The sequence below is a fragment of the Mastacembelus armatus genome, chromosome 11, assembly GCF_900324485.2.
Source record: "Mastacembelus armatus chromosome 11, fMasArm1.2, whole genome shotgun sequence".
Classification (NCBI taxonomy): Eukaryota; Metazoa; Chordata; class Actinopteri; order Synbranchiformes; family Mastacembelidae; genus Mastacembelus; species Mastacembelus armatus.
This window is the reverse complement of record NC_046643.1, coordinates 16930465-17214623: the sequence shown is the minus strand read 5'-3', so window position 1 is coordinate 17214623 and position 284159 is coordinate 16930465. Positions and strand designations below refer to the sequence as shown.

Genomic DNA, 284159 nt, shown 5'->3' with positions numbered 1-284159 from the left:
CCATCACCGAGTGAAAGCCACAGGATGGCAGACGGAGCCCAAATCAGCAGCGACATCTCAGCAGTGGCTTGTTACCACCAGCGACCCAGTGTGCTCAATCAAAATGTCAGCGCCTGGGCCTGGTGGGCAGGATGAAGTCTGGGCAGGCAGGTCTGGAGGAAGCCTGATAGGGGTCCACCGCTGTTCCTGCCATCATTCAGAAGCCTGACATTTTAGACTTCAGCCACAAGTTACACAAAGGTGGAACCAAAGAGGCAGCCAGCGGTGTCACAGCCCAAAATCTGATTGGCCACCCCTGGTGCCGTACCAGAGGTGGAACAAGTATTTGGCTTGTTAGTATTATGGATTACTGAGCAAGTCTCTCAGCGGGGTATAGGGCATGTACAGACGAGATGCGAAACTACAAAGAGACACAAAACAACCACAGGTGAAGCAAAAAGACTTGTATTGCCAAGAATTTGTACTTTCAATTTGAGTTTTCACAGATTTCTACTTCAGATTTCTACAATTGCGGCCCAGTCGCCCACCCCAGCATTTCAAATCTCTGTAAACCCGCCCAGGTTGCATAACTGTTCTGGCAGGACGTCAGGTTAGACAGAGTCATCCTGAAGCACACGGACGACAAACGTTTTTACAGTGGGAATCCATTATAGATGAGGATGAATCTTGTTTACAGCACAACTCATTTGGATCAAGAAACCACCAGACACTGCAGTTACAACTGATGCTAACACATTACATAACAAAGCAGCAGAGCGGATGGAGGAGGAAATCCTCCAGTCTTGTGTCTGAAAGGCATCACATACTCACTGTGCAGCGTGACGCTCTCTCAGCTGTGACATGCCCCGTCTCATCAGCACACTGCGTGGAACGTGCCATCGCATCTGATCGAGCTTCTTATCACGACTCCAAATCTCTTCTGTCCATCTGAAAAGCAAAGCGAAGTAACATTCAATCATAAGGGAAGAGAGAGAAGAGAAAGAAGGTTTCATTACAAAGATGGATGATGCTTCTGCAGATGTGAGAGCTGCTTGCAAAAACACCAAAGCTAAGCTGGAGACGACAACACAACAAAACTTCAGGTTTTGTTTCTTCACAAGATCCTGTCGCCCCTGGAAGATGATAAAATACATACAGGGCTTTTTTCTCACTTTTCAGTTTCGTACTTTGCATTTTCAATGAATTTTACTTTTAAACAAGTACTTTTTCCGTGTGGCATTAGTACTACTACCTAAAGGGTACAATGATTTTCTATGTTTTTGTTATTTTCCACAAACTGTGTAGTCCCTGGGGGGTCTGTGAAACCAGAATCCGGTTTAGCTTATTGGTCTGTACCTCAAAAATGATTAAAACACACCAGCGGCCCACACCACTGCACTGGGTGATATATTTCTTGTGAGCAGTGTGGCTCACTGGTGCGTATTTATTAATCTTTGGACAACAATGGAGGTCTCAGTTAAACCAGGTCCTGGATTCCTACACACATTTGTTATTTGTTTTAATCTCTTTGTGGGAAATAAAAACACAGAAAATCACCAGCCTGATATTTGTTCCCCCACTGGTTGGATCAACTTTACATCTTTTTTTCTGCACAAATATAACATGTGATTATTGCACAGCGCAGCTCTCAGACGTCATATAAAGGTTTGTATTGATAAATATTGATGATTAAAAAAAAACAACACCACCATTCCCCCACAGCAGTGTGAGGGTGCCACTTCACGTGAAGGAGCAGCCCATCCCTCCCACTGTGCCACAGGTGAAGATAAGACCATAATGCCTGGATTTACAAGGGATCATCACTGCTTGAATTGGATATTGACTGGCTAAATGAGTGATGGGCTCTCTGACTCTCTGACTCAGTCATTAATCTCAGCGGCTCGAAGGATGAATCACTGTGGGAATCCCAATGGGAGCTGCAATTCTGAGCTGGACAGCGAGCGAGAAGTGTCATACTGCCCCCTTGTGGCTTTTATGAGAATAACAACTGATGTGCAGCTTTGAGAGTCTGCAGCTGCTCCAGTCCATAATGCTACTAAACCCACTATAATACTGGAAAAAATCCTGACTGTCAACCAGGGATTCGAAAGCCGTCTATCTAACAAACTCTGCATGTTGTAAAATATCTTTAGGGGATTAGCCTGGTGATCTACTGTCAACAAATCCCATAAAAAGTGTAAAAACTCTCCTGCAGTTTTTCAAAGAAAAGACTTCAAACCCACTGGACACTAGGAGTTGGTGGACTGATCCCCAGAGTATCTGTGCTACCAATAAGAAGCTATGTACAGGTCCTGACCTATTTTTTCAAGGATTCTAAGCCCCCGTATTTAAGATTTTAAGGGTTTCCTGTATCCCTACACATTCATCAGAGCTCCCAGTCTTTCCTGTCTGGGGCTGGAGACAGACCAGATAACCAGGGGTGTTTGCTGAAGTTTGTCACACTGTTGCTCGCACGCGACCACAGTTGGTCAAGACAATAGTCCTCATCAGAAACCAATCATCGACGAAAGAGGGACCCAGCAGGAGATCCTTATTGTTCTTACTGAAGAGGAGAAGCAGGGGAGTGACAGGCAGACGCTCTGCACAACAATAGAAGCAAAATGTTTTTGGGATATTTTCCTTCGTCATCATCATCATTTAATATAAAAGGACAAAAGGACAATGTCCAGTCGCAGAGAAAGGAAGAGGAAGTTCACTTCCAAAATTAGTTTCCATCCTAATTTGACCTGTCAGTTCATCTATTTTCAGGTTTTCCACTTCAACTGCTTATGATGCACACACTCTTACAACTTACACTTTAAATAACTCCATTCATCCCAATCAATACATAATCAATACATGCACTGACAAATCTTTTCAGTCTCAACCTCCTAAATAAAAGTGCTTAAATTGACTCTTCAAAATTTTTTAAGCTAAATTAGAAAAATCACCATCATCCACTGCCTCCAGCTACTGCTTTTCTTCTTCTTCTTTGGGTTAATGTATCAGAAGGACCATTATCAGTGGTCTCTTTACATCAACAAATCTATATTTGGAGTGACTGGAAAACTATAAAGAAATAAACCACATTTTTGGCATTCTTTTGACTCTCAACACTCTCCCCATCTATACTCATATTTCATTGTGTTGACACTGTAGGAGAATATGTTCCCGGATATTACAGTCCGGGAGGTGGTGACTGAGGATCTTTCTTAAAGTAAACTCAGACAGAGATCACAGCTGCGTCCAGACAACAGGCGCTGCTCTGACAGCGGGCCGGGCCTCTGATGGAGACTGGCCTCATGGACTGTTTGTCTTGTTGTCTGAGCTTTATATACTGTACATTATGAGCGATTGGAGTCAAGTCAGTAAGCACAAAGGCAAGGTCAATAATGTGAAGTGATCTGCTGGGTCAAAAGACTTGGCCTAGCTCCAGTCATTGTTGAAGGGGTGTTTTGTTCAAAGCAAGCATGCAATCCCCTTGTCTGCACTCACGCTCAACTCTTGAGTATTTCCTCTGGAGGAAACAATAAGACAATAGCAGCGAGTGGCTCTGTGGTCAGCATGAAGGGAGAGTTCTCAGAAGTCGTGGGTTTTGACTTTGTGACTAAATATGTTGATATGCAAAGTAACTAGGACAAGGCATAAACAAACCAAGAAGTTTGTCACGAGGTTTTAATCAAATGCAGTATTCTTGCCACTTGTCTCTGTGCAGAAACATGCCTGTCCTGCAAAATGACGTAACAGGGATTTAGAGAGCTGAACAACAAAGACCACCTTCATGATACTAAAACATTTTGAAAACAAATCACAGAAACAAATGTTCCTACGAATCACACGTGACCCTGGATGATTTATTAATAGACAATTTTGTAATCCCTGAACAAAAACTGCATTTTTCAGACCAATTCTTGTTTTAACTGAAAATGTCTCTTGCACTCATAATACTCTTTCATGTGACAGCACCACCATTACCTACTGTGCTCTGCCATCCACAATCTATATTAATAACAAACATTTGCAGCTTATGGTTTTAAACATACGTTAGAAAGATCTAAATACAGGGCAGCTTGACTGGCTAACCAAACTAGACTGGTTTGGTCTTTATACCTGTATAACCTGTAGCCAGAATAGGAAAATACCTGAATTTTCTTTAAATGAGGTGTAATGTCTGCATGAACCCACAGGCACAGTAAAGCAGAATCCACATATTTGCAGTTAATTAAAACATTATTGTCTCTGTTGCACAGTTAACATTTTCCCAGTTTACCACTCACTCATCAATCACTTATAAATACCAAAACCACATTCCCTGGCGTCTTATAAAACGCTTCCTGGCCTCATAGAGCAGCCACTGACCCCTTATCAGCTCCGCTCAGCTGAGTGGAAACCAGAAGCCCAGTCACAGGCTCTGTTCTCCGCCATTAAAGTATAAAATAACAAAAAACAAGGTGATAACAACTTGGGACCTTTGTCCACAAGCGTGCTGATTAAATTCCATCACAGTTATTCATAGCCCTCCACCCGCCTCCCCTGTGCATTATAAACATTACATTTAACATCATACACAACTGGCTGTGCAGAGATTTGGGTATTTATCCAAATAAGCCTTGAGCGGCCAAATCCTTTCAAGTCAGCGAAGAAAGCCCATCATGTGGCTGGAACAGCAATGAAATGTCAAATCAGATATGAGAGTAGGCGACTGTGTCTGGCTCTGACCTGTTTTGTTCAGTCGTGGAGTCATACAATCAAAATGATTTAGGAGGTCCTGCCCCTGTCATTACACTGATGAGGCATCACGTACTGGAAGCTTTTTCTGGGATCATACCACCAAATGAAAACAGCCAACTTCCTCACACCCAGGGGCAGACAAAACACAACTTTTGCTTCTCTAAAAATGGTTGCTGCGCAGGGCACGTACAGCACAGTGCAGCTGTGCCAGGAGGCCAGCTCTGCTGCCCCCCTCTCCGACAATCTCCGTCTGCCCCGGTGCCACCGAGAGACGAGCAGCGACTGGAGATGACGTGCCTGACCCCGAGGAGCACAGACAGGCTACAATAAGGGACTCACAAACTGGACTTTGTGTGGCAGCTTGATGCTGCCTCTGATTACATTCACAACAGGAAGTAATGACTTTTACACAATCTTATAGTTCATATTAATTTTGAACTCACATTGTGCATTGACATATAATCCATTAATATAAATCCACTACAAGTATCTATGTATCCAAAGTAATTACAGCCAGAATCTGTTTTTGTTTGTTTATTTATTACAATTATTATTTTTTAATTATCTATGGGTATTATATGCAGGGGTGGAAGAAGTACTTTATACTTCATTTACCTATCAATACATTTATGGAAAATTACTCCATTATGTAAAAGTCAGTATTATGACTAAGTAAAAGAATTAGGAGTTAAAATAAAAGTATTAATTGTAGAAAAGAGTTTGTTAATAAAAATATGTATTATTGTAATGGCTGCTCGAGGTGGAGGTGGTTTTTACTTTAGTCAAGGTGTTTCCAGCCTGGACATAAACCTGCACAGGCCTAAGATGATGCTTGAAGACTTTAGGCCATGATTCAGATCAAACACTGTTTATATTTACAGCAGCATGTAAGCAAACAAACAAACAAACAAACAATCAATCATTTCCTGTCATTTACGGTTTTGTAGCCACGACACTAACGACGAAGGCACAAAAAGCGGCTGTTAAAATGCGTCTGACGTTCACCAGCTGCAAACTGGGCTCCAGTAAAATCAACCTGCACAGACCATGAAGCAGCGTAGAAACAGCAGCGACTATAAAAACAAAGCAACGTATCACAAACATTAGTTAACAAACCATACCGACACTAAACACTCATGGCTTTCAGTTGAGCTTAGCTCAGATTTACTCACCTGTCCGGCAGAGAAACACCTATGTCTGTGCTCATGGCTTCAACCACGAGGTTTTCTCCGTCGTCTGACCTGGTTACAGGGGCCTAACACTCGGCCTGTGCATATTCCTTCTTTTTCAGTCGTTTTCCTCCTGACCTGCTTCTCTTCACTTCTTTACTTGTGTAACTGGATGTTGTTTTTTTTTTTTTTTTTTTTTAGACCATTTCTCTCGACTAGTCAGTTCTCAAACTCTAGCAAATCCATTAGGTCCTACCCACCATGCTTTGCGCGAACAAGAGCGTTCCTTGTGCTGATTGGTTGAAATCACCTGGCAGGGCTGTTTACAAACACAACAGGTGTTCACACAGTGGATGCACAGCAGGAGGGCAGAGAGGACAACAGACTAAAACCTGAAGGGGAGACTAAAACTGGATTCCTGAACAAATATACTGCAAAAGATTTTTATTTCAATTGGCTGTTGAATATATACAGGAGAACAATTTGTACATAAATAGGCAATAGTTATAAATATCAGCGGTCTGGCTGGTAAAAAATTAAAAAAGAACATATTATACATCATCTACACGTGCCACTTTGGGTTGTGTACAACATTGTCTCTTGTTGGATTGTCCGTACAGTCCATTCACACATTATCTGAGCTGCACAGCACATGCAACCACAGTGGGTACACAGTATGTGTCCGGGGGAATATGTGGCGTTTGGACGACAGCAGACCGATGGGGCAGCTTTAGTTATAAGCCTGCGAATGAGACGGGATTATTGAGCTGGGAATCTTGCTGCAGAGTCTAGAGGCGTTTATTAGGTGTCTCCTTGAATATTGCAATACACACACACACGTCGGCTGAACCTGGTGTGGAAAAAACAACGTTTTATGACCGATCATGGAACTGGGTGTGATCACTCCAACTGCGTGAATATCAAAATGGCATCCAGTGGTTAGTTTGTTCAGACTGGCTGTTGGTTACACTTTTATTGTGACACACACTCTTCTGGTGGAGACTTTGTACACTATGGCTATATACAGCTCAGGATGTACAGTAAGTGCACTGATGTAACAGCTTCAGTCCAGTTCTTGTAGTTTTATCTGCAGAAAACCAGTTTTTAACAGCAAATTAAAAGATTTCCAACACATTATATAAGACATTGCTTAGTGAACTGCTGCATCAACTCCTCTGGGCAACGTCACCTACAATTAGGCCCTCACCCTCTTTGACACATTAGGGGTCCGCTAAAGAATGTGAACAACCCCACTAGTTAAAGAAAATAAATTAATATCCTGTTTTACTACACACATGCACAACCACACAGACCAACACAAAACACAGCAACAACACTCACAAGTCATGTCTCCTATGAACCACACATACATACAAAACATGCAGAAACTGCCTAACAAACAGCTTCACAGGTATCATTGCTATGACGGCAGGTGAGTCATCAGCGGCGACTCACATTTGGTCCCTGAAATTTTTGCACAAACATTCAAAATGAATGGGGGTTTGAACAGTGTGCAGTGGGGAAAAAAAGGGGGGTTCAGATAATTTCTCAGTTTCCAAATATTAATATCACTTTTTAATATTGAGGAAAACATTTTATCTGTATCAAAACACTATTTAGCACTTTCATCAAATCCACAATCATCTTTCAGCATTCAGGCCCCAACTGCTGCTTCTGTGCAATGTCACCCTCTTCTGTGCTACGCTGGTACTGAAGGTGAGTTGTGGCAATTACATAACTCATAAATACACTGCATTTACCTTAAGAGCTACAATACCTCACACACTTAGACACACAATCATCACTCCTTGTTGACAAATTCATATTAGCTGTGGTTTTACAATGTCTGGGTGATGTTCGCCACCCAAGCCAACGTGCACATTTCTAAAACTGAATAAAACAACTAAACTGTGGCTGTGGAGTCAATGTAATCAGACTAAGATAATAAATAAAGCTAAAATGTGAGTGATACTTTGGCATTAGAACTTAACTCCTCTGGGTTTGGTGCTGTGCAGACAAAGGTCTTGGAGGATTTATAATATGGGCCAAGTAATGACCATTAAACTCCAACAATGTGAATATAGACCTTCAAGCACATTCTTCACAGATGATCCCAACAGTTTGTTTTACCAAAAACAATATTACCAGTGTCTTTTATCAGGGCGTCTCATCAGAGTAGTATCATTGCACACTGTGCTAAAACAAGGCAGATTAAATTCAGTGCAATATGCAAAGTTAAACTTAAAGAATAAGGGTTAAGAAAAGAAGAAAGAATAGGAAAATGGCGATCTGAGCAGCAGAATCTGTCTGACATTCTCTGGGGAAGGATGGCTCTCCACAGGGGCATTCATAGTGTGGTGGTGCAGACGATGATAGTAACACAATGGTGAACCAATGAGGGCTGAAAATCTGCACTCACAGCGAAGATTATTTGTCTAAAATTATGTCTGAGCTGACTCACAAGCAGCAAAACAATCTATTTTTAATATGAAAACAGCTGACTGGACTGATCCTGCTCTTAACGCTTATCAGACCCAAATCAAACCTGCTCAAGATAAACTGTGCACTACTGAGGCCGTTCTCTGACACTTTGGGAAATAATATTGGATTTCCTGCGAGTTAGACAATGCAATTTATGCCACTTTTATGTCTGCACAGTAAATGTGAAACTGGAACCAGCAGATGGTTAGCCTACCTTACCATAAATACTCGAATCAGGGAGAAACAGCTACCATGACTCTGTTATTAAGAATAATAATAATAAATTGTCTCCAGTTTCCAGCTTCAGATTTACAGTTCAGGCATTTGTTTATTCACATAAATATGAAACTATTCCTTTAACTCTAATTAGAGTTCTTGGCACAAAATTAATAAATCCTTTCACATAACAAACCAAATGTAGCACTGATGCTGGTTTTCTTCTCCATGTCTACAGAATTCATACCTCTCAGGCAAAGAGCATCTCCAACATTTACAAAGTGCAAACTTCAAAGCTGCATCTTGCTCAGGAGTTGGACAGTGCAGCTTTTATGATGTTTGAGAGAAAGGAATAATCAGAATTTGAACTAGAACATAGTGGAGAACCAGAGGTGAGGCTGATAATATTAGAGAAGAAGGTGTTTGTTTGCTGATGAAAATTAATTGTCACTCCATTGTTGCTTAAATTTCATTCTCACTGATCATCAGCTCATTATTACAGGTCATCACTGGTATTTCACTTTGTAAAAAATAGGTTTTTCCCACGAGTGCAACAGGAAGCTTTCAGGAGTCAGTGACCACAAAGGCATCTGGATGTCCCAGAGAAGGCCGTTGGCACAAAGAACTGATGTGACTCTGGCAAACACCCAAAACATGGCTTTCAAGTCCAGAAGCTGATGATGGCGCTGTCTCTGCCTGGTGGTGCTGCTCTTCGACACGAAGACATCCGGTCTGCATTGAGTTCCCTCTGAATTACAGTGTGATTGTGGCAGTAACAGAAGAGGGACACCAGAGGACACTATGTATTGCTTCCAGCCCTAAAGGTCCAGAGCATTTCTGCCTCCCCTCCTTCAACAAATTGGCCACGCTGAGCGCCTGAGTCTCTGATTGGCTCAATTCATTCGCTCTGATGCCCTTCAACTCTTCGGGGGTTTTCTTCACAGAGTGGCCAGGATGCGTGAAAAGGATATGATGACAGAGAGGGTGGTCTGGCCGACACCGAACACCAGAGCCTCCAGTGGTGCCATGTCCTTCCCTGCAACACGATAAACCCCTGCCACCGCTGCACCTGACGGAGAAAAGGACACATCAGTGTTGACACTCAGAAAGTGCAGAGAACATTATTAGTTACATTTTCCCTTATTTAGTTGTAAATAGTTAACAGCATAGGAAAATAGTCAAAACTTGAAACCATGTATTCTGAGCTTTAAAGGTTCATGTTTCTACACAACATGACCTTTACTTGCTCACAGTCTGAGATTGTCTTTGACTTTAAGCCACATGGAGGGTGGGACTGAGGGGTGTGCACAGTCAATAGTCTGCTCTCTCTGTTTGCTACACATTAATAATAGAGTGTCTGTCTAGTTTTTGGGAAGGTGGTGGTGGGTGTTGGTTATTTGGGAGGGGCAGCTTGCATTTCTGAATTTCTGATGGAGGGTGATTCATTTATTATGTCCTGAAGGACTCCTGCCCTTTGCTCAGAGTGATTTCTGTCTGTTTACAGAGTCTGTGATTAACCTCTACACTCACTGTCAGTGACAGGTAATGAAAGATACTGTAAGGCTTAAATAATACCTGCTGTATCAGGTTATGGACAGACTAACTGTGGATGAATAACTAGAAATAATAAGGCAGAAAGGAGGCAGACATACATAAAATGCTTCATTCTGCTCAAAACAGGAAGATAAACAGGGAAAAGTGTGAAATTGTTCTGTCCCTCCCTCTCAGGCTATGATCATATTACAAATGCAATTTCCCAAAATCCAATTTTTCTCCTTCAAAGTGACTCAGATGTGATTTTTTAAAATCAAAATATGAACAATCATTTTTTAATATCAGCTCTGTGACCACCATGAAAACATCAGAATTCATGTATTTTATTGTTTTTAATATCTCATTCCTCTGCATGTTTCCTGTCGCCGTCATTTAGTATCGGCCCCTCACCCGCACTCTGAAGCTCCCAACATCCTCCCTTCTTTGCCTCCCTGTCACCTCTCGTCTCCTTGTGGTTGTCTGGATGCTGAATGATGCTGAGGTCAGCTAAGAAAAAAAAAATTAACCCAACACAAAAAGGTGAAGGAGCAGGACTTACTGGTGATGACGCCTCCGGAAAGGGAGGCCAGGAAACCCACGCTGACCAGCACCAGCGTGATGAGTCGGCCCCTCTTGTGGCGCTGCAGCATGACTAACATGAGCAGCCCCACCGCCCCGTGGACAAAGAGCGAGGAGAAGAGACACCACAGGAACACCCAGTACCACATCTCTGACAGAGAGAGAGTCACAAAACACAGCACAGGCAGGAGGTTTGATCAGATACAGCCTGAAAACATGCAAGTACAACATGAAAAACACTAAACACCCTCAGTGTTTTCCACACATTTCTGACTGAACAAATTCCTCAGAGAACTATATTTGCACAATGATGTTTAAATGATTAGTCAATTTTGTTCGTTATATATTTTTGTAAATTGGACATTGTTGGGTTAGAGACTGGGAAATTTTACAGGCTAGGTTTAATCAATTAGTCAGGCAATAATAGATGACTCAATAATGAAAACAGCCCTTATTTGCAGCTCTGCACAGCACACTGTGGGTTGAAAGGTCTAACTTTCAGTCACTTCTTGCTGCTTCACTTTTGACCATTCTTTATTTAATCCACTAACTTTAGCCGCAATACTACATCAGTGCAGCACTGCTTTAAGCAGGCACACAATGAAAGTTATTGATCTATAAGGATTTTCACAAGATAAGTAAAGGTATCCTTGTCATGCAAAGTAGTCAGATATTTTATTGCTCAGAAAGACTAATATGCTGCTGTGCGGGACACTGGCCGTTTTGCTGATGCATTTTACAGATTTACACATTACTGTCTGTGTTTATATTGCAGCTAGAGGATGCAGAGAAACTGTTGGAGGTGCACACATCTGTGAAACAAGGAAGGATTTCAATCTATAGCCACCACAATCTAAGTCAGGGCTCATCAAAGAGGTAGCCGACCATGGTTATGGACCCAAGGAGAGCTGTATAAGTGATTGAGATTTCAGGCAAACTGCTGTGAGACAGACATTAAGCAGTAAATGGAAAATCTCTTCTGAAACAATAGCTTACAGTTGCCTTTTGTGAATGCTTCAGGCCAGGAATCAGTTTTGCAGTGCTCATTTATTTGGGAAACTCAAAATGTTGAATTTGTTCAATTCCCAAACTGCTAACAACCATCTAATTAAACTCTAACATCTAACTATCATCCACCAACCACAACTGTTATCTATCAGAGAACATATTTCTCCTCTACAGGGCCCAGAGTGTGCTACATCAACTGATTCCATAAGAAAATAAACAGCTTAACAGAAGCTTGACAAATCTGAGGTCAACTCCATTTAAAATCTCTCATCCTTTTGTTCCTTTTTCTCTCTGCCTCCCAAACCGGCTTTGCATAAAGAGCTCTGGCCTCATCTCACTTCGCGGGCGAGGGGCCTTGCTTGAACCACTGGCACTGAGGGAGCAAGGAGAAGCCAGCTGGCCGTGAGATTATTTGAGAAGAAAAGAGAACGACAGAGGAAGGGGGCCTCCAGCATGGATGAGAACGACCAATCCAAAGCACGGGAACGTTGTGTAAAGGCCCAAGCCTGTTTTGTTTAAACGATGCAATATAAACAGGAAATCTGACATTGTTCTGTGGTGTAAATATCTGAAGTTTTTCTCAAGGCTCAAGCACAAAGGGAGTTCTTCAGCTCATCCATTTAACCCCATTGTCCCACAGTCGACTGTTTGCCTACATCTACTTATTGATCAGCAATCAGCTGTAGAGCTGGGCGGAGAGAAATGTGACAGCACAGTAACACAACGGCTTTTTGTTCTGCATGACGGGGCACAGTTAGATCACAAATCACAGGGAGTCCACTGGCGTCTTTCTACAACCACCAGGAGTTAGTGGGGGAGATGTCTGTGATGGCACAGGGGATGATGGAGTCAGAGAGGCGGACACAGATAGAAGTGGAAGACAGTGAGGGCTTTCCATTCGGCTTATTGTGTTTCCTCCCGTCCTCGCCCCTTTGTCCTCCAGCCTGTGACATAGACATTGATTGACGCTCACCATCACACAGGATGATACACTTGTTTAAATGTGTGTCAGAAAAGATGAGGAGAGAGGAGACTTCTGAAAGAGCTCAGGCCACATTCCCACCATATCATTCAGACCAGGACAGCAACAAACTATTAATTCCCACAACAACCGATTAATCGATAATTCTCATCATAATAAACTGAATATTTTTGCCAAAACAAGCCAGTTGAAGATGCAACTGTGAGAAATTTCAACAGGTATTTTCACAATGTTTTGACATACTACAAATATTTGGAAACTAACTGGCAGAATAATGAATAATGCAAATAATTGTTAGATGAAGCTCTAATATAAAATAGATACAGTAATGGAGCTAGACTGGGTCCATCTTAAACACTTTCAACACTAAAATGCTGCATTGACATTGATGCAACAGTACTGGTAACAACAATTTATTAAAGTAATAAATAATTTCAGTCAATTGAAACATTCTTCTCTAGAACAAATGCTTCTACTTTTAATACTTACATGCAAAGTACATTTAGCTAACAATACTTTTGTACTTTGACAACGTAAGACTTATTATGTGGGACCTTTACTTGTGATGGATCACTTTTACATTTTAGTACTTTTACTTAAATAATGGCTCTGAATACTTCATGCACCACTGCTGAGCCCTATCACTGATGGGCACGCTCTGACATTAACACCTACTGAGAACCAAATGCCAGTAAAATTTGTGTTTGATGGATAAATGGTAACACCACCTTCATTATAACTGGAGCATTTAAACCAATATATAAATGCTTTGCTAAGAGGGATTTCTGTTGCACTTCTTGATGAATTAGAAGCCTGATGTAATGTGATTACATTTTAAATTAACAACTGCTGAGTGGAAATTGGCCCACTGAAATGTTTCAGTGAAAATACATGGCTCATTATTGACTCTGGTTGATAGAAATGACTCCTGACAAGCCATTATTTCACTTCAGCAGATGTTGGTGAAATGAGTTGAACATTTAATTTCAGGGGACAGCGGTGCAGGTGGTCACAGCTTAGAAAAAGCACCGATGGGCTGCGAGATGTGATGTGGCATGTTCAGAGACACGAGTCAACACAGGCCAAAGCACAGTCAGAGCAGGGCATTAAATTCTGCTAATCCGTAACTACAAACCGAGGTCTTTATCAGCACGGCAGCTTTAGAGCTTGCCTGGCAACAGTGAAGTAAAAGAAAAAGCATGTTTTTGGTAGCTTTGCTAAGAGGTCTGAGATTTTGTATGAGCACACGGGCTAGTGCAGAAAACAAACATGGAAAAGCTGCAGGCCTCAGGAGGAAGAATGATGGATTTGTCCTGGCAAGGAGGGAGACAGAGAGAGGTGGGGTATGGCAGGTGGCAGTGGTAACTAGTGTTGTCACAAACCAAAATTATGACTTCAATACCAATACCTGCCTAAATATCCCATACCAAAACTGAAACAATACCACACTAAATAGCTAAACCATTAGAAAAAGTAAAGGAATTATATATGACAGAACATGGAACTTCATTAACAGAAAAAAATATTTTGACAACGCCATGGAAAATGTCAAAAGAAGCCATAGGACAACAGGAGTGAATTATGTCCGTCACATTGGTAAGTTAACAGCTAAAAAGATAAAGTTCAATTAGACAGTTAAATTCCCTCATCAAAATCATGGGTGTAGTTATGTTATGTACCACATTGGTTAATCACTAGCCTGTCACTCTTTAAATTATTTATACAAGTTGACACATGTGTTGATGGGGTCCTTTGCCAAGTCAGATGCTGTCAGAGTTGGCCTTCTAGATTGTGTAGGTCTGAAACATCTTTTACAGACAGGTCCATGGGCCTGCCCTGACTGTCCGCACTTGTAGTTGCAGCTATGCCTTTTTTTTTTGTACAGTGAAAGCTGCCTGTCTGAAAGCTGGGACTAGGATGAGAGACAGCAACATAACTTCAGCTATGGGGCTCCAATTATAACTGTACTAAAATATATAAAACAAGTTACACACAGTTTTTAATGGCAGGATATTATCATAGCTTTCTAGTATCGCTATAGAGTGCAACACTAAACACTACACTGACATATTATCACCTGATAAGGTTTATATGGCCAATGTGTCAACACATCCAGCAGACACAGAGCAATATTATTATTCTAGAGTCATGTTTCTTGTCAACTGGTAAATGTAAGTCTCATATCAACGCTGGCCTATATAACTCTGTGTTTGGTCTCCACCAACTCTTCAGGGAACTCTTGAGATGCTAAATGCTCCAGTATGCTCACCAGCTAGTTGATAAATTTGTGACTTTTGGTCCTCTGTGGGTAGTATGCAGTCGATCTTCTGAAAACAGCTGCTGTTTATAAAAGAACAGTTGCTGAGCAGTGACATTAAACCCACATATTAAAAAACCAAAACAATGAGATTAAAGAGGGTAATTATCTGTAAAGCCAAGGGTCAGATTCATCACTTCAAGCACCACTTACTGTAAAGTTATTGTTTAGTGCAGCTTTAAACTAAGAACAGCTACAGTACAAAACAATGATATCTAAATAGGTATTTAACCTATCAATTTGCCCCATGTCCAATCCAAAATCTTCAGGTTATCATAGTGTAACAATAGAAACATATAACAAATGCAGGCCATTAAGGTGGTATAAATTTTAGATCATATCATAAAACCCTATGTGCAATAAAAGTGTGATGATCAAAAAAAGGCCAGCAAAGATATCAGTGAAAGGAAGCAATAAGAAAAATATGTTTCCTGCTGAACAATGAATTACCAGTGTGCCCTTTTGCACTCAAATTTGAAAACCATGAAACACACTATGTTTGGTTCATGGTTTGTGGAAGTGAAACTGCTGCAATAACACAATTCATAAACAGGAAATCCATGTAAGCAGTTCCCCAGGTGGCTCAAAGAAAGGTTAAAGAGGTTGATGTATGTTAAGAGGTTACATCTGCTTTTGGAGTTTATTGCTCTTGTTATTTAATGCTCATACACTTCCTCGTACCTTATCTCATATCTCAGGAGATAATTTTTCACCTGGCTAGTAAACTGTGGGGCTGAGGCAGATTGGCTGGCAGTTTCATGAACCATGGTCACAGAAGCCTGAGTGTTGGTTTCTCACAGCTTTCTGCTTGCTCTGCTTCTGCAAATTCTACATAAGTTGCAGTTTCCTCCTGACTCAGCAACATTAACTACCTCTTTTTTGTTCTTGTTTGATTTCTTTCTTAACACAGGATACCAGCTGCATTTCATTAGATGGGTTTGTGCCAGCTCAGCTATGACCACATGCCTGCTTTTGCCTCACTCACACTCAACAGGGAGGAATTCAAGATTTTCTATAGTCTTATGTTTATACAGTAGAGCAATCCTGTTATTTCTGCATACATCATGTTCTATCTTAAGGCCTTTAACATGATTTTTAAACATTTAGCAGTGACAAAGTAATGCCAATGGTGGCTGGGAATTTTTCTGTCAGGTTCTTTTTCAGGAAGTTCAGACTGCCTGTTGTGGTAAAGATACAATGCTCATACACTTCTTTTCTTGCTTCTAGATTCTTTTTAAACTCAACCAACCATACAGGTCAACGTCCCTGCAGCTTGCAGACATTTTCCTTTATTTTGCTGCACATCATTGTTCACAGCCACTCTGAAGCACCTTGCTACAACAGCTAATCCTAATGTCAGCCTATCATAATGATCCAACATTTAAAGCGCTAGATAAAGATGGTATCGCCTGGCCCTATCATTCAAAACTCCCTTGAAAAAAGCATGGATTCTGGAGTCTAGACCATCCCAGACAGACATCCCTCCCAGAGTTGAGGATGCTGCTTCTAATTGCTCCTTGATAACTGGACTGAGAGGCAAATGCAGGAGAAAAAGGGAGGTGGGACAGCACTTCATTTACTACACAGTCGAGGCATATTCACACAACAGAAATATTAATTCTCCGCATGTTGTGATTATTTTCATCGAATGACTCCAGACGCTTGGTCCGGCCGGTGTCACCAGCAATTATTCACCAGCTGGGGGGCTGAGGTGGCACAGATGCAACCCTTTCCATGGGAGCATCTCTGCCCTTTCCGCTCACTAAGCATGTGTGGACAAATATTACACATGCAGGTGTATTCTGATTTAACATGGGCGCACAAATAGCAGCAGTGTACATTTGTGCACGTTATACAACTATAGAGTACCTGCTGCCGACAGTGATGGCTTGTGAACGCATGAAAACAACAGAATATCGGCACCTTTCATTCCGCATACCTGTGAAGTGCTGCAGCGTCGTGCCTTGCACCCAGAGGCTCAACACTTGCTGCACCGACAGATTAACAGAATAATCCCTGCTTGTTGTCATGTTTCGGCCGCCGCCGCCGCCGCCGCCTCCGCCCGGGTTCGCACCCCTCTTTATCGAATAGCTGTTCTTGGCTTTAGACGAAGGCATGGAGGAGACCGGGGTGGCATGGGATGTGAGGCGGCTCTCCCCGGCGCGGTTCGCCTCTACCGGTGCCTTTGCTTCGGCTTGATGTCCGTCTCCGTTCCGGGAAGGGAAGGGTCGCTGGCAGGTCGGTTCATCCTCGGTGGTGTCGGTGGCGGCTGTATGGAGGCCATGATGGAGATAGCAGCGAGAGCGCAGGGAGGCAAACGCACGGTCGGCTAGTCCTACATCGGCTGCTACATCAGCCTTAAAGGGCCAGTCGCCTCTTTACTGAAGGGGATTACGCTTTACGTTGACACATCTTCAGGATACTAACGTCGCTTTATGAATGGGGAAATTAGAGGACCGTGGTTTTTGCGCAGAAAATGTGCGTAGTCGCTAGGATATCGGCAAGATAAAAACTGTTACGAAGCAACGTAATCACGACACAAGCCATGACAGGCTGTTTAAACCTATAATTGTTTTCATCAGTATACGGTTATTTTAATCTTCCGGGCTGTCACCAAGTTTGATAAAAGCGTGTTTATTTACGTAGCTAACGTGAACGCACTTAATATTACTGTGCCATTAACCATCTGCTGAGCAGTAGCCAAACAACATGGTTGCTACACGACGGACAAGAACCGTTATGTGTGGCGGTTAGCACGAGCTTCTCCATCGTCGAATGAGGCTCAACCAATCAGAAACGAGGACCACAACTGTAAACATAAACATATAAACTGTAAACATAAATATAAACATGTAAATGTACATAGGCATAAATAGGCCTAGGTATGTAATAACTAAATACTGCTTACTGAATGCTCATTTCAAGAACTACTATTTATACTATTTATATTAAAGTCAAAATTCAGTAACTACATTTTTAGTCAGAGCTGACTATGATAAACATAAATTATAATATGGACAGTATATAAAATGCACAACAGCTGTAAAACTACAAAATCCAAACTGCAATGACTGCGCTTGTAGTCATTAGTTAAGACTAACTCTTGAAATAGCCTTATCTAAAGTGAATTTACGCCTGAAAAATCAATTTTGATATTCCAAAACTTACTAGGCTACCTCAGTAGTACAATAGCTAAGAATGAAATTATAATGAAACTCACATCAGAAACATCAGAATAAACTAGCCTTGCTAATTGCTAACAACTGCAGCTAGCAGAAAGGCAGTATCTGCTGTCAGCTTAACTGAAATATTCACATAGTTTGATATGGTTAAGCTACCTTTAAACAACATTTTAAATTGTGTTTCATTAAATATGAATTCATCTGATGCTGTGTCTTTTGTGTCCAAACATAAAGCACTACATTCATTAGTATGAGTGTTTCTTTGTTGTATGTAAAGTATGTGACAATGATTATCCAGCTAAAGCATAAAATTAAACCTTTGCAGATTACGTACAGTTTGACTAAGAGCCTGCAATTTTCCTATTGTTTTTGTTTACATTACTGTATTTCTGATTTTTACTGACTATTAGTGGGGTGGAGGCAGGAGCTCTCCATGGTGCTGATTAACTCTTGCTTCGTCACCCCAAAATGTCTGACATAATAAGAATATTATAGGATGTGAGCAAGACACAAAGGTATCTTACTGGAAAAAAACATGACTTGCCAAAGGACTAAGTATAATTAGCCTAAATGCTGAAACAAATGGAAACGTTTAAGATGAGGTGGATTACAATAAACAGTAGCACGAAGAAGAAGAAGTACTTTATTAATCCCCAAGGGGAAATTCAATTGTTACAGCAGTTATTCTAATTGAACTTTATTAAAATGAATATTATTTAAATGATATTAATTAATAGTAATTAATAAAGTAAGTAATAAAGTAATAAATTTGTATGGAGAAAAGTAATAAAGTAATTATTTTGGGGGGTTTGTGTGTGTGTGTGTGTGTGTGTGTGTGTGTGCGTTATTGTTTATATTGTGGAATTATAAAGTCTTATGGCCATGGACACAAAAGACTTGAATCTCTCAGTCTTGGCTTTAGGAGGAATTAGTCTGTGGCTGAATGAACTTCCCATTCGCCAAAATTCCTCATGAAGTGGGTGGGCAGAATTGTCCAGTATGGAGTTGATGTTGTTCACCATCCTCCTCTCTGCCACAGCCTCCAGACTGTCCAGTTTCAGTCCAACAACAGATTTTTCCTTCCTGATCAACTTGTTTAGTTTAAAGCATTTATACATTCATTAAAGCATCTACTTCAAGAAAAACAGTGAGAATTCAATTGTTCTGTCAACCCCAGAGGGATTAAGACAGAATATAACAACAGATGAAAGCTACTTTAAATAGTGTGAAGCTTTACGCTCGTCTGACATCTTTGTCTCACATGGTTGAGCGTCAGTAAGAGAAGGCAGGGAGGGAGTCAGAGCATTATGTAGACACTGAATGTTCTGGAGCATTTCTCTGAGGAGCACAGTATTTTAAGAGGTGTCCCACTTCAAAAGTATGAGGGTGAGGAAACATCTAACCTTTGACTTCTTTTGAGTGTGTAGAAATATTTCTAAATGCATGAGTTAACAGAGCAGGATTTAATAGGCTGCTGGATCAGGAGGGAATTCATACACATTCATGCTTCCCCTAGAAGGTCAAACATTGGTGGAGGGACAATAAATTAGAAAGAAAAATATTTAGTGTGATGTACAAACAAGCTGCAGAAACCAAAACATAGCAATTTATGTGTGCTCTATAGTAAACATGCTAAATTATGCAACACCAACAGGATGATTTTTTATGTTCACGTACAAATACAATACAATGCAGTATTACTTGAAAAATGTGCACATCATGTTTTGATTTTTTTACCTGTAAATATTCAGATTAATAAACTCAGATAAAAGTACCCACAATTTGTTATTTCTATATCCATCCTGTTTCATCTTAACTTTTTTCTATTATTTCTTGCATCGTTGTCTGCCCTATAAGACTTGAAAGAGATCAATTATTCAATAGAAAAAGCTCAGGCAAAATATTTAAGAGATGTCACACAGCAAACAGAAACCATGAAGCTGGAGCATTGCACTGTATACTGAAAACCTACTTTGAATTGTTTGGGTTGCAAAGCAAATGCCAACCTTTGTTTCCAGTGGAAGCTCGACTTTTCAAACTAAATATACAACTGTACCTCGCTGTCCCTTCAAGTTGAGTTTGAAAGGAAAAGTTTCTTATGGTTTCAGCTATAAAGGAATCCTATAGGAATTACCCAGATATTGTGCAGAACATTTTTAGGCTATTTTATAGTGTTTTTTTTTAATTGGGGAAGTTCTTTGGTTGGTCCTGTGAATGTGAAGGGTCAAAAAGCTGTTCAGAGAGAGGTGGAGCTACATGGGTGGGGAGATAAAGGCGCAGGCACATCAGTGGTCATGCCAGTGGGATGAAAGAGTCCTTTGACTCTCCCACAGCGCATTGAATTAATGTCAACCATCTCCATACATGGATCAGAAAACAAGATATATTTACACAGCAACTCTCAACGCTGGTTTGGTGTCAACTAATAACCAAAAATACAAGCTGTGAAAAATAATTCTGCCTTTTAATTATCCCCAAGATAATCCAGTTTTGCTGATTGAAGGCGTGGATTTTCAACATATGGTAAACAAGTCATTAACATCAAATGTATAATGAACTGCTGGCTGTATGCTAAAATAATTGGCCAGACAAGAATTAGGTCAGAAACATAATTAATGGCTCTTGCTCAATACGGAAGCAGACAGATTAAAATGGCATGAAAAATATCTTCCTTCTTTGTAATCTCATCCCGACTAGAAAACTGTGTAATAATTCCTTCAGGTGGCCAGTAGGTGGATTCCTTCTCCCATTTTTCTAATGTCTCATTGCCTGTAGTTTTCCATAACAGAGCTGAGCTTTCTTTTCACCTTCAGGTAACTACAAAACAAAATAACAAAGGGTTAGAAGGTCATTATGACAATGTATAATTTTCCTGCTTCTCTTTGAAGCAAAAACCTGGTGACTGTTGACTCACTGTCATTTTCTTCGTGTTCTTTATGTGTCACAAAGCAAAGGCTCTGCCAACCTGTCACTGCATACTTCTGAACTGTCAGTGTCTGCTTTTGAAAAGTGAGGACTAATATGCAAAGGACATGTGGATCCTCTTTCCCGTGAGGGTCCTTGACAAATGCTTTTGTCCCAAAAGGGGATTTTTTGGGGCAACATGAGACATCATGCTGGTACTGTGCTCACCAACATAGTCAGCCTGAGGTTCTGTACAGACCTGCAGCATTTTGGACTTCTCATCCCAAGGTTTTTTTGTTCTCATGTATATTGAGCCTATTGTATTCATTTTTGCCTCGCTGTAACTGAATCTGCGAGGTGAGATATCGCCCCCTTGAACCCATTCATCTGTGGGTGCTGTGGTCTTTCTGCCATCTTTTCTCTCAAGCTATTTTCTCTTTCTGTCTTGGCCCCTCAGGCAGATGGCCTTGACCCAGGTGAGTCATCAGCAAAGCCCCCTTATCTGGCTAACATCCCTGTCACAATGTGAACTTTAACTGGAACCAACCAGCTGTATGATGACTCAAGGTACTGCTGCTTTTGCTATTAAACCTGCAGTCATTTTCCAGCTATTAACTATTAACTACTATTAACTTCTTTTGGTTTTTATTTGGCAAACATATTTTCGGAAAAACTATGTATAGTAATGAGTTGGATTAAGAAATCAGTTCTGTTCATAATACATAAATCCCTCAAAAGTCAATTTAGGAAAAAGAAGTTTGGAAACACAAAAGTATACATACAGTCCCTTTAAATGGGCAACATAAAATAAATTTAAAAATTACAATACTAAATTTTTGAAAAAGTTGTAACAACTAAAGGAAAATAGCAGTGGTCAATCTGTAACTGGACAATCTGAAGTCAAAGCAAGTCAAGTAGCTTTTCGTGCATAGTGAAGCAAAACAACATTCCTTCAGGAACCATGGTGCATAAAGCACGTAAGGCATAAAGCAATAAACAAATACAGATCTGCACTAGACTACACTTATCTAATCATTAACTCAGAGACCTAAGATTCATGACAATGGATGAGTACATGCAGTGCAGACAGTACATTACAAAATAGACAAGGCAAAATTAAGGACAGTGCTGTGCAGATCAGTATTGAGTTATAGAGAGAGAAGGTGCAAAAAAAAATGTAATCTGTAACTACAAGTGTGGATTATGTTGCTAAAAGTGCAGCAGCATTTATCAATTGAAACACAAAGAAAACGGACACTCTATTGAATTGTGACTGTTCACAAACTCCATGGCTTCTGCAATAAAACCAAACATTCTTGCTTGTTTTTATACCGGCAATTTAAAATGCACTCATTCGTTTATAGGAATATTTCAGATTCTTTAGGAAATGAACTGATCTGCTTTCCTACTGAGATTTAAATGAAAAGATTGATACCAATCTCATTTCAGTATTGTAAAGATGAAATTACTCTTAGCTTCATTATAAAGCCCAGTTAACTTGGAAATAACTAGTCCAGTTCTAACCAAAGGCAACAAAAATCAGCCTACTTGTATAGTACCAGCACCTCTAGAGATCACTCTTTACATTCTGTTTGCTTACTTTGGATGAAAATCAAAGTGTGAAACCACAGGATTCAACAAGTAAAGATCAGTAAAAACTAATTCAGGCTGGACATTTACTCATCTACAAAATGACTGATTGAAACTTCTAGACTTTTAAACAAGATTTAACCTGCTAATGACTAAACTTTAAATAAGCTATCTGTGGACAGCCTTGTTCCTTACCGACATTTTCAGTCTATATACTAAGCTAAGCTTGCCAGATGCTAGCTGTAACATTAGCTTAACAAAAAAAAAAGTTCAACTATTTCTTTAAAGCAATGAAAGTGTAAATACAGCTAATAATGATCTGTATCCGCCAAAAACAAGGCATTAAATGTGATTATTGTCTGATATTTTTGAATGTAGTTTGAATGATTTTTTTAGGCAGGAGATTTTTTTCAAAGTAACATCTGTTTTTTTGCAAAATCTCAATCTGTCAATCTGTCAAGGACAGTTCTCTAATAAATAGGGTCTGGACTATTTCAATGACACAAACACTTTTTTAGCTGTGGATTTATTGCACCCAACCACAAATTCTTCCATTATGGTTGATCTGACTGACTGAAGAGACACAATAACACTGTCCCCAACAACTGTAAGCCTAATGGAGGTAAAACAAAACAAACCACTGGAGCTCTATTGTCCAGTGCACTACTGGTAAACAAATATAAAGTCAAACAGAGTTTATGAGGGCAGCCACTGGTTCCCTTTGTAGTGAGAATAAGGAGCTGCCAGAGGATCACAGTTCAGGTTATTGTAGCTCAGCTTTGATGGCTCTTTAAAGGCAGGTGTTCAGTTTGAAGTGGCATGAGTTATACCAAGGAAACAAATCAGGGTTTGATCTCTCTTTGGCTCCACATGAAAACTCCTGCACCTGAGCAATTCTGCTTGACCACAACCAACGGCTACACCTGCATCTGACAAAACCTGCCCTCAGGATGCTTTTGACTTCGTCTGCTGTTTATCTTCCTTTATCTTTTTAAGAAAACTCACCATCTCTTATTTACATGTGGTCCTGCTTTGAGCACTCATTTTTTATTCTTATACTCTTAACAAAACACCCCGCTTTGAGATGTTTTTGTTTTCATTTTCTTTTGTATCCTGGGAAATGACAACAAACTGACAAAAATGATTAACAACTATGTATGAGAAGAAGTAATTTATTACAGTGGAAGCAAGTGGTAGAACATGTGATTAGAGGGATCTTGTCTCTTTGAAGGGTTACATCAAAAAAGTGCTGAGTGACTCCTAATGCCACTGTTCAACTGTGGGAAACCCAGACCGAGATCCATATTGCTCCAGGCAATGTAATTCTGATGAAAGACAACCAACTCTTTGCTACTGGGAAGAAATTTTTAGCTTAGACTCAAAACTCCAGCAGTGGGTGAGTCATTGCTGAGAGGGCGAGCTGCTTCATGTTCTTGCACGTGGGTGGATCTGGTCTTTCATTGAGGAAACTTTCCCTCAGGGCAAAGATTTTCTGTTTTTGTCAATGTCAAAACAGAGTTATTCATTACTGGAGCAAAATAATTTATGCATCCTCATTTAAAAAAACAAAAAGAGAAAAAGGTTAAAAAACTAAAAACTCTAGCTGGTGAATAAGTAAGTTTCTTCAAAGCGCATGGTCACATTGTAATAGGAACAAGGCTCGGTGTACAAGCACCATGAGCTATAGCAATGATTTGAGCTAAATGCTAACTTTAACATGCTAACATGCTTAACAGATCATGTTAAATTGAAGTTTAGTGTGTAGCATGTTAACATTTGCTGTTTTGTGTTTACCATTGCAGTTTTGTGAGTTACTATTCTAACAACCCTTACTAGCACTAAACCAACAGTTTCTGAGACTTTTCACTCAGAACCAAAAATCTTAATCTCTTGGTGGCACTGGTGAAAAAATGAGATCTCCGGAGTCAGTAAGCTTCGTCATCTAGGGGCTGAATGTCTGTACAGATTTCACAGTAATCAATGCAGCAGTTGTGACAATTTACTGTGAACGACCAACCGACAGACCACGCCACTGCAGTTCACCACGAAAATCATCACAGATGTTTTGGAAAAACTGAGATGTAATGTTAAGAGTGCAATAAACTGCAGTGTATACATGCAGTGAAACAGCCAATATCTGAATTTTCACTTATTTTCACTCTTCCCCAGAGGTCAGTAACCATCCCAGGGTGACTGTAATTCATCTGGAGAGAAAAGAAAAAAAAAAGAAATGGATGCCAACAGTTTGTGGGTGATGCAGATGAACTTAGCACCAAACTTTTCAGAAGCATAAATGTTCCCGTTTTGAGTCAGAAAAGCAGGCAAAAGCATCCAGTCCCAACAGGCCTATCAGTGTCTGGGATCTGGCCCTACAGCTCCTCCTGTAGAAGGGGGGACACAATGAACCATATAAACCTGCTGTGTAGATTAAACAAAGGCGACTGGGACATTAAGCTGTTTCCAACACAGCTCTTTTCAAACTCCAGGTAAGATATGAAGTGCAGTGGCTTTTCTGATGACCACGAGGCATTCATGGTTTCCGCTGATTATACATCGACAGTTTGTGACACAAAGCTCTTGAATTACCAGACTTCCAGTGAGATAAGAACCCTCATGTTTTTGTTACAGAGACCTTAGATACGAGGTGAGATTGAATTTGGTTGACACCAGTATCTCAAGCTAAGAATGTGTCATTCTTATCAACTGTATAGACTCAAAGGGCACAAGACAAATAAAAGTACTTAGAGGTGTTGTGAGCAGTTTAGTGTTGTTGTGCTCTCCCTTTGTCTTAGTGTTCAGCAACACAAGCACAAGCTCAATACAGTTTCTTACGTGTTTTCAGACTTTCAGATACATGGGATAAACTTCCATTGCTCCAGAAAGGTTTTCTAGTTGAAGCATATATTAATTAATGAATTAAATACAACCACTTCATGTTTAATGATTCTTTGATAATAATTGGAAATTTCAAACTTTTTGAGGAAAACCATTGTTTCTTATTTAAAATTAAACTCTGTAAATCATTCTTGTTTTATAGACGCATGTGTTATGATACATACTATGGGTGTGTATCTTATCCAGTCAGAATATGAATAATGACTTCACACAAAAATTCATAGTTTTCCTCAGAATTCATTATAGCAGAAAACCTTGGACGAATCATCCTTAGGGTTGGCAGTGGTGAGAGACTAAACAGATTTTCTGCTGCCCAGAGATCTGATGTAACTGCTGGAAGCCTCAACTCTGTGTCACTATTCCCAAAAGATGTTTGATTCATGGATACTATGAGCCACCTCACCTGGACATTTCCTAATTCTGGCCTCAAACACAGCCTAGCAGCTGGAAACAGGTTTGTGGAGCACCAAAAATGCTATTGTCCTCTTCATCACTTCCAGAATAACAAAAGCACAGAGGCAAAAGTGAAAGAAATGAATTAAACATCATCTTCATCAGCTGAAAACATTAGTTAATTAGTGTAATTTGCAGTGATGTTATGGGTTTTGTTAGAAAAACACCTGTTTAGGATTGGATCTTTTTTGGTGTTTACTCTCCAGCCAAACTTCAGTAAGATAGTATTACATTAATGAAGATGAAGATGAAACATAAATTCTAGCTCAGTACTTTTAATGGTTTCCTATTGTATAGTAAAGGTTCAAAACATCCAAGAGTTAGAAGTAATTATTAAGATTTCAATTTAAAATGCTATACTTTAGTATAATACTAACTAGCTTGATCCTAAAGAATAAGAACCTTTACTTCTGTCTTTTAATATTAAATGAATATTGGTCAATTTTAACATTATATCATGTACCATCTGTTCTACATTTAAGACCCCATTTACTGCTTCTAATTTTAAATCAGACGGAAAACAACAGGCTTAGTTTTCACCCATCTCACAGAATACACTGTTAGCATTAGCTTATGTTAGCTTGCAGCCTGCAGCTGAATCTGCTGGAAATCAACTGGAATCTAATGAAAAGCTGCCTTTGTCTGCTTCAGCGTGGAATTAAAGACCCCAAAATTACAAAGCGTTTCAATGGTAAACCTGCCACTGACATCACTGTTCTGTAAACTGCATCATGTGCCAGATCATGTGCCAGGAATGTGCTCAGATCATTTCTAGTACGAGAAAGCTTGTGCACACCACTTCCACAGAAATCCACTACTATTTACTTTAGGAGTGGCAGCTGGCAGTAAAAGATTCCCTGACTGATTTCATTTCCTTTACGGACCTCTGATCAGTTTTGGTTTCATGCCTGGAGTGTTTAATCAGAAGAGGGGCCTGGGGCAGGTGAGAGGAGGATTTGCTCAAGCAGGAAAGAAGAAAAGAGTCCTATTAATTATTAAATGAATAAATTATTAAAGTAAAGAGAGTGCAGAGAGGGGCACCAAGGTGTGGATGTAGATAACAAATTATTGCAAATATGATAAATAGATGTACTAATATTTAAAAACAGATAAGATATAGTGACTACTGACTTTTGTCTTAAAAGTCAAATGAAAAAGTACAAAACTAACCAGTATCTAAGCCTTGAAATGAGTTGATTCCCACCAAATATCAGTAATCTTGAGTAAAGGAAACCTGAGATCTAGAAGAGGACTTCAATTCATAAACCATAGACTGTAATGTTTATTCTGGCACAGATGGATGCTGTTGAAGATATTATCATTGTTATTTGAGGTGTCTAGCTTTGGGGTCTTATTGCCAGTCAATCTGGATTTCCTGAGACTTGGATGCATATTTAGAGATAATAAAATGTAACTATCTCACTACAGTAGGCCCCTTTGTTACAAAAACCTCAATTCACCAGTGTTTTTAGGCCATGAGAGGCAGGTACTAACTGGGCAACCACCCCCACAATGTTACTTCCATATAAGGCTGCTATACAAGCTTCATTGCATAACATAACTAACCCCAAAATTGCCCAATACCTCCACAAACAGAGAATAAATGGGAACACATTTTGACTGTCTGTACATTTGGACTGTTGCTGCTTTTGTGGTACTGAATGAGCAATTGCTGCTGGGTAAACACATCACTCTTTGGGATTCGTGCCTAGAGAGTTGATGTCACTGGGTGCTATGCTGTGCCAGTCTGCAGCTGAACAGCTGAAAATTACAGGGCATCACCAACAACAACATGGAGACGCTGCAAGGACAAACAACAAAACAAAGTTTAACATGAAATCCACTGGAGCAGTTTCTCTTTGTTGCTCAAGACAGACAAAAATGAAGAGTAAAAACACTCTCAGGTTGTAAAAACAGAAATTAAGAGGAAAAAATTTACAAGAAACTATTTTTAGTTATAATGTCCTCCAAGTGCTATAAATAAGTCTGAGTATTTCATGACACATGGAAAGTAACAACCAGCGTGTTAATAGGATGACAAACATGCGCGTCAGTTTCCTGTAGTTTGTGAACAGAAGTGCGGAGCTACAGCACGACTTTGGTATTTTTCAAATTCAAGCATCTGGATTTAGTTTTGACTCCATTTTCTCAATTGGTCTTATCCGACTTAGAGCCATATTTTATTATTATTATCAGTTCTTTGTACTGTTTAATCTGTTGCCTGATTTAATTTGGTTTAGTTGGCAACATTTTAAGCTGCTGTGTTGGCCAGAGGTTTCCAACCTCAGTGATACTTGACTGATTCAATAAAGGCTAAAAAAATAGTAAAAACTTAAAACACAAACTTCACATATGAAACTTTTCCATATCACATGTTTTTGTTCACTGAGGAGATAGTTAAGTAAAGTTTCCACCTATTGCTTCATAGGGCTGAGCTATTACACAAAACCTATTTGCCCTTGACTCCCTGTAGATATTTTCTTTTTATGATAAAAAATCTTGCAACTACATCCATCAATATACCTCTTACTCCTACTGAGGATCCTAAGTGATAAAGTGAGAGGCAGAGTCCACCCTGGACACGTCACACAGAGACAAACACTCACACTCACATCTATGGTCATTTTAAAGTCACCAATTAATCTAACCCCAATCTGCACATCTTTAAACTGCAGAAGAAAGTACTTGCACAAAGCCCACACTGACACAGGGAGAACATGCAAACTCCACACCAAAAGGCACAGGGTTAAGTGGGATTCAAACCCAGAACCATCTAGCTGGGAGACAACAGTACTAATCACTGCTCCACCACTGCACCGTGCAACATCCAAAGCACATACTTGGTGTTGTAGCATCTGACAGAACGTGACCAGGGCTTTATTAGACCCATTTCAGTGTGACAGAGAAACAAGCTGTGGCATTTTAAATATTTTAATATACTATTTTCAGAATGATTTTAGAGGATATGAAGCTTAACTTATTTGTTGCCCCAAGGCAGATGATCCAGTATAATCCTATGTTTACAAAACATTGAATATTTGCAGAACATTTTACAGCATCTAGCCTACACAAACAGACTTTCAGGGCCAGTCAACAGGAGCTTTAATTTCTGGGTGCTCTTTTTTCTTTATGTGTGTGGGTCACAAAGTGGCAGATATGAAATGGGAGAAGCAGAGATGGAGCAAGGTCAGACCTGCAACAAATGTCGAGATGGAGTCGAACCAACAATGTCGTTGCACACAGTGTGCCACCGTAACCACTTGGCTGTCAGGGCACCCAGTCAACAAGATCTTTGTGAATTCGTGTTTCTCTTCAGCTTCTTTTTTGTTGCTTTCCCTTCAAATATTTAACAAGGGATCAGATGTACAACAGATGCCCCATCTCACTTTGCCCTTCATTTGTATGCATGTGGTGGTAGCAGAGGTGGGGTCATTATACATCTTGGCTGAGCAACTTGATGGGTCACAGCTCAGCGACGAAGCTTCAAATGAGGAGGAAGGAAGGCCTGGCAGGGATGGCTGCATCTTCCATCTGCATAACATGTGTCTCTGGTGGCTGCTCAGTGTCTTTCAGCAAAGAGCATAGTCCATGGATACTTCAGCCTGAACTTTATGAGATCACACACAAAGAGCGAGACATACAGTACTGCCCTTTAACTGTCTCCCTCAGAGGGTATTAGAAACACACATTGAGCACAATAGGCCTGTTTGGACAAGGGGCAACATACCAAGGGATAAAACCGGGTTGGAAAGTAATTTTCTGTGTGTATATGTGTGTGAGAATAGAAAAATTCCTCTGCATAAAACATCCCACTTCAACATCTGATATGTTTAGCAGAGTTGCCCCATTTCAAAGCCCCCAGAATGCCAAGTATTTTCTTGATCTGGTCTGAGCTCAAGGGGAAGGCATGCAGGCCTGGTCCCAGGGTCACCACACTTAAAAGCTGACGTGGACAGCAGCCAGTCGAGTGAAGACATTGCCACAGAGAGAGACTGACTCAGTGAGGTTGTTTGCATGGATGTTTGTGTCCCTTGTTTGTCTTCATACTATATGACTATGGTACCTCACCTGAGCCAGGCAGACCAGAGCCGGACATCAGGGCTGACTCTTTTTTGGTCTTTGATCCTCTTGTCAGAGTGAGACCTCGGTTGGTGGGACACAGTCTGTGAGGCATGTTGTGCTGCCTGAGGAAAAGCAGGCCCATTAACAGGAACAGCTGCACGGGAAAGCTGGAGGTGTGTTTAGAGAACCTGTGTAGTATTTCTGGTGATGAAAGCATGGGTGTAGCTGTGGTTCAATGTGTGTACTTCATCTATTTTCACAACAAAGTAAAAAAAAACAAACAAAAAAAACTTCACCAACAACAGCTACATTTACACTAAAACAAATTACACCAAAATGTACTTCTTCATAACAATGATATATATAACAAAAACAAAAACTATGTTTAGCTTCCTTTACATCTGGTATTAGAAAAAGAACTGTACTTTACTCTTATTTTTAGATTTTGGGTTGAGCTTCTTTATGCAAGAATTTGAATTACACATTGAAATATATTAAATTATTTATTTTAAACAAAAAACTACGTCAATAGTGCATTTATTTAGCCCTGGATGCCAACAGGTCTTCAATTCAGGTCCAACAAGCATGTCCATCTAACGTCAGTGTGATCTTTATTTTGCTTTCTTTATTTTGTAGTTTTATCTTGAGGGTTTCCAATGCATTGAGTTGCCATATTTCAGCCAAAGAGGGAATGAAAAGAACATGACAACAACTGACAAGCTTTTACTTTGGCCATGATTGGGAAAAAGAAAATGCCCACAAGAAACTTGGAGTTACCAGATTTAACATGGCAAAAGCAGAATGTTTAATACAGCAGCAGTACAGTAACTATCTGCCCAGATGCCCTTAATAACAGGGTTCCCATCGTAAATCGCCCCCCTCCCTCCCAGAGCAGGACCCACCCTCGTGGCTTACCAGCCAGGCAGCACATCCCAAATCCATGACACTCCTGAACCCCAAGCCACAAAGCTTTCACCAGTGAGGCCCCATGGAAAAATTAGACTGGACACTGCTAGGAAGCCCAGCTTTGTGGTCATGGCAGGGGAATATAATTGAATAAACATACGGCAAAGCCTCAAACTGATTCACCCAGTGCCCTGTGGTGATTTTTTTTTTACTCAGCATGGGGGGTTTGGATCTAAGGGCACATTCTGCTCTGAGTTTTCCTGAAGACTGCAAAGGACATTTATCCACGTAGAGCAGGCTGGGCAGCAGTGACATCCTCGGTCACTGTTTATTAAAAACAGGCCTAATTATCGAGCGCACTCTGCCTGAGCTATTTCAGCCCACAATGAGCAGGTCACTTGTGTTAGAGCAAACTGGGTTGAGTGCTCGTACGTCATTCTCCTTCTAACCTGAGCGTGCCCCCACTAGAAAAGCTTTCATTTTTCAATTAAAGCCAATCATTAGTGTGTTAGTTCCTGACTGAATCTGTACCCAGCTGCGCTGCTGAGATCATCAGTGTGCTGCCCTGCAGTGTGTGTGTGTGTGTGTGTGTGTGTGTGTCTGCTCCAAGCATGGAAAATAAAGCCACTAGAGGTCTTAAGGGACACGTGCAAAGCATCATGTCCATCACAGCTGGACATGATGCTTTGAAGTGGATTATGGGTTGTTTAAGGGAGCCAGAGAAAACACATTAACGCTTACAGTTTTTTAAAATCCTCTTCTCATGTGGATTCAACAAGGGGATCTATAGGGCATGGAATATTTATATATATATGAATATATGTAAGTAATAATGCATAGATTTATATAAATTAAATATTAGAAAACTGAGATTGAATTTAAGAAAAAAAATTGAAAAAATGTAATTTTAACAAATTCCCTGAACAATACTGGATAAACTGCACAGTTATTTATCTACTGACTTCCTCAGTCCCAAACCTTGATTGGAAATCTTCTTTTGTCTCTATCCATCACAGTAAAATAAACTCATCAGACTCCCAAATTGTCTGGAGTGCCAGGAGTAAAATTTCTGCTATCTGTTCCTTATCATGTTTTTTTCTCTTCTGTCTCTGCTGAACTCATTTGCATGTCATTATCCCACCGTCTGTGAAATGAAATGTGGAATTATTTACACTGCGACCAGGAAAAGAGGAGTAATCTGTCTTCCATGTGAGGGGTTTGAATTTGAAATGCAAATCATGAAATAATTACAACTTAGGAGAACAGAAAGTGCCACACAGCAACAATTCAGCTCTGTTTGCATTGCTAATGGCATCATTCAGAATAAATATAATGGGATGTTATTTTTTATCTGCAAAAATCATTATTTCTTTGTCATTTTTTATGCTGCTTTTCTGCTTCTCTGTCAGAAATTCATTGTTTACCTAAAGATGAGTTATTTATCTAGATGCTCTTTGTTAAAGTAAACCTTCCAAATGTGAGAGTGGGTTTTAACATTGGTGTGAGAGTGAATTCAAATTCTCCACACAGCATTTTCCTCCAGACTGAATTCTCCAAAGCTGAAACAGATGTCAGCATCACAGTCCCTGTAATCACAAATAAATCCTTGTGATTGGAGTGCATATGGAGACTTGTTATGGTGTCATTTTAGTCATTAAAAGTTTAAAAACACAATTAGGCTGGGATAAAACATGAGGAAGATTTACTGATTGCAAAAAATTTATGTTGTAATATTATGATTTCAATCATATGTGACTGAATTTCCTTTACTAGATCATATGAGGACAACTAAGTCATTACAGTGATAACCAGCTCAGTCTATTAATGTAAAGCTTTTAAAAAAATGAGTAAAGATGATTTTCAGGGATGACTTGTCAGGAATTACTATTACTATTCAAAATTAGTCTGTTTCCTACATACACTAGGGTACATGCATGTATTTTTCCACAATAGGAAACCTTATTCGTTGCACTAAAATCCCCAAAATAGAATTAAAAGATTACTGTTATGAAAACAGAAGTAAATGCTTGCATACTGAAAGGCTTGCATCACTGTTTTTCACAAGTGCACCTGAACTCTGAACAAAATACTGTAAGCACATACTGCAGTCACAATGATAATGTACAGTAAATCTTATATTAGAGTTGGTGATTCCTTTCAGAAGCACTTTATATTTCTTGAATTTCTCTTTTCATTCAGATCAATAAATTAAATGCATTGACATTATAAAGAAAAAAATCTATCTGTGACAGCAGCAGGGCTGAAAAAAGCATGACCAATCATTTTATCAGACTCGAACAAAACCACTGGATGTCCAACCTGCCTGTGAACCTACTTCCTACTGTCATGCACTACTACTACTACTACTAGCTTCCTTGAACTCAATGCACAAGCCAAGAATCTCCCAGAAGGCTTTGCAGGCAGACGTGTTTTCCTCTGATTTTATAGCTACAGCTAGCGAGCTATGGCAGGTTCAACTCACTTACTGGACTGTAGAGGAGGAGAGGAACCAGCTGGATGACTTAAGTTATAGATGTACTTCAGGTTGTTTATCATGACATCACTTACAGTACGCCTCGACTTTTGTAAACTACAAGAGTCAACGTATGTCAGTGTTTGTGTGACAAACGCCTAGCCGATGACCGAGATCAACCTCTGTCCGTGTTTACACAGGCCTGTCAGAGACTCTAAGCTAATGGCTGGTTTTTGCTTTTTCAGGTGGAACCACAGACAGTCACTGAGGTCAGAGAGACGGCAGCCTCCTGCACCCACTGCTGCTCCTTGGCCTGCTTATGAAGCTTAGAATGATCAATACACGTTTTAATATAATAAGAGAAAGCTTTAAAATGTATTGGTGATGGCCTGGCAGCAAGGTCCTCTTTTCACATAACTGAAGATACTCTTTCCATAAAAAAACTTGCAAATATAGGTTACTGTCTTACATTTTTAATTGTTCAATAGTGTTTTATAAATTAAACCCTACAGTTTTGTAAAGTTATCTAGAATAGTAAAGCTGTGTCATTCGAAAGTATAGTGTTGCTCCAGATGCTTTTCTATAAAATTCTCTATTTTATCATTTAGTCTGGCATTGTTGCAGATCTTACTTTACTGACATTAGTAAAAGTTACAAAACTTGGTGGGTGATTATTATTGTTATTATAATCTAAAGACAATGTCTACCTTAATTTGACAAACATTTATCATTTAGTGCTAACATGCTGATGTCAAGCAGGTATATGTTTACCGTGTTAGCATGCCACAGTTTGCTGATTAGCACTAAAACAGTTACAGCTGAGGCTGATGGGCACAATGTTAGTTTTGACAGATATTATAACCCCAATGCTCTGGGCTCCATGGATATATCTGCTACATCCATCCATCTAATAGTTGTCAAGATGTTTCACTCAAAGCCACAAATATCACCTTCAAAGAAAAAAAGTCTCTAAAGCCAAAAGAATCCATCTTCTGGGAACATTTCACTGGATTTGTAAAACCTGATGGTGGCATTCAGTCAAATGTCTGGGGGATCATGAAAGTCAGTGGGCTTCCTAATTGTAGGGCCATCAATGTCTGCACAGATTTTCATGCTAATCCATCCACTAGTTGTTGAGACATTTCAGACAGGACCACAGCTGTGGACTGACCACCCCATGGGTAATAACTTCCACATTGCTCCTATTTGCTTTTTTTGTGCATGTATTACAATGTACAAAATTTAATACCTTGAAATCTTATGTCTCAAAATATTGACCAGTGATTATGGAAGAAACTAAACAAACTTGTGCCATAGATTAATATATAACTACCTAAATTCTATAGCTATCAAAAAAAAAAAACAGTTACAACCTAAACACTTGAAACCCCCTTGGAGTTTTTTGTTTCAGAGGTGCTTAAACCTACAGTACTGATGACATACATTGAGAAATACACTCCCAGTTTTTCATTTTCCATCTCTTCTTCCAATCTGCCCACATCTCTCCCCCTGTGTCTTTCTCAGCCTGACACAAACACGACAGGGAGCTGAGATAATCCTCTCAGAGCAGCCGCTGTGGTGACACAAGCCTGTGGGTGGTCTTAATGGTCAACACCCAACGAAACCACAGGGGATGTGAATCAACAGGCAGCTTCTCTCATAGACAGAAGGTTAAAACAAAGGCACTCTACATATCTGATTAGACACTTGATTAAAATTCTGTTATATACCAATTAAACATTTCACAAACTAATACAGCATGTCTCCAATTACATATCATGATACAGGTGATGTTAACTGATCAAGCTAGTGTAATGTTAGATTAGATTAGCTCATCTGATGTTTGTCTGAGTTACTGTGCTGTTCATTATTATCACAAAATATAACTTTGATATAAACCTTTGAAAATAATTCATCAATTATGTTAATAATAGTTGTAGCCCTACAAAGATGATTCGTTTGCTTGGATGATGATTTTTTAGTTTTTTACAATATGCCAAGATATTTTAAGGTGTAATTTAGTAAGATGGGAACTAATTAACAAAAACTACAGAATGACCAAAGACACAAACTTTATAATTTATGAAAACCTGGTGGACTCCAGTCCAGATGTGTTCACTCATGTCAGTATTCAAAGTGCTTTTTGCTGGATAGATCACAACAGAGATGGAAAAACAGATAGAGACAACATGTGCCGCTAAATAATCATTTTTCTCTTTCTGACTTCTCCTGACCCTCCTCCAACGCTGAATATTTTCATCAGTTACCCTTCAGGGCTCACTGCTTTTTCTCAGCCTATTTCCATGCACATCCTGGCCCATGTCAAATCCCTGATGACTAAAACCTAGACCATGTAAATCTCTGAGTGAAGCACTGGCTGGGCTCTTGTCAGATGATAAACTGCACACATGTTTTGTCTCCTGGAATAAGTGGCAGTCTGTGAGCAATGAACCAGAGGCTGGAAGATGAGGTAACGTATGTCTGAACAGTTATTGTAGGAAAACTCCAGTGACCAGAACCATATCAGAGAGCCGAGTGCAGAAAGAACATCAGGCATTCCCTGGAGAAACTGTTCTCCCCATGAAGCTCTACAGTCCTACAGCAGCGCTGAAAACACGTTGTGCTGTCAGTCTGCCTGAGGATGAATCCCGGGGGATTGTCCGGAAGACGAGTAGAGTGTGAGATATGTGTTGAGTGCAAAGGTCAGGGGTCGGAAGGCCTGCAGGTTTTGGGGGGGAGTACTCTGCAGTAAGACGTGATTTTCACAGCAGGGTTTGTTGCATGCTTTAACTTAATGTATATGCTCTGCACCTTGGCTGTCACAACAGTTTCAGCCAACTGGGGATCAACATGTAAACAGGTTTGAGTCCATGCTGTTTCATTCATAGGCCCCTGGACACAAACTTGTAAAACTCCCACTACTTGTACCACACAGCAATAAGACACCCAGGCTTAAGGCAACTCAGAACAACTAGAGTAAGAGATTTATGTCTCTTTGTAGTCGTTTTTTTGGTTATTGTGTGTCTCTTTGTGATTTTGTGAGTCTTCGAGGCCATTTTGCCCAATGATTTGCATCCTATTTAGGGTATTTTAATTCTTGTGGTGATTTTGTGTTCACTTATCAGGGGTTATTTTACATCTTCCGGGGGTCTTTCTCTTTTTTTTCTGTATTCGTTTTTGCATCTGTTTATGTTTGATGTCTTATGTTTGCTGTTCGTGATATTTTGCAGGTTTAGGAGGCTACTTGGACCCCTGGGCATGTGCCCAATAGACTCCGAGTAATTCATCCATAATCATAATGTTTTACAGCTTTAATGCTCTCTTTGTTTTATAATTATGTCCATCTGTGTGTTGTTCAGTGTGAATGAGTCATAAAAGGATGTATCCACCCAACAACCACGTTTTCATTCTTTTGGCATCATGAGTCACCATCTCATCAAACTGCACTGTGGCATATGTCATGCTCATTCCCTGTGTCCCTCTTCTGTCCCCAATGACTTCTTCTACAAGTTGGGGGAATACCTGATCTCTGTTGTGCTTTAAGTGGTTAACTCTCAAGTTACGTTCTCCGCTGGGGGTGAGGCGCTGCTGTTTTGTTCCCTGTTTTCCCACAGCACCTCAGAGCAGAGAGGCCTCAGTATGTTCCGTCCTCCATGAAACACTAGAAACCAGACACTACTGGATCCTCAATCCAGGCTGAAGGGATCGGAGCACAGAGGGAGATCATCTTTCAACTCCCACGTCTGACCCTGGATTTACCTGAAAGGGCCCTGCTGGGTTCAGGCTTGTCTACTGTAGATACTGAGGGGGTTGCAGCTCAGGTAATCCATGACTTTTACTGGGCTTTCTTCATTTTACACACCTCAGTTTTGGGCGGTCTGAGGAGTAATCCTGGGATCAAGCAGAAAAGTGGAATAAAGATGTTTTAATTGTCAATTTCCCCTAAACAGCTTAGTTGTTCTGTGCTCCACATATCCACAAAAACCCAATATTTTTCATCAGGGAGATGTGCAGTACATGTGTGAAAACCTATACCCTAAGAAAGTCTCTGTTTAACAGTAAATGTGCATTCAGTCAGGCTGCACTAAACTGTATGTATTCACCCATTATCTATACCCGCTTATTCCTAATCTGGGTCACAGGGTTCTGCTGGAGCCTATCCCAGCTCTTTTGGGTGAAAGGCCTGTATGTGTTCAGTTTACCTGAATATTTGGACAGATAAAGAGTAATGTGTGTCACTGTTATTTTATACATTACTGTGTTGGTGATCAGAACCAGTGTTAATAACTTTTAATTTCCCACTGCATCAGTGCTGATGTTGCATGCAGTGGATTTACAACCTACATTCTGCTATTTGTTGAGTCAACAGGCACCTAATGAGCCCCCCTGGCATCAAACCCAAAGCCTGGTTCTTGATATAAAGTAGGAATCCCGTGGTTCAGCACAATGGGCATGTTTAATTTTCCGGTGGAGATGCAGACACACAGGATCGGGGCATGTGGGACGTTTGTGTATATGTGTTTACTTAAATTAACAGAGTAACACCAGTGGCCAGACCAGGAGTGAGACACCAACCACCATGTTAGACAGTGTGACTGAGATTAGAGAGTGTGTTTCCAGATTGAATAGACTCTGTACTTCTTGTGGAGTCAATCATGTAGATTAGCCCATTTACACTCCTCTTGAGACACCATGCTTAAAGAATCACCTAAAGGCCCTTTTTAAAGTGGGTCTAGAGCTTACAGTGAAACCCTACAAGACGTTTGCCTGTAGTTGTACGAGTTTTCAAGCCTTAGAATAACCACTGAAACAATAACAACAATAACTACATGTTTCCACTGTACACTCGAAACTTCAATTGAGAGATATCTTATTTTGAAAATAAATGATCATGTTTAATGTTTTTTTTTTTTATACTATGTGGTACAAAGTTCTCCCCCTGCCATAGTGCTGCACACAGCTGTTTTTAATAGAGGCAAATCTGTAGAAGTGGTTGACAATGTAATGTCAAGTTGCTAGACCATTCTTTGTGACTTCTGATTGAAGAAACCCAAAGCCAAATTAGATTTTTCAATTCATATTGAAGGTAAACTGAAAATGAGCCTTGGTTTAGTAAAAATGCATCTAAATCTGCTGGACAGTAAACCTACAAATCAAAAATTCTGAGGCTTCAATTAAACAGCAGGACACCGCACCATAATTTCTTCCTCCTACAAAAACAATGGTACCACACTCTTCCACTGCCAGGCACAAGGCCATGCCATACCTCAGAAACTGTAAACCGGATTCCAGCATGAACTCATTGTGGAATGACACAAGGATTAACTTTGTCAGGTTACTGGTTGCATTAAGAAAAATACATTTTTTAAGACAAGTACATCCAATCTGTATTATTGTCTCACTGCTCTGTGGCCAGTTCTGCAAGCTATCAGGTGTGTCATACGTTTTATAGAAAAAACCCAGCATTAGTTAGTCCCCGTCCCAAGAGTCATTATTTTTGGAATGTTAATGTAATGTTATACATATTACACATCAAAAATATACATATTTTCTTATAATATTAGGACTACAGCTCTATACTACAACATGAAAAACATGCTGTTACATGCTATTTTTTTACAGGGATCTGGCAAGAATAAGGACTTCGGTCTTGGATGTTAGCATCTGACCTTTAGCAATATACGGTGTGTATTATTATTATTATATTAAAAACAGAGACAATATTTTCAACTGACTCGTAGGGCTGATCCCAGCTTTATCAGCTGCTTTTGTCTCAAATGTACCATCCAGCTTGAAAATCTAGCATATAGGAGTGAAGGGCTTGGCAAAGAGTCAAATAACCACCTTCTTTAGTGTCATGTAGCTGATCTTTACTGGACGAATTTTACACCTTCAGCTAAACCTGCAGAAAACAAAGTTATGAACACACTGACATATTTCCAAACAATGACATGTTATCACCTTATAAGTCATTATTTTGGAAACAGTTACCCTTTGCACAGCCTGCAGTTACACAGCAACATCACCATTAATTGCAGTAGTGTTTAGTTACTAAACCACCCAACACTGAGGTAAAACTCTCTGTTAAACTGTATTATATAGAGGACCGCTGTATATTCAGGTGATGACTGCCAGTGAGTTATTTCAGACAGCCAGAGTAGACACACCAACAAAACATAATTTTGTCTCTAGAGTATATCAGATCTAAAGGCCAAGGTCAGTTGACGGTCTGGATGATCAAAATATAAAAGGAAAAGACGTGCCTGTGGGCAGTTGACACTGGAACAAGCTTTGGATGTTTCCTAAATAACACGCAGACTGAAGATGGACCACATGTAAGACAGACACCAACAGTTGTTCTTTTTGTACGCACGTAACCTTGAAATGGGGCTTAAATGGATAATGGACAGGGGATTTATCATTATAATCCATAAGAAGGGCCTCACTGTAATGCTATGTTGCATCACCAAACAATGCACCCAGATTGGATAAACTGTTTCGGTCAATGTTTAAATCAGATGTATGTTGTATCAAGAAGATAAAGTACAAAGCCTCCATCGCTCAGCCTGTTTGGTGACAGTAAAAACGTGTTTGCTGACCTCAGTTCCCCCGTGGATGCTCTCCATGGTGTCTGGGACAAAGACCGAGCACCAGAAATCCAGGGTCACTGACCTCAGCTGTCAGCCTGAGGCCAGAGAGCGTTCCCAGTGTATAAACAATGGTGTGACCCCTTTGACTTAACACATACACATTATGTCTACGGGCCAGAACAAATCCTCCACATGATTTTGGTCATCACCATCCCAATGTCATTACTGCAAAAACTCAGGGTCAAACTTGTTCCTGGTTTATTTATTTATATCTTTGAGACAAAAATCTTTATACTGTACAGCAGTGGTAATATGTATGGATAAGGATTTATTAGTAAATGCTGTAATACCACAATGCAAAATTAGACCAGTACAAGTGAAAGCAAAAAACTATTCGAATAAATTTTATCAAAAGTAAAAGGACTCAATGCAGAGACCTTGCGCCTGGGAGTGTTGTATTGTACTGGTATAGCTCTTGCGTATATTTTTGAAGAATTTGGGGGTTTAAGTCATATTGGCTCAAAGATTGCATTATCAAATTCAATTTTCAGCATTTTTGTATCATATGTGTTAATAAAAAAATATTATATCTTGAGCTCTGGAAACTTTATTTACTTTACTTTTACAATATTTTCTAACATTCTATAAACGAGAATAACTGTAATTGTAAATAAAAATATTTGGATCCAGTCTGTCAGTTTTTGTACAATAGGATTGAATATAGTGGAATGAATTCATCATAATAAAAACAAGGCCTTCATCTGGTTTCATTGTGCACATGTTGCATTGTTGTATCAGTGCACTTCATTATGTTTAACTCTGTTTGCTGTCAATCAACGGCGGCCCACACAAAGAAACGAGGATGTCTGCCAGAATGCTCTATGGGCTGCAAATTTGGGCGTCTCTGTTTGCTTAAGTTAAATTTAAGCGGGGTCTGACTGTGTAAAATTCTGCATTTAAAACTGATAAGAAATGTGCTTATTTTGCACAAAACTTCTGATTGTTTGTGGCAAGCATTGCTAACAGACAGGAGGGACTGAAACCAATTGTAGAAAGAAGTAAATAGTCAATAAATGAAGAATAAACGTTGAAATGTTCTGTCTGATGCCTGACAGCTCAGTAAAACAAAGCGGCATCTGTTCTGCAGAGACGGATGTGAAAACAGCAGGGGAGCAGGTATGACTCCCCACAGGCCTCCACATACTCGCTCTGCTCTCTCCTGTTAAAGCTCGGACTAATATTTCATTGATTTTTCCCCCCATTTCTATGACAAGGTAGAGAATGGGTTTCAAAGACATCATATCCTCTGAGCTCTAACCTAAATGTAACAGCAGTGGAAAAGGATTGAGCTGTTGTGCCGGGGGGACCGCAGTCTGGCTGGGCTTTGCCGAGAGAGGCTCGCCTGGTTAGAAAACAGCTGCCATGACCCACTTCTCTGCTCCTTATGTAGCTCGTCTCTGCATTTGATATGGTGAGATGTGCTAAGCAGACACCGAACAAAGGGGGTTTTATCTTTGTGATGTCTGGTGTTTGGTCCTCATTGCTAAAAGTGGCTGTACACAAATCCAGTCCTGCATACGCAGTAAGATGACATATGCTGCAATTTTTGTTTCAATTTCTAATTTGCAGTCCATGCATAAAAAGGAAAGAAGTTGTGACAAGAACCTTGAATTCTAGGGAAAAACGGTGGCTAAAGAACAACCAGAATGTCTGTGGCGAAAGAAGTTAAGCTGCTCTATATTCGGTGAATTTAATAGCATAATAACAGAGACAATCTTTCAATAAACCTGGTTACTGGATAAGATTTTCTCTGAGTCCTGTTCTTGTAGTGATGATCCAAAAATCTCTGAATTTTAGTTCAAAAGAACCTGCTCAAACAAGTTAAGGCCATTAAGATGCATAAGACTTTCCATCTTGCAGGCTTGTTAGTCTGATGTCTGGAACTTGGTATTATTGGATATAGGACTGACTTATGATGGCAACAAAACAAACAAATGGTGCAACACTGCATCCACCACTAGCTAGTGAGCAGCTTGATCATTTGCAAACATGAATAAGCAACACAAGGGTTTCTTCTATAGGACTCTGTGTTTTTGCATCTGTCAGTACAACAATAAGCCCCTTTCAGACCAGGTTTAACTACAAAGGGGCAGAATTTTGGATGGAAAATGCTCCAATGTCAAAAATTACAGAGTAGCTGTTGTTGTTATGTGTAAAAACATAGAGATAAAGCATCATAAAGTCTGTTTAAAACATAGTTTTACATTTGTGAAACCTGCAGATAAGAAGCTAGGTTGTTTTTTCCACAAATATTCCCCCTTCCCCCTCAGTTTCTTTGAGATGCACTTAAACAGTTCAATTCAGCCATTGACAAGGAACAGAGTAATAAAAGAGCTCAAGTTGCCCCTGCGTTTATTCACTGGAGACGTAGAAACAAACAAGGAGAGTGAAAGGCTAACCCTGCTGTTTAGAGTCAACTACTGTACATCCTGCACAGTATAATTGGTAATCGGACGTCTTTTGTTGTGAAGGCCTGAGCTAATGGCAGGGCGTGGTGGTATTACTGCGCCATACCTCGACAGAGCTGTCAAGATGAAATTCAACTCGCACAAAAACCCAGAGAAAGAAGAAAGGGCAGGCCAATATGAACAAGTCTGAAAGCAGAAGTGAGAAGATAGAAAAAAATAAAGGGTTTAGTATTATTGTTTTGTTCTGAAAAAATCATGGATTATAGTTCACACAAAAAAGGCCTGCGGTGGACAAGCTTAAATCATATTCATAGCTCTGAACAAAATCAGGTCATTTCATAATGGGAGTGTTGTATCCCAAGTGACACACACAGATCCAGCCTCCGTGTGACAGATACACAGTAAATGCCCCTGCAGGCTGAAAACAGACAAGGATGGCAGTGAAATGTGAGAGAATAGCTCACCAGACATGTTATTTTAACAGGACGTGGCCGTTTGTGGCCGCGCTCGGCAATCATCCAGCAGCAGAATTGCATAATACGAGAATAGGAAATTCTACTGATAAATGTGCCATTGTTCCAAAGTGCCAAGCAGACCAACAAAATAAACATGGGCTTGTCCACTGATCAGTCCAAACAATAGCTTCATGAGATAAATGTAACAAGGTGCTGTGTGATACCAGCAAACTAAATTCTTCCTGAAAGACCTGCATGGGCATTGTAGATATTAGCAAGTGTTACTCAAACAGAGAACATCCATCAGGGACTACTTTCAAAATAAAACACTTTTGATTATCTAGTGAATATTTACAACAGGTTGTGCTTGACGGATGCTACAAGTTTCTTGTGGCTTCCTTAAAAACGTGACTACTGGAAACCTACATTATAGTCTCTTTACAGACATGATCAGAGAATCTAATGAAAAATATGTACAGTAAATATAGATTGTAGCCATTTAATTTCGAACATCTAATTATCCTCTAGAGATTGTGCTCTGAGGACACTTCTGGCTCACAAACATCTCTCCTCAGTTAAAACCTAAGGTGGTCTCTTCACAGTTTGTGTATAATGAGCTGAAATATGGTTTTGGTAAGTAGGTGAAGTGAGATGTGAGTTCAGCAGTAGTAAAGCTTCAGGGCGAGCTCATGCAGGCAGGTTATATCAGGTCAGGATTGGAGCTGGATGCCCTGTGGCGGCCAGCAGAGTTGGTATCCTGTCCTGTTTTCATTCCAGCCAGCCACTCAGGGACCAGCTCTGGTGAAATTAGTTTAGCCCCAGGTAGCAGTGGATGAGGAATCCATATTTACAGCTAAATGGGAAAATCTGAACGGCTGTTTAGTGCAGTAACCTCACCATCAGTGGTAAAAAGCAGACATGTATGACTCAGAGACAAAAGATTAGTTGTTTGCATTGTTCCTTTTGATGCAAGAAAGGTTTTTCATTTTAAAAAAATCTAACTGCTGGTGCATTTTATGGTGGTCGAGGTGAAATGCACGGACCAGCACATGATATAAATTTCCAAACAATATATTACAGACGAGTAACAACAAAACACCAATTCCCAGGAACACAACACATCTGACTCAAGCTCTGGCTGTTTCCACCATGACTTGGAATATGAAATGATTTACAGCGAGGCACATTTTTCACCCATATTAAAACTTGGAGCTGCTCCCCTGAGACTGAGGAATACAAATATAAACATCACTTAAAGTTCTGCGCCCACATGAGCTCGATAGCAAAAACAAATGGCTGGTTAAGTCAGGCACTGAGCCTTTTGCACATTCTTTCACCAATGGATATTTCATCTGCTGTGATGGTTTTGGTCTCTTCTTCAGCATCTGTTTCTTAGACATTTGATTACAGCATCAATCTGAGGTGGTAAAAGTCGCTGGAAATGTTTCTGTCACATGAGCATGCAGAAGCCTGGGGAACATTAGTTCTGCAAAAGGAACACGTCGAGTGTTAAAGTAAAAGAAATTAGAAAAATGTGGTTGCGGAGACTTGTGACATTCAGTATTTAGTTTGGTAATGTTTAAAAATACACTTGGACAGAAGTATATGGAAAGATGCCACTATGAATACAAATACTCTGTGAAAAAAGTTAGTAAATCCACATTTTCTGTCACAAATAATTTTTAGCCACTAAATTCACAATATGAAAAGATATCCTTCTACCTGCACTATGGGCTGCAGCACCCAAGGAAAATCAAACCACAAACACAGAGACGTGAAACACACAAAAAGAAAAACTCAGTGGATCGGTAATACAAAATAAGTGCAATTTATCAGCAACACAATTTTAACCACATAACAGCCTGCAACCAGCCTAATGCTTCTTCTGATAAAGTAATTGTTGATATTTGGCAAAATACGCAAATTTGACATGTAACAGTGTTCAATTTGTTTCAAACCATCATTGGTGATGAAGGTCATCTAACCCTAACAAATATTGGCCATTTGTCTTTTGTCAAACTAAAGCTAAAAATACAGAAGTTCACAAAAACCAACATCTGAAAACATGTCTCCTCTCACAGGACTTACATTTTTCTTATAATATTTCAAAAATAACACAATTTTTAGCTAAGCTAGCATGATATTGACCTGTCAGCCACTGTCCAATTTGGCCAAAAACAAGAGAACCTCAACAATTGTGGGTTACAAATAAACACTGTGGTCCTCAGATAACAAATCCTACTGACTTGTGACTGAGGGCATGTTACTGTGCTGAAGTTAACATTCAGCTGAAAGCAGCACAGTGCCTACTGTGGCTTTTGGGTAACTATTTTTCCCAGGATGGTGGTTCAGCAGATAGCTGGTTTGTGTGACTCCAGGGTGGTGCCACATATGGTATCAAATCCTGCACTCCTACAACTTATTTATGTAATCTGTTTTTTTTTTTTTTTTCAATTTCACACTGAAGAATCATTGCATGGCTAATACCATGCATCTCATTTCACCTTGTCTCATCATGTCTCCTCCACCCACAGCCAGCACTAATTCCAGATGTAAGCCAAACACGCACTTTACTTTTCAGCCACAGATCTCGGGCAGAGCTCCGTGTCCTGACAACAGCAACCCGAAAGCAATCAGAGCAGTCAGACTCTCGACAGCCACAATTAGATTTGTAGCATTTTCGCTCCAGACTTGATGTTGAGCAACCCGCCAGCCCAGACTACACCAAGCTATGAGTTCATTAAGAAACTACCCACACTACGCCCATTTATCTCAGTCAGCAGGGTATGTAGGAAACCAGAACGCCCTTTCCAATGCACCGCCAGCCATACCAGAGGCATGCACACACATACAAAGACCCCAGCATGGATGGCTTGCATTGTATCATTGACTTTCCTTCCTGCATATTCAGATATATGCTCAAGCCCCTTGCTATGGTTGTGCTTTGTTCACAAAGCAGTGAGGATTAGTGAGGATTAAGTTAAGAAAATATTTACTTGCAGGTATGACCACAGGGAAGAAAAACTATAGTGAACATGAGAAGTGCGGCTTAATAAAGCAGGAAGGAGAAAAGGTTAAGGTGTACAGTGCTGAAAGAAGAAGCTAAAAGTAGGTCAGCTGGCAGCCGTTTGTCTCGCAACAAAATAGTGAGTAACAGGACCGGAGGTGGAGGCAAAGGTCAGGAATCCCTCTTAAAACTGTTTGTTTTCTGTGGGTGCATGTTTTAAACCTGTGTGTGTGCGCTAGTGCTGCACCCTAGAGAACCATATTTCAAAAGCCTGAGGCACTGGCTGTCCGTACCATCCACCAACATGCTTGGGGGGTGTTGTTGCCTCGTTTAGATCCTTCACTTCCCAGAATTCCCACCCGCATTGCCCCTGCCCACAGAGCACAAAAGGATGGATGGATCCTCTCCATAAATAACCAGCAGAGCGAAGCCAAAACCACTATGTTTTTCTCTCCATGCTTTGTTTCAAAGCCCCGGACTGCTCTCTCCAGAAAGTAGCTCCAGTCCAAATGTGCTGGATCCATCACACATGCAGATAAATCTTTGAATAAGGGAAGAAATAAAAGCATGGAATTTGAGGAGAAGAAACCCATGAGCTGAAATTTAATATGATCAGATTAGACAGACTTGTCTGAATGTTAGATTACAAACACAGGATAATGTCAGGAAATAATGTGTCATGAGGTGCTATTGTTTGGTGAAAAGATACGAACCTAATCACCTGACACATCACTTTTTATTAGTTAGTTCGTTAGTCAACTAGTCCATCAACACAAAAAGAAAATGGCATTGTAATAAAATAATAGATTTTCAACAAAGTACATTTTGAATTTAAACAGCTGGAATGAAAGAAAAATTATCTGCAGTAAACTTTTATTATTTTGCAACGTAGCAGGAACATTAACATTTAATTACAACCTAAGTTTTCAGAAAATAAATACAATTAGTCTGTTTTTAATGATCTTTCATGATATATACATCTCCAGACTTTCTTTTTAAACACATTTTTAAGGGTTTTTTTTTTACTTTGAGAGGCAAACAGTGGTGAGAGAAGTAGAGAGATCTGCAAAGGCATTTTTCAAGTCACTCAAACCTTTGACATCACGCAATGGGGTGCCCCCCAGAACCACTGAGCAATCAGAGCACCCCTTTATAGCTGAACTTTTAATGTAGATTTTTTTTACTCATTTTTCAATATTTTATATATAATTAGCAACTAAATAGCTTTAAAAAAAAAAAAAGGTTGTGTAAATAGGCAGACATTTGTTAACATGCTAGCTATATCAACTTTATAAGGTATTAAAATGTAACAAGCTAAACAATTACCAATTAATCAGGAGCATACTTGACCAATTAATTGAAAAATCATTGCAGCCCTTCTTTAAAAGACATGCAATGAATTACACTTGTGTTTACACAGAAAAAAAACCCTCGTCGTCTCAAGATCAGCTTAAAGTGTCTCATTTCACTTCCTGGTGCTTTAAAGCACCATGGGATTAGTGGCCTGATTAAAGCTGCTTGTGCTCACACATCCCCATAACACACATGATCACAGGTCCACATGTGCTCTACAATCAGACACAGAGCAGGGTGGTCAACTCGCTTCATCTGTCACGTTACCACCTGCAGGTCTTATCACACCTGCAACCAGGCCGAGAATCTCACAGCACAAATGTGAGTGTCAACACATTATTGAGCATCATCACCAGCAAATTACAGCCCAGACTGTAAATCCCAGACCACTGGGTTCAAACCATTCCTGACACACAAACACAACTCCTTCAGCACCAACCATTTTGCATGTGTTTATTTTATTTAAAACTAAATGCTGCCATATTTCTCCACACTATTTGATTAGTGTTTGTTTGAATTCATACTACTACACTTGGAGCAACAGAAGCTGAATGTTTCAGCCATTTCTGTTAAAGCATCTTTCTATATTTGGTGTTTTTGTTATTTCACCAATTATCCATTACCTGTAACAATGTATTTCATCTTTCATCAATTCCTTTAAATATTTACATTGTTTATCCATTACTTTTATATGTAACTAGACTCATTTTACCACCATAGGTAAGAATTTTAATTTTTCATTCAATACTTACAACTGTTAACAACTGTTACAACTGTGCTATTTTAACAGTTTATATTACGTACCTTTGGTCATTTATTCATTGCTTTTAGCTAAAAACTAATTGTTTTTCCATTACTTTTATCAAAGTAAGTATATCAAAATCAAATTCTACTAGATTAATTAATCTCACACTACTCCATAATCTTGCATACTCTGTTAACAGTAGAAGTACCCCCTGGTGTACACATGAATCACTGCCAACATTAGACATTTTATCACAGAGGTAACACTGCAGCCTGGCAGGTTGGGAGACACAGCCAAACAGTCTGCTCAGGCTGTAGATTGAATGACATAGTATATACAGGTTTATTGTTCAGTGGAGTGGATGATTGGGAGCAAAGCCTGAGTCTTTACGGTGTCAATATCACATGTATGACCTTAGTGTCTCTCATTTAAAGTGCCAAATAGGGATTTCTCAGCTCTGTTTCCATTAATACTGCTTTGTTGCATGCAGGGATCTGTATGTCGCCTGAATTTTAAAAACTGCTCTTGACACTGAAGCATTATCCTGCAGTAGCTGGTGACAGAATGATGAACAGTTAGCTCTGCAGCAGAATACAAGACCAATCCAGAGGGAAATTACTCACAGGGGAAGGTGTGCCCAGGCAATGTACAATGAATGAACAAGTAAGAGGGATAAAAAACAGAGTGAACATTGAACTCTGGATTTTAAAAGATGGCCTTGGCATCCAGTTAAGAGTAATTCATGTTCACAGTAAGCGTTAACGTGCGCAGCACAATCTAAGTCTAATACAGACTTTTATGGCCTTGTTTTTCAGCAACTGTGGATCACTTATATCACTGCCAAGCTGAAGGCCAAATAAAGCAAAGCCTTTAACCACATACAAGGAGCTATTCAGGTCATTGAAATACAACTGTGACAATCAGACTTAAATGAAACCCTTCATGTTAGTGAGGTTAGTCAAACTGGAGCCTTGGAGCAGTTGCTAAAGGCTACAGAGCTATAGAGCTGTGACTGTTCCTTCTGATCGGTGGTAAATTTCAGCTAATGATGCAGAAGGGAATTAATCTACTGTAATGCTGGAGCAGTGTGACTGAAAACATTAAGCACGGCACATAATGTTTGCAAGAGCAGTTTTCATCACTGAGAGAGACTTGAATATGTGTCAAATGGAAAAGATGGATGTCAGTCATGGTGTCGGTTCCACCAGTGTTCACTCTATAGGTGAAAATCACAAATCATTGTAAATTGGGTCATTTAATCCAGCTCAGAACAGAGATTTGAGTATGTACAAAAGTCACTGATTGTAACAATCACGTTTCTGCTCAACCAGAGTAAGCAAATGTTTTCTTGTTAATGACGCCAAACTGTTACAGTGCTACTTGCAAATACAGTTCCATCCATCCATCCATCCATCCATCCATCCACCCATCCATCCACCCATCCATCCATCATCTATACCCGCTTATTCCAAATTAGGGTCACAAGGACCTGCTGGAGCCTATCCCAGCTCTCTTTGAGGAGAAGAAACCCATGAGCAAATACAGTTCTGGAAGGAATAATTCAATACATGTTGCAACAGGTATGACAGCAAACTTAGGACAGTCAAAATCTGATGCACCATCAAATAATCAGTTGTGGTTCAAAAGAGCAGTAACACCTGCATTAATTAAGCCATCATGATTGTTTGCATATTAACTTACAACAAAGAAGTAGCATGCTATAGAACTGCCAAGATGACAAAGATGCTTTAAGTCACCACTGAGATGCAATGTTAGATATTTATGTGTTAATCTACTACATCTCCAGATCACTCTTGTTCCCAGAGACAAGTCAAGAAAATAAATATCTGAGGGCACCAGTGCTTTGTCAGAAATCCTCAGGATTTATGAGAGAAGTAAAAGTACACAACTTTGAATCTAAGGGTGTTTCAGACTAGAGACATAATCACCAACTACATGTTGTCTTATCTTTTCTCTCTCAGGTACACAAGATGGGAATGTTCCACTATTTTATAGGACATTAAGGCCATAATAATTACTCTAAGATTGAATAAGGCATTGGACAGTGAATGACCATATTAACTCGAAATACAGTGAGCACAATGTGCCGTTGCACAATGTGCAGTTGTAGGTCTGCATGTCAAGTTTTCACCCAATGGACAGGGACATTATTTTTGGAAAAACACTGTTGATAATTTTCTATTAATGTAATTTTCCTAATATTGTCATCACCACAAAAACTTTAGTTCATGTCTGTCATACTGTGCTAAATTGTCAAAGGAAGATACTTCAAAACATGGACAAATAAAAGTAAAGGTATCTGCATTTGTAGTTACCTCTAAGACATATGTGTTCAAACTTTAGGGTGCAAATGGGAGACAGATATTACAACCCCAACTGTGTGTCAGACTCATATTTTCTTTGTTTTCTGTCCTGTATGTTTTGCACATTCCTCTCTGCTGCTCATGGCCACAAGGCTGCATGGGGTCACAGGGCACAAAGAAAGAGACACTGAGGACCAGTTGAGGGAAAGGGGGGTGGGCTCTCCTCTTTGAGTGCAGGCTGTGGAGTTGGTAACAAGGGTGGTGGTGGGCCCATAAATCTGCCTGATCTGGTTTGCGAGAGCTTGAGGGACAGTTTTTCACAGGGAGCAGCGAGGGGCCACCTTCACTACAACCTACACAGAGGAGCTGTTGTCAGGCTTCTCTTCCACCAGCACCTCCTGCTTCTGTCCATCCAGAATTATTTGCAGCGACGGTTGCTGCTTAAGGCCACGCAGTCCTGTGATCTCCACTTATGGAAGATGTATGGCTGCTCTGCCCTCTGTTAAACCTGGGGTCATATCTGCAGGGGCACTTATGTAACCCAAACATCACAGACACCTGGCGGAGATGAAAGGCAGATGGCTCATTTTTCATCCCCATTATTAGCGTCTATTTCCACGCTGAAATGTGCCATGATAACACTGAAACACCTCTGCACCTATAAAAGCCGGTGGCCTTTTCTGCTCATGTAATACAGTAGGTGTGAGACCACAAATACTGCAGCCAGTTGTCAGTTGTCATGGGGACATAGGGCTCGCTGCTTGAGCCATGATGCTTGTCCAAATCATTCTCTAGCTGCTGATGAACTTTTCTGCTCAGATTCAAAAGGAGGATTTGGGGCTGTAACTCAAGCTGGTGAGGATGATTTTGCAAGAGATTCTGAATCTCTAATTTCTAGCAACGATAAGCTGATAATGCATGTCAGGCATGAGTTGAAACCAGCCAAAATGACACGCCACTGGAGACCAAAGACAAACAGACTCGTTCAATCCAACCAAATGTTGTGAAAATGGTATAAGCAACCTTTTTGGCTTATTTCTGGGTGTTTTCTTCCAAAGCACTGATATATACAGATGGGAAAACGAGCTGTGTTTGTCATAGGAAACAGGTGCTAGCATGCACATAATCACATGGCATACACAGAAAAGAATAGCCCCCATAGCCACTTGTGGCTCAGAGAATGAGCTCCAGCTGGGCATGGTGTATATTATAGAAATAAGTGTTTTGAGTGCCCTTACAAGAGGCATTCATCTGAGGATATGACTGTTCATAGGGGACAATGAAAGCTGATAGGGTCCCCATGATTGTGATAAATGGGCTAACACAAATTAGAGCATTCGGAAACGCATGAGAGGCAGGCAAATTACAGGAGATTTCTGGCCTTTTAAAGCAGCTGTGTGTGCAACATTTTAAGAATAATAAAGACAGATAAAGATGCTGTTAGTGACTGTGTTTCAGTATAATAACCAACACTCTGTGGAGACAATGCATCAAAGAGGAAGGCTTTCCTGTCAGCTCTTCATCTTGTCAGAAACCAGCCTGGGTGTTTTTCAACACCTCTGTTAGATACTGAGCTGAGCGTACAGAGGTGATATCACGCTTCTCATCTGCCTCCACTCAAGTCAGGGTAAGTGCTAGAAAAATAACCTTTAAAATAATCTGTACTGTCTTAAAGAAAGGATAAAAATAAACTATGTAGTGGTGTTACATACCAAGAATTCATTGTGCAATTGTTCTCCTGGTTTGGAGCCAATTGTCATATTTTAGCAGAGAAGCAGTATCAAAAATAAAACACAAATACATGCTGCAGCAGTTCTGTGTTTCGCAAACACAAAAACGTCCTTTCTGATATAAACTTTATACTGCAGTGGTGGAAAGTAACAAAATACTGTATATAGCGTCTGAGTAAATGGCCTCCCTATGCAGTGTTGAACTATGTGCTTTAATTTCTCATATTGAGCTGAGCAGAATATAAGACAAATTTTTATAGTACTGGTTTATAACATTTTAATAAGAAACTGTTTGAATACTACTATCAAAGTACATTTTTGCTGCCAATTCTTAGTAAAAATATAACATGGCTTTAAGCAGGATATTATTACATGCTTTTTTAGTTACTACAAAGACTAAAACAGCTCACTGTGCTTATTCATTGATTTCTTTGAATTAATATAATCAATTAATATAATGAAAGAAAAACACCTCATGGTAAAACTTTACAGTCATCATTCCAGTTTTCATGGAGCCAAATTACCAGGTTGTCGTCAGCTGTTCTGCAGTTTCAATGAACAACTTTTAATGTAGGAATTTAAGGATATGACAAGACTGGTGAAATACAGTGCTGGATTTTACTGCTCCTACAGTATAAATTCAAACTGTACAAATCTTTCCTGACTTGAAGGAGTATCTGTGCCTTTCAAAATGCAATGCTGCCAACAAGAAACAGGGCAGGAAGAAAAAGAGGCACACCTTTTTCCTCAGTTTACCTGTATCCTGTCACCCAGTGTGCCTAAATTCATTTCACTAGAGAGCAAACGCTGCTGAATAAATGCGAGCAGTGTGCAGACTATTATGCATGTAAAACTAAAGCTGTAGTTACTGGTTTGTAAGGGGATAGATAAGTGGTCTGAACTGCTACACTGCTGAGACAATTTCATTTTAAAACATATTTTTATTTTTATTCATATAAAAGTAGAAGAAATGTTAAAAATGCTTTTAGTGTTGTAATCTGCATTTAGACCAAACAGAAACATATATGTGTATAAGAAAATGCCACATACTGACACATCCTTCACATTCAAAGTATTTCTCAGAAAAGCGGCCTATATGCTTTTCTCTATCACACAGAGTCGCAAGAACTTCCTGAAAGAAATAATGTTTTAGAAGTTCCCTTTATTCTACAGTGTGCCATAAGTACAAAGTAAAATCAAAACAGGCATGCTGGTATCCCTCACAACCACTACTGCTCTTGAAGGAAAAAGAAATTATCCAATTCCAGGTACTCAGGCAGATGGTTAAAATAAATACATGAAATGCCTCCAGTAAATATGGGCATATCAGCACACTTGCTTACACTCAGCTCTTGTATGATAATGATTTGCAGCATTGGAAAATAACATTTAGTCAAGATCTGTACTTAGAATTTTGAGGTATTTTGAGTTTCTGTTAGTCCATAATTGAACTATATACAGTAAGTAAAATGAGCCTTAAAATGATGTTCACCATAATGCATCAATAATTCTAAACCAATAATAACATATATATTAAAGTGAAATGTGCCATTTTGAGATTTATTTTGAACACAGGACTTTACTTCACCTAAATTATATTTCATGACTTAGTTACATATTACGAATCTTAATTTTTTCTATTGGGAAAACATAATTTAGCCCACTGTTGTATACTTATATGACGTCACGTTGGCGCCGGGGCGGGGAGGAGCAGAGCTGAGAGGGCGTGCATTAAACATTTCGTTCGACCAATCAGCGGTGGGTTATGCAAATGAGCTGCAGCGGCGACTGTCGTGTCGGACAAACTGGTGTGGAGTCGAAAGCTGCAGTCCGGATTCAGAGAGATTCCTACTCGTTTCTCTATCTATGAAACTCTGGATGGCTGGTTGACCGCACAGAAAAACCCTCAGAACCACGTTTCCTCAGATGTGTCGCTCCTTGATGCGATAAAACGGATATTTGTCTTTTTTTTTTTAAACCGGAGTCAGAGAGAAGAGCTGCAATATGAAATACAAAGTAAGTGAAACCGCGTAAGATGAATCGTTAGTTTGTGTGTTATAATAGTTACTTTAAAAATGACAACAGTGCAGTTTTTATGAGAAATATTCGCGGGTGCTATGATTTTAAAACTTTTCCACTGTGGTTTATGGCGATAATTAGTTAAATGAATGCATCCGGGTTGTTTAAAAAACAGGTTAAAAGGGGAAACTGGGTGCTGTCAGTGTCTTGTTAGATCTTTGTTGTTCTTATATGTGTGTGACTGTCTCATTTAAAGCTACATGAGTCTGCGTGTACCTCTTGTGTGGAGCCTGCGTTTATTGTCGTGATAGGGGCGGGAATAGGGTAAAAATGCAACCAATTCCCCATCTCCCAACACACCCCACCTAGCCTTAAAAATGTTGAAATAGGGACAGCAAAAGAAAAAGAAACGTGCACTGACGAGTTTTTGCTGTTGGTTTCATCTACCAGCCTCATTGCTGCTGAGCAAGGCTGTGTATAACGTTACTGTAAAAACATTTAACTGAGTGTCAAATCGCCACGAACAGGAGCTCAGTCACTTCAGTCACCTCTGTCCTGCTTGGTCTAAGACTTCAACTTTGTTTGATGACTTTGTAGAGACTTATTAACCTGCTGACTTTTTTCTCCATCAGTTCATTTACTGTTGGGTGTAAAAACATAAGGAAACGGTCACATAATCCAAGAGCACAAGATAATATCAGGAAATGTACTGTTTTATTTTCTTACTAAGTAAGAAATTTTCACGTGGGAGGTAAAAGATGATGGCTGTGATAAAATGTTATAGATTAATTTTACTGAACTGATTAACAGACAAATCACTAAAGATCTACCATTGTTTTATGTATTTTAGGATTGGGCACCATAATCTATCAGATTATTTGAGATATTACACTATAATAATCCAAACAAAAAGGCATCATTACTCAGGTGTGAGTAATGATGATGATATAGATTAAGCTCTGACAGGTGACATGTTTATGTATTCTTATGGTATGCTGTACGGCCATATGACGTTCACTTAAACTGAATCAGTACTTTCCTGGACTTCATCCCTCTGTTCACATGTAGCCAGTCAGGATTTTTTTTTTTACAATCATACTATTGGTCAGTGATATTCATTTTGTGATTCCACAGCATATTGAGATGTTACAATTTGGTAGCAACTTCATTTGATGCACAGAAAGCTATGGACTGACTCCTCTGGAAAGCTGACATGATTTAGATCAACAGCCCTTAAGTCACAATAGTCTCCCACTCTTTGGAAAACATGGAGGATTTAAGGCGAGTTTGTGCCACAAATATCACCTCCCTGATTTATTTCATTCAGCATGAGCTGCATGTTCTTTGGTCTGCATTCTGCCTCGCTGTATTTAGAAAAGCAAAAACTGTTCTCCTTCTAATGCATAGTTGTACAAAGTGTTTGGATGATTCAGGAGTTTTGAGTGGCTTTGCTTTTTAATGGCCTGCTTTCTGAAGTGTGAAGTTGCTGTTTGCCAGAGGTTTGGCTCAGGCTCTCAACCTGACACAGTTTAAAGCTGTAAGCGGTGTAATTTAAGTCTTTTCTTCAGAGCCTACTGGGCCTGGTATCACTCTTCAGCTGGGCTTGGTTGTGACTGGAGGGTGTGCACACTGTGTATCTGCGTCACGATCCTGACTGACTCATTGTCCTGTTCAGTGCACAGTTCACAGAGCTGGAACAGTCAAGGTAGATGATGGTTTGTGCATGAGACAAGTGAACACAGTAAAGATATTAGAGAACAAAGCAACTTTGACTACATGTCCACAATCACTGTTTTCAACTTACAGGATGATTGATCAGTGCACGCTACTAAAATTATCATCACCAATGTTTCCACTCTTGTTATCTGTCTGCAGGGAGATCTGTGCAGTATGCCAACTCTGACGTAAAACTGTGTCTACCATTCTATTTGTCTTTACCACATTCAGAGATAGTGAGAGCATAGAACCCCAGGCTGCCAATTTTCTTTGCTTGATAAACATAGCTGCATAATGCACCATTGTCACAAAGCCAGAGAGGTCTCATCTTAGTTAAATGACACATTTTGTGTCACTGCTGCGTTTAACAAGTTTGCTGCAGGTCAGCCTCTCAAAGATCCTTATTTAGAGCTGTTAAACAGTGTCACTTTACTATGTCTTCTTTCAGATCTCAGCATTTGCTCTTGATTTCACCCCAGATGAATTATTCATATTAAGCACTCATTTCCTCGCAGAGCGATAATGTTTCAACAGAAGCTTAACAAGGTTGTCTTGGCAGCCTGCACCATGTCATATGTCCTGAGGTAAGGTGTTGCCATCCTCCTCTCTGACATCAAGGATTGTTTCTAACAGGTGTTCAGGTGTGAAGAGAAAGCTCGTCTTTCATAGGTCAGCTAATGTGTATAATTTCCCTGATTGGTCTGTACAGAGACAGATCTCTTACAGCAATAGGACAAAGCACAACTAATAAAGAGATGATACCCAAGAAGATTACTTTCTGTTGGAGAGTTAGTTAAAGATTAATATCACTCAGCGAATATAAAACTGGGGCCTGGAGACATTTCGCTTAGCATAGCATAAAGAAACACCTAACCTGAATCACTCCAGTGGTAACATTTACAGGACTTATGTGAAACCAGTACAGATTATGACAAGAATGCCTTGGCTGAAATGAGAGTACCAGCATAAAATGACAAAAAAATTTAGGTAAACACATTTTGTTAACTGGCAAAGATCAGGCAGACTAGCTGTTTCCCCGTTTCCAGTCTTTATGCTAAGCTAATTGGCGATTAGCTGTAGCCTGCTCTTTAGCGTACACACGAGTAATAATATTTTATCTAACTCTGTTTGAGAGTGAATGAGCGTATTAACCCAACAAACTGAATGATCTGAAACTTAGTTTGGGATTTGTCCACAACCATTTCCTGACACTTATCAGGCAATATATACACCTGTATCAATATACTGTATCTGCTGTAAGCTTATATGGATCGATTTATCAACCGAGCTCTAAAGTGCATTTTCCAGAATGTGAAACTGTTCCTTTAAAGTGTAGTGACAAGTTTTTTGGGGAAAGGTAACAGAAAAAGCCTCTTACATATATTCTCATGCAGAGACTTCCACAGCCTTTCAACTCATTCTTTCTTAGCTGACGTAACGGTTGCATAAATAGCTTCACAACCCCAGCGATTAGGTGAACCCATACTCTGGCCAATATGTGTGTGTTTTCGCAATTTTTTTTTATGGGTTCACGTTCCAGGCATTGATCCAAAAGCAGAGCTGAGCAGACATTGTTCTAAGTGGGAGGAGGAGGAGAATCTATGATGCTGAAAAGGCCTGCAGAAAATAAAAGAGAGAGGAAGTTGTGGGGGGAATGAGAGGGCAAACAGAGTTGGCTGTGGGGGGTTGTTGGGAGGCCGAGCAGCCGTGAGAATGAGAGCAATCCAGGCGTTCGTGCATGGAAAGGTTGTTCTGAAGATGCACATGATTGTTTCAAGGTGCCCCTTTACATCGTTAATGAGTCTAGCAGTGAGGCCTACCACAATCTTCTCCTTTCTGTGCTTTTATGGCTATGCAGGGGGTGATATTGTGTAGAAAGAGCCTAGAAAGAGGTATTTGTATTCTCCCGACAGAGTTTGTTCAGAGGAAAAACAGGAAAACTCATCTGCTCATTTGCAATCAGCCTTCTGAGAAAGCTTTGTAAGTTTAACATTTAAGCAGTGAAATATCTTTTCCATGTGGCTTTTTGCAGTCCACTGGTTTTACTAGACTGCTTTCAACAGAGAGCATATATTATACCACTGCTTGCTAAGTGCTCATGGTACATGGTATATTATGCTGAGGCGGTGAGTTTGTTGAATTTTTAAGCATTTTCTGTCACTAAGTGCAGAGATTTCCGTGTCTTAGCCCCAACATTGCTCTTGTGCAAGATACCCAGTGACTGAAGCGCTTCACCCCAAGTGAGAATGAATGGCAGTTTCTCGACCCTGCCACCCCCCACTGCGCCCTCGCAGCATGAGCCAACCATTAACATTTCAAAATGGTCAGTGGGGAGACAGACAACACAGTGTGCTCATTTCAGTCAGACAGAGAAAGAGAAAGAAGTAAGAGAGACTACCCAACATCCGCAACAATGCATATAATCATTTCCGTGTTTGACCTTTGGCGGAAATAATTCTTGCCACTCCCTTCCTTCCCCCAAGGAATGCCAACTATTTTGCAAGGTCATCTCTCAAAAGGTAGTGAGCCACTGTCAGCCTGGTCCGACCCTGTGGAGAGCTGGTCGTTATGATGAATAAGAGCAGTTCTTTAAAAATATATTTGGAAGATTGTCAGTGATGAAATGAGTTTTCTCTAGGTGCAAAGAATGCAGCGAATCAGATTGCTGACTGCTTCAGTGGGTTGAAAACATGATGTCTGCACCTCTTGATGGAAAGACTATTTTTTTTATCCAAAAAAAAAAAAAAAAAAAAAAAAAATCAGGATCAGGATTTGCTGCTTTTCTGTCTGTCTTATGTCTGTTGAAAGAGGAAATCTTTCACTCCAGTACACAACAGTCTTCTTGTTTCAAAGGGAAAAGATGGCAGCCGTTGCTTCTGTTTTTGTGTCTGTGACATCTTTGCATAGCGTGAAATCGGGGGGACAGTGGCATGGTTCTCCATCTCATTGGGTATTCCTGTATGTAAAACCATCGAATGTGGCCCTGCAGAGATACCATGAAACATACTTCACAACGCGGCTAACGCCGCCTGCAGGGATTATCGCTTGTCTCTAGGGGTTACCACGATGCACTCATACTCCCTTGTTTGGCATCAGTTTCAAGCAAGGAAATAATCCACATCCCTACTCTGCCAAAACTGAATGCATGTTGGCTGGAGCCTCATAAATACCATCCACACTGTTTTTTGTGTTGCAGATGCTTTTTTTAGACCCCTGTAGGTGCAGTAAATTGTATTTATGTCAGAAGTTAGTGTCAGCAACCAAACAAAGTCCCTAGAGCTTGCAGAGATTCATGGCCTTGCTCACGAACATTTAGCAGTGGATTCTTGCTTTTCTGTTTCTGTAATCTGAAGGACACTTTCTCTTCCTGCTGCTTACAGTCTTGGAATGACTTGGCAGAATATGAGAGGCAACGTTGCACAATATGTTTCCCCAACAGCAGTTCAAGTTCACAGAACTTGATACACTTTTCAGAGACCGTCTGCAGTGTGGCTAATTATAGGTTGTGCTTGGCGTTCAGGGCCAGAGTGAGGGTGTCCAAGATGTGAACTGATAAGGCTAGACTGGTTGTAGCCTGGATTTCTCTGGCTTCTGCAGGAGGCAGGAAACACTGCAGGCTAAGAAGTTGGTCACAGAATGTAAAGCTACCTTGTGGTTTATGACACAGTTAAAAACAAAATAACTCTGATAAATGGGGAGTGAGGAGGAGCTGTACGAGAAACCTATTTCATCCAACAAGTTCCCCAAATTTCTTTCTGTGGCTCTGTTGCAGTTGTGTCTTGCCTGTACTGTATTTCCTCATGCTTTTTACTGCTGTAACTGGTAGAGGTTGATAAATTATAGTAATTCAAAAACAAACAAACAAAAAAACAATTTAAAATATACTGCCATACATGAATAATGCTTTTTTCAATGCCTTGCTTTGAGGATTGTACAGAAAAACATTTGAATTTATCAAAAGAAGCTGAATTTCTGAAATGCAATGACAACTGAATTTAGTTTGACTCATCCTGAAAAAGTAGACAAATTTCATGTAGGAGGGGATTTTTTTGGCCCGTAGTCTATGTACAGCTTGAATGTTACAAGTCTTCACTTATTTGAACAGCAGTAAATTGACAAGAAACAGTAAGTATAATGTTGGATTTATTGATTTACACTGTGGCCAGCCCCATTTCTTTAAGCCTGTATTTGTTTATATTTTGGACAATATGCCCTGAATTTGATATTAGGAGTTCCTGTTAGAACTGTATGTACTTACAGCTACCACTGTTCCCTTTGATACTAAATCTAAAACACAATTATTCTCAGGCAAGTTCTGTTATAAGAAGCATGTTTTGTTTGTTTGTTTTTTTTGGACAATTTCTAAGCCAGTATGTATTGCAATGAATATCGAGAAAAGTGACATCCTTGGAAAGAGTGAATCAAAAAATGTGTTTCTGTGTTCAAATTTGACTGAGTTATGGCTTTGGCATTAAAGATTTTATAGTTGCCTATCTTGAATTCCCCATGAGCTGTTTCTCACTGCTGCTGCAACTGATGATCGTGTTGATAAACAGATCAAACTACAATAATTTCCTGTTTTTGAGAGCAACTATTTACCTGTCCGTTTCACATCATGCGGTATACCTCTCATCTCTCTCCCTGTATCTGCAATTAAAAATCATAGATTATTTGGTCTATAAAACCTAAAAACTTTATCCTAAAGGTGAGGCCAACACATCACTCATTTTTGTCTGACCATCAGTCCAAAATCCCAAAATAAGCCAAGGAAAAACAGCAAATTGTCACATTACTATTTTAAATTACTTTGCAAGAGCAGTCACCTTTAAAGAACAAATGTGCATGTTTTTATTTGTTTTGTTTTCAGGGAAACTCCATAACTATGACACAGTTTTAGTCAGGCACATTCACTGACTAAACAAATATCTCACAAACACATATCTGAAGCATCAGTGGTTTGTCACAGCTTGTACTGTGGTTAGACGTAACATGGCACATCATATCCTGTCAAAGAGGCAGTTGCAGGAGGTTAAGATTTGTCTTTACAGTGCTACAGTGCAATGAAAGCGGAGAAGATGGTGGCAATACAGTTGTCTTTCTTTGCACTGCAGAAAGATTAATGCTTTTTCTATCAGTTTAGAAGGGCTCGGTGCACTGTGTTGTCATATTTGTGGTAGGATGACAACACAGAAATATGTATAATTTGACAACAAAATCTACCAAAAAAAAAAAAAAAAAAACAAGTAATCTATCTCTCTTTGACAGGGAGATAACTAATCAATGGAAATGACGGCAAAGCTAAAATGAGCTATTGATTGATTACAGTTAGTTACAGCTCTCTACATACCACAATTTCTGTTTTGTAACCAGGTACCACGTTACACTGTATAAGATGTCATTGTGAAGCAGCAGGGCATGGTGTTGGATCATGTTTTCCTGTGTGCTTTAGGTTTAAAATGTCAGCTCCAAACATGTGACATAGACCTTCTTCTACAAGAAGCAGAGGAGGTGAAGTTCCACCAAGCATGCTGTGTAATTATGTTAATACACGGCCACTGGCAAGGGTTATAAAGAGGCTGTAATCAGAGAGTCAACCTTCCTGAAAACTGTCCAAATGAAGAAATTACCATGTACTCTGAGCTCTGAACCGCTTCCCATGAGCCCTTCCTACCCAGAACCCTTCATACGGCCCATTTATTTGAACTGGCTCTCACCCACAGCAGGCTGCACTCGGAGGAACGGCTTGGAAAAGTCATCAGGTCCTCATTATCGTCATTACTATAATTATTTTCTATATTTAACCATGTGAAATGAGGCCAAATGAATGCGTATGAACCACCCCGGGACACATGGTACAGTGGTATGGCCCTAATTTTCACACTGGTCACACCTGATGCTGGGGTACTGCATGCTGTTCTCACAGCTCGGAGCCTACCACTTTTTTGGGGGCAGGTTGAATTTGTTTGGCTTGAAAACATCCTCTTCACTTTAAAAGCAGGATTGCTCCTGTTGCTGTGGGGATGTGGGTTTCTCCTACGTGGTGTGGTTGTGTTTTTGGCTGCAGTGGCAGGGGAATTTGTGAGCTTGTACAGCCAAAGCCACCTTCATTATTAGTAGATTGATGTGCACCCTGGAGAGGCAGAGCCAAAACCACCCAGAGAGCTCTTACTGAAAGCAAAGGTGGGGCCCTTTTCAGCAGGCAGCGAAGTTACATAAGGGCTTTTTTTTGGACTGATCAGTGCAATCACATAAATAGAACATTTGTACTGTTTGTGTTATGGTGAGACACTGGTGGTGCCTCGCTGATGAGGTGTGTGAGTCACAGAGAGGGGTTCAGAGTGGAGGGGTTCACACATCAGGGTCTTCAGGCTACTCCAGAGAGCTTGGCTTTGCACGATTCTTTGCTTTCTAATGATAAAAACATATGAAGCCATGAGAGCTTCGCTGGGGTTAGATGCAGAGGGCAGTATGAATGCTGAAAGAACTCTAAGGAAAAATACATTTGTGTGTTTGAATTTTATGCCTAAGCAGCAGAACACCACTCGCTTCATGCCTCACTGACTTATGACAGGTCACTTCCTGGAAGCTCACACTCATCTGTGGGTGAAGCAGAAGGGGCCCTCCCTGCCTGCCCACTGACAAATAGCAAACACATGTGTTTATAGGAGGATCAATGGCAAGTGATGGAGTGACTGCGCTGTGACTAACCAGTGTTTATGCCAGAGATCTGACGCCCGGTTTAATAGTCAGTTTCACCTGCTCCAATTACAGTGGAGCAGTGGACTGAAGCAAACAAAAACATGACAACAGGAGCTGAGTCTTCCCCCTCTGCAGCACTTCAAAAGGAGCTCCATATAGCCGTTAGCCATTATAGCTAACAACCTGTTTGTTTGGTATGATTACAGGTGATGCAGTGTTCCACATGACCCTTCAGATTTATTATCAGCCATTACGTTTCAAAGCTACTCTGGTTCACTTGTGACTCACTCTTTATTGGTGCTGTAAAAGTGTGTATATATATATATATATATATATAAATATATATATATAAATAAAAGTAATATCCTTTATATATATATAGAGTTGCTATGTTTACCTAGCCACAAGCTCAACATCAATAAAAACTAACCTGCAATCATAACGAGGGTTTTTAAAACTGTGTCACTGAATCAGATTATACTGCATTTTATACTATTTATATTAAATGTTCATGGTTGTTGCAGCATTAACAGCAGACCTGAGAGTGATTCAGCCATTGTTTCAAGAGTATTATTTGTCTCATAGTCGTAATCACAATCAGCCTTAAAGATTTGACATCAACACTGCAATTACAGCAGCATTTAGTGCTTAATATTGACCTTTGTGGTTTTGTTGACATTGGATTTGCTTCCTCATTGTTTAGGTTCCCACACGTCCCACTTCTCTGTGTGTAAATAATAATATCCATAAAAGCGATCAAACCTTTAGGCATAAAACACTGATATTAAACCAATTAGGAAATTCATATATACTGTAATATATGGGCTGTGCATGAGCATATAACATATATAAGGAAATGTACAGTGTGTTATCTTACATAGTGATGTAATACAATATATCTGAGGTGATATTAACTCCAAATCAGACCTTTTATGAGCAAACAAAAAACAAATAGTTTGTATGCTGGTCAATAGAGCTTAGTCTATTCTAACATCGAAAGACACAAAAATAAGCAAATAAAGAAAACATTTGGGCACACATTTAATAAAAAATTAAAAACACTGGAAAAGCAGAAAACACATTTGATATGAATTTCAGGACAACAGAAGTTTGGCCAGATGTGTTTATTGCTTTTTAGTGTCTACCAGAGAGTTGTCTGGTTTTCTTTTTTTTTAAACGGTGCAATATCAAATTATTGAAGGTGTTTTCTTCATTTGCTTGTGTTTTGTCTATTTATATGTTTGCGTTTTCTTAAACTGTTGAACTTACATTTGGGGTTTGGGAGTGCTGCACAACAGCTGCTGTTAATCAATACAGCAGATGTAGAGCATATGAAAATTGTCTATTGTATTTAACCATATCAAAGATTCTGAGTTCAGTTTATTGTACTCAGTCAGAGACCAAGTACAAAAACCATTTATCTCATACAAGAAGAGCTCATAACAAAAAATTAGGGTTAAGCAGAAACGTTCATCATTGTGGCTAAGAGGACAGATGCTATGTTACAGTCCATCTCATACCTTCTCCTTCACCTATTTGTATCTCAGAAATCACCAGCTTTGCTCCAATGAAGGTGGTTTTCTGTACCTTTTGTGTGTGTTCAAGAGCACATTAGTTTGTGACTGTGTGCATATGTGGTTGGTGAAACTAACAGTCCTGATTTGGCAGCTGGCTGCAGCGATTGCTGTAATTAGCGGAGACAAAAGGAGTCGACAGAGAAGCATGATAAGTGCTGTTCTTGTGTCTCTGGGGCAATGTAATTTTTCCTCTTGGCATCAAACACAAAGCAGTTAACCACTGCAGGACAACAGGCCCCATGCAAGAGCCACTCATACACAGTTTTGTTCTTATTAGGCAAATACAGATACTGTACAAAATTTGCAGTCAGGTAAAGACTGTCCATCTTTCTCAAATACTTTAATGAGTATAGTGGAAGTGAATATCATATTGTTCTGTAATCTGAATATTCTGTTCACTCTGCTAATTTACTGAGATTTTTTTGGCATATTTTGGCACAGAAATTGCTACATGCAAATATATGTTCAGACTCATCCTCTGCTGCAGTTTCATCTGCTCCACCAGGAAAAATAAATAAATCACCTCCAGGTTGCAATATTGTTTTTGTCCAATATCTACATGACTTACATTTGGCTCTCATATTAGTCAAGTACAAGTGTGCTTCAGAATGACCTATTATCATTTAACTTCAAACCACTCACTATGTCTGTCACAGTACAGCTTGGCTATGATGACATGTTGACAATTGCACTATTTTTATTTTCTAGGTTTCAGATCCTTTTAAAAGCATTAGTGACTACACTGAAGACTTTTTCACATTTATGTACTGAGTTTTACTCTGTAAGGTTGTTCATTATGCTAATGGTCAAAACTTACAAACATGCACCTCTCCTTGTGAACTAAAACACATGACTGCCAACTAAGAGTTTAGTAAATCACTATGAGCAAATCTCAAATAAAACTTGAGAAGTTTAGGAAAATGTTATGTATTAAATGTTAGGAAAATTTATGAAAATATATGACACCAATTTCTCTGTTTTAAACTAGTCCCTTATTTCTCAGAAGAGATGTGTTCAATCTAATAAGCGTTGTTTCATCATGGATGCTTCTGCCAGCCCTGATCAAATTATTAGACTGATCAAACCTCCTGGTCTGCTCCTACTGGCCGACAGTGACCTCTGGGGTTGAACTTGGTGTGACTAGCTGGTGGAGAGGGGTGTTTGATGGGTGTTCCTGGCTAATAGCTATGACAGTGAACTTAGACAGGGGAGGCCGGGCCCATAGTGAGAGATAATGACATTACAGGCATAGAGAGTTTCACATGGGAACTGCCTGAATCAGGGCACGTAGGAAAGAGGAAGGCCAAAGAAGGTGCAAGAAAGCCTCAAATCCACCACAAACTGGACTTCCCAATTTACACACTGAGCTGCTAAAGGCTGAAGCATTAGCAAAATGGAGGACAACACTGACCTTTTTGGTTATTTCCACATTTACAGCTTAAAGTCATTGTTTCTTTCTGTAGAAACACTTTTTGTGCATGCAGCCTGATTAGTAATCGAGTGTGATCCACTGCTTCTTCTAAGGGTGAATTAAATCTAGCTCACTATGAGTTTATGAAAATTTAAAGTCAACAATTATTTTTTTGTTAGAATAATAGAGAAAAGCATGGAGCAGGAACAGGATAGAGTTGCGATAAATTCTTAAAATTCAGTTTTCCCAGTTAATTTTTGTTTCAGGAAAAAAAAATGAACCACATCTGCAATATCTAACGTTAAACAGCCCCTGAGCAAGGCACTTAAATTACAATTGTAAATATGGAGGCTACTTGGCTGAAAGTACAGGGCTGTTGCTGTGCTGGGCATCTCTCATGAGTTAAACCTGTGGGAGCATCCAGCTGCTGAAAAGGAGTATTCATGCTCAGTTAACTCCTTCCCTGGATGAATAAAAGCTAAAAGCTAAAGATTGATGCATTTACTGAGGCAATTAGTTTTAAATGCCTCTCTCAGACACAGAAGTCCCACACTCTAGGGCTTTTCCTATCTCAAAAATCTGTGGTTTTGAGTCATTATCTCTCAACCCTCACCGGTCCTTTACATAACTGTGCCCTGGAGCGAGTCACAAGCTGAGAAAATCCCATCAAGTTCAGATTGAGTTTTAAAGACATCTGGCGTGGAGCTGTGGGCTAATAATGCATGATAATTTGAAGTGCAAAAAGAAAAAAAAAATCATCTGTAATTCACCAAAACATTTCAAAGCTGATCCATAAGCTACTTAAATATGATGATGGTATAGTCTCGTACTTTAAGGATCTATTTTAACATTATTGGAAATGCACTTATTCACCTCATCTGGATAACTAAACATGGTTGTCTCTGCATGCTAAATATGAAGCTAGTTAGAGTTGCTGAGTGGTTTCAATCTTATCCAGTCCATTCATACTGGTCAACAAATTACATCGAGATAAGCAGCTGAAAATTGATGCATGGCTAATCAATTAATAAGAAATTATCTTGTAAGTGCAAGTGTTTGCTAAAATCCATTGAGTTATATGAATATACAACTAAAGTTATAGTACAATATCAAACAATTTGTATCGTGGAATTTGCTCAAACTTGACAAGGTGTCACAGAATGTAAAAAAATTCTGGCTTTTCTTCATTTATGCAGAACCTGATGGCCAAAGCGTTATATGACAACATGCCGGAGTCCCCTGAGGAGCTAGCCTTTCGTAAAGGGGACATCCTGACCGTCATTGAGCAGAACACAGGAGGCCTGGAGGGCTGGTGGCTCTGCTCCTTGCATGGCCGCCAAGGCATCGCACCTGGCAACCGCCTGAAGCTGCTGATTGGACCCGTGTTTGAGGCGCAGTCGACTGGCGCCGCCACTGCTGCCGCACAGTCTCCTCCTCAGAGCTATCAGCCGAAAGGTGGCTCCGGGGCTCAGAGCCTCTACCAGGTGCCCTCATCCCTACAGAGTCCACAGCAGCAGAGTCAACAGAGCATCTACCAAGTCCCTCCAGGACAGGACGTCTACCAAGTCCCACCAAGGAATACTCTTGCTGCTGATACATCAAGCAAGGTGAGCCTTTTTAGTCTACAACTAATAAAAATTTTCTTATCAGGGAATCAGTCCATTAGTTTTACCATTTAATCAAGGGAGACTCGTACACCATGGAGATTACACTAGCTGCTGAGGTGAGTATTGGCTCTCTATGGCACATGGATCCAGTCCCTTTTTTGCTCAAACTGTAAAAAGCAAGTAAAACCAAGTGAAAAATGTAAGAAGTTCAGCACTCTATTTACAGAAAGCACTTGGTATCAATGAGCTATACTTGTAATATTATTCAGATACAGTAGAACATAGTAGATGCATGGGAGTAGAAAATAAGGGAAGGAGTTTATATACAGAGAAAATGGAGATGAATCCCTGATCTCTGGAGACAGTTCATTGCGGTCAGAGCAGATTAGAAACATACGTAACATCGTGGCAAGTCTGGGTATTAGATGTGATAAAACATGGCATTTATGCATTTACACCATGAGCTGTTTTCCTGCCAGTCTGCCACGACTCTCATCAGCGCGCACGCACACACACACACACACACACACACACACACACACACACACACACACACACACACACACACACAAAGCAACAACACCAGAGAGATTGTGGGTCTGCAATGTGAAATGTGGACAGGGTGTGCCGGGCCTGGCGCTTACCACAGTGCAGGGTAGTGTTTTTACGCAGGGCTCCCATTTGGCTTTACTTGTATATTGGCACACTGTGTGTAGCACAGCCTGTCTAAGCCACAGAAAGGCTGTAACTATGGGAAAAACCTGTGGAAAAGCAAGCAGAACAGAGCTGGTTTTTTTGCTTTTGGTGGAGCCCAGCTGCATGAAAGCAGAGATCGATGGCAAATCTACTGCACTTGGCCTGGTAATTTACAGTACAGCTATATATACACACACAATATTGTCCAATATGTATAATAAAATAGAATAACAACCATAAATGTTTCAGCTAAGGCAGTCCACAGTATGCAGCCTCTATGACTGTCACAGTCCAAATTCTTAAATAGGTAGAGTAGAACATAGAGCAGATACAGGTAGAATCAGGTTCAGAAAATTGAAACAAATCAAAAACATTCATAGAAATGCAGCACATATATATAGTACCTTTCTATAGAAAAATGTAATACAATAACACCAGCATCATGTCTGAATTAAAAAAAAAGACTACCTAAATAAACCAAAAGCTAGTAATATAACTGTACAGTACATAATGTTAGCTGATGTACCATTACACCAGTTAAATAAGAATGAAAGTATGGTGAGTCCTTACTAAAGTCATTGGCAGGTATGTGTTGAAACATATTCAACAATTTAACTAGTTTTAGCACCTCAGACCAGCTCATCCCTTCAAGAGATGGATAGTAATTATACGCTGGATGAGCTGCTTTTGATAGCTTTTTTTTTTCCAAATCAGCTTCAGCCATCACAGAAATGAGCTAGTGTCTGCATTTTAGTCGGTAAATAGGTAGCGGGCACTGGCAGCTCAGAGGATCTCACTGCAGAGGAGTGACTGTGATAAAGTAAAAGCCATGGGGGCTGAGAGCACAGGCCTGTCAATCAACCACAAACACACACACACACGCACACTTTCAGTATATATCCATACAGCAGCCTTGTCAACCAACACCTCTCTTTTCCAGGCCTCAAGGCTTAGCTGAGGATTGGTATTAAAAAGGCTTTGGTGATAACATGGAAAATGAAACGTGCTTCTGAAGAGAGTGTGTTTTGTGCAGTAATTGTGCAGAGATTAAATTCGTTCTTGGAGTTTCAAGTCTTGGATGTTTAACTTTCCCACCACTCTGTGGTTCTCAAAGTAGTGCAATTTTCAGCGGTTGTTCCTGTCTATTAAATAGAAAGATTGTTTTTTACTTACGTCAGTGTGTGCACGTCCATGTGTCTCTGTGCTGCAGGAGTCCAGACAAGGTCTCTGTTGTTTCCCAGTGATGTCCAACTGAGGGACAGAAGCACCATCAGTGTGTGGCCATTCAGTCTTGTTAAAGCCAAACAGCAGTATCTAAAGTGAAACTATTATATAGAAAATGATTGGTGATTCACAGTGAAACTGGAAGACTTATTTGGGTACCCTTCATTTTTTGGGTAAATGGCAGTAAGTCACTGGCAGGTGAAGCACTTTCATGGACATGGAACTCTCCCAGTGGAATTGTCTGTACATCATTTTAGCTTAATGAGGAAAACTGAGATTACATAAAAGGTGAGAAGTAATCTTTCCTTTCATTCATTCACTAACAGCTAAAAGAAACTAAGAAATATGTTTTGTAGAAAACGGATGATACACGAATCAAGTCTTATTTAGTACACTTTCAAATTCTGGGACAGTTTGAGAATGAACAGTAGTTTGACCTTAACTCGGATAAACAAATCTACCACTGGCCCCAACAAATTCCTTTGAACTGGATTTCTTTTTTTTTTTTTTTGACAATTCTGGTTTTTGAGAACAAATGTAATTCTCTAAAATCCCAAAGGAGGCATGAAAGCTAAAAGCATTTAGTGAATGAACCATGGTTAACTATAAGGTGTTTTGTTTCAATTTTCAACCACAAGACTGTAAAGCATTTGCAATTTTCTTTTGCAACAGGAACTAAGGTTTTGCATTTATAAAGCTAACAGTCAAAACAAGATTTCACAACGCAGGATCAAACCAGTAGATCTATCCACGTCAAACCAATTTCCATAAATACTTTATTGAAATTGGTTTTTGAAGTCCAAATACTGATCTTTGTGCTCTTTGAAACACAAAACTCAGTCTTCTTTACCACTGTTTGTCTTTGCAGAGCAGTACTGATGATAGGATGCCAGCATTCACTCATGCTGCATGCAGCGTTAAGAGCTGATGAAGCTGTCAAGTGCAAACATGCATGTGAACACTCCCAAACGATTATGGAGACTGATGATCCCTTCTCAGATTACTTTAAAATGTTCCAGTATGTCCTTCAGCATATGTGCACAGAATCATAAATGCATGATGTGCAATGGTCTGTTGCACATATCCTCTAGAATAAGTCCTCAGGCTTGCATGCCAACATGCAAATCCAGATTAGTTATTTTTTTTCTTCATGTGGTGTGAGGCTCTGGTATATAAAGGCACACTGAGGTTTGGCATTCTCTTCCTCTCTGGCTGTTTGGTTTGATGCTGTGGCCTTGTCCTTGGGTGACCCTCGTGGGAGCCCCACAGCTGCCCCCCACCCCCTTCCCTCAAGGCCTCTGAGCTAGGGCCATGTGGGGAAAATGCCTAAAGCTCTTGGCCACACAAAGAGCCTCCTCACATGGAGGGCAGGAGAAGCTTTGTACCATCTTTTATCACTGCTCTTAGAGGCCAGTTTTTCATCTCAGCCCGCTGCTCTTGATTTCCTCTTTCTTCTTCAGCTCTGAAAGGTGTGTCTGTTTCACTTGGTCAATTTCTCCTTAGTCTTCCTGTTTCCTCTGTGCTTTCCCCTCTGACTCAGGCACTGAAGTCACACTGTTCAAAGATGGGCTGGGTCCAGAGTTCAAAGATCTCTGTCAAGCTTCTTATCTACTCCTACCAGACGGTCTTTTCACTCCTCACTTCCTGCCTTCATGAGGTCTGGTCCTTGTATGGGCATTACACTGTGTCATACCCACAGATCCAATGTGCTCATTGGTGCCATAGGGGCACAACAAAAGGATTAATAAACTCCCACACAACTCAAGGAAGTGCTCTGATAACAGTTTATAGGGTATAGGGTTGTGCCATCTACCTTGATAAAAGCCTTCTTTATAATGTAACCAGGTTATGTCTAATGAGTGGCTTGTTTGTTTGCTTCCATCATATTTTCTCTGCCTAGTCATGTACACAATGTTCCCAGCACCAGATAAGTAAGTTATTTCTTCCTGGAGTAGGTCAGCTCCTTCAGACCCTTGTTTGTGTGCCTTTGTCGCCGTTGTGATAAATTGCTGGCCCATGATATTTGACTGAGAGGGCAAGGTCGTAAATCAGTTGTACCATGAAGTAATCTCTGTGGTCTGCATGCTGAGAGGACTTAAAAGTTTAGAGCAAAGAATGTGATAAAGGAGGAGAGGTAGGAGGAGAAGACAGGAAATTATATCTTGAAACTTAACAGTTTTACCCATGCTAAAGGCATTGCTCCAATGTTGCCATATTCAAACTGCCTTTTTATCCAGCCATCTGTCCAAACAATAAGTTTCATATAATAGAAGACAAAGAAAACCTGAAAATATTAATTCATATTTAAAAACCAAAGCAACAGAATTTTTACATATTGTTAGCAGAAGAGGAGCTGTCTGTTCATCACGTTGATTCCGGCAGAAATATTTTAACTATTGCCACAAAATTATGAACAGACATTCATGAACCCCAGAGGATGAATCTTTCAGACTGAGACCATACACCAACCCGCAGTCATGTTCCCCCTGTTAAAATTTATACTGAAAGGTCACACTAGACTTTTCATTTTTTCCTTAGAGGATTTTCCCACAACATTGTTTCATCATGTAGACATCTTTTTACATTACTTCCTTTCTGATAATCATGCCACCGGATTATGAATCTGCTTTGATCAGAGAGGATGAATGTTGATCCTTATTATTGCTAAAATCGGTGTGTTCCCTTTTAATGCTCCTTATTAAGTCTGCTGTCTGTTTGGCTTTAGCAACTGGATGTGTTATGGAGATAGCTGAAGGCCTCAAAGGATTCAAGACTTAATTACCCACATTAATTAATTTGGCACTTTAATAGGCTGGTGCGTCGCTTGGTGGCCGGGGGGGGCAACATTATTGAGCAGTTCTGAAGAACTGGTCCACAACAGAGCAATACATCTTTGTACTGTGATTCAGCAAAGCAGATAAAGGGCCAAAGTAAAGTTATCACAGAGAAAAAACACACCCTATATTCAGAATAAGCAGTCATAAGAGAAATATCACTGTTGCCTAACATTTGACTGATTGCATATTTAGTTTTTTGCAGCTGGTGGTTCAGTTTTCATTTCCCCTACTCTACTGGGTGACCCTCATTAAAAGGTGAAGCTACAGTGCTGTTGATTTGTGTCAGCAGACCATTAGTGGGGGGAAATGGTTGTCCATGTGTTTGTCACCAATAAAAAGCTGTAGAATGATGATTTCCTGTGAAATCTTGCCACACACAAGTAAAACAAGTGAGTAATACAGAGACCTTGCACACAATGGTGGAAAAAAATAAATGCATTTAATATTAATATTAGAAATTGGTAAAGAAAGAAGAAACAAAATTAAATTGAACCACCGTGTCACCTCAAACCTAAATGTCCATGTCTGAGACGCTGCTGGAGGAATTAAACACTATTATTTAAAAAGACAAAAAGGCACATTTGGTGTTTTAATGATGGAGGTGGACAGTGCTCTGTCCAAAACCTCCCACTGGAGTTAAAATGGGTTGAAAAAGCAGTGGCAGAAAAGGAAAAACTTGAGTCATCTCATTTCCATTTGTTTTGTCACTAAATTAGACTTAAAATTTCAGCTCTACCTTCATGCATTACTTCCCTTTACTTGTTAAACCAAAATATCACTTTAGCTTTAAATTCAAATTTAAATTACATTTTTTTAATAACAGCCTGCTACGTATCATATTTTGGCAACGCCAACTTATAGAACAATACTATGACAATATCACATTGTCTTGAATGAGCCTGGTGATAAATTTATTGCCCAGACTAGAAACACAAACAAAATGTTTCCAACAAAACAAGCTGTCCATCAGTAACTTAAAGTTAATAGAGTATATAACAAACTCATGAGGTAGCTGTTGACATTATGACAACACCTCTCAAATGACTGAGAGGTAAAGCTGTAAAGTCCGACCTGCCAAAACCTGAGCCTGTCAGGATGCTGAAAGAGTCATGAGTCACTCACTATAACACATAGGAGTGTTAACAAGGCATCTATTTAGCTCCTCAGGGTACTAGTTTAAACCTGATCCCTCTTTAGTCACTCAGTTTGCTTTGCCTCCTCCATAAAGGAATCCTAAGAGCCTATCACCTGAGTGTGAACAAATGTTTGCTTGGTCGCCCTGGCTCTTTATGATGTCATAGCTCTGAAAAAGCTGCTGCCACCACCAAGCAAATGCCAACCTCATTGGCCGCGGTAAATATTTACCCTCAAGCAATTATAGCAGTGCCGAGCAGCTTCAGCGCAACAGCCTGCTGGGTAAACAGAGGGTGGAGGTGGGAAATAAATGAGCAGTGTGCATCTGGCAGCGGCTGAGTGCAGACGAGAGTGCTACTCAAAGCAATGACACGTACCTACGAAAAAGGTCACCAAGGTCTTTGACAGACATGGCGCTGCCATCTGCAAGTGGCAGCTGAGCCCAGACATCCGCTTATCATCAGCACACAGGCTCAATCCGCAGGGAGAGCAGCCGGGCTAAAGTGACCTTTTCCAGAGCATCACTTTGTTGTTACTTAGTGAAAGGCTAGCTCCCTGTTTGTGTCTGGGCACATGTTCTGGGAGGATTTAACAGCCTTGTTTTCAAGTCTAAGTTGTATTTTTCAGACAGTGAAAACAAAATCCACAAAGGTTAGTAATACAGCTCTAAGTAATACTGAGGAGTGTAGTTTCCCTTCACAAAATGAGTGGGGTGCCACAAACACAAGCAATGAAGCAAACTCATCCATTAATATTAGTATTTTCATGTAGCATGTTTTGTCTGTTTTCTGGCTTTGTGATACTTAGTTAATACTGTACTTTATATGCTATAAGGTTAGGTTTCAATTGGCTTAAGTGAATGACCAATAGTGCGTGAGAAGAGTAAAAAACAGCTAGACTATTTATTTCTCTACTGGCTTATTTCAGAGCTGGAGTTGACGCATTTAAATCCTCTGGTCTATGTTTCAGTTGTGACCCCACAGGCCCCATTGGGATGATGTATGCACAGACAGGAATGCCAACAATGAACACCTTAAATCACCATGGGCTTGTTCAGATTGGACTTATGAAAACCATATGGACTACTGTTAGTCAGACTCCGAGTCAGATGAATGGCATTCCTTTCCATACTAGGCGACGTACTCTCATTTTCCTTTACTCTCACTTTCCCCTTATTCCATCTCTGTTACCTTTTTTCCATAAATCTCCTTTACAAACCCCTTCCTCAGAAACATGAGGTTATACTGCTCATACTCCAAAAATGTCTTTGCATTATGTTAGATGGCATTAAGATATTAACTCGGCTATACAGCGACTCATGACTGGGACTAAAGTCTTCTACTTCCCTAGAGGCTTTCTCATCTGCCAGGAAGCCTTGCGTATGGTTCCTATTTTCGAGCCCTGTCATTGAACCTTGCTCGTTCCAGTGTGGTGATAGTGGTGCATGGGGGCAGCAGAGGAGTACTGGGCTCAGGAAAGGACATTCCCAGCATTCCTCTGTCTGCCTGATGCAGCATGGAGGTTTGCAGCTCTGCTTTTAGGGGATACAAAACGGTGGGGGGAGAGTGGGGGATGGAAACGTTGGGATTACAAGTTGTGGAAGGACTGATTAGCACTGACGGGAAAAGGGGGAGGCAAAGTGTAACAGAAACATTAACAGGGTCAGAAATGTCACAGGCGTAGTTGAAGCCAGCAGAAATGTTTGTTTTGTTTTTTCCAAGCAATAATCACACTATTACTCTATACCACAATGTAAAATATTTTAAAGGAGCATTAAATCTTACAGCACAGAGTTTCTGGGTTTAACAGGGCTGCTCGGCAGTACCACTGACCAAATAATTACTTTGCCAGATTCTGAGATTTCAGGATTTAAAGATTCACAATCAACCCAGTACTATGATAAAACAACTTCTCAAATAACACGTTTATTAATAAAAAACATTCCATTTAGATGCTTGTTATGAAGTATGGGTTTTAAGTTTTTTACTATTTTCACAAACCAAAATTTTACTTTTGCTCATTATATTGCTCAAATGCACCACATTAGTTTTATGTTTATTAGTGCAGTATTGTAGCATGTCTTTTTTTTTTCCACAGAGCCTTTGCCAGAAATAATAAATATCTATGACTAGTTTTTAAGTTCTGTATTCACATGATTTTTCTTACTTTTAGATTAAACTCAGGCTTTCTTAGAAAAATTAAACATTCAAACCTCTTACTGATAAAAAATACTCATGCTTAATTAAATAACCTCCTTTTTACTGCTAACGCTTTACTTCGAATAGTATGACTAATTATTGTGGACCAGTTCCTAAGCATTCACATTTCTCTCTTTCAGTGTTTCTAAAGAGAGACTTTCTAACTGTACACTGGTCCCACAAATAAAACTTTGATAGTTTTAAATAAATTTAAATTTGTACAAAAAAAACAAAAAACATCCTTTGACCAGGCGCTAATGCTGTCTAATTCTTAGACTTTTTAATTTAACAAAACTTTACTTTTTTTAGTATTTTTGTTTATACTTTTAAAGCAAGACTATGTAGCCTCTGAAAAATGAACCAGTTTTTCCTATAAATTAATTTAAAGCTGAAATAATCATAAAACATATTTCACACTGTGCAGTCTTGTATGCCCATTAGCTAATGCTAGGTAATGTTGTCTAGATTAGCCAACTTTAAATAATTTAAAGTACTGCCTCTGTAAAACTAAAGTTTACAAGATTTTTGACTTTTGCTTGTTATATATTCAGATCCCAGATAAACAATTCACTGGTTTAAGACAATTCAAACCAAAAAATGCAGTAATTGTTCCTTTCCAGAAAAAATGTTTGCATTTTTAATATATTTAAATTTTATTAGATAATTCATAATACAGAGCTGATAGGAAATGGTCCCAAATCAGACTAAACTAGTAGCACATATGGCTGTGGTCTTAAACCCATATACCACCAAGATGTCCTGTTGTTGGCGTCATTAAAGCCACTGACTGAACTGAACAGAACTATTCCCCTTCAGCTTGGTATTTTTGTTTGACTTGGTTTCCTGGGTTCTTTACAAATATCCTGAAATAGGGAGGATGTTGATCCGTCTCTGTTTCCAGAACATATCTGCCTCCACCGTAATCACTTACTGTCCTGGGTTATTTGAGGACTGGGATCAGGCAAAACAAAGACAAGCCAGCACACATGTTCTGAATAGCTGGGTCACATTGAGAGTGTTTCTAATTTGTGATTCTGAGCATGTGTGTGCTGCTCTTCTTGGTGTTGTTTTTAGACAGCAGCTCTGATTGTTTGCTTCTCCCCCTGCTGTGATTGGACAGGTGGTGACCCCGACCAGGGTTGGGCAGTCCTACGTCTACAGCCCTGGCCAGCACAACCAGCAGGACCTCTATGACGTCCCACCCAGTAGATCACAGGGGGTAGGTTTCTAATGTTCCCATAGCCTATATGGCATATTCTGTCTATTATTACAGTCTTATGCAAATCTAATAACCAAAATCAACTTTGCAATTCACTTGGTCCTTTAATTATCATTATTTGGTGTTTACATTGTGTCACTTCATATTTCAGGTGTATGATATTCCACCTGGTCAGATGTTTCCCGGTCACCATGGTGGTGCTAGAAACCAGGGAGTCTATGATGTTCCCCCATCTCAAATGGACCTCAGGACTCAGGGCGTTTATGACATACCTCCCTCTTCACAAGGGGTAAGAAACTAGTTAGTCTTCCACCACAATGAAAAGGCACATCATTCAGACAGTCAAAGCTGAATTAAGGAAGTGGTAGCTGAGTATGTCCGGAAAATACAATTTTATGTTTATTGATACAATTCCTAGTATTTCTCTTAATTGTCTGTAATAAATGAATAATGCATCAAATGTCATTTATGACATTCTTGTGGCTGCACTAAATTAAGGCTTTGCCTGCCAGCAGAGTTTAACCAAAACTCCATGAGTACTGAGTTCTGTGTCTGAACTCTCCAGCAGTGAAAAAAAAAAGTCAAGGACATAACTCTTTTCTTTCCAGACCCTCTAAGATTTTACCAGACTTCCAGACCCAGAAAGGCAGCAAGCCATCAGTTTGTTTGTAATAACCTGAAATATGCTGGGACCTGTTATTTGCGTCATTCCTAATTATAGTTTGGGCAGGCCTGTCTAGCTGTAAAGAGTGCATTTTGAGGCTGATGGAAAACACTTACAGGCCATCATTTTATTCACCCCACTGCACTCCCATCATGCACTGTTACATGTACATCAGGACACACATTCTGCCCTGTCAAGTTAGTGGGACATTAAAGTTTGGTTGTACTCTGGCACTGTATTTGGGGAAGGAATCAAAGCACAAGCTTTGAGGTTTCAAATGTAGTATCTACACAAACCAGAAGCTGTTTCACTTCCCCAGTTTTAAACTGCAACACTGCTGTACAAACTGCATCTGACATTCAGGGCCTTTTATAAACTTAACAGGTTACAGTTAACGTTTTCCAGTAAGCTTACATTTTAAATGTCATCTAAACAAGAAAACTCTCTTCCATATTCAGGAAAGGGCATATAAGAAACCTGATTTACACTACTAGATCGGGGACATGCATATTTCTTGGCAATTTATATGGGAAACCACATACAATTCTATGTTAAAGTATAATAAGAAAAACTGGATTTGTCCTACAGACAAGTGACAATTTTTTTAAAACAAACAATGCTTGACCCTACAAAAGGGGATGCAGTGGCTTTGTTACACTGTGGGTGACTTTTTGCTAGCATGATGTGGGCTCACTTTCTTACTGAGGAAAAGGGGAGACTGATTTAGGTCAGACTGAAAATGAAGTATATTTGATTTATTTATTTAATCACTGTTAATTCCCTTCATGGTGATTTATGGGGCTATTTCCTTTCAAGAAACTTGAGCTTTGTTTTAGGAAGGGAAACTCTTGTGAGGCCGATTTTATTTGTAGAGCTACGTGGTTGTGAATTTGCAGTGGAAATAAACCTAAAATTTTTCCATACCCACAGGTCTACTCAGTGCCTCCCTGCAGGACCAACCCCGCTGTCCAGGAGGGAAACTACGACTTCCCGCAGTCTCTCAAACACAAACAGGAAGGCATCTATGACGTACCACCACCTGTCCTCGCCAAGCCCTCGCCGAGTCCCCAATCACATTATGATTTCCCCCCCAGTGTGGAGCCTTCTTCCCATCACCAACAACCGAATACCAACGGCAATGAAGGCATTTATGACGTGCCTCCACCCACACTTCATTCAGGGGCTGGGTCTCAAAGAGACATCTACGACATCCCCCGAGGCATGCAGCCCTCCCAACACAAAACCTCACCTGCTGACAGAGATGGAAGCAAAGGCATCTACGACATCCCAGCTCAGGATGCTCGAGCAGTAGCAGACGTGACAGATGGCGTGAACCGTTTGTCGTTCTCCAGCACTGGAAGCACGCGGAGCAGCATGTCCACCTCCTCATCCTCCACAGGCTCCAGCTCTGAGGGCCGCCTTGCTCTGGATGTAGACACTGCCGTCCAGAGATTACACCGCCTGCAGCAGGCAGTGGATGCCTCAGTCGGGGCTTTGCATTCAATGGCAGCATCCCCTCACTGGAGGACTTTTCCCTTCATGGAGCGCCATGCTAATGATGTCCGTACAGTGCTGGACAGGGTCCGGGCCGCTCTTGGGGACTTCATTGTATTTGGTAGAGGGGCTGCAGTAAACGCCACTTCTCTATCAGACTCCAGCCTGCACAGTAAGCTGAGACGGCAGCTGGGACGACTGGAGGACTCTCAGCAGATCCTCCTTCAGATTTACCAAGTCCTGGAGAACTGTAGCTGGGCTCTGAATGCCTTGGTCTCATCTGGAAAGCACCACAATAAGAGCGATGACCTAGACCGCTTCGTCATGGTCTCTAGGACTGTGCCAGATGATACCAAGCAGCTGGCCTCCACAATAGGCAGCAATGCTGAGCTGCTGTTCAGGCGGACACACATGGACGGGTCTTTCTCTGTTGGGAGCACACCTGATGAAAGCATAATACACTCGCTCACTTCCCCCTCCTCAGATAACGACAACTATGGAGGCCAGACCAAGCCCTTCCCTGTGCCCTCCAGCCAGGACAAAGACAACATGAACAACAGTGAAAAGTGTGTAAAGAGCTGGATGGAGGACTACGATTACGTACACCTGCAGGTAAATGCTGAGTTTAAGAAAAAGGCCTAGGCATCTTAGGCCATCATGTCAAAGCCCTTGGATTCTTGTTATTTTAATCATAATTTAACACTATACACTTTATTTATTCAGATTTTAAAGGCTCATGATCTACTGCTAATGCTTTAGTTGTGGTGAATTTATACTGCATAGCGTAACTGATGTTGGCTTTATCAAAGGTCAAACCTGAGCATGCCTAAGTGCATTTCCTCACTAATATCATTTTCAACAGGGTAAAGAGGACTTTGAACGTCAGCAGAAGGAGCTGTTGGAGAAAGAAAACATTATCAAGCAGAGTCAAGTCCAGCTGGGGCAAGAACAGGTGAGCCTTTCTGTTTCTACTTACATTTAGACACTGAACTACTAGGATTGTTGCTTCTTTGCAATAAATACCAAGTTTTTAGGGGCTTTCACCTTTTTCTGTCATGTAACTACCCAAAATAAGCCTAGTTGAAACTCTTTCTTAAAATATTATTTTTATATATATTAATTTATTTAATATAATTTATATATTATTAGTCTAAAAAAAAGCATGCACATTACATCCTCCCAGATCAAGAGTCCAAACCCATCTGAATATTTCATTTATGATAAACAACCATCAAGTTCTCATATTTCAGTCAGTGGAACACAAAATTATTTGGCTTTTTTTTTGCCTGAAAAATGACTAAAACAATGGTCAGGATAGATGCTGATTCTTTCAGTTGACTAATAATTGCAGCAAAGGTTGAGATCTGATATGTTCTACAACCAAAGGCTAACCTGCGATGTTTTACACAAAATGGCCTCCTCATTATCTCTGCAGAGTTAGAAAAATCTGTCTGAAATAATGAAAGGTTATATTTATTTAAACTCTTCACAGATCAATCAGTTCAAGAGGCTGGAACAGGAAGTGAGCAAACCCGTGGAGAATGATATCACACAGTGGATGTCACACCAGCACTCGGCCTCTCGATCGGACTGTGCCCTCTCCCCCTCCACCCATTTGTGTCCTCGGGACCGGCAGTTGCTCAGCTTCTACTCTGAACAGTGTGAGCAGCACTTCGTCACGCTCCTCAGTGCCGTTGACGCCTTTTTTGGTTGTGTCAGCGCTGGACAGCCCCCCCGCATCTTTGTGGCACACAGCAAGTTCGTCATTCTCAGCGCCCACAAACTGGTGTTTATCGGAGACACACTGTCCAGGCAGGCCTCAGCTCCCGAAGTGGCAAACAGGGTGATGAACTCCAGTAATGTGTTGTGTGACTTGTTAAAGACGGTGGTAACTGCAACTAAAACAGCCGCCTTGAACTATCCAAACACAGCTGCCATTCAAGAGATGGTGGACAGAGTCACTGATCTCTCACATCATGCACAGCAGTTTAAAGAGCAGTTACTGCAAATGGCTAATTTGTGATTTTAAACCATATGTCTCCTGTACTTTTTGCCACAGACTCCATGTGTACATTAATCTATCAAATATATATACACACACACACACACACACACACACACACACACACACACACACACACACACACACACACACACACACACACACACACACACACACACACACACACACACACACACACACACACACACGGTTCATCTTTAAGCCTGTTTTGGATGTTGTAAATAGTCTGTTCTGTACATATCTGCTCTATTTTTGTGTAGATTGTTTTATATTATGTATGAATATATATGTAGAAGCAGTATTGATGTCTCTATAGGATTAGGTGGACATTTTTCATAACATTCCTCTTGCATATTATGAAGCACCTTATGAGATATTTGTTTTTCATTTTCGTCTGTAAAATGTTGTCAATGTGTCTTACTGCTGGGTGTGACCATAAATATCTCTGGAAACCATGTTAATGTTTGTGTGTGGAGAGCTCCACAAAGTAAAGGATTGTTCTTAAACATTTTACTGTGTCTTCATTTATCTTGGATATAACAAGTTTGTTATGGTAACAGAAATTTCAAGAGAGCAATATAGTTTTCACTTAAGTGCAAATACATATTCTAGTACTTTTTAGTCACACTGATAGCATTGCTCATGGCACTAAAAATAATACACATTCCTGTTACATAAGTCTGACATTCCTCTTATCAGAAAAGTGAAATAGGCCATGGGTGTTACAGCTACATTGAAAACTGTGAATACACTAATTTAGAAAAATCATGATACCAACAACTGAATTAACAATTTCTCTTACCACATTTGTTGTGGAGAATCTCTCTGTCCTCCAATCTACAGAGTCTCTGGTTGTCATGCCAGTCTAGCAAAAAAAAAAAAGAAGACAAAGTTAGCACTGATTAAAGGTGCTTGTATAATTACTATATCCAAGTTCAACAATGAACTTTCATTCAAAATATTTCAAGATCTTTCACCGGTATGTCATGGTCCTTATCTGTTTAGTGTCCTGTCAAGTACAACAAACTATTTAAAATATCTTCTTTGTTAAATTACTATTTCCAAGGTCAAGATTAAACTACAGTGCATAAATATCAATTTTCTATCACTTTTAACCATATCTCATGGTATTCATCACTGGATGGTGTTTGTTGTCATGTCAAGCTCCAATAAAGAGGGATAGTACATTGACCTTACTCTGACTGTTTTTATCGAACTACTACCCCAGGCTTCAAGAATTAAACTTCATGCTCAGAGTTCAATTTTGCTTTTCTGGGGTTTTCAGCTATATCTCAAAGTGTTCATTGATAGATAGAGTTTTGTCAGTGTAATACTGACCTCCAGCAACAAAAAAACTAGTAAGTTGAACTTGAGTGAAGGTATTTTTTTTTGTCAAAGATGCACATTATTTTAGGGTTTAGGGGCTCAAACTATAATTTTCACATAAAAGTCTATTTAGTAGCTCTTCGAGTGATTGCATCATTTTTATGGTAAGAAACATATGAAGAGTTAATCTATCCAACGTATAACTTAGCCAGCTATATTTGCAAATAAAATGTCCTTGCAGGATTTAGGTTATTTATGTAACTGCGGTTACTCAAAGTCTTGTCTCACTCAATCACATCCTCCTGAACAACTGTGGGATTATTTTTAATTCAAGTCATATTTGATCAGAGTTATTTGTATGCCTTAATCTAAAAAAGGGGCCAGTTAAAGATGTGACTGAAAGGATTTGACACTAAGTGGGACAGAGTTGCTGGACAAGGTGAATGTGCCAAATAATTCTTCTTTGCTTGTAATAAATCAAAGATGACACATGGAGAGTAATGCAGGGCAAGAAAAGGACAAGATGAAGCTACATGTGTCCTCTGGACTGTGATGAGTGTGTTTTCTGAGTGACTATCAGCTGCAACACCATTTTCTCTGGTTTAAAGTGTTGTGAAGGGATAAAATGCATAGAATGACTGGATGTCCCCTGCAGCAGCTTCTGGTAACTGTAGGAGACAACTAAAACAGCGTAAACAGGTTTTCCGCCCTCGTTTATCCCCCACTTTCATTATGATTTAGGTGAAATACAGATTTTCCCGGTAGCTGCTCTATATATAGATGGGACTGCAGTAAGAAGAGAGGCCCATGACCACAATGAGACGACCCCCCCACCCTTTCAGCTCCCAATCACAAAATCTCATTAAAAATCCTTTCAGCTCAAACAGGCTGGCACTCACAAGCAATCCAACTGTTTTTACAATTCACAGCATTCCTCTCTGTACTCTCCAGGGAGATAAGACAGACAGGAATTTCCAATGGAATGACTTTATATAAAGATCTTCTTTTTTGCTGACAGACACGGTAAATCAGGAGATGTCAGCTTCATCTTACAAGTTTGTCTTATACTTGTTCTCTGCTAATCTGCCCTGAACTATAGAAAGAGCAGAAAGCAATAAAGAAAAGGTTTTCAGGCTGGCTCTCAAACTAACACAGAAGTTGGACTGCTTTAATATATTGAGTAATATTTACTCCAAAATAATTTCTGTACAAGTCTGTGGGCACAGTTATAATTTGAGCTCAATTTTATTGTCAGCATGCTGACAAATCCCAAGAAAATGCAAATATGTTTAGTAGGTTAACTTAACTCTAGGTATCACCAGTTAACTGCTAACAACCAGCTAGCTCTGTCAACATACACAGCATGTTGCTACCACTGGCAGCATAAACCAGCAGGACATATTGAAGTTATATACAACACTACAACACTTTCTTACGTTATTACAATATGTTGCATGATATCTGAAACTCAAAATCAGGACTGCAAGATCATGTACTGTCATAACCATATAGTTAGCTAATTAACCATGTGCAACTTGACAGTTATACATTAGCTAGCTAACTAACAGTAAAACATGTTAAGACAAAGATGGACAAAGACATTTATTTCCTTACATTTTGTGGGTACAGCTGTTAAATATATACATAGACATATAGTTATATTTATATATTTAACAGCTATACCCACAAAATATAACTTATTTAAACTTGGCTGCGGGGTTGGGTGGGCTAGTGCTGCCCAGACCCAGTACTGGCTTGGCGCCTGAGGCAAGATTAGTAACTATATTTCAAACACTGAGAAAACTAGGAGCACTCGACACCACAGTAATAAAAAAAATAATCAGAAACTGCTCAGCTACCTTGTCTGAGTAAGTAAGAATGAAGCCATTTACCTAACTAGCCGGCTATGCTAATTTGAATGCTAACGGTGCGCTAAGTTAGCCCCTATACAGCCTGAACTAGCTTGCTAACTAGCATGCGGCCATATAAACCAAACTATATTCACCACAGCGCTAACCAACCAAACATCTTCAACTATCTTAACCAGTCAAGACACACGCCATACAGAAGTGCAATGCTCCTACCCCAGGATCTCACGGTTCTTCCAGTCACCACCATCTTCCACTTCAGGTAAACAGGTGACAGGTGTGCACGCCAGGGACACGGCATTGCGTCAGGTTGCGCAAAAGGGGCGTGGTTCCGACTATATTTAAATATGGCACGCAAAACGGCAGGTGTGTCGTGCAGCATGGACCTAATGCATTTTTTTTTATTACATACACATTAGAAACCTTATGGACACATTTGCAATGTTTTATAGCTCATGTTGGTGTAAATCATATTCCTCCATTGCCAATTAAAGGCTAGAAATGAAAAAGCCCTAAATCAGTGACAGTTTTCTGACATTTCAAGTAGGCAAAGCTGTAAGTTTGATACAAAACATTCTCCAAAGCCAGTATCTCCAGTTTTAATGCACCAAACAAAAAATGCCATTATATGGACATCTCTCTTTGTCTCCTTTTTGCCTCTGCTGTATGAAATAAAGGGAACTACTTATCTCATTAAAAATGCTATTTTTTAATTATAAAAAAGAGCTACAGAAAAAACAAAAAGTTAATTTGTTTTTACCTTTAGCTAACGCAAGCCAAGGCTATCTCGACAACTTGTGTTCACTTGATATACTGTAGCTGTCTTTGTTTAGCTGTCGTTTTGAAGGGCAGTAATAATGGCATCTCGGGACACTTTGTAGCTCTAGTGAGAAGAATAGCTTTTGGCTATTGTTAATTCTTGAGACCTGGGGAGAAATTGGTGCATCAATGAGTTATTTTAGTCCTGGCAGCTCTAATACATCAGCTTGGGCCAGAACACACAGTCCTGGATGATTCGATGTGTCTGTCACCAGGGGCAGCCAGCCAAACATCTTATAAATGACTGTCTCTGGTTTACCACAGTTACACAAGGTGCTGCAGAGACAGGAGAGCTGAGGCTGCATTTTGTTCAGTACCCTGGAGCAGTTGTCTCCACGCTCCCCGATGAGATACTGTCTAGTCGAGCTGAGAAACAGCAAACAGGTGTTGGGCTGCTGAGATGGAAATTTGCACTGATATACAAGAGCAACAGCAGTCATAAAGTCAGCTGCTCACCTGTCTATTGAGTGAACAAACAGAGTGAAAGGTCATCAGAGAGGTAATGAGCAATACCTACAACTAACAGAAAGACCAAAATGGCTTTCACTGGTTATATACAGAGAGAGAGAGAGGAGCACTGGAGAGTCTATGTCATTTCTCTGGCTTACCACAATCATTTCCTGTAAAGTATTTGCAGGCTCTAAAATTACAGCTTCATAGCTCAGTGGGCCCTCCTTTTCTGAAAAAGTCCCCAGCTGCAGGAAGAAATGTTCTCAGTAGCCAGATCTGAGTGTGAGGTGGCATCATTAGTATGAATAAAACTACAAGCAAAGGTTTGGTTCAAAGTTCAATTACTATGGCGGTTTCTTAATTTTCTGCATCTGTTTCCAGTGAATGATAGATGCAAGATATTCCAGACAAGTGAATTCTCAACATTTGAGTCATACCACAGTGCAAGAATTTAATTACTGCATTCCAAATAATCTAGACCTACTTCTTTTGACATTTAGTTACATTTCTTTATGTTCTTGCAGTGGTAATTGAAATCTCAGATCTTTTACTCACGTAAAAGTAGCATCACCCTGATGAAAACATATATCGATTACGAAACAGTAACAAACAAACAAATCTTTGTATGTAGTGACTGTTAATATTCTGCATTTAAAAGTCACACAGCTCAGTTAAAAGGCACAAATTAAACACAAAGAGGTTCAGAAAGACCACAAAGACACCCAAAAGGACCACAGGGACAAAAGTACAAAAAAATGACCATAATAAGACACAAAAGAACCAAAAAGATGCACAAAATCATAGAAAGAGATTAACGGCTGCAAAGATGTGCGAAATGACCACACAGATGCAAAACAACCATGAAAACAATACAAAATGATCATAAAGAGACATCAAATGATCACAGAGTTACCAAACAGCTGTTGTTTTGAGTACTAATTTTAAGTCATTTATATACTTCAAGGTCATTAATAAAATGTCATTGTTGATTATATTTAGTTTTCATAAACTTAGCCTGCAAAGTAACTACCCTGCAAAATGTAGTAGAGAAGCATCAGGAAAACCTGCATACTGCATTTAGTTACTTTCAACCACTGTGCCTTTGGTGCTTTTCTTGGCTCTTAAACTGCAAATATAAAGTTGTAACTGCAGATGCAGGATAGGCTTGTGTTGCAGTCGTGACTGAAATGCTAATTTAAAATTGAAAAGAGCTGACAGACACAGAAAAGGGTCTAAAACCACAAACTCTGGGGAAATTCAATACATCCGATCTTTAAAAATCATCAGTAATATGTTTAACCTCTTGCTTTACCAATCAAATACTAGGTAGTTCAAAATGATCTGCCTTTTTCCAATTTAGGAAAAACATCTTGATTACAGCAGGACTCATTTGTAGCTCTATTTTCTCTATTGCGATCTCACTCAGCTACATTCATGTTGGCATCCTTGTACTGCATTAAGTATGAGGAGTTTAGGAATATGCTAATCACCCTTGAGGCTGAAATGGATTAAACCTTTCTAGAAATGGTCTTTTAAAGCCAGACAGACTCAGTATAGATTATATATACAGTAGACTGATTCACTGCATTGAGGTCTGGGACAGTGATTTATGGTAGTAATTTTAAATCAGGCAGCAGTGCTAAAAGGCACAGAGGCTAGTGAGCAAAAAGGGCTCATTTGTGTTACTGTTTGTTTTAGTTTTAGTATTTTATTTTTCTAAGCTTTAGCATTGGCTTCAGTATCTGAATCCCACTAAAAACAAAACAGCTGCATTGTTTGTTCTGGACTAAAAAATACTTCACATGGGCAAAATAAAGACAGCCAGACTACATTGACCAAAAGATTCCAATCTATACATGCATCCTGTGTGTTACATGTTAGTATTTTTTGTATCTTTTCGAAGAAACAAAAGTAAGTGTAGTGCATTTATCTCTATCACCGCTGCTTACACATTCTGATTATGACCAAAGTGACAAAAGATTTAGTGGATACAAGCTGTGATGCTGCAGTTTGTCACAGTGCTGTTTTCTGTCAGTGTGATTCTGCCACCTTGTGTTCAAAGTGTAGAAAGACACCACAGGAGCATAAAGACTGGTGAAACACAGGGGCCTTTCCAGTATCATGCATTTTCACTTTACTGTACATGTGAAAGTTTCCCTTAAAGATTTCTCTGGTACCAACAACACAATTCAACAAAATCCTGCCACCATCCCTGGGATTATAAATCGGCATTAAAAAAAAAACACAACTGAAAAAGAGTGATTGAGCCTTTCTGTTCCCAAACCAGAGACACAGGTTGCTGTTTGATGAGAATAAACAGTAAGTGTCTAGTGGCTCATATCATAACTTGCTGCTTATTTTTTCAATTATTTGTTTGCTCTACATGTAACCATTAAAAATCACATTTCCATTTCTCCTCAAAAACAGAAACTTTTTCACTGAAGAAAACAGGTCAGGGTCATCTTACTTATGTAATTGTTTATTTGAAGCATCTGCTCCACTAAAGAAAGAAAAAAAAAAAAAAGACTGCTGATAAAAAGGTGCACAAGTTACATGAGATGTACCTGGGGGGACACCGTATTATATAAATATCGAGGAGGACCTTGTCAGCTTTGATTTGCCCTGTTCTGGACACCAAGCTAATGTCAGTGATACAAAAGGAGGCCATGTAACAAACAGTGGATGCCATCTAAACAGGCACAGGTACAGACAGGCAGAGGGAACGGGAGAGGGTTCAGATAGCACTCAGGCAGGTTTTCTGCAGCAGTGAGCCTCATTTATCATTCCAACATGTCAGCTAACTGAGTCTAGAGCTGTTTCAGAATACCAACAGTCATTTCCTTGAAACTTTCTCCTGACTCTTCAAGTATAAATCTATAAAAAGGGTAAAGGAGAAGTTGCAAGAAGAATGTCACATTTTACACAACTGGAAAGAATCTGTCATTTGTCATCTTCAGATTCCACCTCATGGGATGACAGTCCAGAATAGGCAAAGTAGTACATTGTGCAAGGAACAACAAAATGACAGCATGAGCACTTCTTTCATTGCACTCCTTTCATTGCACTTTATGTTCTGAAGGAAATAAAGATGTCAGTTGTACAAATAACTGTTTTAACCTTTAGTTTTCATTCAGTTGTTCTTGTTGAAATGATGTAGACGAGCTAATTTTGATCAGTTATTTGCCTCCTTCTGCTAAAAAATACACAATCTAAACATGACCATAAGAGAATTAACATATCTCTGTGTTATAGAGCATTTTCATGCCCTACAGAAGTGGCAGGGAGCAGCTTAGCCACACTTGAAAGCAGGCTGTCATTACTGAAGGATAACTAGAGTCCCAGACCCACTGCTCAGTACATACAAATGTACATAATTAAAACTATAATAAAAACAGGTGATGTAAAGAAATAGTAATGCACGTGAAAAGCTTTTCCCTTTGAAAACATAAGGTCTGCCTGGTCAGTTTAAAATGTCCTGGGGAGGGGAAGGGCTGAGTGTCCGTGAGGTCCTTGTGTAGTGTAGAGCGCAGTGTTGGTGAGACATATTGATCATTAGAGAGCTGATGATCATGTGTAGGGAGCTGACAAGCACTCATGGTGCAACAGGTTTTATGTGAAGGTTACACAGCGGCTGTGTGGATGCTCCGTTAAGTACTTTCCGGAGAGGCAATTCTTTGGCGAGCTGTCCTGGGCCGATTTCGTGTTGAAGCGTTAGCTGCACGTTCACCCTTAGTTTCGGACGGCTGAGTTTCGGCCTGTGGGGTGCCAGCATCGCCAACAATTTCACGCAGAAATTTGAACTTGGACAGGAAAAGCTGCCAGACTACATACCAACCTGCGGGATAAAGAAGGAAAACAGTTAGTAGGTACCAACATAAGGGCACTTTTACAATCAGTGGTGCTCACTCCGGGTTCTGGAGAACCTTAGTCCATCAGAGCCCAGGGTCATCTTCTTTTGTGTGACCAACAGTTCAAAGCCCAAACATACTTTGTTTAGCATTGTGTGCAATGTAGAAATATTAACCCCAAACATACAGTCAGTCACAAAAAACTATCTTCAGTGACCAGAAGAACAAGTCTTTCAACAGATGGTATGACCACAAAAGAGCCCTGAGGCAAGAAGGACGTGCACCTGTCTACCTAGTCTTGCACAGAGGTAATGATTAATTTGGCTACTTTTATCTCAGGTTAGTGTCTGTATATGTTATACTCTCTTCTTATTAATTTGTTTGGATATTTGTCTTAACGCAGAAATTCCCTTAATCTGAGACAGTTCCCAACCTTGAACCTTAATCACCTGTCAACCAATCAGACATGAAACATGATATCACGTATAGCAACACGGCTTAAAAAAGCTCCTTCTCTTATGCCAGGTGTCCTACGTTATTTGAGCTTTGTTATTTCTGAAGCTCTGTGGGAAGGCCTTAAGAGAAAAATCTTAGCCAGTCACTGCCACTGGCATTTAGGGGGACTCCTAGTGGTAAGATATGAACATTTGTGAATACTGGCCCATAGCACAGTCACAGTTATGCTCCGACTTGTCCCACACTCCTCCCCCTCCTCTGCACATGATAAAAATAGAAAACTGAAATCGAAATGTGTCAGTCAAAGACACTCAAGACTCTCTGCCATATCATAAAACAACTTTAAAGGAGTAGTTCGACATTTCTTAGTAAAAAAACACTGATCTAGTCAGAGTCAATGTTAAAACAGACCTAATAAGACAGTTTCAGACAGTTATTGTTGTGATAATGTGATCATGATTAATGTAATGCTTCCCCAGTCCATGCAGTTACACCAGTTTCAGAATAGATTAGCTGCTTATGTAAGTGACTGATGACGGTTATTTTCTTGAAACTCACCGAACAGCATGAAGAGCAGCGCACAGACAAGTGTGGCCACAATGACCAGCAGTGTGAGCCCGACACTTTGCCACATCTTAGCTGGACAACAGCATTCAGGACGAGGATGGCGATGATTTATTTTTTCTTTGCCTCACACCACACAAAAGTGGTAGCTAGGTTATCCTCCTGGCAGCTGAATCAGAAAGCTAGCCCGGACAACAGAGAGAAAAACAAACAGTGGCACATAACCAACTCACACCGCCTCGTTTGCTTGCTAGCTTGCTGGCTAGCTAACGTTAGCTGGTTGGCAAACGGAGTCGCAGGACTTTGACAAAAACGCCTGAAGCCCGGAAAGGACAGTAACATTAGCTAACGTTAGCTGCTCACAGCGGGGTAAAGTCCTTCTTCGATGTGCTACATAACTGCAACGTACATTTGTGAGCTCTGTCACAGAGACACAGCACTACAGTAAATGGGTTAAGCCAACAAAATCAGCTACAGGAAGCAAACACAAACTGCGACTGCGCAAGATCTGTTTGACTTCTGGGTAATGTAGTTTATTTGATGTTTCACCTTTTTTATGTCGTTTTAACTTCTCAGACAACCCCATGTAATCGTTATCACCTTTTTCTCCGTAGTGTTAGTATGGAAATATAGAAATATACGAGCACTAATACATTTAATAGTTTTACAGCCATGTCTGATGCAAAATGTTGAGTAATCTTGATGGCATTGGTAGAAAGTAAATAGTCTATATTTTTGGATTTCAGGAGTACTGTTACCTGGATCAAGAGTGTTCATCCAGTCAGAAGCTGCAAGGGCAGGGATAGTTGGAAAAACAAGAGGACAGTGACCCTCAAAGACTGCAGTCTGACACACCTGATACAGACAGAGACGTTTTGCTGAGTCATCAGTTTCTCAGTTGTTAGTCTGAAGAGATGAAATAAAATGTGTTTATATTTAGTTGTAGTGTCTTGTACTATTTTATAGTGAATTTCCCACATTTCACTTTTTAACTGTAAAATCATCTACAATAAATGAAAGCAACATTGCATATGTCAGTCCAGCAGGAGGAGTACTTATCAAACATTTATAATCGGCTGAATTGTTTTCAAGCAGAAAATCTGCTTTTGGCTTTGTGTAGGTGAAGCAGACATTTTCTTGAGCAACTAAAGATTTTCCATTCAGAAGAACACCACAAACCTTATCATTATGAAATGACATGTCTTAGTGTTGTGTGAAGTTGCAAGGAAGCGCCCACTTTTGGTTTGTTACAGGGCTGCATTCAAGTGAAATTTAAATGAGGCTGAGAAGTGGTTAAAGTGGCTGAAGTACCTAATCTTGAGTTACATTTGGTCCAACGATACAACGGAAAGTAGGTCATGGATGTCAGATTGGCTGACGTATTTCCTCTCTATGTTACTAAACCCGCTGAGGCATTACAGACAAGGAGTAAATGACATATTGTATCAGCAAAAGTAAAAAATAATGCACCAGTAAAAAGGTTGGACACATTTTCTCATTCAGTGTAATGAAAATGTGTCCAAACGTTCACCTGGTAGTGTATATAACTCTGTCTCCACTTAAACACTAGGAGTAGCACATCATGTCTTGACCTATCCTTCCATATATCACAGCCTCAGGATTTGCATATTGTAACGTGTACACAGAGCATAAGTCATGACTCATTTTAAAAGTGTGAAGTGAACAATGTGTCTAGCCAAAGTTTGCAAGCCCAGCCCATATTAATGAAAGGCTCTAGGAATCTTTTTTTCTGCTTGTATGAGGCTTCGCTTTACTGGATTATGTAAGGGATTTACTGGGTTTTTGTAAAGTGCTTTGAAATGACTGTATTGTGATTTGGTGCGATACAAATGAATTGATTTGAAATTGAATTGAATTAAGGCAAAACAAATGTGGGTCTCAAAAGGGGTCTCCTTTACTGATGAACCTTTATAGAATCAATACCTGAATCTGCAGGACCCAGCAGCTTTATAGGGCCTTAAACAAGCCTGAGCTCATTGTTTAAATACCCAGTGCACAATTTTATTGCTGTCTATCACTCTCTTAGCTTTGCTTTCAGCTGTAGCAGACCATAAAAAAAACTATAAACACCCAGTGTACACTACCTCCTTAGCAAAGGCGTAGTTAGCAACTAGCTAGTTAACAGAGCACAGCATTTAGGAGCTAGTTGTCAGTGTTGTGTTCAGTTCTTTTTCACTATTTGTTACTTTAGAGGCTATTTTATTTATTTTAACTCACAGTATTGACAATGTTCAGAAATCAAGAAACATTTGTTTCTTCTACATCTTCACTGAGGCTCATGTGTGTTTGTAATCTGCATGCTAATTTGAGTGTATTTTATAGTATGTATTTTGTCCACATTAAATTGCACTGTAAACAGGGAAAGTACAGTAAGAGCAACCTTTATCTTAATTCAACACATACTGTGTTATCTGATACCAAGAAAACTGATATAATCTGACCTTCCTTTGAACTTATTTGACCTGATTTAATTAGAGCAACCTCTGCCAGTTCAGTGTCTCAAGCCATTTTTGTTGTAATGGCTCATCATGTTTGTCTTGCAGTCCTGCTGACTGTATGCTCAGACTGCACAGAAGAAACATATTGTAAATGGAGAAAGTACAGTACACATGCATTTAGCATGGTCTCCATATATTATACAGTGTACTGTAGTACACGAGATTTAAAACTTAGACTGTGGGTTGTACAATTGATGTCACTTTGGACTTTAGAAAATTGTATAGACAAAAATTAATCCAGTTATCTTGAAAACAACAGACCAGGGACACAAAACAAAGATCTGGTATTAAAACACATGTTACAATGCATGTTCCTAATTATGCTTGTAGCTGTTCAGTTGTACAAAAGACCTGAATAGGTGTGATGAAAATATTTACTTGTGCAGACAAGACTTGAGTCAAGGACTGCACAGCTCCTCACCTAGTCATAATTTAGTGAATCAGTACACTGTAACGTGCCATGACATGTTCTTCTTTTCCTTTCGGCTGCTCCCTCCAGGGGTCACCACAGCGATTCATCTGCCTCCATTCAACCCTATCCTCTGTATCCTCCTCACCCACACCAACTATCCTCATGTCCTCCTTCACTGCATCCAAGAACCTCCTCTTTGGTTTTCCTCTAGGCCTCCTTCCTGGCAGCTCTAACCTCAGCATCCTTTTACCAATGTATTCACTGTCCCTCCTCTGAACATGTCCAAACCATCTCAATCTGGCTTCCCTGGCTTCTTCTCCAAAACATCTAACATGAGCTGTCCCTCTGATGTCCTCATTCCTGATCCTATCCATCCTCGTCACTCCCAGAGAGAACCTCAACATCTTCAGCTCTGCTACCTCCAGCTCTGCCTCCTGTCTTTGTCTCTAAACCAGACAACATTGCTGGTCTCACCACTGTCTTGTCCACCTTTCCTTTCATTCTTGCTGACACTCTTTTGTCACACATCACACCTGACACTGTACTCCACCCGTTCCAACCTGCTTGCACACGTCTCTTCACTTCTTTTCCACACTCTCTGTTGCTCTGGACTGTTGACCCTAGGTACTTAAAATCCTCCACCTTCTTCACCTCTACTCCCTGTAACTTCACCGTTCTACTTGAGTCCCTCTCATTTACACACATGTACTCTGTTTTACTGCAGCTCAGCTTCATTCCTCTCCTTTCCAGAGCAAACCTCCACCTCTCTAGATTTTCCTCCACCTTCTCCCTGCTCTCACTACAGATGACAGTGTCATCTGCAAACATCATGGTCCACGGAGATTCCTGTCTAACCTCATCTGTCAGCCTGTCCATCACCACAGCAAACAAGAAGGGGCTCAAAGCCGATCCTTGGTGCAGTCCCACCTCCACCTTGAACTCCTCTGTCACCCCTACAGCACACCTCACCACTGTCTTACAGCTCTCATACATGTCCTGCACCACTCGAACATACTTCTCTGCCACTCCAGACATTGCTATGACATTAATAGCATCTACACATCATTAAAATAAAAACCCAGGTTTGTCATGCTTCTCACTCAATTCCAAATAACATTCATGTATCCAAATGTTCAAAATGACAAAAATTAAATTAGACATTTTTGTTAAACTGCTCTTTGTAGCTCCTCTGTCAGTCATGTTTGATCTTTGGTTTGATTGAAATGATGTAAAACATCATTATTTCTCATAATTTGGAAAAATTACACCTGCACTCTATAAACAGTAAATGATATTCCCAAAACTGGGAATATAAAGAACAATCAGCCAAATTTCATGTCTTGTTATATATTTACTGTAAGTACTGTTTTTATTACCGGTGCATTGCAAACAAGTATTACAATTTTATGAGACTTTAATTGAAGGTTTGGTATTGCCCAACTGTTTCACTGAGTTAGCTGTAAGTGTAAGGGTGCACAGTGCCAATATGACACAAAAGACATTTTATATTAACCTCATTCATGCCAAACTATACACGCAGTGTAAATTAAACTACGCATTTATTTATTCAGGACATTTTTAATGTGTCCTTATCATTACACAAGAACAGCAGGATTTACTCCAGCCACCCACAACATAACCACTAACAGCTAAAACATAAAATAATTAACGCTTCTATGACAAAAACTAAACATTGTAAGCATCATAAAACTACACCAGAACAGTTTTATTGGACTGCATTTTGCAAGTGTACCTAATAAAGTGGACACAAAGTGTATTCCATTTAATTCTATCGAGTGGAATTAAAATCCGCTTTTTTAATTTTTTAGATTAAGATACAATTTGTATCAACTACATACTGCCTCTCATTTTATACAGTTCAGAGACAACTCCAAAGCATTACAATGTATAACAAGGTGGATACCACAATACAAAAAGACACAAACTCATGTTTATCATGGTTTCATTTTCAGTCTTATCACTGAAAGACAGTTTGGGTTGGACTTTGTCATCTCAGTGACTGGTTCTGACTCTGCAGCATCACAATCTTGACCACAAGCATCTGAGGATCAATAATCTCAGGAAACATGTCCATGGCCGTGTCCACCAAGTGTGCACTGAAGATAGCCAGGAGCTTCTTCCGCACAACTTCTCTCTCTTCACTGCTGGGACTTGTCCCCTGAGGAGGCTCCCAGTGGGAGTGCTCCCCTGTCAGGCGGCGAGCTGCCAGAGGTTGAGCCCCGAATGGCTCAGACCAGTACAACTGCTGCTGCTGACTCTGAACGTGGCAGTGCTGGAAATCTGTTGGCATGCTGTAAGCAGGCATGCTAGCTCGGTATGTGACATAGCTAGAAACATGAGGTGGGCCATAAGGGACCATATCAGCGCTGAAGCTGCTGATGCTGTGATGCTGCTTGTGATGCTGGAAAGGTGCTGTGGTCCTCTGAGCAGGAGGGCAAGAGCTGCATGGTGTACTTCTAGGAGCACCGTACTGTGGTCTTACCCTGTGGGGATACTGGCAGCTGCCATATGTTGCCCCATATTTCTGATCACACAGACTCCAAGGAGCCTCCTTCAGCTGACTGTCAATGGACCCTAAACCCGAATCGAGCTTCTCCTGAGACCCACCGTGCCGCACTGAGCTGTGGATAGAAGATGGTGCTTGACCAGTCTTCTCCTTTCTAGTTGTGGCCCTTTTGCTGCAACGGTGGCTTGTCTTCATTTGAGCTAAATGTTCATTTTTATGATCTTTTTTAATGGAGCCATTTTCATATCCTAGAGTCAGTTTCTTTGCCATATCCTCCACCAGCAACAGGCTCTGTCCGGGCACAGGACTAGAGCGAGCTGAAGATTGTTGCTGAACACTGGACGGGTGCTTAGCACCGTCCCGAAGCTCATCAGCAACAGAGCGATTAGACTGTTTGGCTCGTTCAGGATGGTGGAATTTACATTTTATTCCATACGTGCATTTCTTTCCTGAGTAGAGAATAAAACATTAAATGTTAGAAGAATTCATAAGAGTCTAAACCAGTCTGATGGCTCTATGAGGCCAGAGCAACAGCTTTTTTAAGATAATGACTTTGATAATAAGATAAGCACACACTGAGGTACCATTAATCCAAGAAGAAGAGGGTCCTAAATGTTGAAGCCGCGTCTCTCATAGAAGCGAAACATAAAATAGAGTAATATGTAAAACAACCATCTGTCAGTCATAGACTCACAGTCTGTCCTGCTCATTTTCTCTGACAGTTATCCTTTTTTAATGATCTCATCTGTGACAGCTGTAATTCTTGAAAACATGTTGGGGACGTGATATGAACTTGTTTGCACCCGAATTTATCCTTCATGACAGCATAACAATACACCAGGTTAATCTGGGCTAACTAAAGCTGTCAGAGTTGGCTGACCCTGAAAGGCTCGTTGTAAATACACTTGGAAACACTTGTCACCCTAGCAACGTTAAGGGAACAAACATAACGCAACACGTCCTGTAGAAGACACAAAGCACTAAACTGCTTTACTACAGTGTTATTGTTCTGCATGTAAGTGTTTTTCTTAAAGCTTCATACAAATAGTTTTGTGTTATTTTAGCCTGTACTGTTACCGAGCCTTGATGTAAATGCTAAACACATTAGCAGTAACAATGCTAATGCTTAGCAGGTAAAAGGTTTACTCTATTCACCATGCTAGTTTTGTGTGTTAGCTAAAATGAGCTAATTAGTGCTAACAAAAATGGGATTGTCATTAGGTTTGCAGGAATTGGACCATAAATCAAAGTATTAAACAAATTTAGACCAGATGAAGGAGCTGGAACAAATGTCAAATTAACCTCAAAGTTATTATAATTCATCCTGAAAGGAACATGAATGTCTGTGCCAAATTTCATGGCAGTCAGCATGTCAAAAGTTGTTGACATAGTTCAGTCTGTGGTGAACAAACTGACACTGATATCTATGGAGCTAAAATGATAGTATGGCTAAAAACTAAAACTGATGCCAGAAACTGGCACATCTCATTTAAAAACAATGCCACACAGTGCCAGTCCTGTGTTATAGATCGTCTCTCACCGTAAGGGCACGGCTGTTTTTTCTGAGTCTTTGGAAACCTCCGCAGAAAGTTCTCCAGGTTGGGTCCATGTCGGCCCAGAGGATCATCAGGAGGCATGAACCTGCACCAGGGTGAAATTAAAACATCAGTCACATTTCTACTTCCTAACTGACTCATTTATTCAACATCTGTGTTGGGTGAAGGCAGCATAGGAAGCCTCATATCAAAAAGGCAGCACTCACTTGTTATTAACAAAGGAGTACATGAGTAGCCTCTCCTCAATGAACCGCTTCCACTCTGGCTTCTCTCCCTGAAGGTCCCGGTACATATCATTGGACACGATGATACCATCAGATTCAAAGGCCAGTTTGACAATGAAGCAGTCGTCATTACAGACCACCCTTTTGCCTGCGACACGTCGTGATGGGGTGAACACTAGAATCTTCCTCCTCTCTAGGTCTCGCAGAATGTGCTGATCTGTAAAGCACGCACAAAGTCACAATAAGCCCTGAAGGTTTTTCTTTTTTTGTCAACCCCATTTCTACTAATAGGGTTACACTAAATAACAGAAACAGCTCTCTGTACAAAGCAGTACAGGTCAACTGCAGCACAAACTATATCTCCCAAAATGACCCATCCATGCATCCATGCATCCACCCATCCAAGCATCCACCCATCCATGCATCCATCCATCCATCCATCCATCCATCCATCCATCCTCTATAATGCTTATCCAATTCAGAGTCATGGGAGAGCTGAAGCCAATCCCTGCTGATACTGGGCACAGACTGCGAGTCTATCAAAGGGCTGACAAACACAGAGACACAGAGACAAACACTCACACTCATATTAACATCTATGGGCAATTTAGAGTCACCATTTAATCTAACCCCAACCTGCATGTGTTTGGACAGTGGGAGGAAGCTGGAGTGCCCTGAGAAAACCCACACAGGCACATGGAAGACATGCAAACTCCACACAGAAAGGCCCTGGGGTTGAACAGGATTTGAACACAGAACCTTCTTGCGGTGAGGTGATAATGAACTTGCTGCACGTGCATGTTCACCAGCAAGTCACCAACTCTATCTGTTTCCTGTTTGATGCTGAGCATGTAGTTCACAGCTACTTTTTCCTGTAAAAACAGCTGTATCCACAAATGATGCTGTTAAGAGAGGTAAGCATGAGCAACTAAACATAAAACAAAAAAGTAAACATAATGCTTTGTAAAGCCAAGGGGAGCTACAGATTAAGGTGATAATTCTTTGTAGATTCATCACTACTGCTTTCACCTTGTCATAAAAATATTGCTTTGTGTAAATTGTATACAAGTGCTAATAGTCATTTTCGGTGCATATCAATTAGGGTTTTTCCCAGCAGGCAGAGTTGACCTAGTTAAATATTAACTATGGACACTAAAAGTACATCTTGTAAGAGAACATCAGCAATCTGTTGATCTGCATAAAGCAAATGAGCATTTGATGAGAAACAGCCTCCAAATCCAGGACACCAAAAGCTGCAACAGTGACAGTTTAAATGGCTATCTTTCAGCATCACAAACCACTGGAAAAACCCTGTGTTTTTATCTTCAGAGTTGTAGTTACAAATGACACTCATTTTCTTATTGTTTAAAAAACCCTCCATGGGTATTTCCCCATTTAGAGCTCAGTGTGACACCTTTTGCATCAGCACAAATCTTGTCCTGCTCTTTTATGCTGTTTCTTAATTTATTCTCTGGTTTACTGAAGTCAAACAAAAACCTAATTTGAATGAGGTGGCAACTAAAAATGATTGTCATTATTGATTATTCTGCAAATTAGTCTTCATTAAATATTAAATCTTTAGTATTATATCTATTATTTGTAGTGAGAGAGTTCTGTACCTATCCTTCTTTTTCTCTCTAAAATATTCATAAATAGTAAAAAATAACCTGTAAACTTCCCATAACACAAATTAATATATTTAAATGCTCAGTTTAATAATAGTAATATTATAAAATACTTTGTTTACAATGATATAAAACAGAGATGTTTCATGAAATATAAAACAAATAATTTCAGCTCAAATTTCAAACTGTACAAAAAGAAGCAAATCCTTTTTTTTTTTTTTTTTTTTTTTTTTAAATCACAAAACCTTCACAGCAATTCAACCACACCTTGATTTGAAGTATTAAGGAGCGCAGTGTGAGACGGTGCCAGCCATGCAAAGAAGTACATGGCTTCACAAGAAACATGAACTCCCATCGTGTTACCTGTGATGGTAACATCTGGCCGGGGCTGCTCCTTCCTCCATGACGGAACAAACACAGTGACTTCAGTGTGGCCTCTATCCAGGAAGAAATTCACAGCCAACTGGATTCCCAGACATGAGAAAACTTCCTTGTTCCCATGGCTGAATGAACAAATGAAAACCAGGAAAAATAAAACATTATGCACTAACAACTGAACACACGTCTGTGGATCTTCCCTGAACCAGTTTAGAACAATGACTAACATGTCATTTATCATCTCATTGATCACTGAAACCACATCACAGCTCTTATCAACAGAACAAGCCCACGTGTCGATCTTGTCATGGATAATTTAAATACTAAAGCAGCAAAGAAAAACTATTTTTGTAAATGATTAATGCAACAAATATTTTCTGAAATGATCAGTTAACGTAAAAAAAAAATCATTTTGCTTGATTTGTTAGCCCAACAGTCCAAAATTCAAAAGATACTCAACTTACATTTCAAGACCAGCAAACATTTATATTTAAGGTGTGGAGCCTGTGAATTTTCCATACAAATACATGACAAACACACAAGGAAATGAAATGTCTTTGTTCACAGACCAGAGTGCAACATAGAAGAGACACTAAGGGAGAGTGAAAAATAATTAGTAGGTGTAAAAAACTAAATATATGATAAATAATAATAATAAATAAATAATAAACTGATAAACCCTTCTGTGTGTTTCTTGTCTTGACCCTTAGTACTGATTCTGGGTTTGGTTGCTTGGCTTGGGAACAGTTTCATCCAGCTAATTCAAACAGGCACCAGCAGCAAACAGTTACATTAGACAATCAAACCTGAGTAATAGTTAAAAATGTATAAAGACAGCACACTGTTGCTGAGTATTTAGTTAAGCAAAACGTAATACAATATGATAGCTGTAAGTGTTCAGAGGTCTTGAAGGATTTTCGATTAAAGTGGAGAACATCAAAAGAAGAGGAGTGTCAGAGAGTAAATATGCTGTCAGGCCTGTTCCCATTGGTATATGTTCTTATGCTATAAGAAACACTCGTCTTCAAGAAAACACAATGGCACACATATATGCATGTGGTCTGATTTGCATACTCGAGCAGCTAGTTTACAACGTGTCTGAACGGGCGTGCCTGCCTGAAAATGCTAAAGGACAGAGGGGTGTGTACAACAGCACACACATACTGAGACACTGATATTCTCTCACTCGTTTTTTCTCCAATTCAATGCTCCTCTGTTCCTCGAACTGTGTGTGCATGTCGTGGTATGAGAAGCCAGATGATGGAAAAGGTTAAACACCTTCCCACAGGCAGAGTTAAAGTCTTAGAGGTGCTGAAAAGCTGATAGCAAAGTTCCTGCTTCTCTATTAAGGCTATGCATGACAACCTCCAACACTAAAGAAAAATCTAACCAACTCCATAGTGGCTGAGAGCAGGAGAGACATACACATTCTCTCTTCTCTGCCAACCATGTAAAAGCCAGTGGTTGGGTGAAGCTCTAATTGTGTTTGCAAAACTGGTGTATGAATAACAGTTGTTGATCATGAACAAGCCCTCAGGCAATGCACACTGCAAAACGTCAGTGGTATTTATTTTCTGTGAGTCCTGAGAAGCACAAAGCAGTCTGTCACAAAACTCTGCCATGTTGGCTGAGAACCTGTGATCCCTGACAACAGACTGATAGCGGTTAGCCATGCTAGCATCGAGGGCCTGCTGGCAGTGACACTGTGGATTGGTTCATCTGGACTGAAATGACGCATCAAATGTGGTTCACAATTTATTAGATTTTGTAGCTCAATGTCTGTCATTTACTATGACTGTCTTGTCTTATCATTTTATACTGCTGTAACTCCTATGTTATCTTTTTGTTGTTGACAGTCATATCACTATCTTATAAAACAATCATCACAAAAACTACTCATTTATGTAATGGTTAGAACTAAAACACAAAGTGTTAGATCAGTCTGAGTCAATAAGTGGCTTTATATCCAAACATAATGCAAAATCTAATTGTGCTTTTCCATCAAGTACAATTATATTAATGTTAGACTTTGGTTTGCCGAGTATGTATGTCACTGATACTAACTTCCCAGTCAGGTGGCATTTGAACCCTTGCAGAATAAAATAAAACAAATTTAAATATTAGTCAAAGATAACACAAATAAACACATCATGCTAAGGTCATGCCACAGCATCTCAATCGGATTCAGGTCAGGACTTTGATTAGGCCACTCCAAAGTCTTCATTTTGTTTTTCTTCAGCCATTCAGAGGTGGACTTGCTGGTGTGTTTTGGATCATTGTCCTGCTGCAGAACCCAAGTTCGCTCGAGCTTGAGGACACGAACAGATGGCCGGACATTCTCCTTCAGGATTTTTTGGTAGACAGCAGAATTCATGGTTCCATTTATCACAGCAAGTCTTCCAGGTCCTGAAGCAGCAAAACAGCCCCAGACCATCACACTACCACCACCATATTTTACTGTTGGTATGATGTTCTTTTTCTGAAATGCGTTGTTACTTTTACACCAGACGTAATGGGACACACACCTTCCAAAAAGTTCAACTTTTGTCTCGTCAGTCCACAGAATATTTTCCCAAAAGTCTTGGGGATCATCAAGATGTTTTCTGGCAAAACTGAGACGAGCCTTTATGTTCTTTTTGCTCAGCAGTGGTTTTCGTCTTGGAACTCTGCCATGCAGACCATTTTTGCCCAGTCTCTTTCTTATGGTGGAGTCATGAACAGTGACCTTAACTGAGGCAAGTAAGGCCTGCAGTTCTTTGATTGTTGTTGTGGGGTCTTTTGTGACCTCTTGGATGAGTCGTCGCTGTGCTCTTGGAGTAATTTTGGTCGGCCGGCCCCTCCTGGAAAGGTTCTCCACTGTTCCATGTTTTCACCATTTGTAGATAATGGCTCTCACTGTGGCTCACTGCAGTCTCAAAGCTTTAGAAATGGCTTTATAACCTTTTCCAGACTCATAGATCTCAATTACTTTCTTTCTCATTGGTTTTTAAATTTCTTTGGCTCTCGGCATGATGTCTAGCTTTTGAGGATCTTTTGGTCTGCTTCACTTTGTCAGACAGGTCCTATTTAAGTGATTTCTTGATTGCGAACAGGTGTGGCTAGAGGAATTGAACTCCACAACCAAACCACAGTTAAGTTATGTTTTAACAGGGGGGGGGGCAAACACTTATTCACACAGGGCCATGTAGTTTGGGATTTTGTTTTCCCTTAATAAAATAAAAATAAAAACTGCATGATGTGTTTATTTGTGTTATCTTTCACTAATATTTAAATTTGTTTGATGATCTGAAACAAAGTGTGACAAACATGCAAAAAAATAAGAAATCAGGAAGGGGGCCAACACTTTTTCACACCACTGTAAATTGTGCATGTCATGATTCCTGCTAAGTCTGCATCACAGTTTGCATTCCTTAATAGACTACACCATCGTTTTTGTGTGTTTGTATCATTTCAACTAAAGATGTAAGTAATAGCTGGAAAATACATTTGGCCCTCGACCTCAAACCCACACAAATACTGTTTTTTTTTTTTTTTTTAACAAATGAAAAAGCAAATATTTGATTAACTTTCTGTTGATTGAAAAATCACCAGTCTACTAATCGTTGTAGCTCTCAGAAACATAAAACTGTGTTGAATCCTCATATTTGAGAAGCTAGAAGTGAATCTGGGGCATTTTTTCTTGAGAAATAATAACTAATTCATTTCTGATCTGCTTTTTGTTGCTCACCTCATGGCCACGTTGCTGCCATCTATAACGATGGGTCTCAGAGCGTCTTCGTTCTCACTGCTCTCCTCTCTGCTCTGAGGAGATGTCTCAGTAACAGGCAGCTGCAAGGTGGGAACTGCAGGCGGGGTGTCACCTCTGGGCACCAGCACTGACATTGTTGTCACTGGCCCTTGTTTGGTCTCCGGACCGGCCCCGGCCCTCACCAGCTCCCCGAGAACCTTGTCTGTGTCGATGTTGGGGCCAAATTTCTGCTGAACAGCCTGAACCTGAGCTGTGGAGTAGCCTAGCTTGTGGAAGAACTCAAGGAGCTGGGGGTCTGGGGTTGGGTCAGGTTCACCAGGATACATTTTCTCACAGGAAGGATGGGAGTAGTTTTGAGCTGCGAGAAGTGACGGGAACATCCATGCAGAAGAGTCAGAGTCCATGAGGTTCACAGAACCTGCGGTGGGGATTTTACTCCATGAGTTCACAGATGGGACAGCAACATCAACATTCATTTCTTCTTCGTTACTGCAGTCCACTCATGTTCCACCTGCCTGGAAAAACACAGCAATTGTTCCTGTTTCCAGTCTCCAGTAATGATTGACAGAATATTCTTTGAATTGTTTTCAAGGTGAAACTCAGACAATTTAAGTCCAAGTATATTTGCAAAATGTTTGTTTAAACTTATTCTATATTCTATTCTATTTTACACACCTTTTACTCTAAAGATAAATATAACAACTGAGAACAGAACTGAGAGGGCAAAAAGGGGAATCTAATGTCATTACTGCTTTATATGAATTAAAAATGAAGAGCGCTTCTCATTTTCTAAACACATGAGTCTATTTATAAGTTTGAAAAGTCGCTTCTGTTGTTTCATCTTAACCAAAGAAGGGAGATTAACTTACTGCAGCTATAAAGCGAAGAAATGATCCGGAACACGCGTCTTCACTCTCAGGTGTCCATGCGCAGAGTCTGGCGCAGCCGAGGAGCGAAGCGACGAGAAGCTGCGTTTTGAATTGTGAGCCGGTACAAGGAAGTTGGGGTTTTTCCTTTTTCTTGACATCAGCAAACAACTAGCAGGCAACCAATGTGGAGGTTCGGTCGAGTCACATGCTGGGATTCCAGTAAAAACTGTTTGGTAAAAGGGTGATCTCGAAACATCTGACACCGGTGCTCATTACGTTTACCGCGTCAGTTACGCACGACAAAAAAAAAAAAAAGTCAAAAGAGAAATATTTTCTTCTTGGGAGTTTACAACATAATAAATCGAAACTTGTCCTATGGAGATATTTATAAAATACATCTAAAACCAGCTTCCTGTAGTCAGATCTGCCTTTAAATTGCTCCTAAATAGATATCTGCCTTTGTAAACCCACGTTTGTTACATTATAGTCCACTAAGCTTTTATTGAGGGAACATATTTATATTATTTACATATCTGACTATGTCCTAAAATACAAAACATAAATGGCTAAAACATTTTAGTTTTTTTTTTCTTCATAAGAATCAGAGAAATGATTTTATTAGATAAGAAACTGGAATATCTGCATTGTTTTTTCCTCTGTCTTCGTTTGTTACTATGTCTCTTCATCGTCTGTGGATGAGTGACCCAGTCCACCACATGAACCACTGTTTCTAACAAAGATTGGAAACATGGATAATGTTCATCTCTGACAACTAAAAAAAAATAAATAAATAAATAAAAAAAACATTCAACAGGTTTCCAGAACAGAATTTTATTTGATATCAGGTGCTATTAATTTTGGTTAAATGCTTCATACTTGTTTTACCCTCTATGACAGTTACGAATTCTCCATTGTGGTTTTGGTTTAGGTGCAATTTCAAGGGGGATGTTAGGGAGAACAGCAGGATGGGACACTGGTTCTTCAGGTAAAGTGACGACTGGATTTATCGGTTGCTGTCTGTGGTCAGATGTTGATTCTGGTTTAGGAGCTGCCTGAGGTCTTGTTTGTGACTCTGGCTCAGATGATGGTTCCGGTACGGGAACTGCCTCAGTTGTTATTTCTGACTGTTGCTCAGGTGTTAGTTCTGGTGTGGCCACTGTCGCAGGTGTTGGTTCTGGTGTGGCCACTGTCTCAGGTGTTGGTTCTGGTGTGGCCACTGTCTCAGGTGTTGGTTCTGGTGTGGGCACTGTCTCAGGTGTTGGTTCTGGTGTGGCCACTGTCTCAGGTGTTGGTTCTGGTGTGGCCACTGTCGCAGGTGTTGGTTCTGGTGTGGCCACTGTCTCAGGTGTTGGTTCTGGTGTGGCCACTGTCTCAGGTGTTGGTTCTGGTGTGGCCACTGTCGCAGGTGTTGGTTCTGGTGTGGCCACTGTCTCAGGTGTTGGTTCTGGTGTGGCCACTGTCTCAGGTGTTGGTTCTGGTGTGGCCACTGTCGCAGGTGTTGGTTCTGGTGTGGCCACTGTCTCAGGTGTTGGTTCTGGTGTGGCCACTGTCGCAGGTGTTGGTTCTGGTGTGGCCACTGTCTCAGGTGTTGGTTCTGGTGTGGGCACTGTCTCAGGTGTTGGTTCTGGTGTGGCCACTGTCTCAGGTGTTGGTTCTGGTGTGGCCGCTGTCGCAGGTGTTGGTTCTGGTGTGGCCACTGTCTCAGGTGTTGGTTCTGGTGTGGCCGCTGTCGCAGGTGTTGGTTCTGGTGTGGGCACTGTCTCAGGTGTGGCCACTGTCGCAGGTGTTGGTTCTGGTGTGGGCACTGTCTCAGGTGTGGCCACTGTCTCAGGTGTTGGTTCTGGTGTGGCCACTGTCTCAGGTGTTGGTTCTGGTGTGGGCACTGTCTCAGGTGTTGGTTCTGGTGTGGCCACTGTCGCAGGTGTTGGTTCTGGTGTGGCCACTGTCGCAGGTGTTGGTTCTGGTGTGGCCACTGTCTCAGGTGTTGGTTCTGGTGTGGCCACTGTCGCAGGTGTTGGTTCTGGTGTGGCCACTGTCTCAGGTGTTGGTTCTGGTGTGGCCACTGTCGCAGGTGTTGGTTCTGGTGTGGCCACTGTCTCAGGTGTTGGTTCTGGTGTGGGCACTGTCTCAGGTGTTGGTTCTGGTGTGGCCACTGTCGCAGGTGTTGGTTCTGGTGTGGCCACTGTCTCAGGTGTTGGTTCTGGTGTGGCCACTGTCTCAGGTGTTGGTTCTGGTGTGGCCACTGTCGCAGGTGTTGGTTCTGGTGTGGGCACTGTCTCAGGTGTGGCCACTGTCTCAGGTGTTGGTTCTGGTGTGGCCACTGTCTCAGGTGTTGGTTCTGGTGTGGGCACTGTCTCAGGTGTTGGTTCTGGTGTGGCCACTGTCGCAGGTGTTGGTTCTGGTGTGGCCACTGTCGCAGGTGTTGGTTCTGGTGTGGCCACTGTCTCAGGTGTTGGTTCTGGTGTGGCCACTGTCGCAGGTGTTGGTTCTGGTGTGGCCACTGTCTCAGGTGTTGGTTCTGGTGTGGCCACTGTCGCAGGTGGTTGGTTCTGGTGTGGCCACTGTCTCAGGTGTTGGTTCTGGTGTGGGCACTGTCTCAGGTGTTGGTTCTGGTGTGGCCACTGTCTCAGGTGTTGGTTCTGGTGTGGCCACTGTCTCAGGTGTTGGTTCTGGTGTGGCCACTGTCGCAGGTGTTGGTTCTGGTGTGGGCACTGTCTCAGGTGTGGCCACTGTCTCAGGTGTTGGTTCTGGTGTGGCCACTGTCTCAGGTGTTGGTTCTGGTGTGGCCACTGTCTCAGGTGTTGGTTCTGGTGTGGCCACTGTCTCAGGTGTTGGTTCTGGTGTGGGCACTGTCGCAGGTGTTGGTTCTGGTGTGGCACTGTCTGGTTGGTTTGTGGTGGTGTGGCCACTGTCGCAGGTGTTGGTTCTGGTGTGGCACTGTCGCAGGTGTTGGTTCTGGTGTGGGCCACTGTCTCAGGTGTTGGTTCTGGTGTGGCCACTGTCTCAGGTGTTGGTTCTGGTTCGTGGGCCACTGTCGCAGGTGTTGGTTCTGGTGTGGCACTGTCTCAGGTGTTGGTTCTGGTGTGGCACTGTCTCAGGTGTTGGTTCTGGTGTGGCCACTGTCAGGTGTTGGTTCTGGTAGGTGTTGGTTCTGGTGTGGCCACTGTCTCAGGTGTTGGTTCTGGTGTGGCCACTGTCTCAGGTGTTGGTTCTGGTGTGGCCACTGTCGCAGGTGTTGGTTCTGGTGTGGGCACTGTCTCAGGTGTGGCCACTGTCTCAGGTGTTGGTTCTGGTGTGGCCACTGTCTCAGGTGTTGGTTCTGGTGTGGCCACTGTCGCAGGTGTTGGTTCTGGTGTGGCCACTGTCTCAGGTGTTGGTTCTGGTGTGGGCACTGTCTCAGGTGTTGGTTCTGGTGTGGGCACTGTCTCAGGTGTTGGTTCTGGTGTGGGCACTGTCGCAGGTGTTGGTTCTGGTGTGGGCACTGTCGCAGGTGTTGGTTCTGGTGTGGGCACTGTCTCAGGTGTTGGTTCTGGTGTGGGCACTGTCGCAGGTGTTGGTTCTGGTGTGGGCACTGTCGCAGGTGTTGGTTCTGGTGTGGCCACTGTCTCAGGTGTTGGTTCTGGTGTGGCCACTGTCGCAGGTGTTGGTTCTGGTGTGGGCACTGTCGCAGGTGTTGGTTCTGGTGTGGGCACTGTCTCAGGTGTTGGTTCTGGTGTGGCCACTGTCTCAGGTGTTGGTTCTGGTGTGGCCACTGTCGCAGGTGTTGGTTCTGGTGTGGGCACTGTCTCAGGTGTTGGTTCAGGTGTGGCCACTGTCTCAGGTGTTGGTTCTGGTGTGGCCACTGTCGCAGGTGTTGGTTCTGGTGTGGCCACTGTCTCAGGTGTTGGTTCTGGTGTGGCCACTGTCTCAGGTGTTGGTTCTGGTGTGGGCACTGTCGCAGGTGTTGGTTCTGACACTGGCCCGTTTAACGGTTCAATGGTTGTTTGTTGTCCGTTTCGTCCAGTTTTTCCACATCTGCACGGCTCAGTTCCAACAATGGCTTTGATCAGATCAGCACTGGGGAAGTTCAGGCTTAAAACACCCAAACATCTCTGATGCAACAGGTTTTTCTTATGTTTCTCCACCAGGTCAAAAATCTGCTTGTTAACTTTTTGAGCCAACGTTTTTGGACTTTTAATAAGCGACGCTGCATTTTCAGTCACCACGATGTAGTGGCCACAGAAATGGGATCTAATGTGACTTATTTTGACTTCAACATTTTTCAGCTGGTCATTTTCAAAGAAATGCGATTTATGGTTTTCTGCTCCGACACGAATCTTCTTGCTGTGGAGAAAAACAATCTTGCCTCTCGCCTGTTTCATGGTCGGTACTGACAGACCAGTCCATATTTTATCTGTGTACTTTTTAATCAACTCCATTAGCAGTTTTGCTACTTTGTCTTGGAGAATTCCATGTAGACTCACTTTCAACAGCACAGTCTCACTTCTATGTGAGTCTAAGTAATTTGTCATTATGCTCAGAACTTCGTCAAGATGAGTACGTTGCCAAAACATCCAGTGACTATCTCGGATATAAATCAGTTTTTGGTTAGGTAACCAAATCCCAGCATGCACGTCAAAATACCGTATTCCCACGTTCAGCTGCTTTTCCAAGGTCCAAACTTGACATTCAGCAAGAGGTCCCCCATATAAGGACAGGCTGTCATGTGTTCCAGGAATGGTGATAGCAGATAACGGAGTCTCATCAGGTACAGAATCCATCCAGATTTGGTTATAAAATACTGGATCAAGGGCTGGAGCATCATTGAACCCTGATCCTGAACCTGCACAGGAGTTTATTCTGGTGCGAGAAAGACATGATATTTAATATTTATTATTTCTTTACAAACAAGCAAATCCAAAAACCATGAAAACCATCTGCAAAAGAGTATTTGAACATCTGAGCCGATCATACTGAATTACATAAAAAAACACGTTCTTACATGCAGAGTAAACAACAACCACAGAAAAATTAATATTATATTCAACTTACAGAGAGAGAGAGAAAAGCCAGAGGGAATGATAGATCTTCATTTCTGATTTCCGTAGGTTTCGTATGGTCCAGAGAACTCAATCAGGATCTGCCCCGCTCTTTTTCCCCAGATGTGTTTACATTTTTGTAAACAATGAAACAGTAAAAGATTTAACGAGCCTCAAACAGCTTTTAACTGTGGACATCACTGAGAAATGGCGACTGTCTCCTGTGGAGTGAGCTGCTGTAACGGCGAGTGTACAGATATACTTTTATTTGCATCTTCCTGCTCTAATCTTTCATTTGAAATGAGAGAGAGAGACAGCGAGAGAAAGATACAAAGACACGTCTGCATCATAAAACTGGTAGATAATAGTTTACTTAGTAAAATCAAGCTCCAGAAACAGGAGTCAATTCTGCCGGCTATCTTTACATACGCTGCAACCTAATTATGTAACGGTAGCTTTCTGAGTACAGTCTTTAATACAGCATATCCATGTGTGGAGCTTCACTATACAGCATATCCATGTGTGGAGCTTCACTATACAGTGTGTGACACACGTGTCCACAGACGTTTCTGTACTTCTGGTGTGCCTGTTTTTAAAGGTTTGGACTTTTAGTTGCAGCTAAAACAAAATCTTAATGTAACTATTCATCATTTTGGGAAATAAGACCGAGCCAAAGCTCATCTCCCAAAACACACACTTCATTCCCACAGGTGTCCATATATTTTTGCCATATTCTGGATTTAATGGTGTATGATTAACACAATAGTAATCTGATTACTGAGCTGCTCATGTTTGCATGGTGGCTGTTAATGTGATACTGTTTTTGCTTTTTGTGTGTGTCTTCTAGACATATTCCACATGGACACATACAGGACTGTACCTGTGTTTGTGGTTGGTTGTGCAGTGCTGTCATGTCAGTCTTATCCTGGCCAATGAGCTTGTGTCTGGCTGCTGCTGATCCTCTTCCATCCTGACCACCTGTTGCATCTTAGTGACAAACATTATCTGCAGAAGCACGATCAGATAAGACTTACTAATTCTGCAACCAGTGGTAATTCAGAACAGGAACAATCAGATAATGCATTGGAAATGACGAGAGCGCTTTTTCACCGCAAGGGCTCAACTGGTTCTAACGTCTAATTCTGTGCCAGCTTCCACCTCAGAGATAATCCTTTCTTTGTCTTTGCAAGATGTCAATGAAAACTTTGCCCCTGGTTTTCATTAATCTTGGTGGAGAGATGCTTTACATACTGGACCAGCGCCTCCAAGCTCAGAACACGTCCGAGGACAATACAGAGAAAGGTAGAGGTAGCTAACTGACGGGCTTGGTGGGTATGTACATGTTTAGCTCCCGGTCATCCCTTACCCTGGACAAGCTGCAGCTGTCAGATGTCGGCTAAAAAAACTGAACACATCACATTTCTCTCATCTACGTCATAGATGACAAGTCTATTTTCTTTCTGTCTTTTCTTTTCTGGGCTGCAGGAGTGTGGTCAGAGAATGACAGAAAAAGAGGTACCCAGGCATTCCTGTATTCAGCATTTTAGTGTTGAAATAGTTTAACTTTATGCCCCTGTAAATTCTACTATTAGCTGTAATGTCAACCCGTGATTTATGATGTAATTACAGTGTAATTATATTATTACATTTATAGCATAATCATGTGGGATGGCTCAGGGACATTTGGTATTTTAATGTTGGTTCTTCTTCTCCTTTTGGCTGCTCCCTTCAGGGGTCACCACAGTGAATCATCTGCCTCCATTTAACCCTGTCCTCTGTATCCTCCTCACCCACACCAACTATCCTCATGTCCACTTTCACTACATCCAAGAACCTCCTCTTTGGTCTTCCTCTAGGCCTCCTTCCTGGCAGCTCTAACCTCAGCATCCTTTTACCAATGTATTCACTGTCCCTCCTCTGAACATGTCCAAACCATCTCAATCTGGCTTCCCTGGCTTTTTCTCCAAAACATCTAACATGAGCTGTCCCTCTGATGTCCTCATTCCTGATCCTATCCATCCTGGTCACTCCCAGAGAGAACCTCAACATCTTCAGCTCTGCTACCTCCAGCTCTGCCTCCTGTCTTTGTCTCAGTGCCACTGTCTCTAAACCAGACAACATTGCTGGTCTCACCACTGTCTTGTCCACCTTTCCTTTCATTCTTGCTGACACTCTTTTGTCACACATCACACCTGACACTTTCCTCCACCCATTCCAACCTGCTTGCACACGTCTCTTCACTTCTTTTCCACACTCTCTGTTGCTCTGGACTGTAGACCCGTTGGTCAAGTATTGTGTATTTTAGAGAAGAAAAAAAAACTATGCAGTTAATGTGTTTTTGTAGAGTGGATTGATATTTGATGGGCAGTACTGGGAAACAAAACTGAAGTTTGGGGAAAAATTCAGTGAAACATAAGATAATAGTGTATCTTACAGATATGCTAACAAAAATGAGCAGATCCAGCAAGGCTGGATTAGCAAAAGCCCCCAAAAAACCTTGGGCCATCCATATGTACATACATAATTAGTTTTTATGTGTTTTCTATTCATAGTTCTGAATGACATCGCAAGGACCTTGTTTAGCAAAGTCTTTATGGATGAACTTCTCAAGCCTCAGCAGCTGTATTCTCACAGGACACTGAAAACAGTGCTAACTCGGTTAGCCCACGCCTCCATCATGAGGCTGAACCCGGCCAGTATGGACAGGGTATGTACTAGATAATAGAAAAGACCATTTGGGAGAAATCCAAAGCAGCTGTCAGGTCAGCCAAGACAAGCTTAAGTCACGTCACAGGTTCTGGATGGCAGGTATGAGTTAGGTTACTAAAAAGTCTTTGGCAACTTGTAAGTAAGTGTGTTAGCAACTGAGCTATGTTGTTTATGCAAAGACCTTAAACTCACCATAATAGTTAATAAATACTCATTTGATTGTATAACATATAAAGCTTTAAATAATAAAAAAATAATAATCGATGTAATGTTTTTGTCCCACCTATAGCTTTATGAGTTGATGATCATGACGTTCAAATATCAAGTCCTCCTTTGTCCACGGCCAAAAGACTTGCTGCTCATCTCGTATAACCACATAGACACCGTCAGAGAATTAGTGAAAGACACTCCTGTGATTGTAAACCAGGTGGCTGAGACACATAGGAAGATCATTGAGGTATTAATACTCAGATAATTATCATTACATAGAGCTTAAATTATGATATTCATTCACCCAGTGCTTCCAGTTACGTGAAATATTCAAATCCAGGTCTTACCTTTTTTTTTTTCTCTCTCCTTGGTGTAGGTATACTCATCTTTATCAGAAGGTGAATTCCAGCTGCTCAGACAAACACTGCTCATATTTTTTCAAGACATGCATGTTCGCGTGAGTCCTCTGTTATTTGACCACTATCAGCTCGTACTAAAGAAATGAAAATATAACATTTTCACATTTTCTCTTCTCAGGTGTCACTTTTCCTCAAAAATGAAATCCAGAAACCCAATGGACGTTTTTCCCTGTCGACCTCAGGCCCAGTGCCTCATGGGATAGATGTCCCAGGACTAATTAGGCAGGCAGACAGAATAAGCACTGAACATGATAATTAATCATCTGTTTAATCATCAGTGTCCGAATGTTGTCTTTGGAGTGAAACTGGACCCCTCAAGTTTGGGTTTATTTTGGTGGAAAAGGCTCAAGGGGTGAAGATTTGTGCCATTTTGGCCCTGAGTTAAATCTAAACATGGGAAATCACTCCCTCTTTCACCCATTTACTACTCTCCAGTTAATGTGCACTCAGTAGTTCATTCAGCAGCAAGCAATAAATTGAGACTCAAAACACTTAGTGGTGATATAACATGATGACAGTAACAGCTCTAACCTGTAATTTTCTCATCTGAGAATCATTGCCTGCAGGACTGTTCACAGAATGTAGTGCAGCTACATGCCATGAACTACTTTTTAGGCCCCACTGTGGAACATTTGAGTGCACTACAGTGAATAATGCTCGATATACACGCATATTCAAACCACATCCCCAGTGTAACTGTAATGTCTTTAATGTGTATTAATTTGAAAATTTCTCATATTTCCTGGTACTCTCATAAGAAATATCTTCCAGAGTGTCATCATGTGCTTCCTGTTTCCACAGGACGTTTGACAGAAAGGGCAGAGAAGTGGGACGAGGTGAGTTTCCCACTGGGGGAAGTTACAGCAGCTCTATCAGAGAGGGATCTTTTGAACTTCATGGAGACAGAGTCATCAGACTGGGCCTGAACGTGTATGTACCGAATGGTACAATGGATGATTCTGAATATTTAACACACATTTGGACAGAGTCACATTTCTGTTTTATGAATTTAAAGGTACACTATGAACGACCCAGAGGAGACGCACACATCCAAGGCTCCCTCTGTCAAGGTAGAGATGGGCAGGTGTTTGCACAGCAGAAAAATTAAAGGTGTAATTAATGACATTGCTTTATTGCTAATGTAGTATTATGTTTGCGTATAGATGTGGCATATTGGTGTATGCACAGGCCAAAATGGAGCAGAGTGCTCAGTGTTATTAGTTACACCTCTCCTCATGTGCCTGTGATTAAGAAGGGTTTTGTGTAACTGAAGATATCATAAACACACTGACCATGCAGGAATACAAATACTGCATCAACTACGGTACTCAAAGTTGTACTTTTACTCCAATACATTAATTTTAATGTCTATAAATAATAACTTACAGGACTGTTCACCTTTTTACGTCATCTATTTCACTTCAATGACTTTTTAATAGCCATGTATGATCTGAAGATTATAGTTATCTAATGTATATTCATAATGCTCAAACCTATTTTAAATATTAATGAATTCAGCTGTTCTACATTTAAAGTTTCTGTTTAATAATTGAATATTTAAGCCGAATGTTCAAGTATTTTATATGTATTATCATAATTTCATCATGTACAGGCTAAGGAAACAGAAACTAAGCTATTTATTGCAAACTATACTGTTTGTTTGTATATGTGACAAGCATGTTCATTTTTTTCATCTATTATCAATATGAATGCTTATAAAATCTGATGTGTTATAAGGGACTAGGTAAAGTATTATTTGTAGATTTTACACCATCATCTCCTTTTCATTATGTAAAGTCTACTCTTGATTTTCTGTTCCTGCACGTGGCCATCGTGCTGCAGAGTGAGGACACTCCCAACCTGCTGGCTAAGGAGGAGCTGAACCTGCTGGCTTGGCTGATGGGCAGCGTGCAGGTTGAAAACATGCCCAGAGCTGAGACTGGCTTTTGGATCAACCTGTTTAGCACAGACCAAGAGGAGGAGGAGAAGGAGGGGGAGTCAGCAGAGTGAGTGCTTTACTTTCTTTTATTTCCCTTCATTGTCAGCAGTTAAATTAATCTTGTTTCCCAAGAGTATTACTTTTATTTTGATTAACAGCAGCACTTCAGATGGAGCTGAAGAGTCCAGGTTTGGAGTGATAAATATTCAAGCAATCCAGGTAGGATGTGGATTTTAATAGTATAGCTTGTTTCAAAGCAGTGTTTTGTTATTCATCCAGTTTGTGTGTAACAGCAAAAAGTGGAGGGTCATGGACACCTGCCTTATTATTAATAGATTACATGTAATAGTGTAAGAATACAGTCACAACTTTATGTCACAATTTTTTGAAAGTATATTATACATCATGGATTGTAATTTCTCAACCATTTACTACCATTTAATAATATCCAGTAATCACTTGTTAATTACTGTATTAACATTTGAGGAGTTGACAAATTTGGGTTTTGCTTCATCCAGGACCAACAGGCTACAAACGAACTGGCTCAAATCGTTGGTCAGTTTGCAGAACAAGAAAAACAACCAGAAGATCCCAGTGGCAACAAAGGAGACGACCTTTTGGCCATGATGGACGACCTCTGAGTCTTATCGACCTCTTCATTTTGAATATTAAAGTCTGTGATTAAGTTCATGATGTTTTAATAACATTTATCGTTTTAAATGTGTGGCCACATTATGAACTTGTGTATATGGTGTAAAAATACGCTCTTTGAATGTACTTGGTGATTTGTACTTGGTCTAGTTTACCTTGGTGAGGTAAACTAGACAGCAAGATAATGTGGGATGCACTGACACAATCTTTATTGTATTTAAACTATATAGCACATGAAAACACATGGAACATAGCTTGATAAATATTTGATGATGTTTTTTCTATACAGGCACATTATCAATAAGATGTCTATTCATGTTTATATGTTTGGTAGCATAGACGTGCAGAGGGCGCTGTTGCTTTAAGTAGACGCGTCTGTGACGCAAAGTGAAACGTCATCACGCTGCTCATTCTTCTTCGGTGCGGGAAAACCAAGTTATTGTTGACATGTTAGGTCAGTTTAGGTGTAGCTGCAGGGATTCGGGTTTACACACGAATTTCATGATGAAACAAGGTTTTAAGCTCATGGTTTAACTCAGGTGGATGTTAAACATAACAGCAATAAAGGACCGTAGCGCTGTGTGCTCTCCAGAGGCTTTGTTGTACTTCACTGTGTCGCTGCTAGCTAAAGGCTAACACCGAAGTTTGCTATTTCAACGCAGGTCTCATACTAAAACAGGTAATTTTAGGTGACGACATAAATATTAAATGATCTGCACACACAGTGATATCTCTAAAAAAGGCTTTATGAATATCTGGTGTTTTATAATTACGTTGACATTAATCGTGTTTTGGATTGATGCTGTTGCTGCTTGTTAAAGTTACTTGTCCTCAGCAGTTTTTTATAAACGGTGACCCATAGTATAGTTTACTTATCGAATATAGTTATAGAAGATACATGGGATGACATGTTAAAGTGAAAACAGCAAGATGACACGACAGTAAGCAATAAATCACCTTTACATCACCTGAAAAATTTTAGGTAGATGCTTTTAATGCTGTAAAACGCAAAAATACTGATATTCTCAGTGTTACCAAACTACATCTAAAAGCTAGTTCAGTCTAATCCAAGTGTCCTGCAGTAGATTCTGCTTTCATTAATTTAAAATGCTTAGTTTTTGTTGATTTAACCATATTCTCATTTTGGAGGATGTAGTTTGTGCCGCTGTTGATTGTGTATATTAAGAGGTGCCTCTACTACTTTGTCCTCCCATTTATAAGATGAATAAAATTTAAAGTTTTTATTCTAAACGTTAGACAATAAGGTGCTGCTGTTTCCCTCAGCTCTAAACCTCCTGTTTGTTCACATGATTTGACTTGACTGGTAGTGAATTGTGTGGTGAGCTGACCTTCTGCCTACCTGCAGGAATCCCTGGTGTCTCCACACATTCTCGGGCAGCGTCCATGGAGTCGGAGAGAGACGAATCGCCGGTGTCGGACGCAAGGCCTGTTGAAGTCTGCAACTCCATTCGTGAGCGTACGATTGCAGAGAACAGCATGGTGCTCCTGCTGCAGGGTCTGCAGGGGGAGGTCACCACGGTGGACCTGAGGAATGAGAGCACAGCACAGGGACGTGTGGTCAATGTGGATGCCTTCATGAACATACGTCTGGAGGAGGTGCTGTACAGGGACTGGCGGGGTAACCTCACTCAGCTACAGGACCTGTTTGTCACAGGCAGGAATGTCCGCTATGTTCACATCCCCGACCACGTGGACATAATGAAGACCATGCACAACCAGCTGGCCAAGATCCACCGGGTCCGCAACTTTGCCAGTCAAGGTGGAGGCAGAAAAGAGTATGCCAAGAAATCCAAATAAATTTTTCTTTCATGGCTGTTTACACCCTGAGAGGTCACAAGATAATTTAGTTGCACAAAAAGCTGTTTACTGAATTATTTTTTCTTTTTACTGTGAAATGTTGTGAATATTGCTTAACTGATTAGGTTCTTGATTCTGATACTAATGTTTGAGAGATTAAAAATCATAATGTATTGAGTGATATTCCTTTTGTTACATAAATGTTATTTTCATTATTGATTTCTCTGTAGATCATTAATTAATCCTTGGTTTACAGAATGTCGTGAAGCGTTTTTGACGAATGTCAAATACATATCACAATTTCACAGAACTTATTAAAATATCTTACCTGCTCTAACAGTCTAAAACCAAAAGATTTAAATACTGTAAATTCTGGTGTTCGAACCAAAAGATCTGGAGAATTTTTGCTTGAAAAATGACTAAAACCCTTGATTGCTATGTCAGGATTAAATCGGGGTGGGGCAAGTAAAAAAAAGGTGCTGATGTCCCTCCCTCAGATTTACCGCTGTGATCCTCTTGAGCAAGACACTTAATCCCAGCTGCTCCACTAGAACTGCTTGAACGTGTGAATGTGTCAGCACCCCAGATAAATAAAATGAAGATTTCAAAATAAAAAAATGAGACATGAGTTTAACAGGGATTTAGCCACAAAAATAGAATGATTTCATCATTTTAGTCTTGATGAAAAATGTGTTTGTCTTGAGCTGAACCTGAATTACTCCTGTGCATACTTTTACAAGACTTGATGCAACCACAGGGGGGCACAATCCAGTGTCTTCATGTGCCAGTCCTAAATCCGGGTAAATGCAGAGGGTTGTGCCAGGAAGGGCATCCGACGTAAAATCACCACCACTGGTGCTGTTGACCTACAGGGTGCCAGTGGAAATTGGACTACTGTTGGTAGAAGAAGGAGAGGAGGAAGGCGTGTTCGTAGCCAAAGAGAGAAGAGGAATGGCAGGACGGTAGGACTTAGTGCAGGGACTTTGAATGTAGGGACTTTGTCAGGGAAAACCAAAGAGTTGGCTGATATGATGGAGAGAAGAAAGGTGGATATCTTGTGTGTTCAGGAGACCAGGTGGAAAGGTAGCAAGGCCTATAGATTAGGAGCAGGGTTCAAGCTGTTTTATCATGGTGTGGATGGAAAGAGCAATGGAGTAGGAATTATCCTGAAAGAGGATTTTACTAGGAATGTTCTGGAGGTGAAGAGAGTGTCATAGGGTGATGAGTCTGAAGCTGGAAGTTGAAGGTGTGATGTTGAATGTTGTCAGTGGTTATGCCCCACAGGTAGGATGTGAGTTAGAAGAGAAGGGGAAATTCTGCAGGGAGATGGATGAGGTGATCCAGGGTATCCCTAGTGGTGAGAGAGTGGTGACTGGGGCAGACTTCAATGGACATGTTGGTGAGGGAAACAGAGGTGATGAGGAAGTGATGGGTAAGTTTGGTATGCAGGACAGGAATGCAGAAGGACAGATGGTGGTAGACTTCGCAAAAAGTATGGAAATGGCTGTAGTGAACACATTTTTCCAGAAAAGGGAGGAACATAGGGTGACATATAAGAGTGGAGGCAGGAGCACACAAGTTGATTACATCTTGTGCAGACATTACGACCTGAAAGAGATCAGTGAATGCAAAGTAGTGGCTGGGGAGAGTGTAGCCAGAAAGCATAGGATGGTGGTGTGTAGGATGACTCTGGTGGTGAGGAAGATGAAGAGGACCAGGGCAGAGAAGAGGACCAAGTGGTGGAAGTTGAAAAAGGAAGAGTGTTGTGTGGCTTTCAGGGAGGAGCTGAAACAGGCTCTGGGAGGTCAGGAGGTTCTTCCAGATGACTGGACAGCTACAGCTAAGTGATCAGGGAGACAGGTAGGAGGGTACTTGGTGTGTCATCTGGAAAGAGGAAAGCAGATAAGGAGACTTGGTGGTGGAATGAGGAAGTTCAGGAGTGTGTTAAGAGGAAAAAGTTGGAGCGGGTGGAGGAAAGTGTCAGGTGTGATGTGTGACAAAAGAGTGTCACAAGAATGAAAGGAAAGGTGGACAAGACAGTGGTGAGACCAGCAATGTTGTCTGGTTTAGAGACAGTGGCACTGAGAAAAAGACAGGAGGCAGAGCTGGAGGTAGCAGAGCTGAAGATGTTGAGGTTCTCTCTGGGAGTGACGAGGATGGATAGGATCAGGAATGAGGACATCAGAGGGACAGCTCATGTTAGATGTTTTGGAGAAAAAGCCAGGGAAGCCAGATTGAGATGGTTTGGACATGTTCAGAGGAGGGACAGCGAATACATTGGTAAAAGGATGCTGAGGTTAGAGCTGTCAGGAAGGAGGCCTAGAGGAAGACCAAAGAGGAGGTTCTTGGATGTAGTGAAGGAGGACATGAGGATAGTTGGTGTGGGTGAGGAGGATACAGAGGATAGGGTTAAATGGAGGCAGATGATTCGCTGTGGCGACCCCTGAAGGGAGCAGCCGAAAGGAAAAGAAGAAGATACTTTTACAAGACTTGTTTAATTTTACTGGACTTGCTAAAACATGAGATAAAGAGAGAGATTATGAATCTATCAACCATTAAGTTCATCCTCTAAATATGTAAAAATGCAGTTTTAGAAATAAAATCAACATTACATTCAATAACTGTTTCAAGATACCTAATTATCTTCCAGGGTGATCCCAGATGGATTTAAATGATTAAAAATATGCATGAAGATAAATAATAAGTTATAGATGATAAGTTAAGATAATATAGTTACTGTCACAGTTGTGTTACAGTACAACTCTATGGTAGCACAGAACTTTAAAAGGAACCTATTACATTAGGTAAGTGTGGGTGTGCTCACAGTGTCCACAGTGTATTTGCTCTTTTGTAATCCCAGCACACATCACAAAGCCCATCTGTCTGTCTCTCTGCCTGCCTGAGTTAATAACTGCCCATACGCAGGAAAACATTAGTCATGATCAGTGCCAGTCTGGTGGAGGGAAAAACAAGCAGGCATGTTTCCACAGCTTCCACCTCACAACATGCTTTACCTTTGATGCCACTCTCTCCTGTGATTGGTGGTGTGGTCTCCAGCCGAGCAGGATGGGACCCCAGCCAATAAAACGAGCAGAGAGGCTGAAAGGAATAGAGTGTTTCGCTTGGAAACGGTTGCCCAGTGTTTTCCCAATGCACAAATACGTTTGGGAATTTGAGGAATTTGCAAAGGGGTATGTTATTCCTGCTCGGTGTCAGGAAGAGGCCTGACATAACACAGGCAGAGGCAGCTGGTGCAGATAAACCATACACTGACCAGCTGTATCATTTAAGTGAAACACTGCATTCAATTAAGAGGAATATGGACACAGGAATGTCCCTTGGCGGTTGGATCATTGTTTTGGCCGTGGCCTCAGTGTGTTTTTAGGGACATATTTTTCTCTTGGCCGCTTTAAAACCAACCCTGAGAGCATCTGAATGACAGCAGCCCACATAATGACTGCTTAGAGCTCTGCTAAAAACACCACCGAGTGCCACATCAACACTCACTAAACTCAGAATAGCACTTTACGGATACTCAACCGCATAAACAATTCTTTTACAATACACAACACTGCTCACTTTAGTGTCACAGACTCCACCAGTGGTCAAAGTAGTTCTCAGATCCTTTACTTAAGTAGAAGTACCAACACAACAGAGAAAAAGTACTGCATTCATTCCAGTGAGAAGTACTGGGGTATTATCAAGTAAATGTAAAAAAGTGCAAAACTGGCCTGTGTGATTGATTCATCATCATGTGTTAAAACCTTATACTGTTTAGCTACTGCAGGTTTACATTTTACATACAAAACACTTTAGTAATGACAAAGATGCATTTTTATAAATGACATAACATCATATATTAAATGTAGTTTATTTAGCTCCACCTCAACCAGCTCCCACACTCTGGATGGGGTCATCCTGCATCATGCATGGGTACTTCTACTTTTAATATGTAAGTATTTTTCATACCCAAAAAAACAAAAACAAAACTGTAATAAAGTACAATAAAGGACTACATGTGCTTAGTTACTATCCAGTACTGGACTTCACCAACAACAGCACCTGCTCCGTTGGTTGTTCAATGAATCCTGTTACTGCTTAACTGTTTTTTTCCACCTCGAACGAAGCTGAGATTAAAATACAAAGAGTTCAATTAATCCACGAGCCCCCAGCTACACCAGGACCCTGTGGCCATGGCTGCCGACCAGCTATTTCCTGTTCCACCCTCCTGGTTTAACAGTGAACAGACCTGAGTGTGGTCACCAGGGGAGAGATCAGCTCTGGGCAGGAGTGGAGCTCGAATCTGCACAGAGACGGAATAAACCCAGTAAAGGAAGGCGATTCACATAAAAGTGAGGACTCTTGTGTTGTTTACTTGCAATTTGAGGCTTTTATTTTGGAATCAGATGCTAGTGACAGATTCAGAATTTTATCTCTCAGGAAGAGGAAGCTCCTCCTTCTCTACACGAGTCTGGATGGTTTTTGGCTGGTTCTCCTCCCACTAAGGGATGAGAGGGAGTGAATCATAGAGAGCTGCTCACTCTCTAGTCCAGCAGTGTTTTATTTATGAACTCTGCTGTCACAAACTGACTGACCAACAACCTCTGACTGTTTTTCTGTCCACATTATGGGATTCTATCCAAATGTGGGCTGAGTTCAAATTCGGATTTAAACCCTTTGTTTTCAGTGGTGGTCAAGCCTCTCATCCAGCACCAAGGTGAGTGATGTTCTAACTTAAACTGGGTAAAAGATAAGATGGTTTTCTTTAAACATATAATTATGAAATAAATCAAGATTTTATTGTTTACTACATGGGTCAGAAGGTTTTCCAAATTCTTTGATTTAGTATTTTTAATATTTTTAACAAGGATCTTCCCAAACAGACTGTCAGGCCATAAACAAAGAAACAAACTAGTTTATTAGAAGAACTTGCAGCATGTCCTTTACAATGTCACACACCATAAAAGTCTTTATAGGTGCTGGAAGCTACAACACGCTGAAAATCATCAACACTCTGAATCTAAACTGTATTTGGTTTCTGCTCTATTGTACTAGATTCAGGTATTACTGACAGTAACCTCCCCTTTCAGAGACTCTGAGCATTTGATGGACACAGGCTTGACTACTGTAAATTGTTATTTTCATTGGTTTTAGGTTTCATCTTTTGACTTAAATAGGATTACCTAAGCAGGAAATGTGGAGAGCTGAATGGGAGTGTGTTTTATGGGGCCACATAAACAGCTACAGCTGCCGGGCTTTTGCATGTGTGTAGTTAAGTCGAGAAGTTATTGAACTTGTCTGGAAATGTCAGGCGTTAAATCTGTCTGCCTGAGACTGTGGCTGCATTAAATGGACATTTGGCTCCCTCTGGTATTTGTGTTGTGCGTTCAGTTCAGGAAAACTTCACCACAAACTGCCTGTCATGCAGTTCTGTGGGGTGCTCCATAAAAATAAATGTCTACTGTTATTCTGCAAGTGAGAAAACAGAACAAAAAGTGTGTGTGTTTCTATAAGGACCTGGTAAAAACATATTCATGTCTGTGCAACTGGTTTACAACTGCACATTTAATTCAAAATATTTTAAGATTATTGTCTATAATTCAATGTTAAACTAAACTTTATATTACAAAAAAAAAAAAAATATGACTAACTTTTAGAAACAAGCTGAAATAAACATTTTCTTTCTGAACTTGAGGTTTTGTGTCAGAAAAATGACTTTAAGATGAGAAAAACAAAAACCATTCATTCATTACTGTATCTTGGTGAGGACTGTGATAAATAACACATAAAACTGAAGTGCCATTTTCACACTTTGGCTTTGAACATATGAGCTATTAGTGTTAATGTGCTCGTCTTAGAGGGGCTGGTACCTTTTAGACAGAGCCGGTCTGTTTCCAGACTTTGTGCTAAGCTCTGCTAAATGCTCACTTACGGCAGCTTCAAATTTACTGTAGCTACAGATTTGAGAATGGTATGAATCTTCTCAGCCAACTCTTGGCAAGAAGGCAAATATTTCCCCAAACCTAATGATTCCTTTAAGCACTTACAGACAAGATCACCTTGATAAGCAGATTATATCTGCAGTGCAATAAATGCTACAAGCTTGATAAACAGTCTGACAGATGGGCATGTAGAACTGCTGGGTGCAAGGACTGGTCAGTCTTTAATTAAAGCAAACATTGTTTGACTTCACACAAGCTCAATCAAAAACTAAATTGCCCACTTATGTTGTTAAGGTCTGGGGGCAGCAAATGAGGGGTGCAGATGGAGACATGCTTCTTCTCTCTACAACTTAAATGCTGAACAGAAGGCAGCGCTGGTTGAGACTCACCAGCTCCCATGAGTCAGTGGACCCTGAGTCAGGCACTAAAGCAACTACCACCCCAAAAAAAAAAAAAAGTCTTCCAGAGTGCACAGGGCCTGCCAAGAGTCACCAGGATAAAGATCAGGGTGGGAGAGCAACCCAAGCCCCCAATGGCAGCGACTGAGTGGAGCAGGATTTTGTTCTCCCCAGAGAGAAAGCAGCAGAAGAAAAAACATTTGGCTCCCACGCACATTGTTGTTGTAATGACAGGGAATGTGAGGGGCTGGGAAATATCAGTCATGTTTACATCAAGCTTTTCTATAGCCGTGGGATCTTCTGTGACAGCATTTATACCAAGTCCCTCCACTTCAGCCTCTCACTCTCCTAAAGAGTCAATTCACCCAAACTACAGTTTTCCCAGTAGAAAGTACCACCAACGAAGGCTGTGGATTACCCAGAGTACCTCAGAACATGGTTTCTGAAACATCTCCTCAGGTATTTGATGGATTGCTATGGAATTTGGTGCTGACATTCATGGTTCCCAGATGATGATCCGCTAACTTTTCCTCTAGCACCACCATGAGTTTAACTTTTGGCTTTATTGAGCAAAACAGCTGAGTGAAATTAAACAAAAGAAAAATATAGTTTTTTGGTCATTTGGGTGAACTGGTCCTTTAATTCATAACTTTTGGCATTAGCTGGAGTTTTCCCAGTGGAAAATCCAGGCAACATGTGAAATCTGTTCCAATACTTTTTCTGTGGGAAGAAAACAACAGAAAAAGTCCCATTTCCTTGACGCCGGAAAAGAGCCTCCTCAGGCGCTGGTGTAAAAACATCCCTATCTGAGGCCCCCACACGGCCGTCCTCACCGCAGGCCTGAGTGTAAAAAACATAAAGGAACACAATGTCCCTCTCAGCTGACAGTGGTTTGGATCACAGGTTCGTCAGACTTTCAGCATCTTTTATCTGAGCTCGGACTTTCCTGCTTGGACTTTTCAGCTTCACACACTAACATCTGATAACACCTTGATAACTGTCCGCTTGTGCTTTTATTGTGACAGGGTCTACCTGGGGTTAGGAGTGGGAACTGTCCTGGAGATGGTAGATATTTGAACCCACAGTGAACCAGGATGGAGCCAGTAAAGCGAGACATTGAGCTGCTCAGTAGCAGCATGGCGACCTACGCTCACATCAAAGGTAAAAACCTCAGCTGTGGGGTCAGGATGAATATATGGGGTCAGGAAATGATTTCCACTGTAGCAAATGAGAAAAACATTATGCAACACTCTGATCTGTTATTTTTACTTCTCTCCCTTTATTGAGACTCCTAAAAACAATTAAGGGTGCATGACTGGAAGAGTTCATTGGCTCAGATGGTTTTAAAGGAATTAGTCATTTTAGGAAAAACATATTCACTTTCTTACTAAATATACAGCAGCTGACTGTCTTTGCATACAGACTGCAAACAGGTGAGAGGAGTTAAAATGTCTCTTCACAGAAAAATCAATACCACCACCCCTAACGCTCATAACTTATTATTTTAAGATGCTGATCTCGACAAAAGTCTTTGCTGTCATGTTTTCATTTCTCAGTCTGGCCTCAGTCGGTTCCACGGACTTCAGTGTCCTGTTGTCTTTGGCTCACATCACTGCTGCACATCGACAGTGTCTCTGCTCACGTTGTCGAATTTCTGATGCTCAGAATTTCTCAGTAGATAAATAATACAGAGCACAGACTGTTTCCTTTCTAGGCAAACACAAACACTTGTCATTTACAGTTACGTCAGATCTTTGGCTAAAGTAAAAATACCATTGCAATAATGTGGAAATAAGTTAAAGTCCTGCATCCAAAATCCTACTTTAATAGAAGTATAGGAGCAGATAAACATACTTGACCTAAAGTATCAAAAATAATACAAGATCATTGTATTTACAGTTTTATGATACTTGTACTTTACTTGAGTATTTTCATTTTATGCTGCTTTATACTTCTACTCTGTTACATTTAAGGCTATGTTAAAATCAAGATTTTAAACCTTTCTGCCCTGTGTTTTCTCATAAAAAAAAGTTGCTTCAGATGCCTGATCAGTGCAGACATTTACCCTAAATGTTTTTTTAAAATAAGGTCAAATTCTCCAATATTTCATAAAGGATTAGAGAGAAGTCGGTCACTGAAAACAGGTTTGTGTAGCAGATCTGTAGCAGGTTTGTTTTGCATCCCATTAATCATCTCATGACCCCTTAGATTTATGTGGTGACCCTTTAGAGGTGTTTGACCCCTAGGTTGGGAACCACTGGATTCAATTAGCAAGGAGATTATTAATTATATCTCAACCTCAACTACAACAAAACAAATGCTGCTTAGACTCTAATGCTTCAGTATTATTTCATTTGCTCAGTCACAGGAAAGTCATCTACAAAACTTTTCATACTTTCAGTACTTTGTAGTGAAGTAACAGGAAAAGTACCTCACAGTACTTGAGTAAATGACTTACCGTCATGTTCCTCTCTGACAGCCAACCCCGAGAGCTTCGCCCTGTACTTCATGATGGGCGTGTGTTTCGGCCTGCTCATGGCGCTCTGCCTCTTGGTGACCGGCATCGCCTGCAGGACCCGCCGCCAGAGCAAACCCCCCCCACCCCCTGAGAAGAGACAGCTGAAGGCGTCCAGCGACGAAGAGGAGGAAGAGGAGGAGAGCATTGCAGAGGAAGTTGGGGAGGAGGCAGAGACCCCCAAAGTGACAGTAGGGCCTGTGAGCGAGCGCAGCAGCCAGTCCAATGGCACTCTGAGGAGCGTGAACGTGTTTGCTTCAGCAGAGGAGCTGGAGAAGGCCAGACGTCTGGAGGAGAGGGAGCGGATCGTCAGGGAGATCTGGAGGAACGGGCAGCCGGACATCCTGGTCACAGGGACGGGGACTATTGGACGGGTCCACTACCACTAACAGACACTTTGTGCCTTAGAGAAACCTCATTGATTTGTATGTTGAGTCTCTCCACTAATTTTACACAGAGTTCACTCATCATGAGCAGCTCGGCCTGTGAAAACTGTTCTGAAGCTCAGCTGGGGCACGGGACCACAAACTGTCCTACAAACTGGGGTTGCAAGTTTAAAAGATGGGAGCCCTGTCAATGATAACTTAAAGAAGGACATTGGGGTGCATTATGGGAACTGTAGTATCCAGTGTTTTGGAGATTAACTAAGTTGGACGTCTCAACATCTGCTGTTTCAGTCTTGATCAGTGTCTCCTACAAATTCCTGTTTGTGACAGTGAAATACTTTATCACCTTATATAGGACATGTAAAAATACACCTGAAACATGTAATATAACCATGAAATTGTGAAATAAACCAATGCATTTTTTAAAGCTCAGCTCAGTGTTATGAAATATTATTTCCTCCTGCTACTTTTCAAACTGGAAAAAGACTCAGAGACCAAACTACCATCAGATCACACAACAGGCTCTGAGTGACAGAAACAGTGAAGTTAAACCATCAATGTGTGTGTGTGTGTGTAAAACATGTAAAACTAAAAACAAAGGAAATTCATTTCCTGAGGAAGACAGTGTTGAAAGCTCCTGTAAAACACAAACATGAATCACCAGGTCGACAAACATCTTTCTGATTTTGTATCTAGTGCATGGAGACATCTGACATATCTGACACAAAGGAAGTAAAAACTAAAACCAATCTGGATCAATTAAACCAAACAATATTCAGTTAAAAAGATCTCAAAGATCAGGTTTTTGTGACGTTTCTAGACCTGATAATTAATCAAGGAAATGATGTGTTTATTAATCAACAGGAAAAGCTGCAGACCAGTGTCAGAGCAGCTGGGTTCGACAGAGGACACTTCTCCCCCAACAAAAACCCTCTTTCTCTGACCTCGTCACTTCCTGTGTTTCCCTTTGAGATGGAGATTATCCTCCATCTCATGTTGTGTTATTTCCCTGTGCGACACAGGGAGATTCATGGGTTTCAAAACAGTCGAGGGCATTTTACTGTTTACTGTTTTTTTAATTATTGTTTTTATTAACTTACTATTTTTCCATTCATTTTCTCTTAACTACTGATTTTATGACAATATAAATTTGAATTATTTTGGATGGTATGAGGTACTGGGGGTACTGGGGCTGTTTAAAACACTACATCTTTATTTATAATCACATGGATACCAGTGGATATATTATGTTATTGGATTTTATTTATTAATGCTTTGTTTTAAGGCTGCAGCTGCATTTGAATTTTTTATATGCAGCAGGGCAGTGTATGTACTTCACACCAGTGATCAATAAAATATTATCAGTATACTGTATTTTCAGATTCAGCAAAGTAATTACAGTTATCAGACAGGACAATATTTGTCTCTGACATTTTGTGTCACAGTGTGAAGTAGCAGAAAACTGAAGTACTTAAAATAGAAATATCTTAAAAGTACTTACATTCCACCAGTCTTCAAATGTAGGAGAGAGACTTTATTAGTATAATTACTTCATATTGATTCAGTGCTCGCTAAGCTCTGCTAACACATTGCCAGTGTATGTTTCCTTACCTGTGTCATGATGTTGACCAGCTGCTTCTTCTGCTGCTGCTTCTTTGTTTTGACAGTGACTTGCAAACAGGTAGAACATTATTGTCAAAATGTTCTTTAAACCAGAACTTCTGATTCTGTGAGAAAACTGTGCTTAGATCCATGTGTCTAAGAACCTCAGGTTCTAGTTTATTCCTCAATGAACCTCCATAATTTGCAGGTCTACACCTGAACCTGCTGGTGAATCCTTATACTTCCTGTTTGTTCCATGTTTGAAAACAATGGGGGGAGGGAGGGAGGTGGGGGTTGCGTTTCTTTTCTGCAATATCTGTTTTCTCCAAACAGCATATTTCACAGATGTTGAATGGCACAACTATTTATTGATTTATTTATTTATCCTACTGCCTTTTATTGTAGTATCATCAATACGAACTGGGCCAAATAGTTTGAACATGGGTTACATGAACTCACCCACTGATGGTTTAGTCCAAATAAATTAGAGCAGGGTATTTAACAGGAGGTCTTTTTTCTGTTTTGCTGCACCTGGAGCTTTGGTCAGTGATAGGAAATCAAGCCAATATGAAGCAAATGTGATAATGTTTCACTGTTTTCAAAGAATTTGTTCAACAAGTGTCAACATTTGCTGGTCAAAGCTCCTATACTTCATTTGTATGAATGAATTAAATCTAAAACCACAAAGAAACAAGAGATCTTGAAGTTTTTAAATCATTTTGTTCAGTAAAGCTTGTGACATAAAGTCTCACTGGGCCAGAATGAGAAGAAAATCTCAGTAAACAGATCAATACACTGCTGAATCCTGCCTCAGTCTCCTCATTCATCCACATTTACAGGCCAACATGACACCCAGCACCCTCCCCCAGCTCCATTAGCAACACAACACTCTCTCTGGTAAAGACATGTCTGTTTGGGGCTATGAAAGAGCCACTGATCTCTGCTATACTGTATACACTCCCAACGCAGAGCTTCTTTAGGTGGATCCAAGTGTCTCAGGAGACAGCCTGTTTTGTGTTGGCTGAGAGCTCCCTTCCCTGCCTTCACGAACAGGCTGATTTATGTCACAACTGCAGATCTTGGGCTCAGAGTCTCTCAGCGGTCAAATGAGAGTTGTAGCTGAACCGGAGAATGTTGCAACGGGAGAAAACAACAAAATGAGACACTCATGACCTGAGGGTATGTGCTCATTCTGACAAATTGCTGTCACAGTTGTCTGGAGGAAAATATGATTTGCCCTAGTTGTGGTGGTGGTGACAGGGTAAACAGCTCGAAAACACACTGAACAGTTTCATTTGTTTACTTATGAAATTTGTGGCTAAGCTAAAAGCTACAACTTGATTTGATTTCAGCTTATTTAAAATATTTTAATGAACTAAGCAAACACACACAAGGAAAAAGGATTTCAGTTCTTAGTGTTTTGACATATTAAGGTCTTTGTGTGGAAAACAACACTTTACCACTGTGTTGGTTTGTTTAGCATGTGAACAAATCACACTGATCTGTCCTGAATCAAAGAAAATTTATTGAAAATTAAAACACAAGTACATCAAAGCTCTTGAGAACAGTAAAAAAGTCTTCAGATCAGACAAAAAACTAAACAAAACCAAAAAAATTACAGTCCTAGTTGTTTAGTACATGCAGTATGTACAATCAAAAATGGGATGAAGCAGCACAGTGAATCACAAAACTAGTTCTGCTAGTTCGTGTCAACTCGTCTTAAAATATACACTTTCATCATTTTGTCACGCACTTCCAGGTTTCTCCACTTTTCAGTGACAAAGGATGAAACTGCAAGGGTTTGTCATGAGAGGGCTACTGCAGCTTGTGTATTTTTAAAAAAAGACCTATATTCAGTTTTTATTTTTTTCTCCCCAGCAATTATATTACAATAATTCAGATCTTATGATTCCAAAAAAGCATTAATGTTTTTGTGATAACTACTCTAATTTATTATCTAAACAAATGTAGCCGCTTACCTACATTATTGCTTCATCTTTTTCTGCTTCTATCTAAAGTAAATCAGGGACTTTTGGTGCAAATCCTTTTTGTTTTTAAGTGGAAACACCCACATCCAATGCAAATTTACTGTAGCATACACATTAAAATGTCACCCCGATGAGAAATACAGTTGAAGTCATACTGTATGAAAAAGCTCCGAAAACGTACGTGACAAACATCAACCATTCAGGGGTTTAACAATAACTTTCATGTCTGAAAACTCGTGAGCCTGGTGCTCACTACCAGTTGGTCCCATGAAGCGAGGTACGGATCAAACATGTCATGCAGCAACACCAAAGATTTATCCCAGAACACAAACAGAAAGAAAAACAGATTTCTACACGGACAAACAAGTACTGAGCTGTACCTGTCATACCTTCAAACAGATTACACAACAACATATTACTGTATTATCATCTTCTAAGGCACAAACGCTTCTCTTACTTTGTCATATTTTTCAGTGAACTATTTTCACCCTTAAAAAGATACAGTGAAGTCGTGCAGCTGCAAAAAGAGGCCAACAAATCTCACTCCGTACTAAAGCTCACCTCACATGCTGAAAATAAAACAGTGCTGCTCTTTCTTCATTTTAACTGTGAGAAAGCTCAAACTCATTCAACACATTTTAACTATTAAAGGAAGGGATGAAGTGGAGGAGAACCACAAAGAAAAATAACCCCTTCAGCCTCACAGTAACCATTCTGACACACACTGACGTATGTGGAGGTGATGGAGTGGAGCAGGTTACTGCTTCATAGCAGAGGCATCACCAGCATTCTTGGTTTCTTTGTGGTCTACTTCTACACTCTCGTGTCCCAGCTCCCCCTCCTCTCCTCCCTGGAACATGTCGTGGGTCCACTTCGGGCTGCTGCCTCCCTTACGGTAGACGAAGCGTCCCCGGCGAGCTGGGAAGGAACCCCGGCCCCTTCCGCGACTGTCGATCCAGGTCTTCTCACCATCACGATCATCATGCTGGAAGGACAACATGGTCAAAACAACAATAGAAAAATGTAATCTCCAGAAAGATCACAGTGGCTGAAAGTATTCATTTTTAGTGTGTCATGGAGCATTTAGAGCCAGTAGAGGCAGAGTTAAATTACCCAAAGCTTCTGTGTGTCTTGAAGGAACCTGAGAAAATACATCTCTGGCCACTTTAATTTGGCTTCACATGGTGTCAAATGTTTTTAATAATCAACTTTGTCTAGTCTGAACTGGGACGTTCATGTACCTTGATGTGTGCCCACAATGAGATCTGAAAATTAAACATGAACCTATTAATGTCAACATGAGCCACTGGATGACTCAGCAGCTGCAGAGACGCACCAGGTAATACTTCCTGCTCTTGGGAGTGTATTCAGGGTCCCACTCCTCCTCTGGAGGGCGCACTGCAGGATTTGTATTAGCAGGGTTTCCATTGCTGTTGTTGCCTGGATAGTTTCCCCTGCTCCACCCTCTCCCTCTCACTCTGGGGAACTGAAATCAAAACAACAGCTGGGTTAAACTTGCAATGGAGAGACAAACACACTTTTACAAAAAGATGAAAGAATATTTAATAAACCTGATCCAGGTCAAACATCAACCCAAGGGCTGGAAGATCACACAGGCCATACCGATGGAAATCACACATCAGTTTAGAGATGAGGTGAAGTTCCACTGACTTGCTCTACATTAGCTTCACAGCAATCAGGTAGTGCATGGAATATGTATGCTAGAGTGTAATAGTTATCAAAATCATCATCACCCACATTATGTTCCTCAGCATTACGATGAAGGAACAGGACAGAGAAGCACAGTTTACTGTGAGGCCATTAGGGCAGAATAGCAAGATGAGATGTCAGTACCTCAATGAAAAAAATGCAGCAGAAGAAATAAACTGTAGACAGGAACTTACAAAGCCACGACCTCTGCCTCTCTCTGTGTTGTGGCCGTCATAATCTGTAGGGCCTCTGTCTCCAGGTCCACTATAGTGCCGAGGAGGATAACGCATGTGACTGTAGCCCTCCTCCGACTGCTCCATCCCCTCTCCCATGTACTCTTTACCTCTGAAAGGTGGAGGATAAGGGGATGGAGAGGGAGAGGATGAGGAGGATGAGGAGGACGGAGAGCGATCCCGCTTCTTCTTTGACTTCCTGTGCGAACAAAATGAAGTGTCAATAAAACAGCAGCATGTCACAAAGATTGTGAAATGGTTACACAGAGTCTTAACTAAAGTTTACCTGCTCATCCTTCACAAAAACACAAACAGCAGCCATCAGCTCTTAATGCTGATGGCTTCCACACATCACACTGTTGCAGTGTCCAACACAACACGAGCCCCTACATTCAACCTATCTCAACATCTGCTCTCTGGCCTGTCAAGACAGCCTTACTGGATCTAAGATCCCAGCCAGCCCAATAAAGAAAGCAGCCAATACGTATCATATGAGTAGAGTAGCAACACACCTCCAGAAAACGGTTTCTCCACCCGTTTGCCTTTACCATCACTTCCAATGAACTTGCATTGAAAGAGGATGATGTGATAACATTCATCTTACACTGGCAAATCTGAACCACATCACCACCAACACGGGGCTGTGTTCCAGGCCTCTTTTGGGCTTTCTGAAAACCTGACACAACAGACTGAACGTACTTGGATTTCTTGTGGTGCTTCCCAGACTTCTCAGAGGACCTCTCCCTGCTCGGTCCTCGGGAGCCTCCTGGGCTCCTGCCCCCTTCACGCTTGTAGTCGCGCTCCTTCCCAGCAAACCTCTTACGCCTTTCAATATCCAGGCGAAGGTCCATCACGTCACCTTTGAACTTTTTACTTGAATCCTGCAAAGATATGTTTATTTTTTATCTTTATTAGCCCCAAAGCAGCTGTTTTCAATACTGCTGAGCAATTTTGGAATGAAGCAATTAAGTGCAAATCTTCCCACAGCTTTTTAAAAGCTTAAACATGAAAAACAAATGAAAAGCTACAGTAGAAATGAAGTTTTAAAACATATCTCAGTGTTGTGTTCCCTCTAGTGGTGAAGACAAAACATGAAACTGACAATTACATTACACATTATATGACAGGACTATAAGTGGTAATAATTTGGCACAAATACAGTAAAATGCTATGTGTTATTTAAGTTTCACAATTCAATAGAAAGTATTTGTGAAAACCAGCAGCATGCATGTGGCTTATTAAAATGAACTGCATTTCACAGCTGTTTTGTGGCTTGATTTTTTTTTTTTCTTTTCAGGAAAAATACTTACAAGGTAAAGGCACTGACAAGCGTCCCTTGAGAGGCTTGGACTCGGGATCTTAATTCACTTCCTTTTAGCCTTTGCTTGGGTTCGTACATACCCAATCAATAACCATATCTCATAGGCTGGGGGGGCTTGCTTGGCACTTACAAAACACAATTGGGCTCTTTTGATTTAGAAATATGCATCCTTTGAAAGAAAAGCACAAAGCTGAACACTGCTGCTTTGGATCGTCTCAAATTTGCTTGTTCCAAATACGTCAAATTTCAAAAGGGCTGGTCACCTTGTAGCTCGTCTCCTCCATATCCTCAAACAGGTGAGAGTGCCTCTTAAAGGCACTGGGGGAAACATCGATTCTCCTGAGAGAGGAGGAAAACGTCATGTCAGTAGGAAGGAATCATGACAAATTCTGCACAATTGAAATGCTTTGTTGATTAAATCATGTATGATAAGACTTTGTAGATACCTGTGGATTTCTGGGCTCTTCCTTGGCTTCATCATTTCTACCTCTGCAGCTTTTCTTTGGTACATGGCAAACCGCTCACTTAAAGTCATGTCTGAGGATTGGAAGTGTTGAGCTGCAAACAAAGAAAAACAGCTATTATTTCACATACAGCATCCCCAAATATAAAAACTAACAGTTAATGGCTTGGGACTAATATAGCAGTAAACCTGTCCACTGGATTAAGTACAAACTGCTGTTGTCCTGCTGTCTTGTGTCTGTAGACACTGCAGCAAACCAGCACCGATCATACTATACCTTTGATGTAGTGCACAATTGAGACTATGTGCTGAGCGAACAGCTCTGAGGGGCTGCGACGGAGCTGTGCAGACTGAATGTGCTGGAAAATGGAACGAAACTCTGTGTCTTTCTTAGAGGGATTCAGCAGATCTCGAGACATGTGGCGCTCTTTAAACATGGAACAGCTGAGAGAAGAGACGGAGTGAGCAATGTCAATTAAAATCAGCTCTGTGTGCAGAAATGAGACTTTAAAGTTCCACAAATTAATACACAAAAACAAGAAGCTGCATCCACATTGTTTCCCAGTTATTTCCTTTTCTTCTGCAAAAGTCTTTCACCTGACTAAAGAATTATTTTGTTAAAATGTTAAATGTCTTCCAGTCTGTTTATAGCATGTTTGCTACTTTATCAGTTCTCTAAGTTGTAGTAAACCCACTTTAACCCACAATTCCTATTCTTACTGGAGATGTGGTTGTAACAAAATGCCATGACAGAGCTCAGAGAGTCTAAAAACACTAAAGGCAGATGGAAAATTTTGTATCTTCAGAAAATGTTTTTCCTAAAGCAGCTGCTAGAAAAATGCTAGAAAAATGGGCAGTTGCCTTACATTCAGACCAACACAGTAACAATGGGTGTTACTACACATACTGTACCTGGGCACTTCTTCTAAAGAACCAATCTTAAGTTCAAAGTCTTCCCGTGAAGCCAACAGACGTGGTACAGGCGACTCTTCGCGAGGAGGGAAAGCCCCAGGAAACAGTGGACGGTCCTTCAAACTGGAAGTTGAGGGAGGGGTCAGACTCCTCCTGAACTTCTCCTTTTCTTTCTTCTCCTTCTTCTTGGACTTCTCCTCTTTCTTTGAGGTGTGCTTACGGCTTTGGTACAAATCCTCCTCCAGGTGATCCATTGTCTCCTCCTCTTCGGCATCTCTCCGGCTTTTCTCTTTGACAGTCGGGTAGGAAGTTGAATAACTTGACTCATCACCCCATTTCCCAAAAATGTCGTGAGCTGTGAGGGTTGATTTCATCTCACCATCGCCCTCAACATCTTGCAGCCTGTGAGACTTGAGGAACTCCTCTTCTCCAGCATTAAGGAAAGGGAGGGTTTTGTCTTCTTTGGAGTCGCCAAAAGAAGAGGACGGGATGCTGTAAAGATCTCCAGATTTGCTTCCTTTCTCTGGTTCTCTATCTGGTGGATTTTGCTCCTTATCACGGCCGTTCTCCTTTTCAGCTGCCTGCTTTTTGTTTTTATTCTCTGCCAGGAACCTGAAACAGAACCAAACTGAGTATTAGTACCTGAAACACCAGGAACACCAACAATATGCTTAGAATAAATAGGGCAAAAAAAAAAAAACTACACAAGACTACACAACCACAACACATCCTCACAAGCTCAGTGATAAATGGTATACAAAACCAGGAATGGGCATAGTAAAAACTGCTATGTGCTGCACTGTAACTTCTATTAACATTTTTTTATATATATAATATTTTTTTTCTCCAAGTATGTCATTTATCGGAAAACCTCGATTTGCTTTTCAACAGCCTTGGATCTCCTCTCCACTCTCTCACATCTAGCTCTTGACAACAAGGCTAATAAGTGTGAACCATTTCTTCAAGCTGCTATATACAAACTAACTTAAGAGCCTAAGAGCCAGACTGTCTTTTAAATTAATAACTATGCTCTTATGAAAAGCAGTTTCCCAAGAGCATTTAAGAGATGTAAAAAAAAAAAAAAAAAAAAACTAATTAGTGCCACTATTACTATCTCTTCTGTTAACATGGGCACACACAAACCTGGTTTAAATGAACATTGCTGGTTCACCTGCTGCCATATTCGATCATTTCTGAAAACTGCCCATCCCTGGCACAAACACCACAGATCAGGACTCACATTACAATAATTATACTCACGTAACCACCATCATCTTAAGAAAGTAGGATTTTACAACTTTCTCTCAGTGCACAGAAAACAGCCGGCTACATTTTCAATGCAATGAAAATCAGGAGTCTTATGTTTGATTCCCTTTTAACCTGTATTCTTCCAAGGAGCTTTTAAAAAGGCTAAATATGTTTGAAAGAAAAATAATGTTCACAATTTGTTAGGAAGAGTAAAAAGATAATGTAATTACTGTGAAATAACTGAAAAAAGCCATAGACATACTTTTTGAATGCAGTAGATATCGTATTCTTATCTCCAGCTTTGGTATCCTCCTTTGAGAAGAACCCAAAGCCACTGAAGTTGGCAGTTTGTCCTGACTTTGTGGGGCTCTTGGCTGGAGGAGGCGACGCGCTGCCAACGGTTTTCCATAGAGAACCAGCACTCACGGGCCCTTTGCTCTCAGGACCAGCAGGAGCATCCTCTTTCTTTGGGCTGGCTCTTTTGGGGCTGGATTCATAGTCGATCCATTTACCTCCAGATGCCTTCTCAATGGCGGTGCCGTCTGCTGCCTGACTTGCTTTCTCCGCTGGGATTTCTGCAAGCTTGTCTTTAGTATCCTTGGAGCCAGGTTTGCTCTTGCTGCTACGATGACGTGGGGATGCGGACCGGGACCGAGATGAGTAGCTGGAGCGTCTGGACCGGCGAGATCTCCCAGAAGACGAGCGATCAGAATAGCGTGAGCGGCTGCGGCTGCCCGAGCGTTTCTTGGGTGTGCGTGAGCGTGAGCGTCCTCTCCTGGGGCTGTGAGAGTGGTGATCCTGGTCATGGTGACGATCGTGCCAGCCTCCACTGCCACCCTGCCAGTTGGCCTTGTATCCATAGCCGCCGCCTCTGTTCTGGTAATGACCTCGTGGGTGATAGCCTCGGTTTCTGCCTCGGTAGTGGAAGGGCCTCCTGTAGCCACGGTTGTAGCCCCTGAACCCACCTCTGTTGTTCTGATAGTCTCTAGAAGGGTAGTTTCTGTAGGACGGAGAGTGGGAACGAGAGCGGGAACGGGACCGAGAACTGGATGTGAGAGAAGAGGGGAAAACAATGTTTGTGAGGACAAAACACCTGGTGGCTCAATTTACTGGTTTGGCTGTTAAATGTAAATATTGATCTTCTCTTGTCAATTCAATAAATTTTTTCTTTTTTTGTAAATTCAACATATTTGGGTTTTAGACTTAGCTGCAGTCATATATATTTTCAAATTAAACTGTCTTAATGGACAGAAGTGATCATTCAGTTTTCTCACCAGCAGATGGAGCCTGTGGCCGTTTCTACAGTGGAGAGAATCAATCTTCTCGAAACAAAACCTTATTTTATTGTGTTCCTGTGTTAGACTAAGAATTGTAGTTGTGTACAACAAATAAATTGAAAGGGCAGGATGGTCTTTGTTGCCTTTGTGTATATGGTGGTCAAAGGTACAAACCAGGACACGATATATACTAACTCACAATTCTTTTTCCTGCTTTGACAATCATTAACCTGTGTTTTTGCAATGCTCTGAACACATTTTTTATTCAAACACAAACACTGACTGACAACAACAAAGCTGCCTAGGTTCATAATGAATGAACCATTATATCTGGTTTATTGGTTGACAGATAAACATGTCACAGCCACAAATGATGTCTGGACACTTCTCATTTAAATCGAAGGCGAGCTGATGCAAACGCGGTGTTCTTTCCACACAGGAAAAAAAGTTTATTCAAATAAAGAAAGTCACAAGTGAGTTAAACCGACTAATAGACAAAGAAGGATTCACTGTGTCTGAACTATATGTCAGATGTTTGAACTATGTCAGAGTCTCCCACACTGCACACGTTAATCATCAGACTGGGAGTGGGGGTATCTGTATCGACATTTCTGTAACTTTCTGAAACCAATGATCTGACATTCACACCTATTTCATACCATGGTCAAAAATAAAATCATGCAAAATAAAACCTGATGACAGAATTGAAATGATCGAGGGGGTGGGGGGGTGGGGGTGGGTGTTACATTAAACAAATGTACCTTCAGTTTAAAAGGAATTTTGATGAAAACCGAGTAGCCCTTTGCAGAAACGCTTTATCACTTAAGTTTGCTATGACACAAGCTGATGAAAAACAGACTTTATCACACCAATAGAATCTACTCATTTGTGTATCTATTTTTTGACAGCGCTTCCTAAAATCACAGAGCAAGAACCGCTGCCTGCCCATAATAAAACTTATAAAGACAAGTAATGACGGTTTCAGCTTGTAGAGAAAAACAGGTTGTTACAGCAAAGATTTACAATCGCCAGTGTCGGAAATAAAAGCCTCTCACGGTGAACACTGATTAACTGTGCTGTGTTGGAAACCTGGGATCAGTAATCATAAAACTGCTCTGCTCTTCGGTTCCGACTGGTTGACTAACAGCCAATGACAATTATATGTAATACCTAAACTGTTAAATGCGTATCCATTAACAAAAGTTATTAGTGATGCTGGTAATAGAATGACTAGAAGAACTAGCAGCTGTACTATATCTTAGAAAAACTGCACAACTGAATCACTGTGAATTATAGAAAAACATTTATTAAATGGTTCACTGGGCTTTAGGCTCTCTGTTGTGCTGTCTGCCAACTCTTTGCAGTGTATAACATTCTTCCTAATCATTTAGTGTCATTGTCAGACTCTGCTCAATACATTCACCATATACACAAAAGTTCTCAACATAGGTTAATGCGAGCAGAAAGAAGTCACTAGGACTTACCTATAGCGACGTTTTCTGGACCTTGAGCGGGAGTGGCTTCTAGAGTGAGATCTGGAGTAAGATCTGGATCGGGATCTTGATCTGGAGCGAGAGCGAGCAGGAGAATCCGGAGCCTTTGACATCTTTGCGCTCAGATCAGTACAAGTATTTCTTCCTTAAAAGCAAGAAGACGTTATTGTTAGTGCTAATGTTTTGCCTACATTCAGATTACACTCACTGATGGTCCTAAAGGAATAAAACAGATAGCAAAGGTTATAACATTGAGCAACTGTACTCTTCAAAAGCAAACATCAGATGTAATTCAAACCCACATTAACCAGGATTGTACAGCTGCACATTTGAAGACCTGCTGACAGACCAGGATTGGACAGCACACATGATGCCTCGTTGCCTGTCATCAAGACCAATGCACCTGGTTACCTTCAAGGCTGCCATGTACAATGCCTAAAGCCCCATATGACCTTGAACTGTCACAGAAATGTCACAAAATGTAGGCTGGTGCTGAAGAGGAGTAAAGTCTGGCTCAACATCAGACACTTCAACCTAAGTAGTGCAGCAATCCAAGGACACGGCCCCTCCAACAACAGAACCCAGTCTGCAACAAAGACTCGACAAAATCTCCTAAATAATGTAATATCCACATAATTTAGCAAAGAACTTTACTTAAAGCAACACATGAGATCTGTGCTTTTCTTTTACTGCACAAAAATAGTCGCAATGCAAATGATCAAAATAATATTAAAAATTATGATGATAATAATAATAATAATCATCATCATCAAAACCGGCAACACTCGACTGAGCAATTTGATTATTTCACTGCTACCAAACCTCACTCACACCCAAACAAAGACATGACTCAGCCAGGTAGCCTTGACCCAAAACTACCAGTAAGCACTGAAACGTCTTTTCTATTCTCCTGGCTGTTCGCTGCTATGACCTGATGCAAAAAAATTGTTAAAAAGTCCTACAAGCATACGTTGAAAAGATAGTGTCCTGGCTGTTAAGTCAAAGTCTGAAGCGTTAGCATTTTATTTAAAAGTCCCTCTGAGGCCCCAGTCAAATGAGTAACTGAGCTTTTCAGCGAATGTTGTTGTGGAATGCCTGGTGTCTTTCACGTGTGAGGGGGCAACAGTTGCTATGAGCTAAACAATGGTTGTTCACACAGAGCTTCCCCACTGACTATTCAAAATCTGAAACAGGCCACTTAAGCCAGTCTAGGGGACAAAGGTCTTTACTACTCTTCTGCTGAACCTCAAACTTTCAATACACATTACTGAGCTACGCCCTTCCCCTATGGATGCCTTAGCCTCCCTTAGTGTTAGGTATCTAAACCACCTTTGTCTTGTGTTAATCTAGAGGGAAAAAGAAAAACAACAACGAAAAAAAAAAACACTGCTTAGTCCTTAATAATCATAAAATCAAATTAATATGCACAACTAGGCAAAGTAAGCTAGTAGCTTCATACACATAGAAAAATACTTGATAACAGGCTCTGCGGTTAAAGTGGCATTAAGAGATTGTTTTCATCTCATCATCCAGGGTATTACAGGGAAAATGCCCTGCAGATATTAAGGATCCCCTTAAAGGTAATTACAGCATGAACCATTAGTGAGTTGACTGTCACCACGTGATCTACTGTATGTTATTAATGCCCAACTCTGCCTTACACAGTAAAACAAAAAAGAATGGGTATGAATAATTTTAGGTGTTTTCCATTTCATCGCTGCACTCAGTCTCTGACGTTACAGGAGGGGAATATCTTGGACGACCTGCAAACTAACACTAAACTAAGTTTTCACATGCAGAGAAATGTAAATAAGCTTGTGTGGTATTTTCTCTCCTCCAGCCCCAATTTCATATTACCCAACCCAATAACTGATACAGGACTGAATCTGAAGAATACTCAGACTGGTTTGTGTGGGTCGATGTCATATCAAGTGTTTGCATCACCAAACCAAACGGAGGTATTGTAAACGTGGAGGGGACATATCTGCCTGCAAAAGCCTGCAAACCTGAAAAGACCACATCAGTAGCAGAAAACGACTAAAGCTTTTATAATTAAAGCCAAATAACTCCAGTATTCCATGAGGACAACTGGCAGGGAGGGAAGGAGGCTGTTTTATTAACCCCAAGGGAAAATTTCAGTGTTATTGTAGTTACTTCCAATTAATCACAATAACAACGAGGCAGGTAAATCCAATTCCCACATTGATCTCATTATAAAATGCAACTGCAAATGCATATTAGATTAAAACTGAAACTACGGACTATTTCCATTAGCTGATCAGCCAATTATTTTCTCCGTGAAAAAAAAAAACTGAAAAAACTAGTTGCAATTTCCTAGAAACCAAGGTGGAGTTCTCAAAATGGCAAAAAGACTCAGTTTCATGACACAGAAAAGCAGCAAATTCTTTCATTTTAGAAACCAAAGACACTAAATAGACATTTTTGCTGAAAAAAACAAAATGAAAAAACATTTCTTGCACAATCAAAGTGCTAATGATGAATGAATCGCTAGTTAAAACCCTGATCCAATCCGAATTCAACTCACAAGCATATCAAATACACAAGCTGCAGCTCGTTTTGTTAATGATCACAACGTATGGTGAACTGTGGACGGCACAGGACCACATTGAATAGCAAACAGACAGCTAAACGTCCAGACAAATGAATGCCAAAGATAATAATAGTGCTGCTTGATGTGCAGCTGCAGTAATGGATCCTGGAGTCCAGTAAAGCCACATGCTTATCGCCACCCACCAACTTTAACTACGATCCTCTTAGCCGCTAACGTTAAATGAAGCCGTGTTGTAATTACCTTTTATCCGCTTTCCACAGGACTGGACAAGCGTCGTTTTGTGAAACAAAATGTTTGCAGAAGTAGCGTAATCTCTGATGTCCCTCCTTCCTGGTTTTACTGTTCGGACCGACACCAATGGGTGTTAGCAAGCTAGGCTGTTAGCACGGTTGGCTCCGACCTCGGCAAATAAAAACGCGCCTGTAGAAGAGACCGGACGTCCCCACTACTGTGTCATTCCCCGTCGAATATGTTTGAGGGTGCTTCGGTTTATTTATTAGTGATGCTAAATGTATGTTTTTTTGAAGCACGACGATTGAGCGGTAGCTAACTAACGACACACACCATTTTAGCTCGCGTTGCTATCGATAGTCGAGTGCTATTTCCAAATCACGCGAGACGTTGTGTGACTTGGTGAGAAAGCTGCGAGAATGGGTCAGATTTCCTTAACGCATTAGCTCGTTTTCTAGTGCTGTTTCTAAATTAAATACACCCTCTAAAACAAACATTAATGCACTGCTGTAGTGATTTCACTACCTGTTGTTATTAAAGTTCTTTTATTCCCCCATAGATCTTTGAAAAACATCATTCTAAAATACATCCTTCTGGTGTTGCTGTTTCTGTATTTTATCCCTGTGATCTAATGGTATCAAGGAATGAGAGGAGGTGCAGCTGAATTTTACAAATGTTATAACACATCATCTAGTCCAGAGTCTGTGCAAAACACCTGGTTTGAATCTTCACACCCCAGTCTGGCACACAGTGGTCGTGCCCCCCTTCCTGCCCCTCTGTTGTTGACCTTTGACAAAGATGTGCAAACAGCTCCTATTCACTGTCATTTTCCTCTGTAGCACAGGTGTTAAACACTTGGACCTGCCAAAGTTAAAATTAACCCAGACAAATCTCTCGTTTGGCCACAATGTGGGGCCACACATGGCTCCTTGTCTGTCACTCACTGTTACAAGCTGTTTATGGTCTCACTGGAGGTTTGGATTCCAAGGGTCAGAGGACACCGTTCAGCAGTGAGGTCATGAGATTAAAGTGAAATAAAGTCAGTAAGACTAATGGGATTATTGCATGTATACACCCTGTAACATGAACCTTGTGGGGCATTTGTGCCATCATTCAAAATAGAGTGAGCAAACAAGTGAAAGTAAGTGTAGAAAAAAGAAAAGCTCCTTCAAAATACAGATTGTTTTAGAGTGTTTTTATATCTTGCTTTAATTTTTCTCATCACTCAAACATTAAACATTTTCAGTTTCTGCTGTGTTTTAGAGTTTCTCAGAATATTTTCTATTTCTCTCGTTTTTCTCATAAGAATAAAAATCAACTTTTTCTTCTTTCTGAAGCATCAGATGTGAAACTGAACTTACAGAGACACCACTGAACGTAGCACTAATGAAAACTTTATCTTTTGCTGGTTGTTTTATTAATATGTTTTTTTCTTTTTTACTTTATTTCATCCAATGAAGAAGTGAGTAAAAGAGAATAAAACCTCTATCTAATAACCATGACTACTTTCTCAGAGAAAGCTGAGAAGCTGAGAGCTCATCAGTGCTCTGAAATATTCAAGACAAGTGAAAAGAAAATGGCTCACCTTGCAGGAGACAGTGAAGGTGCCACGAACAGAGAAGAGCGACACGTCTTTCCCTCCTCGTCTGTAAAACCCTGTGAAGAAGAAGCCTCAGTGAAAGGTGTGCACAAACAACTGGCAGCCACTTGGTGAAATCACATCTGAATTATAAATAGTTCACCCTCTGGAAACATTTTAATAATGTTGTTTGAAGAGAATTTTATAGATTTTATATGTGTTATAAGCGTGCAAGGTCTGCTGCCTAAAAGAAGAACATAAATGCGTGTGTTTGACGAGTACACAATCAAACCAGGTTCAAATGTTCGTTTATACTAGACAGTGATCTCATGTCATATGCTGTGTGATGAATGGGCAGGTTAACTCACTCAGCCACAGGACTTATACTTTGAAATATCTATTCTGTTCTTTTTGGCTGAGGTCCAGTCTAAATTTAAGAACGTGGTGATTGTATTTCACGCTCATCCTCTGCTCATTCAAAAGGACACTGAAGCTCTTTTGTTAGGTTGTTATCTCTGGTGCCACAGCGATTGTGCAATAAAGCAACAGGTCAGCATGGGACCAGAGATAGCAACTTGAAAGAAGGTACAGACATGGGTATATATGACCTCACATTGTAGCACACATTCAAAACCGGACCGACCATGATGTGGTTATGCCAAAAAGACCAACTGTTCAGGAACATCAGGAGGAAAAGCATTTGCAGTAACACCTTTCTCTCAATTACAGCCTCTATTTGATTGGTAGAGCAGTCTGTACATCAACCACCCTGCAGGAAGACTAGTTACTTATTTATTATATTTTCTGTTTACCATCATTTCCTTAATTTGATTATAGGAGCTAAATGTTGCATGTATCGTTGTGTATTATATGAAAGAGGAAGTGAAAATGAAAAAGTACATTAGTAAGTGTTTTCTACTAATGTTCTAGTATCACATTTCTTCTCCAGACCAGATTAGGACTGGGACTTTATACAGTGTTACTGTATAAATTTAACCTCTCAATTCTTCAGGATAAATCTTATTCTTTCTGATGCTGTTTGTCTGTTTTAATAATAATTTCAGGAATAATACTGCTGAGTAGCACCTGTCAGCGCTTAAATACACTAACATGCAAACATGCTTTGGCGTGGCAAACAATAAATTATTGTAGAACTAGGATTTGCAGAGTAAGAGGAGAAGTTAATGGAGTTTCATAAGTGATGACTCTTTGGATGCAGCACTGCATTGTATGGTGAGTAAGCGTTCTAATTATAAAATCACCATCCAAAAGAAGAGCAAACAGATACAGATAAAATGTCCTCCACTCAGTGTCTGTCCTGAACCACATCTATGTGTCAAACGGCAGTTTGGCCACAGTGAAACAAGGTCCAGTGTATTTTGTTAGACATTTAGTATTTGGTTGCTAGAGTTCATTATAGCAAGTGGATAAAAAATCCCATGCGCACGTTTGATCCTTTGGTTGGACCTTACCTCAGAGCTGTCTGGGGTTAGTTCTCTCGTCTGTGAAAGCCGAAGCCAAACAAACACAGGTTGGTACTGAAACAGAGGGAACCATTTAGGATCAGGTCATTTCTGAGGTTCTAGGGTACTAGGCAGATTGGTTAATCACTCTGAAAAGTCCTTAGACAGGTCATAAGCCAACAGAGCTGCTGATTAAGGTCCACAGTTGAGGCTTCATTCCTCTCTAGTGTAGTGACCTTCATTTGACCATGTATCTGCATATTTTGGTGCAGCTGCTCTCACATTCATCTTCTGCTCTGTGTGTGGTTTACACACACATTTAATTAAAACATACAAACATTTAATACATAATTTCACTTTTTATAAGCAATAAGCTTCCTGTTGATGCTCATATTTGATAAACAGCCTGCCCCATATATTTTTTACATGCTCCCTAAAACATTAGGAGCATGTACTACCATTCCTTCATTTGCTATATTGAACCTTCCTCTGTATCTATTTACAGGCACAACAAGGGGGTTGCAGTTATGTTGATTGGTGCAGGAAAAGCACAAAGCATTAATGAAGTTCTGATCAGAGAAGAGCACCAGCTAACTTAAGACAAACAGTAAAGTGACGTTTTACATGTGAATCTCACTACCACAATGTTTTAAAGCAGTGCTGCCACCTCCTGGAGCTCAGCGTGTAGCTACATAACATTATCAACAGTGTATAGTTAAACTTCATGAGGTATCAAAAACTATCCATCCATCCATCCATCCATCCATCCATCCATCATCTATACCCGCTTATTCCTTAACCAGGGTCACAGGGATCTGCTGGAGCCTATCCCAGCTCTCTTTGGGTGAAAGGCAGGGGTACACCCTGGACAGGTATTGAAAACATTTTAAAAATAATAGTAACAGAACATTTTCATTTATAGAGTAAATGATGCATTTTAATAAACTGATTTTGTTTATAACAACCCGATTTGCAAAATGCTTAGTAACTACAGTTGTCAAGTAAATGTGGAGTAAAGTACAATATTCCTCTCTGAAATATGGTGAATTACAAACATAAAGTGTAAGTGTAAATACTGCAAAATTATACTGAGTATAATACTTGAGCAAATGCACATTTCCACCAGAACATGAATAAATAAAATCCCAATCAAGATACTTACAAAATATTGGACTCTTGCCATAAATATATAGTGGTATTTGTTCCAGGATATTCAGTGCAGGTGTAGCAACATGGATGAATGCACAGAGGCTGGGCCCTTTCGTAAAGCTTTATTTCACAGATCCCCTGTAACAGGAGGCCTAGGCAGCCAGGCTCATTATACATTTACATACACTGTCTGTGGCCAGTCCGTACACTGCTCCCCATGTTAAATAACTCAATAATTCAAGACAAAAACAACACGCACACATTGTTCAACTTAAGATAACAGTAACAATATCATAGTGACGGTAATAATAACAACCATTGTCAAATATTATGTATTTTCAGGGTTTTATACTGTATTTTCTAAAATTTGTTACAGTCAGTCATCTTTAAGGTGCACCATAAAATCTGCATGTGACATTTCAGTAAAACTTGACAAATGTTGCACCATAACACGCGATAAAGACAGAGAATACTTGTTGTTGCACTTTTTTAAAAACATATTTCAGATGAGTATGTTTTTCCAGGCAGCGTTTAACTCTTCCTCTCTACTCCTCGGCAGATAATGTAGATGTGAATTCAGCGCACGTCAATGTTTGTTTGGCACACTATTTTCATAAGCCGCTGCGGTGTGGCATGAATCTCGTAGCTCAAGCAGAGACATAAGGCTCCATGGATGTGTGTGGACTCACAGGACCTCTGCAGGGAAACAGAAAGACAAAGGTACAGCGTGAGACCCTTTTCTATGATCACAGTCTTATGTGGTGTGTCCTGTTACTGTACCTGCGACATGCTGAGGCTTCATAGAGCCTGTTTTCATCAGGAAGGGCTCTCCACCCTCAAATGCCAGGATCGGCTCGCTGACCAGGCCGCTCTGTTGTTGACTGGGGTTACTGCTTTTCAGCTGAATGATCTCCTCATAGTCTGCTGCCTCTCCATTGGCTGAGAGGCCATTCTGGTGAGCAGTTACCTGGACGCCATTTACAACAGGACCAGACACACCTTGTGACGGGCTGAGCACAGCTGCACCAGGACTCTGCAGGCTTCCAGGTGCTACAGAAAATATAGATACGTTTATAAGATGTTTAGCAACTCAACTGCTTGAAGACATCCACAGTACATCCCTCATTAGGATGAGGGTTGGCAGTTACCTTTATTGAGCTCTGTGTTCTTGCCGTTGACCTGTGGAGAGGCTTTGATTTCCTTCTGTGGTTATAAAGAACAAACAAACTTCTGGTATTAAAACAAGACGAGAGGAGGTTTAGTTTCTTCGAACTTGTTTAATCCCACTCACCTTATCTCCTGCATCGCTTTTCCGAGTCCTCTTCATGATCTCCTCAAGGCGCTGTGCAGATCACATGGACAGATCGGTAAGTTAGCTGCTGATGTTATTTAAGGCCAGAACGTACTGGCATGAACTTCGAATGTGACTTGTGTGACTTTCTGAAAGGTAAAGATGTTTTCCTCTCCTTGTCCTCACCTTCTTCCTCTCCAGCCGCTCCTGCTCTTCTTTCTGGAAGTGTTTCTCCCTCTCCAGGCGCTGACGCTCAGCGTCCTCACGGGCTTTGGCTTCAGCCTCCTCCCTCTGAGAAAAGGAAACAAAAACAATATGAAACTTACAAAAGTTAACACACTTAGTAACCCCCATTCACACAGATGCACCCATCTGCTACACCAGGTTTGTTTACTGTGGATGTAGAAGAAAACCGTGACCACCAGGGGGCAGCACATGCTCAGCCTGCTCTTCATCCTTCAAGCCAGTTGAAATTATCTTAGTAACACCATTACATGCATCACAGGGTATTTAGACTCTGCACCAACCAAGCAGATATCTTAAAGGCAGAAATAAAATCTAAATTTATGATGTGTGCATAAATCTCATCTGCTGAGAGCAAAATAACTGCAGCCTGCTGTTTTTATAATTTTCCATTTCACATATTCAGCCACAAACTTTTGATTTTATTGACAGTTTCAACTGCAGAAATCACAACACTTGAGACCCTATGAGGATGCTCTCGTCTTGAGCTAGTGCACTGTCAAAAGGAACAATGGTGCAATTCAGGGTAAAAGTGGAATCCAGCATAGCCGAGTGCTTCAGGCATGTCGTCCACTGACGCTGCTTATCTGACTATGAGCCCACTGCAGAGCCGAGCGTACGACACAGAGGCAACACAGGCCTGTCACTATCTCTGCGATCACAATGGCCCCCTCAGCCTCTGCTCATCACCACTATGGAGGTCACCAGCTGGCATCTGCCCGGCCAGACAAGAGGCCTCTGACTGTCAGGGCTCAGGCCTGACACACATCATCCGTGACAGCAGCACTCTTCTCTTTTAATCTGCAGAGGCCAGACAGTCATGGGGGGGCCTGATGTTTGGGCACATGTACAGTCCCCCCACCACCACTGCCACCAGCACCGCCAGCTCCTCTGCATTAATCTGCCCAGATGGTAAGTGGGTTTACCGCATGTGGGGATCACAGGGATTCATGTTGGTTAATGGAAAATTAAAGGGTTTTCAGAGTATTTACAGTTACAGATGATCTGTCTCACTGATACCAGAGTTTGGGGGTTTGATTCCCAACAGAAATCAACAGTGTGTTCAAGGAGTTTTCAGTGAGTTTTAATTTTGTTTTCAATGAAATAACTGAATCAAAATTCAGCAGGTTTTGTGTTCGATTGGGATCAATGAATATCATTGATCCCAATCGATTAAAAAGTGTCCCCAAGATGAGACAAAATGTTTAGATATTTCTGTTTCACTTTCTCTTCCATTCTCATCCACGTTTCCTGATCACTGACCTGTCTCTGCAGCTTCTCGTTTTCCTCCTGCTCGGCTTTGGCTCTCTGCTGCGCCACCTTCTCCTCTTCAGCTTGCTGGGCTTCGTCTCTCAGACGCTGCTGCTCGGCCATGAATCGAGCCTCCTCCTCTCTGCGTTTCCTCTCCTCTGCCTCCCGGGCCATAGCCTCCTCCCGCAGGACCCTGAAAAGATGTGTGCAGCAAGAATTAGCAGAATGAACAGCAGGATCTGGGCTTTTAAATCAGTTCAAACACATTTTCTGAAAGAATCAGATAAGGAGGAGGTGCATTTATGACATGTCATATTTCCATGTCATAATTAACTGTAATATTCTGACCTGTTCCTGTACTCCTGCTCCAGACGCTCCTGCTCCTCTCTCTCCCGCTGCTCCCGGGCTTGTCTGCGTTTCTCTGCAAGGACACGAGATGCCTCCTCTGGGTCGTTGGTGCCTGCTGAAGGTTTGCTGGCCGGTGCCACTGGATTACTGATGGAGGTTGCTGCAGAAGAAGGATCTGAGGCAGTCGGCTCTACACTTGGCACAGCAGGAGAAGGTGCTGACACAACCGGTGGGTTGAGGGAAGGAGGTGTAGCAGGTGCAGAAGACACCACAATGGCTGGAACATCACTGGAGTCTGTCAGAAACATGACAAAGAGAAGACATATTGTTACATGTTACTGTATTGTAGTTGTTGTTTATGTTAATATGTTTACAGCTACATTATAATGAGCTACAAACCAGTTAATAAATGTTGAATATGCAGGTTAAAATGTTACTGAAACTTTGATAATTTCACATACAGACCTGAAAATGGCAGAATTACATCTTTAATCAAATTCTTGTATTCTAACAGCACTGAGCTGCACTGTTTTCTACGTTATAAATGATCTATTGTAGTGTGTTTTTTATATTATAGTATCATATTATAGTATTATATTTTTACACACTGTAGAAAAGGCCAGTATTGGCATTAGTGTCCATAGAACTACCCAGTCCCATCTCTTACACACACACACACACACACACACACACACACACACACACACACACACACACACACACACACACACACAGTGCTCGTGTGTTCACACTGAATTTACACTGCAACATGAATGTCAGCCAAAACCTCCAGGTCACCTTGACGTTTGGATATGGTCTCCATGGTAACAACACTCACTCTTTTTCTCCTCAGTTGTTTCAGGCTGCTGGGTTTCCACGGCGACTGGAGTGACCGTCTGGGGCTGTACCCTGGCAGGCGTCTGGGCCCGTTTAGGTCGAGCCTTGGTCCCAGAAGGAGGTGTCTTTTTGCCAGTGGGGGTCTTGGAGGCTGCTGCTGGCACCAATGGGGACAAGGGTCGACTCTTGGGGGCGGCAGGTGATGGAGGTCTGTTTTTGGGCTTCGGGGTACTGAGGAGCAGAGAGGAGATTGGCTTTTAAAGTGAAATACAAGCAGGAGAAACATGAGACACAAGGAGAAAAGAAAGAGTGTTGGTGGCAAAGGATTTCATAGCCATCAAGGGGAAGGTCATGTGGACGACATGAGTGACTCTGAAACTCTCCATTCAGTCACCATGACTCTTTGGCTGTAGGGAGGTGTAATGTGAGAAGAGGGGAGGTAGCAAATTATCTTTTTTCCTGTGAATCAGTCAGGAAAACCCCATTCTGTCTCCAAGCTTCACACTCTCACACAAACAGACGCGCTGTTGGCAGATCGCGGACTGAGTCTTGTTTAGTAGTTAGATTACAGCACATTACACCATCTGTCAGACATTAACCTGCTCCAAGGATAAAGCACGAGGACACATGACCTCCCTCTCCCTCCATCTTTGTCTATCTCCTACATTAACTAAAGGTTAAAACAGAATTCATTAAGGATTTTCCATGGTAAAATTAAGGGGTATAGTGCTCAACCAGACAGTACCTGGTCTCTGGCCTGGATCTGTGGGCTGTGGTGCTGGGTGATGACGTCTGCCTCTTCTTCTGTACTTTCTCTTTTGTTAGAGCATTCTTCTCTTTTTCATTCTCCCTCTCCTTGTCTTTCTTTTCTTTCTTCTTTTTGTCCACCTTGAAGAAAGAGGTGACAGAAATAAGCAGGTATGACCTGAGGTGAAGGTTTGTTAAATGTCAATCTTTAATATGATATTTTAAATCAAAACCTACTGTACATCTTTAATTTGTTTTGACGGGTGATAATTCTTTGATTTGTCACACTTTTCACATTACGTTAGTCTTAGAAAACATTGATTAGTGCAGCTTTAAAATTCAGTTTCCTGTTTTCAAATGCCATTTTAGAAACTTTTCAACCCTTAGAAAAATCTTACTGAGATCATCTTACAGAGATGATAGATAACACCACATCAATTTACAGAATGCTGATGCACTTGTATGTGCATATGAGGGTCATTAGTATGTATGACTTACCGGGGTGGAGTTTCGTCGGCGCTGGCGCTGGGTGATGTCCGGCGTGCTGGCAGAGGAGACCCTCCAGCGCTCAGCAGTGTTCTGGTGTGGGTGGTGATGGGAGCAGGCGTTCAGTGGGCTGGCAGAGGCTGAACGGGAGCAGTGGTGAGAGTCTGAGTGAGGTAAACATGCAGAGAGCGGCAGCAGGGCCAAGGTCAGGGCCCCTATGCATATACACACCATGCAGAGTGATAAAAAGCCTTGCAGTGAGGCCACACAATGTGTTACAAGACCATAATTCGGAGATGACAGATAAAGTAGTGATAGCTGAGATTATTTTATATTTTTTTGAAACAAATTTATTGATTTCATAAGCATAAACTTGTTTTTACTGTTACCCCATTTCCCCTCAGGAATAATCTGGACAACCACATCAAGTAATTAATCCTTAAAGTCATTTACTGAAAAAACATATTCTTAACTGCTGTCTTCAAAGTCAAGCATTAACTGTGAGCAATATCACCACATGGTTGTATATAAAATCACATGCATGAGAAAGAGAAAGACTAGAGGTGTGAGAAGAGGATAAATGTGCTGGATGTTATGGACCAAACAAGCTCTTTTCCTCTCTTTAAGTGCCCTAAAACGTGAACTGAAGAGGACCATGTGCAGTAGAAAAATGAGGGTGGGTACACTGAATCTAGTTGGAGGCTCACACTTACAAGAGTCGCTGTTGTTGAGCAGGGTGGCGGCGCTGCGGCTACGGGCCAGGAAGGACAGCGTTGGGGTCATGAGCCTCTCCACGATCCGGCTCTCCCACGGACTCAGACGCAGACTGCGGGCTGACACAAGAGGGCGCTGTCAGTGTCAGGTTACTGTCAGAGCACACAGCTATACACCCCATATGAAAACATACAGTCCATACTCGTCTTACACACTAAACAACCTCATATCTCCTAACACTCACCCTGCAGGAGACATATCTGCTGACAATGCTGCTGTTCTTCTCTTGTACACACACATTAACACAAATATTCACACACACATAGAGAAGAACAATCTCACTGGTTGATTTGGTCATCAAGAAATGGAGCCAAGGAACCAAACTGTTACCAGACCATTATTGAACAGCACATTCAGTTTCATTGTTAAATGTTCTCATGATTTGAACTTGAATAGAATTTCAAGCATTTTTGGTTTGAAAACACAACATTACTTATATTAGATTAAAAAAAAAACCTGAGTATCAGTCTTTAACTTTTGTGGCACTGGTTTTTGGTTTGATTGGTCATAACATTATATATGAACATTCAGAAAGTCATATACAGTGGGTCGCGAGTTTAACTAGAGTAGATACAAGATGAACTGAAAAGATGTGTGCTAATAATGCTGTGAATGAGCCCTTACTGCACTGGAAAATGTGTCACAGTAAAACAACTAAGCCAGTTTGTAAACTCTGAGTTTACAAAGACTAGAATTGTTTGCTGCTGGTGGTGTTTTCTAAAAAAAACCATCTGAACATCAGAGCTGATCTGACGTGTTCAACCCATTTCATGATCTCACAATAAAGAAACAAGACCAAAAATGCAATAAAATCCAACTAGCCATAACTGTTCTTTTACCTCAACTCACTGAGGTTTCAAACATCCAGTGAGATTATTACTGCTACCACAAAATGTTTGCATAACTCAAATCCAGTCTGCCAATCAGACACAATCAGACTCAGAGACAGAAAATTCATACAAGATGAATGACTGAACTTTAGCCTGCATGTTACATCCAGAGCCAGACAATGAATAACAACACACAGAGCTGCAAACCTACTCAAAAATACATCACGCATAAGCCAGTGTGTCTGTTTACTCGACTTCACTCAAACCCAGAGTCGTGCAAAGGCCTTTCAGTTTCTGCTGAGTTCAGCCTTAGTGCTGTTTGTCCTATAAACTATAGACATCGCTCTGACCTAAACCCTGCCCAATATACAGTCAATCTGTTATTGAGTGCCATGTGATGAAGATTCGGCATATATGACTCCCAGCAACAGCAGGATGTATGATAATTGGTGGAAAAAAAACATGTACACTAAAACCATTCTCTCATGAGCAAAACAAACTCAAGTGTCACAGAATAAAGTGGCTTTTTTGTTAGAGTTCACCAACATCTTTGTTTCTAACAGAAAATATTTGTTAGGAACAATAAAGTCTGTGTATAAATGTTTATAAAGTGCAGAATAAATACTAGAAAACCCGGAAACAGATATAGAGGGAAAAAGGGGGCAGATAGAGAAGCTGAGGCCTCTCCAACAATAGATGTATCATAGAAACAAACACTGCATGGCAGCATTTTCAAACTAAGTTTATACCTGAAGACAGTTTGTCAAAGGTTATGGTGAAATGTTTACTCAAGTTCAGCACTTAAATCCAATTTTTAGGTCATTTTCTCTGGCATTTCCATTTTAGTCTGCTTAGTTCTCTACATTTCATAGTAACATTTTATGTTTTGTTACATTAATTTTATAGTTATAGTTACTATTTGTATTGGAAATAATGATTTGCTTCTAAAAATTTAATTTCATATATTGAAGTATCTGTCATACGTGTGCACAATGAAAGTGGTCTCAGTGAAAATAGTCAGTAACTTAGTTAGTGCACAGTTGTACTGGAGACAAAAACATACAAATGAGTAAGAGTAAAGAAGGCACTGTCTCAACATGAGATCTAATGACTTATGACACACTTATGCAGTTTGTGTGGATTTTCTGTCTCTTATGACCAAAACCTCTACTGACAATCTGCCATGCAAAGATGTTTTTTAGTCGCAGCTCGACCATGTGTACTGACGGCTTCAGCTTCTTCGAGGTACTGAGGAGCAGAGAGCACAGAGCTGCCAAGAACGACACTAGGTACGAGAATTTTAGTGTTTACAAATTTGACAAACACTCTTTGTATCATAAACTGGCCTTCACTGTACAACAGCACAGGCTGTATGTTGGATTGATCATTTTCACTACATCTTTTCTGATTAACTAACAACCCCACTACCTCCTGTTGCTAGGCAACAGTGGTTTCCCTCCACCTCTTCTTCCTCCAATGCGGCAAGAGGAGGCTGAGCTGCTGCCTGGTGATCACCTACCTAGAGGTAGATTGATGCGCGGATCTATAAACGTCAGCTCACCCCACACACTATTACTGCTTCACTGTGCAGGTCCCAGTGACAGACACACCAGCTCTGATAATGAACCTGTCTCTGCAGAAATATGATTCAGCTCCACATTATCCTTTCATGTGCCTGCAGCGTCAGATCATCGGTATTAGTGATGATCCAGCACAAAATCTGAACTGCTACTGTGGCAACAGAGAGCTGAACTGCAGACTGCACTGTGGACGATATGATCTGTAATGACAAACGTTATGAGGCGTAATGATCTGAGCTGGAGACAGTGCTGCTTATGTACAAATGGCCACTCAGGAGTCTCATCAAATGAGCTTGACAAGTTATTTTGAATATTATATTGATTATTGCTGTGTATTAGTGCTGCCATGATACTAAAGATGTGCAGCTTCTTATAATAATGTGAAACGTTTTCCATTTTAACATGACCATTGTCACAATATAACAAGGTATTTTTCATTATATTACCACATAATTTCATGGTATCAAGTACAAAATATTCTGTTTTTTCAAGAAAACTTTCTTATTATATCAAAATATGATTTGATGAATATGTATTCCCAAATTTTCTTAGTGCTTCTAGTATCATGGAGGCAACGTCAGTCAGTCCACCACCTTGGTACAGACTGAAGTATTCTAAAAACTACTGGTTGGCCTGGCATGATAGTTCACCAAGCAAGAGAGGCTTCATCTTTATGTAAACTATGACTACGTATTTATATATAATTAAACATATAACCAAAATGTAATACAATGCAAACTATAATATCCACCACCACTACCATCACCACCACCACACCAAACCACCAACAGTAAATTGGACGGGGACAACCAAAGAAAGGTGGTGTGACAGGATGTGAACTTATAAGCCTGTAAAACACATAGATCAAAATATATGTCGAGGTGAAAGGGAGGCTGATCCAAAATGCAAAGGAGACTTAAATCAATGACAACCACCAACTGAAATTAAAAACCACAATGCATATGAGACCGAGAGCGTGAGACAAGTGGGGAGTAGGTGGTAAATGACCAGTCACCAAGCACAGGCAGGCAGGCAGGCCACCAAAGACGACAGTTATAATAAAAGAAAACCAAAAACCAGATTAGGGTAAGAGGAGCGGGGAAGGTGGAAGGGGATGAGTAGGAAAGGTAAGGTGGGAGGGAAGAGGAGGAAGCCTGGTGGACATTGACGTCGGGTCGTCCTTACTTCTGTTGGGGGAGTTCCAGAGCGTGGCAGAGGACTTGGACAGCCTGTTGTTAATGACAGGGTCCACCTGTCTCGGCAAGTTGACCGTGGAGGCCGAGCATCTGCCTGCACCGGAGAGAACGCAACAGACAAGAACTGTTCACAAGGTGGCCGGGGTGCAAGCAGCGGCCCCTGCTGAGGATTGATAAGAGGCTGCCGACTCCCTCGGTCTGGATCTGAAGGGACTCACCATTCTCTGAGGTCAAACTGGCTTCTCCGTACCATTTAGAGGGAGATTAATTTGAATTCAGACATGGAGGAGAGGGGGAGGAAATTTGAGGAGAGTATGGGAAGGGTGTGGTATAGTTAGAAATCACATTTAGAGTAGCTACTTGAGGCCTTTTTGCTTTTTTCTCCAAAAAAATGTGCAGAAAATATCACGCACACACTCACGGACACATTCCAGATCTTCCACAGTTTGATGGAGAGAAACTTGTCTTGACCTCAGTGTCATGAGTCCAAAAGAAGCAGCACGTTACAGGTTGAAATCGACCAACACAGTGTGAAAAGGGAAATTAGCTCACAGCTCCCTGACTGTTCACACTATTACTCTAATAAAACATTTTCATTACAGCTCCCTCGTTGCTTGTCTTTCTGTATCTGCCATGACCTTACATGAGGAAAATCAGTATTTAAAATGGATTTTTGCGATATTCACTGAAGAATAACAAAGGGTTAACATCATAAATTACTGTGTAGGTCATGTTCCTCTGGTACTCCGCCCTTATGACAGCAATACCAGCTATTTCCTTGAATTGCATCACTTGATTCAGTGAGTCATAGTCTGTGAAGCGCTGATCAACATGACGAGTTTTGTTACAAAGGGGATGCAACATACTCCTGCCTTTGTATTTTGCCTTCTTTAGCAGCTGTGGGGTTCTGGTTCTGGAAACTCACTTTCTCTGCGGGAGGTCTGGTTGAGCCCGCCCGCCCAGGACCATCTCTGCTGACGAATCTCAGCCCATGTCTTCTTTGTTGACCTCTTGATAGCTGCCTCATACCTTTCCTGGAACACCAGTCAAAATATCAGTAAATGACAGCAGAAGGACAGCAGCCAGTCAGTGTAGCTTAGCATAAACACTGTAAACAGGAAACAGACTCTGTCCAAAGTTTAAAAAAGTTCACCTGCCAGCAGCTATAAAGCTCAGTATTTCTGTAAAACTTTTTGATGACGACAATTAATGCTAACCTGGCAGCAACCTCACTGTGACAACAAGGCTTGAAGTCTTCCAGCTGCCAAGAAACACTCAAATCCCACAACTTGTGCTTTTTACCTTACAAAGGTATTGTGGGTATAATTTAAAACTCTGGACAGAGATATGCGTTTCTCACCGATGCTGTAAGCCAAGCATCTCATACCTCTTCTGTAGCTCCAACCCTAACAGATACATGATACATACTGTACAATCTTCTCACAAACTACAGCACAAAAGCAAATAAACACAGTTCCCAAAATGTCTATTTTCCTTTAATAGCAACTGAAATGAAACAATTTGCAGCTTAAAAGGGAAATAAACCTTCAGTAGAACTGTCAACATCCCATAGTTATGTGTAAACTTGACAAGATGCCACAAAAAGAAGCTTTCATTTTAAGATGTCACAAACCAAAGAGGTTAGGAACTGTGATCAATAATTGTTAACTCAAACTGCAGCCAAAGAAAAATCTATGCTCATTACCGCTGGAAAATTGGTTTGCAGCCAATAGTTGGCTTCATGACTGCGGTTTAAGATGGGACCAAATCCCTCTTACTCAGACAATTTTCCAGTGGTCAAAATTGTGTAAAGCATTAAGGTTCACATAAACACTGTTAGAGTGTTGATTTTTCCACCCACTTCAAATAAAAAGAAATATTTTTAATAGCAGGACAATGTTCTGTGTCTGCAGTAAAGTAAGTGTGTTTGGATATTTGCCCCTGGGCAAGACACAGTCAGTGTTATTAAAAACACGCTTTGTAATTGTATCAAATACTTAAATCATCATTTCTTAAATACAAATTTCATACTTGGATGGTTTTGAGGTATTAAAGCCTGAGAAGTGGTTGTCATGCATTTTTCTTACTTTGTTCTTTTCTAGTTTCTGTCTCTGTTTCTCCTCCAGCAGAGCTCGACGTTTCTCAGCCTTCAGTCTCTGCTCCTCCAGTTTCCTCCTGCGCTCCTCCAGCTGACTCTCCCTCAGGCGTCGGGCCTTGTCCTCCTTCTCCAGCCACTGTGCCTTCTTCGCCGCTGAAAGTAAACATTTTTAAAATGTTACCGTGATATAACCAGGTAAAACCGACTGCATCTATGGTTCAGAGAGGACAACACATATATGAGGCAACACTAAAAACCAGATGATGATGTATAAAAGCTCGATCAAGCTAAATTAAAAGTTTATGTAATAATGTAATATTTTTGCCCAGATTTTCTTCTTATGCCAATTATTCCAAAGTCAACTGCTCAAATGTAACAGTGTAAAACTAAACTAAAATAACACTAAAATCTGAAACAGATGGAAGACACTGTGTTCATTACACTGTGATTCTGACAACAGTAAATAAGCAGAAGCTTCCCGCTGTGTCTTCCAGCAGATTGACTTCTTCTTTGAACATATGCTGCTGTGGCTCATTTCTTTGAGGAACAATTAAACAGCACTCAATCGTCTTAAAGTAAACTGTCGCCCTGCTGGACAGCAGCTGTTTCACTCGCTCTCTTACACTATAGATTTATATTTAAATATGAATCTTTTCAGCACAGAGTTTGAACAATGAAAAGGTCAGGATGGAAGATGATGGTTGGTTACATGCTGGATCTAACCAAAGAGATGGCATGATGTCTTTTCTCATGTTACTGAGTTAGACAGCAATAGAAATACTTTGTAGTGGACTGATTAGCTCTGCAGGGATGGTGCAATGTTGGAATTTTTGTGAGGCAAAGACGTGTTTTGTATTTAGTTCAATATTCTGTGGCTCATCTTCTCTAATGAGCCCAAGAGACACACAAGTCTGAGCCTCATCCACAATGACAAAGCCTTCTTCACTCCTCCATAAATCCAATTCCTGAAAAAAATCCAATTATGTCTGCATTCTGTTCAGCAGAATTGAAAAATATGTTGGCTTGCTGCATGTGAGGCTGCTTTTCACATTCTCATTACTGCAGAGATTTGATTACAACAAAATATTCAGCATGAAGCTACTTTTACATCCAGGCTCAATTTTTCAGAACATTCTCTGGTTTATTTATAGTTTAAAGGCTTAACATACAGTCAGCATTATGTTTAGTGATCTACACGCCATTATGTGCCTACTGTTTGCAACCTATTGCATACTCCATGTGAAGAAAGCCTTAACAAACTCATCTCAGAGCAGCTAAATCTGAGTAAACCTTGAATATTATCACTAAAGAGGCAGCACAATTCCCCTCTAACTGTGCTGTGGCTGCAGCATGACTATATTATTGATGATAATGAAACTAGTAATTAAATCTAATCTGTCTAAGAGGCCTGGTCTCAGTTCACGGTAATGACTGCTCATTTTTCACGCCAAGTGCCTTGAGCTCAGGGAGACGTCTCTGTAGGGAAACTCCCACCAAGATCTTCCCTGATTCACTGTTCAGGCTTTAGTGTTCATCCACAGAGAGTAGCCTTGTATTTGAAAATGTGATAGAGGCTTTCATGATTTCAACAGTGCGTTCAAAAGAGGAATTTTTATTCTGCAGCCACAAAGTGTAACCATGATTATAGATGTAGGACATGCATGTTGGATGAGAATACATAAATTCAAAACAAAGATCAACTTCACATGAGCAAAAACATGTAGATTTAAAAGGGCTTGTAAGTCTCTACTGAATGACAGCCAGTCAATCAAGTCATAAAAGGAAGAAGAATGGCTGGAACAGGAGGACGTGGAAGAAAAGTTTATTGTTCCCAAAGGCATAGCTGCTGCAAACGCTCAGGGTTTTAGTGAAGCCTCTTACCTTGCAGCTGAGTTTGCTGTTCTGAGAGTCATGCAAGGAGAAACAATGAGAGACATCAATAACCGTCAGAGCAGAGTGACAGAAACAGGGAACTTGATAAAAGGTTAAAAATAGACTTGAACAAAAGTTTGTGCATGCATGAAGTTAGTGACAATAAATCCACGCTTGATGCAGCACCCCCCAGTATCAGTAGGAAAATCCAACTTGTTGCAAGTTTGTGTTGCAGTATTTAATAGCAGTGTTACTTTATCTTTTCTTACCAATGTATCTGGCCCTCTCCTCTCTCCGCTGCTTGGCAAGTTTCTGTCGTTGCTCTGAGCTCATTGAATCTGTGAGGAAAAAGAACATTGCTGTGGCAACTGGGGACACCCAGAATATGCTGCAACAATTATTATATCCTGTCTGGCCTGAAAGCCTCTGGGACACATTGCTCAAAGAAGCGGTAAAAGTTTTAGGTGTTTGATGATTTGTGTTGCTCTTTCTGCCTAAAACTGGGCTGTGAAAAGTCGTACACACACTGTTGAAAAACCGGGAGCCCTGTGGCTTGGTCTTGGTGCTATGTAATATATACGCAGCGTATTCTCAACCAATCACGGAGGACCCTGCAATACTTCAGACCCGTCTCCATGGCAACCTGAATTTCCTCCCTCCATCCTTCCTTCCCCACCTTGCAGCTTCTTACATGGCTTTGGCCCAGCTGATGAGCTGGGGAAAAAAAATCTCATTAACCAGAAGGTCCCGTCCCACTGTGACGTGGTTCCCTCCTCCACCTACCCCCAGTCTCTCTCCAGACTGTACATCCTGTCTCCCAGCAGCCAATGATGACTTGCCTTTAGGCCACAACCATATGTCTGGTGTGAATGACTTCAATGCACATCAAAAGTTATGTGAAAATCATGAATCATTTGAAGTTTCACATGTGTCGATTTAGGTAAAATTACTTTAGGCCCATTCTTATTTAAATATATATGTGTAGATGTGACTCTTGTGCGTATATTGATTAACAAAAACCTCCACAACACTACCTTTCTTGGGCTGAGGGCTGCTGCTGGAGCCCGCGGTGGATGGTCTGACATCAGTCTTGGAGGACTCATCTGTCTTGGTTGGGGTCTCACTTTTGGGGCTAGAGTCTGTCTTAAGAGACAGGTCTGTGATGGCTGAGTCTTCTGGACTCAGATGGTCCTTCCCCAGAGACTTGTCCTCATTCTGAATGGACTGAGACTCTGTCTGCAGGGGCAGAGCTGGAGGATAGAAAGAGAAGGAGACAGCCTGATTAAGACATTACAACAGTGTGTCTGCTTAATTGCTGTCACAGGTGTTTCTGTCTAATTTGTGACGTCGTGCTGGTGTGTCAGTCATAGTCAGTGTGCAGTCGTCACGGCGTCTGGCTCCATTTCTGACAAACCTTCACTATAAACCTGTAAACCTTCATTAACACTCTCACCTCATTAGAAATCATTAACATCACTTTCACATGCAATTCACAGCTGATCTGCATCAAGACGCTACACTCCCCCCTCCGTCCCTGAAGGTTTGAGTCTCCTGTCAACAGTGTTAAACACACCAGCAGAAGGTGAGACTCTCAGCGTGGGTTTTTATTTGAGGAGTGCAGCTAGAGCAACAAATAAACTAAAAAGCCTGAGAGGCTAACAGCCACATTGATTTTTCCTGTCGGGGGGAAGATGCACACACTGGAGATTGCTCTGTAAGATTATTTTAATTTTCTTCCCTAAAAAGAATGTTTACATAGTGATTATCATGGGGATAATTAATACTGAAATGGCTTAATTATCCCCACAGAGCCACCTAGAATGATTTAAAAATCCCCTGACTTCAGTCTGAGGCACAAAATAATCCCAGTTAAGACTGTCAGGGTGCGTGAAGAATTTACCACTGACTCAACATTACGACTTGTTCAGATACATTTTCAATAACAGAGAATTAGTCAGCAAAGTTTTATAATTACATAACTGCTAAATCAATGAGTAATAATGCCAAGTATCTTGTGATTTCATGCTGATCACTGTAATCTAGGTTTTAAACTGCAAGAGATGTAAGAAGAATGAATGAATTTTAACCCATTGTATGGATCCTGCATTTCCCATAATGCCTCTTGACAGCATTATTTTAGACTCTGCTTCCCTGGTAAATATGCACGTCTTCAAAAATCCTCACATTTTCTCTTTTGGTCTAGATAGAAATATGACAAATGAGACTTTTGGCATTGTCTGGATGACTTCAAATACAATTACACTAATTAATGCCTTTCTACATATTGCATGTACATATTGTAGATATTGTTATACAGCCAGAGTTTGTAATGCAGGCGTAAGGTTGGTCAAACAATGAAGGCAAAGCAATGGCATCTTTAGGCTGTTCTGCAGTTTTTTGTTTTAGTTTTTTATGTGGAATAGGTGCAGCATATTTACAGAGCACATCAACACGTGTGGCTTTCACTCGCAAATCAACTTGTTTTTCAGTCCTCTAGAAGCACAGAAAACTATTTCCAGATGCTGTGCAGTATCTCTTGATAACTCAAATCAAAACAACAGTTATCAGAATCATTTGAGATGAAAATTTCAGAGCTATATGCAGTATCATGTTTTATGTAAACATCTTGAATTATTTCAAAACGTCTCTGCATGACCACTGTCTCAACACTGATCCGGTTATGAGGCCAGACTTCCTGACCTCTGACCTTTAGTGAAGGATGACAAAGAGTTTGGAAAATGTTTCAAACACATCCTGCTTTAATCACTGCTCTGCGTCGGCCGTCTTCTCAGCCTCTGCCTGTACCTTCATCCCTTTCTGTGTGACTGTCACACTGAAGAAGTCAATGACAAACTGCACAGAGCTGCAGTGACGCATCGAGGAGCAGGAAGAAGGAGAAGGGACAATTTGTGCTGTTCAACAAGGACATGTGGAGAGTGAGAGGAGAGATTTATAGAGAAAGGAGAGCAGGAGGACAATGAGAGAGCAGAAGTGGTGCAGCAGGCTGTTTTTATAATGACGAGGAGAAACGGGAGTATGGGATTTAAAAAGACAAAAGGAAAAGAGATAAAAACAGGAACAGTGAGGCACAGAGCTGCAGAAATAATGAGCCGGGAGCTCAGATATAGTAGGGCAGGAAGGTGAGATGCTGGAGGCAGGAGGCCAGCTCTCCACTCGAGTAAGCCAACAACGGGCAGATGGACCGTGACGCTCTCTGCGGGTCCATCCAAACGCTCACCGAACCACATAAATCACAGATTAACACTGGGCTCCTCCCCAACTGCCCCCACTGTACTTCAGCACAGGGCTTAATGCACAGGCAGCACTGCAGAATACTAATGGAGGAATAATAGGATATGAATTAGAGCCCCATGTGTGTTTAGATGTGAGAACAACTTTAAGAGAAAGGATGCAGGGTCATGTTCAGACAGGATGGCACTGCTAAGACCTGATACTGAAAAAAGGATTAGGATTTCACAAGAAGAGGATTGCAGTGGTCCTCCTTACTTGAGAAGATTATTTATTCACAAAGTTTGTTCAGTTTCCAGCCTTTTATGGCTGTAAGAACATAGTGAATCTAAAGAGGAAATGATTACACTCACCAAGACCACTTAAATTCAAAAGAGTTTTGGGGTGGGGAGGGGGAGGCATGTTTGGTAGGTAGAAGGCTGACAAGACAAACATCTTTTAAAAAGCTTATTATCAAGTGGTTCTGATTAAACTGCCACCATGACACTGTCAAAAAACACGACCATCCCGCTGCTCCTTTGGCTCTGACACACTTGTACCTTTGTAAGTACAAATATTTTCATTTCAGAGATGCAGGACTATTGTCATTGTTCAATTGTTTGACTGTTTGGGTGTAAAGAAATGTAGGATATTATGTTTTTTGTGCTGTATCTTGACTAGTTTGGAACATCACCAAATACCTCTTATGTCTAATGTGTGTGTGTGTGTGTGTGTGTGTGTGTGTAAGCCTTGTACCACTGTGATAAGCTGCACAGCTAACCCACAGAGCACAAGGCAGCAGTGCTAGAGGTGAGATCCCTCCTCTGACTCTGATTCATGTTGCAGAGTTGACTCAAACTAGTCATTACAATGGGCGCAGCATGGGTGTGGCTGTGTGTTAAACTCAATGATGAAATGACATATTCCACCTCTTACAAATAAAAAGTTTCACTTATGAGCAATAAAACAAATGTTAGTCACGATTACACAGGTAATGCAGTTGCAGCTTATTGGGATGTGGCATCCTGTAAAAGCAATTTGTCGCCACAGTCTCACTGTCAGTGGTGAATAAAGGTGAAGAGAAATGAGTCCCAAATATAATATTTGACATGCAGCTCTTTTAAAGAGGCGTTGTGATTACAGGTCCTTTTAAATGCTCTTTTTGGCTGAAAATTTCGATCAAGGGTGATTAATACTGTACATGTATTAGTCTAAATCAAAGATTTTTAAAATTGTGTGATTGAACATCCACAGTGGACCACAGGAGAAGAGAAGGGGAGGAAATTAAGGTGCTGTTAAGCCCTAAGGTCCAGGTTTCTAGAATTGATGTCAAGGCCACACTACATCTATAACAAACATGATACATATTTAGTTTCCATGTGGCTGACTCTGTCATTATATGACAAGAAAGTCATTATTGTCTATTACTGTCTATTCAACAGTCATCAAAGGTGAAATCCAACACCAACAACTAACAAACAACTACTTATTACTTGTGCAAAGTTAAACCACAGTATTAACTGAAATAAGCAGCCTTAATATTAATGGGCAGGTTTTCAGTGGTGTCCTCGCAACAATAAAAATAAAAGTCCACACAGCCTTGAAGTGTCCTTTATCACATGCCACGTGTGACAGGCTGCATTTAACACAGAAACACAAATTCAGCGTGATGTTCACCATCACTGCCTCACGCCCTCCTCCCCCACGGCTTCTCATCCCTCCACAGCCATCTCAGGTTTCTGTGCCACTGTGACAGACTCCGGGACTATAAATAGCGATAAGCACCATACTGAGAATGTCGGCCATAAAAGGGGCTGGCTTCTGTCGAGGCACCTTGGGACGGCACAGTGACCGCAGCCAGCATGTGGCGCACCAGATTTACTGCACAGCCAGGGCAGGAAACTTTACTCTGTTTGTGTTTGTGCCACATTGGCTGGTATAATCCAAATCCATCTGGGGTAAAATCTGTTTAACTAATAATAAAATAAAACAAAGAAAGCTGTCCAAAAGAGAGCCAGTAACCTGCCAAACTAAAAGGCAAACTTAGCCACATGAAATTACAGCTGATTTTTACCAAAGATGGTTTGGTCGTTTTCATGTGCACTGACTAAACCGACAGAAATAGCGAAGTGGCAATTGCATGATGAGGTTTTCAAGTATCTATGAAAACAAAAGACAAAGAGCAAACTCCTAAAAGAGACATATTCATTCATGTGTGTTTTGAAGAGTATTTTCCAGGGAGATTTTCACTTGTAAACTAAACAACATCCAAAAGAAGAAGCTGCACTCAACTGACAAGACAATGGCTGCAAGGACAGTTGTGGCAACAATTTACATTCAGTGCATCTGGTCTAACTGGGCTGTCATACTGTATGCATATTTACTAAAAGAGAGTGGATCTTTGGGTAAATTTCACTTACCAATCAAGCATAGTCAGTGATGCATTTTTATGCCTCTGCATTGAGTTTAAAGGTACAATATGTTGGAAAACTGAGATTATCTTGTGATCTGATGTATATTCTTTTAAATAATTTCTAGGCTTTAATATAAATAGTAGGTTTTCGACATGTCTTTTAGGGAACATTTGTTAAGATGTTTCTCTGAAGTGCTATTTATGAGTTTGGTTAACAGTGTGTACAGTAAAAAGGAAAAATATTAAATGCAAACCTCCTTTAAATCAGTCTTTGTTAAAAAAAAAAGATCAGGTCAGACCTCCATGTGAAGCGGGTCACCCTCTTTTGTTTTGTGCTGCTACATGGGAGATCCAGTGTGCAAACTCATGTGTGTGTGTCTGTGATGAGTGGGACATGTTGGATCTGGGTCAGGCCAGCCTCAGGAATCCCTGGCATTCACATTTCTCTTGCACGTGTTTACAGAGCAAATGTCTGTCTGTTGTGTGTCTGCCTGTGTCAAGGAGGGAACTTGGACAAAATCATCCAAAAAGGGAAGAGATTCAATGCTGTACATGTAGTCAGAACAAAAGGATAATATCTCATTGTTTTTACTTTCACAAAATGCACAAATAGACCAACTGACTCCAGGAATTTTCAGTATTACAACCAAAATCAGACATTTACAAAGTGCTAAGATCACTGAGTGTTTGATGGTTCACAAATGTTTACAAATGTCAAGGAGCACAGATGACCCTAATGGACGTTTACACCATCTTTTCCTCTGTGGATAGAAAAAACGGAAATGCTCCTGACAACAAGCGTCCACACCCCAGGGAAAAGCAGAGGAAGAACATTCCTGGGACTCTGGTGCAACAAAAGCTAAAACACTCGTCTGCAGATGGGGTGTCATGAGAGCTGGCTCTATGTGAGGCATAAAAACGTTCAATCTACAGGTTTTCACATCAACAGCAGGAGAAAATGTATCTATTATCTGATGAACAAACTGAAATACGACTTCCTCATTTCAAGACAAACAACAATCAAATCAAGCAAAAAGTCAGTGAGTCCAAAATCGAACATATGTGCTGCAAAAAAGCTCGACTACACAATGTCAATAACACAAACTGCCTCTGAGGGCACAGGACAACTTCATGCCAAATGAACTAATGCTGCACAGACCTTTGGACCCCCACCTTTCTCCTGTTACACCGTGAGAGGTCACCAGACCAACAGCTGTGTTTATAATGAGTTCCAGCAACAGCAACAACATGGACAGCTACCAATCACTGGCACAGGAGGAAAAATACTTTTTGTCTGCAGACAAGCCTTAAATTTAAAGCTAGGTTTCAATTACAGACCAGTCACACGCAAAACGAATGTAAGCCAGTGTTCATGATTATGCTGTTTTCTTTCTGAATTCATGATTTTAAATCTGGTTTAAAGTGAACTTAGCCGACCGTTTGCTAAGTGACACCACTCTTAGCTAATGTGACTATACCTATCAGGTTTTATGTTCTCACACAGCAAGTGATACATGTGGCTGATTTACTATCAGAGTAAATTTACACTAAAAATTGATGAGTCAGTTGAAAACATGACAGGCTATTTAAAGTATGAACCAAGTATTGCAGAAACAGTCTGGGTTTTGACTAAAAGCTAAAATAGATCCAGTAAATGGTGAGGAAGAAGGCATGATGTTACTCCTCTGCAAACCAGAGGAATCTCCAGATGCTTTTAACCACAAAGAAGTGGGTTACCCAGTCACAAAGATGCAAAACAGAGCCAAGCGTGAATCATATATACTGTAGATGATCTATTATTCACTATTTCCTGCTTCTCTTTTCAGCAGATTAAGATTGAGGCTAAAAATAAGGTCAAAGGTTGAACAGCAAGAAAAGAAATACTGAACCATTTCTGAGAGCAGAGAAAATCTTCTTTTGGGGACAGAGAGAAAATAACTGAGGCACAGCTTGTTCTGAATGAGGCTTTAGTCAGGAAGTTTCACTTCCTCATGACCTCATCATTAGGTCATCTCCACAACATATCAAAGACAAGCAGGGCACAAGATGTAAGTAATCAAGTTACCACTGAAATATGTGTCTCTGTAGGAAGAAGATAATTATCTGAGCAATAACAATAAAGCTTTTGTGTGGTACAAGCCTGAACTGTCCATCTATTTTTTCAACTGCTGACTTAACAACACAAGATGTGAAAGGTCACGCTGAAGTACAGCAACTGCTTTAAGAGAACAAAAGCTAGAAGACAAATATTAAGTGTAGCACTAACTCTTGGTACCAACCAAAATGTGTCCACCATGATCAATGAATATTTGGTAAAAACAAAGGTGTGATGGAAACATTAGAATCAGGTACATCTTGGAGATCGCGGCTGTCCCACCAAACTGTTGTTTTGGACTCATAAAGTAGGGCATAACTGTGTCTGGCTGACTCACGTTGACCTGGCAGCATGGTGAGGTGTGATGATGGGCTAAGTTTAATCTGGGGTCTGGTTTCAGTTCTGCAAGTGGTCGACATTGCTTCCAGCCTGTTTAGAGCCGGTCAACAAACAAAACTGAAATAAATGAATCCATTCCTGCGTTTTATAAATGCCACAATGAAGTGGATTCAATAACCTCCACTCACCAAAATCAACAGGAAGAGGTTACAACATATTACCTGTGTTGGTTTTTGTTAGAAAAACATCAGATGTTCATTGATTTTAAAGAAAAACCAACATGCTGCAGGACAGTGACAAAGCCTCGTTGAGGTCAGACATGATTTACTGCAGAGCTCATCATCAAATCCACCAACGAAAACCTGTCAAATGTAAGCAGAACGCAATCAAATAAAAAGCCAGAGGAAGACCTGACTGACCTTCGTCTTCCAGAGAAGAGCCTGGAAAGGATCTTGTCAGGAAAATAAAAGGGTACAATAAGCTGCTAGCTGGGTCACCACTGATTGGGCAATGGAAAAAGTGATGAAAGAATGAAAATAGAAAGAAATCATCTGACACACTACATGATGATGGCTCCTCACACAACCAGAAGATGTGTTCTGTGTCTCACTTTGTTTGGGAGAATTTATTGTCAGATCTGTCTAAAATAAAAAGGTCAATCTAATACATCTACATGTTTTGTTTAACTAGGAGTGTTGCTGTCTTGTCTCCCAGATGAAATTAGGCTGCAGTCGTACAGTCTGCATTATCCTGGTATTAGAGCTGTGGGTCCTGTGACTGAGATGTTGTGTGGTGAGTGTGTGAGTGTAAATTGGCATCAAGGCTGTTACATGCACACGAACACATATAAGCACACATACACTTCAAAGCAGGAGTGGGAGCTGCATCTGGTAGTCATTCCCCTGAGGTTGGACTCACACATAAACAAAAACATCCAGTAAATGTGGAAAGGCATCATGGGTACAGTGGGACAGTACAGGGCAGAAACCAAACAGATCTATATAAACGCCAATGATGCTAAAACACCTAATTCAAAGAAAACTTTGCAATTATAAAGGAAGAAATTTGAGCTTATGAGGTCTCCTTTGCACCAAGCACAGCTACACATCACTGTTTAACATTAAAAATAGGGGGGGAGGGATAAATTCAGCTGCATTAATACTGATCAATTAAACTTTAATATTTAGCCCAGTGCCTGAGGAAGTAAAATGCGTGTGAGCTGCAGAATAAAAGAAAGAGGTAGGGGATAGATGAGCTGGAAAGGCCTGAAGACATAATCAATACTGTAGACTCTAACACATCAAAGTCAGTCCACAGGGTGAATATTTGAGCTGCATTCAAGTGCTGAGCAGCACAAGACTTAAAGGCCAAATTCATGTAACTGTTCCAGTAACTAGGGCGGGATATCAAGCATCAATACTCTCATTACAAACAGAAATGTTCGTGTAGCACAAGTATAAAAAAGTGTTGAGTACTGAAAACTGAGGGTTACTTTAATTAAATCAAACAGTCTTGCGCAAGAAAGGCTGATACATCGCTATAAGTATGCCAACAAAAATACTGCTATGATATTAGTATTTGGCACTTGTGTAATAGTATTGATTTTTCAGAAATAACATTGAGAAAAAAATTCTATGTCCAGCTTCTCAGCTAAGATTTTCATCTCTGTCTGTTTCACTGTGGGGTCAGAAAGTGAGAAAATGAATCCAAAATTAAAACAAGTTATTTGCAGCTTAACTGTTGAGGAAAGGATAATGTAGTAGTACATTTAAATTTTTATTTTAAGTTAATATATATACAGTATAATCAATGTATATTATAAAGTTATGCATTGATATGATTATTTATTATATATTTGAGCTCTAATGAGACTGTCTAACTACAAAGATCCCTTCTTTCTGGAAATAACACTGGTATAAAGGCCAGAAAATGGTTAGTTAGAATAAGTGTTTGCCCCTTTTGTCAACTCAGAAAAAGTAAGAATATGTCTGCTTCTAATTTCTCTTATTTCTCTTCCTACATTACCTTTAAAATAGTCTCTGTTGTGTAGAAGAAGAGTAGGTGTTACTACAATGACTCTAATCTATAAAATGGGATATGACAGCTCCCTTTATGACTAAACTCTGCCTCACACCGTCCTCTAACAGGATTATGCTGCAAACACGATTATTAACATTATCATCCCATTCACTAAATCAGTTTTTTTCTGGGTGCGAAGGTGAAAATGACTAATCTGTGCATAAACTCTCAGGAAGCTACATCCTACTTTATACTCAGCAGCAGAATAGAGAGCTTCCTCTCCTTTCCCTGTGCGGGCGCTGGCGTCATGGCTGTGATTTATAGCATGTGGACACAGGGATCGCTGACGTGGAGCATGGAGAGGAGTGCGCTCTGGCCTCTTCCTTCTGTCTTCTTTTTTTTACAGATCCACTCAAACCACAACAACATGCCCAAACCCAGTCTCCCTGTCCAATATCTCAGTCATTCTAGCCAAAGTTTCCACACCTCTCACCAGCATCTGAGCCCCCAGGCCGCAAATGAGACGCAGTTGGCAGAGCAATGAGAACAAAAGCTCCAACTAACTACAGGAGCTAAAAGGAGCTTTGCTTTTTGGCTTTTGAGTCTTTCGCTTAAATGTTCACAGAAGCCGTATAAAAAACTGAGTAATTCACAAATGAGGATGGTACGTTACCATAGTTCTTTTCAGCTACTAGAAGGTCTACTGAGACTCACAGTCCCACCATAAACAGTACCTTAAAGCTCTTTGCCCCTCCCATCACACCCTGTTGATTACAGCTACGACCTGAACTACAGATGCCTGGTTGTGACAAACTATACAAATGCAGCCTTCAGCCCAAAACTAGAGTTAGCTCCCTGATGGGTCCTGGCTCTCCAGCAACGTTGCAGTGGCCATGACTTTGGTTTCTGACCAGGCTGGATGTTTGTAATGACTATTCACAGTTTAAAAATGCTTATTACGAATGACTAAAGATAGAGGCAAACCAAACCAGGGGGATGAAGCTTTCTAGGCCAGTATCTATATTTCCAGGCTGGCTGTGATCTCAAAAGTGTGGCAAGAAAAAGGCACGCAGGGCCAAAGGGAGTGAACGTCTCATGATCACTTCCATAAAGGAGCATTTAACTCTAGAGAGCAGCAAGGCTGGAAACATTGGTCCTGTGGCAGTGCAGACATCAGGGAAAAGAGAAGTTTGTACATTAGAAGGAGCTGCAACATGTACTGTAATTTAAACTCTAAACAACAGAAGAGGTTTCGATCTGCAATGCACAAAAAAGTGCATTGTCTCAGCAAAGGAAGCTGGTGCCACTCCTATTGTGAACAGCAAACAGAGAGTCTTTGAACATGTCATGTCTTGGAGAGGCTTGGTTTGACTCCAGTCAGAAAGGAAGCTTCTAGCTGTGTTTCCTCAAAGGAAAAACCTCAGCTCTGGGCTTTTCTGCTCAGACTGTATCGTCAACCCTAAAACACCAATAGAAAGAAAAACAGGCCCAGATTAAGTGGCAAAATGTCACTGATTGACTGGTTTCAGGGATTATGAGGGATGTCAGGAGGGGTAAGCATGTGTGTGTGCAGGAGGGATTTTGGTAGTCTACATGCATTAGGGGCTAAACCAAAGGTCTGCCAACCTTAGACCTGAATAAATCACTGTGATATGGGATTATGATCGGCAGCACAGTTATGCCGACACACCAAACTGTAAAAACAAACCTTAGCTGATTTTGCTTTTCTTTCTATCTTTACTAGAATGAGACCCACAACTCTCAGAAAGGAGTCACAGAGAAAGAATTTCTCTGTTTATCTAACACCCCTGCCTTTTTGAACATTCAGCATTCCTTATAGCATCACATGCTGATCAAACCTGCTGCGTGCTACAGCTATCAATGCTACCAAAACATGCTTTGTTTTTCATCTTAGATCACTTACTGATGGGTGGATTTGCTCCAGAGCTTTTTAAAACAAACTCTGAAGAATTAAGAAAAAGTCTCCCGATTCATCCGGGAATCTTGACAATCATGCCTCAAAAACATACACAGGATGAGACCTTCCTCCTGTACAAGCAGCATCCTGTTATATATTTACAAGGACAAAGCCTCATTTTAAAAGTCTACCAGTGTAAACCATTTTAAAATCCTGACATCACTGCCTGACCAGTTGTTTTGGTTCTATCATCAGTGCATAAAGGCAAAAAATAAAGAAAAAGCGATTGTTTCTAGAGCTGCCACACAGACACCGACACGTACATGACAGTCTGACGTTGCAGCAATAAAAACCTGCTGCAGACGTTTCTCCCTGTATTGAATCTCCACATCAAGTGGAAACAGGGCCAGGGCTGCCAGTGAACACAAAGTCACCTTCTGCCAGCACACAGGTCAAAGGGACATGTACCGTGTGTGAGGGAGGAGTACAGAATAAAGCTTTCTCTCAACTGTCTTCACATCACAATAGGAATGAGACAAGGAATAAAGAAAACCAGTTTTAGCCACTACCACAAAATATAAGACATTAAAAAACACAAGTCACTAATATCAGCTGCAGAATTATGAGGATTTTACTTCTGCAGACGCATCTGAGCTGCTGAAGTGCTCTTGAGCAAGAAACTGAATCCCAACAACAGGAGGAGATCAAAAGGACAGAGGGAGGTGATTCATATCTCATTTATATTCTGAAAACTGTGATTGTTTTCTTTCTTTTGCAGACATCTGTTTTCTTTTAGCTCTCCAGTGTCAGGTCTGTCTGCTGATGCATATGGGCCATTTTTCACGCTGTGCACCACTGTCGTGTTTGGTAATGGAGACCACAGCTCAGTGCAGCATTTCCACATCTCTGCTCCTTAGGACCCGCCTGTTAGAGACGCAGGCAGCCCGCTGTAGAGGAATTACAGCGGTTTGCAAAGACGGACGAACACTCTGTTTTCTCGGGTTTTAATGAGGAGGAATCTGATCTGCTGAGTTTTAAAGCCCAGGAAGGTGTGATCGTGAACTAATACAGACGCCGTTTCACTGTGATTAATAGGACAGATCAAGAAATAAAACCCCCAAAATAACAGAATAATTAGAATCCCACTTCCTCCTCCCTGCTGTCACTTTAATTTACAGTAGCATTATTAGTGACCTATATTTTTATTTCCATTGGATGTAAGATACTCACATTTATCTGTGAGTGTCAGCTTCTCCTCGAAATTACGCCCAAGCTCCTTATAATCCATGGTTTCCATTCAGGCGGATCGCAGTCCCTTCCCAGTTGCTGTCATTCCTCAGAGTCACACAAGTACAGGAGATGAAACTCCCGGTACAGCTCGCCCAAACACACCCTGTGTATATCCAACTGGAATGGAAGAAAAGTGACCAAAATGTTACCGAAATAAAAGAAGATCCGTCTGAAAACAGCGGCGGGAGTTTAAAATGTCCAATTAAAGTAACTTGATGTCTTGTTAAAATTAGAGAATCCAATCCAGCAGGTCTATAGGTCTTTAGTGGAAAATCTGCAGTGTGAGAATAAAAAGCTTCAGTGAGTCACTGAGTCAGGTTATACACCATGAAGAATACTTCCGGACACAATCTTCAAAATAAAATCCATCTCCATTTTCATCAAGTATTTAGATTTTTTAAATCTGACCTCAGGATCTATAGAGCTTTCTGCCGCATGTGTCTGTCATCTTCATTTAGTTTTCAATGAGACAGCTCAGTCATAACCTCACGATCCTGCAGGTTATGTCTGTCACAACTGAGCAAACTGACATAGAAGAAAACGACATGCTGGTGAAAGTCCTAAACAGAAAAAAAAGTGGTGCATGTGGAGATAACTTCTGTTGGACACAAAGTTTCTTTTGCAAGTTGCCACTTTTGCACAAAAAAATAAATGATTTAAATTTGCACAGAAAAACTACATTTAAAAAAACAATAACGCAATTATAGTCTCATAATTGAATTCGGTTTTTATTTTGCCATTAGTTAGGCCAATATTTTCGTTTAAATTCATTCCAAAGAAGTAGCAGGAAATATACACATACAAAAACTTAAATAAAATAAAGTATATCAATATATACACACTCTCCCTAAACACAGAAGACATTTAACACTCAACTTACCTTCTCAGAAAATGGATGTTCTAATTAAATCGAGTATGTTACACCAAACTATAATTTTTCTTATGGGCCTTCCTTGAAATTCTACTAATTTGATTTTTTTGAACCTTTTTAAATAGATTTTTTCTGACTCCTCTCTCTGCAGATTTAGCTTCACTTTAGAATAACTAGATTTTATTTTGAAGACAAGATATTTTGATTTCAGGTCGCAGTCTTGTCGACTTGACTTCGCAGTCGCATGTTGTGCACCCAGACTGTACCAACTGCTTCACAAGGGCGGAAAAACTAATTTACCTATTTCAACACCAAACGAAATAATCAATAAAAGACGGAGTCAAAATGCGAAGAAAACCACTTTCTTGCTGTAAGGCCTCTGTCAAAGGTTTGTGCTGCATTAATAACACAGATGCAGCGTTGTAACTGATGGAGCCCTGAATGGTCTGATCCATCAGATGACTTCCAGCAGCTGAAAACAGCCATGAGGTGACTTTTATAACTGGGTATTAAACAGACTGCAAGTGTACTCGGGCATAATTAGGGATATGTTAATTAATGGTTTGCATGAATATGGGGCTTTGTTTACAAATCCGAGGTACTTGAGCATCTTCTTTTCAGTAGGAAATATTGATTTTTTCCCCAGTCCAAGTAATCAGTTGATTAATGAAGAAAACAATCTGAAGATAATTTCATTAGAGGAATAAAAAAAAACCTATCAGACTCCTGTATAGAATAGAAGCCCCACCTCAAGCAGCATAAAAGTAAATTACTGATTCTCCATTAACATTTTATTTTGTTGACTATAATTTTACTTTACTTTCTTTAAATTCATGATTTATCCTTGCAATGATGTATTTATTAAATAAAAAGATCTATCTATATCTATATCTCCCACCACTAATAACTGTTGGACAAAATACATGAGTACCCGACTGCAGGAAAACAGAAATTTCACAGGAATATTAATGAAAAAGATAAACAAAAATAACACTAAGTGGCCTCAGTCTTTACAAACCAACCAATGAATGGGCACACACACCTGCATTTACATTACAGAATTGTATTTTCATATTGATATTCTATAAGTACAAAATGTTGCACAGTGGACACTTAAACCCTATTTGTCATGTATAAAAAGTGAGTTGACACTGGCTGCCTGTCTACTGCTCAGAGTATTGGTGATGACAAGCTAATTAAGAACTGATATGGCCTTCCTGCCAATGCAGGAGACAGAGGAGGTCCAAGAGGAAGTCTGCTGCTCAGTCTTCTGATAAAAAGACAAGCAGCGGGGATGTTTCATCAAGGCAATTTGATCTAAGTAGCTCATACCAGAAACAATTGCAATTAATTATCATATATATTATGCAAAGTGGTTCATTCTTTGTATGATACTCCCTTTAACAGGCCAGAGATGTGGCTTCTGCAGGGTTGACATGGTGTGTCATTCATTTTTTAATAGAGACACTTTATAAATAGTCTCACCAGAATCGGTCTTGGTCATTTGGATTAAAAATTCAAATTAATTATAGAAAAGGTTATCTTTGTTCACTTTTGGGCTCTGCTGAAGCTAAAAAATGTAATCATCAATGTAAACATCTCTTTAATGTTCATTTTAAGGTTCTTTCTGGGGAAGGATAGATAACATGTTGTTAGAGCTATACTAAATGGTAAAAGGCCAAATGTACATGAGCATTACCAGAGATAAAATATGCATGACCCACTTAGCTCGGTGAAGCCACTAAGGACTTCATAGACTTCAAAACATTTGGGTTTCAAATTTACTCTAAGAATTACTCAAAGCTTACATTTCATATGAAAACTACCTTTCCAACCTGCAGACTATGCAGATAATAGCTTCTTTTGTATTTGAAGTATACCTTTAAAAGCAGACTGTGGAGGATATACATAGCCTGTGTTGTGCTGAAACTATATGCCCTGCAACACACGAAAAGGGAAAAGAAACAGCTTCATCAGGGATAATAGGGTTGGATCTGAACTGCTTGTGCCTGTGAGGGAGTGAATGAGTCTGTTGTTGAGTCTGGAGTTCGTGTTTAAAAATGATCTGTTGTTGCAGTAATGGGATTTGGAAATTCAGGGACAGGAAATGCAACACAGCAGAATGGAAAAGGCAGAGAGTGTTCAGTAAACCTTGTATATCTTGTTGATCCTCTGTTTGTCTCCCAACACAACACCAAACTAACCATCAGATTACAGTATTTGTTGCTGCGTTTTCTTGTCTTCTTCTAGATATCTTGATATTATTTCTATTCCTCCAGTAAAATAAGACAGCAGACAGGTTTAGAGGCCTATGGTTTCACTGTAAACAGTGAAAGTGTTGCTAAGTCATGTGTTTTAAAAGGGAAAGGAGTTGGCTGTATTTCAAAGGATATAACATCATAACAAATAAATGACCTAATTCATCACAGCCCATCTCGAACAGTGAAGGGACTATTTGTTGCACTGGTGATGGTATTCAGACACAGTAGTGAAAGGACAAACACACTACAGCTAAACCTTTGGGCAAAATGCTAATGTCAGCTATCTACCATTATAAGGAATATTAAAGTTAGTATGCTGTTTAACAGTTTGGTTTATTTTTACCATGGCCACCATTTTAATCTAGCTAACTAGATAATTAGCAGCCAAAAAAATAAAAAAATAAAAAAAATATGGGTGAGGCTGAAAGAAATGTTTTTCAGGTTTCTGTTCTTAGACAAAGAAGATTTACGATGGCACTAGATGAAACAGTCAAGGCATAATTAAAATGAAGATAATTCATCTTGAGAGAAATCTACAGTATCTAAAAGTTGTTAGGATATTTCAGTTTTACCAACATGCTAATATTAAACAGGTACAATGTAAAATGGCATGAAATGCTGAGACTGGCATCAATGTTGCAAACTAATAGCTAAAAAAATAATCAGATAATGAAACAGGAGAGAAATATCCCTAAATATGTTTTAGGTGGCTTTAGATATAATTTCATTATTCTGTCATGTTCTGAATCTCAAGGACATAAATACATACATAAATGTTTTTAAGACTCATGACATTACAGCAGAACAAATTGTGTCTACAATCCACTGATGTACTGCCAAGCAAAAGACCTAAGCTCAAGTTAAGATGATTAGCTGTTTGCGCTGATGCAGACAGTATCACTTCAGCAAAGCAAATGAGTTTCACTGGATCTCTCAGACTATTATTGGTGTAGTTTACAGCCAAATCCAACCTAATATACCCGGTTAGAGCACTTAAATGCATGAATAAGGATTTTGAATTGGCAAAGGTCAATAAGTGAATGAGTCAATATGTTAGTAGCTTTAAACAAAGAGCTTTTTCAAGACTTCCTTTGTGGGAATGCATGTCCAAACTTGCCTGCACCTGACTGAGACATGGGAGGTTCAGAGAGCCTCCCATAAACCCACAGAGGCATGTAGTTAATTGTTCCACCTACACACACCACCACAAAAACACAACAAAAAACCTCTAACCCCAAAAGCCTGCAGTTACACTTAAGAAATTTGTCTGGATCCTCCCTATGTGCTTAACTGGGGGAGGACCACTTTTCTGTCTGGAAAAGAGAGCTATATAAAATGCTCTTCTCATGGTAAAGCCCAACAATGGTTTGGTTTTACAGGGCGAGCACACATATTTGGGCAGGACACTGCTGAAGTCAGAGTCTGAATATAACTACAGCTGTTACAGTGTAGGAGTCATGCATGTCTGCAGTTGGTGTGGTTATCGAGAGCAGAGCTGGGGAAAAAATCTCCATCTGATTTTCTTGCGTGCAGATGACACTGAGGTTTTCCATCTCAGCAGATGGAAAGAAGCACATGGTATAAATAACAGCTCTTTGGCATTGCGTTGTTTGCTTCAGTCATTTCCACAAAGCACATATCTCTCCATGAAAATAATTTGCATGTTAACAGCTGCAAATGCCATTTTAGTGTTTTATCCAGATTTCCACTGAGAAAATGTGTTTCAAAACACAAGTTTAACGATAAATGCACTCAATCACAGCCCATGCTCAAAAATATAAAATTACAAACAATTCAGGATTACATGCTACATTATTTTCTGTGTAGATGCAGCTACTATATACATTGAATAAAGGTTTCTGATTAAATGCTGATCATAAACAGTAAAAAAAAACATTGATTTCATTAAAACATTTTTGGTGACAGCATTAACAAGTTGTGATTAAATTAACATATAATTAGGTTTTAAGCTGATATGGAAAAGTTATTCATTTGGTGTAAGGTTTCTGCCCACCTAGCAAACGTAAATTCGATATTCACACTGTTTTCTAATTGTTGACCTCAGACAATTATTAAAGGAATATTCCTATCTGGCTCCTTGGTTGTAGTTCCACTGTGTTTCCCAGCTAGTCTGTCTACTGTTTGGTGCTGAGAAGAGCTGCCTGCTGCAGCCCAAAACGGTGCTATAAGCACAGTGAGCCAAAACAGTAAATTTGCAGGCTCAACAGCTAAACAATGACCTTAAACTCATTAATTGCCACTGTAAAGCCAAGGGGAGCCTGCAGAGTCAGGTGATAATTCTAATCGCTACTAGAGACCCCCTTCACGCTGTCACACTGCTTTTATGTCATCACTTGATAAATTAATATTAATAAAATATTTATTATAAAAAGCAGTAAATATTTTCATCTGGCTGTTTGCTTCAAAACAACACAAAAGTGGGGTCCGAAAAATGTTATAGCCTTCATTCCAAAAATATAACATCTGATAAGGAGAGGGACTGATGCTTCCATCTGTCTTTTGGGTTAAACACCATCCCTGTCTCATGCCCAGTCAGTCACATTGTTCACATACAGAGCCATGCTCCACCCTTATGTCTGCCCTCAAGCAGTTGGTACAGTGGTGTCATCTCAAGCTCAGCTGTTGCTGCGGTGCACCATTCACAGGACCAGCAGCTGCTGAGGACTCCTATATTATTTCCAGATTAGAGCATCAGGAAACTGGGGTGAGGATAAAAATTATGGCTTGTCAAGTCTTTTGGCATTCCTTTACATCACCGCTATTGATAAATAGTGAATAATATTCATTTTCAAAAAATCTCAACATTTTCACATCATATTGGCCTACTTTTAATCACAGAGGTGCAGATCCCTGCATAGATGTATTCTGACACAAATAATCAAATTTATATGAGTGGAAATGTTACATATCTGCAGGGCTTCATACAGGCATCCAGATTCTGGAATCATTGTAAAAGAAGGACTGCTTTGACAGAATTTGTGGATCATAGAAACCTGGAAAGAAGAGAAAGTATAACTTAATGATTTCAACCTTATAAACACAACCTATTAAAAACAAATTATATATTATTTATATTATTGAAAACATAATTTGCATTCCAGCACCATATTTACATTTATCTAGTTAACCACAAACTACCAATCAACAACCAAAACTTGTGGAAAAGGCAAGTTTTCCAAAAAAAAAAAAAAAAAAAAACCTACATATTTGGTATGTAGTGTTTTTTTTTTTTGTTTGTTTGCTAGGTATTTTTTAAAGCATTACCTGGACCTGGATTAATATTGGCCTGTGACTTTGGAGGTACCCGCTCAGTTCTGGATGCAAATGCAGCAGTGGGCATGGGATGCTTGGATGGGTGATCACAATTACCAACGTCATACTGCCCTGGACCTGGCAAGGGAGGATCCTTGGGCACAATCACGGGAGGTGCTGATATTGCCAAATAGTAACCCCTCCTTAAAATATAATTAAAAGAACTTACATTGTAGAATTAACTGGGTAACACATGCCCAAAACACTAAGTATTGTGTGTTTGCTCACCGTAGCATGGTCTTCTTCACGGGTGTCAGGGTCTGATCGGGACTGTAGGCTCCTGGGCCAGGCACATGGTTGCTCACTGGAGCAGGGATTCTCTGAGTTTTTGATTTGAAAGGTGACAAGACTGCTTTGGAGCTGTGCTGGATGAAATGGTGATTTACCTCATAGTGGCCTTTAGAAACAAATAATATAGGATTAAAGCTAAAATAAATAAAATTAAGAATAAAAACATCGAAGATAAAAAACAAATGAGAATACACATGATTGGTAATTACATGGTGATGGCACATTTTTGGGAGGGTAATATGAGTTCCGGTCAGTTTTTGAGAGAAATGCTGATGTACCAACCACTGCAGAAAGTCTCTCTCTACTACCACAACTGACCTGTACAAGACAAACAGACAAACAGATAAACACTAACTGCACAGTCTCAAAAGGTGGCTATAATAGCAACTTTCATAATTCACACACATACATTGTACTGATTTGGTGCTGGAGTGTTATTCTTTGGCGCATCCTGCTGCACAGCCACAGGCAACCTGAACACCCTGGAGACTCCAGCGTTGAAGTCATATTTATTTCCAAAGGAGCTCTGTAGGTTGTATGCATTTGGTCCTGGAATGCCTCTCTTTGGGTTACTGTAACTCCTGGTAACCTATTGAAGATGATGATATTACAAAGCTATTTTAATGCTCCTGCTGGTGTTCAAAAATATTTGGTGTATTCACAGGCAATCCGCAGAATCAATTTCTTTGTATTTATTTACCAAATACCTGCAAATCAAGTCAAGTTAGCTTCAGATGTATGCTGTGATTGAGCTAATCTTAGCACTAATAATTGTAGGTTAGTATCATTATTACCATTTCAGGACAACACACATTTGTGCCTAAGTACAGTATCACAATAGCACAGCTGGAGACGTGTGGCTACACTTTGTTCTATTTACACTTACCAAATAAAAATGTACACATGGTGAGTACTGGACTTTAATGATATCAATATTTTGGTTTCTTACCAAAAATTATTATCTAGGGTCTCTTACCCTAATGCTAGTACCCCAGAAATCAATATTGGATACTTTTAGGGCCAACAAAAAATAGAAAATAAATTATATTTCCACATCATTTTATCATGGGCAGTGTGGCAAAAGCTTTGATACAGAATTTAGACCATGTTGGGAAATTAATTTGTAACTATCATGTTATTAGTAACACCTGTGATTTTCCTAAAGCTGAGTCTTGATGTCATGATTCCTATAGTCCTCGCTACAATGCTCAACATGCTCCTGAAATCAAAAGGAATGATCAGTTGATCTTCTGACCTTGGATGCAACAAAGCCTGTAGTGCCTTTCTTTGAGAAGGAAGGACTTTTGACTTCAGAGCTGGAAATACAGCCATAGCTACCAGGTCCTGGATTTTCATTCTGAAACAAATACAGATCATTATGTTTATGTTAAGCCTTCTATTTGTTATAGATTAAAATGAGATACATTTCCTACCAGACACACATGTGAGTGGAATCTCCTAGTCTGAGATAAGAACCCCTTCTTTTCTTGATTGGTTATCACCACACTTTGGTATTTTGTTGGTATGGAAGACGAGATGGTATAAGCTGGAATTTTATCTGCTTTAAGATCAGAAGAACCATAATATTGCATTAGACAGTTGCAAAAAACATGTAGTGTGAAACCCTTTGGAAGAACCCAATTTTAACTGGGACAACAAGGCAAGGCAAGTTTATTTATATAGCACAATTCATACACAGTAATTCAAAGTGCTTTACAGAAATAAAAGACAGGTTAAAATACATAAGCAAGAATAAAAAATAAAAAGGCATGCCACCACTTTGTCACCATATTTGCCCCTAATGATATCGACTATCGGACTACGCTGACCCATATTTGTGGGTCCCCTACTTTCAGTTACAGACTATCTGCGGAGACAATCCTGAGTCCCGGACTCTTACGTCTAGGATCGAGTAGACTACAGCTGGAGGTTCCAAACCCCTTATTTAAGTCTACAGCTGTTTAGACCCGTATTCTAAGGATAACACTAAAGCGCAACAAGCCCATAAAGTACGCATTACTGTTCATGAAGAACTATTTTCAGGGCCAAGAATGAGGCGTCCTACACCAAATGGTCTGACCTCCACAAAGGTGCTGCAAAGTACCAGGAGAAACTGTGTGCAAGTCAAACCAGAGAGAACTGCTGCTGGTTTAAGGGTCAGTGCTGCAAAGACTGATTAGATTTAGGTTTGGCCCCTTTTACTGCACTTTGTACGAAAGTAACTGATAAATGAAAAACTATTTGTTAAAAGCATCCCGTGTGTTTTTTGTGCCTAAAAATTATGCACAGTACTGAATCACAAGTATAGACAAATGCAATTTCATTAAGCTAATTGCTAATATGCAAATCAACAATTCTTGTTAGCGTTAGTGGATGATTCTTGTGAATAGCAAATAAAAAGTGATGTAGTAAATATGGACAAAAAAATCAAATGATTTTAGTCATATTAATTATAAAATTGATAATTAGGTTATATTTGTAACTTAGCTTTGTGTCATATTAGGAAATTAGTAGCAATTAGCGTTACCTAGCGTTAGTAGCTCTAGCTAAGTTACTTTATACTTAACGTTAACCTAACTCAAAAATGACAGTTTGGGCTAGTTTTCCTTAATTAAAACGTTTAGTTTCATAGAGACTCACTTTTATGAATTCCTCGGTACATGTTTCCCATTGTTCATTTAGATGACACGTAGAAAGTTATTGCTGAAGTTAGTAAATCTGAAAACACTATTAAAACTTCACGGAGACTGGGGTAGTGTCCTCACAGACCGTGTTGCTATGACGACGTAAAAACAGGATGTGAGGTCTCATTAACAGGTCGATCCATTGTTGCCAGATTGGGAGTTTTTCCCAATCTGGCAATTTATAACTTTTATGAATAAATAAATAAATGACAATTATAACTCAGTAGAATCTGAACAAAGAGACATAATACACATATTTTCAGATCCAATGAGACGTTTTCAAAATGTAAACTTTTTTTGCTAAAAATATATTTTTTGCAAAAATAAATAAAATTGTAGCTCACATGAAGTCACCCGCGGTAACATTATAGTTTTATATCAGTCCATATATGTGATATTTGTTGTAAAAATGATCTAAAAGACTATCGAGGTCTTTCAGCGCCATCTCTTGGTGAGACGGCAGCTCGTCCAACGGTTTATTACAAACTAGCCGTCTCTGTTTTGTTTCCACAAAGCTCCATCCATCATGGCGATGCATGCGAAGGCGACTCCGCCGCAGATCCCGGACACTCGCCGGGAGCTCGCTGAGCTGGTGAAGAGGAAACAAGAGCTAGCTGTGAGTTCATTTACCGTGTTTTCTTCATAAATGAAAGCGACATTACGTGTTTCACCGCGTAGAATAACAGCTAGTTAGCTAACTGTGCCTTTAATCTTAACATTTGCGGCAGGTTCGGCACGCTGTTATTCGAGGCCTTGCTAAATGCTAGCTAAGCTAAGTTGTTCACGTTAGCACTTGCGTCTCCTTGCTTCTGCACAGTAGAAATCTGTTAGCAATGTGCAGTTATGCTCTTTGTGTTGCGTTGTGTTAAATATTGATTTGAAAAATTCATTTAGTCGCGCTCAAATTTCTGCGGCGTTGTTGACTGAATATGCTAAGAGTAGCATAGCAACGACTTCCCGGTTTGACAAAATCTCGCGATAGCTGTGCTCTGAGTTTAGAAAGCAATGCAAAGAGAAATGCGAGTAGAACACAAATAAGATTTAGATCAAGTTTATCTATCCCCATCATTCTTGCAGCAGGTTATCTGGGGGTAAATGAAAGGGTCAAAGAAGTAATACAATCAGTAAAAAAATGACATCCTTTGTTTTAACATCTGTATAACTAAACATTAAATTGTAAACTAAATGCAACATTTAAAAAGCATCTTAAGCTAACTTATTGGGTGCTTTTCAGAGTACATTAAATAAATAAGGATCTGCTTGTCATGTCCTGTGTTAGAAAGGTGGTGGGATATTTTAATTGCACAACACAAAACTGCAACATATTTATGCAAGTTTGATTTGGTTTAAATCCTAGGAGACACTGGTGAATTTGGAAAGGCAAATATATGCATTTGAAGGCAGCTATCTAGAAGACACCCAGATGTATGGCAACATCATCAGAGGATGGGACCGATACCTCACCAACCAAAAGTAAGCATCAGATATGAAACTCCTGAACTCTCTACATGTTTGTTAGAAGTGTGCCCAAGAGACAAAATGAAGGGAAATGCTGAGCACTCTGAAAGTTGTGAAGACCTTGGGACCCATTGGACATACTCATTATTAATGCAGTATGTTCAAATGCAAAATGTTTACTTCTGTTGTAAAGTCTTTTGTGTTTTGCTTTGTTACAAGCTTTAAAAAAAAGAACTCCAACATGGCAGGAAATTCATTAAATTATTAAAGAAAATGCTCCTAGTGTGTTGAACCATTTCTGAACCAAAGATTCAATTTTGTTTTGTATTTCTAACAGGAACTCCAATAGTAAGACTGATAGAAGAAATAGGAAATTTAAGGAAGCTGAGCGTTTATTCAGCAAATCATCTGTGACATCAGTTGCAGTAAGTCTCTTTTTTTTCCCCCACACAGTTCATTAGTTATTGAGCTGCTGCATAACAAGAAAATAACCTAGTCTACCTACTCATGATTTGTAGGCTGTATGTGCACTCGGTGGAATTCCAGATCACATGAATGAAAAACGTAAGTTGCCCAACACCACAGCAATTTTTTTCCCTCAGTCTTTGGTTATCTGGTAACAATGAGTTTACATTGTTTGTGTCCCATCAGGTGAAGCAGGTAGCGGAACAGAAAGTGACACCTCTCCAGATCTCCAGAACCAAGAGAACGAGCCCAGCCAGGAAGATACAGAGGATGTGGACTCGACGCTGCAGGACCTAAAGCCTCAGAAGGCTGCCTCATCCTCCTCTGGCAGCCATCACGGGAGCCACAAGAAGAGGAAGAACAAAAACAGACACAGGTACAAAACCATTATATAAGACTCAAGGTGTCAGCATCCTGCTGATTTTAAGTCAGTGTAGTTGGATTGGGTAAACAATTGACTGACTTTTTAAGTAGAACTGTTGTTTATATCAGCTTAAAACATAAGTCTATGAAAATTGCTTTGTAGTGAAAAATGGTGGTGTATTATCCCCCCCCCCCTACTGTTTCACTGTTTCTAACTAAATATTAACACAGCAGGTGCTCCTCCTAACACACAGAAGAAGCAGTTCTCTCACTCTGTAAAGTCTGGACTGCAGCATAATTTAGGCATAGGGCTTTAGACTCAGGTTGGTGAACTAACAGCTGCTGCTCTCTTCCTTCCCCTAATGCTGCTCCCCCCAGCCCCTCTGCCATGTTTGATTATGACTTTGAGTAAGTCTGAATTTTACTTCCTGCTCCTGTGGTGTTTACATCCTGCCTGCTGTAAACTCCCATTCTCAACCTTTCCAGTTTTTTCCTGCTCTGCCTGTTTCTGTCGATCTAGAGTTTGGGTTGAAGCCTGCTAGTACAGTCATACTGCATGTCGAACACTTCATTCTTTAATTTTAACACGTATCTGCATCCGGCACTTCAATCTCCATTATATTTAATTACTGTTAATGGGGTATTTCATATATATATATCTATCCCAGATGCATTTTAAGTATGCTTCTACAATTAAAATGTTGTTAGTCTTGTCAGATGGTGGGTTGGCTCCAGATTTGTGCACAAACAAAAACACATGGTCATTTAGTGTTTCTGTTATTGGCTTATTTTTAGGCTTATCCATGCACAGTAGTGGCACTGCTTTTCACCATACCTCCAGTCACAAGCATGTTTATGGTCTAATAATCTCTAACTCAGCTTTACTTTTTCATTGCAGGTTTGACATGAAGGTTAACAAGAAACCAAAGGCTGTAAGTGGAGTTCTTAAGCTTCCTTTATCGAACAACATGAAAATGCCATATGTTCCCAAATTCCAATTCCTCAAACATGAAGATCTGTTTTTTTTTTCTGTCAAACTATAAAATAAATTTGGGATTTGGACCGTTGGGCAGATAGAACAAGAGATTTAAAGAGGTTGGCTCTTGGAAGTTGTAATAGCCATGTTTTCTATTGTCTTGATAGACTAAACAGTCAATGAACTAAAAGATAATCAGATTATTCTGTCTTGTGTTGTCCACCCAACAGTCATATTCAGTTTACACACAGGTGACAAAGGAAAACATCAAATCCTGTGAATGAAGAAGCTTTTACCAGAAAATTTTGGGCACTTTTGCCTAAGATCACTCTTACTCAGTTCTCAAAATATTTGCCAATAGTTTTCTCATAACAAGAAACTGCAGGTCTACAATCATGATTTTTAACTGTATTTCACTTATTTTCTCATTATTCGTTCTCTGTCCTGCAGGATTATTCAGCTTAACGAAGACGACTGGACACTCAAGAGGATATATGGAGAGGAACAAGATTTCTGGACTTTGTATGCCTTGTTTTGGTTGTCATATTTCAGCCTATACTATGTGTATTGCTTGAAACATTCCCCCTGCCACCTACCTTTGGTCAAGGTTAAGGTTTTGACCTATTGATTAAAGTAGAAATACGGTGTTGCATGTTACGTGAGACCTGACGAGGCCCACCTCCTGTAACACACCATCTTGTATAGTGTTGGAAAAAAGACTGTATTTATTGTGTAGGTGTTTCCACTGTAAGAAAGTTTTTCTTTTTGTTAAGTGTCACATAGTCATATAATCCCTGAATACCCCAGATTCTTTTATTACATGGTTTGTTTTGCAAAAAAATAATAAAATTCCAGTAACACAAATGTGTTTTGGTCATGAAGTTGATGCCTGGCTGTAATAATTATCCTAAATCTTTGACAGATCAACGGCAGTGAAACTTTAAATGTTCCCACGGGATCTTTAACAGTTACTTGATTAAACTTTCATTTCTGGACACAGTCCTGATGACAGCACAGATAAATACAATGCTGCCTGGCTTTTGCAATTTGTAAACTTGAATATCTTAAGCTGCACATAATAGATTTAAAAACGTAAAACACTGATTAGTAACATGTTTGCATTAAAGCTTTCAACATATTCTTAATCTATGCAGTCATGTAGTATTCCCAATTTTTCCACTAGGCAGCGCCAGAATACACTTAGCATTTCTACACTGCTGTAAAGCAGCAATGACATGAAGTAACATAAATTGTTGAATACATCTTTGCCCATTCAATTTCTTAAATTAGACAATTTTAGCTACAGCACAAAAGTTGGTGTAAAATTTACACATTTAGTTTCTTTCTGTATTTTAACAATTCAAATATGTAACATTAAAACTAGCATAATTAAAGTTGAAGTGGGTGTTGTACATTTGTCACAACTGGCCTCAAACATCATGACCACACAGCGGGTGAGGGGTGGAGCAGGCATCCTAAGGAAACAGCTGCTGTCAAACATGATAAAAGAGGCTGAGTGGGAAGAGTCCATTGCTGGTAATGCATTCCTTGGTTTCTGTCATTCTGAACATATTAGCATGAGATGATGGCATTTAGTTCAGAGTACAGCTCTGTTGACATAAAATCTTGAGCCTTAAAACTCTTGTTTATCAACCACATTGGTACACACTGAAATAACTACAATTTCTGAACACTTAATGAATGGATTGCCATGACATTTGGTGCCCAACATTCAGGATAACCTCTGGAAGATTTCTACAAACTTTGGTGATCCATTTATTTCATCTATTTGTCCAGTACTTTGACTCATGAGCATATGCCTACACAGCCAATAACATAACCCCTTAGCCTAAGTTGTAGTACTATCACACTAAGCTGGTTAACATGGTAAACATTACACCTGCCATACAGAAACTTAGTAACACTATCACTGTGAGAATGTTAGGATGCTGTCATTAGCATTTATATCAGAGCACCAATGTGTTTAAGTAAAGCCTTGCTAAGCTGCTTAATTATGTGTTTTTTTACCCACTGTTTTTTTTGCGCTTAACTGGCTGATTTTAGGGGGTGATTGAAATTCTTTTTCCTACTTCGTAAGTCGGTTTCACCTCTTTGCCCTGGTTGGTGATTCAACCAACTATGACAGAAGTAATGACTGTACATCATGCATAAACACAGGCTTGTAGACATACTGCACATTTTCTCCTCACACCATTACTTCCTCGTCTCCTCCCATATCTGCACCAGTCATCCAACACATTGGTACTATAATTGCTGTGGTTTAGACCAGGTTATATGTCAGCCTATGACTCACTCACAAGTCACATCCACAATACATAACATACACAATGCAATCTGGCTGGAAACAAACACTTGCAAAAAAATACATTCCACATGTTTAACCTTGGGGTGTGTGAGTAATGAGGCATGAATGTACAATGAGCATATCTTCTGTTTAATTTCCTGTCAAATTAACTAGAAAGACCTGACCAAGGCAAATGAGCTGTTGGAGTCCAAACAGGACTCCTGCAGTTAAATATATATGGCTCAGCTGTATAACAATTTATTGGAGGGTACTGTAATATCACCAAATGCTTATGCCTGTTTGAGGCCTTTCATAGGAAAGTGCAAATTGTAGTCTAAGGATCAACCAATAACTGGTCAAAAGCAGCACCCGTGTTGGACAAATTACTTGTCACAATAATATTACTTATTACTGTTAATTTAAAGTAAACAAACAAATATCTGGTTTAATATAAAATCACAGTTAACAATTTACTCTCCAAATATCACCTATATATCTGTAAGACATGTGTCATATTTTTCTTATCTGACAAAACAGTTTAAGTTTACAGTCCTGCTAACTCTTTAGCTGCTTTGCTACCTCTACAACTTACCTGTCCATGCTTCCCCCTGGTCGCAATGTGGCTAATGATAATCCGGAGGTCAGGGGCTCCACTGCTGATACTGACCGTGGCAGCTCCAGCTTTTCTCCTTAGCATCTGTAGCATCTCTCTTTAGCTAGGTCAGCATCCGGCTCGGTTAACTGCTAAGGCCTCTTCTCTGAACGTTTCTTGAAAACCTGACAGGTAATTTTTAGCGGTAGAAAGCACTTTACTGTCTTGGTAGAGGCTGACATTAAATTTTACTGTAATGTTTTTCAGTTTTGACAACAAGCTGAAAAACGCGGGTGTTTCGGCGGAAAAACAGGAAGTTTCGAGATGAGGCGTTTACTGAAAATCCGTCGTTTGAAAGTTTGGTATAAAGAAATGACAATATTGTTTCAAAAATTCATGTTTCTGATAACTAAATAAATAAATAAATAAAGTCATGCATGATATAACTGCGTTACCATGAAAACTAACATTTAGCCCAACACTAAACTGCACTATGAGCCTTTCAAGGACTTCTGGATAAAATATGTCCTCAGAGAAGGATCGTGCGATAGAAAGCTCCAGAACAGCCATTAAATGAACCTTGTGCTGAAATACTTTTACCAGCTGTAGTTTAAAAAAAATCAAGAACAAGCTTTCAGTCTCAGTTTGCTCTCACATGTCGTTTGTAATGTTCCGAGTTTTAAAAAGAACAAAACGAACAGTAGCCTAGATGATGGGAGTCATCTGCAGATCTCCGTTTGCAATTTCTATAAACTTTTCCAAAGAAAAAAAGTGCCTGTGTAAACTGTTAACACTGATTAAACAAAAGAACATGGACAACGTTTATGAAAATATTTTTACAAAACCGAGCACCACAAAATTCACCTCCCTTTTATTGTTATAGAGGAAGAAAAAGAGCTGGATATCTCAAAGTTAGGAAAATCAAAACAAAATTACTAAGGCTAGAAACCACTAGGGCTAGGTGACAAATGTGTTTTGGTAATTTGAGTAAAGTGACCCTCTTAAAAATTGTCCTCATCATTTAAAAGTTAAAACAGGTCAAATCCCATATGAAAATCTATTCAGATGGCAAATGTGAGTCCCTGATGATACTTCATTTAAGGTTGTGTGGTAAAAATACTATAGAAGTTGTAGGATCTGGTGTGAGGGCCCCTTTCTGTGGTCTGGTCTGTCACAGTAATGTTGTCTAATTACTTTAACAGCCTTCAGCAGCAGAGTCCAGCTGAGTGTGAGTCCCAGCTGAGGCAGGACAGGATGACATGAAATTTTAAATATTGACTGAGGAGCTTCAACTCCATTCGTTCTCCTTCCTCCTCCTCCTCCTCCTCCTCCTGGGACTAAACAAAACTGATCTACATCCCCGCAAACAAGGTCAAACATATTTCAGGAAGAGTCATGGGAAACGCTCACAGATAACACCACATGGCCCCTTTATTCTTTAACAGTGTATAAAAACAGGCTTGTTGCAGCGAGTCAACACTAACACTGGGTCATAAATGATGATCAGAAGCAGGAAGTTACAGGGAAGTATATCACTTCTTGAGTGGTAAATTTCTCAGTTTATGAGGGAGGACTGAAGTGAGACTGGCCATATTTTCACATTAGAATGTCAGGGCTGACTATATTTAAAATCCACATATTTTATTTTTTTTCATGTACATTTATTGACCACAGTTTGTTCATACTTCGACTAAGTAATCAAAAGCAAAACAAACATTTTCTGGACTTTAAAAAGTGCAAGTGGACTTTTTATTGTGTTACTGTCACTGTATCCAAATTCCAGAATGAACTTTTAAAGTCAAACGTTTTAATATTAAACGTGGTATATATTTTTTTCTGTGTAATTAAAATGGTTACTGCATAATATAAAGCTGAAAAGACCATTGCAGTAAACATGAGGGTCAGAAAACTAAAGTACTTAAGTCTAGAATGAGTTTTCTGGGAAACTGGACCATGTGTCTTAAACTGTATCATCCTGTGAGCTGGTCCTCTGATCCTTCCTCCTGACATGGACACCAGCCTGGCACAGCCTTCATATAAACACAGTAAGAGTAAATCAGTACAGAGGTTCTGAACTGTAAATATTTATGCAGATTATGTAAGTAATAGTAAGGGAAAGTCACCAAGGGACAACCCACAGAAAACCATTTTTGGGAAATTTTGGGCAAATGTCTTTCTAAGGAAACCATTTCCCAGGTTTTTATTATTTTTTAAAATGTAATAGAAAACTATATTAACCATATAAAAGTTGTATTGATCTCTTCTAACTCTTGGTATAGACAAGCTCATTCCCCCAAATTCTTGACAGACCCATCATTTAATAGAAAACATATTTAGCATAATTATTTTCTTTTCTGATAATAGTATAAAACTGCAGCTCTCAACCTTTTGGACTGTTTGAAACCACTTCCACTGTTATTTTAACCCAACTACAAACCACCTGAAATGTCAGGATGTTTCCCACCCCCTGCTGTCCATTATTAGATGCATGTTTTGTTCATATAGACAAATATTAACAAAATACTGAAATCTAAACATAGAAAACTATAACTATAAATTATAAACCAACCTCTTTTTTATGCATTTTTATTGCCAGTGAAAGTTAATTGAAGCATGTAACAAATTATTTTAAAGAAAAACATTTACACACACCAAGAAAATACTTAAATCAGTTTTATGACCTGACAGATTATTTAAAAAGTAGAAATATGTCAGTCATAGGTCATAGCATTAAATGTTTGGCTCTGTCTAGCAGTCCTGAAAAAGGTGTTACAAAGGGGGGGATTATTATCTTTATGGAGAAACAAACAGCTTAACTTAAAGGTTTACATACATTTTTGTATATTTTATACATCCTTTGATGTGCAAAACATAGAATAAAGAAAAAAGTCTTAAATCACTGGACTTTTCTGTAGAATGTATACAAATATTCAACATGCTAGAAGCTTAGAAGAGTTTAGAGCTTTGAATCGGCGTTACACTGTGAGTAATATTGCAGTGTTGATGTGCCAAGCTGAGGTTTCTCTACAGCTGTCTGCAGTGTTTGGTATTTTACTGTTTCAGGTATGAGCATCCCAGGTGTAGCTGGTAGTGGTCAGTCATCATTGTTACAGTCTGTACACAGAATCTGGTCTCGGTCAGGGAAGAAGCCGGAGCCCACCAGCGACACTGAGCAGCGCGAACACTTGAAGCATGGCTGGTGCCACTGCCGGTCCTCAAAAGAAACATACTTTCCATCTCCAAACCCTGCAAGGAACAAATACAACACAGGAGCAACTAATGAAAGAATGTGGAAAATGGAGTTTAATAACATCCCTGCAACATTCAGGAAGTAACATAAATGATTTTAAGATAACATTAGCAGTTGGCAGTAGGAATAAGAAAGCATGGCCTGCTCCGTGTACCTCCTGTTATTCCTATTCATAGCAGTGGTCCAAAGAATTTCCTTTAACTTTTCCAAGTAAATGTTCTCTGCAAATAATAAAATGAGATGGTAATAAGCCTTGTTGTACCTGTACTGCTGCATCGTCGTTTCTTACCTTTCTGTTTCCCTTATGCTCACTCAAAACCACCATGATTTTATGAATTTAGAGCAGCTCTCAGAAATGTGTTTTGAGTGTAGTTTGGGTTCAATCTTCAAACTCAAGCTTGTTTTTTTTCCTAAGCACAGTGTCCATGAGTGTCTGGCCCAAATAATTGTAATTAATAATTTGATTCACTCTCTCTGCATCATTTTCAGATGCAAAACCTGTATGAACCTCACTGTTCGCAGAAATAGTTAGAGAGGTGAGTGCAGTGGAGCATGTAGCAGAGTTGGCAGACAGCAGAAACGCTGATAAAAGAGAGCGAATATCAATTTGCTACTGTGTTTTTGTAGATTTATAGGTTTGTAAAGTCAAAGCAATGTTTGGGTCAACACTTTCAGCTGTAGCCAGTCAGTGTATCTATAGTCAGTGTATCTACAGTCAGTGTATCTACACTATGAACCTCTGTATAGGAGTTGGTGAGTAAGCCATTGACAGGAGGCAGTGCAGCATGTAATCTAGTATTACTGCCTGTAATCCCATCTCACTGATACCAGCCTCACTGTTCACCCTTCTCCTTACAAAGTATCAGAGCTGTGTTGGTCTTTGTTAATTCAAATTGAACATTTACTACGAGCTGCTGGTTCTGATTCAACAAAGATAAAATAATTGGTGTGGCTTTCATTGTTAATGCATTTCTTTGGACAATAGGAAAACAACAGACACAACACAATAGGAAGAGGATGTAACACAACCAGAGCCAAGATTTCAAACTGCCCAAACCTGTACAAATACCTGTTTGACATTCTCAGCCTGTATTGACAGTTGATAGTTGAGACAGAGATAAAACAGAATCAGAATCTTTTTTTTTGCCAAGTATGTTGGATATACAGAAAAATTGAGTAGGGTGGGTGTCAAATGTTTGTTGTAAGTCAACAAAATATGCACATAGTAGAAAAATTAATAAATATAAGTAGAAAGAAATATAAATAAATTAAGTGTTGACAAGAGCTTCCAAATGATAAAGAGGATGATGATGATGAAATGACCCTGGGAAAAGGCCTCGACATTGTTCTTTAAACCACCAGGACACCACATCGTGTTGTGTTAACTGCAGACATTGACTTGGTGATCCAGGACACTTTACTGACCTGTAATGGCCGTGTTGCAGCCTGCACACTTTTTGGCATAGAGGCTGCTGAAACACTTGACGCAATACGGACTTTCTCCCTGCGAGGTGAAGGGCTGGCCAGCCAACAGCATTTTGCAGCTCGTGCAGAAAAAACACTCCTTGTGCCATATCTCATCCTTATAGGTGACCCCTCCTTTAGTCAGAGCCTGAGGAACACACACAAATTATATGCGTACAGCTTTTAATATCCTTCTATAATGATAGCTGGTAGCATTTTGGAACAAAGCTATTACTGCTGTAATAATAAATTGACAGATTTTCTGCATGGCTCTTTATTCATGGTGACAATCATTTGACATCTATGTGTCAAATCAGAAACGCAGAAAACGCTAAGATTCATGGTCAACCATCTACCACCATGCTGCATATGGGGCGCGTTTCACCTTCTTGCAGTGGCTGCACTGAGGAGCAAACCTGCCCTCGTAGCACGGCACACAGTAGTAGTTGTTTTTGTCTGGGATGAAAGCCTCAGCACCGATTGGCTTCTCACAGCCGTGACACACAAAACAATCCTCGTGCCACGTGGACCCGCTGTACTCCAACATCCTTGATCCTGTTGGAGAAAAGTGCAAGAGAGTGAGCAGAAGAGGGCGGAAACCGAGACATTCTCATGACATCTTCACGTCTCTGGGCATTGCTGTGATCGCTGCCCTACTGTGCTGAACCTGTGACCTGGAATGAAACCTGATCGAGGTCACAGCAGCACTGCGAGGACCTAAAGTGATGATTCACTGTGACAGTTAAACCTGTTCTTACACCATCCTCCTCCACTGTACAATTACTTCAGCATATCTCGTGTCAAAACAATCTGTCAAGCTGTAACAAAACATACATGGCAGCACAGCATCCTAACACTGAGATTTATATTTCACACTTTTAAACATTTCGTAAGTGGCTCTGAGTTCACTCCAACGTGCTGCAGGTTAGAGAGTGCAAAAACACAGCTTCACTGTGGAGGTTTCCAAAAGTTGGAAGCTTGTCATGCTTATGAAATTGGACTTCAGAACCTTTAATCACTGGTCTTGTTTTACGACTTTTGGGACCTGAAATCCAGCCCAAAGGAATGACGGTGTTTTGAACTTGAACTTGGCTGCACTTTTAAGAAAAGGGAGGAGGGAGGGCAGCAGCTTTTAAAGGCATTCCAGGCTGAAGAGAAACTGAAGAAAATCACTGTTGAGTGCAGAAAAGAACTGCTGAGGGATAATAATCCCACACTACCCACAAGATCGGGTAATATTCAGTCATCCAAAACTGCTGCTGCAGCCGCGTCGTCACAATGGCCAGAACTGATAACTGGGCTGAGGGATATTTTCAGCAGAGCAAGGAAGCAATCGTTTTGTCACATCTAAGCTGTCACACCCCAGGCAAGAAAAACTAATTAGACTCTTTATTCTTGTAAAGTCTGGGTGTAAACTGTCTGGTGTCTACCAATGAGCCACACCAGCTGTTTGAGTGATCTCTCCCCACAGAGGTTGGTGAACTTGGTGTAGGGGAATAAAAGTAATAGTTGGTTTTTCTGGTTCCTACCTGGCATTACGGTCTTGTCACAGGCCACACACTTGGAAGAAAACTCGTTGCAGTAGCAGTCGCTGCACACCAGCGCCTCCTCCTGGCTGGTGAAGGGCTCGTCAGCCAGAGAGCGGTCGCAGCGGAAACAGCGAAAGCAGTGCTCATGGTAATATCTGTTCTCATAGAAGAGCTCCTGGAGGAAGAGGAGAAGCTATGAGCAACTACACACTGTAAAACCAGAATGTACTGTAGGAAGATACACAGCAGAAACTTTTCTAATTTTCTCTCTGATCAGAGATATTTGATGAAAATCTTAACATTAGTTTGTCTTATTTGGCAGAGACAATACTTCATTAATGTAATTCTTTTCACGGATGATTCAAACTAACTCCAGCCAATGCCCTATTCCCCGGGTGGAGACATCAGGGTAAGAGCCATGTAATAATAAAACTAAATGGTATGTGAAAGGAAAAAAATTCAAGGGAGAAATAAATCTGGCAGGCAAGACGAAACAAACAGGAACAAAAAGAGCAGTTAAGAGAAACTAACAACACACATACAATCAAAAAGTAAATATGTTTACATCAAGGAACATTCAAATTCTAGTAAAATATGTCTGACGTCTGACATTTGATTCCAACGTGTTAAAAAGTTTGCAAAAACATTAAACACAGACTTCAGAAATAGACTTAGTCTGGTTTGGCTCCACACTAACTAAGGAAAATAAAGCTTCAACTGGGCAAATCTACTGGAAAATCTGCTGTTCTGTGACTTTATGCAGCCTCAACTTTTCATTCATTAAATAATGATTTGATTATCGCAACTATATGTTATTGCTATGTGCTACAGACCTTCACTGTTTAAGGTTTACTAAGTATGTGTCAAGCTCATATACACTGTCCTGCAGCTGCAAATACTCATCAAACGTGTGGTTTTCCGCACCTAAAAATAGTCCTCAAAAATGCACTATTTCTGCTTGTTTGAAGGGCTTCGCTTGAAACCACAGTGCCCAGCTCAGTTAAAACAAAAATCACACAGTTTCTATCTGTGTGGAGTTTTTATATATGTGTGTGTCTTTAGTAGGACTAGTCAATTGTTGCTTTATATACAATATAGAACAACACAGTTTCACATTTGTATTAGAAAACAGGGAATAAAATTGAAGATCCAACAATGAAAGTTAATAAAACACCTCATAAGTTATTGTTCCCCAGAGAGAAACTCTCTAGCGTTTTCTAACACAGAGGTCACACTCAGCCACAGATTTCCTGCAAAATTGGGAGTTTAACCCTGTTTTTTTTTATAAAAACCTGCAGCCCACCAAACATAATAAACACTTTTCTTCACTATTTTCTTAAAAATCAGAATAACCCACTTTCTGATTTTTCTCTTCAATAGTGTTCCAGTTCATCTGTAGTTCATGCAAGCTCTGTAACAAATGGCTCCACTGAACGCTGGCTGAAAAACCTATTTTTGAAGCGTGGGGTTTCACAGTAAAAGAAATAACTAAAGAAGAGGGAAGATGAAGGATGAATGTTGTTACATCTCGTGCGGAGGAAGAAGGGCCAAAACAAGCAGCAGCACAATTTACTGCCAGACCCTCACAGGGAGTCCATAAGTCACGGGACACTGATGGCCTCATGGCGTCTGTGGGTGTTTCCGTCAGGAGAGTGTTTTTATTTCTGACCAACTAAGGCTTTTGGGTAACTTAAAGAGGGTCACAGAGGATCTTGTCTAAGTAGAGTTATGTTTTACAGAAAAACTCTGTTCTGTAAAAGTAGTTTGAAAAAGGATAATACAGTCAGACGTACAATTTCACTGGTGGAAGAAGTGCTCAGTGTCGATACACTCCACTAGAAGTAAACAACAAAATGTAAAAGTATCAAAAGTGTATCAAAAATTATAGTAATAGTAGTAAGTTATAGTTATAAAATCTTTACATATTTTGTATATAAAGTCTATAATCAAACTATGATATTTCTGTCCGAGATGAAGTTGAAAAGTAAATAATAGCATAAACTGAAAAAACCCAAATAAACACATATTTCAATGTACACTGGAGGAGGAAATGCAGTGATCTCACCTTTGCGTTGTGACTGATGATTTCTTTACATTCCTGGCAGGTGTTGGCGTACAGGCGGTCGTAGCAGGGGATGCAGTGCGGGCTGTCCTCCACCTGGATGTATTTGCGCCCGTACAGGGACTCGTTGCAGTTTTTGCAGTCGAAGTGGTCACTCATGATGTCTCTCTCTGATCCAACTCCTGCAAACAGAGAATCCACAGGCACCGTTGAGCATTGACTATCAGTAAGAAGACAGCGCAGGAAGGAGGAGTAAGATTAATAAAACAGAGAGGGAAAGCAGGAAGAAGAGAGGCAGGCAGCTTTTTTATTTAGAGTTAGGGACTAAAGAAAAGAGTAGTGGAAAAGAGACTGATGCAGATTCACCTTTGACACACATGAAATGAAAAAATGGTTTACTGAGAGCCAGAATACTCCAGGTAATAATTACATATTATTCTGTGGGTTTTTCACCAGCAAAAAATGCCTGAATGAATTTAAATTCAAAGATTTATGGCTGATTCGTTATAAATCAGGACTGTAATGATATAACTTGTTTCTGCTGTTTTATCATTACTCGCTAAAAACCTTATAATGCATTTTTCCTCCCTCTCATTCTTGTATGAAACCCCCTGTGGCGGTTTGGCATTGAGAAAGAACAACTAAACAATATTAATTGTTGAGAGCTGAACCGAAGCAGCGTTCTCAATTTCAAAGGCACTCGAGGGCTTTTTCATCTGTGTTTTAAAGGGCAATACCGCTCATTTTTTCCTTTGGTCCTCAACTTTCTCATGAATCCATGACTTGTAATATTATCAAGATGTGTCTGTTGCAAATAAAACTTCTTTTATCCAAGGTAATTACTGGGATCTTATCAGTTTAATGCATATTATAAAATCCTCATCTCTGGGAAAATTTTTCTGAGGAAATTATTCATTTTAAGAGCATATCCCAGATTGAATTTCTTTATTAAATCTCCTAAAGGCCAATTGGTTTAATTTGTTTCTATAAAAGCTGATTCTCAATGATAAACAAATACTCCATCTCCCAAGACACTTCTTAATTCCAGTAGTATTGCCTCCAAGCAACTTTGTCTTTTTTTAACTGTACCCCATATTCTCGTAAAAAGGCTTTAATGAGGTTGATTGTGTCCCAAATCTCAGTTGCCTCATTATGAATTTGTTGTTTATGTCCTGCCTCTGTGTGCATAACACAAAACACAATTCCACCAGGGAAATAAGGCTGATTTCCAAAGTATGCCTTTCTCATCATAGTGATACTCTTTAAATACTGAATTTTTAGCTCATCAAAGACCCAACAGAGAAGGAATCAAGAGGAAAATAGAAGAGCTTTACTTAAAGTAATCAGATAAAGAATATAAAGATATGAAACAGGACCAAAAAGAGATAAAATGACCACAAAACGGTGGAAAATGACCACAAAAACACAGAAAATGACAAAAAATTAGCCATGGGCAAAAAAAAAAAAAACAAAAACAAAAGACAAAAACACTACAGAACAATAAAATGACCACAAAAAGATAAAAAAATTACTACAAAGTGACACAAACTAAGTACACACAAGTCTGGGGGTCATGCTCTTATGTAACATTTCTATTTCCATACAGAGACTATAGCTGTAGCTTATTTGAAGTTACAAGCAGCAGCTTTTCATTGCTGTTGCTTTATATTGGAATATTTGAGTTGGTTAAATTTGAGTTTTAAAACAATTTTCCGTCCTTCTTTAAAACTTCAAACCCAACTCTGAGGCTCTGAGGTACTCTTGCATGGGAAGCAGCTAATTTCCGACTTCATTTACAAGTGACTTGATGTGTAACAGACGAAGCACAGGTGGAAATAGAGAAGGGTGCACAGGCAATAACATTACCATTGTTAGTGAATACAGTGACGAAGGCATTAGCGGGTTATGTGGCTCCACGTTCTGCAGCTGCAAAGGGTAATGAACGAGGAAATGATGTGTGGGAGGTTGAAATACCCTCCTGTGGAACAGTTAAGACAGAACAGCCATGGATAAACAAGATATATACAGATTAAGGAAAGCTCTCCAGAGTTTGGGTATATGTTCATGCTCAGGATCACAACGTCTGGAACATTGCATTTACAAAGGCAGACACTTAAATATTTCACTTGGAAACAGCTTTCCCCCTATTTTGGGCACACAGTGGCTTTGACATGTTTCTATAATGTCAGAAAAGAGGAGGTGGGTTCAACAAAGAGCAGCTGAGAAACCGTGAGGCTCTGAAATCTCCCTGAGGGATCAAGGAATGAGCCAGAACCACCCTCCCCCCTGAACCTCAGTGGTGGAAGACGTCAGCAGCTTGGTTAAAATGATGAGAGGACCCAGGGCTCAGTGCAAACTGATGAAGGCTGTTTGCGTCTTCAGAAAAACAATATTTGTGCCTTGGTATGAAGCTGTTGAAAATTAAACTCCACAAAGCTGATTTTTACAGGTGCCGACCCTTGTGCTCTGTGAAGTATTTGTACATAGTCGCTCAGGAGTCATCTTGAAAGTGCAGTTTACATTCCTCATGTCCTACTGCTACCAAACATGATGTTTGTAATCGTGACACAGCAATGTTGGATAAAACATAAGATAAACACAAGCTGCTCTCAGTCAGGTCCTGACGCTGTTTTTCTCCATGTGCCATGTGAGCACAGCACCAGAGGACATCACTCATATTGTACATCCCTCCCTGCAGATAACAGCACTGCTTCCTCTTACAGGGCACCAAGCTGGGTCAACAAAACATGGAGGAAAACCAAAGTGAGGCAAAACATCACATCTTATGTCTGTTTTCTGTCAGACTGCTGTCTGGATGGGGAAATCAGCCCAACTTCCCCCCGAAAATGTCTAAAGAGGTTCAGCTTTCTATTGATAGAACAATGGCTTTCCTTCCGGACATAGTCTTCTTGGTTTGGAGCTTTATGTTTCTCTTCCTGAACCACAACATCTGCAAACACATTCTGCGGTCTCCAGCTGTTGTCTTGCATCCAATAGGGACTTCTTACAGGACTGGTGCCAAAACACAACAGCTTCTAATTAAAATCTATCTCTGTTCAGACCCATAGTTTATGTCTCTACAGTCAAGTCCAAGCAATTATGGTTTAAACTCAGAAAGAGTTGAATGTTAAGCACGAGCTGGAGGCAGGAGGTCATTAGTTTAGCTAAAGACCGAAACCTGAGACAGTTGCAGTCTGTCTCCACCCTAAGCTTGTTTCTTAACACGCCATGTCTCCTACATGACAAGAAAAGTAAGGGACTGTTCTCGGTGGGTTCATCCTTACGAACAAATTAAAATGAACCTGGTGGATCCTTTAATTCAATTTAAATTAGGTTTTTGCTGCTACAGCCAGGCCTGGTTGTTGTGATCAGTGAACGGAAACTGCATGAATTTTTCACTTCAGCTCTGATAAACTTTGATCCATGAATTTGAGCAGCAGAGCCAGAGTCTGCAGGACAGAGAGCTATTATGAGTCAATGTTACCTTCATATTACTGAGACTGTCTGACACTAACAGCTGTCTGAAACAATGACTCACACATATTTAGTGCATGGTTTAGGAGGTATTCACTTCACTCTACAGGTGTCCTCTTGGGCCAAACCCAGGAATACGTGTTCTCATCCTCACCCCGAGACATTAACCCAGAACAGTCATCCATCCTGTCTAAGTACTCTCTGTCTGCTAGTACTGCTGCTGGAACTATTTGAGCCCACAATTCACCTTGATGAGTGGCCAGTCACTTTGTAGTGGTGGCCAAACAGTCTCACAGGATCAGCCGCGGGGCCTCCTGTCTCATGTCCCTTCATGGCTCGCTGCTGTTATTACTCCTCAACGACCTGACAGCTTCTTACAGCCGGAGCCAGGAACTCTGAGAGCCATGAGACCTCTGCTGGGTGTCACTGTTTATTTTCCCAGTGGAGGAATTTAGACTTGTGTCTGAGTTTTACAAACCAGATTATTCCATGATTTAAACTGCTGTCACACATCGTGAAATGCAGTAGTTAAGTGTCACAGGTACAAAATACTAATTCATGCATTACAAAACAGCCTCATTGCCTTTTTGGGTGATGGTATTACATTCCCTGTCTGAAACAGGCCTCTGAATGTGAGCTGTACATTCTCCAGTCTGTTGCAAATAGGACTGACTCAACTGTTTCATACTCGTTTTAATGTTTGACTTTACATTCGCTGCTCTGTCCTGCACTGTAGCACCCACTACAGAACTGCAGACACTTTGTGGATGTTAACAGGGGAACAGGTAAGAAAGTAAGATTTTACCCACACAAGTCGCCATCTGTAGAACCAGCTAGGTTCTGTTGTTCTGTTGGTTGGTTGGAAGGTCCACCACTTTGGTCCAAATTCAATTATCTGGTCCCCAAACAACAAATAATTTGACTTTCGTGGGCCTTGTACTTTTTAACCTGCACTAGTAGGTCAAAGACTTAACTTATCAATGAAATATTCTACAACATGGACAGGCACAAAGTTTGGCACACGCATTCATGTTCCTCAGAAAGTGGAACCTACTGACTTTGGTGGTAACCCTGACATCTTTTGCTAATCTTGCAGTCACATTATTCAAACTGTCTAAATTATTTATATTTGCAGTGTTGCATATCTGGAGTGGTTTCCTGACAAGTGAAACCAGGTTCAACCAAACATTTTTTCCAGTTCACTTGCTCTTAATTATGGTCTGAGCCACATAGCACAGGCTGTAGGCAGGGCCTTATAGAGTTGTTAGCATAGATGTAGACAGTTTTGTTTTTCTCATGCATGAACACACAATAACGCCTTTATCTTTTACAGTAATGCCTGTTAAATAACCCAAACTGTGAGTGCATTCAGTTAAAAGAGGGACGCGGGTAACAAAGTTGGTTTTTAATTACCACCCAACTTTACTGTTTCCGCTGTAGTGGATTACTGCATTTGCCTCTCCAGCTCAGAACAGTTCGTATATTGTGTGACTCCTGAGTTACACAACCTGAATTTTTAGGAGGTGAAGGAGAATAATGACAGGGGCACAACACTCTGGAGCCCTCTCTACAGCCCCGCAGCAGTGGAGAAAAGTGACACCCTCTTGGATGCAGCTATAAACTTTTACAGAAAAAGAGTAAAACAAGACTGGTCCCTCATGGCCATCAGATAACTGAGCTCTATTTCATTCCCAGTACAAAGACGCTCAATGTGGTGTGACTTCCTGCAGATCACAAGGCCAATTTCAGCTGTACGCACACAAATCAAAGTGAACACACATTGTCGATTCTGTTGTCTGATCGGGATGAATTGACTCTTGCTAGACTGAAACTTGAAAAACTTGGTTACTTGACTAGGAAAAACTGCTGCAGTTTCTTAAGTAAAATCCTTATGTGGCTGATTTCAGTAAAATCAGAACAGGTTCAGAGCCTTTGGATATTAACGCCATATAACCTGTAACACTAAGCTCATAACATCAGGCAATAAAGTATTTTAACGACAGAGTATGTGTCTGGATTTGTTTTATTAGTCTCCAGTTGGCTGTTTGTTCCCTCTGTGAAACAATGTGGTCTGAAGCAGCAGCTTCGCCTCTGCTGCTGTCGACTAAACTGACAAATAGCTTTCAATCTGACAACAAGCAAACAAGTCACCACCATGCCAAGGCTTCGACACACGCTGACCTGAAGCAGTAGATTATAGCCTGGGGGTCAGGATGCCAAATTCAGGCTGTAGGATGACAACATAATTAAGTAAAAAAACTAATAAAGCCTTTCTGAGATCTGTTGTTAAATGCTTTATTTTACAGCTACATGAACTCTTTGCTTCCCAGGATGTTTCCTGGAAAGAATTACGGGAAATGTGGAAAAAGGGGATTTCCTTGAAAGAAAAGCTCCATCTATGATCGTGGAACTTAAGAGACCTAATGACATAATGACAGGACCTTTAGGGTCTGAAAAAAATCAAACTACTGATTAGCTTAGAGTCATACAACATGTGACACAGTGTTTAAAGTAAACATGGCTTGGGCCTATGTGGACAAAGTGTATATAGGAAAAATAACCGCATCCGACAAATAGTCTCCAGTCATGCTAGAGAGACTATTCCTTGGGGCAGACAGGACTTTCATTAGTTTTGTGGCCATTTCATCAATGAGGCTGGTGCTTGAGGAAAAGCCTGGACCCATTAGACTGTGTACACAAAGTCGTGGTAATGCATCGATAGTTATTTTAGTCTGGATCAAATCAGCAGACTTGACCATCCCCATCCAGAGCCAATCACTTCAGTCATTTACATTAGAAACAGCTAAATGTTTCTGTGAATGAAGAAGAACACAGAATAGATTCAAAAGATTAGAGTCAAGTCTGTTTATGGAGTCTCATAAAATGAAGTGTCTTCAGTGAAGTTACTTTTGGCAACTGAGCTGTTGCACTTGGATTTTACTTGAAGTCAAACAGTGTCTGATGCAAATAAACAGTCAGTCTGAGCTTAACTCTAACAACTACCATCCAAAACAAATACACAAGTAAACATACTTTCCCATCTGCTGGCAGTGGACTGTCGGGTTCAGGTCCTCAGTGTTAATGGTAACAACTGTTTATTTTCGGAGAAACTGCTGGGCATGCCGTCTCTGTTTTAGGTTTGCTGTTAAATTTATTTGTCTTTGATTCAGAGCTTCATCTTCAGTGTTTGAGAGAATCAGAAAGGCTGAGGGCTGGCTTCATATGGCTGACAGGTCACGATTATCAGGGTGAAACCGAGAAGAGGCAGAAGATATTGGTCAGTTTTATTTTTACACCCTCTTACAAAGGTTTTTGAGGAATTAAAGATGTGGACTTAAAAAGGACATTTGCTTCAAGTGCAGTTGAAATTTTAATGCAGAGAAATTAAGGATCTTTATTGAAACTATAGGGAAATATTTTTCTTATATTTGTTGCTAAGAGTTAGACGTGAACATTAATACCATTTTCATTTAAGTGCAGTGAGTATGAAGCTACAGTCAGCACCTACCTTTCCTAGAATAGGTACCAACGCCTCTAAACTGAATTTATTACCATGGTCATTTGTGCATAAACAGTAATGTAGATTTTTTTTGTTGACAGGTCACTGCTGCCTAAGAAACAGTTTCAACAAGTAAAATCACAAACTCTTATTTTTGTATTTTGGCACAGTTTAACATACGTGAGATGTTTGTGGGATTATTCCTTTAACTTCTCCCAGTCCATGAAACAGGAATAGGAAATGGAAAAGCTGGTGATGTGAGTGAGAGTGACTCATGATACTCTCATGTCCCTGACAGTCTGACTTTTTGGATTCCCAACCTCATCTCGCTTTAGCTGTTTTATCTGTCTCTGGCCGTCACCAGAGGCTGTACACAGGCTCAGCGTTCGCCCGGCGCAGAGGAATGAGGCTGTGGTCAAAACGTGGCAAAAACATATGATTCCAGCACTGAGAAGAAGGAAAAAGCAAACAAAACGCATTTTTCTTCCACCCTCTTTTTTCTATAAAAAGACAAAGGTCAGGAATTCCTTTCTGTGTGAAACAGAAAATCATGCCCACACGTTCACATTTCTTCGGGGGAAAAAACAAATGGGCTATATTGTTGCAATGAATGTATTAATTTCACCCAAATGGATTGGAACATGGTGGTGATGGTAAAAGGATGGCGTGCGGTGATGGAAACTATGAGTGGGGTCAGACAGGGGGGTTTGCTGAGTCTCCAGAATGAAATTTATAAAGACATGAAGAAGACATGACATCACTTTACCTCAGCAAGACTGAACAGCTTGTTAACATGTAAAAGACGTGTGTAGAAACTGGAATTATGAAGATTTGAAGCCTTATTTTGTGTCACCCCCACAACAGCTAAATCGAGACTTGGGGGGTCGTCTTCCTGTTCTTCTTCTAAATCCTACTTTCAAAATGGGGCCACATCATTTATTCATATCAGCAGTCAGTGGACCCTGTTCTGTAGTCCACCTCAATAACAGCCACTATTTCCTCACGAGAAAGAACATCCTTTCTGGTGCATCCTGGATGTGGGGGTCAAATACTTGACTTAAAAAATATGCAGTTCTTGCAAGATTGGGATTATTGGGATTTCAATAGAGTTTGATTGTTTGGTACCATTTTCTGATACGTTGCTCTTTCTAAAAGCTTAATAAAACCTCTATAATGAAAAAAAAAAGGCTTACTAATGCTTTACAGATTTATACAAGTCATCAATAAGGACAAATTTTGGGTTGCCAGGTTGCATTGGACAGCTGTTTATTTTTTTATTTGGTAACAAGGTCGTTATTAATCTATTTACAGATGTTTACCTCCTAATGTTTGTTCAAGTCTGCAGTTACGCATGTTAATAAGTCATTAACAGAAGAATTCTGCTCCCTATTATCTGCAACACTTTTCTAAAAATAGCTACGTGCTCAAACTGTCCCTAAAAGGCGTTTTCACAACAAGAGCCGGACTCATCAGTGTCATTTAGCTCATAAAGGTTTAGTAAATGTTCATTAAGCATTGGTAAAGCCACAGTGCACTCTCGATTGAATTTGCCTGAAGTGATGGCGTTTATTTAAAAGCCTCCTGATCGCCAGGTGAAGACAGGTAGAGATCCGTGCAATCTATCATTTCACAGTTTAAATGTACTTGTCATCCACATTTAAAGGTGTAAATTGTACAAATACATCTCTGTGACATTGAGATGTACATTTCTGTGCCGCGTACCTCTCTTTGCGCATCAGCCGCCTCTAGACGCTCACAGGAGACTCCGTCTGTCCAGGTCTGAGGACTTTGTCCGCTTGTGCTGCTCTGGTGTACAAGCTGACAGATAATCAAATCCTCCGTGGACTCCTCCGAGCCGAGAACTGACGGGTTTCCACTGACTGAAGCGTCTGAGTCTGGTGCGTAAAACCAAACCAAACCAAGCGCCTCCTCCTTTCCTCTTCCCCGTGTTTCCACTCCCCCCGTTTCTCTTTCACCTTCTGGGGAGTTGAGGCTGAAAGAAGGCAGACATAAAACATGGAAGACTTTAGAGGAGCTACTGGTTTCCAGCTGCTGTGTGAAATGGAAACCCTGTGTTATAAACACTATGTTAACTACTTAAATACCACCTATAAATCTTAACAAGGGGGTAATAAAATCCGTATTTACCATAGGGCATTTCTCATTACAGTCACCATCCATCATACATGATAAGGATTCTGGGCCACAGCTTTAAACCACACTCACCCTCTGAAGTCTTGCCTGATGTTTTCTGTGGTCAAGATATCGTTTTCCCGCAGGTTGACCTCCATTTTCCACAGAGATGGGAAGGAGCTCTGGCGACGATTAGAGGCTTCAGCTGTGGATCCACAGCTCATTATGTCAGGACGTACAGTGCGTGATGTGAAGGCTTTTACTTCATGTATGTGGCATTTTTAAACTCTTTTCCAAGAACTGCTGAGTTTTCCTGCAGGATAAAACATTACTCTTAATCTGCACAAGCGTCACTGAGGATGAAAGAACCGAGCGCAGCCTGAAATGTCAGATATTTCTGGAAATATGCTGCCATCTGCTGTCCACACGCATTATTTACAACGGATCAGCTGCTGGTGGACGCACATAGAGGTTAGATAGAAGAGAAAGGCAGCAAATGGACAGAAAAATCACAAGCTTTCAAAAAAATAGGATATTATGGACTGCCTCATTGTCTCTATTAAATTGTATCATGATTAGGACAATTATTTATAATTACAAAAACCTCAGAGATGTATCAAATAATTATGAAACAGACTATCTCACAATTTGATGAAAAAAAAAAACTGAGAAAGTTTCTTGTAATCAAACGTGTGTCATAATTAAGAAAAAAGCCTTAAAAATCAAAGACATCTGAGGTGGATTTTTAACCAATTATAAAGCTTCTGAGTTTCTATTATAATATACCATAATAAAAAAGACTTAAATTGACTAAATTAAATTGTGACTAACTGAACTATATCCTAATTTTATGATTAAACAAAACAAAGCCATAAATTGTTAGTTTAACACACTTATAGTTCAGAATTATTAGAAATCTTCTGTTGGAATATTGTGAAGTACTAACAGGGTTTCCCAGCTATTAGATTTTGTGTGATAATCATAAAGGAAAACATGGATGGTGGGAGAAATAGACTTCCACATCAAAGTTACAGGCGAAAGCTGGATTCAGACAATATGAAACATCTAGTTTATTAAAGAATTATACGCAATAAAAAAAAAAAAAAAAAAAAAAAAAAAACTGTTCTCATTGAAGAACAGAAAACTACTAAACATAAACCTGGCTGAGTAACTACAACATTCATCAAGCTACATAAAGCTGGCTGTCAGCAGGCAATGCAGGTGGTCACGAGTGAAAAGCATCATCAGTTGCTAATCTCCACATCATTAAGAAAAACAGACCGTCGCTCCCACAGTTAATCAGCCGAGGCTCTAATGGTGCAACTGTTACAGTTCTGGTCTGAGGAGAGTCTGAGCAGAGCGCCAGTCACTATAGAGCAAAAAAAAACAAAAAAAAAAAACAACGTGTTCAACAGGATTTGTTTTTCACAGCAGGGATTGAAGTCACTTAAAGCGCTCAGTAACTCTGAGTAAAATGAGCAGGAATGTGAAAGCAGTTTGTGCTGTGGTGGAAATACAGCCAGCCTGTTACACTGTGCTCAGATTAACAACAGCTGCTGTGACTGTACAAGTATGTTTCACAAGTATTGTTATATTGCAGAGTACACAGAATTAACTGGCCAAGGATGTAAACAAAACTGACAGAATTTTCATACAGATAACTTCGCAGAAAGGAAGGAAGCTATGGCTGGTACATAGTTTAGTTCTTGGCGTGTCACCTGGAAGCATGAACAATATATTTCTACCTAAGCCAGAAGGTGAGACCCAAATAGCAGACGTTTAGTCCAAACGCTCATGAAGACCATCAAAACCTTCCTGCTGCCTGAGACTGTGAAAGCTCAGGGCCACACTCCTGTCACTGAGTTCAGTTCATGAGTAACTTCTCTAACTGATTCACACTGAGTTGCACAAATCCAGGCAGCATCTTCAGGATGGGAGGCAAGTGTGCAGCCTCACTGTGCTTCAGGCAAACCAAAGAATCACCCTTGTCGGTTAAACAGCATTTCCATTCAGCGCAGCATATTTTAAACTGCTCAAGTTGTTGCTGGATGAGCTCCCAGGTGTCCAGGCTGCACCTTGTGTTGAGGTGCCAACTTCAAACACTTCGTGGATGGCTTTTCGGAAACAATGGAAGTTATACTCAATCAAACCTGCAAATATAAGACATAAGTAATTAGAAGCAGTAGCTGTAAATACAGTGTCAGAGACACTGAAGGCCAAATCCCCAGCACCAAATCGCCTTTACTTATACTTTATTTATAGTACTATAAATAAAACTGTTAGATTAAAACCCATCTTGAACACGTCGTCACCACTTTTAAAAACACTCGCAGCAACAAAACATGGTGCACATCCTCCTCAGGGCCATCATACTGCATCAGACATTTAGGACCTGATCAGTCAGGAGCAGAATTACACACCTTTCCTCTCAAAACTCTCTTCTCTGAGGATGCAGACAAGGGCGAGAAACTTTGTGACCTCTTTCAAATAAAGCACTGTAGTGTTGTTGAGCTTGATGATGGCCAGAGACTCCTTGTCATAGGCACAGCCACTGCCATCCTCCATTAGACTGCAAAGACAGAGAAGCACCTTTACACTCTGAATAAAACAGATATTCTCCCTGCCAAAGATTGTACAGCATCATTCTTCTCACCCGTAAATGCAGGAGAAATCAATGACAACATCTATCATGTCACAGCAGAGTTCATAGGACTGCATATCCACAGGAGAGCTGTCCGTGGCGATGTAAATCTTGCTAACAACATCAAAGAGGAAGGCTTTCTCAATCCCAGAATGCTAAAAACATAAAGGATGTTAATAAGGTGCAAATAGGACTTAGTGTAAAAAAAGTGTCGTCAATGACAGAACATACTGATATGAAAATATTCAACAGGTTCTCCAATGTTGGTAACTGAGGAATGAGCTTCTGGACGACTTTACTGAAGGCTTCAAATATGGAGTGGTCATAGATGCTGGTCAGGTAGAAGCTGAGGAGAGAAAGGAGGAGTTGAAACACTACAAAATTACACTTTCATCAAACAGGTTAAGGTGAAAGCCTCATGTCTCAGCAGCTCTAATGCCACAAGACAAGCAACAACATGCCTGCTAAGTGTGTGGACGACTCAGAGATGGAAAATGAGTGCAACATATGCACTATAGACAAGTCAGACACTCACCTGAGGTGGACCTTCTCCAGGCTGGCATCTGCCAGATCATCATTGGCCCTCTGATGAATGTCTCTTTGTGTTTCTATTTTGTGGTCATCTGACAGACCATCCACTTTATGAATGAACACAGCAAAGTTGATGTCTGGATTCACTTTGTAGGCTCGGGATACGGTGAGATGTAACCGCCCGAGAGCCTCAACATAATCGTCCTAGGAACCGGAGAGACACATTCATGCTGCTAACACAGGAAACATTAAAAACCTAAAACATAAGCACCAACTCGCACTAATGTCACCTACCTGAGCGTCAATGACAAAAATCAAAGCACCGGTTCCCTTGAAGATCATCTCACTGTCAAACGTAGGGTCGAAGAAATCCACCTGGCCAGGAAAGTCCCAGATTTGGAAGTTGACAAATGAGCTGCTGGAGATGTCGTCCTTGTAGATTTTGTTGGTGCTCTCAAGGAATAAAGTCTCATTGGGCGACATCTTGTGGAATACAACCTGGACAGGGGCACAGATGATTATTATTTCAGTCTAATGTTACTTAGTCTTTTTGCACTTAGTTTACAATTTCACTTAAAGCCTTTTAACTTGTTATGTTTAACATTTACTCTGTTTATTGTCTAAAAAGTCTAATATTTTCCCCACAGATCAGTGAAGTTACAATAAATATCAGAAATAGCTCTCAGCATAAAGCAATAACTTTAAACAGAAACAAACATACAGTCTTCAAATTCATCAGAAACACAGAGACTCTACACACTAATACTGATATTACTTTTCTAAGATTTATTTCACAAAAACTTAACTTTTAGCTTTGTGTACCTAATAAACTGGCAACTCAGTTCAGTTTTCTTCCATTGTATCTCAGCCCTGAAGCTGACGTGATGTGTTCAGGGGTTACTAGATGTTAAAAAATATAATAATTATAATCATACTTTCTGAATAGATGACTTGCCACTCCGCCTCAGCCCCATCAACAGGATCCTCGGTTTATCAGCTGGGGTGGAGGTCTCCTCCATGTCTGGCTCATCCACCCCATAGCCAAAACTTTTGGGAAACGAGCCCACAACACCGTAACTCCTCGTCAAAGCGGGCTCCTCGAACTGAGTAGACATCCTGTGTTTAAACGCCTGTCCTGGGTCTGTTCTCTGGTGGTTTTGATCTGAATAATCTGGACAGGAATGCGATTGTCGAGGATTTGCACAACGAGCTAGCATGCCCAGCTAAGCAGCTAGCAGCTGGAGCGCATAGTCACGCCAGGTTTGGAGCGTAACGAATCCACGAATCCATCAAATGCGATAAATACAAATAGGTTAAATGATCATAATATCAGTCCAGGTATGATCAGCTCGAGCCAGACAAAAGGAAAAAGGCTGACTAAAAACGTTTGTCACAAGTTAGACATATCAGTGTTGCCAGATATACCTAACAAAGGCTTGGAGTAGGAGAGAGGTTTATTTGTCCTTCCGGTATCTAATCTATATAGAGAATGTGATCTAAATATCTGCATAATTAAGAGGTTCCCTTTTAAGTATTTTTGATAATTCAAAGCTCTTCATTTATGTGAAGAGAAACTTGAACCTTAAATTGAGCAGCAAACACGCAAAGTCTGGCAACACTGGCAACCCTTTATTTTTAGCTCCGCCCCCCAACTCTGATTGGCCATCGGTCTAAAACATCGTCATGTGATATCTCTCCCAGCAGAAGGCGGAAGAACAAATAAACAGTGAGTTATGTTTTGATAATTAACAATCTTTGGGACATTATTTCAGATTTATTATATGAAACTGTCTCCTTTTTTAAAAGAAAAGGCGTTTTTATTTTAACCTTTTTCTTCACAGGTGTGTATATTGTAAAAATGTGTTTAGTCATGGTTGTATTAGGCGGAAATCCCATGCTCTTAGCTTGTTGCGGCCACATTACGTACGGATCTTTGAGCCATTTGGCCAATGTTAAAGCATAAGCTCTGGGATGATTCTGATAATGTATCTGATACTGTGTCGGTGCAGTTATAAGGAAATGAAAACACTTTCGATATCAGGAAATTGTAAACACCATGTTTTCTGTTCCCCACGTGATTGAACCACTGACTGTAGAGCAGCCACAAGCAGAGACTCGGCGTTCAGCTTTAAAATCATCTTAAAACCTACTTGTTTCGCTTTTTTTCCCGGATCTGACATCTCTTACTTCGTGGGTTTTCCTTATTTAATGTCTTCTCTTTTTCTCTGTCTTCAGACTGTCTTTTCCTTTTTTCTTCTAAGCTCTTCATCATTTTTGATTTCAAATGTCCTGCATAAAGACATAGTCTCTTGCACTTTCTTTCTGGCTTCAAGGTCGAGGATGACAGCAGCCATCCTGTGTTTCCTCCTGGCTGGTCCAGTCCTGCTGGTTGCTGGGAGCCCAGTCGACGACTCCAACAATGGGACCACACCACTGGTGATATGGCACGGGATGGGTGAGTGAGTCTGCTGCACATTGTTACACTGGTCGGATAAAAAACACAGCCTTTTATTTCACATTAAGTGGGAAAAAATCATCTTATTCATGTACTGTATCTGTCCTGTTTTGGCTTGTGTCAGATCTGCACTGACAAAAACCTTAAAATTAGTAAACTGGAAATTTTGGACTTTCTCTTCGAGATTATGAGTCAGGCCTCCCAGCAGAAGCTTGTAATGACGAATTCACTGGCAAACAATTCACTTGATTTAGGAAGCTAAATTCAGAAGAGGTTCGGTGCTATCAGGGAGAGGAAACTAAAATAAAACTCATCTTCAGTTCAAAGACTTAATGTCGAACAAAATGTTAACAGTGTGTTTGTGTGTCTGGTTTTCACACAACCTGGTTTACCTGTGTCGCCTGTTGTTTTTTGGTGAAAGTGAAAGCAAAAAACAGTTTGTTTTAAACACTTACACTAACAGTAAGACTAGTGAAATGCATAAGCTGTATTGTGAGCCAGGTGAGATGTGGTGTGTAGCTGGTTCTGATCTCATACTGTCCTGGGGGAAATCCAGCCAGGAGAAGTGAAAGAAAGAGCAAAATGTTCACTTCTCCTTCAACAGCACAGGTGTGTCTGAGGTGCTTCTTTCAAGCTACATGAGCCATGAAGTTTGTTCATGAGCTATAATGTTTATTAAAGCAGCTTGTTTGTATGCTGGCATTCCTTTGGTAAGGCTGGCAGATGACACTGGAATTCCACATATTTAGTGGGGTTGGCATAACGACTCAGTCTATATTTCTGCACATTTTTGGTTAATTCTTACCATTAAAATTGGCCAAATTTGCTATTTGCCCATGACTGTGCATATAACTCTCACTGAATTACCCTGATGCAGAAGCACATCAAAGAACATGTACTACACTTGGCACTGTAAAGATGAGTTTAGCTCAATTGTTCAAACAATATTACAGTGAATATTCATGTCTTCACCAGGGGACAACTGTTGTAACCCCCTCAGCATGGGAGCAATAAAGAAGATGATCGAGGAGGAGATCTCTGGCATTTACGTTATCTCACTGATGATTGGGAAAAATGTTATAGAGGTATGCTGTGGGAACACACGTCCATGCAATTAGCAAAATTTGTCTGTGGTCATGTTTTTAACTCCAAAATAATTAAGTTTATAATGAAAACAGGATCTGAATTCACATCTTTTGAGCTTTTCTGTTTCTGCTGTCCATAGACTGTGTTTCTCTAGTTGAAAGTAGCTACTTTAACCTTTAATATAAAAATCTGTTATATTTCACTGTAACTTTAATTTCTGTGAAGATACTATTGTCAATAGAAAACACTGGTCCTCCTTTCCTTTTGCACAAATACACAATTCACATGAAAATGTTTAGCCAAGAATGTCACATGAGAAGCAGGCATACAGCAGCTTTGATTGAAACGTCCTCATGACATGTAAGGAATCCTATTCTGTGATATTTGCAGTGCTGGTGGCAAAAGTTACATCAGAAAAATAGCTCTTTTACAACTTCACTATGTAATTTTTCTGTGTTAATATTCATAGCAAACCAGCATGGCTCTGCTGCTTTTTGCTTTGATCCGTCATGATGCTGTGACTTCATCTCTGCTTGTGGATGGTGCTCGTTTTCTTCTTTTAATCTGTCTGTCATGCTTTGAGTTTCTCATGTTTCTCCTCCTGCAGGACACAGAAAATGGGTTTTTCATGGATGTGAATGAGCAGGTGTCCATGGTGTGCACTCAGCTGGCTCAGGACCCAAAGTTGAAGGGAGGATACAATGCCATGGGCTTCTCGCAAGGGGCACAGTTCCTGTACGTAACTCCTGTTCTGCACGCTGAATGTTTTGCTATGAGCATGTGAGAGAAATTGGTTACTGAAGGAAATACCTAGACAAATATTGCAGAGAATGCAAGGATTTCAGCTTTTGATAGAAGATATTAAATCTGAAGTCCTGAGCTTCATACTCAGACTGCAGCTTCTGTTAGACAGTACTTTTTGTTCCAGGTATTTGTCTCCTGACAAGAATGAGGAAACTCACTGTGATTCCACCTGGTTGCTCTCTCCACAGGAGGGCCGTGGCTCAGCGCTGTCCCTCTCCACCAATGAAAACCCTGATCTCTGTTGGCGGCCAGCACCAAGGTAACATCATTATGAGAGAAAAAAAAAACAGCTCATTTCACCCTGAAAAATGAGAAAATACAATCACACTGTTTCCCTGTTCCCAATTTATGTTCTGCAGACAGGACTGACAGCATGTTGACCATATTCTTCATATGCTTTTTATTTTAACCCATAATATCCCACAGATCCTGCATAGTTTATTCACAGCAATCATTTTTTGAAAGTGCCAGAAAACGACGTGCATATGAATCATCATCACAAACTCAAACAAGAGCCCCCTAACAAACAGATGTGTTTTAATCCTCAGGAGTGTACGGGCTGCCCAGATGTCCTGGAGAGAGTTCGCATATCTGTGACATGATACGCAAAGCTCTGAACAATGGAGCATACACTGACCTGGTCCAAAAACAGTAAGCTGTCCCCTCTCTTCCTCTCTCTGAATGAGTGCATGCTGCTGTGTTTTGCAGCCCTGGTTTTGTGTCTCTGTCGTCACCACTGCACAGACGGTTGTTCCTGTTTTAACTGGTTGCGTAGCACTGATGGGAGCTTGTGTTTGTGGTTATCAGCTTGGTGCAGGCACAGTACTGGCATGACCCCTTAAATGACGATCTGTACAAGAAGCACAGCCTCTTCCTGGCCGACATCAATCAGGAGAGAGTCAGTATTCACCACTCCTGCTTTTATTGGAGACCTGTTCACTGATATGCAAAGCACAATATATAGTAGCTTTAGAAAGTATTCAGACCACTTCATGTTTTCCACAGTTGTTACCATTCCTGCTCTTCACTTCCTATTAAACATCAAAACTGAGATCTGAAATTGTGTACAAATGAATTTTCTGTGGCATTGACTGTGGCAAACTGAAGTGACTGGATGTAGAAAGGCTGTAATCAGCTTGTTTGTTTGCTTCACAGGGTATAAATGAGACTTACAAGAAGAATCTTCAGAAGCTGGAAAAGATTGTCATGGTCAAGTTCCTGCAGGACACTGTAGTGGATCCTGTTGTTACTGAGGTAACATGCTCTCAGTTTTTAATTTTTTTTAAAGCATCGTCCTAAATTTCTCAAGTTTCAGTGCCCTCGTCTGTGGCGTCACTAACAAACATGTTCTGGTTCTTTTCATAGTGGTTTGGCTTCCTGAAAACAGGTCAGGCCAAAGAGACAGAGACTCTACAGGAGAGTGTTCTCTACAAAGAGGTAACAGTCTAGTGAGATGATCAATAATCTGTCACTTTTCTGAGGCTAATGTGTTAAAAACCCACATTCATTCTGAAAGACTTTAAAGAAATAGTTTGGGAGAGTTGGAGGATTGACATTACTCACTGGAGTATATTTATGTGTGTGTGTCAACACTTAGGATCGTCTGGGCCTGGCAGCAATGGACAAGGCCAAAAAGCTGATTTTTCTAGCAAGTGAGGGAGACCACCTGCAGTTCACCCGAGAATGGTTCAACAAAAACCTGCTGCCTTTCTTACGCTAGAATCGCTTGATAGATAACATCGAGTCATGTTGGAGGAAATTTATTTCACCAGTAACTAAAATAACATCCAGGGTGTTTGAAGACCAGTATAATGCAAATAAAGAGTAAACTGAACCTTAATAACCAGAGCAGGGAAACACACACTATTTCATTCATTTTGCACTGATCGCTTGCAGCACGTTGATTCAGTTTTACGATGCCTTGTCAATTTTAAACTAATTTGCATGTTAAGTCTGCTGCTATAAAATGTTACTTCCAGTGTGAGCCATTTCTTTTTTTTTTTTTTAGGTGAAAATATCTTTTAACCAACTAACAGTAACTTTTAACAGCTAAAACATGCATCTGTACATGTTTTATCCAATAAAGACAAACCAAAGTCCACTCATTTTTCTGCAATACTTTTAATGATATCTCCAGTACTAATGAGCAGAATTCTTTTGGACCCCAAAAAAAAAAAAAAAAGTAAATAAAAAGAGACAATATAAAACAAAATTCATCAAAGAGCTTCACAGCTACAGGAGCTGACGATAACCAAAGAGTGTAGACAGCTGGAGCGCGTGGAGAGACGCTGATGGTGAGGCCTAATATTTAAAGCTATTTAAGAATTGTTCGTATTGATACGAATGAGTACAGCAGATATTTCTACTCTGAAGACTGAAGTTGAGGTGATGCATTCAACAGTAATGATTGTTGTGCAGTCTTATGTCATTTCCTTTCTCTTCCACTTTTTAAGCTCATCTCTTTGCTCTTTATTGCAAACTTCGTACATGCCTCCTTACATGGAATGTTTAATACTCGGGAATGTCCTATGTGTAGGTTTAAGGGGAAACATGAGGGATTTTTAAATTTTCTATTTTAATTGTTCCAACATGGTCTAGATGGAAGGTTTCACAATGTGAACGTGGTTTTGCACAGGTTTACTTCTATTTATGTGCTGAGAGACTAATTTTTCTTTTTTAAATATTATCCACTATGAATGTTATTACAATCTACATCAGTGGAGGTGATATGGATGTCACTATCCTCTGTGAAAGGGCTTCGTACGACAAATACTTCAGTGAATTGCATATAATGGAACATAAAAACACCAGCCCCTCCTGACCAGGAAGAGGAGAAAGAAAACTAACCTGAAGCATCCTGATAGCAGAGCCTGATCAGCTGCAGTGGTTTTTTTTTTTTGCAGAGCAATCGATATCCCTGTTCCCGTTATATTTAACTTTAGCACTGTCCATATAGATTAAAAAAATATTATACAGAACATCCCAGCTATTGGCAAAACTTGACTGTTTTTGAAAAGTGCTCACTGACTGCAGAGAAAACTAATCTGAATGACAAACTGCTCCTTGGTGATTGGCTGGAGGATCTGTCCTCTCATTGGCTTATGAAAAGGAACAGCTTAAGCTGTGATTGGCTGAAGGGGGTGGGGGATAAAACGCACAAGGTCCGAATCCCAGTCTACAGTGTTAGCTGGTGGGGTGGTCGATCAGTCAGGTAGGCGTCTGCATTGAAAAACAAAAGGGTGGGGATGATGTTGAAGAGGGGCGGCCATTTCATGTCCTGCCCCCAACATTTATCCGGCGATCTCTGTTGCTGTGGTAACGAGCTTCTCGCCATCCCAGATGGTCTTGAACTGCTCAGGAACAGGAAGCTCCGTCTGACAGAAGGAAATGGAGAGTGTTCAGCTTAAAATGCAAAATTCTATTTTACATTTGCCAGCAGATGTTCTCGGTGTCATTGTATGAGAATTTATATTGTTTGATAGAGTAGAAAAAAAAAACAAAAAAAAACATATGGGTACGACATGATAGAGAATTTATAAACAAAAAAGTTTTCCCCATCAGATACAGTTTCATTCATGCATTGAGCTGTTCTGGCCTTACATTCAAACTGGTTCATACTTTTCATTCAGAGGATACTCACAAATTCTCCATCTTTGTTGGGCACCAGGATGTTCATCTCTGAGCTCTTGGCGCTAACGATCTCGCAGCTCAGAGAGTCTTTGCTCAGGTAAACATGGCAACCGTCCGTCTTGTTGATGGAGATGGTGGGGACCTTACCCATGACCTGGATATGAAAGAGCAAATTACCTCTAATCAGTGGAATAAAATAAAGCTGAGATTCTGTATTGATCTCCATGCTCCTCTATTGCCCAAAACTAAGCAGGTTCTAGTGTAATCGCATGAATTTAAAGCAGGGCGTTGATGAAAAATGGGTTGATGCTCAGCAGCATAAACCAAAAACAGCAGAAGAGTGAGAGGGCAGCAGAAATCACTGGCTGATTTGATTAAATGCAACAAAGCCAAAGGGCAGGATCCAAACATCACACCACAGTGGGCGTGCAGATGATGACTATGATGAACTGTGTCACACACCTGGACCTTGACATCCTTGCAGTTGATGATCTCCACGATGCCCACGACATCATCGAACACCAGGCCTGTTTTCTTACAGTTGTCTGGCAGAGGAAAGACACATTTAGTGTCCTGCTTACGGCAACACTGGCTCTTTCGCAAGTAAATACAACCTGTCCTACTTTCTCATCACAATTTTTTTAGCAACTGATATTTGATTTGCTGTTTAAAGGACAGTACTAAGCTAAAGGTCAGTTTCTCCACAGTTTATTTCAATGAGAGCTGCAGTCTAATCTTACTTTGCTGGATTATTTGGGTTGATAGAAGTATTTATTATTTGCTATTACTTTGACATTTTATAATGTGGCATGGGCAAGAACAAACACTGAGCTGTACAGTCTCAAAACCTCAACACTCTTGGCCTCACATTAAAAACAGTTGCTTCTGTTCTTACCCACAGTGATGGAGTTGATTTTGCCCTTAACCTGCAGGGTACTTTTGTTACACTTGAAAGCATAAACCACTTGCTTCAGCTCAGTGTTACTGATCACCAAGTCCTGTGCTCCCTCCTGGTTCTCCTACAGAGGAGAGGAGGAAAACAAGCATGAGGATGAGATTAAAGAGTAAAAGAACAAGACAAAGGCCATGACTTCACAGTCTGAGCTCATAACTGAACAATAAAGTTATCTTCAAATAAACATTTCAGTAAAGTTATTCTATCCCACTCAGAAATTCCTTCCAGCTAAAAGACAAAAAAACACTACATTTATTGTTAATATGGCCTGTTACTTTCCTCACAGTTTCACCTTTAATGGGGATAAAAGAACTAGATCTCAGGATAAACTCATTTCTAACTTGGACTTGGACCGTCTGGTAATTTTGTAATGAGAGTAGACCAACAACTTACCACTTTCCACTTCTTCCCCTCCAGCTCCAGAACAGGGGGCAGGGTGCGGGTTGGGGGGGCAGACACGGCAGGTCGGGGGCCGGCAGAAGCAAAGGGTTTTGGTCCAGTGCGCACTGGAGCATTCTGACTCCTCAGGGTAGGATTCTTGTGGGTCTTCTGGTCATCGCTCACATGCTTCAAGCCTGAAAGGTTGAGAAAAGAGGGAATCATAATTTCAGTCTGTGGTATAAAATGTTTCATTTAAAGCAAAGATCACTTAGATTTTGAACATCTCTATATGTAAAAGTGTCCAAGTGCTTCGTGTATTTCAAGCATTTAATGCAAAGCATGAGCAGCAGGAAGTGGTTGCAGCACTAACATATTAAAAGTGAGTGAAAATTGAACTGCGATTAACTTGAAACTTCATAAACACTAAATCAATCACAATGATCTAAGTGATGACCAATGTTGAAGTTCCAGCTGATGAAAGGAGATCAGCAGCTACCCACCCTTTGTGATGGCAGCTCCCTTGTTGATGGAGGCGAACAAAGCATTACGATCGTCGCCACCTGCATCACCGCCACCAGAAGGTCCGCTAAGGTCCATGGGGGGTGGTGGAGGTCCAGGAGGAGGTGGAGGAGGACATCCACCAACAGGAGCACTGGGGGGAGCTGCAGAGGCTGAAGCTATGGGACCCTGATGTGGACAGAAAAACAAAAATGCTCAAACAAATAAGTCTTAAGTAACATTTTTGCTCTGCAAAAATTACATTTAAATATTACAGCATAGCTTAAACTGACAAATCCAAGTGTCTACATGTACAGAGTATTTTCAGGATAATGACCGAACGCTGAGGGAGATAAATTTGAAATCCTTCCGTTTTTTCCTCTTAGTTGCAAACATAAAAGCAATTTACAGATTCATGAACATTTCACATGTAAATTGCTAAAGGGGGAACATTTCACTAAGTAAAACATTGTTTTATTTACTAGTTTAGGGGTAGACAACGTGGCAAACACAGAGCTATCTCTGATTGGACATACATGTGATCAAAAGTTAAAATCACTTCAGAGCTGCTCTAACACTCAGTGTGAAGTGTCTTATGCTTCACATTCAGTGAAGAACTTTCATTCCCAGGTTTGCACTTTAAATAGTAATCGTTGGACTCACGCTCTTGCTCCAGGTCAGCCCAGTGGTGTGGTGCTGTTTGATGTAGTTCTGCAGCTCAGTCCAGATGGAGACGTAGGCCTTCACCCAGTCCACGTGTGTCTTGTCCCTGTGAGGAAAGAGACGGGAACAGGATTGAGTGTTGATCATCTTTTTGAATTTTGGCATTATATGTTTCATTTTCCCATCAAGCAATTTATTGTTCCTCTTCCCTGGTCTCTAAGTCCCCAAGGAAAACAGACAACGTACGAGACCCTCGACACACAGAGAGAACCTGATTTACTACAAATGGAGCATGGAATATTTTCCTAACCCAAATTAACTACTAGGCCATGATCTTGTACTGTATAAGCTAACTGTTTCCACACCAGGCCCCATATTTGCATATAGCATTACTGCTTTGCATTTACCTCTGCAAAGAGCTCACTGACAAATTTGAATACAAGCTGTGCTTTTATGAAGCTGTACAGCCTTTAGACGTGACTGGAAACCAAGTCCACTCAAACACACAGGCTTTGATTTCAGGTCTAAATACAGGAAGTCTACCTCCAGCTTGCATCAGCGCTGACTCAGTCAAACTGTGGGATACTTAGACATAAAAAGAGCCTAGAGTCAGGAGAGGATGGAAAACAGATGGGTCCTGCAAACTGCTTGGCTATATCTGAAAGTCCCTTCGACACCTTTATCTATTACAAAAAAACCCCCACAAACAAATAGCAAAATAAATGCCTCTATATTGTCGCATTACATCTACAATTAGTGTGTGGTCAGCTTTACCGCTGTGGACGATGTAGAGACCTAAATGTAGAGAAGCTTTACTTACTTCTCCTTGTATTCCTTGAGCACACGGTTGGTGTAGAACATGGCGGCATCCTGCATCTCTTTAACATAGGGGCACGGCTTAGGAGCCTAAAACAACAGAAACCAAAGCGAATATCATCAGTGTCTAAACTGCAATTAAAGGAACAGATTGAAATACTCTCTTGTTACATGGAGCTACAGCACAGAGGTAACTAACAGTGTAAAGACTGTTAGAGATAAAATAGACTATAGGAAATCTGCTTATTTGTTTCAGTGTTAAGCATCAGATGAGATAGTTTTATTTTAGTGTAGAAATAATATTTCTCATATGTTTATTAATATGTTAATTTGTGAGATTTAAAGTGATCATTAACTGTTTGTCTGTTCAGTGTTAATGTGAAGTGTCTGGTGGCTCCATCATTGATTTTCATCCAACTCTGCGCTGGAAACCAGTTACATGTCTTTTCTAAATAAGAGTATTGTTAGACTATACATGTCATTAGTGAGCTGCAGAGGCATCAGTAAGCACTTTGGACAGAGCCAGGCTAAGCTGTTTTCCTCTGTTTCCAGGCCTTACACTAAGCTAAGCTCATTGTCTCCTGGCTGCAGAACGCAAACATGAGACTGGAATAAATCCGCTGTCCGAACTCTTGGAAACACAGTTATTTCACAAAATATCAATGTTTTCCATAAACTGGGTGCTGCAGTCACATTTATGAGACGGACATACAGAAGTAGGAGTACAAAGAATGAAAGCATTGACTATGTGTAATTAGTCATAAGAGTCAAAGCAGCAACAAACAAAGAGTTAATCATCTAAACTGTAACAATGGAGCTCTGTTGCTGTCGCCCATGTGTGGGCCAAGAAACTGTCCCTCACCAGACAGTGATGACAGAATCAAAGAGAGGCTTGTTTCCGGCCATTACAGACTCTGCCTGCCCCCACACACAGACACACACACACAGACACACACACAGAAGAGAGCGTAAACACACACAGTCACCCACTGTAACACACAAACTACACTGCTAAAAAGTTTTCCTTCCAGCCCATTCGCCCATCCATCTGCAGCCTCACCATGGCGACCCATCCAAGGGCAGGCACGCTCTCGCTGACGGCAGAGAGGTGGTTGAAGTGCGGAGAGCTGCGGTTCTGCTCGCGAAAAGCCTGCACCTGCTGAATGGCTTTGGACACCGGCTGCAGGAGAGTCGTCAGGACTGCCTGAGCAGACGAGAGGTGACAAGTTTCACAGTTAAAACTTTATCTAATATGACAAATTTAAGTTAAAGTGTTGGATTTTTAGTTCCTGAGAGCCTTGTTTTGTACACAGTAACCAAAGATACAAATAAAGTTTTATTAAAACAGAAAACAGAGTTTTTCTCCCAGCACTGTGTGGGCTGCACCATAGTGGATGCACATCTACTTACAAAAGTTGGAAGAAAAAAAAAAAAAAAAAGCCTCAAACTCCCCATATAGTAAAAAAGGCAAAAATTCAACAAAAAGGAAGTAAATAAGTGCTGGTACCATTTTTTCACAAAGTGAATAAAAGAAGGTAAAACATCACTGTGTGAAATGATAGTAAGAGAAGGTATAGTGTTGTTTTGAGTCTGGTACAGAAGAGTGACAGGGCTGTGGGGAGGCAAGAATAATGAAAAATACAAGTTGTTATAACTGATTGACCGACTGAGCATTTACTCAGTGTTTAACTCACATCAGAGGGCTTCTGGGAGGATGAGGCTGTTACAAGGAGCTGTCTCTGAGTGGAAAATGCCTGCTTCATCATTTCTGCCTGAAAGAATGAGAGCAAAAACAAACTGAGTAGATGGGGATGGAAAACAAAACAACTCAGTGTTTTCTATCATTTACCATGAATTACACATCTTACCACACTGACAAACATACATTCACCACTTATTTTTCAGGTTTCTAAGTACATTTTCATGTCACCAAGCTTACCCTGCAAATGATCATGTCAGTGGCTAATATGATGCATAAAAGTGCCAAAAGCAACATTTAATTTCTCTCCCATCTGAAACTGTCACCTACGTGTTTCTGGACGTCACCTCCTATCTGCTGGCTGAGGGAGATGTACTCAGCCAAAGGACCACTGACAATCTGGTCGAAGGCCTCAACAAACACTGAATCAGCTGCAAAAGATTATAAAAAGGAGAAGTGGGCATAAAAATTCATTCAGTGATACGGAAAATAAAACAAACTGACATAAATTAAAAATACACTGGATTTCTTTTAGATTTGAGCAGTAAAATCTGAAGTACATTTAGGAACAAACATGATTGCATGGTGATATGATTACAACAGCAGCAGCATCCAGTTTGAAAGGTTTGAAGGGATTACAAAAAAATGCTTGATAGACGTGAGCAGTTCTGTTTTACAGCAGCACACTGCTAAGCACCTGAAAAGACTTTCAAAAAGTTGGCAGACACAGCGTCAACACAGCAGGTGGATGTTTTAACAAGCATCACATCCTCAGATGTTTTACAGTTGTCATTAACAACAGCTGCCCTCAAACCTACTTTATGTGCAGCAGTAGCTGTAATGTGGCTGTAAGGAAAGATAGTCAAATATCTTTTTCGCTGCATTGCTGGAAAAAGATGCAGCCTCACACGTTACTGCGAGATAAGAGGTCAGCAGCTCAGGGATTTGTTATGTTTCAGTGATGAGCTGTACTGAACAGCTGTGGCAGACATTCACACGTTTATCTGATTTCTTAACCAGAAAAAGCTTCTTTTAGGCTCCTTTTACCTCCCCCGCCAGAACCTCCAGTGCTGCCCCCTGGGCCGGACATGGATTCCAGACGGCCCACCGCCACCTCCAGCCGCTGCACCAGACTCGCCAACTCTGCCATGCCTGTCAGGTAGAGAGTTGACAGGTGAAAACAAGCATTTACTGACCTCCCTTATAATATTCAGCAAACCCTCTTTCTGCAAATGCTGCATTGTTATATCTGTAACTCTGATCTCTCCAGTTCAAAAGCTCTTAATTGATGCAACCTGTTTGTAACCATTAACTGATGCCTCATCCATCTGTTTATTCTCACATGATACTGAACCACACAGTAAAAATGTCTGGATGGGGACTAGCATCAGCATTTAGCACAATTTATTTTTTAAAGCCAAAAACATAAACTTTATTCATTTGGCACTACTGTATAGTTGCTGAACTGTCACTGAAAATATGGTAGAAGATGTAATCACAACCTATGGGCCAATTTATGCCCAAACCAGAGACAAAAGATTTTCCAGTTTTTAATAGTTGCGTTTGCCTCGATTGGCTGTTTTTAAATCATCGAGACACGGTGGTACTTTCTGAACCCTCTAATTGGAATTACTCCTGGGAGAAAAGGTGAAGGCAATTGCTGCAATTAAAAATGAGCTACTTGGTTAGAATAACAACAGCAGGCCTCTGGATCCTGAGCACATGATTATGGTGATTTAGTCCTACAAGACTTGAAACAATCACTGCTTTTACATGCACCGTATTTACTGTAAATACATGCAACACATCAGTAATCACATTTACAACAGAAACATACATTTAACTATTATTTGGGCTTTCCAAGATTAAAGTTGACAAACGTGAAAGAAAGACCAAAAATCCTGGATGTCATTCCAACACAGCAACATAACATCAATTTACCACTTTTTGCTCAATACCTCATGACTCAAAAGTTATGCCTGACACAGATGTTATTACAGATGTTCTCAATCATTTTGACTGGTGGACGGTCACAATTATCCTGCATTGTTCACACAGATCAAATCTTCCAGCATTTGAATACGTGAAGCCAAAAGGTGTGAATCTGGAAGACCTTCTCAGCCCTGCACTGAAAATCACTGAATGCCACCTTAAGAGTGGTTGAGTAAGAGAAAAGAATGAGAATGGGTCTGCTGGTAAACAGGTCAGGACCTGCTGAGCAGAAGTATGTAGTTTATTTCTGTAGTCTCTTCAGAGTGCAGACCTGCCCTGTTATCCCAAACTATTTCAGCTGGAGATGCTACAGAGTTACATACCAAACTACTTCAAACTTTCAGGACAGCAGCTATTGTGCAACCTTAGTAAGCAGCTACACATCACCAATATTAAAGATGGTGCCACATCTGATACCAGCAACACACTGACTCCTAATCCACGCCTCACAAGTACACAATAAACAACCTTAAACCCAGGTCTAGCATAATCTTGCACATACACACACCTAATGAGAAAGGCTAACATGACAAACTGTTTGTAACCAGACACTGGCTTCATCATGTGGCTGAGAGCGGCTCCAGGCTCAGGTACTTACACCTGGCTGACAGTGAACAGACCCACACAGACCACTCTCACTAATGACTCCACTCAAAACCAACCTGCTGCCATCTCACCTTCACTACTGAAGCACTCGAATAAATCTTCAGTTATCTAACCTAACACAGAGCGCTTCGCATTTTAGGCTGTGACAAAGCTGAAGCTGAATTTGTAGGCACCTGTCTAGTCGTAATAACATGGGGAATTTAAATTGTACAAACAGGCTGCCAGCTAACTTGGCTACTAAACTGTACAGCTGGATATCACACCACAACACGTTGCCTTTTGGCACAAAGTTTCACAAACAGAGCTGAACTGAAGCTGTCCACTCTAATATTCTCATAACAGATTGTCCTTTTTCCAGGAAACACCAAACCCAGTTGTAACCTCTTGCCTGTATGTGCCACTTCTCTCCGATTTGATATTGTTACAAGCCAAATATCTTTAGGTAAATCCTTAGGATGTGTTTTCGCTGAGATTTAATGCATGGCAGCATTCATGGTTGGAAAAGTTGTGAAAAGTGCATTGTACCATCATTAGACTCAGGCCTGCCCCTGAGGCCCACATTAATCATGTTGGTGTAGGCAGGTTATATATTATGTCAGCCCTTCAGCTCTTAAATGAAATCATACCAGTGGGACAAAGTATCAGGCACTTTATATTACCCTGAAATGTTTACTGAAACTACTCCAGGAGGGCTGTTTACTTTGAAACCTAAAGACAAAGGGTTTAATTACTCAAAGATGATGAAGCACTATTCTTACAGTCTGTTTAATGCAGGATACTCCCATTCAAAAATGCAAAAACATCCCTTTTCTTCCTTACTTATTCAGAGAGAGTTGGAAATCAACTTCTCCATGAGGCTTAGCGATAAATTAGATCATAGCAGGACACACACACTCTCTCTACCCTTGACCTACATGTCTAAATGTTCAGGGCTGCAGCAGGATTTAAGATAAACCTGCAGAAACCAGAGTTCACCTGTTTGTTTCCTGGTGCAGGCTGAAAGGTGAGTCACCAGAGTAAAGGAAGGGAGTGGCCCCTAAAGGTGCATGTGGAAGTAAACACCAAAAAACAAGCACCTAAATGTTATGAGCTGCTGAGAGGAGTTAGTGTAGAAGACTAACTGTACTTCTAATGACACAAACATTTTCTGTTCCGATCCAATTTGAATCCAAATGTCAGACACATTTGATTGTATTGGGCGTCTCCGCTACATGGTGAACATTTCCTAAAGTGACCACATACTGTGTGCTCAAGCCAGGAGCTGACCACCAAGGAAACTCCACTCCTGTCGAGGAAGAAGGAACAACTTTCCAGAGACATTAGGACGGATATAGCAATGACTCAAGCCAGGAAACCAAGCGTGCCATAACATTTTCCTTAGCTTTGAGCACTATAAAAGGCAAAAACAACTAAAATAACCACAGCATCAGAGGTGAAGGAACCTGATAACATTCCAAGTTTCTAACTAGGATTTAAAGAACATTGTTTATAACTTATTAAATTTATTTATACTTTGCAGGGATATTTCACTTGAGAGATGCAATAAAGGTTAAATGTTAATATAAAAAGTGAGTAGAGTCTTCCTGGAGTCTTGCGCCCCTTGGGCCTTTGGCTGGTTCGTAACCCAGACTGGATCCCTGCTTTTTCTCCTGCATTTGATCTTTTTCTCCAAAGTGTAAAACCCTGCCAGCTGCAATCAGAGACCTACTTTTGTGGACATGAGGCAGAAATGCTCTGCACTGAGCACCATGAGCATGCAGGAGCAGTGGAGGGGGTTAGGCCTGTGTTTGTGCTCCTCTGCCTGGGGGCCAGACGTTCAGACATAAAGGAGGGAGCGTCCAGATCAGTATGTTTGCACTTGGAGCCAATGATGAGCCGCACAAGCAAAAATGGGCCAACGCAAGCTCGCTGAGCTCCAGCCGTCCTCTCAGTCCTACTTCGGTGGGCTCAAGGCTCCGACAAATGAAGTTCAAGCCGCTGATGTTAATGCGATCATTCAATCAGACGGCTAGGGAGGCTAAAGCTAGCTAGCAGAACCTGGGTGGGTGTTATGGGGAACTCTGTCTCTAGCAAGTTATGTCTCCCTTGGCCCAAAACCGGAACTCAAGTAGTCCAGTCTCAGTGAAACAGGACAGATGAAGAGGCATTGTGACAGCCTGAGTGGTCTCAAAGCCAAATACATTTTCTTTTTTGTGCCCGAGAGCTGTTTCATCGACGAGGGCACAAATCTATGTGGCGTACAAAATGTGTCATAACACCACCCGGGAGAAAAACAAATTGAAAACCCCTTAAAAACAGTTTGTGTTGCACAAAGCTGCGCAGATTTGCAGCTGTGTTAGAGTCGTACGTGTGGTCTGTTATTTCCTCCTCCCTGCTGCTCATTGCCTCAGTCTCTCTCGGCATTTCCTGGAGTTTTTTTCCGCCTTGTTGTCCCCATCGCTTTATTTTAACGCTACAGCAAAAACCGTCAAATGAGCCACGAACGCCACCGTTCGTCGGCCGCATGCCGCTTACCTGCTAAAGTCGTCAAGCAGTGATTTGGTCCTTTATATCGCTATCAGTGTCGCCGTGTGCACAGCAGACTGGACTCCCTCTTTTCTTCCTGTGTCGGTGAATTTACCCAGCTGTCACCGCGCCGCGTTTCCGCCCATGTTCGCGCAACTAATTCCTTTTCCATATAAGGCATGTGCGCGGCGCTGGACGGCGACAAAAAGAAGGAGAAGCAACTGTTTTCCTTCCTCTATGAGCAGACATCACTTCGCAAATGACCGACAGTCTTTCTACATTTTATGTGGAGAAACCAACACACACTTCCCGCAGATCACGAGGTTCCTGTCTTTGCAGGGTTAACAGGACTTTGCACACTTTGTGCAGGAACAGTGCATTAACATTTACACAAAGGCTCATTTTAATGTTTATATTCATTTCATAAATCTACAAAATATGGAATTTATCAAGACGTAAGCATGCCTCAAAATGAAAGCTCATGTCGCAAATGCATCCATCTGCAGGTATGTGTAACATGCATACTCACTGTGCCCTCGCTGTTGCATGTTTCTTGTGCTCTATCCTGTCAGAGCTTGTTATTGGAGCTGTCCTGGCCTCTGATGCACATTATTACATTCAGTAAGTTTATTTCACTGCACATTTCCATGCATGACCTGTTGAAAAGCAGTTACACATGCAGAAAATATGCACAGTACTCAAGGGCTTGTATTTCTAGGACACCAGACCTGCTGAGACTCAAAAATTGTATTTACTGCCTTTTGGTAATTTTCTATTCACTCTACTATACAAAAGTTACTGACCTCTGCTTCCACCTGGTGTTATCTTGAGATGAATGAGCAGGCAGGCTTCTAACATCTATTGTCGACTCCATCATCTAACAAATTGTGTTAATGGTGCAGCAAAGAACAACCATCGAGTTAATGAGCTGACAAATGTCAATGAGGATACAAACTATGAATGAGATGAAGGTTTCTATCAGTGGAGCAACACTAGAGTCAGTGGGTTTTAAGTGAATGTATAATGTATCTGAAGAGGAGTTTAAAGTGTTTAGTTCAAAACACAGCAGTCTGAGGTTTGACAGAACAAGACATATTAAAGGCACAATAATGAAGAAGAAAGTGACCAACTACTGGAAAGAAGCAAATAAAAGCTGTTAAAAATGACCAAAAAAAAAAAATCTTTACATCAGAATAGCAGGGAGTACACAGACTTCTCTCTGAAAACTTAAAAGATTTTATTTTAATTTGCAGACTATTGTGTCAGGCCTGGGCACACAAATCAAAATGGGCTAAAACACTGAAAACAAAATAAACTCCCTTCATTGAACAGTTGTCTGTCTGCCTTCACAGTGGACTGTGCCTTACATGTAGTTGTGTTTTACATGTAGCATGAGGATTTTAGAAAAACATACACACAAACATGTTTTGACAGTAAATCAAAAATCTTGGTATTTACTCAAAAAACTTGGGAAGAAGATGACATTACAAGGTTGGCACTTAGGTGCACGTGATTTTAGTTTGCCACACAAGTTTGCAATAATGTCGTATAAATTCACCAGGTTTTAATAAAATATACCTGTCATCCTGGCCTAATGTATACTGGGTGCTTTAAGACCAGACTAGTGCAGCAGAACTGACATCAGCATGAGATGAACCGACAGTAATTCAAAAGACTTCTTGTTTCACACAGTACAGGTTGAACTAAATCAACACTTAGAACATTCAACAGCAAAAAAAGTGACTCAAAAACATGGACTTTCAGGTCAGTTTCATATTCTGCATGCAAAGTGATCACACGCTGACATGTTGCTGGGAAGAGTCATTTGGTTAGGTTTTCCCTCAGTACAATACAGTCAGAAGAAATCATTTGTCTTCAGGATTTAGTGGAGTGTAAAACTGTACTGATTACACATCTAATTATTTTGCCAATGAAGGTTTAGAGATCTGTGTCAAATTTTTGACCAAATTATGTCACTCATACAGATTTCCTTATGATGTTGTGACTAATTAAACATTTGCCATAAGTAACAAGTGCGCTGATCCTATTTCCAGTCAAAAATATTAGAATTGTTTGCTGAAAATTGTTTGCCATAATTTACACAAACATATAATCAAGTCTTACAATTATGTAAGAATTACTGAGGTGCCTCTGGACTAAAGAAATAATGAATTTTATACAATTTGAATATAAATCAAAATCCTGTATTTATGGCCAAACCATCCAACTTTAACAATCACATATCAACTTCTCCCTTTTCAAACAAATGACAAAATATAACTGCAGCTGAGAGACATTAAATCAAAGTGCATTGACACATAATCACAGCCTAAAGGTTGTTTGTTAAAAAAAAAAAAAAAAAAAAAAACCTTCAAAGTTCAAGCAGTCATTAATGTACATTGTGGTGAGCGAGAAAGCAATGTCCACTTCATCCTTCTCATTATCTCCCCCGTCGAGACCAACCTCATTAGCATTGTGTATTCCTGTGTGTGTGTTTGTTCCAGTTATTACATCCAGAGAGAAGCCTTCAGAATAAAAGCATGTTTTTCAAAAGACCTACCTCTGACCGCCATTACTAACAGTGTGTGACTCTTCAGTGGGTTCAGAACAAACTTAAAAACTGCTCTGAACAAACATGTTTTGGCACAGCATTTGGAGGAATCCGCACATATGCGCACACACACCATACAAACATGCAGGCGATCATTCCAGTACTAACTGTACCAGAACTGCAGTCACTCTTCATGCACATATATAGATATATATTTTATTTTGAAAGGAGGGTCCATTGCTGTTGGTGGCTCTGTTTTTGGTTTTGTTTTGCCATCAGATGAGTTACAAACAAAATCATCAGAGCAAAGTTCACCATTGGTTTTTAAATGGCAGTGTTTGGTAGCATCAGGTTGACATGTGAGTGTACATGCATGTCTACATGAGGCAAGGTGTGTGGCTGGTTTGTGTCACTGCAGCAGAGACTCCCCCCATCCAGACTCTCCCACAGTCTCTAACCAAAGTGTGCCAGTGTAAAATGGGAAACAGTACATTCTTTATGTCTCTCTGTTAAATATAGCCTACATTGTATTTTAATACCATTTAAAACACAGTGCTCACCCCTTGATCTCAGCAAAATGGACATTTTGGCTCAGTGTGGGAACAGGGAAATTTCAATATAGTGGTGTATTTTCCAAGACAGTGGGACAACATGTTTCCAGTCTGTTCTTCTTCACTCTCTCTTTTTAAATCCAGATATCACACAGTCTGTCTGAGAGGTATGAGGTTTTGTGTTGAAGAACAGCAAAAGAGAAAGAAGTAGAGTGAGGAACAAAGGGGTGTGGCAGCTGGAGGAGGTGTGGGTGTGTGAGGGCAGCAGCAAGCTCCCTCCTCCTCTCTTGCTATAGCAACTCCTCTCTTTGCTTCTTGCCCCTCACTGGACCCTGACCATTCCGCAGGGAGCCATTCTGGGGCCGCAGGAGATGTCCACGCTCCTGCTCTGTCCATGGGACCCCGCCCTGCCCATCATCACTGTCCAGGTCCGAGTCTGAGTGCATGAGGGCGGAGGAGGTCGGAGCAGGAACTGGCTTCAAGCGGGCTGGGACACAGATTGGAAGAAAAGGATGTCAGGAGACAAGAAAGAAAAGTGTGACCTCCAACCAACAGTGTGACGCAATGCTGCGTTACAGCTGAGTATTTTTATTAAATCCTCAATATAATTTTGATAAGAAAACACAGATTACAGATTTCCTCTGTGATTCGTGGCTGCAACAGTGACAAGTACACTGGGGCAAAAGGCAAACTGGTAGTGGTAATGGTGTATGTATGCATCTTACCAGGCCTAGGTGGTTGTAGCTCCAGACTGTCTTGCTCATCAGCTTCCAATATTTTATACCGGCTTTTGCTTCTGCGCACTTTGCTCTTCCGCCTTCCAGAAAAAAACAAAACAAAACAAAACAAACAAACAAACAAAAAAAAAAAAACAGTACATCAGCAGATGCAGTTTATGAAAAAACTCAATAACTGAATGGAATGGACTATTTTGTACAAAAAATAAAAATATTTTACATTTTAAGAAATGAACCCACCTTTTGCAGCAACACACCATCCCCCAGATTACAGTTGCTATGGCAACCACAATCATAAATGATGCTATAGTCACATATAGTACACTCCACTCTAAAGAATATTTGTTAGACACAAAAGCATGTTATGATTATGTGATGCAAATATGTATTGTTTTAAAGTATATTAAAGCAGCTTCTTAGAGGCCAGAACTAAATATGCAGATGAGAAAAACAGTTTCACAACAATACATCTGCTTTCTAACATGACAAAGCTATTTTAATAAAATTCTCATCTCACCACAGTTGCTCTCTGCATCTCCAAGCTGTGCTCTGATGAAGTTCTCCATCCAGAAAGGGTGACAGACACATCGTCGTGTGAATGAGTCACACTCACCGTGACCGGAACAGTTCAGCTGGCAGACTGAGGGAGAGTGACATGGGTGTTATGAAAGTAGAGCTTTATTATCCCAGAGTGGTAAATTATCCTGCAGAGAGCAGCCTGAGAAAGGTAAGGACACGCACTTGGAATAACACACAATATGAATTTTAAACCTATGATAGGTGCATTAATGAGGATAACACTTTGGCAATTTCAACACAGCGGCAACAGAAAAAGAGCCAAGAACGAGATTATAGAACTTTTACCTTAAAATTTGGAAATCTGACATTTACCAATCATTCCCTCTCATTATGTGACCATTTACTAAGTAATAGAGTTCAAGAGGTCAAAGCAGCCCTGTGCCTGCCTGCATGTGTCCTACCTGTGGCATCTGGCTCAAAGAAAAAATTAAGATCGATAAGAAATATTATGACTTAAACTGTAACTTAGATTCCTTACGACCTATTAGAGTATAGTTGTACAACAGACACCCTTAGCTGCTTCATTTTTTATTGTGTGCATCTCCCTACAAACCCTACTAGTGTGGTACTCACTGACTGTGTCCACTCGTCGGGCCTTGTAGATAAGAAAGTCATTCTTCTCTTTCCGCAGTTTGTTGCGTAGGCCAAGTGCAACGCTGCGGCCAGACAGAGGAGGGCGCCCTGGACCGCCTGACACCAGGAAGACCAAGCGAGTACTGAGGAGGGACAAAGAAGGGAAAAATGCTATTTAGACTGTATAGTAACACTCATCGATCAAGCCAGATCAAGAAAATTTCATCTTTATCGTTTTCATGCATTGGTTTAATTGTCTCATTATCAGCTCTACGGTTGGGGGTATAATCAAATACAGTAAAAATGACAACAAATCAAGTAATCAAATAAAAAAGGTGCAGGTCAACTCACCTGTGCTCATTAAAAGCACTGATGTCTCGCACGATGATGTCACTGTCAAGCACACCCAACAAAACCCCAACCTGTCGCAGCAACATGTCACGCTGACGGTGGGACAACTGGGACACGGAGACCTCCAACACGAGCTCCACCAAGTCCCGTTCCCATGTGTCTGGCAGAGAGTGAAAAATAAAAGAGATATGAAGGCAGGAGGTTGGAAAAAAACAGAAACCGGCATGGGGAAAAACAGGATGGCTCCAAGATCCATCTGATGCTCTGAAACCTGGGAAACAGGCCAGAACACCAAGTGACGGATTAGTTTCTGACTGAGTGTGTCTGTGGACAGTGGACCGTATGTTGCACACTGACATTCTCGACCTTCTGCTGTTTGTTGAGCTCCTTGCTGTGTGGAAACTATTGGCATACAGACACTTTATTTATTTATTTTTTTAAAAGGTAAAAATATATCAGTTATTATACCACAAGCTGGGAGCCATTTTGTGACAAAATTGTGCAGACCCACTGTCCTTAAACTGGCCTCATCATCAAACAATGACATAGACTAACAGCCAGGTGCAGCAGCTGTTACTTTACATCACAGTGGAAGTCTGTCATTCAGCATCAACATACTGGAGGTTTGCATTTTTGTCTGTTTTACCTGATTTGACTTCCACTGTGCCTCTGTTACTGTTGCTCTGTCCTTTACTGTCAGTTACAGTCAGGGTGAAACTGTACTTCCCCTCCACCAGGTTTCCCAGGAACAGCACTGCCTGGTGGTCAGAGCTGTTCAGTACATCCTGTGGTAATGAAGAAAAATTATAATTCATATTTCCAGACACTGAATATGCAAATTTGCTTACGAAGGACAAGTAGCTGTTTTTACTTGATACAGGCTGAACAGATTTATGATCTTATAGTTTTGTATTCTTAGGATGGATTTTCTCTTTAATATAAACTTTAAGAAAGAGCTGTTTCTAAAGTACAGTCATAGGTCTTTATTACAATAGGTAAGAGAATGTGAGGCTCACCCCAGCAGCTGGGCTGCTGTCATCCCTGGTCCACAGGTAGCTGATTACACCTTTGTCATCGAACGAGCGAGATCCATCCAGAATAGCAGTCCTGACGGGCAGAGAGATGGGTGGACTTGACACAACATGAGCCTCTGGTGGCTGGTCCACTTCTATGTCAAACAAGACATGAAATACCAAAAGATTATTACAACAGCCATCATGAAGCCATTATTCCTTGCTGGTTGTTCTTGTTATATCAATCACACAGGATGAACCTGAAAGAAAAAGCTAGAACACATACTAGTTGTCTTTTCGGGGTTAATATACATGTTGTGACCTGTTATTGTAGAAGTGGCTCAAAACGGTTTTAAAAGACTAATAAGCACCAGAATCTAATTTCGTTAGTGCAACTTGTTAGGTAACATAGGGAAGAGAGATAAAAATATTATGCATTGCTCATTCATTTACTGGTTAATTACACAATATAACTACTACATATAATGCAATAAGGCTGCCCCCATACTTTGTATTACTGCAGTGTCAGGGAGATTGCATTAGTTTAGGTATATGGACTTGTTTTCTTTACTAAGATAAAACACCTCTTTTTCAACACCCTTAAACTGCTTCAATCATGATGCTACTATATAATGTTTCTTTAATTACCCAGCCATGTTTCACAACAACATCCACAATCTTCACCTGTCTGACTCTGACCTCAGGCAGCGATTTTGCAAAATGATTAGTTCACATGCACACAGAGACACAGACACACACACACATCTCCACACACACACCTCCTAACCTTCTCTGACGATGACCGTGACAGTGTCGGTACCATGTAGCTTCCTCTCATCAGTTACTGTCAGGGTGAACTCGTACCTGCCAACCTTGAGACCTGTCACCGTGGCAACAGCGCTGTCTGCATTCTCAATCTTCACATCAGCAGGACCACTGGTGGAGAAACAGATGGACAAAAACAGAGACAGTCAAATGGAGAATCTACTTTTATATAAAACATAAATGTTGATGCAAAGTTTATGCAATTGAATCCCATTACATTTATATTTACAATCATGGTTTTAAGGGATTACTACAGTTAAATTCTGTTTACTTGATATAAGGTCTATTATTCAGACTGTAAAAAAATAAGAGGGAAGAGAAGCTCTTGGTTGCATTGTAGACAATGGAGTTTTGCAGCTTCTGTTGTTTTAATTTTTGTTGCTTTAATTTTTGTTGCTTGATTGCAAAAAGAAATTTTTCCTAATAGATGTCTATATAAGCTCGTGTTGAACTGACCTGGTTTGCTCCCAGTGGTAGATGGCGATCTTCTGGTCATCGCTGCTCTTACTGCCATCCAATGTGGTTCGGTCAATTGGAAGAGTCAGCTCTTTCTCTGGTCCTGCATCTGCTACTGGTGGTTTATTGTTTTCTAGAAGACGTAGAAGTACAAAAGAGCAGAATGACAAAAATATTCTGACAATTTTATTTTACAACACACATGAACAATACATTTCTGTCCTATTTCAACTGTATAATTTCTGCTACAGTACATGAAGGCCAAAGTGTGTTAAAGAGGAGCAGGTTTGATCTAAGACACCCAGAATACCCACCTATGAATAACAGCACTCTTGCTTATCTGTCATATATTATTATTCTCATGGTTGACTCAGTCTGACCTTGCAGGGAGACATGTTAATACTAGAGGTCCTGTTCAAACACTGTTAAAACATCTTGTGAGTGTGTGTTTGCCATTTACAGTATACACAAGGTGCTTATCAGGTTCAGTGTACACATACAGTACATCTCCTGGGTTTGGCAAACTGACTTCAGCTTTACACAATCTACAGATCAAGACCTTTATAAAAACAGTCAGTATTAACTGTCACTCAGTATTACCTTCACATATCATGTGGATATCTATATACAGTCTTTAGGAAAGAGCAAACACAGGAAATGCTGTGTACAAAGGATGTGGACCTTAAATGTCAAAAAGCTGAGTTTAAGTGGTGCAGAAGTGCACACAGCTGAATGAACATACTTTTTACTGTGCAACTGTTTACCTGGCTGCACAATGACTGTGACCTGGGCGGTGTCCTGCTGTCCAGCTGAGTCTGTCACAGTCAGCTGGAAGGTGTAGTCTCCCTCCTGCATGGCTGACAGCTGTAGGATGGGGGTTCGTACACCCTGAAAAGCACAAGAACCAAAAAAAAAAAAAAAAAAAAAAAAAATTAATCGCTTCTGAAACATGCTGAAATATACAACTTAATTGTGCTACAATATGTTTCTCAAGTATCTCACCTGCATCTCCACCACCTTGTCTTTGCTCTCTGGGCTGAGCGACCACTCGTAGGACAGAGAATCATGGTCATCTGTGCTTTGGTTGCCATACAGAGTGATGGAGTTTCGTGGCAACTGAATGACCTGGATCAAGAAGCGGAAAACTTGTTTGTTAACAGGAGTGCACTGGTTTGATAAGTAAAACTGCATTTTGACATTTTCCAGGTTGAGTAAACCAAACCAGTTGTTTAATCATACAAATGTGAAGTCTGTGGCTCAAAGAACTAAGCCATTATAATGAAACACACTAGTCAGACCTGGTTAGGGCCAGCATTAGCCACAGGCCGGTAGTCCTTTGCTTTGTTGACAGAGAGAGTGGCCTGTGTTGAGTTTGTGGCTCCATCTGAGTCTGTTACTGTCAAACTGAGAAAAGACATTCAGTAGGTTAAATACATAGCAGTCTAAAAGGAATCACCTCTGACCTAGAAGAGTCAAATTTAAATGACTTCTCTAAAACTACATCTGAAACATTGGGAGCTCTAAAAGTTAAACCATTAGACAAGTGAGGTCCATTTCTACCTGAATGTGTAGTTCCCAGGTACCAGACTATTAAGTGTGAGGACAGGGGTGTCAGCAGACACCTTCTCCTCCCTGAGTGGCCCTTTAATCTCCTCCCAGTGCCACGCCACCACCTTGTCATCATCAGTGCTCTCTGGGGAGGGGAGAAAAAGAGGGAGGACAAAGGGGACATGGTCAGTTAAACAATAGCATGAGAAGAAACAGTAACGTGCATAAGACTTCTGTCTTCAGCTGATGTAAATTATGTTTGGATATTTTGTGCATCATGTGCGAGACTCACGGCTGCCGTCTATCACAGTAGAGCTGGTTGGCAAGGAGATCTCCTGGAACTTTGGCGAAACTACGGCAACAGGAGGCTTGTTTACTCGCGGCTCTGTCAGGTGGAAAACACCAAATTAACTCGATGACTGAGCTGTACAGCAACAGTTTGTGACTGGTATGAACATGTCAGTGGCTGCCTTGGCGAAAGTCATAATTACAACAGTGTGCAAGAGGAAAGCAAGCTTGTCAGAAATAAGATCCAAGTTTATGTAGTCAACATGAGGCATAATTGTGGACAGACAACATCATTTACACTGACAGAAAATACAATGCCATTAAATAGTAGTCATGGCCTTCAGAAGACATGCTGCAGCCTAGGACCCACACCTCTCAGTGTTAACTGATGTTACTGTTTAGCTATTTCAGCATTTGCATATATTTATTTTGGGTTTCAGCAGTCACTGCCTGAACAGCTGTTTAAAAAAAAAAAAAAGAAAAAAAGATGTGATTCAATAAGTAAAATCTTAAAGGAAAAAGTAATGTCATTATAATTAAAATACACACTGGGTTGAATCATGAGCTGAAATCAAAACTCCAACACTGTGAAATTCCCAGATTTGTTCCCTTGAAGTCAAGTATATTGTATTAGATTTTCTGTTGTAACCTTGGTTCGTTTTAAAAAGGCCTACACAAAACATTCACCCAGTTTAGACGTCAATAAATATAACTGAAATCTTGTGCATAATGTTTGAACTGACCTGGTTTGACTGTGACATTAACATAGCCTTCTCCATGAGCCCCATCACCATCCACTGTCACCTCAAATTCATACAGGCCCACAGTGAGCTGAGGGAGAAGAAATTAAAGAAACAGAGAAAGGATAAAGGAAATATAATTTTTTTCAGGTGATATGTTTCCTTTACACAGTTACCAAACCTTATTTGTACATTCACTAGTCCCGGTGCTGCATATTTTATTTTTAGCAGAATATAAATATGGTTGGGATCTGTACCTTGCTCAGTTTAAGTGTCTTGCTGTGCTTTCCTTCCATCTCCCCACTGTAATCTTTGGGATGAGTTATGAGACGCCAGTCAAATGCATAGGTTGTCCCTGAAGGGAAAAAGTAACATTTAATAAATAAGCACATTTAACAAAAATGCTCATGCATTTAACTGAAATCAGAGCATTTTTTTGCATATCATGAGCATTTTGAGGAGGGATCAGTGGATTAACAAAATTATGACATGCATTCCTGTTCATCACTGTGTAATATTCTTCCAGAAAGACATGACAAACTGCAATAGTTTCTTCCATAATTCCATGGTTTTACCTGGGGGGGGTGTTGGCACCACAAAGGCGTTGAGTTCAACCTCGTTGCGTGGCAGAGTGACTTCCACACTCTTTCCTGCTGATACCACTAGCTCCCTCATTGCTGTGGAAAACAACATGGGATCAGAGATGATGCCAAAATGACAGTAGGGCAACTACAAGGTTGTCATGGCAACTAAAGGACTGGAACTGCTTGGACAGCAGAGCTTTCAACCAGAGACAAATGCAAGTTTTATGGATCACAATTTTCTATAAATTATTGAGGCAAAGACCAAATTATTGGCATTTTAGTAAATATGCTCCTTCTAAAATGCAGTTAACTTAAATTAACTGTGTTTTCACTATATTCTAGTTAAAGCTAAAAAGATTTTATCTGTAATGACATGGATTAATTTGTTTGCTGCCATTTTGTAGTTAATACCAAATCAATTGCAACACTGTTTTTCAGGGAAAGGAAACAGGGAAACTGATCAGTCAAGTTATTCCCGTTTGCAGAAGCCCAGCACGTCTCAGCACATTTTTCTTAGACATGTGCTTTGACTTCACACACAAAGGACATGTCATTTTCATTTGCAAAGGAATAATACCTGAATAGTGTACCATAAAATCTATGAGCAAAGTACATCTTTGTCAAATATCAACTGCAGCAAAATTGAAATGAAAAGGAACAGTAAAGCTGTGTAGGATTTTGAGTATGCGTGCTTAAAAGACAACCACTCTACTAAAAATCTTGTAAAATCTTCACCCAAGGCTGCAAAACTAGTGTTACAGTGTTTAATATTAATTCATAATTAATAAATGAAGACAAGACAAATTACTGATGGAGCTGGAAATAGGTGATCGTTGCCATGTGACATTAGCTGCTGCAGATAGTTCCCTTACCAGCCTGTGTTGAAGTTGTGATGATTTCAACTACAGTCACTGTGGGAGAAGTGACATCACCACTATTGGAAGACACAGGAGTGTAAACAGTGTCGTCTGCTGTTGAGTTGTGCTGTGATGAAGCTGGAGCAATGAATGAACTCCCATTGGTTAACAGGTTAATGTTCTTTTGAGCTGTTTGAAGAGTGATGGTGCTGGGTGCTGTTGGTGTTGGATTGACCATTTCCAGTTTGGGACTTTCCTGTAGAAACAGCAGCCATACTATCTATGCATTAGAGAGAAGGTCTCAAATAACAAGGAACATTTGAAACAGAACTTGGGGAACGTTCATTCCAGGTTTGTATTTTTGTAATATGGTTCTTTCAATATTGCCAAATGTACACCAACCACACCATCTGGCTAAACAATCAGTGCGATTCCAACAATAAAAGAAGAATTTTAAGAAGCCACAACAGCATCTGGTAAGTAACCAACGTGAAGGTCAACATAAACATCTGAAAACAACCAACAGTTACCGTGCTGTTAAGGGTCGTTCTGTGTGGTCTGTGGCTTTTGGTACGCTGTACGTGGCGAGCCATTCTACGTCTTACTGTGACGGGATCCTTAAAGAGAGGAGAAAAAAAAAAAAAGATCTTTAAACCTGCCTAAAAAAATATTTTTTGTAAATGTTTAATTTGTCATAATGAATATATATCTGAATTAAAATGCATATTTTGTTTGCCTATCTGCAGATACTAATTCCTGATCCACACAAGTGTTCTCTTTACCAGATGTTAAATCTGTATAAGTTACTACATGGATGTCACTGGCATAATGACCTCCAGCCATACCTTAGAAAGCACCTGAAGGAGGCCCAGGGACTCCTGGTGAGGCTGGGGCAGGTAGGAGAGGGAACAGCCCCTTCTAAGTGAGCAGCTGAGAAGCACACAACGCCCACCGAGGCTCCACACTGCGTTGCAGCTTGGTTTTAAGCAGCAGGACTCCCAACATGTTGCCCCACCTCTCCCGTCTGCCAGGGGGTGCCAACCCAAGCTGATGATGCTGCTCCAGTGGATCCCCAACACTCCACCAGTCACTCTGCACAGATTAGCTGACACGCCTGAAGGAAGGAGAAAATGATGTACAGTGGTGATATTTTACAACTCACATGAAAGATGTGACAACAGGGATGCAGTCAAAAAATGAAAAAGGAAGATGGTCATGAAATAAGGGTGAAAGGATCTGCTACTAGGAAATGCTTCAGAGCCTTTTAAAGAGTTTATTTGTTGACATCAATCAGGGCATTGTTGGGTTCATTTGCCATTGTAAGAGGCAGAGGGGAAAAGTGACATTCCAGACTGAATTCCAGTCCAGACTTTTCACAGATTAGACTTTGACAGAACATTTCTCTCAAGAGAGCAAATATGTCGTTTGAGCAGTTAGCCAAGTCAGCAGGAGAGAGGGGAAGTGAAGCTTTTCCCTAACAAAACAAGACTGATTAAAACGCAAAGCACAGTACACAGTATGCACAAAACTCCACCCTCTGAGCCAGATCATATCAGCCTCATATTAGCAGTGAGCTGGCACTTAGCTGCCCTGTGAGTGCATGCAAGCCTCTTCAACAGCAACACTGATGAAACTATTCTTATTCATCTTGTGTAAATGTATTCAAATAAACCAGAAACTGTCCAAATGAGAAATTCATTGTGTAAGCAAGCACAATAAGACAAAGTGATACACTGAGAAAATAACAGGCAAATATGGGAAATATTTCACCAGTACTGAAATGCATGTCCACACAAAGGCAGAAGGCAAACTAGCAGCTGAGGCACTCTCTGAATCAGCAACACTTCAGCTACAAAGAAGAACAACTTAGACCTGATTAATTTTTGTCTTGCAGTACAGAACGGTCACTTCAGTGCTGCAGACCAAAGCCAGTGTGAACACACAAATACACAGTCAGTCAATGTGACAATTACATACAGCAAATAAATGATTATTAGAAGTCCACCCAATAGCCTTATCTTCTACATTTATGAGATGCCACTTAAGACAACACAATTACTTAAATAGACCCTCAGAACCTTCTATCACGTTTTAAATATTAAGATTTCAGTTCTTGGTTGATGTGAGTGGCCTGTTGTGCAGAAATGTCAAATGTAGCAGAAGGATACTAATGCAAATGTTTACCCTGCTGACAAACAGTCCTGTGCTCTTTCAATAAATATGTCAATATCTGGCCTTTTTCCATTATGCCATGAAAAACTGATCTGATTTCATGTTGTAAAAGCTTAGCATTTTCCAAATAGGGAGGAGTAAAATTTTACTCCTAAAAAGCTGAAAAGCTAAAAAGCTCACCATAGCTGATCCTGTTCCATCATTCCCTGTGATACTTAATGTTGATCTGTTGTCAAAAATGTCTAAAGTATCTCTGTAGACATATTATTGATGAATGCTTTCTTTAAGCACCAACCTCATTTACAGATACTTTGCATTTCCTCAATGTTTCACAATAAAAAGCCACCCCATATTTCACCAGTTGAATGTCTTTACATGAACTAACAATACCAGGAAAGAGTTTGATTGTATCAGCAATAACTTACAGTAAGATGCCTCTGATACATCTGTAGAAGTGCACACTAAAGAGTGAAGCTGATTATCAGTGAGACAAAATTACCCAACAGTAATGCTGGATTGCATGCATGCATTGTTTTCTGTGAGTTGTGTGTGTGAGAATGTTTCCAGCATGGGAACATGGACTTAGCAACTAACAATGGAAAGTACTATATAAGTAATACACAATCTAAAAACATGCACAGGCTCTTGCTGAAATTTTGACCATGTATTCCGTAAAAAATAAATAAATTCTTGTACTGAGTGCAATTCAGAGCAGCTGACTTTATTGGATGTCAACTTATCTCAAGTCTGGAAAAACACAGATGTGGCCACGTTTAAAAGTACACAAAAGCACAACAGTCGGTTTGAAAAATGACCCCTCCTTTTGTCATCTCACTTCTTGTCCACTCTTTTTCTGTCCCCCACCCTCAACACACATCTGCTCACAGAGCTTTTATTGTTCTGTTTCACACTGTAAGCCATTGAGCAGAGTGGCATCAGAGAGAGGGAGCACACACACACATATAATGATAGAAACAATTCAGTATCGACCTTCCTCAAATTAATCGACAGTAAGCACCAACTAAAAACCCAGAATCGTCCAACTATCATAATAAAACTATAGGAAGCATAATGACTCATCCTGAGTAACCAAAGGCGTGGGAATCTACTGTGCAGATGAGTGCTGGTAGAACAGGTGCAAGTCTCCTTATCACCTCTGTCAACAATGTACTTTTGCCAGTTGAATTTAAATATGTGACTGGTGTATCTTACCTGTGGGAGGAGCCAGGAGAAAGAGGTAAGTCAACAGTAACAGGAGGAGGTGAGGTAAACTCCAAGTGAGCAGCTTGGGGTATGCATAGGACATTTTCCCACAAAGACCAAGGACCTGAAAAGAGAAAGCATCCCACCAGCAATTCAGGCAGTGCAAACTCAAGCTTTGCAGCCATTGTTCAAACCCACAGGAATTTATTTTAACTTCTGTTGCCTATCCCAAAGTCCCCCACCATACCATTCCTTCTGAAATAAATTATGCAGTTTCAGTGGGTTCAGAAAGCATGCAGACCTCTTCACTTTTTGCACAATTGTGTCAGAGAATTGATAAAACTGCACTGTTGCCAATCAATCTACTGTACACTCATTAAAAAAAAAAAAAACTCATTAACCATAGTGTAAAGTACCAACCGCTGGGAAGCCCAATGAAGCAGCACAAGGTGCTAGGTGAGCATTAATACAAAAGGTTTCATTGTCATACTAAGTTGCACAGGATGAGTAAATGACTTTGAGGGCACTGTTTCATTACAAGCATGATAACTGTCCCATTAACCATTAGAGTTCTAACTGACTTCTACCCCACTGCAGCTAAATCAACAGTTTGCTTACTTAAATACCTGGCAAAAATAACTGAGCACACCTACTAAAGAAAAACTACAACCTGCAAAAGAAGCCCAGCTTACCTTTCTCCTGGCCAGGCAGAAGGAAGAGATGTAGTAAGAGAGAGAGGGAGGGAGGACTTAGGTCGGCAGAGAGGTGCTGTGAGGTGACAGGTGAAGACAGGTCAACACCAGCACTCTAAGGAAGAGATCCAACATGGTCACCTCTGAGGCCTTCACAGGCTCAGCTGCTCAAATACTACTCTAGAGAAGGGACGACAGAGAGAGAAGTATTAAAAACGTTATCATGTGTTAATCACATCAGCAAATGTTCATGCAAACAAGACTCGACCACTTAGGTCAATTCTGTGGCCTGTTGAAAACAAATATGCCACAGCATTCCCGTGTAACAATTCAGTCTGCTCCTTTTGTTCCTTGTTTGAAAAAGCAGCAAACAACTCTGTTTCATAATGAAAAATTCTGCTCATATTGTATTGAAAATAGCTTTTGACTCAAAATTCTGTGAGCTCCTTCCCTTAACTATCAGCTAAAGAAAGAGTTGAAATAGTAAATAAAGAGGTAATTTGCATACTTTATTACAGGCGTCTAGTCACTCTGTCTTAGCCAAATTCATAACCAACAACATTATGCAAATTTCCAAAATCTTAACTGTGCAATCTGTCCTTCATTTTCTTACATGTGTAGTCTTGATTGAATGAATAGTGATTAATATTTAGGAATACTCTTTAGTGTATTGGCAGCATGCAAATAAATACACATTTTTACTTCTCTCCTAAGCTCTTGTCACTGAAGTTGAACTGTTGATGCAAAGTGTGTAACATCCTACACAGCTGCTTTATCTAACTTTACAGCACACAATTAATATTCTTTAAATTATGCTGAAGACACAATGACAGTTCATTCAGGCTTTCTAATGTGTAGCGTCCTTCACTGCAGGAAAGTTTCTCATTTCAGAGTAAGTAGCTATGATATTAAATCATGCTGCAGAATAATTAACTTACTGAATGAGTCACAAAAAGGAGCAAGCCAAAGACTTGTACTGTACTGAGATCAATTAACATTATGCTCTTCATGTATGATAGAATGTTGTTTAGAGAAACAAATTCTGTTTATTCAAGTAAAATCACATTTTAGTGAGGCTGATTCGATAAGGAATGCATTCAGACAGTCTACATTAAAAAGCCATTCCTCTCTCTTAAGTTCTTGCAACAGAAGGGGATTATACCATGGGGGTGTACAGGATTTATATATTTTACAGCTACAGTATAAGCTATTTATTTTCTAAGCTTTAAATATTGTACATGATATTGATTTTCATTAAAAGCTGATTATTACTATCATACACTGTAGATGTTGTTTAACAGATTAAACATACATAGGAAATATACCTGAGACAATCCTGCAACAATAACACAGAATTGAAAGAATTCAGTCACTTATCAGGTACTGGATATTGAATACGTAAAACGAAGTAATTCATAACAAGAACTGCTGACACCAACCTGCATGGCCTGCCTCCGTGAGTGAATTTTCAATCATGTGCTTAGATGCTTGACCCCAGCAACCTCCTCCTCTGCTATAATCAAGAGATCAGACAGTCCAAAATCCACAAACAGTCATTTGACCTCCTGTGCGTGTTTCTCTTTCCCAAATAAGCCACAAAATGCTCCAGGTAAAAATAATCCAGACAAAAACAATTTGAAGGGTTGAGTCACATTTTTTCCTCCTTGCTGAAGTCACAGCAGTGTGGATTTGATTTTTTACTGCTCAGTAAATGGCCAGAGGCAGGTGTGTGCAGCAGTAACGCTCAGGTGCACTTGGTAACCTGGGCTGATGACAGCTCAGCCATTACGAACTTTTCAATGGCTACTTTTCCCCTGAGAGGATTCTGCTGTAAAATGATCTCTGTGACCAAAGAAACCCTTTACATCTGAAGAAGATAAGTCCACCCCTCTCTCCTTGGCTGTTTCTTCCTCCTCTTACTCTCTCTCTCTCTCAGATGCAGCAGTCAATAGCACACTTGTCAGCACTATATTGGCTCCTAGGCGTACAGACTGGTGGAGCTTTCTCTGTAATGACACCAAGTCCCACACACAGTTTCTTCTGTCAGCTATGGGAAAGGAAAATTATGCAGTTTTCATTTCTCTTCCAGACAGAGTCCTTGAGAAAAAACAAAACACACAAAAAAAAAACAAAAATAATGATAAATGTGTCATTTTGCTGTGACAACCACAGAAAGATCCTTACCCTAGCATGATATCTAAATAGATGAAAAAAACCCTGTGTACAGGAACATCATAGGAAATTTATATTATTTTTTGGTTTTGCCATTTTATTTTCCTTTTCACTGTCCCTTTGTTTTTACTGTCCTTGATATCCCTTTTGCTGTGTTTAATGAGAGACAATTGCGGATTAATTTCACCGTTTCTGTTATGGTGCAGGTCAAATTTCCCAGATGGGACAAAAAAAAAAAAATAAATAACTGCACTGTCTACAATGTCATTTGCAAATCAATAAAATAAGTCATTTATTTAGGCATTTGATTATTAAAGTCTCAAAGACAATCACAAAGTTGAAAAATAATATTTTCCCAGATGAAAATGATTTTATGTTCTAGACCTGACCAAATAAGGAATAATACTGAAGGTTTTATCTTTGAATTTATAATTACTTTTATTTTATTAGGTAAATTATTAGCCTACCTCACAAAACCAAACTAAAAATCATGAAAATAATTTTTGGTGAAGATCTTTTTTATAAGATTCTATGTGAAGTCTTGCAGAGTTTGGATTAAGTGACTGATGAATGTGCAAATAAGTGGATGATTGAAAGCATGAAAGTCAATCAAATGAAATGCATGAGTAAACGTACTGAAATAACATCCCTGAGCCATTTGATCCAAAATGGTGGTCTCGTGTATTATGCATTACCAGCCTGAAAAGAAACACGATTTACTCGAGGTAGTGTGTCTCTAGCTACAGATAATTAAACACAGGCCCAAAGGTCCAATTGCGTGGTCCACTGCATAATTACAAAATCACAAGGCAGTAAAGGTTGAATCATTAATGTCACTTTAGCTAATATACTGCTTTTACATTACATAGTTACTGGCTTTTCTGTACTACGAGATTAAGACTGAAGCAGAACGCCATGAGGTAATTCACCTGTATAATCCAGGATCACCCTCGTTTAAGGCACCTTGAGGCTAACAGCTGCTGGCATCTTTCTTTCACTACACACCGTGCGGGATTCATCCGGTGTTTGTAATGGCAACTATCACGACACCACGAAATACACAAAAGTACAAAAGGACTTACAGTGACAAAAAAGGACGCAGGCTTTCACTTTGACCGGTCGCCGTGAAGTGTTGTGCCGCCGTCCTCGTTGTTGTTGTCGCCTCTTTAGAGTAAACTGGGTCAGTATTCCTGTCGCTGGTACAGCTGGTGTGTTTCTGTGACCGCTGTCAAGAAGCCTGAGAAATAAATCTTCCGCTGGCTGGCTTTTCAGAATAAGACACCTAGCGACACAACCGTTTAAACATATTGCGGGCTTTTCAAAATAAGACACCTGGTGACAGAACCGTTGGAACATATCGTGACCGACAGGAGCAGAGTGGATTGATTTAACGACACTTTTAAAGGGAAATGTATACTAAATTAAATTAACAAGTCATATTAAATAAACAACTGTTATAATTTTAGTTTTGCATGCGCTACATCTTAAATTAGCTAGCTCGACTGAATGCGGTTCAACCAAGCACTAGCTAACGTTACTTCCGCCCTGCGCCACCTGCCGACCAATGACGCACAGGTTCAGCTCAAAACAAATCTTTCAACCTATTACTCTTGCCATGCGTGGTATATTTTATCGCAAGAAACAGAAGAAATTAGTAGAAAAGTCTTCTTTTACCTCAGAAATAACGCTTCTTCGCGTCTCTGACGTTACAACATAGACCAAAATGGCGTCGCCACCTTCAAATAATCCCGGTTCTGATTGGTTCACTCACATTTATGAGCCTTTTTTTTATTGGTCCGATGTCTCTTCGTTTGACGGCTTACTTCCGGAAAGTACTCACGAGCTGTTTGTGCGTAAGAGGACGTGAGTTATTTTAACGTTATTTTAACGTTAATTCGTTAAATATTTAAAGAATTGCGGCCAGTCGTACTTAAAAACCTATCCGAAAATTAGTGAATAAGAAAGTTTTGTTACCTTCAAAAGGTGTAGCGCTAACGGTTTGATTTTCTGTACGATTTTTTAATTTCTTTTTTTAAAGCGCTAACTTTTTTATTTATGTGTTGTCTGTCAAGGTCACAATGGCTGACGGTGCCGACGTTATACCTGCCGTGAGCAGCCTGCCCCCTGGAAAAGAGGACCAGGGAGGAGGAGAAGGTGGAGGAGAGTCGGAGAGGGATGCAGGAGGTGGAGGTGGATTGACTGATACCCAGAGAGAGGTGCTGGAGAAGTGTCTCCGTGCACTCAAGCATGCTAAAAATGACAGTCACACACTGGCTGCTCTTCTGTTGGTAAGTGTCAGTAACACATCACACACCGTTTTCATATTCATTTCAGGTATATGGTCCTGGCTCACTATATTCAGGAGTTTAGAGAGGAGAGAGAGAGGCTGGATTATTCGTATCTGTGTAACTATGCTTGATTTCCGACTTTGCTTCTCCCTCTGATCACCAGTAAATGAAGATAAAATCAGCAATACCGTTTATATTCTGTCAGACTTCCATAAAAAATGATCAGGATGTTTTTAATTTCACTGACTTTTATTATGATGCAACTGCAGACAAGGCAAAGAATAATCAGAAACCTGGATATTGTGTTAACATGCTCTATTGTAATGGTTTGTAGCATATCACTCAAGCTTGGATATTTGGTTTAAAAAAAGATCATAACCAGGATCCTGGTGTTAATATAAACACACTCCTAGCAGCAAACCAACTATTTGCATTAAACCTGTAATGGTAGTATGTATGGACTCGATGAACAACTAGTGATTAACCATGTTGATACTATAGATGTGGTTTTATCTACCCAAGTTTTGAGATCTGTATCTTTGGAAAATCTATATGTGTCAACTGACCTTTCAACCAAATATAACAAACCCAGATATAACCCAATTAAAAAGAGAGAGACAAATGTCTGAAAGGCTGTTTGCCGAGGTGTGTGTGTTGTAGCTGTGATTTCATTTGTTTTTGTCTTCTCTCTTTCTTAGATTACTCGTTTGTGCCCTGCAAGCCAATTGGACAAACCCACCTTAAGACGCATCTTCGAGGCTGTGGGGCTCAACCTGCCAGCTCGGCTTTTGATGACAGCAGTCAGAGGGGGTGAGCACTCTGGCTTACCCCCTCATGAACTCATTTCACTGGGCACGGCTCTTTTGGCTGCTCTGAGCACCGACCCAGACATGGCCTGCCATCCTCAGCTCCTCACCACTATCCCGCTTCTGCTGGGCATCTTAGCAAATGGTCCTGTGTCAGACCAGCAGAAACAGACAGCCCAGGAACAGAACCCAGAAAGTAATCCTGCCAATGTGGCAAAATCTCCAGGAGAGAGTGAGACTAGCAACCAAAGGGGTGATGATGACAGTGCATCAAACAGAGTATCAACATCTAAAAAGCCATCACCATCCTCCAAGGTCGATGAGGCCATGGCTGCTGACTGCTACCAGGTACTAATGGCTGTGTGTGCCTTACCCAGGGGTCCCGACCAACTGCTGAGCAGGGGTACCGTTCCTGCTCTGTGCCAAGCAGTGGAACAAAACCAGACTTTCAGCCATGAGAGGGGGCTTTCCTTGCTTGGTTGCATCCTGTCAGATAAAACAAAGGACAAAGCTTGGAGCAAGCATCCTGCAGAACTCTTCACTCTACTGGTCAGTCTCTCTAAAGACTTCTGCCAGTGCACAGACCAGGCCAGGCTGGATATGTGTTCCCAGCTGGTCCACTTTCTCCCCCCAGTAGGAGTGGCAGTAGAGAGTGAGAAGCTGAAGGAAGTCGTGAGCCGTGTGTGGGGGGTATTGAGACCCATGATGCAGGCTAAATTGACACCAAGACAGATCGGGCCAATCCTGGTCCTCAGTGCATGCCTAGTGGATTTGTATGGGTGGGAACTGGTGGGACCACCAAAGTTCTGCTGCTTACTGGTGAACCGGGCCTGCGTGGAGGTCAGAATGGGTTTGGAGGAACCACCTGGTAATGAGCTGAGCCCAGAGCTGCAGCACACACTGACAGGTACTTTGGGGAACATGATCACAGCAGAAGTGTGATGGCTTGGTAATGAAAACGATCTATAGATCTGAAGATCCAGACCACCACATTTCAGACAAAACAGTGCACAAGTTTGTTTTTATATATGCTGTAAAACGCTACTTTCTTAGGTGGAGCAAAATTGTAATAATTGGGAAAACTGTTCCACCCTGCTTCCTTAGCCAGTTCTTAAATTTAAATCTTTATTTTGTGGTGCAGAAATATGAAAGCACTTCATTTGAGAATTTATATTTTTAGCGTACGTATTGTTTCATTAGTGAAGAACATTAACCTAATTTCTTTATTTTATTCAAAGTGGTTATTTAGTAAGCTAGTATTGTGAAACTACCTCCTTGTTCTAATCCTCAGGCTGTTACCGGATCATGGAGGCTGCCATAGAGCAGGCCTGCAGTCTGGGATTGTCCCCAAGCACCACACTTCCTCAGAGCTCCGTCTCTTCTCTCAGCCTGCAGCAGAGTAGGCAGGTCCTTAGGGTGCTGGAAGAGGCCTTTTCTGCCATAATGTACCACCTGCAACAGGTAAGAAGACAATGTTTGAGTTTCTGTTAACTACTTGTGCGTTTAGGGATTTGTCTCAGTGCTGTGACGAAAATATACATCTCCTGTGACAAAGTGACAAAAATAAGTATCTATGAAAAAATTGACTAGAAGTCATTATTCTCAGTCCATGGACTTTCCTTTCACTCTTCCTGTTCTTTAAGGTTGATCCAAGCCGCTATGGTGACCCTTTTATTTTTGCCACATTTCGTGCTCTGTGCTCATGGCTGGCTGAGGAAACTTCCTGTCTGAAGGAGGAAGTGACTGCACTACTGCCGTTCCTGCTCAGCTACGCCCAGATCCACCTGCAAGATGAGAGTGCAAACCAGGGCCTCTCTGACTGGATGGCCAAGATGTCTGTCAGTGAGGGGAGGGGGGCATGGACTGGCAAAGAAGCTCTGAGGTGAAAATAATGAGAAGGAATCAACCAGTAAAAACAAAAAATATATTTTCTTCCATTTATTTCTGCAGGTTTCTAAAAGTACCTTCTTTTTCCCTCTTCTTCCTACACACACTCTTCCTCTCCAGATATCTCCTCCCAGCTTTGTGCCACCTGTCAGCTGAGGAAGGTCCCAGGAAGGTGCTGCTCACCCACAACACCCCAAATCTGCTGGTGGACTTTCTGTCACAGAGCTGGACTTCGCTCAAAGGGAAAAGTGGACTGGCATCAGCCAGGGATCCCAGCATGGAGACGACCTGCTCAGCCCTGCTCAACTTCACTGTAACAGAGCCAGAGAGTGTCAGGTAGCTGATTTACAAGTGATGGACTCACCTGAAATCAGTGATCTGTTGTTTTTACGGCAACATCAAGTGTATTTTTATTCATATCCATTAAAACTGATCGAGTTTATAATGGTGTAAATTTAACTTTTCTGTTTTGGTTGTCTAGGACGAACCCATGTTTCAGGACCCTGGAGGCACTTCTCAGCGAAGCACTTCCAGTTTTAGTGCATAAACCCCACCTCCTCGTCCTTGCAGCAAATTACTGCACTTTGGGACTAATGATTGGCAGACTGAAATCAGCTGCTTCAGGTGAAAGAGGTCTTTGTTATGCACGCACTTGGTACCATGTTATTTGTCATGACATTAACCACTAAATCACAAAATTCAATATCATGTAGATACACTGCACTGCATTGTGAGTCTCTACATAAATTCTAGAGTATAATACAGAAAATGTACAATTTTACTTTGGTGCTTTTATATATTTTTTTCCTTCCAGTGTTGTTGACACACTTTGGAGTTCCTGTGTTTGTCTGATAGGCCTTTTCACGGTAGATGTTTTGACTCTGACCATAACAGGAATCACACAGGCTTTATTAATAACATGAACGGTGGCTCCATTGTAGATGGTGAGACATGCACAGATATTCCAGGACTCTGAAACTGAAGCTGACAAATGGAATTGAACCATTAATGTTATTCTTTATATCTGTTCTTGTCCTATTGTTCAGAATCCATTGTTTGAGGGACTTAAATCCTGGACTGTGGAAATAGCAAAAACCTAAGTGCACTGTGGCCATAGCTAATTATATTAGTTACCCTTTTGTTTTTCTTCCTGTAACTGTTCTGAAAAAGCCCTGTGGGAATGCAGATCATGTGGGCTGCTGTACACAAGATGCAGACTGTGGTGGTAAACATTACTTACTCTTTGTATTGTTGAGTAATTCTCTCAGTATATATATAAAAATCTGCACTAATCTGTCAATAAATTGCAGAGTGAAGGAGGTCGCTTACAGCACCTCTTCTTAGCTTTCTAGCTTGTATTAGCTTCTAGTTTGGGGGCTTATGGGCGTTCTGTCTGGGTCGCTCACCTTAACATTTAGGAGCAGCTGTTTCCTGCTCAGCACCAAACTGCATTTTTTTACTGAGCATGGAGTGTAACCCAAGCCTTTGTAGTGAGAACAAAATATTTTTCTTAAGAGTCCAATGCAGCTAAAAGAGAGCATATATTGGATTGACATTAATCAGGTGGACAGTAACACGACTCCAAATGGCCAAATGTTGCTGTGTGTGCACAGTGTTAAAGTAGGTAACTGCCAATATGATGGGAAAATGGGAAATGGTGGTGGCTTTGTCCTCTGTCAGTTTGTTTTGATGGCTTTTTTGTCCCCTAGTGGCTAAAATTCATTATTGCAGCTGTGACTGTAAAATGAATCACTAGCACATTTTATTTATAAAACTTGTAATGTGTTACTGGTTGCTGTTATTATCTCATTTTAAATTTAAATACAGGTATAGAATGAATGTTATTGGTAGCTTTGGTTCAGTAACATTAGGTCCCACTTACAGTCCATGCTTTTTTCTTTTGAAGGATCGGTTGAAGCTGGCCAGAGGCGGTTCTTCTCCACAGCTCTCCGGTTCCTTCGCGGTGCCTTGGACTCTGGCTCCAGCCCCGGTCCGGTTAAGGTGAGCGTCAGCTGGGTAGAGAGTTGGGACGAGGCTGCAGAGCTCTGGAGGTTGGGTATGCAGGCTCTGGGAGGCTGTGTCCGCGCTCAGCCCTGGATCACCACCCTGGTCAGAGAGGAAGGCTGGCTCAAACATACGCTCACCATGCTGGGTCAGTGTAGCATGCTGCCTGACCAGCACACACAGGATGCATTGGAGGAAGCTCTGAGTGCCATGGCAGAGCAATGCCCACTCTGTAAACAGGAGATCAGAGACATGATGGTGAGAAGTGATAAAGTGGCCTTGAGCTGCATGAGGAACCTGAAGATGATAGCTGGAGTGAAACCAACCTGCCGCTGACAATCTGCTCTATGACAGTATTTTTAACTTGTCACACTATGAAAAAATAAAGATCACAGCTGGGCAAACTGGTGTGTTTATTACTTACTGCCAATCTGCCATGAATCATGTTTTCTCAAGTATTTTTGTAATGTGATGAAAAGCCCAGCATGCCTAAGCCCACACTGAAAAGAGGGAAACTGTGTGTTGCTGTGTATTGTATTTTTCAGTGTAGTTGTCCAATGATAATCAGGCTGAAATGACTGGTTTGATTTTCACTATTTACACCAGTGGAGTGGGCAGCAGTATGTCTGCAACCTACTGAGACAGCTTCTCCACATGGAACTGACAGACACACACTGGTTTGTACTTGAGGAGGATGAAATGTAAATGCATTTAATAAAGAATTATTTTGATAAAACTTTACCAATATCACTTTTTTTTTTATCTTGTAGCTTCATGTGGATTTTTTTAACCACTGAGCAGAACAACAATTCAGCCTCAGAGTCAGCTGCACTGTGGAGTAAATGGTACAATAAATAAATATGGTACAAGAATAATAATAGAATATATAAATAGATATGACAAAGATGTTCATATCTGTGTTTTTGCTGTAGGTGATTGAAGAGAAGCTTTTTCCTTAAGTGTCCTTCTCTTAGTAACCAGAAGGTGGCGCGCTGAGACTTTTGGACATTGAGCTGTGAAGTATCAACGTATCAATACGTTAACAGAGTTTATTGGGCAGATCAATCACAACAAAAATCTTTTGTGTTTAATAATATAGAATTATAAACAATTATATAATTATTAGTGATAGAATTATTTAAGATTATTAGGGCGGTTTGGTTCCATTGCAATGTTTTATATAACATACTGTCCACCGCAAAATGACCACAAAGGACAATGCGGGGTCATTAATATATTGTTACAATAGCCACATAGCTGTAAGTAAAATAAATGACCTTAAGTGTTTTCTTAACGAGCAACAAAAAACACATTTTCCCATCAATCTATTAAATGTAATGTTTATTTACTTTTACGTTTAAATTGTGTTCACGTTTCAGGCTGACAACACTTCACACTGTAAACTTACAGTGATAATAAATAATGTACGGATTAAAAAGAAAGAAAACGCGTTTTTATTTACGTTGGTGATTGTTTGCCTTGTGAAGGCACCGAGCATCCGTTTCGCTTATCCCTGGTCTTAGAGTCCTTGTACCAACCGTGGAAAAAGTTTGAGCTACCCCCCTGTCGACTCTTGTCACCTCCCGCCCTCTTTCTTTTTCACCCCGCCATCTCTTCACCCCCCCAAACCTCTTTCTCTTTTCTCTCTGACTCATCCACACAAACTCCAGCATCTCCTTTCAAACTCACTCACTCCTCTCTGTACCTTCAGCCCGTCTCCGCTCCATCCAACGCGTCACGTTAACCCCTCGGCTGCAGCTTTGGCACCGACTGAGCGGCAGCATGCTCTGGAAATCCCGCACCAAGACTGATGGTTACCAGGTAAAAGAAGCACCATATCGTTTTCTTTTTTTCCAGTGGCACGTGTTTTCTTTCTGCAGGTTTGTTGTGTAGAAGAGCATCATCGTTGCACGAAAAGACTGCATAATGTGACCATGACCTGAATAATCGACAGTTCATAGATCAGTCATGTGAGTGATTCAGTGTGGATTTCAGCAGGTGAGATATGAAGAAAATTACATTGTTTGAGGTTTAATACTAAGAAACTGCATAATTTCGACTCCAAATGACGTTGGTGCCTGTGCGTAAAAACATCAATATTTTAAATGTAGATGTTAATGATTAGATAATATCAATGTCATGATAGAAATGTGTTTTTCGTTAAGATATTTGTAAAGTAAACATTAAACGCATATTTTAGCGGCACTCGACGCGTAAAACCTGGAGCATATATAATTTTTTAAAGAAAACAAATGTAAAAGTACAATGTGTCTATGAACGTAATGAATATATCTCTTTAAGAGATGTGGACCCTTGTCGACCCCTCCCCTCATTCTGCCGGGTGCGCGCAAAACCTATAAGTAGTGCGCTCATGGAGAGGCTACAGGACTTTGTGTGTGTTGTGCGCGTATCTGTATCTGGCGTCAGCTTTTCATCTGTGCGTAAAGAGTTCCGTAAACAGGGAGATAAGGAAAAGTAAATAACACCTTTGAGTTTAATGGACCGTGAACGCAGCCTGGATTAAATCTCGGAACATTTGGTGACACATTTCAGTCGCTGGAAGCCTGCGCATCCTGTTGAATTTTAAATTTGGGGGTATCGAGAGTAGCCCAGATGTTAATCCACACCTATTCTGCCATGGTGAGTTTGATAGAGACGCGCGCTTTGAGCATTTTGGACTGTTGGTCACCTGCTGATCATCACTGATATAACACAATTTTAGGAACTGTCAGTTGTCGTAAAAAAAAAACAAACGCGAACAATTTGCTATTATCACTTTAAAACAGCTAATTTCAAGTAAACTGAGGCGGAGAGAAAGGAGGATGATTTAATCAGTGGTTCTGCATTTTAACACCTGTGACACTGACAGTTTAGACTGATTATTGGTCGTTGTTTATGATTCTCAGCCTACAATTAAACACGTTTCTTGTAAACCTGGTTCGTTTTTTTTACTGTCTAGTAGAATCAGAAGTATCAGCTGCTCATACTTCCCACTGAGCCTGTCTGACACTGAGTTTACTGCTGCGGCGCCGCGCATCTGTCCGTGGAGATGGGCTTTGTCTGCACAGTGTCACAGCAAGTGAGACCGACTGACAGTCAAGTGTCCACTCGCTGCGAAAACTGTGACATGCGACAGAGGATGGTGGTCTAGTGCAGCACCACAGCGTTGAATATAAAGTTTATAGGAATAAAATTAGAAACGTGAAATGCTGCCCGCTGTGGTGACGTATGTGCTTTAACCACCACAGCTGCATTGATTTTGGTGACCCAGCTTTACAAAAATCCAATTTTGTCAGGATGTGTGCGAGCAGAAATGTAGGTTAGTGGACTGCATGTTTTCACACATGCTGCCATTTGTTTTATATCAAGGCCAAACTTGTGAGGCTGAAATTAAATCACACTTGGTTTTCTGCGCCTTGTCAACCTGAATGAACCTTTTCCTTTAATTTTCACTTTTGGGGTCAGTGTAGGTTATTTACAGGTGGACCCCTCTCCCTGTTAGAGAAGTGTCCTTGTTGTGCGTTACCTGTCCTTTGTGCAGCTTCTTGGTGGCCGTGACCTTTCTGACACAGCGGTGCCAAAGGCGTCTTCTGCCCAGTGCGCATCACTTCAAGCGCTGCTGCTATTTCCACACGTCTAAATGAAATGGACATATTTAGTTATTTATTCAGTTATTACTGATGTTGAGTGCTACGTTAAAATTGTTTTAAGTTAGTTTCTATACATCTCTCCATAATCTTCATTAGTTTTTGCAATTTATGCTTCAGTTTTTCAGTTATTCAGTCCAGTTTTGCACATCTGGGAGAACACTTTGATGAGGACTGGAGTTTCTGATATGAAGCAACTTTATGATTTTCTGCAGGACCGCGCAGACGGACTAAGCGGCTCTTCGCCGAGTGGGCGCCTCTCTCAGCTGTCTTCCCTGAACCAGGCCGCGTATTCCTCGGCTCCGCCACTCTGCCACACTCCGGCCTCCGACTTCCAGCCTCCGTACTTTCCTCCCCCATATCCGCAGTCTTCCCTGCCATACTCCCAGAGCCAGGACTCAGCGTATTCCCACCTGTCAGACCCCTACCCCTCCATCAACTCCATCCATCAGCATCAGCAAGCGGCATGGCACTCGCAGAGGTCACGCTCCGAGGAGGGGGGGCTCCTGTCACAGTCTCACCGGGCTCTGAGCCTCGATCCCCGGCGGGAGTATCCAGCTGTCCCCCGGCTCCTGCACGGTCTCGGGGAAGGGGCTGCCGCACTCGGGGACGGTCCTCTCGGGATGCACCTGGGGCACCACGGCCTGGAGGATCTTCAGGTGACTTTATTTACTTTAGCGGCCATTCCCTTGGTTCTCTGTTGCCGCGGCGCACTGCAAAGACAATGCGTAAGAGGCACGCAAGGGCGCAGAAAGTATATGAAAGTATACACAGTATATGAGTATATTTCCTCTATTTAATTTGCTCTATAATAATCAGATATCATACAAAAGCTGTTCAAAAGTACATGTCATGATCAGAAAACATATGAATGATGGTAACAAGGCCTCAAGGCAATTTAGCTTTCATTTTCCTCTTGCCTCCAAATGACACCACGTTTTAAAAAGTGGTTTAAGTAAAAATAATTAATAGGTACAATGTTGTATTTTTAAAAATTCCATGGATTTTCTAAATTTCTATCTCTTAAATTAAAAAAATGCCCACAGGCCTTAAGTCTGTTGATGTAAATTTTCATTTATCATTTTTGGGGTTTATCTGGTGTCTAAAAAGGAAACGGTATCTCGCTGGTTATTCAGCACTTGAAAAAAAAAAAGTATATATCTATAGTTAAATATACCAGGGCTAAAATTCTTCACAATATCTAGATATAAATAGCTGTTTATTCTAGTCATGTCAGAAATGATACATCAAGAGACGTCTCCAGTTTTTAAATGAAAATTATCGATGGTCTGTTGAAATTTTCTAATATGTCTCTTTTTGCCCAATAATGTGTTTTTCGAGTTTAACATTAATTTAATTTAATGCAGATGTTGAGCTCCGGCTAAGTTGTCTGAGTTACAGCCTTTCCAAAAAAAAAAAACGATTTCTAAATATATTTTGTAATAGTTCGTGTTTATTTGGACACATGCCACTTTATTATTCATCTGTGCATCCATCCAGTATTATCCGATGTCTCGCACAGAGACAAAGTGATTCAGCTCATTCTGCAGCCTTTTGCCTCTTGCAGGTTCGGGAGAAGAATAGTTTCTATGGTTTATTGAGCAGTCAGCTCCCCTGCAGCAGGTGCAGCTGCAGACGCTGTTTGTTGCCTCCTCGCAGAAAAACACAGCGAGACCAATTGATCTGCACGGTCATTAATAGAAAAGAAACGTTGGAGAGCAGCGCCAGGCAAGGAGTCAACCCGGGCATGTTACTGTTAAACGCTCCCACTTGACAACGGGACCTTTATTTGATTAATGGATTATATCCTTCGCGTTTGAAACCCCTTATAAATTCACCACAAAGGAGACATCCGAGAATCGCGCTGCAAGACAGTTTAATTCTCAGTAAATGAAAAGATCAAATAAATTGCAGTGGCTTTAATTTAGGCTGTGAATCAGCAGCTATGGAGCCCGTTCTAGATTGTTTCTGAATCACGTTTTAGGCCAGTGCAATTCAATATTAACATTTTTGAAAAATATTAAATAAGTATCCTAAAAAACAACATATCAAAAAAGTCTTCAGGTATTTTAAACCGTGTAAATTTTCACAGTATTTCTTACATTTGAGTAAATATTTAAATTAGCACTGGAGAATTAGAAAAGGCAACTTTACATGTCCAGAAATGATTCATGAATCAAACATTTTTACTACATGAAGTTTTTAAATGAAAACATAAATTTAGACGATTTTAACATTTTGAGTGCTGTTTCTTTTTAAGCTGTGTAGAAAGATGAATGAACTGTTTAAACTATTGTAATAATCTTACAGCTTCCATCATTTACCACCTGCTTTCCCTTTTGCTCTACATCTAATTCAACTTGAGGAACTGATTTTATTATTTACTTGGATATGGATAGAGCTCATATCACTGCTGTGAGGGAAAACTAAACATTGGACCTTCCATCTTGCTTGGGCCTCAGAAAGACAAGCTTTGTGTGTGTGTGCGTGTGTGTGTGCGCGTGTGTGCGTGTGTGTGAGGTGGCTGGATAAATGATAGTGACTGTCTGTCTGTCTGACACAGGGAATGGAGGAAGGATCAGCCTTGGGCATCCTGGACCACTCTGTCATTAAAAAAGGTAAGAGGTGTGTGTGTGTGTGTGTGTGTGTGGCAGAAAGAGAGATGGTGGGAGAGTGGGCAAGAGAGAAGAGAAAGATTGAGAGTGCATGTGTGCATTTGTGTCTAAGTGTGCACCTATATAATGTGCTATACATGCTGAAGGGGTTTTTGTGTTTAGGGGCACTCTAGCACCAGTCTCTTTCTTGCTCTCATACACACACATGCAGAGGCACATACATGCGCACACACACACACACGCGCGCGCACACACACACACACACACACACACACACACTATAAATAATTCTGTTTTGCTATTTCATTTGAAGTCAAGAAGTCCTCTAATACTCAGCTGCAGACTTCACCCCAAAGGCACATATTCTTAATGAACTGTTCATGGTCATATGAGAGAAAGTGTGTGTGTGTGTGTGTGAGTGTGTGTGTGTGAGGGGGGAGATTAGAGTGAAGAGAAGTGGGGCAAAGAAGAAAAGGGAGTTGAACATGATAAAAGAGGAGTTGAGGGGAAATTTGCAGAGTATGATGGTGCTAATATTACCGACTGAGTGGCAGAAGACACACGGGCACGATTAGAAAATCCAAGTTGATTTGTAGTTGGTGCAGTGTGATACTGTGGAAACCTCACCCAGCCAAAGAAAGCCTGGCAGACGGGCGTGTAGTGGCGCATACAGAAAGTGAAGATTTACTTGGAGAACCGAGCTAAAGATGACACCTCCTGTGCTCTGAAATGAATGAGTATCAGATTTCGTTCATTTCGGGTGATACAATGACACTTGAGTGCAGTGCTGCCTGCAAATCATTATTAACAGTTTGCTCTCAACAACTGTTCTCTCACATACAAACCAGAAAAACATATTTTCTGATTGATGAACAGTATCCATTCACATTTTTAAATATTTCCCTGGCCGGTCTGACGGTTTTGTTTTTTTTTTTTTTTTTTACAAAAACAAGGCTGTAATTCTCCAAATCAAATCCCTGAAGAGGATTTTTGTACATTTCTAGATTCAATCAAACGGTTTGAATCATGTTGCTGCAGCAAACCAGCAGCCATTTGTTGTAGTGACGGTGATTCCACTTTGTCAAACACTTCAATTCGATCATTTACCCCCGTGAGAGTCAATGGAAAGAACTTAGAGCAAGATAGCAGAGCAAACCTAAAGCCCTCATGAATAAGAAAATCCAATAGGGAGAACAGAACAAGACAGGATATAGGGAAGGAAAGGGGGAAGATAAAGAGTGGGAGGTGCAAGAAAGAGTCAAGAGTCAAGGCAGACAGATGACAAAGGAGAGAGAGTGTTTGAGGAGACTCGTCTGCCCCCGTTTTCTCGAATCCTTGTGAGAGAGGGGATTTTAAGAGATTTTTGGGAAATCTGTGCTGCACAGTAGGGCGCTCCTAAGAGGCCAACCGCTGCCCACAGACTCTGGAGGTAGAGCCGGCCTCCCAGTGTATACAGATGATATACTTTTAAAAGGAGAGTGAGAATGTAGAGCCATTTGGATTCAAAGGACAGATGAGTTTTAGAAAGATTTTATTTCACATTTAGGGACATGTTGCACATTCCTGTAAACAAACTACACAAATTTATGGATTGTTATAATTGCAGTATGTTTCCCTGGTACTCTAAGACTTGAGGTGCTAATCATGACCATTAAAAACTAGATTTAAACTATGCAACAGCACAACCATTTTCCAGATACAGTTCCCATCACTGGGCCCTCCATAGAACATGCTGAACAGTTTTCATCTGTACTATTTCTTTGATAGAAAGAACTGTTCAGAGATCTGTGGATTGTTTCTAGAAAGACATTGTGTGGATTTTAAAAAATGTCATTTATCAATGTTGTCAGCACAACAAAGAAAAATCCATTCATCTTCTGTTGACATAGGGGAAGAATTTATAAAAACTTCAGAGATACTAAATACTGTACAATATAAATAACAAATGATCTTTTTTTGGATGAGCCATAGTCCTAAAGCAACTATGATGGACACATGTACCTTATCTTTTTTCTGTATTCATGTGAGATAATCTAGTAGCGGAGAAAAGAAAAACAAAGGGGTTGATTCCTTTAAAGCCTTTCCATTAAGATGGTCTGCCCACGCAACTGCAGATTCAGGGTGTTTTGGATTTAAGACTCAATTTCAACACAAGTGAACACATTAAAAGATGCACAACAAAGACTGACACTAGTGTTTGTGCCAAAATGAATCATTATAACGACTGAAGTGACAATTTAAAAGCTAATTAAATTCCACAGCTGCAACAGCTATTGTGGACAACTCAGGCAACTCTGGTTGGATCAGCCTTCAGATGACCGGCCTTAACTCCCCTTCCATCCAAAACAAGACAGACAAAAAAACAAAAAACCCCATCGGTCTTCAAAGTTTACCGCAGTGCAGAAAAGTGAGTGTGAATTGAGCTCTTCAAGGTGTGAAATAAAACTATTTAAAAATGCACAGTAAAAATGCAAACACCTGCACTGTAACCAACTGAATCAACAAGCAGCACCCCAGAATTAGAGCTGTCAACGCAGGGGAGAGCATTACACTGAATAGATTAGGAGCAGCGCACTGTCACTCAGTCATTCACACAACACTATCGCCACTGATGATGTATATTCATGTTTATTCATCATTACTGCTTTTATCACTGGGTCTGGTTTTTGTTGCCATTAAAATTTTCCTAGCTTTGATTTTCATACTTTTCCTGATAAGACCCAGTTAATGCAAATAGGGTGAATCCCATCATGTGTGCATGTAAAAAAAAACAGAAATCTTCCTTCATGTGTCCCCCTCTCTCACCTCTACTTCTCTCCATCCTCTTTATTAAACCATCCATCTTCAGTTCCTATCCCGTCCAAGCTGAACGGCTCTTCCCTGTCGGCCCTGTCCATCGGGAAGGAGGGTCTCGGAGTGGGGACCGTGTCCAATCCAGCTGAGGTTTTCTGTTCTGTGCCCGGTCGCCTGTCACTGCTCAGCTCCACCTCCAAATACAAGGTGACGGTCGGGGAGGTGCAGCGACGCCTCTCTCCGCCTGAGTGCCTCAACGCGTCCCTGCTGGGTGGAGTCCTCCGCAGGTAAGAGCAAGACAGAGAGCGAGAGGTGTAGTTTTAGAGATGACTTTTGAGGCTGCATTAGGATGCTAAGGCCTAAAATCAAATCAAACACAACATTGTCTACAGTTTTATATATATATATATATATGTAGTTATACAATGATAATAAGAGACTAATGCTAGACTAATGTTAAAAATCTACATATTGCACCTTTAAACATGGGATGCAGATGAGTTTGTACAAAAATGTGTGAAACCACATGAACGTTGGTGTAAACATCCTTTGTTCTCCACTGTTTGCTCCATCCATGACGACCTTTGTGCCTTTTTTACCATGAAGCTTTTCAGAATAAGATCACTTTAACTTAACTATGGGGATGGGGCTGAGGACCCAAAATGGGTCATGGGACTAAATCACAAGAGAAGCAATGTGCTTTAATGAACCACAGCCTCAGGGCAGGAGAACAACTTTATGATGTGGGTTGCAGGCTGAAATACTTTAAGAGGATATAATTAAAAGATCCAAAGGGTAGTAAACGCTAAAAAGCCAGTCCCTTCACAGCAGATAGATACATCACTGCTGATCACTCTGAGCTACTACGAGTAAGATTGTATTTTACAGTTATTTTAATACTGGGAACAATTTTTCTTTTTATTCTAACAGAGCAATAGTTAGTGATTACTTAGAAAATTAAGATTTTACATATAAAATAAACACTTATTTTATAAATTTGATGTAATTTTGTAAAAGAAAAATTGCTTAAGTATCTAGATACTAGTTTTGCAACTGCTATCAATAAATATTTTTGGATGGATATATATTTAATATTTTTAAATTCAGACATATAATTAAGGGATTAGTACAAGCAAAGGAAAGTAAAGCAAAAGCTGAAGGATTAAAGACAAAACATCCTGAAATACAAGACGCTATCACTGTTGACAGGGAACATAGGGAGATTTCAGCTTACACACACAGATCCAACATAATATAGAGATAGAGGCACACACAAACACACCACAGCAAAACTCATAAAGACAAACAGACACTGGGTAGGACACACACACACACACACAAGGACCATCTACTAAAAAGTGCTCTCTCTGTCTCTGTCTCCCCTCAGGGCGAAGTCAAAGAATGGTGGCCGGTGTCTGAGAGAGCGTCTGGAGAAGATTGGCCTCAACCTGCCCGCCGGGCGACGCAAGGCAGCCAACGTCACTCTCCTAACATCTCTAGTGGAGGGTAGGGACAACACACACACATACACATATACAGTGACCTGCATATATGCTGACAGATAGAGACACATATTCACATGGAAATATCTTCGCATGAGCAGACATAAATAAACGGTCATAGCATGGATGGCTGCCTGCGTGCATTTGCACACACACGTGGAGGGTGTCATTTGAAAAGCTGAGGCTGCGGCTGCGTCACAAAGCCAAAAAGCAGTGAATTGTTAGAGCTGTGAAAGTGAGAAAAATGGCTGCAGAGTTTGCCCTGAGCTGACTCAACCCAAGGAGCCGCACTGTGTATCATTTAAAAACATTTATATGGATAATTACTTGATATAAAATCTAACTGAAGCACCGGCCTCTGACTCCTAAAAACACACAGAAGTAGTAGCTTCTTTTCCTTATTCTTCTTCGTATTGATTTATTTGTTTATCAGACACAGTCTCACTGTGTTGCTGTGTCTCTGCAGGTGAGGCCGTCCACCTGGCGCGGGACTTTGGTTACGTGTGTGAGACAGAGTTTCCAGCCAGAGCCACTGCTGAGTATCTGTGCAGGCAGAGCGAGCCCGACCAGCTGCCAACGCGACGCAGCATGTTGCTCGCCACCAAGTGAGTGGCTCGTCCCTACTTCTCCACAATCTGGCAATATTACCAACAGATCTCATATGGAGACCACAACCAAGAATGTTCCTCAACATCTGCTGATGTCCCCAACCAGTCTGTGCTAATCACTGAAGATGGAAAGCCTTTATAAACAGGCCGCACTTATATACTTTCATTTCTAAAACTGGATTTTAGCTAACCTTGTTCAAAGAGATTATTGTCGGAGACTATTTCCAGCCAGTGGGTTGGATGCACCGGTGAATAAATAAAGTTAAAAATAAAGTCAAGTTGAGAATATTTAGGGCAGCATGTCTGGAGGATCAATACATGATTGGTTTTGGGTTTTCTTCGTGAAGTTTGTTGACAATAATAAAGCTCCAGACCTATCATTTGGCACATCCAGTGCTGGATGCAAGTTAATGTTTCCACACTGTGCTGTACATAGGGTTTAAAAGGAAAACAATATTTAAATTATTTTTCCTGAAGACAAAACAGTCTTTAACACTAAACCTACAGTAGTGCTAAAAGTCCCAGCATGTCTTAATACCACACTAACGCCTCATCTCTCACCCTCTCAGGGAGATCTGCAAGGAATTTATGGACCTGATGTCCCAGGACCGCTCTCCACTGGGCAGCAGTCGACCCACCCCCTGCCTGGAGCCCGGTGTCCAGGGAAGCCTCACCCACTTCAGCCTGCTCACCCACGGCTTTGGTGCTCCCGCCATTTGTGCTGCACTCTCCGCCTTCCAGAGCTACCTGATGGAGGCAATCAAAATGCTGGACAAAGGAGAAGGTGGAGGAAAGAGCCATAACGACAAGGAGATGAAGCACCGCAAATAGAGGGAGGACAGGCTGACGTGTGGACGGATGGATGAGAGGCAAAAAGGAAGAGAGAGAGGGCAAAGACTGACTCATGTCCCTCTGCATCTTTACCTTTGCCCTCAGGATAAAGACTGAGACTTTTACCTCCCAGAAACCCCTGCGGCCCCTCTCATTGAGGAGGCGGGGTTTGTGATGATATCTCTGCTGTAATGTGTGTCTACAACCACCTCAATCGAAAAGACGCATGGACCTCTTTTCTCACTAGCTGGTTTGTGTCATGATGGCGTCTACAAAACATCTCTGCAGGATGAGTTCCTACATATGGCAGTATGGTTTTATTTATTTTTACTCCTTATTTATTTTGGTAAACATGTCACCTTTACCTGTGTCTTTGAAGCCCCTGCCTTCATCAATGTCACACACAGATTCTCTTAAACACAACGTTTTTTGGACTGAACTCATCTGGGAAGTGTTGTAAGCCATATCCAAGACAAAAACCTGCTCTTTGCTCCTCTGGAACTTTGGGAGACTTTTTAAGCACCTGATTGGACAAGCACAGCTACCATATGTAGTTCTTCATAGTGGGTGGTCATGGGAAATTGAGTTCTCTGGGTTCTCTCATGGTAGGGTCAGGAGGAGGCAAAGGCAGCTAAAGGAGATTTCTTTTCTTTTATTTTGAAGTACTATGTGTTGGTAACTTAAGAAAATAATGCAAATCATTTTGTACTTTCTGTGTATGTTTATTATTAATGTTATTACTGTTGTTATTAATTATTGTGTTACAGCATAAATGTAATATATTATTAAAGAATTAAGAAGTGATCGGTTGACTTTCATCAGTGTGTTTTTATGTTTTCATCTGAAATATCAGAACAATAAACTGTAATGGCACCTTCAGGCACCCTTGACTGCAACACACTAAGTTACTTCTAAATTCAAAGGAAATAATAGACATTTATTTTCTTTTATTGTGTTTTTATTTTAATGTTTCCAGTCTGTCTCTCACAATAATGACTTTTTTTTTTATTAATATCTGCAGGCAAAGTCTATTCTCACTTCAATAGAAAGTCATGGCTTGGGCTGCAATGAACACTTAGTTCCATTATTGATTCATCTGCTATTTTTTTGATTGCTTGATTAAGTCTATTTTTTATATTTTATATTTATATCCATCAGTCTATAACTAAACCACCACCATGAGGTTGTGGTTTTGAGAGAAACCACTAATTTGGATGGATCATCTTGAAATGTGATACTGAAATTCACGCTTCCCTCAGGACAAATTGTAGTAAAAGTCTATAAAGCACCGTCATCAGGTGAAACTTTTAATTTGACCAAAACTTTGGTATCAAATGCCAAATGTCAAATACCTGGATTAGGGATGACAGTCCTATTATCCTCTATTGTAGAAATCTATTGTATTTGTGTGTTGTGCTAATGATAGCATGTTAAATATCAGTATTGTCATTATGAGCACGTTAACAACAGAGTTGGGAAGCAGCCTACAGGCTTCAGTGTTTTTGGAGCCATGCTAGATATTACTGCCATTTTTATTCTAATTTGTCACTTTGTAATATCCCTATCTTAAAGAACGCAGTACTAAATTACTGCAGTGCAACAATCTATTTTTCTATTTTCAAGAGCCCAGAGTGGCATCTACAAACTGCCTGTTTTACCCAAACAGCAATCCAGCATTAGGAGGAAAGCTAGACTTTTTGTATTATTAGACCTTATTGTTATTCAATAACGATACAGGAATTTGTACCAGAAACAAATTCCTTCTGTGTCAAACACACTTTGCAATATATTCGATCCTGATTCTAAAAAGTCTTCAAAATTGAAAGATGTCAATAGGCATCAGAAGTACAGCTGATTCATTTTCTGCTAAATAACTAATCAGTGAGTCTACTTGTCATTCAGTGCTCATCAGCACAGAGTCAGCTTTGGAGATTGAAGGGACTGACTGTCTTGCTTAAGGGCTGACCCTTTTCATCACAGTTGCCTGAATGGTGGCTTAGGACAAATCAGCTTTGTGCACCCCAAGGGGCCACTCAAAAAAAATCAGGGCCCCTCTATGCATGCAGGGCTCCAGCAGGAGCCCAGGAGGACGGTGGTGTCACAGCTGCAGCCCTGAACACTGTACCTGGGAGAAGAACGACAGCGGTGTGACCCCCAGTGCCCAACAAGCCGTACATCTGAGTTCCACCTCAACCCATCTGTTCCTCATTTCTCCCACCTACTGCCTCCCCTGTGCCGTCCTTCACTTTATTTAACCAGGACAAGATACTCACTGCAATTACTGCTTTCCAGGGACTGCACACATACATGTCTCAAACATCACTCATTCCTACCTGCTGTATCTCCCTTTCTCTCCTCCCATCTCATTACCCTCCTGTGTCAATTCCCCCCCATCCCTTTATCTCCCTCTCTGCAACCTAACCCCCCCCAAACCCCCTTTCCCCTATTCTCTCCATCTATCTGACACTCAGCGGGGCCGCTCTCCATCTTTCTCTCTGCCTCCAGGCAAACATATGCTGCTCTTCCCGTCAGATTCCGGTGTGTTTGAGAGAACAGGGATTGTTTAATGTTTATTAATCACCTGTCTGTGGTGGAAAGAGGAGACGGTGATGCAGCCACACACACCCATACACACACACACCCACACACAGACTCTCTCCGTTGTACACACACACACATACCTATTCAGCTGGGATGTTACCAACTTGGCCTGGTTTTCCCATTTAGTTGTATGTAAGAATGCTTGTGTACTGTAACACTCCTGAAACACAGAAATGAGGAAAAATTAAAGACGTTTAATTATTTCTTGAGCTACTTGTTAGTAAATAATTCAGGTTATTTTTTCATGTCACAAACAAAAATTTCACATTCCAAATTACTGAAATTATATCCATATTATATATCTGAGAAAAGTCATAATTTATACAAATACCATATATTTCTGTGATTGCTGCTTTGTTCTTCAGTTAGAAGGGACTCATTAGTGCCAGGACTCAAATCTTAGTATTTATGAAGGTGCACATTAATTTTGCAAGTTGTTTTGGAGAAAATGTTTATAAACTAAACAGTTTGAACTCAAACCAACATAACTCCTCTCACAAAATAAGTTGTGATTCTACATTTTCAACAATGGCTGTCTCAGAATGCAGTGGCCTTTCTGTTAGTGAGGGAATATTTATTGACACCCAACTTGTCACAAAAAAAAAAAAAAAAAAAACTTTCAAGTTTCCAAAGTTTGGGTGAATAAAGGTTGCATCTGAAACGTATTCAAATTCAGTGGGTGTTTTGGTTTAGTTGGTGCTGCATTAGACAGTGCAAAGGAAGAGTAAGTACATCATTAAAATAAATGTATTTCTTGAATCTAACCTGGATTTATTTTTGACAACCTTGCCTATGTACAGAACCTGAATCACAATCAGAACTCTTCCATGTAACCTGATTCGTTAGTTCTGCAAATTTTGTCCATGTTATGTTTAGTCATCGATCGTGTGATTTTTGTTGTGATGCTAAACAATATAGCGGTAAACAATAATTAAACTTACCTTGAATATTTGACTTCACAATTAATTTGCCAATATTTGTATGTAGTTGGGTCACGTGAGAAGAGATAAAGTCTCTATGAAAACTCTTTATCCTCTTTTTAAATAATGCCATATATATATATATATATATATATACACACACCAGTATCCATGCATGTTTTATTACACGTGTACGAGTACCCACACACACACTCACTCACCCACCGAGTGCAAAAGCACACAGCCAGGAGGCTGTTCTCTTTCTACGTGCAGATGAGTAGACTGGAGAGCAATGAGAAAGCACCACAGGGACAAAGAGCTTGTATCTCAACTACGTGTCACTTTTATTGGAACAGAAAGAGCAAAAGGTCAATAGTACAAAAAAAAAAAAAAGAAAAAAAAAAAGTGAGCAGTCACTTGGCACCAAGAGTGATTTTCTCCAGGTCATGGATGCCCTCCTTGTCAATCAAACGGACGTTAAAGGAGGGGAGGTTCAGGATGAAGCGCTTCTTCAGCTGGAGGAGAGAGAAAGAGACAAGACATGGGAAGAAATATTAAAATTAAATCACAAACGAGCAGAACAGACATATAGTCAAGTAAAGCACAAGCAGAAAAGGAGCAGAGCAGAGTGAGAAAGGAAAACAGTGAAACAAGCTAAAGGCCAGTTCACATAGAAAATGTTTTTGATGCATTTTTGATGTCTCCCACCTGCACTTATTTATCAAGTGTACCAACTCACAATGGCTCCAAAAATCCTGTGTTATTTTTTTAATTTTATCTCTCTCATACTTAGTAAAGCTTATATAAAATCTTTGGGTGGTTTTATGTTGTACATTTGTATTTGCAAACTCCAAGTGTCCACTTTCTGGTCAATTTCCACAGAGAACACTTAAAAATGTGCAAAGCAAAGTTACCGTTTAACAGTATATGTATATACACACACAAAGAAGACAATGTAACTACTGAAACTCACTTCTTCAAAGCACTTCTTCAGCAGATCCACTGCCTCATCCCGGGTCAGATCTAAAACAAAAAACAGAAGAGTGAGCGTGGGAATGCAGAAACATGAATTAAACACAAAAATTAGACTTACAAAACATCTTTCATTAACAGAGATCTTAAGTAGATTCTGGGGAGAAAAATCTAGTGAGGTGCATGATGATAAACTGACTATAGTTTCCAGAGGCATCAGGGATACAGTTTAAAAAATACATTTTTTTCCTAATGTAATTATACACCGTTACTCCGTAACTTCTGCACTTTGCATTTTTTTCTTGCTTTCCCAGTTTGTCTCACAGGAACAATAAACAGCCAAAAACTTGCACGAGGCATTTCTCTGCACTGACCTGGTCTGTAGTAGCGGTCAAGAATGGAAAGAGTGAGGAAGGCTCCGTAGCCATGAGCAGCGAAGGGGGCCTTGGCCAAGGAAGACAGGTAGTCCATGTAGAAGAGACCCGGGCCGTCTGTGTCATCATAGCCCGCCAGCAACAGGTTCACATGGTACGGAGTCTGGAGAGAAAGGAGGAGGGAGTGAAGCTAATATCCATATCCATAACAAGGCTTTTTACAACTTGATAACTGGGAATGTGGACTAGTACTGGTATCATTTTGTTTTGTTTTTATTTTTACTACCGACCTAAGAACATTTAGTCATGTGCCACTTTTTATGTTTACGTGAACCCTGTAGACAAACTGTCTAAAAAAAAAAAGAACATGCACACACATACCTGCATATTACTGCTTTCAGCTATCAGGCTGATTTTGTTTTTTTCAGGGTTATTGGCAATTTAATGAAACATTTAAATCTGTATCAATCATGGCATCAGCCTATATGGGTCTAAAAAATGTTTTACACCAAAAAACACTGGATCCTTCACTTTCGATTCCAGCTTTATTTGTTGGGCAGTGTTCACACCGACCTCAGTCCTGTGTAAAAAACACAGCCCTCTCATGCAGCCTGACTCAACCTGTATTAACTCATCTGGCAACTTGCTGGGCTGCCCAATCACATATATGCCAGTGCCAATTCCTGGATGGATCCCTTTGGAATGTGAATGCTGCATTTTTTATCTCATGTTTGAGCTGAAAGGCAGTTGGAGTAGTAGTCTTATAACAACCTCTTAAGTGTTTTGGCATCTGACAATTTTTAGACATATAAATAGACAATTCCACCAAAAATCCTGGATTGTTTACTGTTATCTGACCGTTAGCTTGACCTGTCTTCACAAACACTATTATAACAAAGTGCTGACAACTTGAAGTGAAGTTGAGATGTCTCCAGAGTCACTATAGACATTCAATGACTGTTCAATGAACCCTGTCTGGATTTGTAAACGTGAGGATTTTACCACTACCACCAGACTTCCTGCACTTCCTCTCACATAATGGTCCACCTGAACAACCCGTTTCATCAACCAGTTCACAAAACAAATCCCCACTTGAAAAGTACAACTTCTCTTTCTCAACTTCCACCAACCAAATTGCTCCTCATTATCGACTTTGATTTTTCAGCTCAGGAAAGAGATGGAGTGACACGCAGCGGCAACATTAACACATGAGCAGCAACAAGAGAGAGAAGGAGATGCACACTGAGGCTGAAGTGAGAGAGCACAGAGAGGGGAGGCTGGAGACTGACGGAGGCAGAGGAAAGGTGAAACGGTGTCACAGGACAGAGGAGGTATGTGTGCGTGTGTGTGGCGGGGGGGTAAAAACCAGGGTGTCACTGGCAGTGTGACATCTGCTGGGAGTCAGCACCCCTGTTGCTCCCTCCGTCACGCCCCCAACGCAGCTAGTCTGCTCTTCTTTTGCTGCCTCCCTCCACCCTTCCCCCTCTCCGTCGCCCTCACCCTGTGCCCTGGAGTAGCGCCAGGGCTCATTAAAAACTTCTAAAGTCGTTTCTCTTGCCCCTACCTCCCCCTCCTCTCTTTTTAAATTACATCTTTTTGCGCTTCCAGCCTCTTCTCTTCTTCCACTAATTTTCTCTCTTCATTGTTGCGAGCCACTGTTCCTCATTTTAAAAAAAAAATTCCCTTTCAAGCTAGGGAATATTTTGGATTTCAAAACAACTTATGGCCTAAATTCTTGATGGAGGGAAAATCAGTGCAGGGTTTTTGATTAGAATACAAGAAGAAATTTATTATATTGCATTCTCCGTCATGCAGGGAGGCAAATAGGATTCATGACACCAGGCGATTTGTGATGTGCACACCTGCCCTCCTCATTCAATTGATCTCTCAACTGACTCGCTTATTTCTGTGTTAGGGATGATCGTTATAGTCCCAGAGGATTAGGCTTTAGTGTGTGTGTGTGTGTTAACGATGGTTTTAAACCCACACACACATGTGAGAAAGAGAAAGTGTGTTCATGAGTGTAAACAACGGGCGTGAATCTCGGGATGAATATCTCAGTGTGTGTGTGTGTGTGTGTGTGTGTGTGTGTGTGTGTGTGTGTGCGCTTTAACTCCTCCGTGAGACTGTGAACACCCCAGTGGCACCACCCCCACCCACCAGACACCTGTCTCACTGGTTACAATATAACAATAATATGGACTTGGCAGCAAAATAACCTTCCCTTCCCATGTCACCTCAGAGGGAATCAGGCATCTTGTTAACCCAGGCACCTGAACTCACACCCAGGTTCACATGAAAACACAATACACATCATGCTTTACCCCCCACGTGGCTCTCGCTCTCAGCCAAACAAAGCTTCACCTGTATGTTACTACCATCACGCTCAGACACAAACCCACTCCACCTGGCTTGACAATTTGGGAAAAATCATTTGCATTCTTGACGAGCATCAGATGCAAAGATAGATACTACTCTGGTATGAAGCTGGAGCTGGGTTGCTTATCTTGACACTGTTAAACCAGCCTGTCCAAAAAAAAAAAAAAAAATACTATCTCACATTACCTCCTGGTAAAACCCCAAAATGTATGTTAACTCGATTAACAATTACAATACACCCTGTTAATTAAGGCTGCAAACAATTTTCATTATCGTTTAATCTGCAGATTTATTTCTTGATTAATCATTTAATCATCCAGTCGTCCTCATTATATTTTGCTACAGCCCAAATAATATTTTCAAACGGATTGTTTTGTCCAACCAACAGCCCAATACCCAACGGTACACGTTTTACTACAACTAAGACAAATTGTCACATCTAAGAAGACCCATCAAACAAGATGGCATTTTTGCTTGGAAACCTACTTAGACAATCACACACCAAAATAGCTCCTTGTTAATTTTCTTTTCATCAACAAACTAATTGTTACAGCATTTGTGTTAATTAGTGAGCTTTAGAAATCCTTGTAGTCAGATTTACCTTTGGACAAAGCCAGGCTAGCCGATTCCCCCGTTGCTACTCTCTATGCTAAGCTAAACTAAGCAGCATCTGGTTGTAGCTTTATATTTACTGTACAGAAGTGAGAGACTATCAATCGTCTCATGTAACTCACAGCAACAAATTAAGTATGCCTTTTTCAAAAATGCCAAATTCCTTTAAGACACTGGCGGAGTTGGATTGAATATAAAACCAGCTTTAGTTGTGACAAATTAAAGTCATGCTGCAAAAAAAAACAAAACAAACAAACAAAAAAACCCACCACAAACTGATCCCCAAACTCTCGTCTTCCATTTTCCAGCACTCACTCCCTTATTTCCTTCCTCCCTCTCATCTCTTCTTCTCCATCCCTCCCCCTATTTTTGCACCCTGCCCGAGGGCATGTTCTCTTTATTGGCATTTCTCCTCAATCTGCTGTATTAATTGTTCATCTGTGCAGGAGCAGGGGAGCCGTGTGCAATATGGTGCCAGTAATTATTTGTGCCCACTGTGTGCCCGTGCTAAAAAATATTTTACAAACCCATATGGGGCCAGCTGTGGATCACCACAGCGCTAAGGCAAACTGTTGCTTCGGCCTTATACAAAAACTAAAAAAAAGACACTTACACATCAACAAAATGTTCCTTACTCCAGCAAACATCCACTTTCATATGGATATTCAGATGACTTTTAAGGCTTTTAGGCGTCTACATAAATATCTTTAAAAAAAACATGATATTTATTAAAGCTGTCACCTCTGCTGAGTTTACCAGTTATCGGTTTTACCTCATGTCTCAGCCCCCTGCATCTACAACCCAGCTAAACATTTATGGCCACCACATGGTTGTACCTGTCAATTCAATATCTACCAATTTAATCAGTATCTTCACTGCACAAATATATTACAGTTCATGAAGCAGGAAAATAAAGCAAACTGAAGCAGAGCAGATGCTGAGTTTATATGCCCCTAAAACTTTGCAGTTGTTGTTTTGCTCTGTGGTGAATTTCATGTGTATCATTACTGATGTGCATGCAGCAGAGTCAAGGCCTCAGGTGATTATGCTTACCGCTAGTTTTTTTTCTTTGTCTGCTCTCCAAAGCTTGAGTGAATGCAGTACTCCAGAGGTTAGTGAAGTTGTTTTTCTGGACGGTAGGCTGATAAGTATATAGTCATATGTGAGCAAGGTTTCGCTTGCTCTGCGCTCAGCTAACTACACCTCCCAGAGGTCTGCAGCCACTGGGGTACGACATCTTTCAGACTAAAGGACTCATCTGTAATTTATCCTCCAGGAATAAGGCCATCAGAATTAACAATATAGCACTGATTAATTTATCAGCCAGTGATTCTTAACCTAGGGGTCTGGACACGCCAGTGGGATCACACTGGCACACTGGGGGGGGGGGGGTACTGAATGATTTAAGGATGGCAGGAAAAAACAACAGATTTGATATACAAGAGCAGATCATTATCTTTCCTTTCTGTCTAGGCTAAACTTTAATCTGCAATGATTTAATCAGACTAATTGAAAAAATTCCAACATATGCAGCCAGTACCCCAGACAAGAGGTGAGCACAATCCAATGTTTTAGCTACTCTACATTAAATACTCTTCGGTCAAAAATGGGTTTAATCCTTGCCAGAGAAACCACATTTCAGGTTTAAAGGTCAGCGATAATGTATATGTAAGCAAGAGAACTATGCAAATGATTATATTTTACATTTTTGGTGACATTATGTGTGGTAAAAGTAATTTTGTTCTAATTATCATTTCATATAGAGCTGAAACAATTAAGTGAATTGACTGACAGAATTTCATTCTGAAACTATTTGACTAATTGATTTATCATCTTATCAGTCATTTTTTAAAGTCACTGCCAAAACTGACTGATTTTCAAACATGACAATTTGCTGCTTTTCTTTGTTTTCATTCCTATAACCTGGATATCTTGAATGCTTTGGATTACCAGTCAAAGACTAGAAGCATTGAAAAGATGTTACCCTGGGCTCTGCAAAATTTGGATGGGTGTTTTTTTTGTCAATTAATTTGAAAAGTAACTGGCAGGTTCACCAATAAAGAAAATAATAGTTAGTTGCAGCCCTAAAGCCGTGGAAGAATAACCACACTAAATGTCTCTTGCAGCACATACTTCATACATTTCTTCAAACAGAAGAATTACTGACAACAGCTGGTTTCTCCTTTTACTTAAAATTTAAACTGTTCAAGACTTAAAAACAGATGCTCTTTTACCCTGATTCACATTCAAATGGGCAAGACATTATATACTCTACATATTCAGGATGTTCTACAGGAAAAGCACCATAAAAAAAAAAAAAAAAAAAAATCAGTTTATCCAACATAATTTGCAAATGTCCGTGTACTCTGGAGGTTGATGAATGTGAAAAGAGCATAGCTGGAGGAAGGTGTGGGATGCAGAGGAGAAAGTGCTACTCCTTCAGTTTCTGAGCACTCCTGAGAACGTGGCATTAGTAAATCCTGCACTCATAAAACCAAATTCATAACCGTGAGGCACAAAAATAACGATACACTTGCAGCTTATGGCAAGACATGAATATAAATGCTATCCTCCACAACATGTACAACCTTCAGAGGGAAAAAAAACTGATCCTGATCCTATAGGACCCTCTGTGTCCATGTATATTGTATTTGTGTGTATGTTGACTCCTACTCGTTCTCACACTCTGCTCTGTGTGGTGTTGTCTACTGGGCCTGGTTGTTTTCCCCTGAGACCCCACTCCTCCTCCCCCTCCGCCTGCTGCTGCTCTGCCCCTATCCCCCGTTCGATGTGTCCCACATTCCCTTCCCTGCCACACTAATTGTTTTTTGTAATTATTTTCACCCTTCTGCTATTGTGACAGGCAGCGGCTGCACTACTCTTAACAAATTAGTGCAAGAGCCACAGTGCACAAATATGAGAAGCAAAGACATCTTGGCAGTAAAACACAAGCAACTGCACATGCAAACACTAATAGAAATTATGGTACAGCAACGATTCACACCAGAAAACTGTGAAAATGTGAGAATAGTCAAAACACAGAAAATTGAGAAATTACATAACCGAACTGGGGAATATGTGATGATAAATTAATTAACAAAATTGCTGATGGTCATTTTTGTGAATCAACTAGGTTTTAGCAGCCTTGTACTACAAGTAAAAATAAATTCGAAATATGCAGAAGGATTAATTGACTGGTCAACAGAAAGCTGATCAACAATGCATAACTTTATCCCAGCTCCAGTTTCTAACATGTGATGACTTACTGCTTTTACAACTCTGCACCTTTAGATGACAGTTGTGATTACATTTTAGCATTTGAGAAGTTTTTTTGTATTCTGATAATATATCCAGAGGAACTGTGCAGTCAGGGTGAAAGGCAGTGCTGCAGTCATGAAGTATCAGGGACAAACCTCTGTCACATTTAATACATTACTTCACACTTTCTGGAAATATATTAATAAATATGAGCCTATCAACAGATTAATCAAAGTCAGAGCTCTAATACCACTGGATATCTGCTTTGAGGACCCAGTATAATGTTAACTCATAAAACACATCAACTTTTAATGTTATAGTGTGCAGCAAAAAGGTTCACTTAAGAAAATGTGTTACTACACTAAACCAATTATTTTGGTTATGATTATAGTCAAACCTCTCATCACATCACATTCACTAAAAAAGACCCTATTTTCCCAGGGCACAGGAAAACATGAAATAAAAGTTACTATCACTGTTTTATGGAAAGTAGACTTGCAGTAAAAAATAATACAACTCAGATAAGCTTAGTGCCGACAGGAACAAATTATTCTGAATGATCAAATTTTCTACTGCACATGTCAAACAAAAGATATAACAAATGCCAAAAATGAAGTGTTCATAGCTTTTTAAGAAATTTAACAACTCCTTGCTCAACAGCTAGAATTTCTATCAGCAATAATGTGTATAAGTGCTGTCATCTATGCAAGTTCACTAAGTTAAGATTTTTCTGTCGATAAAACTACAAAGAGTTTGCAACTTATGTGAATTACCAAAAAAAAAAAGAGATTTTGCTCATATTAATAACATTTATTCTATTTTTGGGTGATTTACTTTAAATAAAAACTGATTGTGTTTTTTGGTGTAAGGAAATAGTTACCCTGCTCCGGAGGTAATCTGCAAGGTTCTTTCTTGTGAAGTTTGCTGCTGCTGATGGACTGAGTTCATAACCTAAAGAATTGGAAGCAAAAATATACCATCAGACACAATGCTTCATTAGAAGTTATATGTTTCCTCACAACATACCGGATACTAAGAAAAGGCACCGAACCGCCATGTGTTTTAGATTAAATAAATCATCTGTGAGGTGCTTACCGTTCCTCATCTTGTAGAGCTGAACATTTTTCTGGATGTACTCTGCAAACTGCACCGTGTCTCCTGCTTCTCCCACACACAACAGCAAAATCTTCTCACTGAGTTTGAACATCTTGTCATAGTCTGGAAAACAGGAGTGAATGAATGATGCAGCTAAGTGGCCATTTGCTGACTAACAGCGTTAACTTTCACTTTCACTGCTAAAAACCTGCTGTAAAACAGCCAGTACCAGAAACACAGTGACTTTCATATTTCCAAGCAGAACATGGCAAACTCTTAATGTGGCGGCTATTAAGTATAGAACAAATAAAAATGCCAAAAATGTGCGAAAACATAAATAACTCTATAACGCTACTACACAAATTAGCTACTATTAGCTTTGTTAGCTGTCAGTGACACTGAAAGCGATACGTTACATGGTGGGGAATTATGTAAAGTCACATATAACTACAATAAAGAAGAAAAGCTTTAGGGTTTATTTGCAAGCAAAATTCGGATTTAATGTGAACAAGAGCTATGAAACCAGGACTGTGTGCTAACCTAGCTAACAACATTAACCGGCTGAATTGCTAATGCTAAGCTAGCACGCTGTCATACCGTGTTTCATCTGAATGATGCTGCTGGCTGCCACATTATCTGCAGCGACGAGGACAAAATCCGGTCCCTGAATACCGATCAAATATTCCATTGTGTTTGTTAGCTATGAGCTAGAATATCTGCGGAGTCTCTTAATACAGTAGAGGTCTCTGAGCCACGGATTACACAGCAAAACTTTGAGATTGGTGGCGCAGAGAACTGACGTCAACGGGAAAACACGCTTCCGTTGTTTCTACGCGACTCGGGCGGGCGATTTGAGCGGGCTGCGGTTGTTGTGTGTGTCGGAGTTGTGTTTATTTTCAGCACCGATTTTAAAGTTTCTCTAAGAAGAATTGGATATTTCAAAAGGAAAGCATCAGAATGAACGAAGAAACGCCTCGGAGCAAAATAGCAGAGTCGACCAATATTACCGGCTCGCAGAGAAGACGGTCACCGCGGTTGAGTGCTTCTCTCCAGTCAAATGTAAAAGCTGACAACAAAATGGCGCAGGGTGCCGTCTCCGTTAAACGCTCCATCACGGTGAGGAAAATAGCGCCCAGGAAAACAGTTGCACCCTCTGAGAATAACAAAGAGAACACGCCGAGGCTGTCGGAGTCCAAAGACAGACAGGAGAAAAGGCAGAAAGTCTCCACTCCAGGTTCTGTCCCGGGCCGTCGGGGCTCCTCCTCGGCCAAGAAGAAGGCCGCGATGCCCTCACCGATCATCCCCTCCCCACCATCGGCTTCTTGCCCTCAGCAGCCGGCGGTGGATCCAGAGGACGAGGTGTGGTCCCATAAAGTGCGCCGGTCCTATAGCCGGCTCAGCGACAAGTCCCTCAACAGCCCCAACTCTCGTGAGACTTTATTCGGCTTTGAGAAGCTGAAGACCCCTGAGGTGGTCCGGGTAGTCGGGCAATCCAAGACCGGTCTGGAAGTTTCCGGATCCATGTCTGGTCTGAACTCATTCACGAGTTTGCTTGAGGCGGAGGACTGTGGTTCAGCTTTTCCCGAACCGGATCCAAATATCCCCGGGGTGTCTGTGGTGAGGGAGAAGAGGAGGAGGAAGAAGGTGCAGCAGATAGACAACACAGAGCTGGATGCTCTGGCTGCTAAGATGAACGCAGAGTTTGAGAAGGCAGAGGAGTTTGAGCTGGTCATAGAGTAAAATGTGAGGCTGAGAGACTTGGACAGGCTGAAGGAATCACTCATGGCAAGTCATTTTTGTCACTGACCTGCTGAAAAGACTGGTACTCTATGAGGACAACACTTCACAAATGTTTCAATACTTCTTTTTGAAAACATTCAAGTTTTGTATATTTTTATTGTAAATTCTCACAGTTTTGTCTTTCAAGTTTGGTTGGTTTAAATTGTCTTAATGTTGGTAAACTCACTGTGTGGCGTTATCAACACATAATGTAGTCATATACAAATGTGGAGTTTAGAAATGGTCCGAAATTAAAACCTAAAGCATGTTCCTGTTTTGATTGTTATTGAAACACATTTAAAGATGCTGTTTTGTTTGTTTTGACCTGTGTGACAAGGAATGACGGTTTAATTATGTAAGTTTCTTCTTAAATTAGCATTGAATATTTTAATTAACTTCCAGTTTTTGTCATAAAGTGGTTGATTGAATTTGTAGTTTGTAAACTATGAAACATCTGCAAGGAACACAGTTAAAGAGCTATAGTATAAAGTGCCAAATTCCCTTTTAATATTGTTTGTATCCACATTTGACACAGTCAGAGTGTCAGATTAAGACTTTCAGACAATTCTTGGACCTGTTTTGCAAGTGCAAGGTTGTACATACATACTATATGTTATTTTTTCCAACCTATAAATCTAAATAAATACTCAACCAATTTATTTATCAAAATTGCCACTATATAGTAAGATTCTTACAGTCATAGTATAATCCTCATTTAAAAAAAAAAAAAAAACAAATCAAAATAAATTTTTAGTATTTAAAATTTCACACAGGTTGGATGATTTTAAAACGGCAAATTAATCTGAGTGGAGAGTCAACTTTCCTAAAGCAAATTGTTGCTTATTTTCTTATTTCTGGTGATGACTGCACTCATTACTGTTCATGTCAGTCTGTACAGGGCATAATAAGATACCAGCCAACCATGTTGACTAACAACATGTATTCTTATGTGCGGCAGCAGTCTCCGGTGATTATGTCTGAGGCAGACTCAATGAATGAGCGGGAGATCTGTCTGGACTTAATGAGAATGGTGGACAGGTAAAACATTTTCCTCCAGAGTGTCTTAAAGGTGTAAGTAGATGTGTCACATAATTTACACTAACAAGGGGGATGTTATCAACCCTGACACCTGCCTCGCTAATGGAAGCTCTGTCTGTGTGGATTCATTCACTTGATTGACTTCAGATATTAAATTACTTACAGGTGACCTACATATGGATAATCAAAGAAAAACCTGAATGTACAAGTTGAGAAGCAACACAGAAGCTTCTGTACAGGGAACTGGAGGTCACCCATTTGTTTGATGAACATGATGCAACCAACCAAATAAAGTGAGCACTGAAGCTTTTGTGGAGGTTTGGAGTGACCCATAACCTCACACACTGTTGGAAAAAACATGACTTTACATCAAAGAGATTAATAGAAAAAATATAAACAAAAGAAAACAAACATCTTAAAGCTAGATTTTGACACAGACCTGTCATAGCTGATACTGTACTTCTGTCTGGGGTTCATGGGCATTGGCCTGGTTGGCAATCCAGCCATGAGTACAAGTCCTTAATGGCCCGTTGCCACAAATTACTGCCACAGCTTTATCAGCAATGCATTATTAGGAGAAACTTTAATACATAAACCCTGAATATCTTTATTTAAATGTAAAGTGATCCACATTGGTGTAGAGGATGCTGACAAGTATATTCTAAGCTGTTATACCACCCCAGAAAAAAAAAAAACACCTTTGAATAAGCTATGAAGTTGGATGTTTACCTCTGCTTAGAGCGCGTAGACATGCTGATAGTATTTGTGAGCGTGTGTGAGAAAGAGACACGTGGAAAAATAATGAGTGTGTGTTTGAGTGTGCTGCAGCGAGCGAGTAAATCCACAATTTGCTCACGCATTTTAGCGTGTGCAAAGCGTGCTCTATTTTCTTCCTCAGGTGCTATTTCATGTTCATACCCTTCATTAGGCATTTCAGCTCCCTGTAGGAGAGGCACTTTTTCTTGTTTTTTGCAGAGCACAACACATGGTGGTTTGACTTTTGTATATTTTTAACAAGGTATTTATATGTGCTTGTCACTACGACTAAAAGTTACAAACAGAGTGAAGTAGGAGGGTGTTTTAAGCTGTCACTGGCAGAAACAGTTATTGATTTACAATGCTGCTGCTTCCACTGCTTCTGCTTGCTTTTTCCTTTGAGTCTGTTCATGCTGATTTTTGGGAGGCTGGATATTTTACACTCATATTCATGTGTTTTTCCCCTCTGCTTTTTCCTCTCTTTTCTTCTCTTCCCCTCCCCACATTTCACTCACGGCAGTTGTCGCTGGTTCAGCTTGACTGCTTCGTTAGGGCTCATCATTTGCATTCAGATTAATTATCTAATTACCGACAAATGTCCGGCGGCCACCCCACACTCCGGCTCGTCAGCTCTCAGCCTGTAATTATTTTAATCATTTACTTTCATCTGGAGCGTTCCTGCCATACTCCTGTGTTTAGAGGCCATTCTTAATTACCCTGCCAAGACACTCTTTTCATGAGAGGGAGGGTGGAGAGGGGCTGGTTTGAGGGAGAAGAGCAATTGGGTGAGGGAACGTGTGTGTGTGTGAAAGAGAAAGACCAATGGGGACATGATCCAGAGGCTTTGACAGCACAGAGGAAGCTCCCTGCTCTGCTTGATGCTCTTTCCTTTCTCTCTCTCCCTCTCTCTCTCTCTCCCTCTCTATCCTCACCACCCACCTCCCCCAAACAACTTCCTCATCTCTCCTCTCACCCAACCACCCCTCACCCACCCTCCTCCACGCCCCGCTTCCCCCGTTATACTTCCTCCCTTTTTCCCTTTATCGCAAGCACACACAGGAATCGCCCGTGGGCTTCAGTGCTCTGACTGCTAATACACTGACACACACTTACACACACTGCACACATACAACACACAGAATCAGGCAGACAAGAGAGTCATGCACCCTGTTTGTGGCGCTCATCAGGATGCACACATCTTTCCACTATCTGCCTGGAAAATCTATACTCCTCTCAGCTCGTCTGTGTGTTTCTGCCTCTTCCTCTGTCTCACCACCATCCCTCCATCCGTCAGAGCTGCGTGGCTGCGCTTTACACGTCTATCTGCTGCCTGTCTTTCTCTCAATATCTCTCTTTCCTCTCCTCCTTATCCCAGTGTTTGGACAGCCTCCCATCAGGCCCTGCTGCTCTCTGTCCTTGGTGAGGGACGATGGGTCATCTCTTTCTCACCCCCTCCCTCCTCTGCTTCATAATGATGCTCTCACTGAACCCTAAAGCCACTCACCCCTCTGCCTGACTGCTCTTGTTAAGAAAAGCCAGAGTGAGTGTGTGAGAGAGAGAGATACAAGCTCTGTAATTGGGCTCTTGAATATTTAAGTCACTGGGGATGAAAGTTTAATGAAAAGATGATTATCTACCAGTTTATCACACCACTGTTTCATATTTCATTTTCACATTCTCCTTCCAAGCTGCATTGCCAGTTCTGGCAGCTGTGGATTCTGAGTTTAGGATCCAGATCATTTTGGAAAATACCGAAAAAGGAGGGAAAAGATGCTGAAAGCAACTTTGCTCTTAGCACCATCTATTGTTCCATGAGACCAGATTCTTGTTCCTGTAGCTGCGTTGTCCATTTTGGCAGCTGTGGACTTGGACAGTGCTGGAACATACTGAGCAAAAAAGAGGGAAAGATGTGATGAAGAGAAACGTTAAGAATAGAGAAAGACAGAGAAAGGCCGATGGTTTCTGACTTGGTGTGATTTAATAACACATATGATCTGTTTGCTGTCGGTCATACATCATCCCTTGAATCACTGTCATGAGCTATTTAAGGATATGTAGAAATGACTGTCAACACTTATAGGACCAAGAGTGTCTTTGATTCTTTTACCTCAGTGTGTTACTCTCAGGTCTCCTCTTCTAAAATGTGTGTGTCATTTCAAGGAATGGAGAATTACACATTACATAGATACAAAGGTGAAAATCTGACAACATTTAGAACCAGCTGTGTCCTTTTTGTAGTTTTTGAGCGTTACTGCTCACACACTTTGTCCTGATACTTGGTTGTTGTTCATGCACTTTCCATACTCAAATTGTAATATAAGGAGTCTAAAAATATCTGACTTCATTCACACAGTATCTATAAATGTATGTTTTTAATAGCAGGCTGTAACCCCTTCCTACTCTGTTACTAAACTTTCAAAATTCACAATGAATAAAATGAGATTTAAAAAATACAGATGACATGACCATGTGACATGAGCACAGCTATGGCAATGTCCAACAAAGTGTTTTCAGTTGCTTAAGTTTCTAATCTTTGTGACATAAACCTGAACTTTTTGTGTGTTTTTTGGATGCTCAAACATGATCCAAACAGCACTCAATGAAAAGTTAGCTCTCAGTGCTGGTACTTTGGCACAAAGCATCAGATGGAAAATTAACTCATGAAACATTCTGCTGATTGTGTGTCACCTCCACAAACACCCTGGAGACAGTTCAATAAAAAAGACAGTCTTTCCTTTACTTAATCGTGCAGGATAAACAGACGGCTGTTTGTTATTCATTCTCATTATTCATAATAGTGGGGACATTAATCCCTTTTTTTGCTGGAAGATGGTGTGAAAAAGCACTGAGTGTTGTGCCACCCTGCCAAACCCCAGTGGAATAGCAGGGTCTGCAGAGTTTTAAGGGGGATTATGTTGAGGACCGACACATACCCTGAGGCCACAGTTTGGAAGGGGACACAGTTTGGACAGCAGAGATTAGAGAGGTAGAGGTATGGTGCAAAGAGACCATTTCCAGGCAAAGATACGTGGATCAACATGGGGGTCGACTGGCTAACAGATTTTGTTGTAAATGCATGAAAATAAAGATAAAAACTGATGCTTCCATAAGAGGTCACATGACATAAGATTAGTCAGAATTTCAGTGGTGTATAAATTGCTTTTTTGTGTTATTTAATTAATTTTTGGCAAAGTTGCAGAGATAAATTCATGAGCTGCATTATTAAAAAGCTTCAGCTTCATCTATAGACCATATGTTGATGTCTGTGCTTCAAAAATCTGAAATCCAATAACCTGTATGAAGGAAGCCTCAGGGGACTAAAGTGAGACAGAGTTAAAGAGTGTGTTAACCTTGCCTTATGAGTTACTTGGCATTCACTTAGGCCCGTAAAACTCCCTCAGAAATGGGGGGATCTCTATCATTCCCGCTGCTTATCAGTTTAATCCACAATTTCATGGTGCTGAGGCGAAGGCGACCTGCACAGTTGTCTCTTTTGTGGACATGGTGTCACCATTTAGCCCTGTCTCTGCAGCTTGGGAGTGGGAGGGAAACCTGGGAGATCAGCTCCATCACTAGGTCAGGGTGGGTGGGAGAGGAGAAAAGAAAAAGAGCAAGTTAAATGGAAGTGACAATCTGCAAACATTCTTGCCGGCAGCTGCGCGGTATTCCCCATAGTTCACCCACCCACTGCACGGTCACCGGGCCCCTGCGACCCCCGTGCCTGGCACACGCACCTGCCGCTCCCAGCCGTGCTTTCACCGACAGCCAGATAATCTATGGGCGGATCCCGGCCGGGGCTCCCCTCAATGTGCTCTTGAGAAAACCCCTTATGCGTGAAAAAGCCCCCTTTCTCCGTCTTTTGTCCGACATAGTTTTATGGGACAACATTGGGCATTATGAGGTTTGGGGGATTTTTCACGGGACTCTATAGAAGAGTATAATCCTTTCAGGCACGGGACGCATAAAAAAGTTTTAACCTGCTGTTTTCATATTTATTAGCTGGTTATAGCAGACGAGGCAGCTGAACCATGAACACACACCCCCCCTCCTCCTCCTACTCACACACACAAGCTTCAAGTCTTGGAATCAAAGACTGACAAGCATCTTGAGAGGGACTCTTTTAATGGAGTGGACTGCTTTAACTGAATTAGTCAAGAGAGTCAAGTGGGTGAGTGACACTAGAGTCATGAAGGCCTTAAACGCTCTATGGTGTGTTGTTCCAGTTAACAGGTTGCTACAACACAGTCTTGGTTAATTAAATTTAATATTTTGAAGGCGGTTTTCTCCTGATTTCGCTCCTTTGTCAATTAAAGTTTTGATAACATTTAGTTTTTCTCTATGGTTCTCAATTTAGGCATCAAGTTAGGCACCAAATTTGACCAATAACGAGATCAAATTGATTTTAAATGATTCAAACTCAATTACTGGACTCAGCAAGTATGACAGTAATAATTCTAAATGATAATTAATAGAAAAATATGATCAGAAATTGAACTAATTAGACTAAACAGGTACATTTTTTCATTCTTACTTTATTTATTTAAACAGTCTTTGACATCCAAACCGTTTTTAACATTTTTATTAAAGTTGAAGGAGTTTAACCAGTAAAGAGTTTAACCAAAATATCATGTTTATATTTTTGTATAGACACAAAATAACACAGTACAAACACACAGCACTCACATCACAAAAAACAAGGGGACAACATAAAGGCAAGTTCTTAAAAGCACAGTGTCTATGAATTAAAAGAACTCACCTCAAAAGTCCCACAAATGAACATTCAACAATATGTTAACTAGTGTCTGTGTGACTTCTTTTAACTCACTCATTAAAAAAAGCAAATCAATAAAAGTGCACAATTTCCTGCATTAAATTTCAAATGCCTATTATGTGCTGAAATTTTAAATATAATTTTCATCTCTCTCTCTCTCTCTCTCTCTCTCTCTCTATCTCTATCTATCTATCTATCTATCTATCTATCTATTTATCCGTGTCTCTGTGTTGTGTTGGCTCTCCTCTGATAACAGGTCTTTCTATCCAGTTCATCATACACAGGCCTCAGGCCGCAGCCTCCCCTCCACCCGCCCTCATGCCTGCCTCCCTCCCCTCCACTCCCCACCCCTCTACCTCCCTTTATCCCCCTCCCCACCGCCACCCCCTTTCTGTCAAAGCTGATTGTTTCCACGCCAGCAGAGTGCTGCAGGCGAACACACTGTCACACTACATCAGGCAGAGGGGAGAAGGGGAGAGAGAGTGGGTGATAGGGTATATATGTATTTCTGTGTTCAAA

General features: G+C 40.5%; 21 protein-coding genes across 40 annotated transcripts; 9 read left to right on the top strand and 12 right to left on the bottom strand.

The window, feature by feature from the left end:
- Positions 1 to 6306: 6306 nt before the first annotated feature.
- On the bottom strand, positions 6307 to 17425 carry tmem170b (transmembrane protein 170B). Of its 2 annotated transcripts, none has more exons than XM_026300045.2 (3): positions 16935 to 17425; positions 10521 to 10616; positions 6307 to 9645 (listed from the first exon to the last, which is right to left on the bottom strand). In XM_026300045.2, the coding sequence occupies exons 1-3, from the start codon at positions 17110 to 17112 to the stop codon at positions 9515 to 9517; spliced, it is 405 nt and encodes a 134-aa protein (XP_026155830.1). In that variant the 5' UTR covers positions 17113 to 17425; the 3' UTR covers positions 6307 to 9514. The 2 variants fall into 2 exon arrangements, with proteins under 2 accessions (XP_026155830.1, XP_026155829.1); XM_026300044.2 differs by lacking the exon at positions 10521 to 10616 and adding an exon at positions 10669 to 10839 and having other exon boundaries at positions 16935 to 17403.
- A 34515-nt stretch (positions 17426 to 51940) lies between these two features.
- nedd9 (neural precursor cell expressed, developmentally down-regulated 9) lies at positions 51941 to 81160 on the top strand. Of its 2 annotated transcripts, none has more exons than XM_026299949.1 (7): positions 51941 to 52029; positions 66751 to 67161; positions 76371 to 76469; positions 76621 to 76758; positions 78064 to 79239; positions 79490 to 79579; positions 80120 to 81160. In XM_026299949.1, the coding sequence occupies exons 2-7, from the start codon at positions 66757 to 66759 to the stop codon at positions 80648 to 80650; spliced, it is 2439 nt and encodes an 812-aa protein (XP_026155734.1). In that variant the 5' UTR covers positions 51941 to 52029; positions 66751 to 66756; the 3' UTR covers positions 80651 to 81160. The 2 variants fall into 2 exon arrangements, with proteins under 2 accessions (XP_026155734.1, XP_026155733.1); XM_026299948.2 differs by lacking the exon at positions 51941 to 52029 and adding an exon at positions 53921 to 54148.
- A 6416-nt stretch (positions 81161 to 87576) lies between these two features.
- smim13 (small integral membrane protein 13) lies at positions 87577 to 90488 on the bottom strand. Its single transcript, XM_026301178.2, has 2 exons — positions 89976 to 90488; positions 87577 to 88948 (listed from the first exon to the last, which is right to left on the bottom strand). The coding sequence occupies exons 1-2, from the start codon at positions 90049 to 90051 to the stop codon at positions 88761 to 88763; spliced, it is 264 nt and encodes an 87-aa protein (XP_026156963.1). The 5' UTR covers positions 90052 to 90488; the 3' UTR covers positions 87577 to 88760.
- Positions 90489 to 94704: 4216 nt separating this feature from the next.
- zc3h12ab (zinc finger CCCH-type containing 12Ab) lies at positions 94705 to 104050 on the bottom strand. Its single transcript, XM_026300869.1, has 6 exons — positions 103840 to 104050; positions 102950 to 103485; positions 99208 to 99347; positions 97202 to 97436; positions 96980 to 97080; positions 94705 to 95888 (listed from the first exon to the last, which is right to left on the bottom strand). The coding sequence occupies exons 2-6, from the start codon at positions 103444 to 103446 to the stop codon at positions 94921 to 94923; spliced, it is 1941 nt and encodes a 646-aa protein (XP_026156654.1). The 5' UTR covers positions 103447 to 103485; positions 103840 to 104050; the 3' UTR covers positions 94705 to 94920.
- A 3215-nt stretch (positions 104051 to 107265) lies between these two features.
- LOC113126289 (1-phosphatidylinositol phosphodiesterase-like) lies at positions 107266 to 111115 on the bottom strand. The gene is made up of 5 exons (XM_026300257.1): positions 111077 to 111115; positions 109738 to 109835; positions 108871 to 109093; positions 107770 to 108678; positions 107266 to 107338 (listed from the first exon to the last, which is right to left on the bottom strand). Exons 3-5 carry the CDS (start codon positions 108909 to 108911, stop codon positions 107266 to 107268), a joined length of 1023 nt encoding a protein of 340 aa, XP_026156042.1. The 5' UTR covers positions 108912 to 109093; positions 109738 to 109835; positions 111077 to 111115.
- Positions 109753 to 115374, top strand: LOC113126999 (protein OSCP1). The gene is given in 11 exon segments (XM_074933687.1): positions 109753 to 110159; positions 110343 to 110372; positions 111410 to 111564; positions 111856 to 112023; positions 112153 to 112233; positions 112314 to 112417; positions 112997 to 113125; positions 113211 to 113265; positions 114038 to 114205; positions 114318 to 114353; positions 114653 to 115374. Coding segments are annotated over 11 exon segments (1161 nt in total). The 5' UTR covers positions 109753 to 110047; the 3' UTR covers positions 114776 to 115374.
- Positions 115202 to 116782, top strand: lsm10 (LSM10, U7 small nuclear RNA associated). Its single transcript, XM_026301194.2, has 2 exons — positions 115202 to 115464; positions 116152 to 116782. The coding sequence occupies exon 2, from the start codon at positions 116190 to 116192 to the stop codon at positions 116601 to 116603; it is 414 nt and encodes a 137-aa protein (XP_026156979.1). The 5' UTR covers positions 115202 to 115464; positions 116152 to 116189; the 3' UTR covers positions 116604 to 116782.
- Positions 116783 to 121108: 4326 nt separating this feature from the next.
- On the top strand, positions 121109 to 126276 carry eva1bb (eva-1 homolog Bb (C. elegans)). 2 transcript variants are annotated; one of them, XM_026301147.1, is made up of 3 exons: positions 121109 to 121320; positions 123969 to 124104; positions 125423 to 126276. In XM_026301147.1, the coding sequence occupies exons 2-3, from the start codon at positions 124038 to 124040 to the stop codon at positions 125845 to 125847; spliced, it is 492 nt and encodes a 163-aa protein (XP_026156932.1). In that variant the 5' UTR covers positions 121109 to 121320; positions 123969 to 124037; the 3' UTR covers positions 125848 to 126276. The 2 variants fall into 2 exon arrangements, with proteins under 2 accessions (XP_026156932.1, XP_026156933.1); XM_026301148.2 differs by lacking the exon at positions 121109 to 121320 and adding an exon at positions 123205 to 123846.
- Positions 126277 to 129124: 2848 nt separating this feature from the next.
- Positions 129125 to 142560, bottom strand: thrap3b (thyroid hormone receptor associated protein 3b). Of its 3 annotated transcripts, none has more exons than XM_026300059.1 (11): positions 142480 to 142560; positions 138083 to 138236; positions 135584 to 136366; positions 134074 to 134685; positions 133439 to 133605; positions 133145 to 133256; positions 132962 to 133037; positions 132077 to 132258; positions 131339 to 131576; positions 130771 to 130920; positions 129125 to 130419 (listed from the first exon to the last, which is right to left on the bottom strand). In XM_026300059.1, exons 2-11 carry the CDS (start codon positions 138202 to 138204, stop codon positions 130192 to 130194), a joined length of 2670 nt encoding a protein of 889 aa, XP_026155844.1. In that variant the 5' UTR covers positions 138205 to 138236; positions 142480 to 142560; the 3' UTR covers positions 129125 to 130191. The 3 variants fall into 3 exon arrangements, with proteins under 3 accessions (XP_026155844.1, XP_026155843.1, XP_026155845.1); XM_026300058.1 differs by lacking the exon at positions 142480 to 142560 and adding an exon at positions 140904 to 141258; XM_026300060.1 differs by lacking the exon at positions 142480 to 142560 and adding an exon at positions 138394 to 138527.
- Positions 142561 to 145192: 2632 nt separating this feature from the next.
- Positions 145193 to 172258, bottom strand: LOC113126270 (MAP7 domain-containing protein 1-like). Of its 5 annotated transcripts, none has more exons than XM_026300231.2 (17): positions 171881 to 172258; positions 159673 to 159888; positions 158908 to 158976; positions 156756 to 156919; positions 155594 to 155702; positions 154658 to 154762; positions 151002 to 151121; positions 150301 to 150452; positions 149801 to 149943; positions 149057 to 149286; positions 148219 to 148513; positions 147883 to 148063; positions 146563 to 146667; positions 146377 to 146427; positions 146234 to 146288; positions 145866 to 146135; positions 145193 to 145781 (listed from the first exon to the last, which is right to left on the bottom strand). In XM_026300231.2, exons 1-17 carry the CDS (start codon positions 171945 to 171947, stop codon positions 145771 to 145773), a joined length of 2343 nt encoding a protein of 780 aa, XP_026156016.1. In that variant the 5' UTR covers positions 171948 to 172258; the 3' UTR covers positions 145193 to 145770. The 5 variants fall into 5 exon arrangements, with proteins under 5 accessions (XP_026156016.1, XP_026156017.1, XP_026156020.1 ...); XM_026300232.1 differs by having other exon boundaries at positions 150301 to 150428; positions 171881 to 172257; XM_026300235.1 differs by lacking the exon at positions 171881 to 172258 and adding an exon at positions 169406 to 169489.
- Positions 172259 to 173747: 1489 nt separating this feature from the next.
- stpg1 (sperm-tail PG-rich repeat containing 1) lies at positions 173748 to 181860 on the bottom strand. Of its 4 annotated transcripts, none has more exons than XM_026300726.2 (8): positions 181725 to 181860; positions 180130 to 180254; positions 179952 to 180053; positions 179106 to 179285; positions 178906 to 179014; positions 178634 to 178802; positions 178358 to 178548; positions 173748 to 178086 (listed from the first exon to the last, which is right to left on the bottom strand). In XM_026300726.2, exons 1-8 carry the CDS (start codon positions 181744 to 181746, stop codon positions 178013 to 178015), a joined length of 972 nt encoding a protein of 323 aa, XP_026156511.1. In that variant the 5' UTR covers positions 181747 to 181860; the 3' UTR covers positions 173748 to 178012. The 4 variants fall into 4 exon arrangements, with proteins under 4 accessions (XP_026156511.1, XP_026156509.1, XP_026156510.1 ...); XM_026300724.2 differs by lacking the exon at positions 181725 to 181860 and adding an exon at positions 181337 to 181697; XM_026300725.2 differs by lacking the exon at positions 181725 to 181860 and adding an exon at positions 181337 to 181695 and having other exon boundaries at positions 180139 to 180257.
- Position 181861: 1 nt separating this feature from the next.
- Positions 181862 to 185523, top strand: meaf6 (MYST/Esa1-associated factor 6). Its single transcript, XM_026300727.2, has 7 exons — positions 181862 to 181996; positions 182738 to 182853; positions 183176 to 183263; positions 183357 to 183402; positions 183490 to 183679; positions 184565 to 184598; positions 185093 to 185523. The coding sequence occupies exons 1-7, from the start codon at positions 181907 to 181909 to the stop codon at positions 185105 to 185107; spliced, it is 579 nt and encodes a 192-aa protein (XP_026156512.1). The 5' UTR covers positions 181862 to 181906; the 3' UTR covers positions 185108 to 185523.
- A 4586-nt stretch (positions 185524 to 190109) lies between these two features.
- Positions 190110 to 205169, bottom strand: LOC113126563 (four and a half LIM domains protein 3-like). Its single transcript, XM_026300643.1, has 7 exons — positions 205044 to 205169; positions 204540 to 204810; positions 195848 to 196026; positions 193783 to 193957; positions 192639 to 192808; positions 192215 to 192401; positions 190110 to 190785 (listed from the first exon to the last, which is right to left on the bottom strand). Exons 3-7 carry the CDS (start codon positions 196001 to 196003, stop codon positions 190634 to 190636), a joined length of 840 nt encoding a protein of 279 aa, XP_026156428.1. The 5' UTR covers positions 196004 to 196026; positions 204540 to 204810; positions 205044 to 205169; the 3' UTR covers positions 190110 to 190633.
- Positions 205170 to 206125: 956 nt separating this feature from the next.
- On the bottom strand, positions 206126 to 209743 carry rragcb (Ras-related GTP binding Cb). Its single transcript, XM_026299779.2, has 7 exons — positions 209058 to 209743; positions 208417 to 208620; positions 208127 to 208326; positions 207823 to 207937; positions 207604 to 207746; positions 207371 to 207519; positions 206126 to 207100 (listed from the first exon to the last, which is right to left on the bottom strand). The coding sequence occupies exons 1-7, from the start codon at positions 209337 to 209339 to the stop codon at positions 206943 to 206945; spliced, it is 1251 nt and encodes a 416-aa protein (XP_026155564.1). The 5' UTR covers positions 209340 to 209743; the 3' UTR covers positions 206126 to 206942.
- Positions 209744 to 209792: 49 nt separating this feature from the next.
- On the top strand, positions 209793 to 214569 carry ppt1 (palmitoyl-protein thioesterase 1 (ceroid-lipofuscinosis, neuronal 1, infantile)). Of its 4 annotated transcripts, none has more exons than XM_026299780.1 (10): positions 209793 to 209848; positions 210456 to 210577; positions 211553 to 211662; positions 212271 to 212398; positions 212656 to 212726; positions 213016 to 213118; positions 213275 to 213365; positions 213623 to 213721; positions 213833 to 213904; positions 214065 to 214569. In XM_026299780.1, exons 2-10 carry the CDS (start codon positions 210463 to 210465, stop codon positions 214185 to 214187), a joined length of 912 nt encoding a protein of 303 aa, XP_026155565.1. In that variant the 5' UTR covers positions 209793 to 209848; positions 210456 to 210462; the 3' UTR covers positions 214188 to 214569. The 4 variants fall into 4 exon arrangements, with proteins under 4 accessions (XP_026155565.1, XP_026155567.1, XP_026155566.1 ...); XM_026299782.1 differs by lacking the exon at positions 209793 to 209848 and adding an exon at positions 209853 to 209963; XM_026299781.2 differs by lacking the exon at positions 209793 to 209848 and adding an exon at positions 210165 to 210312.
- Positions 214570 to 215139: 570 nt separating this feature from the next.
- cap1 (CAP, adenylate cyclase-associated protein 1 (yeast)) lies at positions 215140 to 226371 on the bottom strand. The gene is made up of 13 exons (XM_026299777.1): positions 226222 to 226371; positions 222157 to 222261; positions 221440 to 221540; positions 221105 to 221182; positions 220471 to 220614; positions 219415 to 219500; positions 218595 to 218700; positions 217934 to 218120; positions 217446 to 217627; positions 216993 to 217116; positions 216560 to 216642; positions 216108 to 216251; positions 215140 to 215841 (listed from the first exon to the last, which is right to left on the bottom strand). The coding sequence occupies exons 2-13, from the start codon at positions 222257 to 222259 to the stop codon at positions 215758 to 215760; spliced, it is 1422 nt and encodes a 473-aa protein (XP_026155562.1). The 5' UTR covers positions 222260 to 222261; positions 226222 to 226371; the 3' UTR covers positions 215140 to 215757.
- A 1061-nt stretch (positions 226372 to 227432) lies between these two features.
- On the bottom strand, positions 227433 to 245846 carry kiaa0319l (KIAA0319-like ortholog). 5 transcript variants are annotated; one of them, XM_026300149.1, is made up of 26 exons: positions 245779 to 245846; positions 245187 to 245329; positions 243372 to 244029; positions 241933 to 242112; positions 241250 to 241364; positions 238711 to 238979; positions 238396 to 238482; positions 237881 to 238121; positions 237000 to 237101; positions 236682 to 236779; positions 236428 to 236515; positions 235689 to 235781; positions 235409 to 235541; positions 235147 to 235252; positions 234851 to 234973; positions 234613 to 234736; positions 233849 to 233981; positions 233355 to 233503; positions 232571 to 232722; positions 232201 to 232339; positions 231555 to 231714; positions 231204 to 231346; positions 230569 to 230691; positions 230292 to 230382; positions 230040 to 230131; positions 227433 to 229801 (listed from the first exon to the last, which is right to left on the bottom strand). In XM_026300149.1, exons 5-26 carry the CDS (start codon positions 241341 to 241343, stop codon positions 229605 to 229607), a joined length of 2937 nt encoding a protein of 978 aa, XP_026155934.1. In that variant the 5' UTR covers positions 241344 to 241364; positions 241933 to 242112; positions 243372 to 244029; positions 245187 to 245329; positions 245779 to 245846; the 3' UTR covers positions 227433 to 229604. The 5 variants fall into 5 exon arrangements, with proteins under 5 accessions (XP_026155934.1, XP_026155936.1, XP_026155937.1 ...); XM_026300151.1 differs by having other exon boundaries at positions 243372 to 243979; XM_026300152.1 differs by having other exon boundaries at positions 243372 to 243938.
- A 69-nt stretch (positions 245847 to 245915) lies between these two features.
- Positions 245916 to 251830, top strand: ncdn (neurochondrin). The gene is made up of 8 exons (XM_026300903.2): positions 245916 to 245967; positions 246177 to 246392; positions 247091 to 248105; positions 248490 to 248659; positions 248842 to 249080; positions 249206 to 249421; positions 249567 to 249709; positions 250992 to 251830. The coding sequence occupies exons 2-8, from the start codon at positions 246183 to 246185 to the stop codon at positions 251423 to 251425; spliced, it is 2427 nt and encodes an 808-aa protein (XP_026156688.1). The 5' UTR covers positions 245916 to 245967; positions 246177 to 246182; the 3' UTR covers positions 251426 to 251830.
- Positions 251831 to 253519: 1689 nt separating this feature from the next.
- Positions 253520 to 263346, top strand: tfap2e (transcription factor AP-2 epsilon). Its single transcript, XM_026300417.1, has 7 exons — positions 253520 to 253729; positions 254952 to 255395; positions 257300 to 257354; positions 260200 to 260431; positions 261532 to 261650; positions 262113 to 262251; positions 262824 to 263346. Exons 1-7 carry the CDS (start codon positions 253703 to 253705, stop codon positions 263083 to 263085), a joined length of 1278 nt encoding a protein of 425 aa, XP_026156202.1. The 5' UTR covers positions 253520 to 253702; the 3' UTR covers positions 263086 to 263346.
- A 3580-nt stretch (positions 263347 to 266926) lies between these two features.
- On the bottom strand, positions 266927 to 276107 carry psmb2 (proteasome 20S subunit beta 2). Its single transcript, XM_026300868.2, has 6 exons — positions 275894 to 276107; positions 275297 to 275419; positions 275082 to 275152; positions 267953 to 268115; positions 267580 to 267629; positions 266927 to 267121 (listed from the first exon to the last, which is right to left on the bottom strand). The coding sequence occupies exons 1-6, from the start codon at positions 275982 to 275984 to the stop codon at positions 267020 to 267022; spliced, it is 600 nt and encodes a 199-aa protein (XP_026156653.1). The 5' UTR covers positions 275985 to 276107; the 3' UTR covers positions 266927 to 267019.
- Positions 276108 to 276134: 27 nt separating this feature from the next.
- On the top strand, positions 276135 to 277343 carry cdca5 (cell division cycle associated 5). The gene has a single exon (XM_026300867.1). The coding sequence runs from the start codon at positions 276254 to 276256 to the stop codon at positions 277034 to 277036; it is 783 nt and encodes a 260-aa protein (XP_026156652.1). The 5' UTR covers positions 276135 to 276253; the 3' UTR covers positions 277037 to 277343.
- Positions 277344 to 284159: the final 6816 nt, after the last annotated feature.

Excerpts from the sequence above, each read along its gene's own strand:
- zc3h12ab (XM_026300869.1), bottom strand. The coding sequence starts at position 103,446 with ATGAATGTTGATGTTGCTGTCCCATCTGTGAACTCATGGAGTAAAATC. Across the intron at positions 99,348-102,949 it reads GGCAGCAACGTGGCCATGAG|CCATGGGAACAAGGAAGTTT; the intron begins GTGAGCAACAAA and ends TTGTTCATTCAG. Across the intron at positions 97,081-97,201 it reads TACTCCTTTGTTAATAACAA|GTTCATGCCTCCTGATGATC; the intron begins GTGAGTGCTGCC and ends ACCCTGGTGCAG.
- cdca5 (XM_026300867.1), top strand. The coding sequence starts at position 276,254 with ATGAACGAAGAAACGCCTCGGAGCAAAATAGCAGAGTCGACCAATATT.
- rragcb (XM_026299779.2), bottom strand. The coding sequence starts at position 209,339 with ATGCTAGCTCGTTGTGCAAATCCTCGACAATCGCATTCCTGTCCAGAT. Across the intron at positions 208,621-209,057 it reads GCAAGTCATCTATTCAGAAA|GTTGTATTCCACAAGATGTC; the intron begins GTATGATTATAA and ends GCCCCTGTCCAG. Across the intron at positions 207,747-207,822 it reads TGTTGAATATTTTCATATCA|CATTCTGGGATTGAGAAAGC; the intron begins GTATGTTCTGTC and ends TTATGTTTTTAG.
- cap1 (XM_026299777.1), bottom strand. The coding sequence starts at position 222,259 with ATGGCAGAGTTGGCGAGTCTGGTGCAGCGGCTGGAGGTGGCGGTGGGC. Across the intron at positions 220,615-221,104 it reads CCTCCCAGAAGCCCTCTGAT|GCAGTCCTGACGACTCTCCT; the intron begins GTGAGTTAAACA and ends TCGTCTGCTCAG. Across the intron at positions 218,701-219,414 it reads CTCAAGGAATACAAGGAGAA|GGACAAGACACACGTGGACT; the intron begins GTAAGTAAAGCT and ends CTTTCCTCACAG.
- LOC113126270 (XM_026300231.2), bottom strand. The coding sequence starts at position 171,947 with ATGGAAACCATGGATTATAAGGAGCTTGGGCGTAATTTCGAGGAGAAG. Across the intron at positions 156,920-158,907 it reads GGAGAGGGCCAGATACATTG|CGGCGAAGAAGGCACAGTGG; the intron begins GTAAGAAAAGAT and ends GTTTACTTTCAG. Across the intron at positions 146,668-147,882 it reads ACGAGAAGCTGCAGAGACAG|AGGGAGGAGGCTGAAGCCAA; the intron begins GTCAGTGATCAG and ends TCCTTTTCTCAG.
- LOC113126289 (XM_026300257.1), bottom strand. The coding sequence starts at position 108,911 with ATGAAGATCTATCATTCCCTCTGGCTTTTCTCTCTCTCTCT. Across the intron at positions 108,679-108,870 it reads TGGCTTTTCTCTCTCTCTCT|AATAAACTCCTGTGCAGGTT; the intron begins GTAAGTTGAATA and ends TTCTCGCACCAG. Across the intron at positions 107,339-107,769 it reads GAACCAACACCTGCGACAGT|AACCAACACCTGCGACAGTG; the intron begins GCCCACACCAGA and ends TGCCCACACCAG.
- ppt1 (XM_026299780.1), top strand. The coding sequence starts at position 210,463 with ATGACAGCAGCCATCCTGTGTTTCCTCCTGGCTGGTCCAGTCCTGCTG. Across the intron at positions 213,722-213,832 it reads TGGATCCTGTTGTTACTGAG|TGGTTTGGCTTCCTGAAAAC; the intron begins GTAACATGCTCT and ends TTCTTTTCATAG. Across the intron at positions 213,905-214,064 it reads AGAGTGTTCTCTACAAAGAG|GATCGTCTGGGCCTGGCAGC; the intron begins GTAACAGTCTAG and ends GTCAACACTTAG.
- meaf6 (XM_026300727.2), top strand. The coding sequence starts at position 181,907 with ATGGCGATGCATGCGAAGGCGACTCCGCCGCAGATCCCGGACACTCGC. Across the intron at positions 183,264-183,356 it reads CATCTGTGACATCAGTTGCA|GCTGTATGTGCACTCGGTGG; the intron begins GTAAGTCTCTTT and ends CATGATTTGTAG. Across the intron at positions 183,680-184,564 it reads AAGAACAAAAACAGACACAG|GTTTGACATGAAGGTTAACA; the intron begins GTACAAAACCAT and ends TTTTCATTGCAG.
- ncdn (XM_026300903.2), top strand. The coding sequence starts at position 246,183 with ATGGCTGACGGTGCCGACGTTATACCTGCCGTGAGCAGCCTGCCCCCT. Across the intron at positions 249,422-249,566 it reads ACAGAGCCAGAGAGTGTCAG|GACGAACCCATGTTTCAGGA; the intron begins GTAGCTGATTTA and ends TTGGTTGTCTAG. Across the intron at positions 249,710-250,991 it reads ACTGAAATCAGCTGCTTCAG|GATCGGTTGAAGCTGGCCAG; the intron begins GTGAAAGAGGTC and ends TTTCTTTTGAAG.
- lsm10 (XM_026301194.2), top strand. The coding sequence starts at position 116,190 with ATGGAGTCGGAGAGAGACGAATCGCCGGTGTCGGACGCAAGGCCTGTT.
- kiaa0319l (XM_026300149.1), bottom strand. The coding sequence starts at position 241,343 with ATGTCCTATGCATACCCCAAGCTGCTCACTTGGAGTTTACCTCACCTC. Across the intron at positions 233,982-234,612 it reads CACAGTCATTGTGCAGCCAG|AAAACAATAAACCACCAGTA; the intron begins GTAAACAGTTGC and ends TACGTCTTCTAG. Across the intron at positions 230,383-230,568 it reads AGATGCAGAGAGCAACTGTG|AGTGGAGTGTACTATATGTG; the intron begins GTGAGATGAGAA and ends AATATTCTTTAG.
- psmb2 (XM_026300868.2), bottom strand. The coding sequence starts at position 275,984 with ATGGAATATTTGATCGGTATTCAGGGACCGGATTTTGTCCTCGTCGCT. Across the intron at positions 268,116-275,081 it reads CAGATTACCTCCGGAGCAGG|ACTCCGTACCATGTGAACCT; the intron begins GTAACTATTTCC and ends CTTTCTCTCCAG. Across the intron at positions 267,630-267,952 it reads TGACCGCTACTACAGACCAG|ATCTGACCCGGGATGAGGCA; the intron begins GTCAGTGCAGAG and ends TTTTTGTTTTAG.
- eva1bb (XM_026301147.1), top strand. The coding sequence starts at position 124,038 with ATGGAGCCAGTAAAGCGAGACATTGAGCTGCTCAGTAGCAGCATGGCG. Across the intron at positions 124,105-125,422 it reads GACCTACGCTCACATCAAAG|CCAACCCCGAGAGCTTCGCC; the intron begins GTAAAAACCTCA and ends CCTCTCTGACAG.
- stpg1 (XM_026300723.2), bottom strand. The coding sequence starts at position 181,367 with ATGGGAAACATGTACCGAGGAATTCATAAAA. Across the intron at positions 179,286-179,951 it reads CAGGCTTTGTTGCATCCAAG|GTTACCAGGAGTTACAGTAA; the intron begins GTCAGAAGATCA and ends CATCTTCAATAG. Across the intron at positions 178,087-178,357 it reads CAATATTAATCCAGGTCCAG|GTTTCTATGATCCACAAATT; the intron begins GTAATGCTTTAA and ends TCTTCTTTCCAG.
- nedd9 (XM_026299948.2), top strand. Across the intron at positions 67,162-76,370 it reads CTGCTGATACATCAAGCAAG|GTGGTGACCCCGACCAGGGT; the intron begins GTGAGCCTTTTT and ends GTGATTGGACAG. Across the intron at positions 76,759-78,063 it reads TACCTCCCTCTTCACAAGGG|GTCTACTCAGTGCCTCCCTG; the intron begins GTAAGAAACTAG and ends CCATACCCACAG.
- tmem170b (XM_026300044.2), bottom strand. The coding sequence starts at position 17,112 with ATGCCTTCGTCTAAAGCCAAGAACAGCTATTCGATAAAGAGGGGTGCG. Across the intron at positions 10,840-16,934 it reads GACGCTGCAGCACTTCACAG|AGATGTGGTACTGGGTGTTC; the intron begins GTATGCGGAATG and ends TCTCTCTGTCAG. Across the intron at positions 9,646-10,668 it reads TTCCGGAGGCGTCATCACCA|GTGCAGCGGTGGCAGGGGTT; the intron begins GTAAGTCCTGCT and ends TTTCTCCGTCAG.
- LOC113126563 (XM_026300643.1), bottom strand. The coding sequence starts at position 196,003 with ATGAGTGACCACTTCGACTGCAAAAACTGCAACGAGTCCCTGTACGGG. Across the intron at positions 192,402-192,638 it reads AGTGCAGCCACTGCAAGAAG|GCTCTGACTAAAGGAGGGGT; the intron begins GTGAAACGCGCC and ends TGTGTTCCTCAG. Across the intron at positions 190,786-192,214 it reads CTGCAACACGGCCATTACAG|GGTTTGGAGATGGAAAGTAT; the intron begins GTCAGTAAAGTG and ends TGTTCCTTGCAG.
- thrap3b (XM_026300059.1), bottom strand. The coding sequence starts at position 138,204 with ATGTCAAAGGCTCCGGATTCTCCTGCTCGCTCTCGCTCCAGATCAAGA. Across the intron at positions 136,367-138,082 it reads TCCAGAAAACGTCGCTATAG|TTCTCGGTCCCGTTCCCGCT; the intron begins GTAAGTCCTAGT and ends TCTCACATCCAG. Across the intron at positions 133,038-133,144 it reads AAGAGCCCAGAAATCCACAG|GAGAATCGATGTTTCCCCCA; the intron begins GTATCTACAAAG and ends CTCCTCTCTCAG.
- smim13 (XM_026301178.2), bottom strand. The coding sequence starts at position 90,051 with ATGTGGCAAAGTGTCGGGCTCACACTGCTGGTCATTGTGGCCACACTT. Across the intron at positions 88,949-89,975 it reads GCTGCTCTTCATGCTGTTCG|GTTGGTATGTAGTCTGGCAG; the intron begins GTGAGTTTCAAG and ends TTTATCCCGCAG.
- tfap2e (XM_026300417.1), top strand. The coding sequence starts at position 253,703 with ATGTTAATCCACACCTATTCTGCCATG. Across the intron at positions 253,730-254,951 it reads TCCACACCTATTCTGCCATG|GACCGCGCAGACGGACTAAG; the intron begins GTGAGTTTGATA and ends GATTTTCTGCAG. Across the intron at positions 262,252-262,823 it reads AGCATGTTGCTCGCCACCAA|GGAGATCTGCAAGGAATTTA; the intron begins GTGAGTGGCTCG and ends TCACCCTCTCAG.